At 42.5% G+C, this 287,879-nt stretch overlaps 1 protein-coding gene and 2 long non-coding RNA genes across 3 annotated transcripts; 2 read left to right on the top strand and 1 right to left on the bottom strand.

The window, feature by feature from the left end:
• The first annotated feature begins 22,272 nt into the window (after positions 1-22,272).
• On the top strand, positions 22,273-196,097 carry SH2D4B (SH2 domain containing 4B). The gene is made up of 8 exons (XM_087872341.1): positions 22,273-22,435; positions 72,068-72,227; positions 75,713-75,863; positions 104,871-105,018; positions 123,199-123,409; positions 142,625-142,752; positions 194,360-194,580; positions 196,005-196,097. Exons 1-8 carry the CDS (start codon positions 22,273-22,275, stop codon positions 196,095-196,097), a joined length of 1,275 nt encoding a protein of 424 aa, XP_087728467.1.
• Positions 67,971-79,606, bottom strand: LOC148113212 (uncharacterized). The gene is made up of 2 exons (XR_015728483.1): positions 79,413-79,606; positions 67,971-70,307 (listed from the first exon to the last, which is right to left on the bottom strand). It is a non-coding gene; the product is annotated as an uncharacterized LOC148113212 (long non-coding RNA).
• Positions 196,098-237,340: 41,243 nt separating the features above from the next.
• On the top strand, positions 237,341-241,904 carry LOC148113213 (uncharacterized). Its single transcript, XR_015728539.1, has 3 exons — positions 237,341-237,383; positions 241,576-241,649; positions 241,798-241,904. It is a non-coding gene; the product is annotated as an uncharacterized LOC148113213 (long non-coding RNA).
• Positions 241,905-287,879: the final 45,975 nt, after the last annotated feature.

A 287,879-nucleotide genomic window follows, 5' to 3' on the forward strand; every position in this document is an offset into this window, starting at 1 on the left:
ATCAAGTCACAGAGCAGGTAGTTCTGATAAGGTAAGACCTCAATATGCCAAATTTGTAAAAAGATCTAAATCCAGGCACCTAAATTAGACAGTTAGAAACCTTCAGGTAATTCAACTAATTTTATATTCTTTGCAAAGAATTGAAGGAAGTGAAGTTCCCTTGCTCAGTGACTGGAAATCCTATTCACTCTCTATTTTATAATTTCAGCAAGCACTGTCCTTATATGATTTCTAAAAAAAATAAATAAAATTAACAAGTAAAATAGCCAAGAAAAGGAAATATAGAGTAATATACACTATGTGCATAGAGGAAAGGGAAGCCTGGCATGCTGTAGTCCATGTGTCACAAATGGTCGGACCACAACTGAACAACAACAACTGCATCCTTATTTGGTTTGGTGGCCACAGCGCCTCAGATAGAAAGTCCCTACAGAGAGTGGTAAAGACAGCTGAGAAGATTATAGGAAGCTCGCTTCCGGTTTTATTCAGGACACTGTTTATAATCGCTATGTGTTTAGAGCTCAAAACATTGTCAGATACCCCACTCACCCACTTTATGGTCTGTTTCTGTTGCTCCCCTCTGGGAGGAGGTTTCGAAGTATTTATAGCAGGATTACCAGATTCTGTAACAGCTTTGTTCCTTATGCCATCCATCTGTAAATTTGCAAGATTTGTTTTTCTTGCCATGTATGCACCCAAACTAGTTGTGTTGTGTTGTTTCTCTGTGTCATATAATATATGTGGGTATATGCATAGTTTTGTATTTATTTATTTATTTATTTATTTATTTATTTATTTATTTATTTATATTTTTGACATGTTTATATGGTGTATATTGGAGATGGTGAACCTTTGAGAGCTGTATGCAATGAAGTTTCATTTTAATGTATGCCCATTAGTGTACATTCAAAACAACTTCTCTTCCCTTCTCTCCTCTCCTCTCCTCTCCTCTCCGGGGGTGGGGGGGAAGAGGGGTCTTCCTACAATACTTCTACTTGCAAATCTTAGTCTTTTCTATTTTATCTTTAACATTGCTGTCTCTCGAAATGATTGATTATACATCAATAATCCAAGCAGGGTTTTTTTCTGTGGTTGACATTTCTTTCTTATTATATTTTCTTGAGATATTCTTTTCATATTCTTCTGATGACCAGAAACTTTGACCTAGAAAGGGTGGTTTAAGTTCTGGTATCCAACACTCTGCTCAGCACAGACTTCTGGTGAGGTCTCACCCAAGCAGACCTGTTTCTCCTATTATTCTTAATAAAAGGTTATTGCTGAACATTATTTCATTATGGTCTGATTGCTCAACTAGCTCTCACAATGGAGCTATGTTATTATATTGTTAACAGTATTATCATCTAAACCAACTTCATCAACTTCCTGAAAACATCATAGTAGTGAGATTTTACTGAGATAAAAATGTTCTACCCATGATGTACCACACGAGGATGCAGAGATAAAACTAGCCTCACATTTTTTTTCTTGAGGTATTTTGTGATTTCTCCTTCTCCTTCTTCTCCTTCTCCTTCTCCTTCTCCTTCTCCTTCTCCTTCTCCTTCTCCTTCTCCTTCTCCTTCTCCCCCTCCCCCTCCCCCTCCCCCTCCCCCACTCCGTCCCCCTCCCCCTCCTCCTGATTACTTGACAAGTTTGGTTCATTCTAGACCAGAGTTCCCCAACGTTTCCAGCTTTGTGGTCCAGGTAGGGGGAGAGGGGATGGTTTGTGCATGCACAGCTCCACTTGCATGAGTGGCATGCAAATGAAGTGTGTGCCCACATGTTTGTCTGCTGCTTGGATAAGTGAGGATGAGCGTGTGCTAGCTGGCCAGTTCCACGGCCCAGTTGCAAACCCCTCACGGCTGCTAATGGGCTGCAGCCCACAGGTTGGGGACCCCTGTTTTAGACCTTTCAGGATTCACAAGTGAAACTCACTAATGGTTAGTGGTTTAATTTTCTTCCCCCCTTTTTGAAAAGGGGGCCATTTAGCGGCATCACCTGGCTGATGTTGTGACTCAAAAAATAAGCAACATTATGTCTGGTAGTTGTTGGATGGGAAATCTCCAAGAAATGGCAGGCTTGAAGATTAGACTGGTAGGTAAATACACACACACAAACATACACACATACACCAAAAGACTATTGCCAAGAAAACTGTATGAATGTTCTCCATGAAGTTGTCAGAAGTTTAGCTAATTTAAGAGATACTTTTTATGCTTTTTAATATGTTTTATATTTCCTTTATCATACCCGCTAGGAATATTAGTTCTAATGAGAGTTGGAGCTGATATTATAATTTCTTCAGTACTAGGTCAAGATATTTATATTTATCAAATAATTTGAAATTGATTTTGTTTGTCTTTATGCATTTGCACTTTCCCTTGCTTGGGTTGCTTCCATTATGTCGTTATTGCTAAGCATCAGCCGGAAAGGTTGAAGGTGGGTCTTAAAATTTAGCTTTTTTCTCCTGTACTCTGAATCTAAGTGACCCTATAATATCTTTAAAATTGTTTTAAACATTTCTTGCAAGTGTAAATTCATTCTAAATTGAGTTTTCCCTAAACTGTTGGAAGGAAATAGCCTGAGATTAAAGAAGAGATGTATGAACATGGTGGTCTTTTTAAAACAAAAACTATTTACCAGAATTTGTGTATTTAATGGATGTATTTATTAAGTTTATAGGCCACTCATCTCACTGTTGAGTGACTCTGGGTGATTTTAGCCTCCAAATTATTATGTTTTCTTTTAAAATAAAATCCAAAAGAATAGCAAGGAGGAATAAAATTGATCAATTATCCATCTCTACTATCTATCTCTTTAAAAATGTAGAGCCTTGAATTCAGGGTTTGGGGTGGTGGTGTTACTGATGAAATACAGCCAGGCATATCTGGATGTAGGTAAAGAAGAATTTACTCATTATTTTTTAAAGCAGGAGCTTCTAAATATTGCATAGGACTTCACAAAGAGGATGGAAGAGAATTATGTACAGGGTGAGAAGTTATAATGTGGGAAATTATTTTAATTTGTAAGTACAGCATGTGCCTCCCTCCCCCTCCTCCTCCCTCTTTCCCCTCTTTTCTCTCCAATAGTAAGTCCAATACAGGTAGTCCTCGACTTATGATCATAATTGAGCCCAAAATTTATGTAAGACATGTTAAGTAACTTGAACCTGGTGGTCAATCTGCAGAAGTCTTGGATTTTTCAATAAGGAGGCAAAATTCAGTCCCAAACTCAAACATACGAATTGGCAATGAGTCCATTTCCTAAAATGCCATTTTGTTGTTTTGTTGTTGTTAGTTGCAAAGTCGTGTCCGATCCATTGTGACCCCATGGACAATGTTTCTCCAGGCCTTTCTGTCCTCTACTATCCTCTGGAGTCCATTTAAGCTCACGCCTGCTGCTTCAGTTTCATCTTCAGGATCTGGCCTTCTAAAGAGCAGTCAGGGTTGATCTCCTCTAGGACTGACCGGTTTGATCGCCTTGCGATCAAGAAGACTCGCGGGAGTCTTCTCCAGCACCATAGTTCAAAGGCCTCAATTCTTTGGTGCTCAGCCTTTCTTATGGTCCAACTTTCACAGCCATACCTTGCAACTGGGAAAACCATAGCCTTGACTATAGGCATTTTTGTTGGCAGGGTGATGTTTCTGCTTTTTAGTATGCTGTCTAGATTTGCCATAGCTTTCCTCCCCAGGAGCAGGCATATTTTAATTTCTTGGCTGAAGTCCCCATCTGCGGTGATCTTGGAGCCCAGGAAAATAAAATCTGTCATGACCTCCATTGTCATCTTTGGAAGCCATATTAGGCCAGAAGCTTCCATGCTGCCACCTTCTCATGTGTGGGAAAGTAGAAGGGGGGATTTAGTAGAGACAGCATTCTTCCTGTCAGTCAAGGTCAGGCCAATCCTGCATCTGGAGAAGGAGTGGTCGGAGTGCTGTCTTGAGATGGGATGGATGGTGATTGGAGCATGTGATCGTCTGAGGAGTGAGAGGATGGTTTGGGGGGTTTTGATTTACTGAGGGAAAACCTCAGATTTGGGTTTTCCCAGATGTGCCAGGTTACCTATTCTAGTAAATAGAACTTTGAAAAATGCTTGCTTCAGAGATTTACTTGGAGTTGGGGGGTTTTCTGGAATGCTGACATTAACCTGAATCTCTATTGAAGTGTTCTGTCCCCGCCTCACACACGCACACCAGCAGTCGACCAAGAGTTAAAATAAACCAGCAGACAAGAATTTCCTTTGATAACAGAATTGGCAGCAACCCAGTGGCTGCTTGCCCAAAGTTTTTACTTACAAAGGGAGGTTTTTCTCCTCCTTCCGAAACATCAAAGTAAGTGCACAAAAGCCAAAGAATAGTCAAGTCCAGTCCAAAAATCAATCCAAGCAGAGCATATAACAAAGTTCCAGAAATGCAGAATGACTTGCTAGCTTTCAGTTTTGTTCATCACAAGGCTTGACTGGCCACCACACCTCCTTTTATCCCCTGTGGGGTGTGGTCCAGTGACTCAGCTTAATCTCTGGCACGCCTCTTCCTCTGCTGCGCACACTTATCTCTGCAATGCTGTTGGGGGTCCAGCCAAGACTCATATCCATCGCTGTCCAACTGCGGCTCCGAAGTGCCTGGCCCCTGGCCTATCACTTGGCTTTCGGAGGACACCTGAGGCATTGCCAGAGAGGAGGGTCCTGGAGAGGGAGGCCTTGCTAACTCCTCTCCTTCACTTTCAGAGTCTTCTCCCTCTGATAAGACAGGCTTGGGGGTCGGAGTCACAACATGAAGCACCCCGAAAGGGGGCTGTCAGGGGTGCTGAGCCCCAGCATCTACCTAAACCTCAGGTGGTGTGAAAACTCAGTGAAAATGGAGGAGAAAGAAGAGATCTCAGAGGGGGCCGTGGGGACGTATACTCAACGATTTACCAACACCCTGGTTTCTCCTTCTGAAGAAATGGTGAAAACCGTTGAGACTGCAAGGCGACCCGAAGGCTAGGTGCTCGGCCCAAGGAGTCAGATTCCTGAAAAAGTTGCCAGTCTGATCCAACTCCAGAAAGAGGACCAGAGGAGGGACTGCTTGGATATAGTGCCGCTCCCAGCCCAATGGAGTCACTCCATGAGCCAGAGTGGAGAAGAGGGACAGCTTTGGGATCCAAAGACTCCCGGGACTGGAACCTGTTTCCTCCCTTGTGAAGCCAATCATTGACTGGGCTCCCTGAGCATTTTGAACAGATGGAAGTCGGAAGTTACACCTCCCCTCCCAACCTCCTCAAGTGAGATGGAGTTTAGCGCAACCTACGTTCACCTTCCCCAATCCAGGACCTGGCAGAGGAATTAGCGGGGCACAGGCACCTCTCTACCCAGCCAGGGATGAAATGAGGAGCGGATCAGCACAGCATGGCCATCCCGAAGTTGGGAGACATCAGACGCAGCCGGCATGGGGAATGCGAAACCTCTCTACTGGGTCCCCTCACCAGCATGCCTTTCCAAATAGGAGATAAGGTGTATTTTTTCAACCAAATACCTAAGATTGAGGTTGCCTAGCATGAAGTTTGGACCCAAATTCATAGGTCCCTTCCCTATAGTGAAAGTGATTAACCCAGTGACTGTCCAACTTAGCCTCCCTTGCATATTAGGGAAAATGCACCCCGTTTTTCACAGTAGCTTATTGAAACCAGCAAGAGGGTCTAACTTAAGGCCCTTACCAATTGCTCCCACCCCTCCTTTGGTAGTACAAGGGGAGACTCATTATGAAGTTAAGAAGATCCTTGACTCTAGACTATACAGGATTCGGTTACAATATTTGGTAAACTGGAAGGGTTACCCGTTATCTGAAGCTACTTAGGTGAAAAGTTGGGATGTGAATGCTGATACTCTAGTAAAGCTATTTCATGATAAATTCCCTGAGAAACCAAAGGGTCCTCCTGGAGGAGGGAGAGGGGGTTAAGAGGTGATGTACAAGGTGTTAACCCCTTTTTTTGTGTTTTGTCTGTTTTATTTTTCAGGGTGTGTGTTAAGTTGGGTGAATGAGGATGCAGCAAGCCAGGCAGTGAGTGACAACAGCTCTGTTTATTAGGGTGAGAACCCAGCAACTGACCTAGGGAAACAGCTCCCTTTATATACCTTGCAGCTGTGGTGGTCAGCCAATCAGCTGAGGGTCAGTTAATTCAAACTTCCCGCCAAACAAACCTATTTACATAACACTCCTCCCCTCCCAGAAGTCACTTTGGGTTTTATTTACATACAAAGTTTCTCAGGTGATCAGGGCGTATACGTAGCCTGGTCGACCTGCACAGTTCAGTCGGAGGGGTGGCGTTGAACAGGTTGGAGGGACTCCCTGTTTCTCCCTGGTCCGCCAATGGAACCTCCGAGATCTCTTCTGGGTGGCAACTTCTCCGGCTGGCGGGAACTCCTTGCTGGGGCGGCTCCGGACGCCAGGATCGTCAGCTAAGTCCTCTGCTGCACTCGGACTTAGTTTGTTGTTCTAGCTGGTAGTCAGGGAGCAGTTCGTTGAAGTTTTCCTCGGCGTCTGTTGCGATTCGCCTTCTCAGTTGGTCTATGTGCCTGCACCAAACTCTCCCGTCCCCCATGTCTACCCTGTACGATTTGGGCCCCGTGATCTCCGTGATTGTCCCTGCTTCCCAGAGTGGGCCCTGCATCCATGTTGGGCCACCAGACGTAGCTCCTGGCTAGTCCCTTCATCCGTACAATCCCAGGGTGCCCTTCATGCAACAGTGTTAAGACTTTTTCCCTTAGGCACAAGGGAACAATAACCCGTTCGCCCCATAGCAAGGACCCCCCTTGCATTGTTAGTTCGTCCTGTTTGCTCGCATACTGTTTGAATTCCCCGCTCCCAGTCTTTTCCGGCCACCCCCTCGTCACCCAACTTGCAACCGTCTGGATCATGTGGTCTTTGTTGGAGGCTTTGGCTACCTCTGCTGATGTGATGGGTCCCAAGTCCAAAACGTCTATCAGCAGGATGGGGATGCCGGGTGTGGGGTTGTCCAGCTTGTCTGGTAGTGGGCAGCGGCTGAGTGCATCGGCATTTCCCATGTCCACCCCTGGTCGATGTACCAGGTGATAGGACTAGGCTGCGAGGAAAATGGCCCAGCATGTCATCCTGGGCAATAGGGCTGCCAGTGTTGGTCGGTCTCCTGCGAGGAGACCTAGGAGCGGGCGATGGTCAGTAATCAGGTCGAAGTGCCTCCTGAACAGGTACTCATGGAATTTCTTTACTCCCGAGATGGCGGCGAGGGCCTCTTTGCCAAGCTGACTGTAATTCCTCTCAGCGCTTGACAGAGTTCGGGAGTAGTAGGCGATGGGTGCCTCTAGGCCATTCGGAAGTCTATGGCTCAGGACGGCTCCCACGCTGAAAGGAGACGCATCACAGGCTAAAACAAGGGGAAGCATTGAGTTGTATTGGATCAAGAAACTCTCAGCTGATAGCACTTTCTTGATGTTTGCCAATGCCCTGTCCTCGGCCTTCTCCCATGTCCATGTGGACTTTTTGGCTAACAGTCTGTGTAGGGGTTCAGCCACTGTTGCCTTGTCCTTTAAGAAGATGGCATAAAAGTTAAGCAGTCCCAGGAACGCCTGTAGTTCCGCCTTGTCTTTAGGGGTGGGGGCCTCTTGGATTGCCCTGATTTTACTCTCGGTGGGGTGTATGCCGGTGCCATCTACTCGGTACCCCAGGAACTCTATGGAGGGGACGGCGATCATGCATTTGTTGCGTTTGACCCGGAGTCCAGCATTTCTGAATTTTTCTAAGACCGTTCTCAGCCTCCCCCCCAGTTGTTGCTCGTCTCCCGCCATGATGAGTACATCATCGAAATATGGAACCACCCCAGGGATCCCCTGCAGCAGCCGCTCCATTGTACTTTGGAAAAGTCCGGGGGCTATGCTGACTCCGAATTGTAGGCGCGTACACTTGAAGGCGCCTCTATGTGTTACAATAGTCTGTGCTTCCGCGGTAGCGCTATCTACCGGTAGCTGCTGGTACGCCTGCGCAAGATCTAGTTTGGTGAAAATCTTGCCAGGGCCCAGGGAATGCAGGAGATGGTGCACAATTGGGACCGGATAGGCGCTCTGTTGCAGGGCCTTATTAATTGTGCATTTATAATCGGCGCATATGCGCACTGACCCGTACGGTTTCACAGGTGTCACAATTGGGGTCTCCCATTTGGCGTGGTCGACTGGCACAAGCATCTCTTGCTTTATTAGCTTGTCCAGCTCAATGTCTATCTTGGGCTTTAGGGCGAATGACACCCTCCTAGGCTTTAAACAGATTGGGGCAACATTAGGGTCGAGGTTGAATGAGATAGGGGTCCCCACATACTTGCCAAGCCTTTCGTCGAACACTTCCTGGAACTCCTGCATCAGGTCGTCCCTCAGGGTGCTCTGGATGTTCCTCACTCCGGTGAATCCCATGCCCAGGGCTCGAAACCAGTCCATGCCCAGGAGGCTTGGGAGCTTGCCACTGACGATGGTGAGAGGGAGTCTCTTGCTGAAGTCCCCGTATCATACCTGGAACTCGCCTATTCCTTCGACTGGGATGCGGTTCCCTTGGTAATCTAAGTCGGCGTCGCTGTGGTTGGAGCTGCCGCTTGTGTGCGCTGGGGATGGCTTTCTTGAGGGTGGCCCACGACATGATGGATATGGGAGATCCCTTGTTGATCTCCATCTGGCACTCACGACCCTCAATCTCGACCACGGTGTAGGTCTTCTCACCGGGGGATGTGCAGGTCTGGCTGATGTGGATGGTGTAGGCCTGTATGTCTTTGATTTTCGTGCCCTTCCGGCTTCCGCCATCTTTATTGGGTATCTGGCGCGGTGCCATTTTGGATTGGCTGGGTTGCCCACGTCGTTTGTGGCCCTTTGCTTGCTTGGCTCTGCAGACTCGAGCGATGTGTCCCTTTTTCTCGCAGAACCGGCAGATCGCATCCCGGAACTTGCAGTTGTGTCGGGGGTGGGGGCCTCTGCAGCTGGCGCAGTCATCTCTGGGTCCTCGTCGATCCGGCCTGGACTGCTCTGTGTGGTAGACTTCCTCCTCGGACTCCCCTTCGCTCCCGGTGCTCATGGCTTCACGGTGTACGGTCGCCAACCTCTGCGCTGTCCGGCCATGGATGGTCCCTTTGCAGTCTCTTGGCAGCCTTTACGGATGACTCTTGTGCTCTTGCTTCATCTAGGGCGATGTGCAGGATCAGGTTCAATCTCGCAAGTAGCCTCTGTTGTAGCCGGCCGTCTCTCACTCCGCAGATTAGTTGCTCTAGGAGCATCTCATCTAAGTCTCGGTACTCGCACTGGTTTGTGGCCTTACGCAGGGCAGCGACGTACTTGCTGATCGACTCGCCATCCTGCTGCAGCCTTTGCCGGAACTCGTACCGCTGGACGTACTTGGAAGGCGTCAGGGCATAGTGGTCTTTCAGCAGGGTCTGCAGTGTTGACCATGATATGGTGTGGACCAAGTTCGGCTCCGCCAGGGCTTCGGCTGTGTCGAACACTCGTGGTCCACAGTGGCTCAGGAACAGAGCCTTCTTCCTCACGTCCGGTAGTCCTTGCAGGTCATTGGCCACCATGAAGCACTTGAACCGGGATGTGTAGGACCCCCACTTCTCCTCCTTGGGGTTGAAGGGCGCTGGCGGGGTGTAGGCAGACATCGTTCGCAATTCTCCTGTGCTCCGCTCGCTCGCTGGCTGGATTCTGTGGTTGGTTGTTCCGCTTCTCTCTCGGAACGTGATTTCAGCTCTTTTTGGTTGTGGCTTCAGCTCTTTCCTTGGCTTCTGGCCTCAAAATCTCACCTTCATCGCCAATGTTGGGTGAATGAGGATGCAGCAAGCCAGGCAGTGAGTGACAACAGCTCTGTTTATTAGGGTGAGAACCCAGCGACTGACCTAGGGAAACTGCTCCCTTTATATACCTTGCAGCTGTGGTGGTCAGCCAATCAGCTGAGGGTCAGTTAATTCAAACTTCCCGCCAAACCTATTTACATAACAGTGTTTTTTTTTTCTGCAGCGGGGGGCACGGGATGCCTGTCAGCTTTAGAAACCATATTAGGCTGGAAGCTTCCATGCTGCCACCTTCTCCTGTGTGGGAAAGTAGGAGGGGGGATTTAATAGAGGGTTATCTGTAGACATAATAGCATTTTTCCTGTCGATCAAGGTCAGGCCGATCCTGCATCTGGAGAAGGAGTGGTCGGAGTGCTGTCTCGAGATCGGACGGATGGTGATTGGAGCATGTGATCGTCTGAGGAGTGAGGGGGTGGTTTTGGGGGTTTTGATTTACTGAGGAAAACCTGGACCTCTCAGATTCAGGTTTTCCCAGATGTGCCAGTTTACCTATTCTAGTAAATAGAACTTTGAAAACTGCTTGCTTCAGAGTTTTACTTGGAGTTGGGGGGTTTTCTGGAATGCTGACATCCATTTCTTCCCGATCTATTTGCCAGGAATTGATAGGGCCAGATGCCATGATCTTAGTTTTCTTAATGTTGAGTTTCAAGCCAACTTTTGCACTCTCCTTCTTCCCCCCCCCCCATCAAGATGCTCTTTAGTTCAGTGGTGGGTTCCAACCGGTGTTACCACTGCTTCTCTTCACTTCATCATGGTTATCAGGGATGTTAAACTCATTCTTGAATAGTTCTTCTGTGTAATTTTGCCACCTCTTCTTAATATCTTCTATCTCTGTTAGGTCCCTGTCATTTTGGTCCTTTATCATGCCCATCTTTGCATGAAAAGTTCCCTTCATATCTCCAATTTTCTTGAAGAGATCTCTGGTCCTCCCAATTCTATTGTTTTCTTCTATTTCTTTGTACTGTTCATTTAAGAAGGCATTCTTATCTCTTCTAGCTATTCTCTGGAATTTTGCATTCAATTGGGTGTATTGTTCTCTTTCTCCCTTGCCTTTCTCTTCCTTCTTTCCTCAGCTATTTGCAAAGCTTCCTCAGACAGCCATTTTGCTTTCTTGCATTTCTTTTTCTTTGGGATTGTTTTAGTTGCTACCTCTTATACATTGTTGTGGACCTCTTTAGTGGTTCTTCAGGCACTCTCAGTGCCTGAATTCAGCCAGTTCGCACCACTTCGGGAGAACCGATTGTTAAATTTCTGAGCAGTTTGGTGAACTGGTTTTTGGAAGAAAACATTAGGGCAGAGAACCGGTTGTTAAATAAGTTGAATCCCACCATTGGGCACTCTGTCTATCAGATCTAATTCCTTAAATCTATTTGTCAGCTCTACTGTATATTCATCAGGGATATGATTTCATTCATACCTGAATGAATGTAAGGGGAAGTGCTTTCCCTTACTTTCTTCAATTTAAGCCTAAATTTTGCCATTTAAAGTTCATTAAAATCTACCCAACATCAAATTGATCATGAATGAGTGTTAGGTTTTAAGAAAAAGTTTGCAAGAGAAAGAATGAAGAAAAGAACAATGGGTGCCCCAATACTAGGTGGCAATTTGGTCTCAAAATAAGAATAAACTTGTGAAAAAAAACCCAGGTAACTTGATCCGAATGTGTGGAAAATAGAATTGAATCCTAATGCCTATTTAGTTAATTTCTCCATAACTCAACATAACAACTTGTGTGTGTCTGTGTGTCAGTAGGAGAAGAGCAGGCAGAGCTGGGTTAAGCGTGTCATTAGCTGAGAGTCATTATGTTCCCACAAGTGCTCCAAGTCCAAACCTTCTTGAATTCTGTTGACACTTACCTGGCACCGGTTTAGTGCTGAACTTTAATTGACTAGATTTTTGTGTATACACTTAAATCTTTGAACTGCAATTTAACATACGTTCTTGATCCTTGGTGTCTGACCATGTCTGTGTGTAGATTAGTTTCCTTTTAAAATTTTCTCACAAGCTCTCAGTGGACCTGGGGGAACACAGGCTCCAGCAAACTCTTCCTGTGCTATTGGGTTAGGATGGGTTGGGCTGGTGATATGTTGGGCTGGGCTGGGCTGGATTTAGTTGGGATGGGATGTTTTGCTCAGGAATTTGTTCACTTGGCTTTCCAATACTCCCTTCCTTCCTCTACCAAAGAGGAATTATTAATTTATGAATAACAGAGTTGGAAGGGATCTTGGAGGTCTTCCAGCCCAACCCCCTGCTCAAGAAAGAGTCCCTAAACCATTCCAGACAAGTGGCAGTCCAGTCTCTTCTTAAAAACCTCCAGCAATAAATCAATTGTGGGTATATTCTGATCAAATGAGAATCTCTAAGAGACTGTATGTTTGGTGGAGCCCATTAAGGCTTGTTTTCTTGCTTGGTACTATCTATATATCATGCCAGGTGATCCCACCTGTATGATAATTTTGTCATCGCACCTGATTGGTTCAGGAAGAATGATGTAGAATGGAAACACGAGAAATTGCTTTATCCTGAATCAGACTGATGGTCCATCTGTCTCAGGGTTGCTAACATCAATTTTCTGTTGTTCTTCAGCCCTTCAGAGTAGAATCTTTCTTGGCCTGAGCAAAGAGTCAGAGATTCAACTAAGACTTTCCTACATGCACAAGGAAAACAAGGATGCACCATACATGCAGGAGGAGTGTCTTTTGCAATAGGAAAGGATGTGTTGACTAGTGCTTGGGGTTTATTTTTCCTTTTCATTTTTTATTCATCAGAGAATCCAAGACTTGGATTTTTTTTGGTCTTTTGCACTGTATTTTTTGGAATTACATGGTTCTTCCCAAAACTACAGAGTTTACGTGGGATGCCCTTGTGATGATAATAATACTACTACCCTGGCAGCACTATAGAGAACATTAATAATTTCTGCTTAAGTATAGCAATTGTCTACAGATTTAATAACATAAAAAGGGCTAATCCTGAAAAAGCAGGATACTGATGTACTTCTTATTTTCAGTGATGAAACCTGGCATTCAGACATCTATATAGGCAGTCCTTTACTTATGACCATAATTGGGACAAAAGTTTCCATTGCTAAGCAAGGCAGTTGTTAAATGAGTGGCACTTGATTTTATGACCATTTTTTGATATGGTTATTAAGCTTCTTGCATTTTGCATGCTTTAGAGAATAGGTTGACCTCCACTTCTTTTTGGCAGCTCCTCAAATATTGAAACACTGCTATCATGTCTCCCCTGCTTCTTCTCTTCACTAGACTAGTCATGCCCAGTTCCTGCAACTGTTCATCGTATGTTTTAGCCTCCAATCCCCTCATCATCTTGGTTGCTCTTCTCTGCACTCTTTCTAGAGTCTCAACATCTTTTTATATCATGGCAACCAGAACTGGATACAGTATTCTAAGTCTAGTCCAATTCTCTGTGAAGTGCAGGAAAACCAGTTAAATTGTTTATACATTTAGAACAGAATGGAATAACAGAGTTGGAAGGGAACTAGTCCAATTGCCTGCTCAAACAGGAGACCTTATACCCGTGATGGCGAACTTACGGCACGCGTGTCACAAGTGGCACACAGAGCCCTCTCTTCAGGCACGCAAGCCGTCACCACAGCTCAGCTCTGCTGTGCATATGTGTGCGTCTCCCGCCAGCCAGCTGGTTTTTGGGTCTCTGCCGTGCATGCACGGGGGGCGGGGCACATGTGGGAGATGTGATGTATGCCCAGGGAGGCACACACGGGGGGGGGGTCGTGCATGCATGCACGGGGGCAGGGCGCACACGGGGTTGCACACATGCATGGGGGATGGGGTGGGGGGGTCATGCATGCATTGCATTATGGGTGTGTGCATGCGTGCACGAAAGCACGCACACGTGCTTTTGGCACTCAGTGCCGAAAAGGTTAGCCATCACTGCCCTATACCATTTCTGACAAATGACACTCCAATCTCTTCTTGAAAGCTTCCAGTGATGAAGCTCCCACAACTTCTGAAGGCAAGCTGTTCCATTGGTTGATTGTTCTCACTATCTGAAAATTTCTCCTTATTTCTAGGTTGAATCTCTCCTTGATCAGTTTCCATCCATTATTCCTTGTTTGGCCTTCAGGTGCTTTGGAAAATAAATTGAACCCCTCTTCTCCAGCCCAACAGTCCACCAAAGAATCTCTATGACTGCCTCCACCCACACAGAATATAAACTGACAGCAAACAGCACTCCTTACTAGCTCTCCCTCCCTCCTTCCTTGTTAGGGTAATGAAATGTCTGCAAGAAAACAAACAAGCTCAGAGAGCACCAAGGACCCCTCATCAAACATTCCCTCCATGCCAGTCATGAAGTTCCTCATTGAGTTGACTTTCATTGTATGGGGGAAAGGATTAGAAGTATGTACAGTAGAAGACAAGTTGGAAGACGGAGTTTGATAATCAATTTATGATGTCAGTTATTTTTAAGCAACCTAGTTCAGGCCAGGTGGTGGGTTAAATTTCAATTTCAATGTTCAGCTTTTATATCTTTAGAGAACAATGGTTCCACTAAAGGTAGGATAAGCCACAATGTTTTTCCAGAACATATTTGGCATGCCAGATTCTCTAGTTGGACTGACAACAGCCCATGCTTATTCCATCCACACCTTGGCTAGTGAGCCATTTTCTCATTATTTCCCTTGCACTTCCTCTTTGACACACTTCTAAATGATGACAAAATAGTCACTCAAAAGTGTCTTAGTTCAGGAAAGGGTTATGTTTCACTTGAGCCCTCCCTCCCTCCCTCCCCTCTCCCTCCCTCCTCTCCCTCCCCTTCCTTCCTTCCCTCCCTCCCCCACCCTCCTCCCTCTCCTCCCTTCCCCTCCCCTCCTCCCTCCCTTCTTTTTTCCTCCCTCCCTCCTTCCTTTTTAATTTTTTTATTTTAAATACAAATAATACAAATATAATACATAAAGATCTAAATACAAAAAAGGGAAAAAATAGAAATATTACAATGCACCCCCTGAGACCATTTTTTATTATATTTCTTCTTCTATAACAACTAAAAGATATACAATATATTCCAATTGTGCCCTTATCCCATCCAAAACAACATATATTCTTGAGTAGGTTTATTCCTTTTGCCTTCCACCCACACTGTTTTTATAAAACCCTCCCTTATTTCATTACAATTGTTTGCTTTAATCCTCCCCTTTTTAAATTTTATTTCTGTTGTTATCATTTGTTGCCATGCTCCGAATTTCATTATACCACTCATTTCTTTGAATATCCCAATTTCATCCCCAATATTTAGCCATTATCAAATTTACAATCAATTCCTTTTTTGTTTCATTTACATTCTGTTTTTCCACCAGCATCAGTAATGCAATCCTCAGTGACATATCTAAATTTACATTCAAAAGTGCTCTAATTTCTCTAAACATCATGTCCCCTATTTTTTGTGCACTATCACAATCCCACCATGTATGTTTATATGTTCCAACCTCTTTCTTGCACCTCCAACAAATATTTGTATATTTACCATCTATTTGATTTAATTTATGTGGTGTTAGGTACCACCTCCATGTCACTTTACATCTATTTTCCTTAACTCTAACTGACATATTCTTATATACTCGTCTATTCCAAGTATTTTTCCAGTCATTATCATTTATTTCTCCTAAATCTGATTCCCAAATTAATTTTAAACCTTTTGCCTGCTCTTCTAATTCAGTTAATATTCTATATATTTTCCCAATTCTTCCTTTACCCCTCCCTCCCTCCCTCCCTCCCTCCCTTCCTTCCTTCCTTCCAAAAAATGTAGTTCAGTCTGTCCATTAGAGGTCACTATAGGCTTAGGCATGTTCTTGGAAGAACTGCATGAGACAAACCAACCATATTAAGGAGAGAACAGTGATTTGTGGGATAGTTCAGAGCAGGAAATATTTGTTTTGCCATAAAATCCCCTCTGTATTTTTCTGAAATGATTCTAGAAATGGAAGACAGAGATGATGACGATGATGCCTTGTGCCATACCAAAAGTTCTGAAAACTGTTTGGATATAACAGGAATGGAAGGAATATCAAGTCATCAACTGTAAAATGTTATATTTCTTGGAACAATGCATGTGTTCCTGCAATATCTTTAGTTAGCCCAGAGCCATGGGAATCAAATCTGGTCAGAACAGTCTGGCAGATAGCGGAAATAGTAACAGCAGCAATAACAACTTCCAAAATCTTAGGCTCAGTTCTCTTCAATATCTTCATAAATGATTTAGATATGAGGATAGAAGGGGGACTCATCAGATTTGTAGGTGACCCCAGGCTGGGGGGAATAACCAACACTTTAGATGATAGACTCAAGATCCAGAAGGATCTTCACAGGCTTGAACACTGGGCCCTATCTCACAAAAAGCAAATGTCTTCGGTGTTTCTTTCTCATGCTTGTTTCAATCTGTGGACTATGTTTTTATTTTATTTTATTTATTTATTTGATTTGTCAAGTACTTATTAGATAATATATTGGTGTAAACATGAATTGAATACATAAAATGAATACGAATAAAAGGTACATTAGGACAGGGATGGAAGGCATGCTGGTGCTCTTATGCATTTCCCTTACAGACCTCTTAGGAATGGGGGTTTGGGGAAGTAACCACAGAGTCAGGTAGTGCATTCCAGGCATTGACCACTCTGTTGCTGAAGTCATATTTTCTGCAATAGAGTTTGGAGTGGTTCTCTTTAAGTTTGTATCTATTGTGTGCTCATGTGTTGTTGTGGTTGAAGCTGAAGTAGTAATTGACAAGTAGGACATTGTAGCAGATAATTTTATGAGCTACACTTAGGTCATACCGAAGGCAGCGTAGTTCTAAGTTGTCTAAGCCCAGAATTTCAAGTCTGGTGGCATAAGGTATTTTCTTGCGTGAAGAGGAGACAAGGATTCTTCTTGTGAAATATTTCTGGACATACTCAATTGTATTAATGTCCGATATGCAGTGCGGGTTCCAGACAGATGAGCTGTATTCAAAAATTGGTCTAGCAAATGTTTTGTATGCTCTGGTTAGTAGTGTGATATTACTGGAGAAGAAGCTACGTAAGATTAGGTTTACAACTCTTAATGCCTTTTTGACAATGTTGTTACAGTGGGCACTTAGATCATTAAATATGAGTAGTCCTTGACTGAGTGAGGGTTGTCTACAAGGTCGTGTCCACTCAGCTTGTATTTTTGTTCTGATTCTTTTTGCCAATGTGTAAGATAGAGATTTGTTGGTTGAGATTTGGAGTTGTCAATTGTTTGACCATTCCGACACAAAGTCAAGATCTTTTTGAAGGGTAGCAGCATTGTCGGTGGTGTTAAATAGTTTTACGTCATCAGCGAAGAGAACACAGTTGCTTATAATATGATCACAAAGGTCATTTATGAAGAGTGTTGATCCTAGAACGCTGCCTTGGGGGACACCACTATTAACAGGTGCAGGATTTGATAGGGCACTCCCTACTTTGACCACTTGTTGTCTGTTTGACAGGAACCCAGCTATCCAATTATGAAGGGGTCCAGAATGCCATAGGATTACTATGTAATCACTCCTTCAAGTTGTCCCTTCATCCCTGTCTCTCTTGTACATTCCCAGATATACAGTACATTAATTTGCAGAAACAGTTCTTAAAGTCCCATTTGCTCAATCTGGGAATCATCCATTTTCAGATGCATGGGAAGTGTATGAATCCCCCTCCTGAATAAGATTGTGAATGAGGGGGGCTTTATTAACAACGGACCTGGCATTGCATAGCATCAGCCAAAGGCTCTGGCCCTGAGAATCTGGACAACCTGGGGAACGGGAACGAGAAAAGCATTGGGGACCGGAGTGTGCAATCGCTCTAAGATAGCGAGTGCGCATTCCCGGAACATGATGTGGTCCCCAGCTTCCGCCATATCTGCCCCTCCCACTCACTATACTGATGGAACAGCCCTCTTTAAATCGAACTCCAACCCCCTCCCCGACCTCCGGTTCTACATCCCTAGTGTCGTAGCCCTTCGCTGAGGCTGGTCTTGAACCCGGTGGATTTCCCCCAGAACCCACCCTAATCCCCCCCAAACCCCTTAAAATTTTTGTTAAAAACTCACTAAAAAACCCACTTAAAAAACCCCTCAAACTCTTCTTTGCCGCATGCCATCTCTCGGGGCTCCAACGCCCGTCATCAAGATAGGCCCTCGATAACGAAGAGGGCCAAACCTGCGAGAGGGGGGAATCTCGCAGGGCACGAAGGTCATTCCCCGAGTACATCTGAACATCCACATTCAGATCCAGATTCCACATTCCTGTATGGAGTGCACATTTCTGACAATGAAAATTTGATAGATCCTGAGAATAATCAGTTCTTATTTGGTGATTTTTTTGTTTCCTTCTAGGGAGAGGGTGCCCCCACTTTTTAGTATTGCTAACTCTAGGGACACTTCAGCTTGTTGACAAATATCTCCATCTTGGTTTTGAACAGGTCTGTCCTGTAAGGCTGTGCATAACTTTGAAATTCCAAAATTTCAAAAAAATGCTTGGTATTTGACAATCACTCTCAAGAATGTCCAGTTCAGTTTTGCAGTCATCTTACTCTCAGTGAATCGTGATATTCAGTTCTAGCAGCCTTTTTATTTTTATTTCGATTGTTTATAGTAGCAGAACCTCACAGATCTGATTGTAGTGAACTTCTTCCTTCATTTTATAATCAGGGTGTCTGAGCTATTGTAGGAGATTAATCAGAATAGACTTTGGAGGTCTTCTAGCCTAACCCCTTGTCCAAGGCAGGAGATTTTATACCACCCTTGACAAATGGTTGTCCAATCTTTTCCTGAAAATCACCAGGGAGCACCCACACTTCTGGGGACAAGCTGTTCCATGGCTTAGTCATTCTCACTGTTGGGAAATTCCTCCTTAGTTCAAGGTTGGATCTCCCTGTGATGAGTTTCCATCCATGCTTTCTTGTCTTACCTTCTGGTGTATTGGAGAATAGGTTGATCCCCTCTTCCCTGTGACAGCCACTCAAGTACTGGAAGGGAGCTATCATGTTAAACCTTCTCTTCATTAGACTAAACATACCTAGTTCCTTTAGTTCCATTGTATGAATTAACCCACAGACCCCTTATCATCTTTGTTGCTCTTCTCTAGTAGGTCTAAGCCAGTGGTTCTCAACCTGGGGGTTGTGATCCCTTTGGGGGTCGAACCACCCTTTCACAGGGGTCGCCTAAGGCCATCAGAAAACACATATTTTGGGTGGCAGATCTAGCCAAGAAGAAAGAGAAAGTGAGTCTGTGGAGAAGGAGGAGAAGGGCGCGCAGCTCTGCAATGTGCATTTCCAGGGAGGAAAGCATTTTTGGGCGGCAGCGCAGATTTGGGGAGGGGATCGCAGCGCTACCGGCCAAAAATGCTTGCTGAGATTGCGGCAACAGTGTTTTTCTGTGGCAGCACCTTGCCTTATGCCCCCTGCACAGCGCCCATTTCGCCAACTGAGTCCCGACCTCCACACTTCCCTGGGCCACTTCTGGAATCAGGCTCCGACGGAGGCAGCAAAGGCACAGGGAGCTTCCCGGGAAGCCCAGCACCCAGCAGGGAGGAGCCCAGGCAAGGGTTTGGGGTCACAGCAGAACAAGCAGCCAAAGCCTGTCTCCACTGGCGCACCTGCCTCTCCCCCCTTTCTCGGAAGAAGAACTGCTTGCTGGCCCTGGGCACCCAAGAGAAGCACTGGGTGGTTATTTTGAAAGGGGCGGGAGCGGTTTATGCAAGCCTGAGCCTCCTCAATCGGGGCCCTCCCTGGGAATTGCTGGCCTGGCCGGGGTGTTTGGAAAAACAGTACACTGCTGGAAGGGGAAGGGGAGAGGAGGAGGAGGAGGGGCATTACCCAGAGTCCAGCTGGCAGATAAAAGCTGCAAGGCTCTGTCATAGTTCTTTTGGGTGAGCCATCCTCACGTGGCTCTCAGGTCCCTGCTCAAACTGGCCTGGAAGTGGTGTGTCATTCTCAAGGCACCCTGTTATTAAGCTGGTTATTAAGACCAGCTGCCTGCAATTACTGCAGGGTTCGAATCTTGCCAAGGCTCAAGGTTGACTCAGCCTTCCATCCTTTCTAAGGTAGGTAAATTGAGGACCCAGTTGTGGGGCAATAAGCTGACTTTGTATAAATATACAAAAGGATGAAGGCTATTGCTGAGCACATTGTAAGCCGCCCTGAGTCTTCGGAGAAGGGCAGCATATAAATCAAATTAAAAAAAAAAAAAAAGCAGTGGCTGCTCTCGCCAGTAACTGAGCCTGCAAATTGGCATGGTGGGCTCAGTTACCAATGAAAGCAGCGGCCGCTTCACTTGCCCCTTCTCATCCAAACTGCCGGGTGTTGCTCTGGTTCTTTCCACCATAGCCGCGCAGCCTTTTCTTACAATTCTAGCTATGCCTTGGCACTCGCAGTTGTGGCAGCCCAGCACTGAAGTTCCCCTCCCTCCAACCAGCAGCCTCTACTCACGTCAAGGAGCCAGCGGCCGGGTGGGAGGAAGACAAGGTGATGCACTGCTTTTAGACCAGTCCAGGTAGCGGGTGGGTGAGCAGGCAGCCTCAGGGAAGAGTGCTGCACTGGGTAACACATCTCCCGGTTGCAGGCTGCATGCGGGGCCTGAGGTGGAGGGATGAGCTTCCCTGGCCATCATATGGCACTGCCAAGGTGGCAGGGCCAATAGCGCTGCTGCTGGCTTGGGAACAGCTGTCTCGCCAGGGAACGGGCCGGTAACTGGTTGTCCTCTGGTAAGAGGTGCGCCGGCCCTCTTGGAAAAAGTGGGGGTGCATGCATGGAGGATGCGCACATGCACAGTGCGGGTTGCATGTGCATATGCACAGTGTGAGGCGCATGCACATTAGGAGCATGGGGGTCATGCGCACATGCGCAAATGGGGGCACCCATTGCATTATGGGTCCTGGCACGCGAGAGCGCATGAGCGCTCGCACGCTCGGACTTTTGGCAATGCCCAAAAGGTTCACCATCGCTGACATATACACACAAAGCAATGAAAATAATTTTATGGTTGGGGGTCACCACAACATGAGGAACTGTATTAAAGGGTCGCGGCATTAGGAAGGTTGAGAACCACTGGTATAGGGTTTCCTGCCTAAGCGGGGGGTTTGACTAGATGACCTCCAAGGTCCTTTCCAACTCTGTTATTCTATTCTATTCTAAAATATCTGGTTTTGTTAATTAGGGAAATGTGTTCCTTCCTTATCTCAGAATCCTATATGTAACTTTAGAGCACTTCTATTTAGAGTGCTTATTCCATTTGCAATTGCCATCTTCAAATGGGATCCAAATGTGGACTATGAAACAGGGGGAAAATTCGGACTATGTAGGTCCCATTTCCCCCTGAGAATTTCTTTTTGATTTGATGCCATTCTGATGGGACTTCATAAAGGTATCAGCTGCCTGTGGTTTTGGGAAGCTGAACTTGTGCATTATCCTGCTTGACACCTTGGGATCGTTGCAAGCAATAAACAGTGGCATCTGAATTATTTTAAGAGATCCTAAAGGGCCATCAATATTATTTCATTAAGAATGAGAAAAAGCCAGTAAGCAGCCAAAGGTCACAGTTGGCTTAAAAAGCAATCTTGTTTCCTTTTCTTTCCCTGCAATGGAAAATACACTGATAGGTAAAAAGACTTAGCACACCCTGAGATGCCAAAGGCTAAATTAATATTAATTACCTGCCCTATGAATTTGGAAAGGTGGTCTCCCTCCATCTTTCTCTCCATCCTTTGCTGCAAGATGAGGAATCCTTTTTAATTAGGGGATGCTGAATCACCATGCTTGTGTTCTTGTTTGTGTGTGTGTTGTTGACAGTAACTAAACATGACCCTGGAGCGAGCAGGTGGTAGCATAGGTTACAGCGATGAAGGGATTCAGGCATTTATCTCTTCCAAAGGAGATCAGTTCCCTGAGTGACAGGGATATCACTGGTGTAGTTGTTACTTTTACCCATGACATCACCGATTGAAAACAAAGAAAAAAAGCAGCAGAGGGATGTATACTCAGAGCAATGCCTGGTATTGTACTACACACCGAGCAGAAACCATGTGCCATATTCTGATTTTAAAAACATTCTGAACTCTCCTTCGGCAACTAACAAGAGCAAACATCTCATGCTTCTTGCCTGCCTTTTGGGCACATACAATAAGCATTGGCTCCATCCTTCTTGTGGGGGCATATCTGTTGATGGGTGAAGCCCTCAAGAGTTATTTTTGGGATCCCTAAAGGAATGCCAGTGGATGGGGAGGAACCCCACAATGCTTACCAGAAGTATCCCCCCTTCTATTTTGTTTTTCCCTCATTGGTTCTGAAAAAAGTTTCGGATTTTCATCCGGGAGGCTTGGATGGAACTTGAGTGGCTTTGAGCTGAGCCTCCTTTCTTCCCTTCTCTTTGCTTTTTGAAGGCTCTACCTGTCTGGTAGCTCAGCCTGGCCATGCTGCAGCAAATTTTGCGAGACCTGTACATCGATCCTGAGCTTTTGGCAGAGCTGAACGAAGAACAGAAACACATCCTCTTTTACAAGATGAGGGAAGAGCAGGTCAGGCGATGGGAAGAAGGAGACGTTAGCCCAAAGGGGACAAGGAGATTTCAACAGAGTAAGATGGGCTATTTTTGTTTCCCTCTTGTCCATAGATCAATCCTTTACTGTTTGCAAAGTTGTGTACAGTTTGCATATTCTTCTACTTAGCAGTTGCCCATGAATTCAATGGGTACAAAGGAGGGAAATGATATTTACTGATTTATTGACTTATTAACCGACCAACTGACTGACTCCTTCCTTCCTTCCTTCCTTCCTTCCTTCCTTCCTTCCTTCCTTCCTTCCTTCCTTCCTTCCTTCCCTGCCTTTGTTATTCTAGTGGCTTGCCCTGTCAGTGTTGCTGGGAGTGATCTTGGAGTTTGCTTGGTTGGTTTACTGTTGTTTACTGTTAGCTTGTTCCTTGATTGGGGCATTGTTTACTTCTCGATTGTTGGTCTAATGTTAATCTTGGAGATAATCTCTGCTCATCTTGCTGTTTAATCGCTGGTGGGGAGGTGTTTTGGTCCTTTTGTTCCCTTTTTTGTTTTCTTTTTTAGCTTTTTGGTTTCCATCCACTGGCAGGGCAAAACCCTAGAACAGGGATTCCCAACCCAGGCCATGGACTGGCAGAAGTCTGTGGCTCACCTGGAACCGGGCTTTGCAAGGGAGTGAAGCCCCATCTGTGTATGTGCAGGATCCAGGCAGAGCATGAAATCACACTTCCTCGGTCTGTGGAAAAACCACCCTCTATGGAACTGGTCCCTGGTGCTGGTGCTACTGCCTTGAAATACAAACTGAGAGCAAACCCCACTCCTTTTTAGCACTGATGATGTTACCTAGTTGGGTAATGAAACATCTGCAAGAAAACCACCGAGCTCAGAGAACATCAAGGGACCCCTCAGACATTTTCTGCTTAAAAGGGCTTGGAAATTGAGGTTGTTCTAGATTGGATACTTTTTCCTTTTCAGTGTCCTTACTTAATCTCGGCTCATCCCTTTGGGCTTAACGATATGGTGTTTTCACTTCACTGGGAAATTTTTTATTCCTTTTTAAAGGGTGCACTTAAAAAGGAACAATTCACATCTCCAACAAATAACCTTGTTACGTGATCTGTGCTGCATGACAGACCTGAGCAATGTGGCAGAACATGAAAGTTATTAAATAGCCCATATTATGTTTAAGTTGCTAGAAGTTCGGCATGGCACATTATAATGGATATTTAATGCGGTATTAATGCAAACTTCCTTTTTTTCCTCCTGCCGATAAAGAAGAGCATTTCATTTTACAATCACAGACAAAGAGTTCCTAGAAACTTTTGAGAAAATCAGATAGAGACATGAGACAGCTCTGTAGAGCAGAGCTTCCTAGAATGGAGTCCTTTCGGTCAATCTGAAAAGGCTGAAAAGGAAAATAAATGGAACGTTCTGCTTTATAATCTAGCTAAAAGCCAAATATCAAGCTTCTAGAAAATCCAGAGGCTTCATCTTTTCTGCCGACCATGGAGGCTGAGATTGCAAAATTCAATTCTCTTTTGAGCCAAAAGATTTAGACTCTGAACTTGAACAGAATAACAGAGTTGGAAGGGACCTTGAAGGTCTTCTAGTCCAACCCCTTGCTCAGGCAGGAAACCCTATATACCATTTCATACAAATGGTTGTCTTCTTAAAAACTTCCAGTGATGGAGTACCCAGAATTTCTGGAGGCAAGCTGCTCCACTGATTGATTGTCCTCATTGTGAAGTAATTTCTCCTTAGTTCTAGGTTGCTTCTGTCCTTGATTAGTTTCCATCTAACTTAGTCTTTCCCAGTTTCCAGAGTTCTCCAACCAACACAAACATTGCTAGGAATTCTGGTGTATATGTGTGTGTGTGTGTGTCTGAAGTCCACACACTTGGAGGTTACCACTACTGAGTTAGATCTAGAACAAGACTATAGAACAAGACTAATCAAGGAGAGAAGCAATCTAGAACTAAGGAGAAATTTCCTGACAGTGAGAACAGTTCACAGTGGAACAGCTCTCCTTCAGAAGTTGGGGTGCTCCATCCCTGGAGGTTTTTAAGAAAGGATTGGACACCATTTATCTGAAATGCTATAGGGTCTTTTGTTTAAGCAGGGGGTTGGACTAGAAGACTTCCAAGGTCCCTTCCAACTCTGTTGTTCTTCATTCTTTTGAGAGGCTTATCCAGGTATGGACAACATCAGTGGTGGGTTTCTATTGGTTCATACTGGTTTATTTATTTATTTATTTATTTATTTATTTATTTATTTATTTATTTTTCATATTTGTATACCGCCCTTCTCCCGAAGGACTCAGGGCGGTGAACAGCCATAATAAATACAAATACATATAGAAGTTAAAAACTATTAAGAAACAGATTAAGTAATTTAGGCTCAAAGATTAAAAACATCCAAATTTATCTAAAGAGATTTAAAACCCAATTTAAAAGCCAGTTTAAAAGCCAATTAAAAAGGGAGAGTTAGGCCAGACCAGCTTGTTGGAATAGAAATGTTTTCAGGGCATGGTGGAATATGCGTAAATCTTGGATGTTTCGTAACTCCGGGGGAAGCCCGTTCCAGATGGTAGGTGCCCCCACAGAAAAGGCTCTCCCCCTGGGGGCCGTCAGTCAACATTGTTTGGCCGACGGCACCCTGAGGAGTCTCTCTCTATGGAAGCGAACTGGTCGGTGAGAGGCTATTGGTGGCAGGAGGCGGTCTCGTAAGTACCCTGGTTCTGAGCCATGGAGTGCTCTAAAGATAGTAACCAAAACCTTGAAGCACACCCGGAAGACCACTGGGAGCCAGTGCAGCTCGCGCAGGAGGGGGGTTACATGAGAGCGCCACATTGCTCCCATCACCACCCGTGCGGCCGCATTCTGGACCAGTTGGAGCCTTCGGGTGCTTCTTAAGGGGAGCCCCATGTAGAGAGCATTACAATAATCCAGGCATGAGGTGACAAGGGCGTGAGTGACCGTGCGTAACGAGTCCCGATCCAGAAAGGGATGCAACTGGCGAATCAGGCAAACCTGATAAAAAGTCCTCTTGGCTACGGCCGTCATATGCTCTTCAAAAGACAGCCGTGAGTCCAGGAGGATGCCCAAGTTGCGAACCCCATCTGTGGGGGCCAACGACTTGCCCCCAATAGTCAGAGATGGTGCCAACTGACTATATCGGGACGACGGAAACCACAGCCACTCGGTCTTGGATGGGTTGAGTCTGAGTTTGTTCCTCCCCATCCAGATCCGTACGGCCTCCAGGCACCGGGACATCACCTCGAGGGCATCATTGGGGTGGTCTGGGGTGGAGATGTACAGCTGGGTGTCATCAGCGTACTGATGGTACTTCACCCCAAAACCACGGATGATCTCACCCAGCGGCTTCACATAAATGTTGAATAGAAGGGGCGAGAGGACCGATCCTTGTGGCACCCCACATATAAGGGGCCTCGGGGTCGACCTCTGCCCCCCTGTCAACATAGACTGCGACCGGTCAGAGAGAAAGGAGGAGAACCATTGTAGAACAGTGCCCCCCACCCCCAACCCTTCCAACCGGTGCAGCATGATATCATGATCGATGGTATCAAAAGCCGCTGAGAGGTCTAGTAGGACCAGGACAGAGGAGCAACCCCTGTCCCGAGCCCTCCAGAGATCATCAACCAATGCGACCAATGCTGTCTCTGTGCTGTACCCGGGCCTGAATCCCAACTGGAACAGATCTAGATAATTCGATTCATCCAGGTACTGAGGCAGTTGTTGTGCAACCACACTCTCAACAACCTTTGCAACAAATCGAAGGTTGGAGACAGGACGATAATTTGCTAATACAGCTGGATCCAGGGAGGGCTTCTTGAGGAGGGGCCTCACCACCGCCTCTTTCAAGATGGTGGGAAAGACACCCTCACTCAAAGAAGCATTTATAATCTCCTGGAGCCAGCCTCACGTCACCTCCCGGGAGGCCAGTACCAACCAGGATGGACACGGGTCCAATAAACATGTGGTCGCATTTAGTCTGTTCAGTATCCTGTCCACGCTTTCGGGAGTCACAGGATCAAACTCTTCCCAAATAATATTCTCAGGACCTGCCCCTGTCATCTCCTCTGGATCAATCCAGTCAGAGTCTAGCTGTTCACGAATCTGAGCAATTTTGTCATACAGATATTGTACAAAATCCTCAGCTCTACCCTCCAAGGGGTCTTCCCGCGTCTCTTGATGGAGCAAACTGGTAGTGGTAATTTGGCCTGGGTCGCCAAACCATTAATGACTGCTGGCTGGTCACGCCCCTGAACTAGTAGCCCATTCGCCACTCGCTTGCCCTGCCTGCCCATCTGACTGCCGGGAAGTGGCTCTCAAAGAGGCGGCAGCTGGGAGGCTTCTCGCAGTTGCATTGAAAAAGAAAAAGCCTCTCAGCTGGCTGCAGGCCACCAAAAGCTACTTGGAGGTTGCTGAAAAAGCCGCTGCCATCGCATCACATTGCTTCTGTGTCAGTCCGAGTGTGATGCAGCAGGCAATGGGATGCACATGCGTGGTTGGCATGAAGAACAGGGAGGTGACGGCAGTGGCTTTTACGGCAACCTCTGGTAGTTTTTGGTGGCCTGCGGCCAGCTAAGAAGCTTTTTCTTTTTCGATGCAACTGCGAGAAGCCTCCCAGCTGCCACCTCTTTGAGAGCCACTTCCCAGCAGCAGTGGCTGGCTGGAGGCTGCCACGGGAGAAAGGTAAGCAGCCTGAAGAAAGAGGCGGTGGTGGGGGAGGAAGAGGGACTAGGGCCAGAGCTGCTGAAGGAGGGAAAATGGGGTGACGCATGTGACTGATGAAGGGAGGGTGGGGCGGCATGCAGGAGGAGGCCTTTGATAGATTAGGCCAGGCCTGGCAGAAAATAAGTAGATTGGTAGAAATACAAGAAAATTTCCCACCCCTTTTTGGGTGTGGCTAGGTAGGGTGGTCATGTGACTGAGTGGCCGTGGCTGTGAGTGATGTCAAGTTGGCCACACCCACTGAGTCACATGCCCACCAAGTCATGTCCACCAAGCAAGCCATGCCTACAGAACCGGTAGTAAAAAATTTTGAAACCCACCACTGGACAACATGTAATGATCACATTCTAAAAGGTGAATCAAAAGATATAAACTAGCAGAACTTCTCCATTTCATCTGAAGTAGAGATGGATGAAAACTTTCCTCACAGTAGAGAGTAATATTTATGAGTCCAATACAATACCTACATAGCTACGAGTAAATTCCACAAGATAAAATTTGACTTACTTCTCCACGGACATGTAAAGTGGCATGCTGTGATTTCTTTCTAAGATTTACTGGCTGGCTGTAGCTGGTAGATCTAGTGGCATTATAAAATAAAAACGCAGATCAATCCATATAAATGAAAGAAAAACACATTCAAATAAAACCACAGATTAGAAATAGAATAACATTTGAGAATAACCACATTAAAACAGACATTATTTAAGAAGACCCGAGAATTAAACCTCTTTAAAAAAACACAGCTATAGGTAGTGCACAATTTACAACAGTTTGTTTAGTGACCATTCAAAGTTACAATGGTACTGAAAGTGACTTATGACTGTTTTTCACACTTATGACCATTGCAGTCTCCCCTGGTCACATGACCAAAATTCAGATGCTTGGCAACTGACTCATATTTATGACAATTGCAGTATCTGTGGGTCATTTGCCACCTTCTGACAACCAAAATCAATAAGGAAGCCAGATTCACTTAACAACCATCTTACTAACTTAATAACTGCAGTGATTCATTTAACAAATCTCAAAATTGGGCAAAATTCATTTAACAATTGTTTCATTTAATAACAGAAATGTTGGGCTACAATTGTGGTTGTAACTCCAGGACTACTTGTATGAGAAGATCAAAAGGCCTGAGATAATAAGATTTTTCCTGGCACTGAAATAGTTGTGCTGGACATAATTGGGGAAATCTTCAAGAAGCAGATTCAGGAAGAAAAGAGCTACTATTATAAAAATCTTTTCCTATGTAGTTTTTGGCCAAATTACAGCCAAGAGAGCTCCTAGAACAAAATGTTTGATGATAGTCTTCAAGGAAGGATGGTCTTTCTTCAATAATTGCAGAGAGACAAAGCCAGAACAGAGAGGAAAGGTCAGCCTCATTTACCACAGATTCCTTTGTGCTCAGAGTGGTCTCTTTGTGTATGTTTGTGTGTGTGTGTGTGTTTTGATTTATTTATTCTCTAGGCCCTGAAACTGTGTTTTGATTCAGACATGGGTGGAAGGTAGATTCCGCATAACTGACTCAAACTTTGTTGTATTCCCATTTCATGGGAGATGGAAATGTGCCAGGATGTTTTTCTCATCATTTAGGCAGCCTCTAAATGATAAAGAGAAAAATCACAATTACAGTCTCAATGTTTCTTCCAGTTTATAGGCTGAGGTAGCAACCAATTAGTTATTTAGATACATCCAGTTGGGTCTCATATGGAATGGAATGGAATAGAATAGAATAGGCTTTATTTGGCCGTGTGGTTAATCACATAAGGAATTTGTCTCCTGTAAGAGATAAAAATGGAAAAGTGATATTTCGCGTGTCCAGTGGCAAATCCAGAGGGTTATTTTTCAAAGAACATGACAGTAATTTCCTTCATATTTCCATCCATACATTTCCTTGAATTCTCCTCTTTTTTATCTATCCCTTGTTTGCACCACATGCTCCAAACTGAGACTCATTATCTGAGCCAATCTATTTGAGACAGGGGTGGGTTCTAAATTTTTTTACTACTGGTTCTGTGGGCGTGGCTTATTTTGTGGGCATGGCTTGATGGTCATGTGACAATTATTTAGGATTTAGCAGAGGTACTGGTCTACTAGGCTTTTAACTGCTTGCAGAGCTGTACCGATCTACCCATTTATTTTTGCAGGCATTGGTCTAACCATTTATTTTTGCAGGCACTGATTTACTCATGTATTTTTGCAGGCACTGGCCTACCATTTATTTTTGCAGGCACTGATCTACTCATGTATTTTTGTAGGCACTGGTCTACCCATTTATTTTTGCAGGCACCGATCTACTCATGTATTTTCTTTTAACACTGATCAGCTGTAGGGCAGCCCTTTGAAGCCTCGCGGCAAGAGTTTAAACAGTTTTTTCCCTCTAGCCATCAGCTGGGACTCAGGAGGCAGCAATAGATTGGGGGTGGGGCCAAATAAAAGGTAAAAATAATGCGGGTGGGGGGGCGGAGGGGGCAGAACTGGCTCGGTGATGTCATATCATCACCGCTACTGGCTCGGTGGAACCGGGTGGAACCCACCACTGATTTGAGACATGTCTCTTCAGTTGATTTGGCGACAGTTCACAAGTTTGATTTTGATTTTGGAAGCTGCTTTCCTAGGTTGGTTGACTTCATTCATACAAGCACTGCTCAACCATCATAGATTACTTTTAGCTTTTCTTTCTCTTTTTGACTTTAGCACCAAGAGGAACCCTACCTGGGCTCTGATATCCTGTAACATTAGTCTCAACCTCACTGAATAACATTGCATCATAGAGAACATTCTTCTATGGTAGAAAATATCAGCTACATGGTCTAACATGTGTCTGAAATTAAATAACTACTCAAAATAATTGTTCAAAAATTATTGAATGGAACTATTGGCTTTGGGCCACGTCGTTCAATTGCTCATCAACATAGCTTGTGTCAAAATTATAGAATTCAAGTAATACTCTGATTATGTCAGTAATTAGCCGTGACTTCCATTTTTTGTTAACAGAGCAGTTTTGTTAATCAACTGCTGTCATCAATTATATAATGATTAAAGTATACTTAAAAAATCTGATCTTGAAGGGCTGAACAGGATGATCAGAGCGATTTTACTGATGCTAAGAGAATTGCAGGTTTTAGGAAATAATTTTGTGGAATTGTGCAGCACCTGGCTGGATTTTGACAGGGTAAAAATTTGCATCTTTCTTTAAATTAATAGCTGTGTCTGTGAGACTGGCAGCATGTTTTGAAATTCCCATTGTTGGAAGTAAAATGCTAGTTTCAAATGGCTGGAGACGTTCTAAATGATCATTTTATTTAGCAAAACTAGCAGGTTACATTGAGTGTGCTGCATCTATGCCATGCCATCTCTCTGCCTTGCAGGACTACACAAAATCCATATAGGTGGTTTCATCAAAGAATTACAGAAAAAGTGCACATTATACTGGAATAACCACCACCATTAAATACTTAGAAATAACACAGGGAGAGAGATGTGTGTATTTCTCAGATGTGAGAGGTGACAAAAATGACACAGAGACTCCTTGATCACAGGCTCTGCTTCTACTGCTTTATTGTTATTCTAGCAAGCTTGCAAGCTGCTTTCTTCCCCTTTTCACAATTGCAACAGAAAAGAGATAAGTGCCTTTTACGTGTTGCAGAGCACATTCCCAGTTCCTCAACAACTTCCAAGGACATTAAAATAGGACATAAATTCTAAGCTATGTGGGTGTTCCTGACAAAGACCTCTTGATCTTTAATTATGTAGCACCTCACAGTGATAACTGATCAGGGGTTCTATAAGATATAAACACCACAGTTAGTAGGTAGAAAGCACAAAATACGTATATGTGAAAATCAATTCTATTTGACTATATGCTGAAATGGGATGCAAGGACTTAGGACAATATATTTTAGTGGCGTTTGCAATGGTAACCAATACAAGCGTTAGGTATTGAGAGAAAGTGCAGCATTACTAATAAATGTGGGTAGACTATAATATTCTCCATATATGAATACAGTGCTACCTTGCTACTCAGGTAAAGTAGCAAAGTGCTACTTTGGTTCTGATGAGTACCAAAAATGGTGAGTACCAAACAAATTTACTCCCTAAGGAATAATGTAGTGAGTTACAAGGCAGCCGACGCTGACAAGTTCCAGTTTGTGCATTGAGTACAAAACAAACGATGAGTACAGGGACAAGCTTTTTGTGTCAAAATGTGTTGAGTATCAAATTTGATGAATTGCAAAGCAGTTGAGTACCGAGGTACCACTGTAGTCACCAACTCTATACATTGGAATGTTTCGAGCAGGTCTGATAAAGTAAGTGTATGAGACAGTGCTGAATTGGTGAATTTCCAAGATATTGGTTTTGGAAAAGGCAGGGGAGAATTTATTGCAACTCCTCAATGATTCTAATTTCTTTGAGGCCTTGTTAGTTGGGTGTGCAATGATTAGAATGCACCCTATTCCCACCAATGTCCTTGAAATCAGTACTTATTAGCCTGTGAGTTATAATTCACAACAGTTTATTCTGAAAACCTCAGTGAAGTACCTCTCGCCCCTGATGCACCATTTCAATCTTGCTTGTGACTATTCAGGTACGTCTTAGAGCTTACAATATCATGATGACTTAGCATGAGGCAGAAATAAAACTAATAATAGTTTTATGGGGATAACAAAAAAAAAATCACTTAGTAAAAGAGGTAATTTGCACCATGACTAAGAGTGGAGAACTCCCAATGCAATATAGCCAATATTTGGAACTGTCCAAGGTCCTGAGTGTCATGGTTAACACACACACACACACACACGTACAATCAATGCCAGTAACTGTTTAGCTTTCTAAAATCCACAGTTTGAGGACCCCAGTACAACCAGTACTGAGAGCTATCCTATGTCTGTCAGTACAAGTAGTCCTCAATTTACAACTGTTTATTTAGTGACCATTCAAAGATACAATGGCACTGGAAAAAGCGACTTATGACCATTTTTCTGTGTTCATATTTATGACAGCTGCAGTAACCTGCCGGGGTCATGTGATCCCCTTTTGTGAGTTTCTGACAAGCAAAGTCCATGGGGAAGCCATTAGCAACAGAAATTTTAGGCTGAATTGTGGCTGTAGGATAGATAGATAGATAGATAGATAGATAGATAGATAGATAGATAGATAGCAGGGGTGAAAAGCTCCCGGTTCGGACCGGATTGCCCGATCTGGTAGCGATGGAGGCGGGTGGTTCGGAGAATCGGTAGCAAAAATCCCTGCCCCCCCCCCATGCCCAGCTGAGCCACACAATCATCAGAGGCTTTTTTTTAATTTTTAAAAGCATTTTTTCTACAACCTCTTCCGCTGAAAAAATGCTTTTAAAGGTTAAAAAAAAAAGCCTCTGATGATCGTGCGGCTCAGCTGGGATTGTCAAAGGCTTTTAAAAGCATTTTTTCTACAACCTCTTCAGAGATTGTAGAAAAAATGCTTTTAAAAGCCTCTGACGATCCAAGCTGAGTTGCCTGATCAGCAGAGGCTTTTTTCCTTTTAAATGCCTCTGATGATCCAAGCTGAGTTGCCAGGCCCACCCAGTCACATTACCCCCCAAGCCACGCCCACAGAACCGGTAGTAACAAATTTTAGATTTCACCACTGATAGATAGATAGATAGATAGATAGATAGATAGATAGATAGATAGATAGATAGATAATAGACAGACAGACAGACAGACAGATAGACAGACAGACACTGTGTTTCTCTGAAAATAAAATCTCCCTGGATAATAAGCCCAATTGGGCTTTTGAACACAAGCGCTAAAATAAGATCCCCCCTGAAAATAAGACCTAGTGAAGCCCTTCCCTTCCCCAGTCAGGTAATGGCAGCTGGACCCCTTAATCATGACCCATGGATAAACTGAGCTGATCGGGAGTTGCCTCTGGTTCTATCTCTCTGGGTGCCTGGAGGTATTTCTTGAACATTCTTGCCAGCCCCAGCCCTGCCCTGGCATTGGGCAACCACGCAGCTCAGGGCCTCTTGTCGAATCCTGATCGGGGCTCACCATAACTGTGTTGGGGTGGGGGGCACAGAGCTGCAACCATTGGAGCTGGTGAGTCCAATGCTGAGCGAGGCGGTGGCAGTGGTGGGACATGTCAGGACAGCACCGGCCAGCCGCTCATCAGCAGGCCATTCTCCTGGCTGGGTCTGGCTGTGAGTGGCACTGACAGGCAATGAGGTGTGTGGCCAGCATAAAGAACAGGGAGGCGATAGCAGTGATGGGACATCTGGGTGCCGAGGTGTGGCTGGGCCAATGGCATGGTGCAGAATCCTGAGAAGCATGACTGGAAGTGCGTGCACAGCCTCAGGGGTGAACAGCTGACGAGTGGCTGTGTTGCGCTGCCACAGCAGCAAACCACAGCAGCAGCCATGAGGTGACCATGCTCGCCGCCTCCTGCACCTCAAAAATAATAAGACCTCTCCGATATTAAGGTCAAATGCTTATTTCGGGGGTCAAAAGAAAGGGAAACATGGGAGATAGATAGATAGATAGATAGATAGATAGATAGATAGATAGATAGAAAGAATAACTTTATTGTCACTTTGAATGTCCACTAATCGGCATATATTAAAAGGAAATTTCATTGCATACAGCTCTCAAAGGGTCACCACCTCCAATATACAATAAATAAACATGACAAAACAAATAAAAACAAAATTTTGCATGTACCCACATATATTGTGTAATGTATCTAGTTTTGGAGGGAACTTTTGGAGGGAAAATGCACGTTGGTGATTGGCTAACTCCCTAGGCAGAAAACTAAATAAAGGGAGCTGTCTTGTTGCATCTTTTGCTGGATTCACACTGTGAAATAAAGAGCTGTTGTTGTTCATGACCTGGCTCCTGTTGCCTCTATCACCCAATTTAACACTGGCGACAAAGGTGGGATTGAGGTAGACAGGTAGCAAACAAAAAGAGCTGACAGCAACAAATCCAGCCAGGCGAACAAGCCTAAAGTGCCAAGCGCGACAACCATGATGTCTGCATTTGCACCGCCAACTCCTTTCAACCCATCAAAGGAGAAGTGGGGTCATACATGACTCGATTCAAGTGTTTCCTTGAGGCCAACGACCTGCAAGGACTCTCCGATAATAGAAAGTGGGCCTTATTCCTGAGCCCTAGGTCTTCGACATGGCTGAGTCACTATCTGAGCTGACCCCGGTTCAGTCGGTACCGTGGCAGGTCTTGCAGACCACGCTGAGGGCTCACTATGCCCCGGTACCATCAAAATTTGTAATTTTCCATTTCTTTCTGTACTTTTTGCCAAAGAACTTCATAATTGTTTTTAAACAGTTTCGTGTTTGAGGCTGCAATATATACTCCTAAGTACTTAACCTTTTTAACTATTTCAAACCCCGTTATTCTCCCTAAATCTTCTCTTTGAGATATGGACATATTTTTAATTATCATCTTTGTCTTATGTTGATTTACTTTAAATCCAGATACCTTACCGTATTGACCTATTATGTCCAACATATATGGAACCACTTCTATAGGTTGAGATAAAGTAACAACCAGGTCATCTGCAAACGCTCTTAATCTATAATCCTGCTGTCTAATTACAATTCCTTTTATTTTATCAGATTCACGTAACTTATTCAACAAAACTTCTAAAGTTAAGATAAACAACAATGGCGACAAGGGACAACCCTGCCTTGTACCTTTCTCAATTTTAAAGACTTCTGTTAGGCCTCCATTAACTATTATTTGTGCTGTTTGTTCCTGATATATTGCTCTAATTGAATGTATAAAATACTCCCCAAAATGCATTTTTTCTATTATCTTAAACAAAAATTGCCAATTGAATCGATCAAATGCTTTCTCTGCATCCAAAAATATGAATGCTGCAGGGACCTGGTTATTTTTTTCCAAATATTCCAATAAGTTAATAATTTGTCTAACATTATATTTCATTTGCCTCCCTTTTATAAAACCCGATTGATCATTGTGAATTGTTTGTTGCATAACTGGCATTAATCTGTTCGCTAATATCTTAGCAAAAATTTTATAATCAGTGTTCAAAAGTGAAATTGGCCTAAATTTTTCAGGTTTGATACAATTTTGATCTTCCTTGGGAATAAATGAAACAAAAGCTGTTCTCCAAGAGGGTGGAACTCCTCCCCCTAATTGAATTTTACAAAATAAAGCTCTAAGTGGTTCTACCATTTCAAGCTGTAAATTCTTATAATAAACAGCTGTTAATCCTTCTGTTCCCGGAGCTTTCCCTATTTTTAACTGCTTAATTGCAGCAATGATCTCCTCAGAAGTTATTGGTTGATTCAATCCTTCCCTCTGTTCCAACGTTAATTCTGGAATATTCCCTTTCTTTAAGTATCTATCTATTTCTATACCTTGTATTGAGTCACTAGCATATAATTTTGTATAAAATTCTAAAAAAGCCTTTTTAATCATATTCTATTGGTAAACTTCCTTACCTCTATATTCTATCTTACCAATGACTCGTGATTTCTGTTTTTTCCTCAGCATGTAGGCCAACCACCTACCTGGTTTATTGGCATTACAAAATGTATTATGTTTAGCATATTGTAAGCTAGTTGCCACCTGATCAGCCATTAACATATTAAATTGCCCTCGTAATATATTTATTGTTTCTTTTACCTTCTTATCTTCTGGATTAAGTATAAGTAATTGTTCTTTCTTTTTTATTTCTTCCTCTATCTCTTTCCACTTCTTTTGTTGTTTTAGTCTATGTTTATTATTCATATGTATTAACGTACCCCTCATATAAGCCTTACTAGCATCCCAAACCATTTCCATAGAGATACCGTTGTTCATATTAATAGCAAAAAATTATTTCATTTGTTTTTTAAGTTCTTTCACATTTTCTTCGTATCTAAATAAATTTTCATTTAACCTCCAAGACCTCCTTTCTCCCCTCTCCTGTTCAAATTCCACCCAAACCGGACTATGATCAGTTAAAATTCTTGGACATATCTTTGTCTTCTTCACCCTAGAAATAAAATCATTTGTGGTTAGTATAAAATCAGTCCTGGAGAAGGATTGATGTCTATCAGAAAAGAACGTGAAATCTCTTTCCTCCATATTACATTCTCTCCAAATATCTCTCAGTTCCATATCTTCCATCATATCAAAAAAAGATTTAGGTAATTTTGCACGTGTTGGAATCTTGGATAAACTTTTTTTATCTCTCTGTGTGTCTATTACTCCATTCCAGTCACCCATTAATATAAAAGATTTATAATCCCATTGTGTTATTTTAGTGTGTAAAAATTTATAAAATTTGTCTTGTTGCTAATTAGGGGCATATATTCCAATTAAAAGCATTTTTCCAGTCTGTGTTAATAATTCAATTGCGATATATCTTCCTTGATCATCTGCCTCAATTAAATTAACTGATAATCCTTTCTTTACATATACAACTAACCCATTTTTCTTCTCTGGCGCTGATGCCACAAAGTGTGTACCTAATCTTGAATTTATCAAATATTTTTGGTCTAATAACCTAATATGTGTTTCTTGCAGACAAATAACATCATTGTTAAATTGTTTCAAGTAATGAAATACTTTCTTTCTTTTTTGTGGTGAATTTAAGCCATTAACATTCCAAGATAGAAATTTAGTTGCCATTTTTAGCTTTTTGAAGCCGCATAAGCATCAGCTGAAGATCCTCCTCCACCTTGCTCTTCGGCCTAGCCTCCCCCCCCACTGCTTCTGTTTTCTGAACTTCTTGAGATAGATCTTGAGATTGTTGCATTTTTGACTGTTGTTCTTGAAGTTTATAAGTTGATCGGGTCAGTCGTTGTGCTTTCAGTTCTCCCTTCTTGAGTGGTTCCAGAGTTGGAGGTAAACCCCCAAGATCCAGATCTTCTTCCGTGATGATTCCTCCAGCTGCAACTTTGGCATAAGTTTGTATCTGCTTTCCATCTTTTTCTTGTTGTATCATCTCCATTTTCTTTCTGCTCCTCCCTGGTGGGGGTGGGTATCCAGCCTTTAAAACATTAACATAGAAATCTTTTGCCTTCCAGACTGTGTTTAACCGGTATCTTTCTCCATTTTAGGTCACTATTAGACCAGTTGGAACGTCCCATCTGTATGCCACTTGTTGATTTCCCAGCTCATTTACCAAAAAGCCAAAGTCCTTTCTACTTCTCAACATCTTTGGAGGGATCTCTTTCAAAACCACCACTTCTTGCCCAGCCATCTGAACCTTATTCTTGTAGTAAGCTTGTAAAATATCATTTCTGATCCTCCTGGTTGTAAAATAAATCACTACATCTCTTGGCAGCTGTCATTGTCTTGCCAACCAGGAGTTAACCCTGTAGATTTTGTCAATTCGGCTTGCCACCTCTTCTGGTCTTTCTTTAATTAACTCTGCAATAGCATCAGCACAAATATCCTTTAAATTTTCTTTGCTGTTTTCTTTCAGGCCTCTCAATCTCAAGGCAAATTCCATGGACCTGTATTGTAACATTACCAATTCATCATCAGCTTTCTCTGTTTTGGTCATGATATCTCCCATTTTGCTTTCCAAATTTAAATTGGCTTCATTAATTTCTTCCACTTTCTCTTCCAACTGAATAACAAGTTTTGACAATCCTGATACTGCAAAAACAATATCATCTCTTATTTCATCGTGTTTTTCTGCAACCACTTCCTTAATTGATTTTATATCCTCCTCAACTTTCTTTAATTTCCCTTCCACAAGTACTGTTAAATTATTAATTGCTGTGGCTTGATTATTCATAGCTTCTTTCATTGCTGTTGCTTGATTATTCATGGCTTCTTTCATAAACTCTTTGAAATCATTGAGAGCAGCCTCCTGGCTCTGTGAATCAGCCGGAAGTTGTGCTTTCTGTGTCACCACTGACACAACTGGGGAACCTCCCTCTCCTTTAACAACTCCTGGCTTAATTTGTTTAGAAGCCATCTTTTTTTTCCTTTTTAAAAAGATCTTTTTTTTCCCAAAGCCACAAAGTCCCTTGAACAACTTTAAAGTGCTTGTAATTTATAGTCTCTGATTTATCAGGCAAAATAGTCTTTTCTCCACAAGCTCTCACTTCCCAGCAGCTTTAATCCACTCCCCCAGTGCAAAGTTCTCAATAATCACTTTCGTTTCTGACTTTCACTTTCAAAACCATAATAAAGATGCCATCTTCAGCCTCCAGCTCAAAGAAATTCAATTTGAAACAAAGTAACTCCGGAGGTAAGTGCTGTTACTTTTAAGGCTTGTTCTCCTGTTTCTGCTCTGCCTGCACTTGTAATCAATCAGACTCACTTTTTGACAGCAGGATCGGATCGCGGCTTCTAGCTTTGTTTACACAGAGTCATCCTGGTTTTGGAGCTTCTTGGTGGGCTGACTGGGGAGCTCTCACCCTCCAAGCCTCTGGAATTATTCCAGAGGACTTTCGGGGAGCTCTACTCCCGCCCACCAGCTCTCCTCTCCTTCTTTTCCTGAAGGGGAGGCCAGACAGCCGATTTGCACTGTCAAAGCGGCTTTTACGAAGACACAGGGCTGGCGGTCTAAGGAGACTGTCCACGAAGCCTGCAGTGCCAACCGGAAGTCCCCCATAAATTGAATATTTTAGATCAGGAAGAATTGGCATTCAAAATAAAATGATCAAAACAATACTATTTTGAAAATGCTAACAAACCGAGCAGATGGCTGTCTTATAAACTAAAGAAGGAGAATGAAAAAGGGACCATTTATCAACTGGAGGACACGAAGGGAAACGTATTAAATAAAGAAGAGGATAAGCTTGTGATTGCCCGGGAATACTACGCAGCACTATATAAAGAGGAAGAAGTACCAAGAGAGAAAATCGAACAATACCTGGCAAACGAAGAACTCCCATTGATAGGAGAGGAAGAGAGGGAAATGTTGAACAGAGAGGTTACAATAGAGCAATTTCAAAACTTAAAAATAATAAGTCACCAGGTCCGGATGGTTTCCCAGGAGAATTGTCTAAATGTCTGGAGGAAATACTGTTACCCAAATTATTAGAAATTTGCAGTGAGGCGCTGATGGGCTCCAAAATTCCAGATTCATGGAGGGAAACACATATCACGTTACTACCAAAAGAAGGTACCAATCCAAAACAAATACAAAATTATAGGCCAATTTCCCTTTTAAATTCAGATTACAAATTTTTTATGAGTGTAATGGCAGAAAGAATAAAGAAAATATTAAATACCTTGATACATATGGATCAAAATGGATTCCTCCCTGGAAGGCAAATAAGAAATAATATAAGAATAGTGATTGACCCTTAATTAAAAAAATAAAGCAAGATTTAGAGAGATGGGGGAAACTGCAATTGTCAGTCTTGGGTAGGATAGCTTCAATAAAAATGAGTATTCTGCCCAAGATGTTATATTTGTTTCAAACTACACCAGTTAACTTGGATAAAAATTTTTTCTTGGAATTGAATAAATCTATTAGGAAATTTATCTGGGGGGGGGAGGGGAAACCCAGAATTTCATTGAGAATATTACAGGATAAAAGGAGTAAGGGGGGGTGGGTTTCGGATTCCCAGCTTGGGAAATATATTATAAGGCAGCTAATTTAGTGTGGATAAGGGAATGGGTCACCCTAGAAAACAAAAGGATTTTAACGTTGGAAGGGCATGACCTGCAGAGAGGGTGGCACGCGTGTTTATGGGATAAAGATAGGAAAAAGAAAACATATTTTCATAGACGTAAAATAAGGGACACATTAATACAGACTTGGACGGAGATCAGGCAAAAGCAATACACGAGACTCCCGAAGTGGCTTTCTATAATGGAAGCCATGATATATCCCAACATGTTAGGAACTGAAAAAATGTTTAGATATAAGGATATCCTAGATAGCGGCAGAAACCTTAAATCTAATGATACACTGAGAGAACAAGGTATTAATATCGACTGGTGGCCATACCTACAAATCAAGTCTCAATACCAAAAAGACAAGAAAGAATTTGGTATAGAGATGGGACCAAATGGATTCGATAAGGTATTGATAGGATCGGAGAAAAAAATATTGGCTAAATTATACAATTATTTATTAGAATATGATAGGGCAGAGGAGATAGTTAAAGATCAGATGATTGTGTGGGCAAAGAACATTGGACATAGTATAAATTTGAATGATTGGGAAATAATTTGGAATAAGAACTATAAATTGACGAGAGCAGTAGCATACAAAGAAAATCAATACAAAATGTTATACAGGTGGCCTCTAGCCACCTGGTTAGCAAAAATCTACCCCAATACAAAACCAATTCTCCTCCTTTCTCTCTGACCGATCACAGTCTGTGTTGACAGGGGGGCAGAGGTCGACCCCGAGGCCCCTCATATGTGGGGTGCCGCAAGGGTCGGTCCTCTTGCCCCTCCTGTTTAACATTTTTGTGAAGCCGCTGGGCGAGATCATCTGTGGTTTTGGGGTGAAGTACCACCAGTACGCTGATGACACCCAGCTGTACATCTCCACCCCGGACCACCCCAACGATGCCCTTGAAGTGATGTCCCGGTGCCTGGAGGCCGTGTGGATCTGGATGGGGAGGAATAGGCTCAGGCTCAACCCATCCAAGAGCCTGGGCTGTGGTTTCCGACATCCCGATATAGTCAGTTGGCTCCATCAATGACTACTGGGGGCGAATCATTGGCCCCCACGGAGAGGGTTCGCAACTTGGGTGTCCTCCTGGATTCATGGCTGTCTTTAGAAGAGCATTTGACGGCCGTGACCGGGAGGATTTTTCATCAGGTTCGCCTGATTCGCCAGTTGCGTCCCTTTCTGAATTGGGACCCCCTACGCATGGTCACTCATGCCCTCGTCACCTCCCACCTGGACTATTGTAACACTCTCTACATGGGGCTCCCCTTGAGGAGCACCCGGAGGCTCCAACTGGCGCAGAGTGTGGCCGCGTGGGTGGTAATAGGAGCGACATGGCGTTCCCATGTAACACGTCTCCTGCGAGAGCTGCACTGGTGTGCTTCAAGGTTTTGGTCACCACCTTTAGAGCGCTCCATGGCTTAGGACCTGGTTATCTATGGGACCGCCTACTACCACCAATAGCCTCCCACTGGCCGGTACGCTCTCATAGAGAGGGGCTCCTCTGGGTGCCGCGGGCCAAACAATGTCGACTGGCGGCCCCTAGGGGGAGAGCCTTCTCTGTGGGGGCACCTACTATCTGGAACGAGCTCCCCCCGGAGATACGGAGAATCCCGGATCTGTGCACCTTCCGCCGCACTCTTAAGACCTTTTTATTCCACCAGGCAGGCCTGGCCTAATCTTTTCACTCTTTTTAATTATGCAAATTTTAATCAGTTTTTAAATGATTGGGGTGTTTTAATCTGTCTGGGCCAAATTTTTAATTCGATTTTACTTTGTTTTTAAATTTTGTATCTATGTATTTTTACTGTTTGGCTATTCACCGCCCTGAGTCCTTCGGGAGTAGGGCGGTATATAAATCAAATAAAGTAAGTAAGTAAGTAAGTAACAGCAAAACAAATAGAAGAATTAGTTAATCAATTAGGATTACAGGTGGTAAAAAAGGTGAAATATTTAGGTATAAATTTGACAGCCAGAAGTACAACTATAAAGGAGAACAATTATGGAATATTGGTCCAAAAAATAAATGAAGATTTAGAAAAATGGGGGAAATTGAAATTATCTCTATTAGGGAGGATTGCAGCGATAAAAATGAACATACTGCCGAGACTCCTTTATTTATTTCAAACAATTCCAATTATACAATTCTAATTAACAATTAGATAAAAAATTCTTTAATAATTTTAGTAGAATAACCACAAAATTTGTGTGGGAAGGGAAAAAACCAAGAATCAAATTAAGTATATTGCAGGACGATAGAACTAGAGGTGGATTCAGTTTACCAGCATGGGAAACATATTACAAAGCAACAAGTCTAACATGGATTAGAGAATGGGTGAATTTGGAAAACCAAAGACTATAAAAATTAGAAGGACATGATTTGATGATGGGGTGGCACGCCTTCTTATGGAACACAGGGAACAAAACATATAAAAACTTCAGTAATCATATACTAAGAGATTCACTAATCTGTACATGGCGAGAAATTAAAAACAAACATTATATAAAAGTTCCCGGATGGTTATCCACAATGGAGGCGCAAATACACCACAACACATTGGCACTACAAAAAATGATATTGGATTCCCAGGGAGTATTAAAAACACAAGAAGAACTTAGAGAACAAGGAATATTGATAGACTGGTGGCCCTATTTACTGATAAAAAAAAGATATAAAAAGGATTAAGAGGAAGGAGGAATTGAACTAAAACCGAACCAATTAGATAAACTGTTAGAAGCCAAGAAGAAAAATTGAAATCAAAAATTTATTAATACTTATTAGAATTCAACCTAGAAGAGGAATTAGTAAAAGGACAAATGATAGCATGGACAAGAAACATTGGACATAACATACAATTAGAAGACTGGGAAAATGCATGGGAAACCAATTATATCATGACAAAATCAGTAGTTTATAGAGGGAATCAGTATAAAATGTGGTATAGATGGTATCTGGCCCCTTCGAAGTTAGAGAAGATGTATCAGAACTTAAATCCAACTTGCTGAAAATGTAAACAAGCACAGGGCACATTCTTTCATGTCTGGTGGCTTTACCCAAAAATTAAGAAATACTGAGAAAAAATAAAAACTTGGCTAACAGAAATAACAACAGAGGAAATAGAGCTGAAACCAGAAATTTTTCTATTAGGCATGATCAAAGGAAACCATAGCAAAGAAACAAAATATTTAATATTACACATAATTACGGCAGCCAGACTGGCATTAGCACAGCATTGGAAAATGGATCAATTGCCAGCAGATCATCTAGTAATCCAAAAAATTTACAATTGTGCAGAAATGGCTAAATTAACATTTGAGTTAAAAGACAAGGTATACTCAAAATATTATACTGTATGGAATAGATGGTACGATTGGACAAGTCAAAAGAAAGGAGAGTAAATGTAAAATTCCACAAGAAAACAAGAAAATAAAATTAACAACAAGCACCATCAATAAGATAAATGATGTAATAAGTCACTTTCTATATATAGATATATATATTTAGTTTCGTTTTGTATTGTTTTTCTCTTTTATGGGGTGAATAGAAATGTATTTTGTATGTACTTGATTTGATATTTTATCTTTTTATGTGTAATAAAGTTTGTTTTTTTAAAAAATAAATAAATAAAAGAGATCGAAGGAAGTCCATCCAAGATGGAAATCGACACTGACTCATCTCTATCCATCATGTCCTGGGCTAGCCTGAAGGCAGCAATCCCCAGCCTGCAGAAGCGACAACTACAGCCTCAGCGACTGCGGCTACGAAACCGCATCCCTGTAGAAGGTGTCGGCACGTTCCAGAGCTCGGTAGGTAATTCATTCCAGAGGGTGGGAGCACCCACAGAGAACTCCCTACCCCTGGGCACAGCAAGATGACATTGGCTCGCCGTTGGAACCCTGAGGAGAATGGCCCTATGTGAGCGAACAGGATGGTGAGAGGCAGGCAGGAGAAGGTCCTGCAAATATCGCGGACCTAAGTCATGTAGGGCCTTATAGGTGAGAACTAGCACCTTGCGAAGACGGAACATCGGGTTGAGAAGAACCAGTGGAATCTTGATCATCAATCTGCGTGGCATCAGCAGTATCATCTCTGCGAAAATAAACTCCAGGATCATTGGAATGAATCCTGGACCAGTCAATGTCTTCCTCAAAATTAGCAGATTGGGAAATCACAATTACATGTTTAGAGTCAATAAATTTGCTCCACTTTGAGTTATCATCAATACCCATAAATCTCAGTCTCTTTGCTGCTGGACTTCCTTTTCTTCTTTGAGCTAAGGGAATATTCACCATAGCGTATGAACCAAAAATATGAATGTTTTTAAGATCGGGCTTGTAGCCATACAACATGAAGAAAGGAGTCTGATTTGTTACACTGCTCCAAGTACGGTTGACAATGTAATTTGCGTACTTGATAGCTTCACCCCAGTATATCTTACCAAGGTTGGAGTCTTCTAGGAGACAACGTATCATGGTTTGCAGTACCCCTTGTCTTCGTTCTACGACTCCATTGTGAGCCAGTGTATAAGGGGCCGAAGTCTGATGAATAATTCCATTCTTACGCATCCAGTCCTGGAAACGCTGAGACATGAACTCGGCACCACGATCACTCTGGATTCTGGCGATGCAAACTTGGTGTTGGGTAGAAACAAGGGTTGCAAAGTCTTTAAAGATCTGAAAGGTCTCTGATTTTTCTTTCATAGGATATACATATCCATATCTAGAGTAATTATCAATAATTGTTAGAAAATATTTTCTACCACCAAATGATGGCAGGAAAGGACCAACTATGTCAATGTGAACCAAATCAAAAATGCGTGTTGACAGGCGTGTAGCGCGTTTGGGAATGGCTGCTTTGGATTTGGCCTTTTTGCAGACAGCACAATCCAAAAACACCTTACACCCCTTTAGATCCAAATCTTTTGCGAACTCCGGCATCTTCCTAAGAACACGGAAACTGGCATGCCCCAATCTTCTATGCCATTTATGGATACACCTGGAATGCAAAGGTTTACCTGTTAGTGAATTCTCAACATTAACATTTTTATGTGGAACCTCAGGCTTGCTCTGAGCAACCTGTTTACCAACTCTCTTTTTGTTGGCTTTAGGACCCTTTGGAATAGCAACAGGATCTCTCTCTGGAGCATCTCTCTCTGGGCCTGTGCTCTCCCTTTTTGGAGTTTTTATACTTGCCTGTGTTTGTGTTTTAGGCTTTGGCTTTAAGTAATAAGCACCACCAATTAATATGGTTCCAGCAACAATATCTCCATCTTTAACTATGTAACTTGCATTTTCAAGGTGGTGAACCTGGAATTTTAATGCTCTAGACAAGTGACTCTGACTAAGCAAGTTACTGGTTGCTGTTGGTATGTAATAAACATCAGAAATGAATGCATCGAGCTCTTCAACATAAACAGTTCCTTTTCCTTTGACCTGACAAGGATGATTGGAAAAAGAATAAAGTTCACATAGTTCTGGTTCAGGCTCGTGCATCTCTGTGAAAAGTTCCTTTCTGTAGGTAACATGCAATGCTGCACCACTGTCCAAAGTCCACAGGAGTCGTCTGTCATACTCTGGTTGAGGTTGTGGATCATTGGTTAAAGCCAGTGTGGCGAGTGGAGTTTGTGGATCACGCTGGGGACCACGATGACCTTGTCTTCCGCCTCTGCCTCTGCCTCTGGAATCTGTTCCTCTGGGTTGGTATGTGACGGGAGCTGGAACTCGTTGGTGACAATCCCGGGTGGCATGTCCCACACGGTTGCAGGTGTAGCATCTTGGCATCCTTGGAGCATAGGTCATTCCTTGGAAGGGGCTCCTAGCTGGAGCTTTTGATGCGGGTGGTCCTCTCAAGTGTGGTGTGGCCAACATGAATGCCTCTTCTTCAATTAAAGGTCTACAGACATTGTCCACTGTGCGTTGAGCAATTGGGACTTGGTTAATTTTTGTAACAGCATCTTTCCATTCATAATTCAAAGAGTTAATAATGATGCTGATCATTTGAATATCTTCAATGTTATGGCCTCTTTCTCTCAATTCTGTTCTCAGTCCTTTCAGTTTGGTCAAATGCCCTCCAATTTTTTCACCGGGTTTCAATCTCGAACCATGGAGTTCAGACATGAGTAAACACGAAGATTCAATTGAGATAGGCCTGTAGCAATTTTCCAATTCAGCCCAAATTTGTCGGGCTGTTGTGTTTGGTGGAAAAGTGACCTGCAGTTCAGTGTCCATGGACATCAATAATGTTGTTCGAGCCCTTATCTCTAGATCTCGTATTGCAAAATCCCATGGTTGGGCAGGAGGGTTAAAAACCATGCAGTGAGTGCCTTCTCTAAGAAGCAAGAGTGTAATCTCACTGACCCAGGCTTTATAATTGTGTCCTGACATTTTTAGTTTTGACTCACCAGTTAGTGGAGAGACAGAAAATGCCTGGTAAGGAGCCTGCATTTGATATGCTGGCTGTGCTAGCAGAAATGCCTGTGGTATTTGCTGTGCCTGTTGTGGACCTAAAAATGGTCTTGGTTGTGCCATTGGAGGTGGACCAGGAGCTGGCCCTATTTGCCCTTGTGACTGGGGCACATATGCAGGCATTTGTAGCTGCTGTCGATGATGCACTGGAATCTGCTGTATTCCAGTTGCCATTTGTGCTTGATCTGCAATATTGGCATGACCTGCTGGAGATGCGGTCATTTGCCTTTGCTGCATCAAGTTTGGCTGTGTTCCATCTAAAAAGACACCATCACCACAGGGGGTGTTGGAGTTTGAGCCCGTGGAGACACTTGTGGCATTTCAGCTTGAATCTCTGAGTGAGTTAGAGACAGGTTTGCCAGGGTCTGCTGTAGTAATTTAAAATGTTCATCTAAGCTCCTTTCTCTTTCAGCTTCCTGTAGTAAATTACTTTCGCCAGCAGATGGTGCTGCACCTTTAGCTTCGGGCAGCCCAGTTACAAGAAATGACTGCGTGGCAGATTTACATGTAACTTGATCAGGGAGACTTTCATGTGACGTATGCAGTGCTCTCTGCCTTAATTGGCCTGACACAGAATCCACCAGGGGGAGTGTCTTTGGCTCTCAGGAAGAAGACAAGATGGCGCTTTTTGAAAAATTTAAGTCACGGGATTCTTCCTTATCTTGCTCAAGCATAAACAAATCTCTCTTAAATCGAAAAAGTTCATTTTCATAATATTTTACATGTTCACGGTAGGATTTAATGGCCATCTCACGCTGGGTGAGCTCAAGGCTTTGAGGAGAATAATGAATTACTTCTCTCTCTTCATGGGGGTGAAAAAGCTTTGCCATTTGTGGAAACTTTCTTGGCCTAGCACCAAGCACATCGTAATCTGTGGGCTCTGGTAGAATAGATTCATAGCATGCAAATTGAGAAGAAAAGGCTACCGACCTCAGTTGCAGTTCATTATCTTCAAAAGCAGCTGTTCTGATATCTGTCCTTTGATGTGTTTCCGAAAGCATTTTCAGATCTTCTTCACCCATGGCACCTTCTTGTTCCAATTGCGTAGCTGTAGCAAGAGGCTGGAATCTTGAGGGCGTTACTATCTCCTGTTCTTCTTCCAAAGAGGATAAAGCTCTGTGCTTCATTTTTTCCTTTTTCTTCTGTTTCGGCATCTTAGCAAAATAATTAGTGTACCTCAGTAGCTAAAAACTAACTGCTTATGCACTCTTATCAGAAATAACAAGACAAGGAAAAAAGCCATAAATCAACCGTCCGAGCTACCAGATGTCAGGGCATTGATTAATCCCATGTTTGGCTCTGGGACTAATCACCCTGGTTTAATTAGAGGATGGATCGAGGCTTCCTCCTTGTTGCAATATTCTGAAAAGAAACGCGAAGAAAAGTTCTCTAATAAAACTCATTTATTTGTTATAAAGAAAATAAAACACCTCACTAACTAAGAAAAGTAATTGCTACATTTTGAAATAGCTTTTGCCGGCTATTTCTCAGCCGGACCTTTCTGGCAAGAGAACAAAGGAAAGAGTGTGAAGGAATGTGAAAGAATGCGGACATGCGTAGTAAAATACTGATAAGGAACTTGGCAAACTACAGTAAGTCTATTAGTCCAAAAATAATGAAGCTCAGCTGGGAAATAAAAAAACGCAGTGACAGATTGGTATGGGTCAAGGTATTCCGTTTCCTCTAGGAATTGTGGGAGCTGTTGTGAATGAAGCGAAGGTTGGAGATGGGACGATAGTTATTAAGTGAGTCTGGATCCAGGGAAGGCTCCTTGAGGAGAGGTCAAACCACCGCCTCCTTAAGAGAGGCAGGGAAGTTCCCCTCTCTCAATGAAGCATTGACAATTGCCTGGATCCAGTCTCTAGTCACCTCCCTGGCAGCCGAAACCAACCAGGAGGGACAAGGGTCCAATAAGTAAGTGGAGGAACTAAGTTTGCTCATAATCCTGTCCACTTCCTTGACAGAAACAGGGTCAAACTCAATCCAGATATTATTCTCAAGACCCACCCTAGTCTCCCGATTGGATTCTGCCCAGAGTCCAATCTGATCCGGATCTGAGCGATTTTATCATGCAGAAACTGTACAAAATCCTCAGCTCTGCCCTGTAAAGGGTCTTCCCTTGCTCCTTGATTGAGGACGGAGCGGGTCCCATGAAACAGGGCCGCTGGGCAGTTTTCTGCAGATGCAATGAGGGTGGTGAAGTAATCTCGTTTCGCCGCTTCCATCACCACTAGATAAGACTTAATATGGGTTCTTAACTGTGTTCGGTCAGATTCAGATCGGGAGGACCTCCAACTCTCCTCTAGGCATCTTTTCCAACATTTCATTTCCCAGAGCTCCATGGAAAACCAAGGAGCAATCCAGGATCTGCGTCGGGTTAGAGGCCACAAAGGTGCAATTCTGTCCAAGGCGTTGGTAGCCACCCATTCCCAGGATGCCACCAGAGCCTCAGCTGAATCGCAGGATTGAGAGGTGGGGAATGTCCCAAGCTTCTTCAAGAACCTTTCTGGGTCTATCAGGTGCTTGGGGCGGAACCATTTTATGGGTCCCGTCTCCCAGTGGCAGGGGTTGGCAGATTGAAAGTCTAGTCTAAGGAGGGAATGGTCAATCCATGACAGGGGAGTGATGGAAAGTTCCCCCTTACCATGACCATTTATCCACTGCCCAGAGAGAAAAACCAGGTCGAGTGTGTGTCCTCCCCTATGAGTTGGGCCCTGAATAACCTGAGTCAGGTCCATGGCTTCCATGGAGGCCATGAACTCCTGGACTGTCTCAGATGACTCGCCGATCGAAGGCAGATTAAAATCTCCCACAACCAAAAGGCTGGGGAGTTGGAGTGCCACTTCAGTCAAGACATCGAGCAGTGCGGGCAGGGCTGTGGCAACATAGCTGGGAGATAGGTATGTGACCAACAAGCCCGACTGAACTCCAGGGTCCCACTTCAATAGAAGAGACTCACACCCGCCTATCTGAGGGACAGTGACCTCCTTAGGACTCAGACTTTCTCTAACAACCACTGCCACCCACCGCCCCTTCCCTGGTATCGCGGCTGGTGCAGGACACGAAAGCCTGAGGGGCATAAATCAGAGAGAGGGATTCCCCCCTCTTGCCCCAACCAGGTCTCCGTGATACAGGCCAGGTCCGCACCCTCCTCATCAATAAGATCTCGTATGAGGAGGGCCTTATCCATCACGGACCTGGCATTCACATATACCAGACGGAAACCAGGGTCCCTCGCTCTCATATCCCCAGGAAAGCAGGGTGAGCAGGAGGTATGGGAGCAAGTCACTATCCGAATGCATCTGGTGTGATGCTCCCCACCCGTACTTCGATTTCTTCTGCCCCTTCCCACCATCACAGGTATAGAATGTCCCACCCTCCTCCGAGGGTGTTTTCCAGTTTGGGGTTTGGACTAGAACCACACCTACCTACAATGAGCTAGGTGATCCTGTCTAAGGGGGGAGAAGGGGGCTGGGGAAGGGAAAAGGGGACCTCTTTTCAATCAAACATGTGTCTGGATGCTTAGCTGCTTGCCTCAGGTGGAACAGGTGGCCAGGTGCCCTACAACACTGGTAAAGGAAGTAGAAATTTACAGATGTCTGGCTGGATTCTGGCATACTTGTGATATTCATTAGTGACTGGACCATTACTAAGAACTGTGGTGGCACAGAGGTTAGAATGTAGAATTGCAGGCTGACTCTGCCCACTGCCAGGAGTTCGATTCTGACTGGTTCAAGGTTGACTTAGCCTTTCATCCTTCTGAGGTTCATAAAATGAGGACCCAGATTGTTGGGGGCAATACACTGATTCTGTAAACCTCCTGGTGCTATAAAGACTATGAAGTGGTATATAAGTTTAAATACTATTGCTGTTGCTACTATATGTCAGAGTTTCTTGCAAAAATCAAATCCAGAAGCACACTTTCTTGGACTCAGGAAACTGCATTCCACACTGTTCTAATTCCACAAATTGATTGTCCCTTTTTTCTAACTGCTTTTGGAATATGCACCCACACATTACTTCCAAAAACTCTTAAATGTGCCAGAAATGGCTTTCTCCCATATAGCACTGCATATGGAGTATCATTAATTGATGAACTCCACAGCCTATTGATTAAATAGTTAGCAGTCAACATGGCTTCACCCCAATATGACCTGCTCAGGCCAGAATCCTCCAGCAGTGAGCCCTTCATCGTTTGTAAGACACCATGCCACCTCTCAATTACACCATTCTCAGCAACTGTGTACAGTTTTGTCTGTCTGTGTTTTATTCCTAACTGTTCCAACCATTGTTGAAAACTTGTTGACATGAATTCTGAACCTCTGTCAGTTTGCAGCTGACATATCTGTTGTTTATATCTTCTTTCTACAAAGCTTACCCATTGCTTAAATTTCTGTAGCACCTCTATTTTACTCTTTTGTAAATAGCAGAACCCAACCATGCTGTAGTCTTCTACAATGACCAGCGCATACTTTGCTCCTCGCAAACTGACTTGCATTGGCCCAACCAAATCTGCATGTACCAGCTCTAGAGCTCTTGTTGTCTGCTTTGTGCTACTCTTGCTTACAGAGAATGCTTTGGACTTTGATGATTTACATACTGCACAGTCCAAATATGCCTTATATCCCTTTAAATTTAATCCTTCTGCAAACTGGTCCATCCTTTGCAAAACTTTGAAGCTGGCATGGCCAAGCTTCCTGTGCAAGAGATGAACACATGAATCGTGTTGTGGCACATTTCCAAATGTTTGTGCACATTGAACCTTTTGTCCCTGCAACACATAAAGATTATCCTCTTTTATGCCCTGTGCACATACATTTCCATTTCTCTTTATGAGACACCTCCCATTTGCAAATGTGGTCTCAAATCCTTGCTTGTCTAAACTAGAGACACTCAGCAAATTATGCTCCATTTCAGGCACACATAATATATCATTAAACCTTGTTTCCAAATATGGAATTTGCACACTGCCTCTTCCAATGACTTTAGCCTTCTGGCCATTTGTCAAGACTACTGCTACTGCAGAACACTGCAGAAACAATGTCCCAAATTTCATCCACACTAGCAGGACCTTCTTGGACTCAGGAAACTGCATTCCACGCTGTTCTAATTCCACAAACAAAGTTTGCATTTGTACAAAATGCTGTTCCACAGATTCTCCTGGTTGCAAACAGGCTCTGTATAATTTTCTTGATAATTGTACAATATTGCATGCTGACACACTCACATGCACATTTCTTAATTTCAGCCAGACCTCCTTTAAAGTCTTTAAATCAGCTACCTTGATAAACTGATCATCTTCTAAACTCAAGATGAGATAAGCCATTGCTTTATCATGCTGCCTCTGCTCTGCAGCTGTAAATGGCACCTGTGGTGGATTAATAACCATATCCCACAGCTCCTTAGTCTTCAGGAAACATTCCATCTTTGCAGCCCAAATTATATAGTTCTTCTGTCCCAAACGAGGCAGAGAGCCCTCATGCAATTTAACAACAGCCATTCTGCAAAAACCTTTTCTGTCTGGTTTTTCACACAGGCAGTCTTTCAGCTTAATTACAATTCAATCTTCTGTGTGCTCTGAGCCCATAACCTTTCAGAGTTTCTTGCAAAAATCAAATCCAGAAGCACACACAGATAAACTGATTCAGCAGGATTCATTAACTTCTTTATATACAATAATATATACCAACAGCAGAGAACAGTTTCATTTCATTTCAGCTCAGTTCAGACCAGACAGCATGCACAGACTGCTTTCAGTTTCAATTTCTCAGCACAGAATCAGAAGTTGCAGACTAAGACATGCCCTGGCTCCAGTCTGTCTCAGTTCCCAATTGGCTGACTTAGTTGCTATGCCTATTCATTGGCTGACCTTGTTACCTTTCCAGTCATGAATATTCTAACACTATAGTGAGGAGCTTCTTCTCTTCCTCTTCTTCTCCTCTCCTCCTCCTCCTCCTCCTCTCCTCTTCCTCTTCTTCTTCTTCCTCCTCCTCCTTCAAAAAGGCAAGCCTGTCCTAGCAAGTACTACTAAAGACAAGCATCAGCACCATTTTTAATGTGTCTCTAGGAGAAGGACATCCATAGGTGCAGAGGCAGTGGTGGGATTCAGCCGGTTTGGGCAAACTGGTAGTTAAATTGCTGGCTGGCCCAATCCCTCCCTGCCCCACCCCTTCCAGGAGTCCCCATGTGCCCCATTTTGGCTCCCAGGTAAGTGCAGGGAGGCCTACTAGGCCCAAAATGGAGCACCCCACGGCCCGCTTTCACTCCCACGAGGCTTCAGCGAGGTTTCCTAGGACCAAAATGGAGTGTGGGGGGCAGTGCAGCCCCCACGTGGCCTGTTTTTGCTCCCAGGAGGAAAGTGCTGCCTGTCACACACCCCGGCCACGCCCACCATGGCCACGCCCAGCGAGCCAGTCATTAGGGCAAAAAAAAAAAACAGTTGTTAAATTATTTGAATCCCACCACTGTGCAGAGGTGAGTGGGGGGAAGCACCATGTTATACAAGTTTCTTGCATCAGTTTTTATCAGGAAACTCTATCAAGTGTAGAAGTCCTTTAATTTTTCCAGCAATTCCTAGAGCTACATTTTAGTTAAACACTAATTAAATTAACAGTTAATCTGCCATAGAATAGAATGATGGAAAACTACCTGAATGCTGTGTTTGGCTGAGTGTTGCAACTTTGTTTAATGAGAGATATATCGCTGAGATGTTATATCTGGTTGGGCTTGCAATAGACTTTCTGAAAAAGGGAATCAATTTCTGGAGGCGAAGAAGATGGCTAGCAATTAGGATTTGTCAAGGGTGCCATAGTTGCTAAAGAACAATGATAAATCAGCCTGCTTGCAATAAGCTGATTCCAGCAATATTTCATCAACTGCAGCTCCAGTTATTTTAGATAGCTTTTAATTAGCAGCATGAATGCAAATGAATGTAGGCATCAAATGAGAAAGGCATCCACTTGACTTCTGTCAGGTCCAGACACAGCTTTTCTTACAATAGTGGCAAATATCTGTAGCTCGGGTTTAGGATGAGGGTGGAGGTTGAGTTTGTGGGTTGGTTTCTGAATGTTTCATTACCAGGCTAGGTAACATCTTCAGCAGAATTTAGGGAATATCAGGGTTGGTTTTTCTGCTTATAAGGGCTTTGTGTGGTCAGTAGGTCTTGTGATGGGAGGATTACACCAGGTGAGGGTCTAGTGATGGGTCTTGAGATGGGGAGGTCGCATCAAGTGAAGGTCATTGGGAGGTGACGTGCTGGTTGGGTGGGGTTGAAGGTCAGAGCTGTCACTGGTTGGTTGTGTGGTTGATTTGAATTCTCAGAAGTTCATAGGCTGGTTGTAGGTCGATGTGTTTGTTGATGGAATTGCTTGTGAAGTTCCAGGCTTTGATAAACTCGCATGCATGGTAGCGTGACCAAGGATTCTTGTATTGGCATGAACACCTCATTATTAGCATGTATCTTGTTCCAGTACTGCTCTTCAAAACTAGCAGGCCTTGAGATTACAACTTGCTTAGTACCATCTGTAAATCTGTACCCCTTCGTTCCTGGCTCATATCCAACTAATTGAAGCTTTCTGGCCTTTCTCTGACCTTTTCTCCTAGTAGCTTTCAGAATATGCACCCAGACATAACTACCGAATGTTCTTACATGACCTAAAGACAGTTTCCTACCATGCATCAGGAAATATGGTGTGTCCTGTATTGCCTCACTCCATAACCTATTAACAATATAATTTGCTGTTAATATAGCTTCTCCCCAGAATGTCTTACTCATGCCTGCAAGCAAAGCATCTTTCATTGTCTGTAGCACACCGTTTCATCTCTCAACCATACTGTTTCCCAAAGGCAAATATGGATTTGTTTTTCTATTCCTTGTGCCTAGACTGCTTAACCACCTTTGAAATATCTCACACATAAACTCTGTCCCCCTGTCTGTTTGAATCTGACATACATTACATCCATGCTGTCGTTCTACAAATGTTATCCATTTCCTGAACTGTTGCAATACCTCACTTATTTTTCAGTAAATAACAATATCCATATCTACTGTAATCGTCAACTATGACTAATGCATATCTCGCATCTCCTAAAGAGGGTGTCATAGGACCAATCACATCAGTATGATCTAATTGTAATACCCTATTTGTAATTCTAGCACTTTTCTTACTTACAGGATACATTTTAGCTTTTGATTCTTTACATACAGAACAATCCAAATATGCATTACATTTCTTTAATTTTAGCCCCTCAGCTATATCTGGCATTTTCCGCAACACGTTAAAACTTGCATGCCCTAATCTTCTTTTTTTTATTGAAAAAGTTTTCAAATACAAATTCCCCCCCCCCTTTTTTTCCCCCTCTCCCTCCCCCTCCCTAACCCCCCCTCCCCACCCATCCCCCCCTGTGACTTCTTCATAACAAAAAAAAAAACCTAATTCATAACAGATTACTTACTCCCTCCTCTAGATATTGACCTTTACTTACTAAAAATATTATTAATATTATAACATCCCCCTTTATCCATACATATCAGAAAAGAGAAAAGAAAGGAAAAAAAAAAAGACATTATACTATGACATTATAGAATAACTTCCCCACTTTAAAACTATACGATAAGTCCTACTTTAACATTTAATCTTCTATATATATTACTATAACATTTCAAAGCGGCCTTCCCCATAAAATCTAGTTTAACATTTATTCCACTCTATCCATTTCCTCCACTCCCCTAAATATATCACTTAAAAATCCCTTTTCTTAGACTAATCAATCTACTAACTAGCTTATTCACCCACTATCATTCAAAATTGCCATACACATTTCTTAACATCTTTGATTCACTGCCCACACTACTTAAAAATATATGTCTATATTTTCCATTATATCTAAATAAAAAAAAAGAAAAGACAATGACTTTAAATTTATAATCCATATAGTATCTTCTTTGAGGTCTTTCCACTGGATTGGTAGAACCAACATCCATAATCGGGTAACATAGCTTGCTGGTGCAACAGTTTATTCAGGATCTTCAATCATATCTGCCCCCGTCAGTAGTAAATATCTTCTTATATGTATAAAAGTAAAAACAACCACCCGAGTGACATTATAATTATATTCCATATAGTAATAATTGTGGGTTTCATCAGGATTATTAATTCCCATCATCGTAGTGGGTAACAACCTGATCTTCTGCATGCCCCAGCATAATTCTCTTGCCTTGTGATTCAAGATAATATAATATGTTTATCAACACAAAAAGAAATTCCAAAATGGATAATTCAAATCCATCAGTTTAAGGCTCGTTTCACGTCCCCAGATTACGGCCATGCAGAGATCTGCCACAATCCTCAGGATGATATTAACCAATACGTCGCCTCTTCTGTGTTTACACATAATCATTCATATTTTAAAATCACTGGCTTCACTGTTGCCTGATTTAGAAATTTCTATTTTTATGCCACCTATTTCTTTTTTTCTTTTCTTTTTGTGGGTTTGGTTTCCATCCTGGTTTCCTTTCTACAAAATATGTATCATCTGGTCGGTTTTTATTCTGCTTTGTAGATTGGTCTTGTTGGTTTTGCTTTTATATCTCATGTTTCTTTTTTATCCCTTGTATATCCCCTAATTGGTTTCCATGCTTATCCTTGCCTTGATAAGTCATCACATTAAGATTAGATGCCACTTCTCTCAAATTTGTAGATAGTCCAGCTGGGGTATCCAATAAATCCAAAGGCAATTCATCTGGTACAGTCTCTGTAATTTGATATTTTACCTTTATTTCCGGCTCCTTCTGCTTATCCTGTATTATACCTGAAGATGTTAAGTTCATTTTCAACCTATTTTGATAAAATTCTTCCACTCTTTCAACAGTATTTAGCTGATATCTTTCTCCTTGGTATCTAAATATAATACCAACTGGGGCGTCCCACCTGAATGAGATATTTCTCTTTTTTAACTCATTCACCAGAAAACCAAATTTCTTCCTTTCCATCAATATCTTAGGTGGGAGTTCCTTGTAAATCCAAATCTTTCTTCCATACAATTGCAAATTAGAATTGAAGGAATTTTGTACGATATTATTCCTAATTTCTTTATCTGTAAAATAAATCACCACATCTCTAGGCAATTGCCTTTGCTTGGCAATCCAGGAGTTGATTCGATAAACTCTATCGATCCTACAAAACACTTTGTCAGGTTGAACCTTTAGAATCCCAGCTAGAAATTCAGAAGATATTTTCCTTAAATCATCTCTATTATTTTCCTGCAAACCTCTTAATCTTATCGCATATTCTGTGAAATTATATTGTACCATTAAAATCTCTTTTTCAATCTTCTGTTGCAGATTTTCTGCATTACCATACTTTTGATCAGCATCCATTTTAGGTTTTTCTTCTAAGCTATTATCCTGAGTGTTTGTCAAATCATTTTCAATTTTTTGAATTCTATTGTCCAATTTATCTTGAATTTCTTCCATTTTAGACTCTAGTACATTAGTATTTGTGTCCAACTGTATCATAAATCCTGTAAAACCATTAACCACTTTTGAGAATTTTTTTTCCAAAGAATCAAACTTAGATTTCACCAATTCTTTAATTTCCTGCTTAAATTTTTCAAATTGCTGATTCACAATCTCCTCCCTTCTTTCAATCTCCTCTATAAAAAATTCTATTATATTAAAATCAGGTTTCTGAGACTGAAGAATTAAGACTTGTTCCTTTAAGTTGTTGGTGGGGGAATCCCCCCCCTTCTTGTTTATCTGACTTTATGAGTCTCAGTGCCATGTTTCCGCCCAGGCAGGCTTTGTTAAAAAAAAAAGCAAGAAAAAAAAAAGGACTTCTTTCCAATCAACAACAATATCAGGTCTCTAACGGAAAAAAAAGAGAAAAAGACACAGGAGCGAAGTTTTGTCTACAAATGTAGCCAGTGGTATTTATTCCGCTACATTGTGGTAATAGAAAACGGAAGGACTTTCGCTTTCAGCCTCTCCTCCAGCCGACACCATTTTAAAAGGCTTTTTTTTTTCCTCTTTCTTTTCCTCCTCTCTCTTAAGTAATTTTTTTTAAAAAATCAGTAAAATACTTGCGGTTCAGTATTACAGGTCCAGCTCACATTTTCTTTGAGTAGTCTGTTAAATTTGCAGGCTTGCTTTTGACACCTGGCTCTGCATCAGCAGAGGTCTCCCAAAGCCCGGAGCGGCGGCTGGGGATACGGGGCATCTCATCCGCTCCGTCCCAAAAGTAAAGGAAAAACTTTTGGGACTCCGCAGAGAGTTCTACCCACCCCTGCCGGCTCTATCTCCGTTTCCTCATGGAAATGGAGTTTTTTCGAGCCGCCATTCCGTTGTGAAGGCGGCTCTAACAGGCGATGGAAGCTGACGATCCCAAAGGAACGTCTGGCAGTGACAAACAGCAACCCGGAAGTGCATGCCCTAATCTTCTATGTATACAGTTGTCATGTGTAGAAACATTTTTAAGTACACATACACAATTATGTTCTTGCATTCCCAGAACATACAGACCATCCTTTTAAACACCTTATGCACATACCTGTCCATTCTTCTTAATTGTATATAGTCCCCCAGCAAATATTATTTCATACCCCTGCCTGTCTAACATGGATATACTTTTATGCTCTAAAGCAGGTTCATATAACACGTACAACGTAGCATCTATTTCTGGTACATACACATTACCTTCCCCATATAACATGTTGTACAATGTAGCATCTCTTTGCAAAGTTAACTCTTTCAGCTGCTCTGCCAGCATCCTGGACTATTGCAGATGCTGGTTTGTGCTGAATGCTCTCTCTCTTCCCTTTCCTGGTCTCCTCTCCAGCCATTTCTGCTCCTCCTCCAACAACCGTCCAGTCAAGTACGCCATCATAAAGTCCTGTTCTTGCATGGACTCAAGACTGCTCAAAAGAATGTCCCATGAACTATCCAAGGAACTAAGCACTACATACACTTTGTGTGCCTCTGTATATGTCATTCCCCTTTCTTTCAACTTAAGGAATGTCCGTCTCATGTTCTGCAAATGTGTGGACACACACTCTCCTGGCTTCAACTGTGCCTTATACAGCCTTCTAGTCAGCAACACTTTACTGCCCACAGTCTCTCTCACATACACACTGCGCAATGCCTCCCAGCACTCTTTCGCAGACTGGAGACCCCTCATGTGTATTATCTGATTATCTTCCAAGGCAAGCATTATGCTGCCTAATGCCTTTTCATTTTCCCTCTGATCCCCATCATCCACTGCTGGTGGATTAGTAACAATCGTCCACAACTCCTCCCTCCACAGGTACATCTCCATCTTCACATTCCAGGAGAGGTAATTAGTCTCATTCAGCCGAGACCCCAGGAAACCTCCTCCCATTACACCGATGGAGGCCATGCTGCCTGCTAACCACGTTTTAAACCACTTACTCTGATGCAAGCTCACACTGGGATTCTCTTTCCTCTAGGCTCACAAGTCACCAGTCACTCCGGTCTTCACTGTGGACTGGGCCCATAACCTGTCAGAGTTTAGGCAACGTAACTAGTATTATGAGATAAACCCAGGAACAAAACACAGTACACAGCACACAGAGTCTTTAGATAAATTAATAGTGGTTTTATCAACAGCTAAATATATACAGACTTATACATGGTTAAATACCTTGTCATACAGCTACTGACACAAGGAGAGCAATGAGATACACGACGAGAGAGAATATGAGAAGACATGAGGAGAAGAGATTAGAAGAAATGCCCTCTAATGGCTTCCCTTATATAGGCAGCTTCTTACCCAGCTTCTTAAAGTGGCAGTAATCATGCTGCCTCAGTTCCATTGCATCACTCACAACCTTCCATCAGCTTACAGCTATTAAATCTGCATACCCTGACATTTCCTTTCTAGAAATCTGTGTTTGGAACTGACTTGGGTGACCAACAACATTTATTATGGGATGTTAAGGCACTTCTTTTCACTTTGAATCCTTCCACAGCAGTTTCCATCATTCAGAGGTGGTCTCTCGTGATGTGCAGTGCAAGCACTAAACTTTATTCTAGCCAATGTAGCTTCCAGAAGAGGCAGGCAGGCCAAGCAACAAAAGACAACTCTTCACTATTTGCCTGTCTTTGTGTGCACTTCATATTCCAGTTCCATATGGTTTTCCATATGATGCCCATGCCATCAAGTAAGAATAATGAACCTCTTGGAAAAAATTCAGCAAACCATGCTACATTGTCCAACAGAGAGTGAATCAGAAAGTGTTTGGCCCAAGTAGAAAGTCCAGGATGTATCTCATGAATGATGATGATACTGATAATGATTATGATATGAACTATTTAGTTGTGTCCAACTCTTTTTTTCAAGGTTTATTGGGTTTTTATTTTAAAACATATTGTCAGCGTTCCAAATTGTGATCTCTTTCAGCGCTGACATAAAAGACACAGAAAGACTTGCTTAATGCTGGGATGAACTTTCACCTAGTTCCTGGTTCTTCAGCAGATAGCATTACTTGGGCAACAGAGGGAGGGGGGAATTCCTGTGAAAGAAAGTGCATGGGACGAAGAGATGGATCTGCATGGTGGCCAATGAGACATTGGGGTTGAAGAACGGAAAGGGAGGGGTTTGGAAGGAGGTGCCAATCTTGGCTGCATCAGAGTTCAGGCATGTCGTTTTTTCTATTCTTAAATAAATCAGAAGATTCATTAGAGACTTTGCGTTTGAGAATGAAGTTTATTTAAGATAGCAACGAAACCTGACAGACAGCCAAGATTCCTCCAAAGCCAGGCTGGCTGACTCAAAGTCACCCCGTTCCCTCCCAGACGTATGGTCGGACTGGAGATTGTCCCCCGACACTATGGCTGAAGCCAAGCTCTCGGAGGAAAGCCTGCTTCAAGCAACGAGAGGAGAAAAAGCGGCCGTGATCCCAGGCACATATATCAATATCAATACATGAACAGTGTGGCTTCTGGGTATGGTTCATATTAATACAAATAACAACAATCAATTATTACACTAATCAAACTTATATAATCCTAATATTAATGTACTTGGTTATTTTAAAGTAGTTATTCAATATTTCAATGTTCCATTCTAATGTCAATGATCTTCTTGAACATACATAGTAATACCATCTTTCAACCTCTCAACTTTCCATCTAATTATTACTTATTTTCAATTTATATAGAAATTATAACTACTAATATTCCCCCTCATTCTTATTTCTGCCTCTATTCTGGCTTCTAGTCAGGTCACCCTTACTAATCCTAATATTAAAACACATATTTATGTTAATACATAGTCCTTCATATAAGGTTGTATATTATTATTTCTACCTCTATTTCTAGTTTTTAATCAGGCCATCACTATATTAGAAAAAAGAAGAAGAAGAAAAGGGAAAAATAGCTCTATTCTATCCATCATCACTTGACCATTTTAATACTTCAATTCTTATTGGTTTTTTTGGCTTTCCTCCCATACTCCTCTGTTGGATCTTTGTCTCTGTCAACATCTGTATCCTCATTATTCTATCTAAATATTTCTCCTATTTCTATCCTCCTAGGCTGCCATATCCCCAGAGTACTCTATACTCCTATCTCCCTTTCAAAAACATCTTCCAGATTATCCAATTCCAATTCCATTTTTATATCTCTCAAAAAGTTTTTCTCAGCCTCTTGTTTTATTTGGTGGTTTGTCTGTTCTATCTTTTCCTCCATTCTTTCTGCCTCCTCCTCTCTTTCCTGGACTCTTTGATCTTCATTCATTGCCAGTTATATAATATTTTCTACTTTGTCACTTATGCCTGGCGAGAACAGGTAGAGCCCTCTGCGAACTCCCCAGAGTTTTTTTTTTTACTCTTGGGGAGGAAGCAGAATGTGGCTCCCTATCCAGCTCACTGCTGCTCCGGGCTTTGGGGAAACTCTGCGCTTTGCAGAGCCAGGCGATGGGACCAACCCAATCAATGAAAATTAACAGATTGTCTGAACAAGCAGGATGAAATCCGGATCTGGGACTCTAAATTGCAAGTATTTCTAACAACCCTATGAGTGATTTTAAAAGTGAAGAAAGAGTGAAACGGGAGGAAAAAAAAGAAAGTTTAAAATGGCGACTGGCTGAGGCTTGAGAAGAAAGCTGAAAGTGAAAGTCCTTCTGTTTGAATAGTTTAATACGTTACAAAGTATCTGAAACAATAGCGCTGGCTGGAAGTGAAGAGAAAAATTCCTACCTCATGCTTCTTCCCTCTTAGAGACTTGATATTGATATTGTTTGGAGAGAAGTCTTTTTCTTTAAAAAGAGTCTGTTTGTGTGGCAGGATGGCATTAAAACTGACAAAGCCAGACAACCAATCTGTGGGGGGGTGCTCCATTTACAAATCACATGAACAAGTTTTGAGCTTGCAGATGCAGAAGAATGGCTTTAAAGACCTAAAGGAATTTGTTTTGGAGGAGATGGCAAGACATGATGAGATTGTGAACCAGAATCTTGAAAAATTTAGACAGGAAATTAAAGAGTTGGTACAACAAAAGTATGATAACCTGAAACGATATATTGTAACAGCTTTGAAAAGCTTTTCAGAAATAATTATAAAGATGGATAAAGATATCAACTTAGAAATACAGTCTAAAATGAAGGAAGCTGAAGGAAGATTCATAATCTGGATAATAAAATAGAAAGAATTGAAAATGATTTGATAAATATTGATAAATATTCAAGAAAATAGCCCAGAAGTAGAGTCTAAAATAAAGGAAGCTGATCACGAGACTTACAATGCAGATAATATAAAACAAAGGATTGAAAATGAAGTCATAATGATGCAATTCAGATCCATGGAATTTGCGGTCAGAATGAGGGGAATACAGGAAAATAACAGAGATGATTTGAGAAAGATGTCTGCTGAAGTTCTGGCTGGGATTTTAAAGGTTAGTCCTGAAGAGGTATCCTGTAAGATTGATAAGGCCTACAGAGTAAATTCTTGGGTGGCAAAGCAAAGGCAGTTGCCTAGAGATGTGGTGATTTACTTAACTGATAAAGGAATAAGAAATGATATTGTGCAAAAGTCTTTTAACTCCACTCTAGAAATGAATGGAAGGAAGATTTGGATATATAAAGAGCTGCCGTCCAAGATGTTAAAAGATAGAAAGGACTTTGGATTTTTGATGACTGAATTAAAGAAACAAAACATCCCATTTAGGTGGGATGCTCCAGTTGGAATAATATTGAGATATCAAGGAGAAAGATATCAACTAAATACTGTTGAAAAAGTGGAAGAATTTTACTACAAGGTTTTTAAAATGGATCCAACATCTCCACGTATGTCATCAGTGTTAGGAACACAGGAGGGGGATAAGAAAAGCAAAATGAACAAGAGATTGAAACTCAGGCTAAGCAGATGGAGATGGAGGTAATGGAAAAACAACAAGTTACAGAGGCCTTTTTGGATGAGCCGCTTTTGGATTCTCCTTCAGAGGCTATAGCTGGATCACCTATAAATATAAGAGAGGCGGCTTTGGATTTCGATTTGATGTCTTATCAAGTTACAGACCAGCATGTAATTCAATCAGCTGATATACAAGTCTTAGAAAGGCAACCAGGATGGAGATCTAAACCACAACAAGTTAAGAAAAGAAGAAGCAGGTTCTACAAAACTAAAAAATTTTAAACTAAACAAAAAATTTTTTTTTCTTTTTCTTTTAGCCAACAGACTAATGCCAGTTACTTAAGAGACGATTAAATATAATAAGCGGGATTTATAGAAGGTTGATACATGAAAATATAAGTGAGGCAAATCATAGACTTATACTATTTTGAGAAGAATAACAGATCTCTGCAGTGCTTGTGTTTTTGGGATGTGGAAGATGGCCTTTGATTGAGCGGATTGGAACTTTCTATTTTGGACTCTTTGAAAAATGGATTACGTATATGTTGAGTTATAAGGCAAGAGAACTATGGAATTGGGGCATGCAGAAGATCTGGTTGTTACCCTAACGTGGTGGTTGGAATTAATAATCTAGACAAAAGACACTACAGAAGATACTACATGGAATATAAATATAAAGTCACTCGGGTGGTTTTTTATATACGAAAACATTTATTATTGATGGGGGCAGATGGTAATTAAAGATACTGAATATACCGTTGGAAGCAGAACTTGATGTTACCCTAACATGGGCGATGGAATTAATAATCCAGTTGAAAGACATTACAGAAGATACTATATGGATTACAAACTTAAAGTCATTTGAGGATTTTATATATATATGGAAATATCTTTTAGTGATGTGGGCAGAAGAACAAAGATATTAAAAATATTATGTATGGTAGACCTGTAGGAAAGTGGGTGGAGATAGGTTAGGTTACTGATTGTTTAGTTTAGGAAAAGGGATGTTATGTTCAGATATTAATATACGTAAAAGATTTGAATTAAGAGATATATGTACGGGGGTGGAGGAAATGGGTAGATTATGAGTTGAATAAATGCCAAATTAGGATTTTTTATATAATTGTATAGCTGAAAGTTGCTTTGAAATGTATAGTATAGGGGGGGATATAATAATAATGTTAGAAAGAAATGGTTAGCATATGGGGGGTGGTGTAAAAGGATGGTAAAGTATTATATAATGTGATATCAATTTGGATTTTATTTTGGAGAAGCCATGGGGGGGAGGGGATGGTGAGGGGGGGGTTAGGGAGGAGGGGGGAAAAAGGGGGGAAAATCTGTATTTGAAAAACTTTTTCAATAAAAAAAAAGAGTTCAATAATCATAGCTCTTTAAATTTCAGGACTATTAACCACACAACAAAAATCACTTTATTTTACTTAAAAGTCTTCCTTATCACAATAGTAAAGTAATTAATTATAGGACAGTTAGTATCACCACAATCCTTCAAAAAGGTGTTGCTTATTTTTTCTGTCAAAATTTTCCTAGATTTGTATGGGTGCAGTATATTCCATTCACCAGTAGATGGCATCATCAACAGAGATTTCAGTGTCATTTCAAACGTGATAAATTAAAATCCAAATTTAATTCAGTTTATAGAAACAAAGTTAGATACTCGAATCAATTCAGGTACATGGTTCCAGCATATTATAATGCCTTTCCATAACAATGCCTACCCAGTTTTAAAATTCATTTTTTTTAAATTAAAATATCTTTAGCTTTCTTTCCCTCAGTTCCTTTCATTTGGGTCTAGGATTTTTCTCTCTATGGTTATTCGCCACTTTATAAAAGGTAATTCTAAGAGTCTCTTTTCTTCTCTGGATTTTCTTCTTTTTACCTTTAAGTTTAGGGACTAAATGGAAAAAAAGGGGGGATCTTCTCACCCAGTTCCAATCACTGTTCATTAACTCTGCTCCAGCATCAGTCTTAGGTGTTCCTCGGCTGCCCCAGCCATATTTAGGCTGCTTCTTCTCCTCGTTGTGGCTGAGATAGAAAAAAAAAACCCTGGGCCAGGCAGGAGAAATGCGACTCTCTGCGACTACGCTGGGCACCTCTCTTTGCTTTGCCTCCCCTATAGGGAGGCTTTGGCTCCTCTCAGAGCCCACCAATGGGGAGGATTCAGCACAGGAGCGCGGAGATCCGCTCCTCGTGTCTGATCTCGCCGTAACATCAACCAGAAGTCTTAGTTGTGTCCAATTCTTGATGATTCTATGGTCCACTTCTCTCCACATCTTCCAATCTTGCATGTCTTCTTTGATCCAAAGGTGCTTTGAAGATGTGAAACATCTTCAAAGAAAAATCAGAAAGTCCAGTTGCCTCTTGAAAAAACACCTTTGAGACAACCATGACCTGGATGACTGAGAATCTCCATAGATATTTCTTTGAGTTGTTCTAGGCTCCAGTCACCATGTTCTTTGGCAGCCTGGTTTCCTTTTACCGCTAAATCTTCCAAACTATAATTGTTTTCTTCAGCAAATTCCCCTCTTCTCATGGACTATCAACTAATTGTCAGTTGGTTTACATTCTTATACAACTGATACAGGACTTTATTAAATTTTAGCACATTTCCCCCTTCCTTCTTCTACAGCTTGATCTGATATTTTAAAGCTGAAATATTATTTTATTTGTAATCTGGGAATGGTTTCATTGTCTTCATTTATAAATACCTCTGCAATTTTTCTGCTGAAAATTTTCAGCAAGCTCCTTCTCCATTTTTTTTTGCACTTAAAAGCACATCATCTGGTAGAACAAGCAAGTACGTTTTAGTCAAAGGTGGCAAGAGTTACTTCTTTTCTTTCAACTGAAGCAGAACGTTTGAAAATAATAATAATAAAAACAACAATGAGCACCATTCTAATATTTGAGAGGCTCCTACAAAGATGAGGGGGTCAATGGATGGAAACTAACCAAGGAGAGAAGCAACCTAAGAACTAAGGAAAAAATTCCTAATGATGAGAGCAATCAACCAATGGAACAACTTTCCTTCTGAAGTTGTGGGTACTCTTATCACTGAAGGCGTTCAAAAAGAAATTGGACAGCCATTTATCTGGAATGGTATAGGTTCTCCTGCTTGAGCAGGGTCTTGGACAGTCCTTCCCACTCTATTATTCTATGTTCTATGATTTGTCGAAAATTTGACTCCCTCCAGATGGGTGAATTTGCTACCCAATCTACACAGACAGTGCTAATGGAGTGTGCACATTTCCAGAGATCTTCATAAGAAAGTCAGCTGAGCATGTCCGCTGTGAAATAACCTTTGTCTTTTGCAAACTCTGAGATTTTAAAATAAATCTTAGGATTTTTTTTTTTTTTTTTTTTTTGCAAACCCAAACTTGGAAAAGAACAACCTCAGCTTCTTGTGTGCACTATATTAGGCAGGGCAGTTCATTTGAGATGAATGATTCTTCAAGAGAACTTGTTATTGCTCTCTAAGGTCTTGTTTCTGGAGTTGATTGCGATGAATTTCAGCCAGAAGCAGTTTCTATTAATCTGTTGTAGAAAGGACTGGAAAAGCACAGGCAAATACTTTGGTTCCAAAATGAGGATTCTCTACATTTTACAAGTACTACTGAAGGTTCATTTTCTGGGTTACATTAGTCATAGCCTTCTGCCTTATGGAAAGCTGATGCTGCAAATTGGGCTGCTGGAAGGAGAATTTGCTATAATGTCATTTCTTGGATGGGGCGAAAATCGTTGATGCAAGCATTCATCATTAAGCAGATAGTTTCTTGATTCTTTCTGTTCTTTTTTAGTCAGGAATTGGGGTTAGTGGGTTTTTTAAAAAATTCTTCTTTACTGGAAAGTTCTATGTGTAAATAGGTTTAGATATTACATGGTTAAACCTTACATCCTTGGGCTACAGCACTGGTTTCTGTTTAGTTAGGTACTTTGAAGGTATTAATTGCAAAGTCTATGAAGGTTCTCAATCATCCAGGTCTTGGTTGTCCCAAAGGTGCTTTTCAAAAGGCAACTGGACTTTCTTGGTGTTTTCCTTGAAAACATTTCTCTTCTTATGCAAGAACCTTCTGATTGAATGGTGGGGAATGGAAAGATTTATATTCTTTGCAGTCATTTGGTCATTAGCATCTTTGGGGCTGTTTGACTGTGATATAGGAAACTCTGAGAAATATGGGACCAAGATAACTGGCAGATTTTATTTATTCATTTATTTATTACTTCAATTTATATGCTGCCCCTCTCCGAAGACTCAGGGTGGCTTTAAAGAGGTCCATTTGGTGGGACCAAGAAGAACCTTCTCCATGGTGATTCCCTCCCTCTGGAATATCATCTCCTTGGAAGTAAGACTGGCCCTCACTTTATCATTCCTTCAAATAGCCCAAAGACATGTTTTTTCCATTCATTTAATGTTCAACTATTTGTGATGACTCCCCTGGATGCTTCCCCAGATACCTGTCCAGATGTAGCTTGGAGGAGGATGAAGGCATCTCTGGAGGGGAGTTGGTCAATGGCTCCAAGCAGCCATCTGAGAGGGATTTGGCTGAAGTACAGCTGCACCAGGAGCAGTGAGGATCAGTGGACTACTCATGAGGAGGCAGCCTCACCCTTCTTGATGGGCTGTACCAAAAGCTGGCTCCTGCCTTTTCTCTGACCTATGTATTCCAAGATCACCTGTCCAAGATCAGGTGAAGAAGCAGTTCCTCTTCCTCATCCCTGGCCAATTGCAGCTGCCTGCTTTCCCCACCTGGAGCCTCAGGGCTCTCCTACTGCAGCTGTGCTTCAGCCAAATCCCTCTGAGACTGTTGCTCAGAGCCATTAACCAATTCTCCTCCAGATGCGCCTGGAACTGGTTCATCCTCCTCCAAGGTGACATCTGGAGAGGTATCTGGGGAAGTGTCCGGGGAGTTATCAAACTATTTCACCTAATTCACTACCTTATGAACTTATGTCCACGAGTTCCCTCTTTGTCCAGAGTGGGAATCCAAGAATTGGGTATGTCTACTCTAGTGAAAAGAAGGACTAGGGCAGGGGTGGTTTCTACTTACCTTTACTACTGGTTCACAACGGGGCCATGCGCGCGCTCTTCTGCGCAGGTGCAGAAGCATTTTGATGATGTTGGGGTCGGTGGGTGGAGCCTCCTGCCGGTTTTACTACCAGTTCTATAGAACCGGTGCGAACCGGGGGCAACCCACCACTGGACTATGGGGGAACATGATAAACAGTGTTCCAACATTTCAGGAGCTGCCACAAAGAAGAGGGTGGGGGTGTCAACCTATTCTCCAAAGAACCTGATTGCAGAACAGGACCCTTTGTATAAATGTTCATGGAGCACCTCATTAATTAGAATTGAATTGAATTGAATTGAATTGAATCGAATCGAATCGAATCGAATAGAATAGAATAGAATAGAATAGAATAGAATAGAATAGAATTTTTTATTGGCCAAGTGTGATTGGACACTCAAGGAATTTGTCTTTGTGCATATGCTCTCAATGTACATAAAAGAAAAGATACATTCATCAAGAATCATAAGGTACAACACTTAATGATAGTCATAGGGCACAAATAAGCAATCAGGAAACAATATCAATATAAATCGTAAGGATACAAGTAACAAAATTATACTCATACAGTCATAAGTGGAAGGAGATGGGTGGTGGGAATGATGAGAAGATTAATAGTAGTGCAGATTAGTAAATAAGTCTGTTGACAGTGTTGAGGGAATTATTTGTTTAGCAGAGTGATGGCATTCAGGAAAAAACTGTTCTTGTGTCTAGTTGTGGATCAGCGGATCCATTATGGTTTTCAAATGGGACAGCACTAGCCTTTCAAAGGTTTTCATGACTACAGATGTTAGAGCAACTGGTCTGTAGTCATTCAGTTCCTTGATGGAGGGCTTCTTCGGCACTGGGATGATAGTAGAGCATTTGAAGCAAGAAGGAACATAACACATCTCTAGCGATTTATTGAAGATACGGGTGAAGATGGGGGCCAATTGGTCAACACAGACTTTTAAGCAAGAAGGAGTTATCTTGTCTGGGCCTGGAGCTTTTCCTAGTTTTTGTCTGTGAAATAGGTCTTGCACTTCCTTTTCTGTGATCACTAGGGGTTGTGAACCCAATGGGATGCGGTCAGTTGTAGGAGGCTTGGCTGTTGTTGGTGTGTCTGAGATGGGGGTTGTGGAGATAGGTGGCTGTAGTTTCCTTTCAAACCTGCAGTAAAACACGTTCAGGTCATCTGTCAGTTACTGATTTCCTTCAGCCTGGGAAGGAGGTTTGCCATTGTCGGTGATATTTTTAAGTGTTTCCCACATGTTTGCTGGTTCATTTGTTGAGAACTGATTCCTTAGCTTTTCAGAGTAGCTTCTTTTTGCTGCTCTGATTTCCCTTATTAATACATTTCTGGCCTGATTGTACAGCACTTTATCACCTTTTCTGTAGGCTTCCTCTTTGGAATGATGTAGCTGCTTAAGTTTAGCTGTGAACCAAGGTTTGTTGTTACTGTATATTCGGAAGTTCCTGGTGGGTACACATAGGTCTTCACAGAAGCTGACATATGATGTTACAGTCTCTGTGAGTTCATCTAAGTCTGCAAAGGTACTTTCAAAAACATTCCAATCAGTGCAGTCAAGGCAGGCACGTAGCTTTAACTTTGCCTCCTTCGTCCAGGTCTTCACTGATTTAATTGTTGGTTTTGTGGTTTTCAGTCTTTGCCTATAAGCAGGTACAAGGTGAATCATGCAATGATCAGTGTCCCACAGCTGCTCGTGGTAAGGACCGATAAGCATTTTTTAGTGTTGTGTAGCAATGGTCTAAAGAGGCAATGTCTTGCCTCTAGTGGGACAATTGACATGCTGAAAGTATTTTGGTAGCTCTTTCCCTAAGTTTGTTTTATTTAGATCTCCCAAAATAATGGCCAGTGAATTTGGCTTCAACCTCCATAATTTGGTCAGCTCGAAATGTTTTGTTTACACAGGCTTGTGGTGGGACATAAATAGCAATTAGAAGAAATGAGGAAAATTCACGAGGTGAATAGTATGGTTTGCAGTTGATAATTAATGTCTCTAGGTTTTCATCATAGAATTTATATATTATAGTTATATCCTGAGACCAGCTGTTGTTGATATCTAAGCATAAGTCTCCTCCCTTCTTTTTACGAGATGTTTCTGCAATTCTGTCTGATCATTGAATCTGAAACCCTGGGATATGCAGGCTGCTATCTTCAATTGATTCATTTAACCAGGTTTCAGAGAACCATAGGGCTGCTGAATTGTAAAAGTCAGAATTGTACCTGTTTAAAAGGAGTATTTCATCCATCTTATTAGCAAGTGAATGTACATTGGTTAGGAAAATTGAAGGCGGGGGAGTTTTATTTCTCCTATTCCTTAATCTGTTTAAAATCCCCACCCTTAAATCTCTTTTTCTTCGCTTCTTGCGTTTGAGGGGAGAGATCACAGAACAATCAACCAGTGGAATGACTTGCCTCCAGAAGTTGTGGGAGCTCTATCACGGGAGGTTTTCCAGAAGAGATTGGACAGACATTTGTCCATAATGTATAGGGTTTCCTGCTCAAGCAGGGTGTTGGACTAGAAGACCTCCTAGGTCCCTTCCAACTCTGCTATTCTGTATTGTATTAAGCAGGTCTCTTCACTGCCTCTCCATTCTAGTATGATTGCTGCCTCTGCTCTCAGTACAGCTATCTTCAGTTCACCGTTGCTTATCCAGAAATTCTCTCTATTCCTGTATTTCTAAACCTGGAAAGAAGAATAAATAGGTTTAACTATAAAGTAAGATAAAATATGAGAGCATTATAAATACAATAAAAAGGAAGCTATGAGAATTATAGACATAAGGAAAATAAAGGTGAGTGCATTTGGGGAAAGAAAATTTGAGCAAAGATTAGAAGGTTGGCTGTTTGATTCAATTGGCAAGTGAATTTTAAAACACACAACTAACTGTAGATAACACAAGGTAGGTAGGAAAACAGCAATGATTAATAATAGCCATAAAATAAACAGAACACATGGAGGAATGAAATTTTAAAAAGCCAGTGGGAAGGAAAATGGGAGGCAGATTAGCCTATCAATACAAAAGCATAACAAGGCATTACAGTTTACAAGTCCACAAATATGTCTCATTAGAGATGAGAGCTAATGAATTTTAAGTGTATTAAAAAGGAAGCCAAAAGCTGAATAAATACACATGTACAATAGCTGAAAAAAAAAACCTTGACTTATGTATTCCAAGATCACCTGTCCAAGATGTGGTGCTATTCTTGAAAAATACATAAGAGAAGTTAACAAAGAGCCTTTCCCAACCAGTTACTCACATTGGATTTTAATTCTCATAATCCTCAGCCAATACATTTGATTATGTACCTTCAAGTCACTGTTGGCTCTTAGTATAATATAAATCTAGTTTGTCCATGATGATCTCTCTCTAACCTGGCCCTTCAGATCTAAGGTTATTTTGACTGGGAAATAGAGAAGACACCAGTTTTGTGAGTGTTGCTATGCTTAGCAAGATTCATCTTAAGCCACAGATTGGAAAATAAAAGAAGGCATTTTTTTTCTTTGAACAACCCTGTAATCTCTTGAATCACGGTGGAGTCTGGGGTGGAATCAAATCTTGAGAATTTACTGGCTGGATGCCCTTCCTGACACCTGCATGGAGTTCACAGCAGACAATTACTCATTGTGCCCACGGAGAGAAATATCTGCCACTATCTAGGATCGAACTCACAGCCTCCAGTTTGTGAGGCAAGAGCTCCACCTCTAAGTCACTGTGCCTCTGAGAAAATAAAAGAAAGTACATAACTTGAAAAGGATGGCAGAAAAACCACAAATTGGCACGGTGCAACAAGGTGTTTATTTATCTCTACAAAGTCTGGATCAACAAGAAAAACAGTAATAACCATGTTGCTTCTATGAAAGCCAATTTATAAAACAGCCACACCTTTATATGCAGGAAGTAAATTTATCGTATCAGCCTATACCCAGAAAAAGATTAGCTTGTGACAATAGGGACAGTGGTGAAATTTATTTTATAATTTAAGCATGAAGGAGATAGACATTGTAGATCCTTATCAAGAGTCGATGTATACTTTGCATCTTGTTATTCCAAGAAGTCAAGGAAATACACAGGTCCCCTCCAAGGTCTCTTCCAATGCTGTTATTTTGTTATTTTGTAATTCTATTATTCTGCATGTGATGAAGACTCTCTTCAAGCCCTAACTTAACTAGGCTCTTCTAGATAGACTGGATACCCTTTCTCCAGCAAAGTAAAACCCCTTGGCCCCTCTGCTCATTTTTCTAGAAGCAGGTGGCCAGGTTGCTTTGCAAGGCAACTTCAGAGAAATGCTTTGCTTGCACCATTGCTGAAATGAAGTTCTCTTTCACGAACTTGAACAGGCCCAGTGCTTAGTTCTCATTCCTTGTATTTCAAGACTTGTATTGTTTGATTGATGGCTCTGAGACTTTCTCCTTCTGACAACACATTTGGATGGCTATTCCAGGTAACAGGAAACATGTTCAGTGGCTTCAGGGAACTGATGGTGAAGTCTGGGTTTGGATCATGGGAGAAGCCCCTGGAGACAAGTCATATGAGCAGATTTCAGAGGAGCTTCTTGCAGAACGAGCCAGACAGCAGGCCCAGAAGGAAGCAGAAGAACTATGGTGAGTATCTACAAAGAAATTACTTCTAGAATATTGCTATAAAAAAAACTACTGAATGAGAATTATTTTGGAATTCTATTGGATAATGTAGTCTTTGAACTGTATAATCATTTCTGAAAATGCCAAATCTCATCAGGATATAACATCTTGCTTGGACTCAGAAACTAAGCTGGGTCATACATAGATACATATGAAGAATGGTTGCAGGAACTGGGCATAGTGAAGAGAAGGACCAGGGGAGACATGATAGCAGTGTTCCAATATTTGAGGGGCTGCCACAGAGAGGAGGGGGTCAAGCTATTCTCCAAAGCACCTGAAGGCCAGACAAGGAATAATGGATGGAATCTGATCAAGGAGAGATTCAACCTAGAAATAAGGATAATTTTTCTGCCAGTGAGAACAATCAATCAATGGAACTGAAGTTGCGTTCAGAAGCTGTGGGAGCTTCATTACTGGAGGCTTTCGAGAAGAGATTGGACTGCCATCTGTCAGAAATGATGTAGGGTCTAACCAGAAATGGTTAGCATTTGGGTGGAGATCATCAGAGAAACTCAGGGTTGTAGTTTAGACTGGAAATCAAAAGAATCTCCCAGATGGAGACAATGGCAAGCTATCTTTGAACATGGACAGGTCCATGAAATCACAAGGAATTCTACAAATGGAAATTTTAAATGTCTTTTGAATGCCTCAAAAGAACTAGTCTCTGTCATAAATTCTCTCTCTTAAGTATCTATCTTAAATTAAAATGATATAAGAATAACAAGTAGAACTGTTTGGTTTATATTTGAATATAAAATGTTATGTTAGACTTACCAAAATCAGTTCAATACAGTGGAGAAATCTGAACTGGTTTACTACCGGTTCGCTAGCCGTGCATGCGCCAAATGCGCACTCCACATGCGCATGTGCAGTGCACACCAAACGCGAGCTGCGTGCACGCACAGTGCACACCAAAGGAGGGCTTGGGAAGGTAAGTAGAACAATGTGTGTGTGTATGTGTGTGTGATCAGCTGTGGTGGCATGGTAACCTTTCTTAAAACTTTTTAAAAGCAGTTTTTACTACCGGCTCAGGCGAATAGGTAGTAGATAATGCTTTAAAAAAGTTTTTAAAAAGGCTCTGGCGATCACGCGGCACAGCTGTGATCAATGGAGCCTTTTTTTTACTTCTTAAAAGCATTTTTTACTACCTATTCATCTGAGCCGGTAGTAAAAAAATGTCTAAAAAAAGTTCCATATACATACACACACACACGCACGCACGCACGCACGCACGCACACACACACACACACACACCCACGCATGCATGCATATATGATGCTTCTAAAAAATCTGGACATGAATTGAGATCATGAGAATATAGGCAGTTATCCTCATCAGCAATCAGCAACCGGACCACCCCAATGATGCCCTTGAAGTGATGTCCCGGTGCCTGGAGGCTGTACGGATCTGGATGGGGAGGAAGAGACTCAGGCTCAACCCATCCAAGACCGAGTGGCTGTGGTTTCCGACATCCCGATATAGTCAGTTGGTGCCATCACTGACTATTGGGGGCGAGTCGTTGGCCCCCACGGAGAGGGCTCGCAATTTGGGGGTCCCCCTGGACTCACAGCTGTCTTTAGAAGAGCACTTGACGGCTATGGCTGGGAGGGCGTTTTATCAGGTTCGCCTGATTCGCCAGTTGCGTCCCTTTATGGATTGGGGCTCATTAAATACGGTCACTCATGCCCTGGATTACTGCAATGCTCTCTACATGGGGCTCCCCTTGTGGAGCACCCGGAGGCTCCAGCTGGTCCAGAATGTGGCCACGCAGGTGGTTATGGGAACGACAGGATGCTCCCATGTGACCCCCCTCCTGCGTGAGCTGCATTGGCTCCCGGTGGTCTTCCGGGTGCGCTTCAAGGTTTTGGTTACCACCTTTAGAGCGCTCCATGGCTTAGGACCGGGGTATTTACGAGACTGCCTTCTGCCACCAGTGGCCTCTCACCGACCAGTACGCTCCCATAGAGAGGGGCTTCTCAGGGTGCCGTAGGCCAAACAATGTCGACTGGCGGCCCCCAGGGGGAGAGCCTTCTCTGTGGGGGCACCCGCCATCTGGAACGAGCTCCCCCCGGAGATACGGAGGATCCCAGACCTGCGCGCTTTCCGCTGTGCCATCAAAACATTTCTTTTCCAGCAGGCCGGCCTGGCCTAACCTTTCTTTTAAACTGTTTTTTTCAAAACTTTTAAAATTTTGTAAATTTTAAATCTGTCTTATGAATTTGGGGTGTTTTAAGTTTTGTTTTCTGGGCCAATTATTTAATTGTATTTTAATAGTTTTTTAACATTTGTATTATATGTATTTTATTTGGCTGTTCACCGCCCTGAGTCCTTCGGGAGTAGGGTGGTATACAAATTCAATTAATAATAATAATAATAATAATAATAATAATAATAATAATAATAATAACCAATATCCCCTGTGAACTTCAATGTATGTCCCTGAGATTCTGTCATTATGATGGTTGTTGGAAAAAATGCCAAGGTTGTCCAGTATCCTTAGACTTTTGTTCTAAATGACAACTCAAGGTTGATTTATCCTTCCTTACCTTGCCTCTCTTTCTGACTATTGGGGGTGAATTTTGCCCCCCACAAAGAGGGCTCGCAATCTGGGTGTCCTCCTGGACCCACGGCTGTCTTTAGAAGAGCATATGACAGCCGTGGCCAGGGGGGCCTTTTATCAGGTTCGCCTGATTCACCAGTTGCAGCCCTTTCTGGACCGGGACGCCCTGCGCACGGTCACTCACGCCCTTGTTACCTCCCGGTTGGACTATTGTAATGCTCTCTACATGGGGCTCCCCTTGAAGAGCACTCGGAGGCTCCAACTGGTCCAGAATGCGGCCACGTGGGTGGTTATGGGCGCAATTCGTTGTGCCACATGACACCCCTCCTGCGCGAGCTGCACTGGCTCCCAGTGGTCTTCCGGGTGCGATTCAAGGTGTTGGTTACCACCTTTAAAGCGCTCCATGGCATAGGACCCGGGTACCTTCGAGACCGTCTTCTGCCACCAATAGCCTCTCACCGGCCAGTCCGCTCCCACAGAGAGGATCTCCTCAGGGTGCCGTCGGCCAAGTTATGTCAGCTGGTGACACCCAGGGGGAGGGCCTTCTCTGTGGGAGCCCCAGCCCTGTGGAATGAACTGCCCCCGGAAATACGTAAGATCTCCAACCTCCGGGTGTTTCGCTGCGCACTGAAGACCCTGTTGTTCCACCAGGCTGGGCTATCAACATAATAATTTTAAATTGGGGTATTTTAAATTTCTGGGGTTTTAAATTGAGCCAAATCTATTTAATCATTTTAAATTTTTAATCGTTGTTTTGTCTTGTGTTTTTAAATAGGCTGTACAACGCCCTGAGTCCTTCGGGAGAAGGGCGGTATAGAAATAAAATTATTATTATTATTATTATTATTATTATTATTATTATTATTATTTTATGTTTTTGGGAAGGAAACAAAAGGAAGCTGAAATCACAAAGAAGTTCCGTGATGCTATGGCAAAGGAGAAAGCTCGAATAGTGGCAGAGAAATGGAAGATAGAGGCAGAAGATCGCAAAGCAGCCAAATTGATGGAGGAGGAGAAAATCCAGGAGGAATTAAAGGTTGGGTGGTTCTTTCAACAATCCTGCTTTCTAACGTTTGAGTTTGTACCTCTTAGAATGTTTCTATTCTGCTCTGCTCTGCTCTGCTCTGCTCTGCTCTGCTCTGCTCTGCTCTGCTCCGCTCCGCTCCGCTCCGCTCCACTCCACTCTATTCCATTCATAATACATTGGGATTTAGTTGTTTTCCAAGCTACTAGCTATCAGAAAGTAGATGGAGAGGCAATCACTCTCCACCCACATTAAGACAAATATACATACAGAATGATCATGTTACCTATTGTAGATAGGTTTTGAAAAGTTTAGTTTTGGTTAGTAATTTGATGGAAGTGAAGTAGAAATGACCAGGGCTACTAGGAAATACTAGAAAGATCCCACAAGAAAACAATTTTGCACTATTGCCAAGAAAACAGCATGAATGGTTTACACAATCTGGAGAAGTTAAAATTCACTTGAGGGAAGTGTTGTATTTTCAAGACTTGCTATTGGAGTCAGGTAAAATGATAAGTGAAGGTAAGAACCACCACCAGTTGACATTTGAAGCAGAATCCTAAAGATTCTTCTTGTCTATCTTCTACCCGGGATGCAAGATAGATATATTTTATTTCTGAATTTTCCCTACTCCTTTTATTTGCTCCTCATCTACTTCAAGCTGAAAGTCCTTGAATCTTGATTCAATACTGAAAAGGATAAGAGATTTCCAGAGTGTATGGGTCAAAATCTACAAGAATAGTCTCATAAGAAAAAACTTGCTGCTTTTCAATATGCCTGCAGATTTTGACTCACCTGCTTGAAATTCTTGAAGTCCAAGCTAAAAGCTAACCCTGGTTTTGGAATAACTTCTATAACCAGGTTCACAGGAGGTAAACATTTCTTAGGTTGGAACCTTACAGCAGGATATTGTTTTCAAAAAAGGAAGACTAGGAGAGTAACCTTTGCTGGAATGGGCCAACTCACCATGGCCAACTTGCCGCAGGACAGTTCACTGCAGGAGAATTCAACCATTCAATTTAATTATTTAAAATCATTAAAAAATATTTTGAATTTCATCATCCACATTTCATTTGTCCTTCTTTTGCATTCTTTCTTTAACAATTTTATTTCACCATCTCTTCAATATTAGTATAACTTTTGTCCCTGCAGCGATTTGGCTGTAGTGAGTTGGCTACAATGGGTTGGCTGCAGTGAGTTGTCCTATGATTATATAGGTCTTTATAGTAGAAAATAGTTGCATGAAGAATTTGTACAGTCAAGAGTAGTTTTATCACGCAGCTTTCTGACAGCTTGATATATGCATGTGAGAAAGAGAGGTTATTATATATTGGTTGATTTATGGTAAGTGTATGACAAAGCATACATGGAGGTAAGGTTGGTTGCTATGAATATTAAGTAAAGCTTACAAAAAATAAATGAATAGAATGCATCATAAATGTTTCACATTCAGGAGCAAGCAAGACAAGGATATATGACATTCCCTTGTTGTTTAACGTGCTTATGTATAAGGACTGCTTCTTGTGATGTTAGAGGTTGGGAACATGAATATAGATAGCAATAGCACTTAGACTTATATACCGCTTCACAGTGCTTTACAGCCCTCTCTAAGTGGTTTACAGAGTCAGCCTATTGCCCCCAACAATCTGGATTCTCATTTTTACCGACCTCGGAAGGATGGAAGTCTGAGTCAACCTTGAGCCTGGTGAGATTTGATCTGCCAAACTGCTGGCAGCCGGTGATCAGCAGAAGTAGCCTGCAGTACTGCATTCTAACCACTGTGCAACTGCAGTTCTAGATGTACATTTTTATGTGGATGATGCCATGTTGTTGACTGGGAATCCAAAGGAATTTCAGTGAATGTTTAGGTTAGATGATGCAAATAAGAATTGGACCTAAAAAGATGATTTCAATCATTTGTATGCTGCTCCAGACATTAATAAAATCTCCAGTCCTCAAATTAGCATACATCTATATGTCTATAAGGTCACTGAATAAATGAAAGCATAAAATTATACCTTTCAGGATCGAATCTGACAACCATAAGCCCATTCTCCAAAGACTTGATGGAAAAGGTTGATTTTTCCAAAAAGTTGGAGCAGTGATGGAGAAACCCTTAAGCTATCAACCTATTGGAAACTTAGGTCCTTGAAGGAAAAAAGAAGTGAATCAATCCAGACTATACCTAAGGTAAAGAAGCTATCACAAAGAGATGAATCTTAGTAGCAAGTTTATTAGCAGTGGAGAAATGGAAGAATAAATTTTAAGTTGCACAGAACTCGATAAATTTAAAATGGAAACATGAGGTCTGCTGTTGAATGGATGCTTGTAGAAAGAAGCCAAAACATTAACCATTGAACTGGAATAATGGTAGCCATGTTTCAGCTCATGCACCCAATTTGGTCTACAGCAGCCATAAGTATTATCACAAAGATAAAACTGTTTAAGGGTATTGTTATACCAACTGCAAAAGAGAATGATAATGTTTTAGCCTCAAAAATGTTTAAGGCTGCAGGGACTAATTGTCCTCCGCCTGTGTGACAGCATTTGAAGACCTAATGGCTGATGGCATCTTGTGGTCCAGATGTGTCTTCCAAATACCTTTGGTATGTAAAGCCACCTCAAGGTATTTAAATACATTGACTTCTTCCTAGATCATGCCCTTCTCCATGATACTCCATGAGTATTAAAAACCTCTTTTAGCAAAAATGAGGATTTTCAATTTATTGAAATTGAAGACTGGATTATTTTGTCTACAGTACTTTAACATTGCTGCAACAGCTTTCTTCAGTCCAATTGAGGTTTCTGAAATAATAGCAGCATCGTCGGCATAAAGGAGTATTGGGATTTTGCGTTGTACTAAGTTAGGAGGATGCAAGTCTGGGTTGAGAAAGGAGAACATCAAAAGACAACTCATCAAGGCAAAAAGCAACATATAAAACTTTCATATGGAGTTCATGGAGACAAAGATAGTTTGCAAGGGTATAAAAATAAAGAGAGGTATATCGAATGGGGGTGTAATTTAGATTTTCCTTTATTTTTTCTTATCGTCCATCTTCAATTTCATAGTTTCTCTTTATGTTTTTTTATCCCTATAAAGAATAGTGTCAGAAATACATATTGTATAATGGATTCTATCTATTTAAACAAAGAACCCATAGAGACCAAGATTTATGCATGCAGAAACACAAAAGACAGCATGCCATGGCTACCCTCCCACCTTTTTAAAAAGAAGTGAACTATGAGAGGTGTCTTAAAGGTTATTTTTCTGATGTTTCAGGTTTTTCAGATTGTTTATTAAATCAGTGTCATGTGACAAAGAAGCAGTTAAAAATCAACCTCTCTCGATTTACTCAACATGTGTTTTGTTGAGCTACAGTAAGTGCAGAATGTAATAGTTTGCAATCAAGCTGTGCGTTCAAAATAATAAGAGGGTTGCCTCACCCTCTTATTATGCCTCACCCTCAATTATTATGCAGTTTTCGACTTTGCTTTAATTAAAACTCACTCCATGATTGAGAACCCAAACAAAAACTTTGAAAAACAAAACAGTTTTCTCACCAAGGAAGAATTCTCCTGCAGCTCCCTGAGGATTCTTGCAGTAGTTTCTAGTGATATATTTTTTTTTGCTCGATCAATTTCCTGAAGATAAGGGAAACTGCAGAGGCATTTATATGATGTGACAGGTCTCATTATGCTCTGTAGCAGATTGCATCTTTTTATGCCTGTGAAATGGGCATAACACTCAGCCAGAGAAATGCTCATGTCTTGATAAAGTTAAAAAAAAAAGCTGCACTGTCTTTCTGAAGATTTTTCATTACTCCCTTAAAAATACATTTTGCAGAAATATACAACTTGGTATTTCCGGTCTCTCCCTTTCCCTCTCTCAATTTCTGACCTGCTTCCCAGATGTTGAGCAATACATGAACTTAATTGCAAGCCACCTCTTCCAACTTTTGGGGCAGTCTCTGCTGTTCTCTCCTACTCATTTTGGGGGGAAATGAGGAGAGATCCCAAGTAGGTTGCCCTGAGCTCTCAGGAGAAAAGGTAGGTGTAGGAGATGATCAGGCTAAGCCCAAGGGAGAAGTTGAATACACCATCAGTCTCGAGTCCCTGCGTGCTCACAAGAGATCCTAGTCCAGCCCACCTTGAATTCTTATTTACTGCCAATTTGCTTTGATTGTTACTAGTTCAGATTCTTGCAAAGAGCATTAGCATGCAATAAACCAATATTCCTTTGAACTGCTTGGACTCTTGATTTCCTGAGCTTGACATCAGGACATTAATGCAGTAAGTCTATACAAAAATCACTGGAAGAGGAAGATCACTGAAGGGAGAACAGGCTGTGGAAATGTTTTTTTTTTTTTTTTTTACATTCTCAATAAATTAACTTTTTTTTTCTTTACCTGTTTTTTTTTTCCTTTTAAAATGCTGGGTTTGCTGAGATCTGTTATGGCATTTTTAGGCACAGTCTGGGTTAATATTGGTCCCATACCTGTTCAATATGGCACTTGTAGTATAACTATTCTTAAAATCTACATTGACCTTAACTTTATCATACCATCCAAACCTCAGATTGTAATATGGTTTTTTAAAAAAATTCTCAGCAAAACTCACATTTAGACCAAGTAGCGGGCTGCAAAACACAAATTTCAGATCAGGCAAATCTAAACCTTCTTTCATTTGCATCTTTATATCTAACCCTTGACTTTTCCCCTTTCCATACAAATCTAGGTATATCTTTCTTCCTTAAATAGTTATCAGAACAGGTCAGGGGTGAAATCTAAAATTTGTTACTACTGGTTCTGTGGGCATGGCTTGGTGGGGGGTGCTGGTAATGTGACTGGGTGGGCATGGCCAACTTTTTTTTTTTTTACTTTTAAAAGCATTTTTTCTACAACCTTAAGAAATGCTTTGAAAAGCTTCTGACAATCCCAGCTGAGCCGCGCGATCATCAGAGGCTTTTTAAAAAACTTTTAAAAGCATTTTTTTGGCCGAAGAGGTTGTAGAAAAAATACTTTTCAAAGTAAAAAAAACAGCCTCTGATGATCGCGCGGCTCAGCTGAGCATGGGGGTGGTGTGCACAGGAATTTTTGCTACCGGTTCTCCGAACCACCCGCCACCATCGCTACCAGATCGGGCGATCCGGTCCGAACTGGGAGCATTTCACCCCTGGAATAGGTATTATTTGAAGCTATAACACCATCCTGGCATAACATACATTTTTATCATGGAAATTGTCCCCAAACAATGACAATTGCAATTTCTGCCATCTTAATATGTCCTTCTTAATTTCATCCCATTTGTTAGTTTGGTTTGGTGAAATGGTTAAAATGCTGGTGTCGAAACCAGGAGATTGTAAATTCCGATTCTATCTTACTGTAAGGACCAGCTTCTCCCCCCCACTTCCAAGAAAGTACAAACTCTTGAGAACTTTGTATTGCAAAAGGAGCCTTTTATTGAAAGGGATGAAAGCAAGTCAAAACTCAAAGCAGGCTCTGAAGTCCCTCAAGGCATTCAGTTCAGGATAAAGAAAATTAGGAACCCTCTCCCCACCGTCCGATGTAAATTCCAACCAATCTGCCAGTGTGATGATGATATCGTACTGGCCTCTCTGAGAAGCAGATAAGAAGAGCTTCTCAGGGCCATCTTGCAATCCACACGTTTTCCCCCCTCTCATTTCCCAGGAGGTGAGAATTCTCCAGGCACTCCTGGTGCCAGGCAATGGTTATAAATCAGGTTAAAGTTTATATAAAGAGGACCAGGCAGGAAATAGGATACTTGGATACATGGGAAAGAGAACTAAATGTGACAAATCCAAATCCCCCCTCCTTCTTCCATGAAGAATGGCAGATACACAGATCTGATATATTGCCCTCCTCAGAAAAATGGAAAATCCACCTAGAAAGACATAAAACATACAATATATTAAGATTTAGGATGGTTTGTGTGGGTATTTCAGGTGGAATTTCCATAACAGTGTGGGTGCTTTTACATGTTTTTTGGCTCCCCATTCATTCTGAGAGGACGGTAGGTTTTTCCATGCCACTAAATATTGTGTGGAGCCATGGTGAGTGTGGGAGTCAAGGATGTCTTTGATTTCAAAATGTTGTTCTCCTTCCACCATAATGGGGGTTGGAGGTGTGGGCAAAGGGGGTCTGACTTTTGAAGTGATTTCTGGCTTGAGTAGGCTGCAGTGAAACACTGGATGAACCTGCCTAAGTATCTTAGGAAGGAGAAGTTCAACCATGACAGGGTTAGTGATTCTGGTGATGGGGAATGGGCCAATTAATTTTGGTCCCAGTTTCTTAGATGTTTGTAAGGATTGTAGAAACTTGTCAGCTTGAATTTTAAAAGCTGCTCTAGCCTCTTGTAGAGGTAGCCTGACCACTGGCCAAGTGGTTTGTAGGTTGTTTATCCACACCTTAAGGGAGGGGATGTCAGGTTCCTTAGCTGGTAGGTCTGGCATGGGGTTGAATACTTGTCCTGTGGCTACCTGAAATGGGGTGAAGCCAGTGCTACTGTGTACTGAGTTGTTGTAAGCTACTTCAGCAAAAGGTAACAGGTCAGTCCAATTGTCCTGTTGGTAGTTAATAAAACATCTTATTTATTTATTTGTTTATTTATTTGTTTAAATTTCTATACCGCCCTTCTCCAATATAGGACTCAGGGAGGTGAACAGCCAAAGTAAAAACAAGACATACAAAATCTAAAAACTGTTTAAAATAATTAAATATTTTGGCCGTAATTAAAACAATTCCAATTTAAAATCAGTTTAAAATTTAACTCAAGCCAGCCCAGCTAGTTGAAATAAATGGATTTTCAGGGCCCGACGAAAAATCCGGAGGTCTGTTATTGTACGTATCTCTGGGGGGAGGTTGTTCCAGAGGGTAGGCGCCGCCACAGAGAAGGCTCTCCCCCTGGGGGTCGCCAGCCGACATTGTCTGGCGGACGGCACCCTGAGGAGGCCCACTCTGTGTGAGCGTACTGGCTGGTGGGAGGCTATTGGTGGCAGAAGGCGGTCTTGTAAATACCCCGGCCCTGAGCCATGGAGCGCTTTAAAGGTGGTCACCAACACCTTGAAGCGCACCCGGAAGACCACCGGGAGCCAGTGCAGCTCGCGCAGGAGAGGCGTCACATGGGAGCGCCTCGTCGCCCCCATAATCCCCCGCGCGGCTGCATTCTGGACCAGCTGGAGCCTCCGGGTGCACCCCAGGGGGAGCCCCATGTAGAGAGTGTTGCAGTAGTCCAAGCGGGAAGTGACGAGTGCCTGAGTGACTGTGCGTAGGGAGTCCCGATCTAGAAAGGGGCGCAACTGGCGTATCAGGCAAACCTGATAAAAAGCCCCCCTGGCCACAGCCGTCAAATGATCTTCTAAAGACAGCCGTGCATCCAGGAGGACGCCCAAGTTACGAGCCCTCTCCGTGGGGGCGAGTGATTCACCCCCAATAGCCAGCGATGGCATCAGCTGGCTATATCGGGACGCCGGAAGCCACAGCCACTCGGTCTTGGAGGGGTTGAGTCGGAGCCTGTTTCTCCCCATCCAGGCCCGCACGGCCTCCAGGCACTGGGACATCACTTCAAGGGCATCATTGGGGTGGCCTGGGGTGGAGATGTACAGCTGGGTGTCATCAGCGTACTGGTGGAACTCCACCCCGAAGCCACGGATGATCTCACCCAGCGGCTTTACATAAATGTTGAACAGAAGGGGCGAGAGGACCGACCCTTGTGGCACCCCACAAGCCAGGTGCATCGGGGTCGACCGCTGCCCCCCTGTCAACACAGATTGCGACCGGTCAGAGAGGTAGGAGGAGAACCACCGCAGAACGGTGCCTCCCACCCCCAACCCCGCCAACCGGTGCAACATGATACCATGGTCGATGGTATCAAAAGCCGCTGAGAGGTCTAACAGAACCAGGATAGAGGAGCAACCCCTATCCCGGGTCCTCCAGAGATCATCCACCAATGCGACCAATGCCATTTCCGTGCTGTGCCCAGGCCAGAAGCCAGACTGGAGCGGGTCTAGATAGACAGCTTCATCCAGGTACCGGGGAAGCTGTTGCGCCACCTCACTCTCAACAACCTTCGCAACGAAGTGAAGGTTGGAGACTGGACGATAGTTAGCCAAAACAGCCGGATCCAGAGAGGGCTTCTTGAGGAGGGGCCTCACAACCGCTTCTTTCAAAGCGGCCAGCAGGACCCCCTCACTCAAAGAAGCATTAACAATCTTCTGGAGCCAGCCTCGTGTCACCTCCCGGGAAGCCAGTACCAACCAGGAGGGACACGGGTCCAATAAACATGTGGTTGCGTTCAGCCGTCCCAGGACCTTGTCCATGTCCTCGGGAGCCACAGGATCGAACTCCCCCCAGATAACACTCTCAAGACCTGCCTCAGTCATCCCGTCTGGACATACCCAGTCAGAGGCCAGCCCTTCCCGAATCTGAGCGATTTTGTCATACAGATACTGCACAAAATCCTCAGCTTGCCCCTGCAAGGGGTCATCCCGCACTTCCAGATGGAGGAGGGAGCGGGTCACCCTAAACAGGGCGGCTGGGCGATTATCTGATGACGCGATAAGAGCGGCAAAATAGCTAGTTTTCGCCGCTTTTATCGCCACTAGGTAGGTCTTAATATGAGACCTCACCAGTGTTCGGTCAGATTCGGAGCGGCTGGTCCTCCAACTACTCTCCAGGTGTCTTTTCCGGCGCTTCATCTCCCTAAGCTCCTCGGAGAACCAAGGAGCTAGGTGAGTTCGGTGCCGGGTCAGAGGCCGCAAAGGCATGACTCGGTCCAAGGCCCCGGCAGCCGCACTATCCCAGGCGGCCACCAGGTCTTCAGCCGAGTCATGAGCCAGAATCTCAGGAAATGGCCCAAGCTCCATCTGGAACCTATCAGGGTCCATCAGGCACCTGGGGTGGAACCACCTGGTCGGTCCCGCCTCCCTGCGGCAGGGTGCAGCAGTTAGAAAGTCCAGTCGAAGGAGCGAGTGGTCAGACCATGACAAGGGTTCAATGGCTATATCCTCTATATCAAGGCCACTCAACCACTGACCAGAGACAAAAACTAAGTCTAGAGTGTGTCCCCCTGTGTGAGTGGGGTCATGAATTAACTGAGTAAGGTCCATGGCCATCATGGAAGCCATGAACTCTCGAGCCACTTCAGACGTTTCACCGATAGATGGCAGGTTGAAATCCCCCATGATGACAAGTCTGGGGGTGTCCACCGCCACCTCGGCTATAACGTTAAGCAGCATCTTAGATATTGTTCCAATATGCCATTCATTTTTTCAACCCCTCCCTCATTTGTCTGGGGTGTGTGTGTGTGAAGAGGACAGCCCCTGGGTAGAGCTTAATAGATTTTAAAAACCCTGCCAAAATTTGGAGGTGAATTGGACGCCCCTGTCTGAGATAATCCATTGGGGGGCTCCATGAAGGTGGTAAATGTGGACCAAAAACATTTTTGCTAATGCCTTGGCTGTTGGGATCTTCTGGCACGGTATGAAATGCTCCTGTTTTGAAAAGAGGTCTTTTGTAACCCAAATAACTTGTGTTTCCCAAGCTGTCAGGCACTTCCACTATAAAATCCATAGAAATATCTCTCCACGGTGCTGAAGGATATGCTACAGTTTGTAAGAGTCCTGGGGACTTTCCTTGTCATCTTTTTGCAGCTGTGCAGGTGGGGCAGCTAGCCACATAGCTCTCAATGTCTTTTTAAAGGGATGGCTACCAGAATTGCCTTTTGATTAGGTGTAGTGTTTTCACAAATCCAAAATGTCCAGCTATGTTGGAGTCATGGCATCGTTTCATAAGCTCCAATCTTTGGATAGCAGGGATGTAAAGTTTGTTTTCAACCCAGGCTAAGTCGTCTTTGAGCAAATAAATGTTTTTGTGTGCATGGAACCAGTCATCCTTAAGTAGTGCCTCCTTAAATTTTGAGACCGTGGCATTGTCGGCAAGCGGTTCTTTTTTGGCTTGTGTTTGGGTAATTATTTTGGTGGCTAGCTGGGGTGTTTGGCGCATAGGTTTAACAATTTCAGTCTTTTTGCTCTTGTATTGGCATTTTCTGGACAGGGCTTCAGCTAAGAAGTTTTTTCCTCCTGCATAAGCCTCTTTCTTTCATATGGCCCATCTTTGCTCGGTTTCTGTCAATTTCTTAGATGTGTATGCACATTGTTGCAATTGTCCCTGTTCATTGTTTTGAAGTAGGACAGCTCCTACTGTCATGTCACTAGCGTCTGCTTGGATGACAAATGGTTGTTCTGGGTCTGGGTGTTTTAGGACTGGTTCGGCTGAGAATAGTTGTTTGAGTTATTTGAATGCTGTTTGGCATTCCATGGTCCAGTTAAGAGGTTGCCTTGGGTTTCCCCCCCTTTCGTCTTTAGCAAGTTTGTAATGGGGAGGGCAATTTTCTCAAAGGCTGGAATGAATTGATGGTAAAAGTTAGCAAAACCAAGGAAACTTTGTAGTTGTTTATGGGTTTGGGGCAGCTCCCAATCAATGACGACTTTTACTTTTTGTGGATCCATTTCTATTCCCCATTAGTTAGTTAGTTGGTTAGTTTATTAAATTTCTATACCACCCTTCTCCCAAAGGACTCAGGATATTCTATATCCCAGGTAGACAATTCTTTCTTGGTGGAACTCACATTTAGAGAGTTTTGCATAGAGTTTGGTGGCTTGGAGTTTAGTGAGAACTGCTCGGACTAGTTTTATGTGTTCTGCTTTTGTTTCAGTGTAAATTAGAATGCCACCAAGGTAAGCCAGGACCCTTTGTATAAATGTTCATGGAACACCTCATTAGAATAGAATAGAATAGAATAGAATAGAATAGAATAGAATAGAATAGAATAGAATAGAATAGAATTCTTTATTGGACAAATGTGATTGGACACACAAGGAATTTGGCTTTGGTGCATACGCTCTCAGTGTACATAAAAAGACAAGATACACTCATCAAGAATCACAGGGCACAACACCCAGTGACAGTCATATGGTACAATAAGCAATCAAATCATACTAGGAAACAATCAAAATCAATATAAATTGCAAGGATACAAGCAACAAAGTTACAGTCATGCAGTCACAAATGGGAGGAGATGGGCGAAAGGAACAATGAGAAGACCAATAGCAATAGTAATGTAGCTTAATGTGAATAATTTGACAGTGTTGAGGGAATTATTTGTTTAGCAGAGTGATGGCGTTCGGGAAAAAACTGTTCTTGTATCTAGTTGTTTTGGTGTGCAGTGCTCTATAGTCATTTTGAGGGTGGGAATTGAAACAATTTATGTCCAGGATGCGAGGGATCTGTAAATATTTTCACAGCCCTCTTTTTGACTTGTGCACTATACAGGTCCTCAATGGAAGGCAGGTTGGTAGTAATTGTTTTTTCTGCAGTTCTAATTATCCTCTGAAGTCAGTGTCTGTCTTGTTGGGTTGCAGAACCAAACCAGTTATAGAGGTGCAGATCAGAGACTCAATAGTTCCTCTATAGAACTGTATCAGCAGCTCCTTGGACAATTTGAGCTTCCTGAGTTGGTGCAGAAAGAACATTCTCTGTTTTGCTTTTCTTATGATGTTTTTGATGTTAGGTATCCGTTTTAGGTCTTGAGATATGATAGAACCTGGAAATTTGAAGGTCTCTACTGTTGATACTATGTTGTCTAGTATTGTAAGAGGTTGTAAGAGGCATGGGAGGGTTTCTCCTAAAGTCTACCACCATTTCTACAGTTTTGAGTGTGTTCAGTTCCAGATTGTTTTGGTCGCACCGCAAGGCTAATTGTTCAACCTCCCGTCTGTATGAAGATTCATTGTTGTCTCAAATGAGACCAATCAATGTTGTATCATCTTCAATCATTAGTTGCATAAACACGGCAGGGCCCCCTTGTAATCCAAAAGTGAGTACTTTAAATTGATATCACCCCAGTGGGGTGTTAAAAGCAGTCTTCCACTCATCCCCTTTCCTAATTCTGATGCGGTAGTACACCTCTCGTAAATCAAGCTTTGAAAAGATTTTTCCATTAGAGAGGTGGGCCAGCATTTCCTTCATGAGAGGGAGTGGGTACATGTTTTCCACGCTGATTGTGTTCAGGTTACAGAGGTGTAATGCAGAGGTGTAAGGAGCCATCTTTCTTTTCACCGAATAACACTGGGCTGCTATTTTTGATTGGGTGGGTTCGATGAAACCCCTTTTAGGTTTTTGTCAATAAATGCTCTGAGTTCGTCTAGTTCTCTGGGGAATATGCAGTACATTTTTGGTTTTGGAAATTTAGCCCCTGGTAGGATCTCAATGGCACAGTCTGTGGCACGATGAGGTGGAAGTTCATTGGAAGCCTCCTCACTAAATACCTCAGCCAAATCCTGGTATTCTTTGGGGAAGCTAGTGGGTTCAGCAGGGTGGCCAATCATTGCCATTTCCCTGTTTTCCTTTCCTTTCTCTTTTCCCTCTGGGATGTTCGTGAAGGTTACATGCCCCTGGAATTTTATGGTTCCTCTCATCCAGCTTATTTTAGGGTTCCACTTCTATGAATGGCTACTATGAATGTGAGGATCTCGCTATGATCCCTCAGCTTCATTTGCAATGGTTCTGTGGCAAAAATAGCATGCTCCCCCCCTGCTACAGTTCCGTCTAGCTGGCAAAAAGTGATGGGGGTTTTCATTTTCATTAGATGAATTCACAAACTTCCTTGCCAGGGTTGGGCTAATTGGGCATCGGGTGCATTCCAAGTCCAGCAATGCTGCTACTTCCTCCCCTTTCCCTTGGCTGGGGATAAAAAGTCTTAGGGGTAGAGTGAGTGGTTCAATGGATTGCTTACCAGTGGGTTGTCTTCCAGATCACTTTCAGAGTGGCTCAGGTCCTCTCAGGGTGTTGGAGGTCCTTCCTCTGATTTTGGAGGGGAATGGAATTTTGCAGCCTCTCGGCTTCTCAGCACGGTTTCTTTTCCTTGGGGGTGGTTTTTGCAAGCCTCCCCTTTGACAGGTCCCCTCTGACAGGTGTATCAGGTTTTTCAGCAGGGGTTTTCGACCGGCATTCTGCTGGGTGGTGCCCCTCCTTCCTACATTTAAAGCAACCTGATGGCCTCGGTGCCATGGCAGTTTGGGGTTTGAATGGCTGTCACTTCCCCTGGGGTGGGGATCTTCTCCAAGCCCTGCCAGTGCAGTACTGGTTTCGGTCATGTCGATCTCTGCCTCCTCTGCCATCAGGTACCATTCATGCAGGCAGTTAGGGGTGCCACGGGCCAGGCAGGCAGTGTACAGGTTGTTGTTGAGTCCATCTTTGAACCAGCAGACTAGAATATCTTCTGGCCAGTCGACTCAGCTGGCCAGGTTCCAGAATTCTTTGGTGTATTTAGCTACAGGACGGCAGTCTTGTTTTATGACTCTAATGTGGTCATGGGCTTTGCGATCAGTGAGGGGGGTCTTTGAAGCGGTGGCGCAGGGCTGTCATGAATCAATCAAAATTTCGTAGCTCTGGAGTGTCGGCATTGTGGAGGCTCATCATCCACCTAGCTGCTGTCCCTTCTAGGGCTAGGGTAATGACTCGCATTCATGACCCCTGGGTTGGGAAATTCCGCCCGTACTCTTGCATGTAGGTGAGGACTTGAGCCAGGAAAAACCCCAACTTTTGCGGGTCTCTGTTGAATTTTACCTCCAAGGGAGGGGCCTTCCTCTCTAGCTGTGGCTCCCTGGGTAGGCCGAGAATGATCGCTTGGGCTGGGATGGCAGGAAGTTGGTGTGGCTGCTACTCTGCCAGCTTGATCATCTGCTTGGTCAGCTATGGCTGGACCAGGGGTGATGTCTCAAGCTGCTGGTCCACCTGCTCTTCTTCTTTGGCGAACCTGTTCACCTTGAACATTGAGATTTTCCAGGGCTTCCATCACAATACGAATAATGTACTGCTTCAGTTGATCATCCACCAGTGGTTCCTAGGTCAGCACTTCCTGATCAGAGAGGGCCTCCAGCTCCATTTTTCACCTGGGTTTACGGCTGCTGTGGGTGAGGGTCACTCCCCTCTTCCATCCCAGCTGTCTCTCTTTCCTAAACAAATCAACCATCGAGGCTTCATGGAGCTTTCGAGGACAGCTTCGATGTCCTCGATGGGACATATGGAGCCGGTGTCTTGCTGGGTAGTTGTCAAGGTTTCTCTCCAGCACGTGGCTTCCCCTTGCTTGCTGCTTTGTTCGGACATTGTTACAGGGTCTCCTTGGTAGAGTGGAAATTCTCCCATCCCCCTCTCATTTCCCAGGAGGTGAGAATTCTCCAGGCACTCCTGGTGCCAGGCAATGGTTATAAATCAGGTTAAAGTTTATATAAAGAGGACCAGGCAGGAAATAGGATACTTAGAATACATAGGAAAGAGAACTAAATGTGACATATCCAAATCTCCCCTTCTTCCATGAAGAATGGCAGATACACGGGATCTGATACTTATGAATGAAAGCTGATTGAGTGATTAAAGATGCTGGACATATCTAATACTTCTTCCTCCTCCTGTTTTTCCCATCTGTGAGGTAGGTTGGGCTAAGAGTGAGTGACTTGCCTAAAATTATCCAGTCAGCTTTCATATTTAAAGGCAGGACTAGAACTCACAAGCTCCTGGTTTCGACACCAGCACCTTAACCCAGGGGTGGGTTCTAAATTTTTTTACTACTGGTTCTGTGGGCGTGGCTTATTTTGTGGGTGTGGCTTGATGGTCATGTGACAATTATTTAGGATTTAGCAGAGGTACTGGTCTACCAGGCTTTTAACTGCTTGCAGAGCTGTACCGATCTACCCATTTATTTTTGCAGGCACTGGTCTACCCATTTATTTTTGCAGGCACTGATCTACTCATGTATTTTTGCAGACACCGGTCTACTCATTTGTTTTCTTTTAACACTGATCAGCTGTAGGGCGGCCCTTTGAAGCTCCACAGCAAGAATTTAAACAGTTTTTTTCCCAGCTGGGACTCAGGAGGCAGCAATAGATTGGGGGTGGGGCCAAATAAAAGGTAAGAATAACACGGGGTGGGGGTGGGGGACAGAACCGGTTTGGTGATGTCATATCGTCACTGCTACCGGCTTGGCGGAACCAGGCAGAACTGGGAGGAACCCACCACTGCCTTAACCGCTAGATCAACACTAAGATAAATAGCAAATAAAGAGCCTTGGTAGTACAGTGGTCTAAAGCACCCTGTTATTAAGACCAGCTGCCTGCAATTACTGCAGGTTCGAATCTCGCCAGGCTCAAGGTTTCCAGCCTTCCATCCTTTCTAAGGTAGGTAAATTGAGGACCCAGTTTGTGGAGGCAATAAGCTGACTTTGTATAAATATACAAAAGGGTGAAGGCTATTGCTTAGCCCATTGTAAGCCGCCCTGAGTCTCCGGAGAAGGGCGGCATATAAATCAAATTAAAAAAATAAATGCTGTCTTCTCCATAGGTTCCTATGAATGGAGATAGATCGGGATGGGAAGGTTCTTTTTCTTTTCTTTTCTTTTTAGCATATTTAAGTTTTTACATATTTCACTTAAGAGCTGTGGTGATGTAGTGGTTAGAATGTAGTTTTGCAAGCTAATTCTGCTGACTGCCAGCGGTTCAATTCTCACTGGCTCAGGGTTCACTCAACCTTCCATCCTTCCAAGGTGGGTAAAATGAGGACCCAGATGATTGGGGCCAATATGCTAACTATGAAAACCACTTAGAGAGGGCTGTGAAACATGGTAAAGTGGTATATAAGTGCTATTGCTAAGTGCTAAGATGTCATAGCCTTCAGCTGCAGCCCATTGATTGATTGACAGTAACAGGAGAATAAAATGGTAAACAGGATAAAATGAGAAATATAAGATAAAAGCATTGGGATCAATGGACCAGAAACAGATACTGGCAGAAAGAAAAATCAGTCCAGCTAACATCAAAAACTTAGGATAACTGGATGGTCTTTAATTCATGAGTGAAATATTTTTTTTTCCTTGCCTGCTGGGGTCATACTCTCAGATTTACCTTTTTAAAAAGATAGAGCTAAAAACACAATCCTAATGCAAACTGGGTTTTTATTTTTTGAGGAGTAGAGCACCATTTCTTTTAGGAGATACATATTTTCAATTTTATGCAAAAAGAGAATGAACATATTGTTGGTCTATTTTCACCAGCTGAGTTGGGTTGTGAATAGTTTAGATACTTTTTTTTTTTTAATTTGATTTATATGCCGCCCTTTTTCCAGAGACTCAGGGCGGTTTACAATGCATTAAGCAATAGCCTTTATACTTTTGTATATTTATACAAAGTCAGTTTATTGCCCCCACAAACTGGGTCCTCAATTTACCTACCTTAGAAAGGATGGAAGGCTGAGTCAACTTTGAGCCTGGTGAGATTCGAACTTACAGTAATTGCAGACAGCTGGTGTTAATCACAATGCTATCAGTCTGTTGAGCCACCAGGCCCCTCTTCCTCAAATGTATTTTTTCCCTTTCTTACTTTTCTCCTCTAAGCATTTTCTTATATAGGAGAAACTAGGGGGTGCCATTATCCAGGGAAACATCATTATTTAGAGTAAAGGTCAGGTTTTGCTGCTTCTCAGCGATGCCCCCAAATTTGAACCAAATTTACTTGGCCCTATTAATCTAGTCTATGATGCTAATAAAGATGGATATGATTTGATTTACCCTGTCCTATAGGATTTAGAAGGAGTAACTCAAGTTTCAGTGTTTTTTCTGAAATAACTTCACTTCTTCTTGTGCACTGTTGTATGTCTTGTTTTTTTGTTTGGACTTTGCTACAATTCTCATAAAAATGATTAAAGCATTGTATTTTTAAACTGAAGAGCACTATGGGTACATTGTTTAACCAACTGTTGTGACCTGTCAGCAGCCTCTGCAGCTAGTAGCTGATTCCAACAGCAAGGAGGCTGGTGCGGTGATGTGACAGCAGCCTGTGCAGCTGGCACTTGAGTCAGACAATGAGGAGGCTGGAGAAGATGTGGTACCAGAGGCGGGGATTCAGCCAGGGCCTTCAGAGCCTCCAGAAGCTCCCATAAGTGAAGAGGAAGAAGAGGAGGAGCCTCTTCTCGATGCACGAGCGCGCAGAGCTGTTAAAAGACAGGAGTGGCTCCTCAGGAGGAGGTCTCCTCGAGAGTAAGGCTTGGGGCTAATTGGCCACTCCCCTAACCTATTTAAGGAAGGACGACGACTGATGCAATTTGCAGGAAACAACTTTGTTCATATTCCTTCGCGTCTTGATTCCAGAAACGTTTGATAGGCTCTTGCTTCTCTCTTGTCAGTTTTCTTGCAAATTGCTTCTGGGCATTCTGCCAGCCACAGTAAGATTACGGTTATCTGAAATACTGTGCCTCAAAATTGAGTTATTATTCTTTGGATTCTTGTCAGCTGTTAATGAAATTAAATTAACAGCTCTTGTTCAGAAAAGACTGATTTAAACTGTACTTGTGTTCGAACAACTACTAAGAAAGCTCATTAGTAGTCCTTAATTAGTAAACTAAGGTTTGTACGGACTTTGTGTGTGCTGAGTTCTTTGGGGTCCATAGCTGGGGCAGAACCAACAGAAAAATGTTGCAATCCCAACCCAGGCCACTTTTCTCATTCTTTCCCAGCATTAATTAGGAAGATTGTAAGTAATATTGAAAGCGCTGATTTCTAAATTATGGGTCAGAGCAAATGGTAACTTGGACATTTTATTTATTCATTTTTTCACATTTAATCAGAGATTTTTGCCCACTATAATCAAGAGATGAAGTTGCCATGTTAAATGGCAGTAAAAAAAAATCCACATCCACATCCAATTTTGGTCGCCACAATATAAAAAAGATGTTGAGACTCTAGAAAGAGTGCAGAGAAGAGCAACAAAGTAATTAGGGGACTGGAGGCTAAAACATATGAAGAACAGTTGCAGGAATTGGATAAGTCTAGTCTCATGAAAAGAAGGACTAGGTGTTATGTCCTTATGAGGACATCCGCCGGGGGATTGGCTGATTCCACCGGCAGGAAGTTTAAACAACTGTCATTGGCCGGCTGGCATGCCTGAGATGCATATAAGGCGGCTCGGCAGCCCCAGCCGGCAGTCTGTTTTACTATTCTAATAAAGTGCTGAATGGACCAGAGCTGAGTCACATTTCTTTCCAGCGCCGATCTAACACTGGCGACGAAGGACGAGCAAAGAACTGACATCAGAGCAGCAGACACGATCGCCTCGCTACCCAAAAAGAGCTAGCAAACCCCAGAGCTGAATCACTGAACCGTGGCCGGGCCACAGATCTCGATGGCTCCCTTTGATCTGAACCAGGAGAAGTGGAAGGCGTTCATGGTCTGATTCAGACAATTCCTGGTGGGCAGCAGATTCACCGACCTGGACGACAACAGGAAGAGGGCTCTCTTCCTGGCTCACTGCGGCTCGGGAGTCCTACAGATGGCCATGGACCCTGTGGCACCAAGGGACATTGAGTTGATGCCGTGGGCCAAGTTGCAAGAGATACTCCAGGAGCACTACGCCCCATCGAGCAAACTGCTAGCTAACTGTTTTGACTTCCATCAGCGCAACCAGCACAACGGAGAGTCATTCAAAGACTTTGTTTCGGCGCTCCGGAAGATCGCGGCCAGAAGATTGAGAATGTGGACATTCAGCTGAGGGACCAAATAGTCTTCGGCATGAGGGACAGCACAGTCCAAAAGAAGCTCCTCAGCCAAAAGAAAGTCTCACTAAAAGATGTCATCGAAGAAGCCACAGCTGCCGAGGCATCCGACAGAGCAGCAGCTGCAATGTGGAGATCCAAGGGGATCCACAAGGTCCACAGGGATCCACAGCCATCATCGGACGAGACCTCTACGGGGTCAGAATCCGATTGCGAGATGGCCCTCCATAAGGTCACAAGACCCCAGAGGCGGGAAAACCCCCAAAATGGCGGATGGGAGGAACGCTGCGCCAACTGCAAGGGGGACCATCCACGCACCAGATGTCGCTGGCGGGATGCGACCTGCAGACGCTGTGGGAGAAAGGGCCACATTGCTGAAGCCTGCAGAGAGGCAGAACCAAGTGGGGAGGCTCCCAGGGCCATGGACCGTGAATACCAGAGGTCATCCAAATGGTCCCAGTACCCGCAGCGTGATGGAGAGGGCCACGCAAAGAGCAGAGGGATACACCAGATGACCATAGCACACGCTGCTGCCAAGGGATTCAACAAGTTCCACATGACCATCCATGTGGAAGGGGCACCATGCCCCATGGAAATTGACTCAGGCTTGCCCTATTCAATAATAGCCTGGGACCAGCTTAAATGACTCAAGCCGCGGCTATCCAAGAAGCAACTGGAACCACTGCAAGTGCGACTGGTGGACTTCGGGGGCCATCCCATTGGGATCCTGGGAAGGACCCACATCAGAGTGAACTTCAAAGACTTCGCAGGGGATCTCCCCATTGTGGTGGTGAAGGAAGCCCGTCCAACCCTGCTAGGTGTGGAGTGGTTCAAGTCCCTAGGGCTCACAATTGGCGGCATCAACCAAATTCGGCAGAATTCACTCAACCAGCTCCTAGAGGACTTCAAGGATGTCTTCGATGGGAGCTTAGGTAAATTTTTGGGGAAACCCATTTCCTTCAATTTAGATCCGAAAATTGTTCCAATTCAGATTAAGCCCCGCAGAGTTCCATTTGCCCTCTGACCTAAAGTGGATGCCCAACTGGACAAATTAATCGCCCAGGGCATTCTGGAACCGATTGATCATGCAGCATGGGAGACCCCCATTGTGACCCCCATGAAGCATGATGGATCTGTGCGCATCTGCGCCAACTATAAGTGCACCATTAACAGGGCACTGCAGCAGAGCGCATATCCTGTGCCAGTGGTGCAACATCTGTTGCATTCACTTGGCAGCGGGACCATATTCACAAAACTGGACTTAGCCCAGGCTTACCAGCAACTGCCACTAGATGAAAAGACTGCGGAGGCACAAACTATTGTCACACATAGGGGCGCATTTAAATGCAACCGCCACCAATTTGGAGTCAGCGCTGCCCCAGGTATCTTTCAATCCATGATGGAACACCTTCTACAAGGCATTCCAGGGGTGGTGCCATACTTTGATGACATACTAGTCTCTGGAAACTCGGAATCCCAACTAATGGAATGGCTCAGGGTTGCCCTACAGCGGTTCCAGGCGAAGGGACTAAGAGTCAGAAGGGACAAATGCGTCATTGGGGTTCAGGAGGTTGAGTTCCTGGGCTATCTAATTGATAGCAAGGGCATCCACCCCGCCAAAAGCAAAGTTAGGGCTATACAAGAAGCTCCAGCCCCCAAAACAAAAACGGAGCTGCAGGCTTTCTTGGGACTACTGAATTTTTACAGTGTCTTTTTGAAACAGAAAGCCACCATTGCTGAGCCACTCCACCGTCTCCTAGGCAAGGCGGTTCCTTGGAAGTGGGGAGAAGAAGAAGAGGCAGCCTTCCAGAAGATCAAAAGACTCCTCTCCTCCGACAGCATCCTCATGCAATATCATGAGTCGCTCCCACTGTCCCTGACTTGCGACTCATCACTGTACGGAGTCGGGGCTGTGCTAAGCCATCAGCTCCCCAATGGATCCGAAGCCCCCATCGCTTACTTTTCCAAGACAATGTCCTCAGCAGAGCGCAATTATAGCCAGCTGGACAAAGAAGCTCTTGCCATCGTAGCTGGTACAAAGTGTTTCCACAAATACTTGTATGGAAGGGCTTTTACAATCATCACAGACCACAAACCATTGTTGGGACTGCTCGCAGGGGACAAGCCAACGCCTGCGTACATGTCGCCCAGGATGACACGCTGGGCCATCTTTCTTTCCGGTTACTCCTACAACCTGATCCACTGACCCGGTAAGAACATTTGCAATGCAGACGGCCTCTGCAGATGCCCGGTGCGAGAACCTGTGATAGATCCGGCACCCACCCTCGGCCTCTATCACATCGATGTGCCCAGTGTTATCCACCATGGTGGCAAGCCACACCCTCAGGGACAAAACCTTGAAGCAAGTGCTGTCCTGGATTTTGCGGGGATGGCTGATGGAGAGACTGGGCAAAGACTTCACCCCTTTCGTATGGAGGCAGCAAGAACTGTCCGCAATGAAAGGGTGCCTCCTCTGGGGTGACAGGGTGGTGATTCCCCACACCCTGCAATGAAAAACACTGGAGACCCTACATAGCGGCCATCCAGGCATATGTTTGGTGGCCCTCGTTAGACAAGGACATTGAAGTGTGGATCGCCAGATGTGACCCGTGCCAAGCATCGAAACCGGCGCCACCACAAGCCCAGCCGACAGAGTGGGAACTGCCCAGCAACCCATGGTCAAGGATACATATTGACTTTGCGGGGCCTATGAAGGGGAAGTTCCTGCTCATCGTGGTGGATGCCTTCTCAAAATGGTTGGAGGTAATAACAATGCCCTCCACCACAACAGATGCCACCATTAGGGTGCTCCGCCGGTTGTTCACCACCCACGGCCTACCGGATGTCCTGGTCTCCGACAAAGGCCCGCAACTCACGGCAAAGATGATGGAAGACATCCTGGCAGAACAGGGCATCAGATACGCCCTCATCGCCCCGTGCACACCGGCGGGAAACAGGCAGGTGGAAAAAATGGTGCGCCTCACAAAGGACATGCTCACCAAGATGGGCACTGGAGACTGGCAGGAACAAATCGATAAGTTCCTGCTGGCCCAGCATATCACACCGCACGCGACCACCAAGAAAGCCCGGCAGAACTCCTGAGGGGGAGAAGGCTCCGCTCTCCGCTAGATCGGCTCCATCCACAGTACAACCCAACCCAAAAGACAAGCTGACCAACCCACCACCAATGCGCAGCTTCACTAGCGGAGACCTGGTGTTCGCACTGAACTTCCAGGGTCCACCAAAATGGGTCAAGGGCCGAATCGGGAGAGTGACCAGTCTGAGATCGTACGAGGTGAGCTGGACGACAGACGATCATGCAGACAGCACATCAACCAGCTCCGGAAAAGGTGGAGGTGAATCGAGGAAAACCACCCAGATGAAGTAGACCTACCACCCCCCGATGAGGTAGGCCTGCCACCCCCGACGAGGTAGGTCTACCGCACCCAGACAAGGTAGATCTACCACCCCCCGACGAGGTAGGCCTGCCAACCCCCCGACGAGGTAGGCGTACAACACCCCGTGGAGGGAGGCCTGCCCCACCCCGACAGGGCAGACCGACACCGTCCCGGCAAAGAGAGATACCAGCAGGCCAGTGAAGAAGATGCAGTAGACCGGGACCACCTCAGCGGGACGAGCCGACAGCCCTACGGCAACGGGGACCAGCGACCCCTCGGTGGACGGGACCTCCATCACCACGACGGGATAGACCGGAGACTACCTGACATGGCGGGCCAACACCAACCCAGCAGGGTTGTCCGCCGCCATCCCAGTGAGGGAGACCGACACCACAGCAATGGGGTAGACCAGTGACAACCCAGCCCAGTGAGCTGACACCAACCCGGAAGGGTCGACCACCGCCACCCCAGCAGGGTAGACCTACACCACCCCGGCGAGGGCGACCAACACCGCTGTAGCAAGGGAGGATGGCAACACCCCAGCGGAGGAATCCTACCTGACCCCGACAGGGTAGGCCAGCATCCCCCGGCCAGACCGGGGCACCAACACCCACCACCGGCAGGAGCCCAGCCTTGGGGGTGGCCCACCACCTCCACCCGTGGAGATCCTCGGACACCAAGCAGAGAGGAAAGTAAGGAACCAAGGGTCCTACCAGGTCTCAGCTGTCCAGTCCAACTCCGAGACGAACGACAGGAACTGGCCATTCTTTATCCAGGCCCCCCTTGAGGCACCCCACCAACCACGGGGCATGTCGTCTACTCCAGCCAGAGGTGCTAGGCGAGGCCCCGCACACTCAACAGCAGAGTTCCAGGACATTTCATCGCAGGGACGGGAGCTAGCAGGAGCCAGACCCGTCTGGAGCAGCATCGTCGAACGAACTGAACCGTGCAGGTCAGGTAGGACTATTGTTCATCCCGCCTACCTGCGCGACTATGTGACCTACGTCGGCCACGGAGTGATTGACTAAGAACTAGGAGGGGAGGGGTGTTATGTCCTTATAAGGACATCCGCTGGGGGATTGGCTGATTCCACCGGCGGGAAGTTTAAACAACTGTCATTGGCCGGCTGGCATGCCTGAGATGCATATAAGGCAGTCCCAGCCGGCAGTCTGTTTTACTATTCTAATAAAGTGCTGAATGGACCAGAGCTGAGTCGCGTTTCTTTCCAGCGCCGATCTAACACTAGGGGCGACAGGATAGCAGTGTTCCAATATTTGTGGGGCTGCCACAAAGAAGAGGTGATCAACATATTTTCCAAAGCACCTGAGGGCAGGACAAGAAGCAATGGATGGAAACTAATCAAGGAGAGAATCAATCTAGAACTAAGGAGAAATTTCCTGACAGAGAGAACTATGAACTAGTGAATGGCTTCCCTCCAGAAGTTGTGGGTACTACATCACTGGAGGCTCTTAAGAAGAGACTGGACAGGCATTTGTCTGAAATAGTATAGGGTCTTCTATTCAAGCAGAGGATTGGACTAGAAGACCTCCAAGGTCCCTTCCAACTGTTATTCTATGGTCTATGAAACAAATATAAATTGTTTTATGCTTACACTGCCTTGTTTCAACACTGGAATGTAAGATCAGAACGGCATGCTTTGAACTGGAAATATTTTGAACATGAACAGTTTTGCACGGTCCTAAGGCTGGCTGCATTCTGCCCATATGCTTTTAAGAGAAAGGAACTGAATAAAGATGCTTGCAGCTCTCTCTTGACCAAGAATGATGTCATTCCTGGGCTCTGCAGCTGTCTGCAGGTGGGAGGTTACATTTGCAAGGCAAATTTCTGGGCTGTTTTCCAAGCACAAGGAAGATCTTCATCCATACTTCTCCAGACTGAGTTTATCTTTCTTACCATAGCTGGATGTCCATTTATAATCCAGGGGGGGAAAAGCTATATAGAGCTTGGAGTATTAAAAAAAAAAAAAAACAGGAGGAGGAAAACCCTTCCTTAAAAATGGAAACCATGCAGAGATCTATTAATCATGGCAGTCTTTATGCACCAAACTCTCTGGATATTTTTTTTTAAAAAAGCTCCCAGGTTCCCAGCTAGTACAAATAGCCATGCTTACCTTTTTCAGTGATGATGATGATGATGATGATGATAATAATAATAATAATAATAATAATAATAATAATAATAATAATAATTTTATTTCTATACCGCCCTTCTCCCGAAGGACTCAGGGCGGTGTACAGCCAATTTAAAAACATAAGACACAACAATAATTAAAAATTAAAATAATTAAATAGATTTGGCCGATTTAAAACCCCAAAAATTAAAATACCCCAATTTAAAATTATTATGTTGACAGCCCTGCCTGGCGGAACAACAGGGTCTTCAGTGCGCAGCGGAACACCCGGAGGTCAGAGATCTTGTGTATTTCCGGGGGCAGTTCATTCCACAGGGTTGGGGCTCCCACAGAGAAGGCCCTCCCCCTGGGTGTCGCCAGCCGACATAACTTGGCTAATGGCACCCTGAGGAGACCCTCTCTGTGGGAACGGACTGGTCGGTGGGAGGCTATTGGTGGCAGAAGACGGTCTCGGAGGTAATCCCATTGCATCTTAAAGAAATGTAAGCCTTATACCATTTTTACATGCTTGGCAAAGCCTCTTGATTTCTGGCCAAAGGTAAGCAACCTGCCCTGATTCCCAATGTTGCATCCCCTTGCGTATGATAAATGTTCGTAATTAGCAAATTGCTACCCTTCCTACTACTCATGTTTGAAATGTCAATGGACAAAAAGCATTTTGAAGTTTGTCAGCTCCAGGTTGCTCTGAGCAGGTTATCTTTCTGAAACTCAACACACCTGTCCTTGTTTATTTACACTTGAAAGAACACTTCTGTACTCTTTCATCCTTGCTAACAAGAAATGCCAATATTCCTTAACTACTCGTTCTTTTAAAAATAGCTTTGGCCTCTGAACCATCAAGCCACTGGAGCTTGGCTGGTATCTTAAAGGTCATGGAGACCTGCTGGAGAACCTTCTGAAAGATAGTAAATGTTCAGAGACTTCATACTCCCACTATGCATATTTGCCAAAGTGCAATGAAGCAAGCTATCATAAAGAGAATTCATGGATCGAAGTGATTTCCCCAGTCTCCTGAGAAGCTTCTGAATCTGCATCATTGATTTGCTTTGGGTAACTGATTAGTAGAGAAGTTTATGAAAACAAATGTGAAGAGTTAAGGTGTATTCTTGATATTATACTTAGCCAAGATAAATAGAAGAGAATATTTATAGCTCAGGGTTCAACTGTGAAGTCCTTGGTGCTCTCTGAGGTTTTTTTTTTTTTTTGCAGACGTTTCATTACCAATGTAGGAAACATCATCAGTGCTAGTAACCCTATTCCCAGCACTGATGATATTCCCTACTTTGGTAATGAAATGCCTGCAAGAAAATAAACCAAGCTCAGAGAGCATCAAGATAAACAGCCAAGATAATACAGCCAAGATAAAGCTAAATCAAGTAAGGGATTCATTGCTTTATATAGTACACACTTTGTGGCATTTCAATTTTATTCAATGGGACTTCTTTTTAAGTCCATTTAGATAGGATAGGTTTTCTTTAATTTGTTTGGTTAATGGAAGGTTTTTGGGACAATGTTGAATATCAAGATTACTGAAGTTCAGCCATTCTGTGTCTGTTTTGCCTTTTTTCATATATTTATCATGCAAGCAAACAAGAACCTTTGGCATATCTAGCATTTTAAGCCTATGCTCCTCCATTAGATACAGAAATCTTTGAATTAAACAAAGTGTTTTAAAAGCAAATATTACTCCAAACCCTTTGGCTTACCAAAGTTAGGGATGATAGAATTAGAATATGATAATTACCTTGAAGATTGAAATATTGGAATGAAGATGGGCTCCAAATTCAGGATACAAATGTTTTCAAGACCAATTTCCCCTGCAACACCCACAACCATTCTCAAGGAATCTTGCCAACATAATTGGCATATTATCTGTTCTGCCTTTTGAAAAGTATACAAATGCTCCACATGAGTAGAGAGAGTGATAACTCTACAAATGTAGGATAAACTTGTTTCCTTCTGATGCCTAAAGCCTCCAGAGAAAATCAGTATCTGTGGTGTCCCATTCACTCACATACTGTTACATGTATGTGAATGAATGGGAGTTTCCCAAACAAGATAAACCTACCAGGCAAAATTAAATCCATAATACAAGAGGATTCACAAGTTGAGAAAAGTCCAGAGTTTACAAGGCATAATCCAAGTCGAGGCATGGTGTTAATCCAAAGCAAGGCAGGGATCACAACAACCAAGAAACACACAGCTAGGAAATGAATATGTTGTTCCCAGCATGGCCTCCATCTCTCTGCTGTGCTAAATAGTCAGATTCTGGTACAGAAGGGCAAGGCTGCCTCCTTGTGACCTTCTCTGCTCCTGCCTTTTCTCTGCCCTACGTGTTCTTGGAGGCAGAAGGCAGTTCCTCTTTCTCTTTGCTGTCTGGTTGCAACTGTGTGCTTTCCCCACCTGGAGCCTCAGGGTTGTTCTGCTGCAGCTGTGCTTCAGCCAAATCCCTCTCAGATGGTTTCTTGGAGCCACTGACCATCTCTCCTCCTGACATGCTCAGAACTGGTTCATCCTCCTCCAAGCTGACATCTGGAGAGATATCTGGGGAAATGTCCGGGGAAGTTATCACAGTATCATGGTCTGGTATGACCATGGTTATTCAATTGTCTATATTTGCCTTTCCAATGTCCCAAATCATCACTTAAATAGCACAGGTTAGCTGGTGGTAGATCATAGCACAATGCTTAAGATTCCTGACAATAAAATTCTTTGAGAACAGCATTGTAGAAAGAGGAATTGTCAGGATTGCCATCCGACCACTTCATCTGTGCTTTGCTTTGCTAGCATCCTGCCATAAGTCAGGGGAGGGGGCGGGGGAAGGAAGATCCCCTAGGAGTGGGATGACAGGAACCAGAAGTGCCAAACAGAGAAAAGGGCTGAATGATCCAGACACAGGCGATTGGTAAGCAGAACTCTTATCAAAACAACTAATTTAAGCTTCTTCTTTTTTTGAATCAAGTTTTATTGATTTCCCCCCCCACATTCACCCACATCTTTTTTTGAACAGAGTATTGGCCATATCTTACCTTATACAATTTTTCAAGTTCAAATACATTTTACTCAATTACAATTTTTGCCAAAATCTTCCTGTTTTCCCTATTTTTTCTTTAATTCATATCTCAATATTTCTATATTTATTTATATAAACAACATCTTCATTTGTTCTCAAATTCTAATTTTCCTGTTTGTTCACATTTATTCTCTTTTATTTTTAAACAATTTCTTCTTTATTTTCATATATTCATATGTGTATTCGGGTTTGCCTTTCTTCCATTTCTTCTTTTTTGTTATACAGCAATCTTTCTTCTCAGTCTCTTCCCTCTCCCTCTCTTCCTTCCTTCTTACTTCCTTTCCCTTTTCTCCTGCTCCTTAGTACTTACCCTTCCTTTCTCCTTCTCCTCCTTTCTTCCTCCCTGACTAAATCTCTCTCCTACTCTGATTTCCTCCCTCCCTCCCTCTCCTCTTCTATCCCTCCCTCTCCTTCCCTTCTCTTCCATCTCTTTACTTCTTCTTCCATCTCTCTCTATTGCTGTATAGATTTTCAATTTAATATTTTCACTATGGTGTCCAGGCAACCCCTACCTTTCTTTCATTTATTAAATATCTTTCTCAAAATTCTTCTTATCTTTTTAATTGTTAACAATATATATTTATAATTCACATCTTAATCATTTCTAATTGCACCCGATCTAATTAGTTCTTATTTTAAACTTAATTTGCCTTCTTTCCCTTTTTTGATTACATTTCAAATATATACTTTAAAATATTACAATTTATTACAATTCCCCCAATTAAATTTATTCATATTATTACAACTTAACATTTTATAAACCTCCAATACTGCAATTAAAAGTATGACAATTCTTGCAATTTCTCAAATTTTCAATAGAGCATATTTAAAACATAAAACATAAAACATAAATCTTATTTCATTTACTTCATACATCTCTATAATTTCCCATCATTTTAAGTCATTTAATTGGTATCACTATTTTATCTTTCTTCTAACATTCATCTTATCTGTTAAATCTTACAATTCTAAATTTATTCCCCCTTTCATTACTTTCTCCCTTTCTTCCTTTCTCCTCTTCTATTTTTTTCTTTTTCTTTTTCCTTCCTCTTCCTTTCTTTTGTGTTTTAAGATTCTGAGCTCTCCTATTCTGCCCATTATTTCTCCTCTCTCTTTCCTTTTTCTTATATTTCCATTGTTAATCCATTTCCATTGTTAATACTTGTTTTGTATTTTAAAGTCATAAAATCTTTTGTTTTGCCCTTTATTTCCCTTTATTTCCCATCTCTTTTCCCTCTTTCTTGTACTTCCACTGTAAATCCCAGTGTAATCATTTAATCTTTTTATATTTTTTCTATTTGACCCTCTTTTCCTTCCTTGTTTCTTTCCCTTTTTTCTATATTCCCCATTATTAATCCCCCTGTAATCTTTAATATTCTCCCTTTTATTATTACAACCTATTTCATTGTTTAATTTTCCATAGTTACTCTCTTTGTTTTTGTCTTCTTCTTCATTGTTGATCTCTCTTTCCTGTTTTTCATTGATTATTTCCTTTTTTAGCTTCCATGTATTCTAGCTAATTTAAGCTTCATTGGACAATAGCACAATGGGGGTGTGGGGCAGGAGAAAGGGGAAATTTAGTCAGTTTACACAGAACCTTCAGATCTGACTTTTCTTATGCTTTAACTACTTGTATACTACTACTTAAAAGTATACCTTTTGCTATGAATGGCATCAAGGGTCTTTCTTTCCTAAACAACCAAGCTGGGACAGGTCTGACAGGAATTTTTTTCATGTGCTTCTACCTCCTTCCCAAATTTCATATTCTCCTCTTACTTTTAGAAAAGAGAAAAAGAAGAGAGGCAAAGAGGAGAGGAGCAGATTCGAAAGCAGGAGGAACTCAGAGCTCAGGAGCTATACAGGAGTCTCAAGGAGGCCCAGCAACGCAGTAAATACAGTGAGAAGGAAGACCATGAATGGAAAGAACAGTGTGAGTAAACCTGGAACTTTGGAGGATTTCAAATGAGGCCAAGATCTTCATGCAGCCTGAACAAATACTATATGATGTATGAATTGAGTCTTCCTTGAAGGAAAACCCACAGGTCTCAGGACCTTTCTCCACTTTGATGAGTTGAAGTGCTCTTCAACTTGCTTGGTCTCCATCCTTCAGTAGGCACAAAATAATGCCAATTTTTTGTACCCATTCTGTTCCTCTTATCTTCAAACTTTGAAGTCCCTTAACTTTTCCCCAAGATAATAAGTGACAGAACTTAACAATTTCCACTGTGTTGGAAAAAGGCAGGAAAGATTATTTTATCTCTGCTCCAGTTACGAATGACTTGAACCTATCTCAATTCCGAGCTGGGGATGAAGGCAGGGACATGGGGATGGATCTTACAATCATTTATGAAAACTAAGCAAGAAAAGTAACTATCTGTATGGTAAGCATAAGTAAATGTAATCTGAAAGTCCCATATTTTGCAATGAGTGTCAGGTCCCAGATATTTCTACAGGGACACTGGCATTTTGGTGGTAGGAAGGGGGGGGGGAATGGAGCAGTGATGGGTTCCTCCCGGTTCGGCCTGGTTCTCCCGAGCCAGTAGCGGTGACGATATGTTGTCACCGAACTGGTTCTGCCCCCCTGTGCCTCCCCCACCCCCCGCATTATTCTTACCTTTTATTTGGCCCCACCCCCAATCTATTGCTGCCTCCTGAGTCCCAGCTGATGGCTAGAGGGGAAAAAAACTGTTTAAACTCTTGCCGCGGGGGTTCAAAGGGCTGCCTACAGCTGATCAGTGTTAAAAGAAAACAAATGAGTAGACCGGTGCCTGCAAAAATACATGAGTAGATCAGTGCCTGCAAAAATAAATGGGTAGACTGGTGCCTGCAAAAATACATGAGTAGATCAGTGCCTGCAAAAATACATGAGTAGATCAGTGCCTGCAAAAATAAATGGGTAGATCTGTACAGCTCTGTAAGCAGTTAAAAGCCTGGTAGAGCAGTACCTCTGCTAAATCCTAAATAATTGTCACATGACCATCAAGCCACACCCACAAAATAAGCCACGCCCACAGAACCGGTAGTAAAAGTTTTTAGAACCCACCCCTGGAATGGAGTGATCTGTATATGAAGTTTCTGTTTCTGTTTCCCTGCAATGATGTAGTGTGGGAGGAGTTTGGTTAGCATTGCTTTAAATAGCTGGTCTTAAGTGAGAGGCTTCAGTTTTTGCCTAGATCTCTTGTTATCACAAACCTTTCAATAAAAGCTCCTTTTGGAACAATAAGAGTCCTGCTTCCTTGGGAAGATTGGAGAGGCAAGACCTTAAATTAGGCAAGAACTGCAAAGGATTTGAAAATTATCTCTCATTTTCTGTGATATACCTAGAATTCTGGGGTGTTCAGGGATTTGTGGTTTTAAACATTTATTTTAAAGAGCGTTTGAACTAAATTTATCCACTGAGAGTATCTGTATATACAGTGTGTGTGTGTGTGTGTGTGTGTGTGTGTGTGTGTATACATGCATACATGTATGTATGTACATTGCCTTTAATGTGGGCTTGGATTTATTTATTTATTATTTATTTATTAATTTAATTTATATACCGCCCTTCTCCCAAAGGGACTCAGGGCGCTGTACAGCCAGAATAAAACACACAGATATAAAATTTAAAAAACAATTTAAAAAATATTAAATAGTTTGCCCCATATCTAATTAAAATAAAAACTACCCGTTTTAAACATATAAAATTAAGAATTGACAATTAAAAAATTTAAAAAATTTAAAAAATTAGTCCAGCCTGGCTTGTTGAAATAAAAGCGTCTTAAGGGCCAGGCAGAAGGTGCGTAAGTCGGGAATCCTCCGCCTCTCGGGGGGGCAATTTGTTCCAGAGGGCAGGAGCCCCCACAGAGAAGGCTCTCCCCCTGGGGGTCGCCAGCCGACATTGCTTGGCCGATGGCACCCGGAGGAGCCCTTCTCTGTGGGAGCAACTTGGCCGGTGGGAGGCTATTGGTAGCAGCAGGCGGTCTTGTAGATACCCAGGTCCATAATCACCCACACGGCCACATTCTGGACCAGTTGGAGCCTCCGGGTGCTCTTCAAGGGGAGCCCCATGTAGAGAGCATTACGGTAGTCCAGGGGGGAAGTGATGAGGGCATGAGTGACCATGCGTAGGGAGTCCCGATCCAGAAAGGGACACAACTGACGGATCAGGCGAACCTGATAAAAAGCCCCCCTGCCACGGCCATCACATGTTCTTCTAAGGACAGCTTTGCATCCAGGAGAACACCTAAGTTGCGAGCCTTCTCCATGGGAGCCAACGACTCATCCCCAATAGTCAGAGATGGCATCAACTGACTATATTGGGACGCCAGAAGCCACAGCCACTCAGTCTTGGATGGGTTGAGCTTGAGCCTGTTTCTCCCCATCCAGATCCGCACGGCCTCTAGACACCGGGACATCACTTCAAGGGCATCATTGGGGTGGTCCGGGTTGGAGATGTACAGCTGGGTGTCATCAGCGTACTGGTGAAACTGCACCCCGAAACCACGGATGATTTCACCCAGCGGCTTAACATAAATGTTGAACAGAAGGGGTGAGAGGAGTGATCACTGTGGCACCCCACACATAAGGCACCTCAAGGTTCGACCTCTGCCCCCCTGTCAACACAAACTGCGACTGGTCAGAGAGAAAGGAGGAGAACCACTGCAGCACAGTGCCTCCCACTCCCAACCCCTCCAACCGGCGCAGCATGATACCATGGTCGATGGTATCAAAAGCCGCTGAGAGATCTAATAGGACCAGGACAGAGGAAAAACCCCTGTCCTGAGCCCTCCAGAGATCATCAACCAATGCAACCAATGCCATTTCCGTGCTGTACCCAGGTCTGAAGCCCGACTGGAATGGATCAAGATAGACTGCTTCATCCAGGTACTGGGGAAACTGTCGCACCACCACATTCTCAACAACCTTCACCACAAAGCGGAGGTTGGAGACTAGACGATAATTCACTAAAGCAGCCGGGTCCAGAGAAAGCTTCTTGAGGAGGGGCCTCACCACCGCCTCTTTCAAGGTGGCGGGAAAGCAACCCTCACTCAAAGAAGCATTGATAATCCTCTGGAGCCAGCCTCATGTAACCTCCCGGGAAGCCAGCACCAGCCAGGAGGGACACGGGTCCAATAAACATGTGGCCGTGCTAAGTCTACCCAGAATCTTGTCCATGTCTTCAGGAGTCACCGGTCAAACTCCTCCCAGATAACACTCTCAAAACCTTCCTCCATCACCCCGTCTGAACCTATCCCATTGGAGTCCAAGCCTTCCAGAATTTGAGTGATTTTGTCCTGCAGATACTATACAAAATCCTCAGCTCTACCTTCCAAGGGGTCTTCCCGCGCTCCCAGATGGAGCAGGGAGTGGGTCACCCTAAACAGGGCAGCTGGGCGGTTATCTGCAGATGTGATAAGAGCGGAAAAGTAGTTAGACTTTGCCGCTTTTATCACCACTAGGTAGGTCTTAATATGAGACCTCACCAGTGTTCGGTCAGATTCGGACTGGCTGGCCCTCCAACCACTCTCTAGGCATCTTTTCCGGTGCTTCATTTCCCTCAGCTCCTTGAAAAACCAGAGAGCCACCTGGGATCGGCACTGGGTCAGAGGCTGCAAAGGCACGATGAGGTCCAAAACTTCAGTGGCCACCTTATCCCAGGCGGCCACCAGGTCTTCAGCCGCATCATGGGCCAGAACCTCAGGGAATGGCCCAAGCTCTGTCTGGAACCTATCAGGGTCCATCAGGCACCTGGGGTAGAACCACCTGATTGGTTCCGCCTCCCTGCGGCAAGGTGTAGCGGTTTGAAGGTCAAGTCGAAGGAGAGAATGGTCTGACTATGACAAAGGCTCGATCACAATATCCCCTATATCAAAACCATTCTGCCACTAGCCAGAGACAAAAACCAGGTCCCGTGTGAGTGGGGCCATGAACTAACTGGGTCAGGTCCATGGCCGTCATGGAAGCCATGAACTCCCGAGCCACCTCAGACCTTTCACCGATAGATGGCAGGTTGAAATCCTCCATGACCATAAGCCTGGGGCCACCTCGGCTATCCCGCTGAGCAGCCCAGGCAAGGCCACCACCATGTGGTAGGGAGCCAGGTACATGACCAGCAAGCCCATCTGGCCCCCACGGCCCCATTTCACAAGGAGGGACTCACATCCAACTATCTGAGGCACAGTGGCCTCCCTCAGACCAAGACCTTCCTTAATAATAACCGCCACCCCCCCCACCCCTCCCGAGACCTTGGCTGATGGAATGCGCGGAAACCTGGTGGGCACATTTCAACGAGGGGGACCCCCCCTCCAGGCCCAACCAGGTCTCCGTAATACCCGCCAGGTCCGCTCCTCCCTCCTGAATGAGATCACAAATGAGGGGGGCTTTATTTACCACGGACCTAGCGTTGCACAATATCAACCGGGCCCTGAGGATCTGCGCAACCCAGGGAACAAGAAGAGCATTGGGGGCCGGAGTGCTCAATCGCTTGAAGATAGCGAGTGCACACTCCCCTAACATGATATGGCCCCCTGCTCCCGCCATGTCTGCCCCTCCCACACATAGCACCGATGGACCAGCCCTCATTGGTATGGAAACTAGCCCCCTCCTCGACCCCTGACCCCGCAGCCCCAGTCACATAGCCCCCTGTTGGACTAGGCCCAACCCCTCGTGGGTTACCCCCCAAACCCACATTCATAAAACCCACTATCACCCTCCCAGAACCCCTTAAAAATTTAACAAAGGACACAGCTAAAAAACCCCACAGCTGCATGCAAAATGAATGCAAAATGCATTGGATTTCTCTGCTGGGATTGTGTTTAACAGTGGAAACATGAAATGTAATTTTATAAATAAATGCATATCATTAAGAAATATTTGTAATTATGCAACTAAATGCTGTTAGTCTAAATTCCAATTCCCCTCCCTTCTAATGATTTTTAGAAGGGATCGGTACCTGCCCTAACCCTAACCCTAACCCTAACCCTAACCCTAACCCTGTCCCTGTCCCTGTCCCTGTCCCTGTCCCTGTCCCTGTCCCTGTCCCTGTCCCTAACCCTAACCCTAACCCTATCCCTATCCCTATCCCTATCCCTATCCCTATCCCTATCCCTAACCCTAACCCTATCCCTATCCCTAACCCTAACCCTAACCCTAACCCTAACCCTAACTCTAACCATCCGTCCATCTATCTATCTATCTCTACAGAAAAGAGAAAAGAGAGAAAACCTTGTTACAGTTTTTTAAAACTTTGAGAAATTCCAGTAACACCTTTATCTGATTCATATAAAAATATGCTTGTTGAATCATTCAGGGTGGGGTTCCCTAACTCAATGCCTACAAAAAATGTTGGACTCCAACTGCTGTCATCCCTATTCCATCACTTTTGGAGAGATGCAGATTAATAAAAGGTATCCAGGTTGATGGAGTATCCAGGAGAAAATTTCCAGGTTGATGAAAGGTATCCAAAAGATGGTATCCGGGTTAATGAAGGGCTTTCAGGAGGTTTCTAGGTTGATGAAGAGTATCTAGGAAAAGGTTTCCAGGTTGATGAAGGATACCCAAAAGCTGGAATCCAAATTGGGTTTTTTCCCCAAATTTTTTATATTTTTTTAAACATAAAACACATCATTTTAGAGCAAGGGTTTGGTCCGGCATAAAATGAGTACAATTATTCACATTCCCTCAATCAATTTTGTTCCAAATTTTATCCATTTACATCTTTAAAAAAAAGAAAAAGAAAAAAGAAAAAAAAACCTTATTCTAAACATTTATCATTCTACTATTACACCCAAAATTCTAAACAATAAACACTGTTCTAAAACTTTATCATTTTAACAATCAATATTTCATATATATTCCTCAATCCTAAAACCCATTACCTCAAATCTATATTTTACTTCTCTTAAATGACATCTAATATCCATAATCTTGACAAAAAGTATTTTCCTCCTCTCTTAAAGTCATTTCATAAACAATCAACATTTCCTTCTATAGTTTATTACTTCCAGAATACTTTATTTTATTTATTTCAAGTTTATTCTCATATTTTATTAAATCTAATTTTTAACTGGTTCATAGTTTAAATATCTATTTCCCAGCTGTATTTTCCAATACTCCTATCTGTATTTATTTAAACTGGTTCACAGTTTAGCTACTATTCTCCGGTAAAATCTCTTCCACTTCCTCCTAAATTTATTTTTTAGCTGGTTCACATCTTAATCAGCTGCTTTCCAGCAATGCTTTCCTCCACTCCTTATCTTAATTATTTTGGCTGGTTCACAGTATAATTTTAACTGCACACCAACCTTCTCCTTAACTCCTCCTAAATCTATTATAAAACTGGTTCACAACTCAAGTAGTTGCCTTCCAGCAATGCTTTCCTCCACTCCTACCCCTATTTTTAACTGGTTCACAACTTTATTTCAATTGATCCCCAGGTATAGTCTCCTCCACTCCTAACTTTTTATTTTTAGCTAGTTCACAGTTTTGCTTTAACGGTTAACCAGCGTATGCTTTCCTCCACTCCTAACTCAATATTTTGGCTGGTTCACAGCTTTGCTTTAACTGTTGACCAGCGTATGCTTTCCTCCACTCCTAACTCTTTTTTTTTTATTTTTAACTGGTTCCCAGTTTACTTTAACTGTTCTCCAGTATGATGCTTTTCTCCACTCCTACCTTATTTGTAAAACTGGGTCACAGCTTTGCTTTCACTGATCTCCAGAGTCATGCTTTCCTCCACTCCTAAATTCATTTATTTAACTAATTCATAACATTTATCTCTTATTCAGTTGTTTAGCTGCAAATTGTTTTGGAATATGTTACCAATATTGTTTTCCAATCTATTCTCCTCCGTATCTCTTACCAATTTAAGATAAAAGTATATTTCAAAAAATATCTTATCTCCTATTCTCTCTTAAGTTTTCTCCCATTCCATGCTTGTTTCTTATTTTCAATAGGAAACATTTTGAAACACTTTAAAATCAATTTTTTATGTTTTTTAATTCTATAAATAATTCTTTTTAACATCCAACGCCTTTAAAAGTAAATATTTTCTTCCAGATTATTAAATCTGAAAGTAGTGCTAGTTAAAAATTCAAAATTTAAAAGGGCATTAGAACACCCAAAAATCATGTTTTTCTTCAATCATTTATGCTCTTATTTCTTAATCAAATTGTTTATATATTTATATGAAAATAATAATAGAAAAAAAGGAGAGAGTAATAGCAATAATTTTAATAATTACAATAAAAGAAACACGCACAAAAATAAGGCAACACTAAAAAGGAGAAAAAAGGAAAAAGGAAGAGAGTAGAAATATAACAAAAGAAGTAAAATGGATTTTAAAAAAATAGAGGGGAAAAGAAATGAAGAAAAGGATACTACAAGAAAGAAATAGAGAGAGAGCATAGAGAAGGAAAAGAAAGAAAGAAAAAAGTATCTCCTAGCATTATTCAACCACCCAGAAGCTGTTACATTCATTTAAATCAAAATATAATATTTTCTTGTCTTGTTACATAATTGTCACTGCGTTATTTTATTTGCCAGCTGAACTCATCATTTCTGGACTGTCAGACTCTCCGTAGCTTGCCAACTTCTTATCAGTAAGCTACGTGTTTCCGTATCCACCCACATTCCTTCACTTGCTCTTCACACACTCTTTCCTTTGTTCTCCTGCCAGCAAGGTCCGGCTTGGACCGGCAGGAGACTTTGCTTGCCAAAATGTAACAATTAACTTTTCTTAGTTAGTGAGGTGTTTTATTTTCTTTATAACAAATAAATGAGTTTTATTAGAAACCTTTCCTCGTGTTTCTTTTCGGAATATTGCAAACAAGGATAAGCCTCGATTCATCTCCTCTAAACCAGGGTAATTAGTCCCAGAGCCAAACAATGGGATTAATAAATGCCCTGACAATAATATATTCCATTATTCCTTTCTCCAGTCTGTCCAAGTATATATCTTTTCCATTTCAATGTCATCAAAGTTATAAGTTCTACAAAGTTGATTCTGAAGCTATTCCATATATGGTATCATCACGTCCTTCTTCTATTGCCACACCCTTCTTTTATTGCCATGTTTATTAGTTCAGTTTTCATTGTTCCATTTAATTTCTTCTTTCTAATCTTCAATAAATCCTCCAGTGAACAGATTATGTATCCTAAGTCAAGTTCTCTGAGTCTTTTCCTCAAAATAGTCAAGTTTAAATAACAAGCAACAAAGTTTCTCTTTTCAAGTAACAAGCACCCTGGAATTCACTTTCCCTTTTCAGCTAGCAATCATTTTTATCCGTCTCCGTTTGTCTTTTCCCTTTGCTTTTGAAGGCATAATTATTTCCTCTTCTCCTTCCTCTCTCCCAAACATAGTCCAATCTCATTTATCCACCAAAAAGTAAAGAAAAAATATATCCAGATCTGTAGTCAAACATTTCCAAAAAGTCAGTAATTTATATTATCCACCAACAGGTCCTTTGTCTTTGTGTCCCAATAGTTCTCAGCCATTACCAATTGTAATTCAGCGTTTGTGGGCAGTTCCTGCCTGGGTTGATGTCCATTCACCTGGCATACAAACTCCTGGCTCTGCTCTCCGCTTCTCCACCTCTCCTCCTATGCATTCTTGTATCCTGGTTGCCGTGGTCTCAGGGCAGCCGCCATGGCCACCGTTCCACCGCTGTCGGCACAGAGGGCAAGCCTCTGGCCCGGAGGAACCTGCCCATTCCTCTTGGCTGTCTGAGGGTCCCTCTCTATTCCCCCTGTCCCTACAGGACAGGGTAGGACTGAAGACCTACCGATGGGGGCTTGACAGATGGGGTTTTCGCGGGGCTCCAAAGAGCCTGCTAATTCCCCGTCTGTATCCCCGCGGCGTCAACTGGAAGTCCAATTTGTTGATAAAGGCTATCCAGGTTGATGAAACATATTTTTATTTATTTATTTATTTATTTATTTATTTATTTATTTATTTATTTATTTATTTATTCTATTAGGCTTATATGCCGCCCTATCTCCAACAGACTCAGGGCGGCTCACAACAATAAAACCACAATCCATAATGCAAGTTAAAATGCCTAATTAAATCAGATATAATTAAAAACCCGTAAAAACCCCATCAGTCCAGGCCGAGGGACTCAAATAACCAAGTTTTTAATTCGCGGTGAAAGGTGTGAAGGTCAGGGGCCAGCCGAAGCCCCAAGGGAAGTTGATTCCAGAGGGTGGGTGCACCCACAGAAAAGGCTCTACCCCTGGGGGCCGCCAGCCGACATTGTCTTGCTGACAGCACCCTGAGCAGGCCTTCCCTATGGGCGCGAACCGGGCAATGGGATGTTGTTGCTGGCTGAAGGTGGTCTGCCAAATATCCTGGGCCTAAGCCATGTAGGGCTTTATAGGTCATCACCAGCACCTTGAATGTCACCCGGAGGGCAACCAGTAACCAATGCAGGTCGTGCAGGAGGGGTGTTACCTGGGAGTATCGGAATTCTCCCATCACAACCTGCGCGGCCGCATTTTGCACTAGCTGAAGCCTCCGAGTGGTCCTCAAGGGCAGCCCCATGTAGAGAGTATTACAGTAGTCAATACAGGAGGTGACTAGTGCATGGGTAACTGTGCGTAAGGCATCCCAGTCCAGGTAGGGGCGCAACTGGCACACCAGATGAATCTGGGCATATGCCCCCCTGGTCATGGTCGTTATATGGTCTTCTAACCTCAACCGTGAATCCAGGAGGACACCCAAGTTGCGTGCCCTGTCTACAGGGGGTAAAACTTCACCCCCTATAGCCAGCGATGGAACCTCCCACATGGACCAAGATGCCGGTACCCACAGCCACTCGGTCTTGGCCGGGTTGAGTCAAAGTCTGTTCCTTCCCACCCAGACCCGTACCGCTTCCAGGCACTGGGTCATCACATCGAGGGCATCACTGTGCTGGTTCAGGGTGGATATAAAGAGCCGAGTGTCATCAGCATATTGATGGTACCTCACCCCGAAACCACAGATGATCTCTCCCAGCGGTTTCATATAGATGTTGAACAGAAGGGGCGAGAGAACTGACCCTTGGGGCACCCCAAAAGTGAGGGGCCTCCAGGTCGATCTCTGCTCCCCTGCCAACACCACTTGCGTTTGACCCGAGAGGTAGGAGGAGAACCACCATAAAACGGTGCCTCCCACTCCCAACCCCTCGAGGCAACGCAGCAAGATACCATGGTCGACGGTATCAAAAGCTGCCGAAAGATCTAATAGGACCAGAACAGAGGAATAATCTCTGCCCCGAGCCCTCCAGAGATCATCCACCAGTGTGACCAATGCCGTCTCCATGCTGTACCCGGGCCTGAAACCCAATTGGTATGGGTCAAGGTAATTCGCTTCATCCAGGGCCAGCCGGAGCTGATGTGCCACTACACTCTCAACAACCTTCACTAGAAAGCGGAGGTTGGAGACTGGACAAAAATGACTCAAAACGGCTGGATCCAAGGCCGGCTTCTTGAGGAGGGGCCTCACCACCGCCTCCTTCAAGGCTATCCAAAAGATAGTATCCAGTTGGATGAAGGATATCCAAAAGTTGGAATCCAGGTTGATGAAGGGTTTTCAAGAGAGGTTATCCAGATTGATGAAGAGTGTCTTTTGGCATAATTCTTGCCACACCTTCTTTAGTTAGCATCTCTGGGCTGTGTCTGACCCAGGTTTATGCCTTCACACAACCCAAGAGATGATGGCTGATTTTTCCTATGTCCTCCTCTCCCCCTCAGTTCTACAGCCAGCCTCGGCAGTCAAGAAGATGCAGAGCTGTTAGTGGGCCTTAATTTGCTACTTTGTGCTGTCAGTAGAAGCCCAATTTATCCATGAGGGGAAGAGCTGGTCCCATCAGGTCTTTCAGCTTTCAAGTCAGCTGCTCTGTTCAGTGCTGCCAGGAGTCAGAAGGGGTGGTGTTGGACTGAGTGCAGCTACTGTGGGCAGTGAACGTTGCAGGGATATTGAGGATGCAACTAATTTAGTTAGTGGATAGAATTTCTAAATGAATGAGGATTCATCTCATCCCAGTGCTACCGACTGCCAAGTCAATAGGCGAAGCGTTACTAATTTCGGTGTTCTGCTTAATTCACTGCTGTGGTTCTTTTTTTGCTGAGCCAAACAAGTAATAACATTGCTTTCTTCTAGGTAATTGAGATAAACCTTTTAATCCTCTTTTTTTTTTAAAAAAGCGACTTTTAAAACGCAGAAACTGTCTCTCTTCTGAATTTCCATCTGAGAACTCCATCAACCAGGTCAAAATAAGATCTATCTGGTGCATTACTTGGACAATGGCCCCATCACATACCTTAGCTTTCTTCAAGCAGGTGTGATGACTCTGGTGGCCTTTTTCTTCTTGCTTAACTTAGGATCTAAACTACAGTGGAATTGCATTCTGTGAATGCAATGAAAATTCAATTTCGCTGTCACAACTAATAACCACAGAAAAAACTGCCTTCCATGAATTAATCTACCCCCCCCCTTTTAAAAAAGGCAAATGAAATTTGAATGCTTGGGAAGGGAGAAAAGGTTTACTCTTTCCCTGAACTGTTTATAACTTCATAAATATCTCTACTGCTCTTTCACCACAATCAATTTGTTTCTTCTAAACAATTATGCAGACAAACAGAAATAAAATTCTCATCATCCTTATATTCTGTTTTCAAAAGTTCTTTTGCTGCAGCAACCTTTTTTTCCAGGAGTTCAAAGTCACATGCATACTGTCTTCTCTTTCTCTCCTGTGGGGCAAGTAGAAAATGGATGGAAACTAATCAAGGAAAGAACCAATCTAGAAACTAAGGAGAGATTTCCTGACAGTGAGAACAATTAATCAGTGGAACGACTTGCCTTCAGATATTGTGGGTGCTCCATCACTGGAGGCTTTCAAGGAGAGATTGGAAAACCATTTGTCTGGGATGGAGTGAGTCATGCTTGAGCAGGAGATTGGACTAGAAGACTTCCAGGATCCCTTCCATCTCTGTTATTCTGTTTAAAATAATTAGCTCAAAGTTTTCTAGGGAGCTTCCATAGCTAAGGAAGGGTCTCCTCAATGCAGTTGACACTTTTAATTCCATCTTATCTCAGCATTCCAGAAAACTCCCCAACTCCAAGTAAAACCCTGAAGCAAGCATTTTTCAAAGTTCTATTTACTAGAATAGGTAAACTGGCACATCTGAGTGTCTGGGTTTTCCCTCAGTAAATCAAAACCCACAAAACCATCCCCTCAGTCCTCAGCCGATCACATGCTCCAATCACCATCCATCCCATCTCGAGACAGCACTCTGACCACTCCTTCTCCAAATGCAGAATTGCCCTGACCTTGACCAACAGGAAGAATGCTATTATGTCTACTTTACTTTTTATTTGATTTATATACCGCCCTACTCCCGAAGGACTCAGGGCGGTGAACAGCTAACAATAAAATACATACATACAAAATTTAAAAAGCAGAGATAAAATCGAATTAAATAGTTTGGCCCAGACAGATTTAAAACCCCAATCAATTTAAAACAAATTTAAACTTTGAATATTAAAAATACTAAAAAATATTTAAAAATATTAAAAATGTTTAAAAAGAGGGAGAAAGTTAGGCCAGGCCCGCCTGGTGAAATAAAAAGGTCTTTAGAGTGCGGCGGAAGGTGCACAGATCCGGGATCCTCCGTATCTCCAGGGGGAGCTCGTTCCAGATAGTAGGTGCCCCCACAGAGAAGGCTCTCCCCCTGGGGGCTGCCAGTCAACATTGTTTGGCCGACGGTACCCGGAAGAGCCCCTCTCTATGAGAGCGTACCGGCCGGTGGGAGGCTATTGGTGGTAGTAGGTGGTCCCGTAAGTACCCAGGTCCTGAGCCATGGAGCGCTTTAAAGGTGGTAACCAAAACCTTGAAGCGCACCCGGAAGACCACCAGGAGCCAGTGCAGCTCGCGCAGGAGGAATGTTACATGGGAATGCCATGTCGCTCCCATTACCACCCGTGTGGCCTCACTCTGCGCCAGTTGGAGCCTCCGGGTGCTCCTCAAGGGGAGCCCCATGTAGAGAGCATTACAATAGTCCAGGTGGGATGTGACGAAGGCATGAGTGACCGTGCTTAAGGAGTCCTGATCCAGAAAGGGACGCAACTGGTGAATCAGGTGAACCTGATGAAAAATCCTCCCGGTCACGGCCGTCAAGTGCTCTTCTAAAGATAGCCGTGAATCCAGGAAGATGCCCAAGTTGCTACAGACAACCCCTCTACTAAATCTCCCCTCCTACTTTCCCACACATGAGAAGCAGTGGTGGGTTGCTCCCGGTTCACACTGGTTCTCAAGAACCGGTAGTAAAAATTTGTAGTAGTTCCAAGAACTGGTAATAACATTGGCTGGCCACGCCCCTGAACCGGTCCCTGGCCCAGTCGCTGCTCGCTTACCCCGCCCACCTTATCAGAGGCTTTTTTTTTTTACTTTTAAAAGCATTTTTTCTACAACCTCTTTGGACGAAAAAATGCTTTTAAAAGTAAAAAAAAAAGCCTCTGATGATCCCGCGGCTCAGCTGGGAACGTCAGAGGCTTTTCAAAACATGTTTTCTACAACCTCTTCAGCCGAAGAGGTGCTAAAAAAATTATTTGAAAAGCCTCTGACAATCTCAGCTGAATTGCCTGATTGGCAGAGGCTTTTCAAAGCATTGTTTCCTGCAACCTCTTCAGCCGAAGAGCTGGTAAAAAAAATGCTTTGAAAAGCCTCTGACGATCCCAGCTGAGTTGCCTGATTGGCAGAGGCTTTTCAAAGAATTTTTTTCTGCAACCTCTTAAGGTTGTAGAAAAAAATGCTTTTAAAAGTTAAAAAAAACGTTGGCTATGCCCACCAGTCACATTACCCTCCCACCAAGCCACACCCACAATATAAGCCATGCCCACAGAACCAGTAATAAAAAAATTTAGAACCCACCGCTGATGAGAAGGTGGCAGCATGGAAGCTTCCAGCCTAATATGGCTTTCAAAACTGACACCTTACTTATCAGTGAGGTAATACTGATGCTGGGATCACAAAAGGCCAAAGCTTGCATTTAGGCAATGTGTTCTGAACATGGAAAGCCAAAATAGGTCTTTTTGTAAAAATTAAAGCCAACTCACCTCTTAATTGCAATCAGTTCTTAAACAGATACTTTGGTGTATTAATTCAGGTGCTGGACTGGAAGACTGTCTCTCAAGCCAGACTACCTCATAAGGTTTTGTGAGAAATTAGGAGGTTGGGACATTGTGTACTCATCTTGAACTGTAAAAAAATGAAGTTAGGAGATGGTGGTGGTGGTGATGATGATGGCTACTGAAGGAAAATTCAAGACAATTCCTAACAGTCAGCATCTGGTTAGAGTTAGATAAGGGTGAATGACAATCCAGGAGGATTGGACTTGGAGTTTGCTTGTGGCTACATAGGGCTTTCTAGGCTGATTCCCCTTTTCACTCCACCCCCAGGTTCTGCCATTTCTTCTCCTACAGCTACACAGGATTAGATTGACTTTTAATAACTCTGGTTACTCCTTACTCCTATTCTATTTCCTAGGTATGTGTGTTTGCTTCTCATGAGATCAATGAACAGTGTCACTGTTGACTCCCCAACATTTCAATGGAGTACAGGGAAGCACTGCTGCTGGAAACTGAGGAGAGGCTAAAATATTCCTTCTTCATCTGTAATCTCCTTTGTGCTCACTGGAAATGTTCACATGAAAGTGTATGTATGAGAGAGGAGGAGGAGAAGAAGAAGAGAGAAGAAAGCGAAGGAAGGGAGAGCAAGAAGGGTTAATACTCTGCTTGCAAGACTCATATCTCAATGTGACTCATTGAGTAATTTTGATCCAGTCAGTTCTCCATCCAACCCATTTCTCAGAGCTGGGCAAAAAGAGCTTTGAGCTCTCAGCTGAAAGATGGGGCTATCAATTCAGACACAATCATTTTGGGCATAATCAATATTAGCCATGAACTGCTTAAGTTTTCATTGGCAACCTCATATTTTTTCAAGAGTCAGGTTTTGTTTTATGGCTGAAGACAATCATACGATGCAATATTTGCAGCTAAATACAGTTCAAATCCAAATTATTTGTTGCAAGTGCAACTCATTCCCAATTAGCTACAGACCAAAGACTATTAACAAGCAAGCAGCTGGAGGAAATGATAAAAAAGGAAATGCTTATTAAAGGACCTCTTTATGATATGTTTCCCTGTGACTTGCAGCTCTTCAAAATAGTAAATGGAACCATAACATATGAACATCTTCTAATCTGTCCCAAATGATGCCATTTTTCTCAAATTCAGCCCTAAGAGCAGGAATTCATTGATGTCTTTATATTAAAAAATGCAGTTGGATATCACATCAAAGCAGTTCATAAAATTTGCTGTTAAATGGAACTAGAGCAATAAAATGTTTATGTACTTTTTTTTAATGCAATGCTTCCTTTTGGACATGAAGAAGCAAAAACGAAGGAGAAAGAATTTATTCAATTTATCCAATTAATTTTATTTTCTGGAAATTTAGAGAAGTTTAGGATGAGTGTCCCAACGGTGCATTTTTCAAGAGGCAACTGGACTTTCTTGTTTTGCTTTGAAGATGTTTTGCTTCTCATCCAAGAAGCATCTTCAGCTCTCTTGATGAGAAGCAAATCATGAGAAGCTCTCTTCTTGGATGAGAAGTGAAACATCTCCAAAGAAAAACCAGAAAATCTAGCTGTCTCTTAAAAAAGCACCTTTGGGACAACCATGACCTGGATGACTGAGAATCTCCATAGATATAGATTGAGTAATAGTTCTGCCGAGAAAAACATTTGAACTCACAATTTCACATCAGATATTATACATCCAGACTGCCAGTAGAAAGATCTGGAATAAAGGTGATCCAGCCAGAATGAAGAGATCTGAGTTTATAAAAGAAAGGATATAGCTCATGAAAGAAAGAAAGAAAGAAAGAAGGAAGGAAGGAAGGAGGGAGGGAGGGAGGGAGGGAGGGAGAGAGGAAGGAAGGAAGAAAGAAATTCTGCAAAGCATTTTCATTTTATTTTGCAATTGGTGCTCTCATCGATTAACTTTCCTTTACAATCCCAGATTATAAACTATCAACTCTGTGGAGAGGTATTTGAAATAGAGCTCGAAATTAGTTATTTCTGAACAAACTGACGATTGTTGGCCTTTGTGCATTGGGACCGACTCTTTAGCCCCATTTGGAGAGGCTTCAACTCCATCTTATCTGATGCCTGACTCAGTGGCTTTTTGAGTTTGATCTTACTTTGGGGGAACCTTATTTCCTGGACAAATCTTAATATGGTAGCTCAGCATATAGAAAAATAAAAATGAAATTTCAAGTTGTATTATTGCAATTTTATTGGTGATCGTATATCACTGGTTTGTTCATAGCATCCCGGATGCTTTTGATTTCTCAACCCTACTTAGTTATCAAGTCTGGGAAAGGCCAGTGATTACTGCTACCAAATGAGATTTTGCATATTTAATGATTTATTTGTATCCCACTGTTATTTTTATAAATAACTCAAGGTGATGGATGTATCCAACACACCATCCTCTTCCTATTTTCCCCAAAACAACAACACTGTAAGGTGGGTTGGACTGAGAGAGAATGAGTGGCTCAGGGTCACCCAGTTCGCTTTCATGCCTAAGACAGGACTAGAACTCACAATCTCTTGGTGATTGGTCCAAAGTCACCCAGTTGGCTTTCAAGGTGGGAATTGAACTCACAGACTCCTGTTTTCTAGCCTGATGCCTTAACCACTAGACCAAACTCGTTTTCTTGTGTCATCTCATATGTAGAGGTGAGCCCTTTGAAGTAGTCTAGGCAAGAAACCAAGTAACAAGTACCAACACTACCTTTATTGTAAGCTTACAGTTGTCAACTTGCAAAGCATTCCTGACCTGCTCTCGAGTTGCCATAGGCAGGGGGATGGGGAATCAAGCCTCGCAACTGCATCGAGGAACTTGCATTTCAGTCAAAACAAAGCACATTCCAGCTGGCAATGTCAAAGTCATCTCCAGGGGGACCCACAGTGACAAGAGGGAGTGACTTCTACAACCCGCAAAATTGCTTTGTTGGGGAATGTGACTAATGACACACCTTGGGGGGAGGGGGAAAGAGGGTCAGAGCCAAGATGTGAATTAAGTGAGGTCAGAGTTGGTTTCACTTGGTCTGTTCCGACATGACGCTCCTAATAAATAACTGGATTTCTTTTGAAGCTTGGCTTGAGGCTCATGATTTAATTAGGGCATTGGTTGGAACCCTGACAACAGTAACAACATCATACAAGCTTAAAAACAGTTCTATCCTTCCTTGCCTTTAATTTCCAGAGAACTCATTAGAGACACTTCCTTTTCTGTGGACTGAGATATCTCTTGTGTTTTTTGAGGGACTGAAGAACTCCATAACTTTAAAAATGTTCCCATTCTAACGTGCTCTAGAGAATGAAGTGGGCAAACTCAGTGTCTTTTTAGCAGGCTCCACTTAAGGTTTCTGACCTTGATCTTTCTTCCTCAGCTTCTTTCTTCCTCAGCATCTACCTTCCAGAGCACAGGTGGTTAATGTCATAGCATAATAGTATGTGTGAATGACCTTGGAAGATGGGGGGAAGAGACGCTGCCCATGGAACAATCAGATAAGGGGGAGGAGAACCCAAAGATGCCCAACAGACAGACAAAGACCCTCAAAAAGGATTCTCCTGTCAACTCGGAACCCTGACACCTCCCTAACTTATCAGGCTACAAAAATAGATGGTGAGAGGTTTATACTTTTAGGCTTCTTAAATTCTGTTAATGCAACCTTACAATAAAGTTGAATTAGCTCATCTACTCTTTTTTTTTTTGTCTGGTTTACTCGGGAAGCTGACATGTGACTTCACCTTGTTCAGAAAAGCTCCAGAAATCCAAACTTACTGCTTGATTGCCTTTCTCCACCTGGGCATCGTCTCCACTATGTGAAGGTGTTTTAGCATATTTTTTCTACCCAGAAGGCCAAGACATCTCTCATCTGATGGTTGCCTGGCCTGTAGCTTCTTCTCCTGCATCCTAACTTTCTTCTTACAGACCATTACAGTAGATAATGGAAAGGAAAAGAAAAACAAGGGAGATATTTATGATTCTTTCTTTCTTTCCTTCCTGTTGGCCTGCCTGCAGTACGTCGTTCCAAGGTGGCAGATGAAGAAAGGAGCCACAAGGCTCGCCAAGCTCGCGATGAGTATCGGAGGCACTCCTTACGGGCCATCCATAAAGGAAAAGTGGCTGATCTAAGTAGTCTGTTCCAGGCAGCTGGTTTGAATATCAAACAAGAAACCAAGCCGGCCAGTTCTTGCACCATCCCATCCTTGAATGTGGCAACACCAATCAGGTTGGTTTGTATTCCCATAAAGAAAAGTGGAATTTAGAATTGATTTCCCTATTTTATTCAGCATGGTCATATGGAATGGTTTTCCAATAAAAGGGGATTTCAGCTGAATAGTAGGAGAACTGCTGAGAAAGTAAGAGCTCAAAAGCTGAACAATTGGGAAGATCCTCTTTACTGACTATTTTCAATTGGGGCTGGATAGTCAAAATCAGGAACAGATGCATAGAGCGAAGGGATAAAAAAATGGATATCATCATACTCCATGATTGTGATCCTCACAGCTATAGGAGCTGTATATAGCTATATACAGCTATCCCAACTAAAACTATTCCAGGAAGCTGGGGAGTCTGTGGAACTAATCTGAGGGTTGCTTGCAAAAGTAAAAGGAAAGTTGGTCAATGGGTCAATGTACTTGAATAGTTAAATTTAAATGGACAGAGGAACTTAATAACATATTTGCTTGTATATTGTTGGATAGATCTATGTGGAGAGATACTCTATTGTTGTTCAGTCACTAAGTCATGTCTGGCTCTTTGCGACCCCGTGGACCATAGCACGCCTGGTCCTACTGCCTTCCACTGTTTCCTGGAATTTGCCCAAATTCATGTTCATTGCATTGATTTATAGAGTTATAGACAATGAGGACCTGATGCTGGACAACCAGTAGTGTGGATAGTGAAGGACAGAACACAACAGAACACAACAGAATAGAATAGGAAATATGGAATGGAATGGAATGGAATAGAATAGAATAGAATAGAATAGAATAGAATAGAATAGAATAGAATAGAACAGAACAGAACAGCTGGAAGGGACCTTGGAGGTCTTCTAGTCCAGCAGGAGAAACTATACCATTTCAGACAAGTGACTGTCCAGTCTCTTCTTAAAAACCTCCAGTGATGGAGCCCCCATGATTTCTGAAGGCAAGCTATTCCACTGATCAATTGTCTTCACTGTTAGGAAGCTTCTCCTTAATTCCAGGTTGTTTCTCTCCTTGATTAGTTTCCATCCATTGTTTCTTGTCCTGCCTTCTGGTGCTTTGGAGAATAATTTGACCCCCTCTTCTTTGTGGCAGCCCCTCAAGTACTGAAATACTGCTATCATGTCACCTCTCATTCTTCTTTTCTTTAGACTAGCCAGACCCAAATTCTGCAGCTGTTCTTCATATGTTTGATCATCTTAGTTGTTCTTCTCTGATAGTTTTCCAAAGAAAGATGAAAGAAGGCAATGTGGGGGGGGAGGGGGATCCACAAGTTTACTTCTGTTTAAGAATGGGTAGGACACAGTCAGTTTTGACTGGAGATTTAAAGGAAGAAGAGATGGTCCCATAATCAAATTCTGTGATGGCCACTTCAAGAAGCCAAGTTGCTGTGTTATGAAATAGGAAGCCGAGGAAGAGAGAGATGGCCCATCCATCTATTTCCAGTCTGCTTCCCTTCTGGATGCATAGATTCAAATGCCGATTCTGTCTACTTTCATCAATAGTTTAGATCTTATTTAAAAATAGGCACGTTGCTGCAAGAGTATTCATGTGTCAGCCAAGAAATGGCACAGGATGAAAGGGCAATAATGGAAGGACAACTAAATTCAAACATGCACTTCAGACAGGGAAAAACAATTAAGGTTGTTTTGTGAATTTTCAAAAGGGTCCCTATTAGGATGTGAAGGCAAAAAAGGTAGATGGGGCACTTGAAATATAACACTTAAGTATAAGGAAGAAGACAATGTCAACCTTCTTTCTTTTTAATTTTTTTATTTATATCATATTAAAAAAGAAATTGGACATGGTGCAACCATCCTGGCGTTATCTCCGCCATACACACTAAAGTATAACACAAGTATTTTATATGCTCAACATACCTTGCTAATTATATACACATATTTGACCCCTATATACCCTTATATTTACATATATTACATCATCTTTTGGTCTACACATCTTAGTTATTTCGTGTTCCAACTTCCATTTCTCAAATCCAACTATTGGTAAAATCTATTCCAAACCTCATAGTATTCTGTCTCTCCTTTGTTTTTTACTTCTAGTGTCAATCTATCATATTCTGCACAATCTAATATTTTCTTTATTATCTCCCTTTCTATAGGTATATTCTCATTCTTTCACTGTTGGGCATATATCATTCTTGCTGCTGTTATGATATGCAATATTAAGTATGTTAACCCTTTACTGTAATCTTCTGTTATGATTCTTAATAAAAATATTTCTGGTTTGAATTCCAATCTTTGTCCAATCATTTTTTCCAGCCACATTTGAATCTTTCACCAATACTCTTTTGCTTTTCTACATGTCCATCACATATGGTAGTAGGTGCCCAGTGTTTGGTTACATTTCCAACATTTCAGTGATAAATTTCTATACATTTTGGCCAATCTTGCTGGTGGTAAATGCCACCTACGTTTTCCTTGTATGATGTGGCCAGGGTTAATTTCCTATTCCTTTCCCACAATTTTTCCCACTTTTCCAGTTCAATACCTAAAAAAATTTGCCCATACCACCATTGTCTCTTTAACTTGCTCTTCCTCCATGTTATAGTCTAATAAGTATTTATACATCTCATTTTTAGTCCTCCTTTTTCATCTAGAATATCCTTGTATGTAACAATTTTCCCCCAATTGATAAGATTCGGATGAACCAACACTTCTAGACTGGAGAGCCAGATCAGTATTTTCATATAGTTCTGTTTTTTTATTTCATACTCCCAATAGGGACTGTCATATATAGTGTCTTTGGAAGTATTGGTGTGCCACTTGTCTTCCATACCAGAGGAATGCATGCCACCCTGCTTGAATATCATGACCTTCTAGTATTAATAATTTCTTGTTCCTTAAAGTTATCCATTCTTTCACCCAGGTGGTCGTTGACGCTTGATAATATAATTCCCAGTCAGGCAAATGAAACCCTCCTCTTTCTTTGGAATCTTGGTGTTATTTCAGTTTAATTCTTGACTTCTTCCCTTGCCATATAAATTTTGACACTATTTTATTCAAATTATCAAAATATTTTTTCTCTAATTTTATCGGTATGTTTTGAAATAGAACATTCATTTTTATTGCCGTATTCTGCCCATAAAGGAAAGTTGAATGGTCTTCCATCTCTCCAGATCTGTCTTTATTTGATTTATTAATTTCATATAATTGTCCTCCTTAATCTATGTATACCTTGCTGTCAAGTAAATCCCTAGGTACTTCATCTTTTTTGCTAATTGAATATTTATTCCCTTAGTCTGGGAACCTTAGATCGGCAACGTGTGGCTCTAGAGCAGTGGTTCTCAACCTTCCTAATGCCGCGACCTTTTTTTTTTTTATTGCAAAAGTTTTACAATTACATTTTCACCCCACTTTTCCCCCCAACCCACCCCTCACTCCCCACCCTAACCCCCCCCAAACCCCCCCTAACCCTCCCCCTCTGACTTCCACAAAATATAATCCCATCAAGATCCCCTTTTTTATAAAAACTTGAACCCCTCAAGCCCTCTTATAATTTTTTCTCTCTTCACAATTCATACACTTCTATTTTTATATAACTTTCAGTGAAAAGCAATTTGATACTTCCTAACTTGGTATTTTTTCTGCACATAATCTATCCATTTTTTCCATTCCCATTCATAAGTCTCTTGTGAGCGATCTTTTAAATATGCTGAAATCTTCGCCATCTCCGCAAAACTGGCCATCTTGAAAGTCCATTCTTCAATGGTGGGTAAGGCTTCATTTTTCCAATATTTACCTATCAATAATCTCGCTGCTGTTATCATGTACAATATCAACTTAGTTTCATCCAATGTAAAACCCTTTACTATACCCAATAAAAACAATTGTGGAGAAAATTGAATTTTTTTCTTCAAAACATTCTGCATAACCCACCATATTTTTATCCAAAAAGCCTTAACTTTCTTGCAATTCCACCAAACATGATAATATGTAGCATCTAAACTATCACATCTCCAACATTTTGGCTGAACATTAGGATACATACAGGATAATTTCTTGGGATCTAAATGCCATCTGTAAAACATTTTATAGAAATTTTCCCTCAAGTTCTGCAATTGTGTAAATTTAACATTCTGAACCCATATTTTCTCCCATGTTTCCAACATTACTGGTTCTGCAAAATTCTGTGCCCATTTAATCATACAATCTTTAACCAATTCAGTTTCTGAATCCCTTTCTAACAAAACATTGTAAAGCCTTTTAATATGCATTGGACCTTTCTCTTTTATATGTCTAACCAATTCTTCCTCATGCAACATAATACCAGTTTTTTGGTCCTCTTTCCATCTCAGTTGAAGTTGATTATACTGTAACCAAGTTAAGTTAATCCCTTCGTCCAACAGTGTCTCTAATGTCTTTAGTTGCCATCTGCCCGCATCTGTAAAAAGAACTTCTTTATATAAACCCCCCCGAGTGACATTATATTTGTATTCCACATAATATGACCAAGATCCAGCCATAACGGTATTTTATAATCCCATTTGAATCGGTGCTTCTTCCAAACTCTCATCAACGAATCTCTAAGTATATGGCTTTTAAATACTTTATCCACTTTGTTTTCATAAAATAAGTAAGCGTGCCAACCAAAATCAAGGTCAAAACTTTCTATATTCAATATTCCAGTCTTTTTCCTTCCAAACCAATCGCTTGCTTGAGTCAAAGCTGCTGCTTCATAATATAACTGTAGCCGCGACCCTTTAATACAGTTCCTCATGTTGTGGTGACCCCCAACCAGGGGTGGGTTCTAAATTTTTTTACTACCGGTTCTGTGGGCATGGCTTATTTTGTGGGCATGGCTTGGAGGTCATGTGACTGGGTGGGTGTGGCTAGCTGGTCATGTGACCGGGTGGCCATGGCTATGTGTATAGGGACTACTCAGAGGGCTGAAAAAAGTCATTTCTGACAGGTCCTCGCACTTTTGACTGGTCTTCACACTTATGACCATCCTCACATTTATGCCCGTGCAGCATTCTTAACAACCATGTCACTCATTTCACAACTGCTTCTCTTCACCATGGTGACAAGATAGGGCAAAAACGTAAAATGTGAGGACAGTCGTAAGTTTGAGGACTGGTCAAAAGTGCGAGGACCAGTCAAAAATAACTTTTTCAGCCCTCTGAGTAGTCCATATGCACAAAAGGACTACCCAGAGGGCTGAAAAAAGTGAGTTCTGACAGGTCCTCGCACTTTTGACCGGTCTTCGCACTTATGACTGGTCATCATTTATGCCCATTGTAGCATTCTTAACAATGTGTCACTCATTTCACAACTGCTTCTCTTCACCATGGTGACAAGATAGGGCAAAAATGTAAAATGTGAGGACAGTCATAAGTTCGAAGACTGGTCAAAAGTGCGAGGACCAGTCAGAAATAACTTTTTCAGCCCTCTGAGTAGTCCATATGCATAAAAGGATACAGCAATAGAGAGGGATGAAGGAAGGGAAGGGAAATTAGAGTAGGAGTGAGGGTAAGAGAGGGAGGAAGAGAGGAGGAGAAGGAGAAAGGAAGAGGAAGTAGGGAGAAGAAGGGGGTGAGGAAGAAAAAGTAAGAAGGAAAGAAAAGAGAGAGGTGGTAGGTTTGAGGAGAAAGATTGCTGTACCATAAAAAAGATGAAAGGGAAGAAAGCCAACCCCAAACAAATATAAAGATATTAAGATAAAGAATGAATTGTTAAACTTTAAAGAATAAAAGAGAACAAATATGAATAAATAACAATAATTAGAAACACACATACAAACATACAATGTATTTTCTTTGAACAGAGTATTTGGCCGGTTCACAAATTTAAACAGTGTTTAGTCATTTCAATTAAATTTACAATTTCTATATTTCCTTTTTGCCATATTTATTCCTCATCTATTTTTGTAAAAAACCAATATTACCCTTCATCCTCATCTCTAATCTTAATCAAATTCAATTTTTCCCTTCTATTCTATATTATACCCCTTCCCATTGTCATCTATTTTTATATCCATCCTCACATTGGTTAATTATGTAATATTACAATTGTTTAATATGAATTCAACATTTTAATATAAATCAATTAGTTATATAACTACCTTTTTTGTATATTAATCAATATGAACATGAATATTCCAATTATTTCCATGCAATCCAATTTCTTACAAATCAATTAATTATATTTACCAATAATAATCAGCCAAATAATTTTCCCCATATATTCCTCCAAACCACAACTTAACCATTTCTGCTTTCAACACAATATACAATTAATAGTATCTCAATTATTACAATTCCCTAGTTAAATAGAGCTTTTTTCTTTTGTGTTTTAAAATCTCCTCTTTTTCCCTAAATTTCCCGTTGTTTGCACCTACCTTTTTTGGTGAGGAAAAAGAAATCTGCCTGCCAAATGTTCCAACGTGCAAAGCCAACAGCCTGCTTTACTTTCTCTTTCGTTTTTCAGTATAGCTAGGGGGAAAAAAATCTGCACTTTTCAAGCAAGCAGCAGAGCTCTGAGCAAAACAGCTGAGAGCAAATCAGCTGGGGGTCGGGAGCCGATCTAAGCAAGGGCTAATTAGCCTATGCTGAAGCTCCGGGGGCCAATAAAATTACAAAAAAACACCGAACCGTTTGTTAAATTGCTGGCTTGCCCGCCCCTCGCCCACCACTATTTATTGGTAATAAATAGTGGTGCGGAGGGGCGGGGCAAGCCAGCAATTTAACAAAGGGTTCAGCTGCACCACTGGCTCTAGGGCGGCCCTTTGAAGCCCCGCGGCAAGAATTTAAACAGTTTGTTTTCCTCTAGCCATCGGAGGCAGCAATAGATTGGGAGTGGGCGGGGTAAACGAACGGCCGGGGATCCAACAGAGCAGAGAGTGAGGGTGAGTGAAGGCGTGGGGGGGGGGAGAGGGCTTTGGCGACCCCTGTGAAATGGCTGTTTGACCCCCAAAGGGGTCGCGGCCCCCAGGTTGAGAACCGCTGCTCTAGAGCCACATGCGGCTCTTTGGGCCCTCTCCTGCGGCTCCCTGTCGGATGATCCCACCACTGGGTGGCCCCTCCCCTCCCCTGCCCTGAGAAGAGAAGGGCAGTGAAGGCAGATGGAGACTGACTCCGTATTCCAGAGCGGGAGTGAAGCACCCCTCTACTTGCCTTTTTTTCCAGCCCTTGTTGGTGCTATGCACACATCAGCCACTGCGGGAGACACGTGACTTTGCTCTATGTCAAGACACTGGTTGGGCTGCTCAGCTGCAGCCGATGCTGTTTGTTGAAATGGGCTCCAGGAGGAGGAGGAGGAGGAGGAGGGACACCGTCTCCCCCATTGTGCAGCGCGCTAAGTTTAACTGGAAGAGCAGCAAGCAGCCACGGAGGCAGGGAGAGAAATATGGGGCGCCCCAGCTGGTGTCTCAGGGTGAAGAATATGGGGAGACACATGATTTTCTCCGCCCTGAGACACCAGCTGGGGCGCGTCTCCCCATATTCCTCTCCCTGCCTCTGTGGCTGCTTGCTGCTCTTCCACTTAAATTTAGCGTGCTGCACAATGAGGGAGACGGCGTCCCCTCCTCCTCCTCCTGGAGCCCATTACAACATGCAGCATTGGCTGGGGCAGCCCAGCCGGTGTCTTAGGGCAGAGAAAGTTGCACACCTCCCAACAAGGGCCAGAAAAAGAGGCAAGTAGAGAGCTGCTTTGCTTCCACTCTGAAATACGGAGCGAGTCTCCATCCGCCTCCACTGCCCTTCTCTTCTCAGGGCTGGCGAGGAGTGAGGAGAGGGAGCAGGGGGCAGTCAGCCAATAGGGAGCCACAGCAGGGGGACAAAAGAGCTTCATTTATCTGGGAACCTAAAATGACTCTTGATTTAAAATTAAATCATATGGTAAAAAGCACCCAAAGAAGAAGAAAGAACAACATCAGAAAAAAACCCCAATCCTCACCTGTTTTTGGAAATGATTCAAGAGGGAACCTCCAACCCCCCCCCACACACATAGACACGAGAGAGAGGGAGGGAGAGGGAGAAAAAGTGGTAGAGAGATGAGAGACAGACAGAGATGAGAAAGAGAGAGGGGGAAAAGAAAAAGAGTTGAGAGGGAGGGAGGGAGATGAGAGACGGAGAGGGAGAAAGATAAGAGAGAGAAAGAGGGAAAGGGAGAAAGAGAGAGATGAGGGAGAAAGATGAGAAAGAGAGAAGGAGAAAGATGAGAGGGGAAAGATGAGAGAGAGAGAGAGAAAGAGAGGGAGAAAGAGGTGAGGAGGGAGGGAGAAAGAGGGAGAAAGATGAGAGAGAGAGAGAAAGAAAAAGAGAGGGAGAAAGATGAGGGGGGGAGCGAGAGACCTGTTTAAAAGAAAATACCTGGAGCTACAAAACCTGGGGAGGCATGGCTGGGGGGGGGGGTGTCATGTGTCGGTGGGAGAGAGTGATGTGGAGTTGGCCATGCCCACTCAGGTTTTGTGGCTCCCGGTGTTTTGTTTTCTTTAGGAAATGGGCCCAAGTGGCTCTTTGAGTGTTTAAGGTTGCAGACCCCTGCCTTAGTCGAATCATCTTTCTGGGTTTTTCCCCCCCCCTCATAAGCATATCTTAAATGTACTTTCTTATCTAACATACATATTTTCTTTTAACTTTCATACTAATACAATCTTCATCCTAAACAATTTAAGTATATTCGGGTTTGTTCTTCTACCATTTCATCTCCCTTGTTTTACAACAATCCTTCTTCTCCCTCTCCTCTCTTTCCTTTCCCTCCCTTCTTCCATCTACTTTTCTACTTTCTTCTTTCCTCCTCTCCTTCTCCTTCTCTACTTCCCCTTCCTTTCCCACACACCTCCCTTCTTCCTCCCTTCTAACCTTCTCGCCTACTCTTGTTTCCCCTCTCTTTCTTCCTCTTCTTTTCCCTTTCTTCTTTCCCTCTCTCTTCTTCCTTTCTTCTCTCCTCTATCCCTCTCCATTCTCTCTCTATTGTTGTATTAATTTTCAATTTAATATTTTCCAAAATGGTATTCGAGCAATCCTGATTTTTACTTTCTTATCAATTACTTTTTCATTTTACTATATTCACACATATCATCATAAATGTACACTTATATAATAACATTTTCTTTCTACCTCCCCTTCCCCCTTTTCCATTTCCAAGGTGACTTCTGGGTTTCTATTTCTTTTTTGCCTTCTCTCTCATTTACTTATACCTTATCTAATTTATTTCTCCATAATCTTTTATTCATATTTCTTTTCTAACCATACATAAAATTGTCCCCATATCTTGAAATATGACGATTCCTCTTTATCTTTTATTCTCAATGTTAACTTATTCATTTCTGCACATTCTAAAATCTTCTTTATTACCACTCCTTCTGATGGGATTTTTTCTGTCTTCCACTTTTGTGCAAATATAATTCTCACTGTTATTATATGAATAATCAAATATGTATCTTCTTTGCTATATTTCTCTGGTAATATACCCAATAAAAATGCCTCTGGTTTTAACTCTATAACAGTGATGGCGAACCTTTTTCTTGTTGCATGCCGGAAGTGTGTGTGTGCGCGTGTGCCAGCATGCACGTGTGCTAGCACCCATAATGCAATGCGAACCCCCATGCGCATGCACACATGACCCCCCCCACATTCCCTGGCGCATGTGCCCTGCATTGCACATGCACACTCCCCCACATGCGCTTTGCCTCCCTGGCCTATTTTGGACTAAAGTCTGGACTTTCGGGGGAAGGGATTGAAGCCCCGGCCCGCTGCTTCTGGCACTGCCGGAAAAGGGCAGCGGAAGAACCGCCACCACCGGGTGTGAAGGGCGGTGGGAAGGATGTGCGGTCTGGGGCTTCCCTGTCTCCCTACCCAAGCGGGCTCTCTGGGGGAAGGGATTGAAGCCCTGGCCCACTGCTTCTGACACCGCCAGGAAAGGGCAGCGCAAGAATTGCTGCCGCTGGGTGTGAGGGGGCGGTGGGAAAGATGTGCGGGCTGGGGCTTCCCTGCCTCCCAACCCGAGCAGGCTATCTGAGGGAAGGGATTGAAGCCCCCTGCCTTACTAGTATCCCGTACATTTTGCAGTGATGTATCGTCTTTTCTATTTCTTTAAAGAAGAAAGTCAATTTTTTTTCCATATATTGTAGAAAGTCCTTTTCATTTAGTAAGTTTTGGTTTAATGTCCATCTCATTCTTTTTCTCTTCCCCTTCCATATCATTGGTTTTTTTATAACAATTTTTTAAAATTTTTAAACAGACATACATAAAACCATCTTCAATTGCAAACAGTGTGTCGGTTGGTTACAAGTCTTTTGTGCATCATTCACCAAATTCATAGTTTACAATTTACAGCTTACCTAAATTCTCATATAATCGACCTAATAAATATCTATATATTATTATCCTCATTAATCATTTGACTATGGCTATTTCTTTCCTCATTATTATTCAAAATATTCTAAGATTTGAGTTAATTTTTATTATAACATTCATTTCATCCTCCTGAATCTATCCAGTAATAATACCTCTTTATGTTATATTTCACATAATTCTACAATTCTTGTATTGTAAAGATCTCTACCATATTTCAATTCCATATTTTTTTATCTAACTATTGATAAAATAGGTCCCATATCTTATAGTATTGTTTGTCTTCTTGTTCTCTAATTTCAAATGTCAATTTGCTCATTTCAGCACATTCCATTATTTTCTTAATAACTTCATCCTGCGTTGGTATTTTCTCATTTTTCCAATTTTTAGCAAACACAATTTTTGCCGCTGTTAATACATTCACAATCAGATATCTCAATTCTCTATTATATATTTCAGGTACAATCCCCAATAAAAAAAAATCTCTGGTTTAAAATCTATGTGGTTTTTTTGTCATTTTTTCCAACCACGTGTGGATTTTAGTCTAGTATCTTTTGGCTTCTGCACATGTCCACCACATATGGTAATATGAACCCGGTATCTGATGACATTTCCAACATTTTTCGGATTTATTCTTAAACATTCTGGCTATTCTCGTCAGGGATAGATGCCGCCTGTAAAACATCTTATACAAATTTTCTTTATATGCAGTTGACATTGTCATTTTATAATTTTGAGATCACAATTTTTGCCATTTCTCTAAGTCAATTCCATGTCCAAAATTTTTCCCCCAAGCAATCATTGTTTCTTTAATTTGTTCTTCTTCCAACTTAACCTCCAATAAATATCCATATAGTTTTTTAATTACATTTTCATCAGTACCTGTTAAAATGTTATCTAAATTAGTCAAATTATTATAAAAACCTTCTGTCTTAAAATCTTTATCATATCTAGAGTGTATTTGCAAATAGGAAAACCAATTCATCTTTATACCTTGTTCTTCTAGTTCTTGCATAGATTTAAGTTCACCCTTTTCACTATATCTAACAATTTGTTCCTTTCTAAATGTTATTGAATATTATAATACTTCAATAGTTGATAACCAACTGGAATTTTTAAATAATGTTGTCTTTTGATCTTCTCCCAGTTTAATAGCAAAGCCTCTCGTATAAAATGTCTTCTAAAATACCCCTGCGTTTTTGTTCCCTTATACCATAAAAAAGCATGCCAGCCCAACAACAAATCATGTCCTTCTAGAGTCAATAATCTAGTATTTCTTAGCATTATCTATTCCTTAATCCACATCAAACTTGTCGCTTGATAATATAATTCCCAATTAGGCAGACCAAATCCCTTCCATATCATTGTTATTGGACTGTGGTCTACCCATGTACTTGCTTCTATTTTAATCTTATATATCTTGGAAATTAATTCTGTTGACATCCACATCATATCTATTCTTGACCACGACATGTGCCTGTTTGAGTAGAATGTATATTGCTTTTCTTTCAAATTTCTTTTTCTCCATGCATCTTGGAAGCTTAACTCATCTGTCATTGTATAAAATGCTCTAGGTAAAGTCTTTCTTAATTTTTTGTTCACTTTTGTAGATTTGTAGTCTAACTCCTATTATGCATATATCTTCATCTTCATATTCTAATATTTTCCTGTGTAATTTTGCATAAAATTCTTCTTGATTTTCATTTGGAGCGTATATCCCCACTAACAATATTTTTTATAGTTCATTACTATTTCTACCATTAATACTCTTCCTTCCTCATCCTCAAATATTTGTTTAGATTGAATTGTCTTTTTAATATAAAGTGCTACTCCTCTTTTACTTTGGCAAGCAAGCGTTGTACCCAACTTTACTTGCTCCAAAAGTTTTTTGTGTTGTTTTCTAATGTGGACTTCTTGCAAACATATAATCTCTAATTTTATCTTCTCTAATTTATTAAATATTCTTTTTCTTTTTATTGCCGAATTTAATCCATTTATATTCATTGATATCATTTTAATTTCTTCTTCCATTTCTTTCTTATTTACTTGTTTTGTAGATCTAGTCCCGTGATGGTGAACCTATGGCACACGTGCCCCGAAGTTTCACACTGTGTCGCTGCAATGCTGGCCACGCCCCCTCCATCTTTCTGTTTATTTGTCATGTTCTTGGCTATCATTTTAGTTTTTTCTTTGTTTACTTTTAGTCTGGCTACTTCTCCGTATTCCTCCAATACGTCCATAAGTCTCAGGCCCAATTTCAGTGGCTCCTCTAAAATAAAGACTAAGTCATCTGCAAAAGCTTGCAATGTATAACTCTCTCTTTTAATTTCAAATCCTTTGATCTGCGTATCTTTTTGAATTATTCTCGTTAATACCTCCAAAGTTAATATAAACAACAATGGTGATAGCAGACACCTTTATCTTGTGCCTTTCTGAATTGTAAAGTTTTGTGTCATCTCTCCATTCACTATTACTCTGGCCTCCTGTTTAGAATATATTGCCGTAAACATGTTTATATATTTATCACCAAAATCCATATGTCTTAGTTGTTGTAACATAAAATTCCATTTGACATTATCAAAGGCTTTTTGGGCATCTAGAAACATCAATACTACCTGTATCTCACTATGACTTTCATAATATTCTAACGTGTCTAATATTATTCTCATGTTGTTCCTTATTTGTCTTTTTGGCAGAAAACTATTTTGGTCCACATGTATAAACTCGTTTAGAAACCTTTTCAATCTTTCTGCTATTATTGACATAAATATTTTATAATCTGTGTTCAACAGCGAGATAAGCCTATAGTTTTTAATTAATGTTAAATCAGCATCTTCTTTCGGGATCAATTTAATACTCGCTTCTATCCATGATGATGGCATCTTCACTTCATTTAGAACTGCATTATATACCTCCAGTAATATTTGCCCCAACACATATTTGTTGAGTTTGGAGATCCAGTCAGTAGCTGTCGTTGTTATGCAAAGGAAGTCCCTAGAATCTCCTGGATACCTTCTGTTAGGGCATTCCCTCACTATATGCTGGATAGTCTGTCGAGGGCCCCCGCAATCACATTGTGCTGAAGGTGTCTTTCCCCATTTATACAGGGAGTCAGCACACACCCCATGAGTTGTTCTAATTCTATTATATGTCACCCATATGTGTAATAGAATATTTAATCCATTAATATTCAATGATAGGATCATAAACTCTTCTTGCATTCCTCTACTTATATCTAGGTCTTACAGTTCTTGTTATTCTGATCTCTCTTAGTTCCTTAGGTCTTTCCCCATTACTTTCTAGTCTTTCTCCTTTTTCTTTCTCCCTCTTTTTCAATTATACTTCCCTTTCTTCCACGGTTGGTATTCTTTGGTCTTTTTCTACTATTACTTCCCTCTCTTCTGTTTCTTCCTCATTACCAAAATATTGGTTATAGAATTCCTCCACTTTGTCCAAAGTTTCCACTCTGTATCTCTTTTCTCACCAGGAGACCATTGTACCTTCCAGGGTCAGCCATCTAAAATTGATGTTGTATTTAGTCAGCAATGATGTTAGGAATTGGTATGGTTTTCACAATTCTCTAACTCTTCTTGGGACCTGCTTAAGGACTGTCAGTTGTTTCCCTTTGTATTCTATTGGTTCATCTCTTGTCCTGTGAAGCACTTCGTCCCAGATCAATTTCTTCACGAATCTGATATGTACTTCCTTTGGAAGATTGTGTCTCCTCGTGTAATTTATGTGGATTTTATAGGTCTCATCTATTTCCATCAACATCGCCTCTTTTTCTGTTCCTAATTCTTTACATTAATTCTACATTTAATTTTACATTAAAAATAATGTAGATTCTAATTCTTTATTTGCCTGGAATAATTTCTCACTCATTTAGTCCACTCTTTTTTCTTCTCTCTCCATCCTCTCTTCCATCTCCTGCAGTTTCTGTTTGTTTCTGGTAATCTGTTGCTGAAAAAAATCAAATTTATCATCCATCTTTTGCATTATTTCTTTAAGTTCTCCTGTATAATTTCTTACCTCTCCTATCTCTTTTTTCATTTCATTGTGGTTCTTTGTCATCACTTCCTGCATTGACTGCAGCATAGCCTGCAGATCTTTAAAAGAGTTGGAGCTTTCCCTTTGAACCATGTCTTCTATCGATCTCCATGTTAATGGGCTTGATGTAGCGGATGCTGTCTGGGCAGCTGGTCTCCTCCCCGTCCCTACCTTAGTTAAGTTCATAGTGCTTGTCATCTTTAAGAATTCTTCCACAAAATTAGACTTTATCCAACACTCCCACCTCTTTTTCACACCAGTACACTCCACTGCTCCGACAGTAGTTTAGGCTATTGATGTTAACCACGAGATATCAAAAGACCAAACTTATTCTAATTCTATTACACTAGGATTGAAGCTAACGATATTAATACAGGTGAGAATGGTAGCATTAATATTAATAAATACAATCTTAATATAAATGATAATAATACTTATAGTTACAATAATCACAATAATATAATAATAGTGATGGCAGTACTATGGTGATAACAGTGATATTGATAGTAACACCCAAGGTTCCAGTGATTTCCAGCAAACTAGCAATCTATTATAGTTCAGTTCAGTTCAACTACTTTTCAACCTTGCCCTTCTGTTGGGTTTAAGTCTTCACCAAAAGTATTTTTTAAAAATTTCATTATGTGTCTATGCACTAGGACCTCAAGTATATCTCTTGCTGTTGTATATAACCTCTATTTGCCACCACTACAAGATTATAAGATATCACATCGCTAGGCTCCCAGATATCCACAATACAGCAAACCTAAGTTAGTGTCACTCAAAGGAACTTTGTCTCTTCTATCTTCCCAACTTACAGGTATATATCTGTAAGTAGATATCTCCCTTGAACCTTGAACCTTGAAACAAAAGTGCCTTGTCAGAATCCAGGGGAGAGTAGCATAGCCATTTTATCTCCCACATTTGTCAAATCTTCTCCAACTTTCAAACCAGTGGTGGGTTGCTACCAGTTCACACCGGTTCGGGAGAACCAGTAGCGATAAATTGTCATCGGTCACTGAATCTGTAGTGACGGCTGGCTGGCCACACCCCCAAACTGATCACCATGTTGCCTCTTGTTCGCCCGGTTGCTTGCCTCACCCAGTCACTCCTCACCTCCCAGGTGGCAGAGCACACTGTATGGCACTTGCACACAGTCTGTTCTGCAGCTTGCCTGCCTTCCCATGCGGTGCCTGCCCTGTGCCCCAACTGAGCTAGCTCCTCCTACCTATAGGCAAGCATGTGAGTTGTGCTAGCCCCCTCCATCCCCATCGCTTGCTGTGTCCCCTCCACCGTCCCCACTGGGCTCGCGTGGCTGGCTAAGCTGCCACAGCCTGGTCCGGCTTCATTCCAGGCCGTGCTGCTGGGGCCTAGCTTGCCGCGGTCCCCCCACCAACCCCACTGGGCTCGCAACCTTACCTTCTTCCTCCCATGGCTGGTGGTAGAAGGGAAGGCAAGCCAGCGCCCATGACAAACCGCTCCTTGGCCCCAGCCATGCATTTTCAAGACCAGGCTATTGCAATAGCTTTTCATTCCAAGCAGCCCAGGCTTGAAAACGCATGGCTGGGGCTGAGGAGCGGTTTGTCTTGGGCGCTAAAAGTACCGGCCTTCAACCTGGCTGTTTCTCTGTGCCTGGGTTTGATCTCATTTCAGTCTTTAATTGGGCAATGAATTGAACCTCCTCTCCTAAAACAGATGTGATGTGGATTGTTTTTGGGGTTTTTTTAGTGATGTGGATTGTTCTGTAGGCCAGGGGTCTCCAACCTTGGCAACTTTAAGACTTGTGGACTTCAACTCCCAGAGTTCCTCAGCCAGTTCCTCAGGCTGAGGAACTCTGGGTGTTGAAGTCCACAAGCCTTACAGTTGCCAAGGTTGAAGATCCCTGCCCTAGACCACTTTAGGAGCAGAGGGTGGGTTTTGCTGGCATTTCAGGAGGGAGGGGAGGGAGGGAGAGAGAGAGAGAGAGAGAGAGAGAGAGAGAGAGAGAGAGAAAGAAAGAGAAAAAGAAAGAGAAAGATACAAAGAAAGAAAGAGAAAGAAAGAGGAAGAAGGAAAGAGGAAGGGAGAGAAAGAGAGAGACAAGAAAGAAAGAAAGAAAGAAAGAAAGAAAGAAAGAAAGAAAGAAAGAGAAAGAGGAAGGGAAAGAGAGAAAAGAGAGAGAGAAAGAGAGAAAGAGAAACAAAAAAAGAAGAAAGAGAAAGAAAGAAGAAGGGAGGGAGGGAGGGAGAGAGAGAGAGAGAGAGAGAGAGAGAGAGAGGGAGAGAAGAGGAAGGACGGACCACAAATCCTGGCACTAGATGTGGCTTCAGAAGATGCTTTGAAACAGGACAGCAATCTAGGGCTGGAAGGGACCTTGGAGGCCATCTAGTCCAACCCCCTGCTCCAGATTGGGGTTGGTTGGTTAATCAGTGGAACGAACTTGCCTCCAGAAGTTGTAAATGCTCCAACACTGGAAGTTTTTAAGAAGAGGGTGGACAACTGGTAGTAAAAATTTTTGAAACCCACCACTGTTTCAAACTATCCAACTTTTCCTGTGCAGTCCCATGAAAATCTCCTGATCCAGATCCACTCTGTCTAATTAGCAACCAGTATCCCTCTCTTTCTATCTTCTATCCTTGTGTGTCTTAGAAAAAAGCTCCACAATCTCCTTGCCGCTGCTATCATGGGGGGGGGCGGCAACATCCCCCCTTCCTTCTAAGAGGAGCCCCTTCTTTTTCTCAATCAGCTAGGGGTTTCGCTCAGCTTCTCTCCCTGCCATTCTACTCACTCTTTGGAAATTGGAACTGATTTCAGCCAATTCGGGTCCACCGACATTCCACTTCACCACCGCTTTCCTCATCTGGCTATCAGCTCTGCAGTTCGGCCATTACGGGCCATCTTCTTCCCCATCCACACTCATCAAAGATTCCACTGCCTTCCGACATGGGCTGCTGCCCAAACTCGATTGATCGGTCACCGTCCTCCCAAGTCACTCCCTCCAGATGGCTTCTTTTCAAATTGAAACATCTCAAGTGCCTGGGGACATAGATAGTCCCAATGATACTATTAGTATATGCCAAACCTCTCTCTCTGAGACAGCACAAGGGTTTTCTTTTCAGTGTTTCTTAGTGGGTTGCATCCACTAGTGCAGAATCAAAGTCTTTGACACATTGGTTTTCCTCAGTTGTAGTGGACAAAATTATCACCAAGAAGTCTTCTCTTGCTTGTCATATTCATCACCTCTCTTTTGCATTCCTACTTCATTTAAAGGAGAATATTTGTAACTCAGGGTTGAACAGTGGGGTCTTTGGTGCTCCCTGAGCTTTTTTTTTAAGGGTGGCAACAAACCAATATTTTCTATGACATATTTTTAACTGATTTTTCTCCTATGTACTCAGTTCTGTTCATTTTCAAGAGTGGAAAATATGCAGCAGATGGAGGAAACTTTATCAGTTGCTTCTCCTGAGCTTCCATGCACCATATGATTTTATTAATTAGTCCTAGGATTATGAAGAAACTAGTGAAAAAAAAATATGCTTCTCTGTTGCTGAGGTTGTTTAATGAAGAGTCACCAGAAATTAGAGCAGGTCTCTCACTTCAGTTGTGTTTTGTTTTTAGTGTCAGGACTCACAATTGTCACCATTTACTCTTATAAAGCAAATAGGGAGTTCCTCTTTGTAGCGTCAGCTTTGGAAGCCATATTAGCACCAGAAGCTTCCATGCTGCCAATTCCATGCACCTGGAAAAGTAGGAGGGGGGATTTAGGAGAGTGAATGTAGTTAGACATAGTAGCATTCTTCCCTTGGGTCAAGGTCATGGTGTTTCTGCATCTAGAGGAGGAATGGTTGCAGGGATGGCTCAAGTGGGGATGGATGATGATTGGACCGTGTGACAGACTGATGGGCGAAGAGGCTGGATTTGGGGTTTCGATTTACTGAGGGAAAACCCAGAACTCTCAGATTCGGGTTTTCCCAGATATGCCAGTACACCTACTCAAATAAAATGGAACTTTGAGAAATGCCTGCCTCAGAGTTTTTACTTGGAGTTGGGGACTTTCTGGAATGCTGACATGTAGGAACTTTGCAGGAACTTTCTTTCTCCAGTAGGGAGAAAAAGAAAGAAAGAAAGAAAGAAAGAAAGAAAGAAAGGAAGGAAGGAAGGAAGGAAGGAAGGAAGGAAGGAAGGAAGGAAGGAGGGCTTCAGGGAGGGAGGAAGATGGAAGGAAGGGGGGGCTGGCAGGAGGAAGACAGAAAGGAAGGATGGAAGGAAGGAAGGAGGGAGGGAGGAAGGAAGGAAGGAGAAAGAGAGAGAGAGAGAGAAAGAGAAAGAGAAAGAGAAAGCTCTAATATATTTTATGAACTGTAACTGCCCCAGAATCATTGACTGAGATGGGCAATCATAGAAATTGAACAAACAAATAAATACCAGATGCAAAATTGCTACCCACTGCTCTTCGAAAGAGTTTTCCTTTCAGATGCTGTTGCTTTTTATTATTTTCCCTATCGCCCATCGGGCAAGACCTCCTTGTCACTATGAATCCATCCTTCAACCTCCTCCTTACCAGGACTTTAATAGGTGCCAGTCAGCCCTCGTGTTTCAAAAGCCCCAGGATGAGAAGAATAGCGAAATTGACTTATTCAAAATGCTGAAAAGGCTTTCTCTAGGTGACCTTGCCACTCCTGACTTGTATCGTGTCTAGATTTAATACCCAATTACAGCTTCACTTTGCTTACGGAAGGTGCAAAATATTATTGTCACCTTCTGTGAACAGAATGAAAAATGGCTCAGCTAGCTTCTTTTTCAAGTCCCTCTTATTTTGTAACTACAATGCAGTTTCTTCCTAATGCAGCTCCTCCCTGCATGGCCTTAACCTCTATTTCTTTTTAATTTAACACAGCAAAGCATGGGAGTGGCCCCAGAGGCCTTTGTCCAGAGAAGTCATCATTCAGTGGTTCAAAGAGGAACAGATTCCACGGCGGGCCGGCTTGGAAAGAAACTCCAATGCTATCGCTCCTTGGTTCCATGGTAAACAAATAATCTTTATTAGCATTCTGAAGTTTGAAGGTCCTTCACCCATCTGTTCTCTGGGTGATGGTGAATTTCTAGACATGCTTTTTCCATGAAAGGTTAATGGCTTTGAAATGTGTCCAGCACATGTTTATAAGCAGAACTACATTTTTTTAATTTTCTTTTTTAAAAGATAATATGAAGCTGATATATCTCCAAAGGGTATACCTCAGCTTCACACACACAATATTTATTAGTTGGAGTAACCTAGTAGCTAATGGTGACCAACATGGTGACCTAGAGATGAAGATGCTCACCTCCAACTCAGAAGGTTGAGAGTGCAATCCTAGGCAGTGGCAGATGTTTCTCTATCAGGGTGCAAAGAGAAAATATTTGCTGTGAACTCTGCATAGGTATCAGGAAGTAAATGCTCAGCTCCATTTAGTCATCCTGACTCTACCCTGGTAAAAGGGATTACAGTCTTTATTATCTTTGCACAAAGTGACCAAATAACTTTATTCTCCAAGTGGTTTACAGTATGAAACAATAAACTACAGTTTATAAATACAGTAGCGTATGTTGTCCAGGATAAAAATTGGCACTCAGATATAAAACTGGATAATCAGGAACATATATTCATAGTGGCACAGAATGCTCAAATACATTTAACTAAAAAGAGAGAAAGGGGTTCATAATACTTTGAAGAAGAAAAAACACAACCCTGACCCTTTCAGGTATTTAAACACTCTTAAAAGCTTTTTCTAAGTAACAACTCTGTTCATAATTTGCATCTCACCAGAGCAGAACTAGAGAATTTGTGGTGGCTGTTTTTAATACCAGGCATTTAAAAATAAATGACTTGGAGCAAATGTAATTGCATAGATGTGGGGGGGTGGGGAAGAAAGAGCGGGAGGAAGGGAAGGATCTTGGAGAGGAACAGATCACATCCGATAAAAAATATAATGTGTAAAAGAGGGGAGGATATTCTGAACTAGGTACCACTGCCAGAAAATATCTTTTCTGATAGACTTCAATTTCTGGAACAGAGAGTTTCAAACTTAGTCTGCAGAGTTAGAAGGAAAGTGATATTTCAGCATATCAAGCTACCTGAAAGACATTTTCAATATTATTTCAGTAACAGTAACAGAGTTGGCAGGGACCTTGGAGGTCATCTAATCCAACCCCCTGCTCATTCAGAAGACCTATACTATTTCTGACAAATGGCTGTCCAGTCTCTTATTAAAAGCCTCCGGTGATGGAACACCCATAACTTCCTTTTTTAAAAAAGTTTTTTATTTTTTAAAACAAACAAACATTTAATACATCAGTCATTCCTTCCGTGTGACATCTCGGTGTTGTCTCCAATCGTTCTTCTTTTTGTTATTTCTTCTGTCTTCATTCTCATCGGATCAATTACAACAATTCATCAGTAACAAAATATTCTGATTATGGTATTTTTATATATAACTATTAATTTACTTATTTGTATCTCTTTTCTAACCAATAGTAAAATTGATTCCATATCTTAAAGTATTCTGAATCTTCTCTTTCTTTAATCATCAAAGTCAATCTATTCATTTCTGCACAATCTAAAAATTTTTTTATTACTTTGCCTTCCATAGATATTCTCTCTGCTTTCCAGTGTTGTGCATAAACAATCCTTGCAGCCGTTATTACATGTATAATCAAATAGATATTTTCTTTGCTAATTTTTTCTGGCAGGATACCCAATAGGAACAGTTCTGGTTTTAAATCAATACGTTGTTGTATCATTTCTTCCAGCCATATCTTAATTGTATTACAATAATTTTTTGCTTCTGGACATGTCCACCACATATGGTAATAAGAACCTGGTTACTGGTGACATTTCCAACATTTAGCTGACTTATCTTTAAATATTTTTGCCAGTTTCTCAGGGGGCATATGCCATCTATAAAACATTTTATATTGATTTTCCTTATATGCAGTGGACATTGTTCATTTATAATTCTTTTCCTATAGCTGTTGCCATTTATCTAGATCTATTGAATGTCCAAAATTCTTTGCCCAGGCTATCATTGTTTCCTTTACCTGCTCCTCCTCCAGTTCAATGCCTAGTAAAAAAATTATAGATCTTTTTAATTAATTCATCCACTGTTCCCATGAGTATCCCATCCAACTCTGTTTTTTCTAAGTGAAAACCATATAATTTAGCATCTTTTTCATATCTTGTTTGTATCTGCATGTACATATACCAATCCATCTCAATCCCCTGTTCTTCCAGCTCTCATTTCCCTTTCAAATCCCCCTTATCTGTTAGTAAGTCCTTATATCTAACAATATTTCCAACATTAAAAACATTTGGGTGTATCAAAGCTTCCAGAGCACCCATAACTTCCAAAGGCAACTTCTGTTCCACTAGTTGATTGTCCTCACTGTTAGGAAGTTTCTCCTTAGTTCTGGGTTGCTTCTCTCCTTGATTAGTTTCCATCTGTTGCTTCCTGTCCTACCTTCAGGTGCTTTGGTAAATAAGTTGGCCTCCTCTTCCATGTGGCAGTTCTTTAAGTATTGAAACACTGCTATCATGTCAACCCTGGTCCTTCTTTTTACTAGACTACATACCCAGTTCCTCCAATCAATCATTCTCATCTCACTGTTGTCTTGAATTACTACTAAGGTTGTAATGATAAGCAGGATCATCCTTCGCTGAATTGGAGAAATCAGAATGTTGGATACAAAATATGTTATCACAAATTCATTCAGAATCGTTGATACTTGTTAAAAATTAGGGTGAATGTACAAACAGTTCTAGTGTTGATGTGAGGGGGATGTTTGTATTTTTGTGTATCTATGATGCCATGTTGACTTGCAGGGAATGTTAGAAAGAGGAATATGGACTTGAATATTAATGGATCAAAGACCGAAAGAGTTGGGTTGGATAGGGAGCGTGCAGCGAATAGTTGCAAGTCATATATAAATGAAGAATGGTTGCAAGTATTGGGTATGTCTAATCTAGTGAAAAAAAGGATTAGGGGTCACAACCTTTGAGGGGCTGCCACAAAGAAGAGGGGGTCAAATTATTTTCCAAAGCACCAGAAGGCAAGACAAGAAACAATGGATGGAAACTAATCAAGGAAAGAAGCAACCTGGAATTAACTTCCTAACAGTGAGGACAATTAACCAGTGGAACAGTTTGCCTCCAGACATTGTGGTGCTCCATCACTGGAGGCCTTTAAGAAGAGACATAACAGCTGTTTGTCTGGAATGGCAATGGGGTCTCCTGCTTGATCAGGGAGTTGGACTAGAAGACCTCCAAGGTCCCTTCCAATTCTGTTATAGAATAGAATTCTTTATTGGTCAAGTATGATTGGATACACAAGGAATTTGTCTCTGGTGCATATGCTCCAGACAAGCAATGAGTGATACATTAATAAATAAATCATTGTTCTGTTATTCTGACAATAGCCCCTGTATCAAGTAGATTTATTTGTTTTCCACAGTAGAAAATTTTCTAATGAATAGAAATTGTTAATATGTACAAATGCCAGCAGAAAGACAGTAGGCAGTAACTAGTCTATAGCAAGGGATAAATCTTTGTTGAAGAAGACTGAACTAATTGAGCCTAAACTGGACTTAAGGGTTGGGACTGCCAAGAGAAACATCAGAATAAGTTGGATGCCATGAGAATGAGTTATTTAATAAATATATATGGTACATCAAGAAGAGCTTTATTTAAGTTTCTGTTTATGACCATTTTTCCTCCTTCTGCTTCATGGGGTATTTAGTCATGTTGGCTAATGTAACCTTAAATTTAACCTTCCTGTTTGTGACAACCCATGAGATTTGTCAAAGTTGCTGAAAGGATGACATATGGAATGCTTGACATATGGAATAAGACTGCATAGCATGCCTAGACCAATTCTGGAACAATTCTGGAAGGAACATCAAAGTGGGAAGGAGGGAACTTTCAGGAAGTTTCTGAAAACAACAACAACAATAACAATTGCTTGATTGAATTGAATGGAATGGAGTAGCTGTTATGGCGAAGTGTCCTCAAGATGAAATCAACTCCCCATGTCTACATGAGTACAAGCATGTCAAGTATTTGGAAGCCATTGGCACGTGTGTCATATAGACACCAGTGGAGGCAGAGAGTGTCTCCACCCCTATGTGGAAAGGAAGGGCTTACCTTGAGTATAAAACCCCCTCCAACCTTTTCCACCTTGCTCTCTCCATCTCTCTCTTTTCGTGTTTGTTCCTCATGAGACTTGGTCTCTGATCAGGGTAGTCACACACACTGTTTGCCCCCTATCCTATAATGAATACTGAGACAGCCTTTGTACATAGTTAATATGCTTTATTATATGAATAAATACATTTAAGACATTTATTCATGCATCTGCCTCTGGACTCTTCTATGCTCCTGGGTGTTTCTACGATCCCAATTCCACAAGGCAATACAGGAAAATATATGTAGCTCAGGGTTAACATAAGGAGTCCTTGTTTCTCTCTGAGCTCAGTTTTTTCTTGTACACATTTCATTACCAAATTAGGTAACATCACTGCTAATGAAACATCTGCAAGAAAACAACCAAACACAGACAGCACCAAGGATTCACTCATGAATACAACCATCAGTTTTCTTCTGAACAATATGGAAATGGTTTACCATTGTTGTCTTCTAGATTGTGTCTCAATTTCTGAGTTCGGCCTAAAGCCCTGGACTTCCTTGGTGGTGTTCTACCAGTCAAATATTAATAAGGTCTCATTCGGCTTTACTTTTCCAGGGTCAGTTAAGCTTGGTGAAAGGCCACATAGCTAGTCAATTAGGACCAAATTTGAAAGTTCAACACACACTCACAGTCATTGTCTGCCTTGTTGTATGGCAATTGGATATCTTCCAGTAATGCTAAAATTTTGGGAAGTCCATAATCTAGTTCATAAAACTAGAGAACCAGCTTGGTCTAGGGGTTAAGGCACCAGGCTAGAAAGTGAGAGATCGTGAGTTCAAGCTCTGCCTTAGCCATGAAAACCTGTTGCGCCCGACAACACAAACTTCCACGGGAGGTACACATAAGATTTGTGAGAAGAAAGGTGAGAGATATTGTTTATAAAATAACAAAGGATGAACCTATGCTTTACAAGAATAAAGAAATAGTAACTCTGAAACAAATTCCTAAGAGAATAAGAGACTTGCGAAAAGACTACTGGTTCCTGGCCACGTTGCTAAACAGGAGATATATACCTTTTAAATGGACGATACCTGAGGGAATGTTGGTAACGTGGCAGGGAAGGAAAATAAAGGTGGATTCGCAGAGTAAGGCAAAAGAACTATACGATCAAATGATGGCCAGTGAGATAACAAATGGCAGCAGAGAGGAGAGAGGAAGAAGCATTAAAGGAAATCAGAGTCAGGAACGTGAAAGAACCTCACCACAGGGAGGGAAAGAGGAGGAAGGAGAGACTCAGGAGGAAGGAGGAGTACAAACAAGAGGCAAAAAAAAAGGAATTAGAAGAAGCAAAGAAGAAACAACAGGAAAGTCAGTAAGACATGGAAAGAACTCTAAAAATTCTATCAGTAAACGTAAATGGCCTCAACTCACCATCTAAACGACACCAAATTTTCAAAAAGATTCTGAAACAAAAGTCCGATATAGTATGTCTCCAGGAGGTACACATAAGAAAACAAGATATAAATTACATACAATATAAGAAATTAGGAATAACATATGCATCACTGGCAGAAGAAAAAAAAAGAGGAGTAGTGGTATATATTAAGGAAGGGATAGATAGTAATATAAGATATACAGACACTAAAGGTAGAATTGTGATGGTAGAGTTAAAACTTGACTTCAAAAATATATTGTTGGTAGCGATATATGCACCAAATAGCAAACAATTAGAATTTTACAAAAAAGTACATGAGAAAATCATAGAGCAAAAAATGGAAAATGTATGTTTAATTGGAGATTTTAATGCCATTTCGGATGTTAAAAAAGATTATAAATCTGACCAGCAAAATAAAAGTAGGAAAAATATATTACCTAGAACTTTTACAGAAATGGTGGAAGAGTTAAACATGATAGATAGCTGGAGGTTTTATAACCCCGAAATCAAGAATTTCACATACTACTCGAATCCACATAAGTCCTGGTCCAGGTTAGACATGGCATGGGTATCTGGTATGTTAATGAGAGAGATAGAAACTGTAGAAATCTTATCAAACGATTGGGCAGATCATAACCCATTAATGATGATTTGGAGGGGGCACCAAAGAAAGAAAAATAGATGGACAATGAATTTACAGGTAATGAAAGAGAAAGAATATAAGAAATATATAGAAAAGGAACTAGAATTGTTCTATAAGGAAAACACAAAACAACACACCTCCCTACAAAATTTATGGGACACCACTAAGGCGTATGTAAGGGGCCTTACAATAGCGTACAATGCAAAAAGGAGAAAGGAGAGAGAAAAAGAATATAATAAAATACGGGAGGAAATTCAAAATTGGGAATATAAATTGCAAGGGAATCCAGGTGATGAAGAAATAAGGATGAAGTGGATAGCGGCAAAACATAAGCTCAATATATTAGAACAAGGGAAATACGCACTAAATTTGAAATATATAAGGCAGAATCACTTTGAGCACGCAAACAAACCAGGGAGGTGGTTGGCGTATAGGTTAAGGAAGGAAAGGGAAAAAAGAATAATCCAGAAACTACAAGATGATGAGGGGAAGATCCAACAAAGCATAGAGAAAAAGAAGGAAATAATACTTCAATACTATCAGAGGCTGTATGGGAAGGACACAGCAACAACAGAGGAAATTGAACAGTACTTAAAAGGAGAGGGGGTACAAATATTAACAGAGGAGGAAAAAGAATTACTAAACAGGGAGATCACGATGGGTGAATTAAAAGAAGCATTGAAGAGACAGAAAAATAATAAAACACCGGGGACTGATGGCTTACCAATAGAATTTTACAAAACATTCGGAGAATTATTAAACGGAATATTATTAGAAGTATATAATGAAGCCCTGTCGGAGGCAAAACTACCAAACACATGGAAAGAAGCGTATATCTCCCTAATACCAAAAGAAGGGGCAGATGCCACATTGATAAAAAATTACAGGCCAATTTCTTTGTTGAACACAGATTATAAGATTCTAATGAATATAATTGCCAATAGAATGAAAAAAATATTACAAAACAAAATACATCAAGACCAAAACGGTTTTCTGCCCACAAGACAAATAAAAAATAATTTAAGAATGGTAATGGATGTCTTAGAGTATTATGAAGTGCATTCAGAGAGACAGATAGCCCTGATCTTTCTGGATGCACAAAAAGCGTTTGACCAAGTAAACTGGCAATTCATGAAACATCAAATTAAAAGTATGAATTTCGGCGACAAATTTATAAAAATGATATCATCAATATACCAGGATCAGAAAGCATGTATATTAGTAAACGGGGATCCAACGGGATTTTTTGGAATAAATAAAGGAGTAAGGCAAGGATGTCCGCTATCCCCCTTGCTTTTTATTTTAACGTTAGAAAATCTATTAATTAGAATTAGGGCAAACAAAGAGATACAAGGGCTAAAGATTAAGAAAGAGGAGTACAAGGTCCAAGCCTTTGCGGACGACCTTGTCTTTTTTGCAGAAGACCCAATAGAAACGACCCCCAAGTTAATAAAAGAAATTGAAAAATTTGGAAGAGTAGCAGGACTAAAAATCAATAAAGAAAAAACAAATATGATAACAAAAAACATGACAGCAAAGCAAGTAGAGCAATTAGTAAAGGTTTCACAATTACAGGCAACTAAGAAGGTGAAATACTTGGGGATCCATTTGACAGCTAGAACTGTAACAATAAAACAAGATAATTACGAACCCTTGGTCCAGAAAATTAAAGAAGATTTAGATAAATGGGGGAAACTAAAGTTGTCCCTTCTGGGGAGGTAGTAGTAGTAAAATCTAACATACTTCCAAGACTCCTTTATTTATTCCAAACGATCCCAATAAAATTGGATAAGAAATTTTTTGATAATTTGGATAAAATAACCTCAAAATTCGTATGGGAGGGGAAAAAATCGAGAATAAAATTAAACATACTACAAGACGATAAAATTAGGGGTGGTTTCGGTTTTCCAGCGTGGCAAAAATATTACAGGGCTGCCAGTTTACTTTGGATCAAGGAATGGATAACTTTGGAGAATCAAAGATTGTTAAAGCTCGAAGGACATGACCTAATCTTCATTAGGTGGCATGCCTTTATTTGGAACTCTGGAAACAAATCATATAAACATTTCAACAATCATACCATTAGGAAATCTTTAATTAGTACATGGCAACAAATTCAAAGTAAGCATTATATGAAAATCCCCGGTTGGTTGTCAACAATAGAAGCAATTACCCACCCAAATACACTATCAGAACAAAAAATATTACGATATAGAGAAATATTAGATACACAGGGCAAATTAAAAACTAGGGAAGAATTAAAAGAACAAGGAATAGCAATAGACTGGTGGCCCTATTCACAAATAAAGATAAGATATAGGAAGGATCAGGAGGAGGGGGGAATAGATTTGAAACAAAACAGGTTGGATAAATTATTAGAATCTAAAGAAGGGAAATTAATTTCAAAAATCTACAAATATTTACTCGAATATGATTTGGCAGAAGAATTAGTGAAAGGGCAGATGATAGCATGGGCGAGAAACATCGGGCACAGCCTACAGCTAGAAGACTGGGAAAGAGTTTGGGAAACTAATTACAGCATGACAAAATCGGTGGCCTACAAAGAAAATCATTATAAGATGTGGTATCGATGGCACCTGGCCCCCGCAAGACTTGCGAAAATGTACCCAAATGTAGATCCGACCTGTTGGAAATGCAGAAAAACACAGGGAACCTTTTACCATGCTTGGTGGCTTTGCCCCGTCATTAAGAAATACTGGAACAAGGTAAGGATATGGATAAGAGAAATTACAGATTGTGAAATTGAATTAGAACCTGAGATTTTCCTATTGGGCATGATCAAAAAGAACATCCGAAATGACATAAAATACCTAATACTTCATATAATCACAGCGGCAAGATTAATATTAGCACAATTCTGGAAAAGCGATCGATTGCCAACAGATCAGGAATTAATACAAAAAATATATACATGCGCAGAGATGGATAGACTAACCTTAGAGTTACAGGATAAGGAAGACTCTAAATATTATGAAACATGGAATAGATGGTACCAATGGATAAACCAGAGGAAAGGAAATGGCTAGAGATGAAATTTAGAAGAAATCAATATAACAAAAAACAGCACTGTCAGAGGTATAGAATATGGAATACTTTATTGTATGTTTATATATATGTACATATAATATATATATTTATATAGAATAATGGAAATTAGTTAATAGGTGACGTTTATGTACTGTATATGTAAATTTGTCTCTCAATTGTGAGAAACTTGTACGTGTTTTTTTTTAAATGTTCTTTCTTTTAAACAATAAAGTTTATATTGAAAAAAAAAAAGAAAAGAAAACCTGTTGCGTGACTTTGGGCCAATCACCAGTAGATGGTGAATTCTAGACCTGCCTTAGCTATGAAAGCCAGCTGACTTTGGGCCAGTCACTCTCTCTCAGCCCAATTCATCTCACAGGGTTGTTGTTGTGGGCAAAATAGACAGAAGGTGTGTTGATATGTTTCCTGCCTTGAGTTATTTGTAAATATAAAAATGGTGGGATACAGAAAGAAAGAAAGAAAGAAAGAGAGAGAGAGAGAGAGAGAGAGAGAGAGAGAATTCTTTCTGCAAATAACTATGGCTACTTTCAAGATTCCCTCTTCAATAATATATAAAAATGTAATTTCCTAGATTGATTTCCCCTCCTCTTTATTCACAAATACTTTCATTCTTCCAGCAGTGCATTGCTTCATTCTAATTCTGAATAATTGTTTACGTCTGTTCAACATTCTGAATGGTCTGTTATTCTAGAGTTGTAGTTGATCAAAAGGGAATCAAGACATTATCAGCCAACTTGATAAATGTTTCAGAGGTGCACCCTCCCAAAGGAAGCAAGCAGAATATCCAAGTAAGGTAACATGAGCTGTGACGTATGGCAAGGAGAAAGGAAGGGAAATATATATAAAATACCAGCATTGCTATTACGGTGAAATGAGAAACCTAGAATTCTGAATTATTCATACTAATGATTTAATTGCTAATGTGAAGATAGGTTTTGTTAACCTCCTACAATATGCCAAACATCCTCGGTTTGTGTTTAACTCAGACTCAGGTGTTTATGTACTAAGATCAAGGATGAAGTTGCTTCTTGTGATTCAAAAAGGAAAAGAAAAGAATGATGGCATTAGGATAGATGTAGAGAGGGGTTGACATACACATATTCAAAGGTTTATGAATTAAAGCATAATTTTGGCTTTGGGTACCATTCCCTGACTTCAAGATGAGTTTCCAATTCAGTGTAAGCTTTTCATCTAACAATGAGGAGCAGCATGGAAGCTGGTAACATCATCAGTGCTAGCAAATGTTTTATTACCCTAACATAGTTAGGGTAATGAAACATTTTCAAGAAAACAAGCAAGTTCAGAAAGCACCATGGACCCCTCAGATGTTTCTCTCCTCAGGAGCAAAGAAAAAAATGTCTGCTGTGAACTTCATGTAGGAGTTAGGAAGGGCATCCAGCCAGTAAATACTCAATTCCATCCAGTTGCTCTGACCCTATGCCGAATTAAGGGATTACACGGTCATAGAAAGGAAGGTTTTTTTTATTATAGTTAAAGTAATACTACACTCATTAGCCAAATGGGACCTTAAAAATGTCCATAGTCCTCTATAGAGATGTAGTAGTTTGTATTGGCTACACTTGCTATAAATATTTTTTACAATTAGGAGCATCACAGTGTTTGAATGAAATGATGTTGGTACAAAGACTAAATTAAAGGGTTTTTGTGCAAGTGTTTTAGTGGTCCAGAAATGAATCAAATTCAATGCAGAGATTCGCTCCCAAAGATTTGGGCATCTCAGGCAAATAAGAAGAATTTTTGGAATGTTTATGAACATCCAAATTAGACCCAGTTTGCACAACTCTGATACCAATTAAAAACTGCATGGATCAAGCTTTAACATTGGAGTAGTGAAAAATCCCATGTTACATGATTAAGCTTGGGATTTAATGTGTCCAAGACCCTCTTTTTAATGATAGCTTCTATGGGAGACAGAAGATATTTTCTCTTTGGTCAAGGATTAAAATAATCTTCATTATTTTCACTATTTCTTCATTAAAAAATAGGGGATGAAGTCCAGAAGTTTGACTGTGAAAGAAAGTAAAGTGGATCATTCATCTCAACTTAGGGCTATGGAGTGGTCAGTTTACTTTCTGCTCATTTGTTTACGTATTTATCATTTTTATATACCCCTGCAATCTTATAAAGACTCTTGTCTGCTGAGAAAAAAGAAATTAACCACAGTTCCTGAAGTGATTGTAAAAAGCTTTGTGTGCATTCTTGCAAACCAAATTGGAATTAACAAGAGCTATGATTAGAAGTCAATTGACCCAAAACTACTGAAGTTCTTAGAAGATTTCCAGTAGCAGTTCTTCCTTTGGGAAAAAAACCCCAAGCTGCTGGATGTCATGTAATTGGCTATTAAAATCCTTTATTCCCCAGAGGATGAAAATGTTGGCAAGATCATCTACAGACAGCAGGATGTTTCTGCCTACTTTCTTGGTTGTGTTGCATGTTCTTGAGATGTTCGTGCTTTGCATGAAAAAGATATAAATGCATTTTTTGGTATCTCTAACTAGGTGCTGTGGCTCCGATCCCTGAGCCCATCTTATCGGAGGAAGAAGGCTCCGAACATGAAGGAGAGGAGCCGGCCAGGCCTCCCTCTCCAGGCCCCTCCTCTCTGGCTATGCCTCAGGTGCCTGCCGAGGGAGAGGAGATTGGCCAGGAGCCAGGTGTCTCCGATGACAGCGATGGTGATACGTCATTCCTGGATCCAAGCCAACGAAGGCGAGATAAACGTTTGCAGCAGATGAGGAGGCGTGCCAGGGATTAAGCTGAGTCACTGGACCACACCCCATAGGCTATATAAGAGAGTGTGGTGGCCATTTAGACTCTGTGATGGACAAAGCTAACTTCTGGCTAGTCACTTTGTACAACGCCTGAATCTGCTGAAGGTTTCTGTTTGAGCTGGACTGTTTTTGAAAACTGTGTGTATTTGTCAGTGTTTATCTGGTGGAGGAAAACTCCCTCTTCTTGAAGTAAAGCACTTGGCAGACAGTTATCGTATTGCTGCCAAGTTCCTGATAACAAACCTGGTGTGTGCCAAATAATTCTTTAACCCCCAGCTGGCTGTTTGTGTGTGTGTGGGGACGGGGACAGAACACTAGGTATGGGACAATCTCTAGAATACATGGACCCAGCATCATCTGATTTGGAATGTGATCATTTTTGTTGCTACACTTTTCTTGAAAAACATCCTTCTCGTAGTCCCAAAAAAGCATCTTGGATGAGAAGCGAATGTCTTTAAGGAAAAACAAAGAATGTCCAGTTGCTTTTTGAAAAAGCATCTTTGGGACAACCATGGCATGGATGACTGAGAACCTCCATAGAAACCCTTCCTGTAGGTTGTCCATCTCCTAGTAGAAAGGAAAAGGGAAATGAACAATTAAATTAGAACATTTAAGTCTCCCTATAAGCTTGACATTCTCTCAAGCATTGCCGAGAATTCAACAGGAACATAGAGGGTCTCCAGCAGTGCATGTAATCCTTGATGTAGGACCCTAATTGAGTCCAGAATTACAGTCATAAGTCATGCCTGTCATTATGTAGGTCATCATATGGTGAACCCAATTTTATGGCATTTTCTTTGCAGTAGATGTTAAGCAAACACAGCACTCATGAGTCCAAAATGAGTCCAAAATGTGATCGTGTGGACTCAGAAGGGGTTAGGATATCAAATCCAGGTCATAAGTACCATCTGTTGTGGGGAGGGCCTATCAGAACCTCATATGGTTGCTAAGCAAGGACTTATCTGTATAAATATCACCAGTGCTATAGACACTAAATGTCAGCTTTGGAAGCCATATCAGGCCGGAAGCTCCAATGCTGCCACGTTCTCATGTGTGGGAAAGTAGGAGAGGGGTTGTTAGTAGACATAATAGCATTCTTCCTGACGGTCAAGGTCAGGGCGATCCAGCATCTGGAGAAGGAGTGGTCAGGGGGCTGGATCGGGATGGAACGGACGTTGATTGGAGCATGTGACCAACTGGGTGGAAAAGGGGATGGTTTGGGGAGCTTTGACTTACTGAAGGAAAACCTGGGCTTTTCAGATTCGGGTTTCCCCAGATGTGCCAGTTTGCCTATTCTAGTAAAGAAGTCTTTGGAAGATGCTTGCTTCCGCGTCTTTACTTGGAGTTGGGATTTTTCTGGAATGCTGACACTAAAAAGGTGTGTGCCTGAGCAGTTTAAAGACAGATTTCTTTTTATATGGCATTAAATGTTTAAAGTAAATGTGAAAAAAATAGGATTGAGCAACCTTTTTGCTACTCTACAGTTAATGTCAGTGGAATTTGGCAGCAAAATGTCTGAATTTTGGTGGCAAAATCTTCTGGTGCTGGTGGTTGATTGACTTTTTCTTTTTAAATATTATTGTACATTTGATTATTTCCAAAAATAACATTGCAAATGAAAGTATGAAGTCACTGGGAGGTGACTTCTTGTTCTCACTGATAGAAAACGCTGACGGCTGTTCCCAACATGAAAAATTATAGTCTCCAAAGTTCCTCTAGCACATTGGCAGTTGAATCTACTAGGGATCCTATAATCCATTGATCAAATTACACTCTTTCATAACCATCCATGGCAACGATGTCACTGAAATAGAGAGGGAATTTTCAAAGCTGAAAATCTTGCTAGCAATGAATTGCAGGCATTAAATCCATTTGTATAATAAATGATCTGAATCTAGCATTACACACGTTAATATCCACTTCCTCCAATGTTGGCATTCATTTCATTCATGGTTTTTCTTTCTCATTTGATTTAATTGGAATGCTATGAACATAATAGCAAAATGTTAACCCTACAGGTGACTTTCTTACAAACAGTCTCTCTTTTGACCCACCTTGTGGCTGCACAAATTACAGGGAATATTTTATTGATTCCTGCCTTTAGGCAGCAGCCACTTAAACTGTCAGACTGAAATCTTCCTTGGCAGAGGTGAAATTTCTGAGGTTCCTCAAGGCAACATTATGCTCATGATCTGCCCTCGCTGGAATTGCTTGCAGTTGAAGAATCATACGAGGGAAATGTGTGTGATTATGCTGCACTATAAGGAAGAGTCAGACAGCAAAACTGTTGCTATTCAGGAAACAGTAGGAAGCTGTACTTAACCAACTTGATATTCCAGTGGAGAAGTAACAGGAAACGTTGGTAAATAGAAAGGCTCAAAGACTGCATAGAAAAGCAACAGGGATGATTAGGGGCCTGGGGGCTAAAATATATGAAGAACAGTTGCAAGAATTGGGTACGGCTAATCTAGTGAGAAGAAGGACTATGGGTGACATGATAGCAATTTTCCAATATTTGAGGGACTGCCACAAAGAAGAGGGGGGTCAACCTATTTTCCAAAGCACCTGAAAGCAAGACAAGAAGCAATGGATGGAAACTTTATCAAGGAGAGAAGCTAGAACTAGACCTAGAACTAAGTAGAAATTTCATGATATTAGGAACAATTAATCAGTGGAACGGTTTGCCTCCAGAAGTTGTGGTGTTCCATCACTGGAGACTTTTAAGAAGAGACTGGACAGTCACTTATTTGAAATGGTATAGGGCGGTGATGGCTAACCTTTTTGCCGTCATGTGCCAAAAGCGGGGGGAGCGTGTGTGTGTGACCACACCCATAATTCAATGCCCCCCACGCATGCACACATGACCCCCTGTGCTCCCCCTGCTTTTGGCACGGGACGGCAAAAAGGTTACTGTGGGCCCAGTAGGCCCATTTTTTGCCCTCCCCAGGCTCCAGAGGCTTTCTAGAAGCCTGGGAAAGGCGAAAACAGCCTTCCCCACTCTCCCGGAGGCCCTCTAGAGGCCGGAAATGGCTTGTTTCCCAATGTCCGGTGGGCCCAGAAGGCCCAAAAATCAGCTGGCCAGCGTGCGCATGCGCGCTGGAGCTGAGCTAGTACAACACTCGTGTACCCACAGATATAGCTCCGCATGCAACCTGTGGCACGTGTGCCATAGGTTCGCCATCATGGGTATAGGGTCTCCTGCTTGAGCAGAGCATTGGACTGGAAGACTGCCAAAGTCCCTTCCAACTCTGTTATTCTGTTTCTCTCCCTCTCCCTCTCCCTCTCCCTCTCCCTCTCCCTCCCTCCCTCTCTCTCTCTCTCCCTCTCCCTCTCCTTCTCCCTCCCTCTCCTTCTCCCTCCCTCTAATATACAGAACTCATGAGTTCATTTTTGTAGACAACAGGGATTAGATATGGAGATGAGAATGAGTAACCTCTTCCTGACTTGTAAAAAGTGGAGTTGGTGACCACAGTAGAATTAAGAGTCAGTGCGTAGAATGGTTCTTTAATTCCTCTCTGGACAAGGAGAAGCCTTGAGGTTGCCCACAAGTGCTCCTCACAAGGAGACCACAAGACAGCAGTATCTGGACGGTTTACTGCTCTGGGAGATGAGAAGTCAGGTACCCAGTCTGATTGTTTGTGTCTGAACAATCAATTGTGCACCCCAAATATTCATGATTTCAGAAATGCGTCTAACTTAGCTGTGTATTCATATTTTCCATTTTCTCCATGTTCCCCAGATTGGGCTTTATACTTCTAGAATAAGCAGTTATTTTCAAATTAGCACAAGTACCCAGTTAAACACAGCAGATGAAGTTCTCTGTAAGTGGCTACCTAGAGAAAAGCTGTGAATGGTAAGGGACAGGAATCAGCAACTGAATACCCCATCAATGGTAGTAATATTTGATTTGATTTGATTTTACTAGATTTATATACCACCCTACTCCCGAAGGACTCAGGGCAGTGAACAGCCACAGAATAAAACACATAAATACAAAAAAATTAAAATAGAATAAAAACGAATTAAATAATTTGGCTGAGACAAATTTAAAATACCCAATAATTTAAAAACAAATCAAAATTTACTTTTAAAAGGGGAAAAGATTTAGGCCAGGCCAGCTTGATGAAATAAGAAAGTCTTGAGTGCGCGACGGAAGGTGCGCAGATCCGGGATCCTCCGTATCTCCAGGGGGAGCTCGTTCCAGATAGTAGGTGCCCCCACAGAAAAGGCTCTCCCCCTAGGGGCTGCCAGTCGACATTGTTTGGCCGACAGCACCCGGAGGAGCCCCTCTCTATGGGAGCGTACTGGCTGGTGGGAGGCTATTGGTGGTAGCAGGTGGTCCCGTAAATAACCAGGTCCTAAGCCATGGAGCGCTCTAAAGGTGATAACCAAAACCTTGAAGCGCACCCAGAAGACCACCGGGAGCCAGTGCAGCTCGTGCAGGAGACGTGTTACATGGGAACGCCACGTCGCTCCCATTACCACCCGTGTGGCCACACTCTGCGCCAGTTGGAGCCTCCGAGTGCTCCTCAAGGGGAGCCCCATGTAGAGAGCATTACAATAGTCCAGACGGGAGGTGACAAGGGCATGAGTGACTGTGCGTAGGGAGTCCCGATCTAGAAAGGGACGCAACTGGTGGATCAGGAGAACCTGATGAAAGATCCTCCCGGTCACGGCCATCAAGTGCTCTTCTAAAGACAGCCGTGAATCCAGGAGGATGCCCAAGTTGCGAGCCCCTTCCATGGGGGCCAATGATTCACCCCCAATAGTCAGCGATTGCACCAGCTGACTATATCGGGACGTCAGAAACCACAGCCACTCGGTCTTGGATGGGTTGAGCCTGAGCCTGTTCCTCCCCATCCAGATCCATACAGCCTCCAAGTACCGGGACATCACTTCAAGGGCATCGTTGGGGTGGTCTGGGGTGGAGATGTACAGCTGGGTGTCATCAGCGTACTGGTGGTACTTCACCCCGAAACCACGGATGATCTCACCCAACAGCTTTACATAAATGTTGAACAAAAGGGGCTAGAGGACCGATCCTTGTGGCACCCCACATATGAAGGGCCTCGGGGTCGACCTCTGCCCCCTCCTGCAACACAGACTGCAACTGGTCGGAGAGAAAGGAGGAGAACCACCGTAGTACGGTGCCTCCCACCCCTAACTCTTCCAGCCGGTGCAGCATGATACCATGGTCGATGGTATCAAAAGCCACTGAGAGATCTAACAGGACCAGGACAGAGGAGCAACCCCTGTCCCGAGCCCTCCAGAGATCATCGACCAATGTGACCAATGCCGTTTCCGTGCTGTACCCAGGCCTGAAGCCCGACTGGAACAGATCCAGATATGTTGTTTCATCCAGGTACTGGGGAAGCTGTCACACAACCACACTCTCAACAACCTTCGCCACGAAGCGAAGGTTGGAGACTGGACGATAGTTAGTCAATACTGCCAGGTCCAGGGAAGGCTTCTTGAGGAGAGGCCTCCCCACCGCCTCCTTCAGGGCAGCGGGGAAGACACCCTCGCCCAATGAAGCATTTATAATCCCCTGGAGCCAGCCTCGCGTCACCTCCTGGGAATCCAGCATTAACCAGGAGGGACACAGGTCCAACAAACGTGGTCGCGTTCAGTCTACCCAGAATCCTGTCCACATCATCAGGGGTCACAGGATCAAACTCATCCCAGATAACATTCTCAATACCTGCCTCCGTCACCCTCGCTGGATCTACCCAGTCGGAGTCCAGATCTTCCCTAATCTGAGTGATTTTGTCATACAGATACTGAACAAAATCCTCGGCTCTTCTCTCCAAGGGGTCCTCCCGCGCTTCCTGGTGGAGCAGGGAGCGGGTCACCCTAAACAGGGTGGCCGGGCAATTATCTGATGATGCAATAAGAGCAGCAAAATGAGTACATTTTGCTGCTTTTATCGCCACTAGGTAATTCTTAATATGAGATCTTACCAGTGTCCAGTCAGATTCAGAAGGACTGGCCCTCCAACTACTCTCTAGGCGTCTTTTCCGGTGCTTCATCTCCCTCAGCTCCTCGATGAACCAAGGAGCCAGGTGAGATCGGCGCCAGGTCAGAGGCCGCAAAAGCACGATATCTTATCTTTTATCAAGTTGCTCAATTAACCTTTAGACAATTCAATACCCATACAACATGCCAATCCTTTTGCTCTTCCATCACTAAATAATTGAAACCATGTCAAGAAAATATATCATTGAGTACATCGATGTTGTCAACAAAAAAATATACTCTGTTGACAGTAAACTCAGAGGAGAAAGGAAACAAAGGTCAATTAAATCAATATTATCCCTTCTTTTAATTATTGACTTTGGCATGTCCAATAGTTGAATTAATTCACATTGTGTGTCTGTAACACAGAGAATTTGCTAATGTGAGATATTTTCATAGCTTTCTGAAATCATAGAATGATTGAAAGTTATCTTGGTATCTCATCTAATCTTTCTCACTACAAAATCCACTACCAGAGATCCTAGTGGATCAAACAAATCTATGAAAAGATCCAATCAGAGAAGTTAAAATGACTTGGAAATGCAATCAAACTTTCTTCCCATGAAGAAAATCAGAGCTTTCTCTAATGAACCTAGAATACATTTTCTTCTACTTATCTGAGTAGTGTTGAGAGAAAAAAGAGAGAGAAGAAAAGAAGGAGAGAGAGAGAGAGAAAGAAAGAGACAAAGATAGAAATGTGGCTAAAGACCATAGTGATTCATTCCTGCTCCATATATAAAAGAATTTTTATTTCAACATTCTTGTTAGGATAGCATTTCCTCTCTAGAAAAGAGATAGCAAGGAGGTTCTGTGTCAAACATTTTTCTGTCCTCTGTCCTCCACAATAGAGAACTTTTGTGGATATTTATAAGGTAGGTGGTTGCCATAGAGTCCTAGTTGTTCTACCAAAGATAATGACCATGTTCTACTTAGCAACTGAAAAAGAAGAAGTTCAAAGTTAAGAGATAGTCCCATCTATTTTTCTTAAAGAATATGACTTTTCCTGATTTTTCTGGAGTCTTTTTACTGGTTGAATTGGTTTATTCCAAGGGAGGCAAATTAAAGCAAAACCTTGAACCGACTTTGCATTTAAATGCCATTTTACCAATTCAAAATTGCAAGATTTACTTAGAACTCAAGAAACTTGCTTTCATGATGAACGCTCTTGAATGAAAAAAAACAAACAAACCCTAAAATAAAGCACAGAAATATTTTCAACTTCCTTAAATTTTTGCTAAGGAAAACAGTCCATCACAAAACAACCTGTTTTGATGGTTTAATCTACTATGATGGAGTGGTAAGGCAGCCAGAAATGAGAAAGGAAGCTGGTGCTGAGATATATTTTTTACGGTATTTCAATATATCCCTCAGGATCTTAAAAAAAAAAAAAGATACTGCTCTCAGTGGGATTTTCTTTGATGAAATTCTTCATAGTTTTGGAGTGTTTAAGCTAGACTTTTGTAAACATTTTGTTTTCTGGCTGAGGAAAATTGCACTTGAAATGTTTGGAAGGGTTTGCTAATCAGGAAAAAAAGTGAGAAGTGCAGAAATGATTGAAAAGCACATTTTTATATTTATTTTTATATATGAATTATTTTTCCTTATTTTTTAATGCAGTTGAATATCCCTTGCTTTGGAACCTTGAGAATTCTTTAAGATAATAATAACAGAATAACAGAGTTGGAAGAGAACTTGTAGGTCATCTAGTCCAACCCACACCCAAGCAGGAGACCCTAAACCATTTCTGACAGAGGACAGTCCAGTCTCGTCTTGAAAGCCCCCAGTGATGAAGCTCCCACAACTTCCGAAGACAACTTCTGTTCCATGGTTTGATTGTTCTCACTGCCAGGAAATTCCTCATTTCTAGGTTGAATCTCTCCTTGTTCAGTTTCCATCCATTATTCCTTGTCCTGCCTTCGGGTGCTTTGGAAAATAGATTGTTCCCCTCCTCTCTCTGGCAGCCCCTCAAATATAAAAAGGTAAACCAAAACAGCCCACAAGTAAATAGAATATAAGAGGTTTTGCATTGTTATTGCCTTCTTGATCTTCCTTTCCAAAAATTTTAATCACAATTTTAAGTGCTAAAAATGGGTTGGCTTTATTGATAAACAATTACTGTATTTTCTGACTATAAAACGTTCTGGACTATAAGACACACATTAGCTTTAGAGGAGGAAAACAAGAAAAAAAAATCTGCCTCTGTCAGCCGTTCACTGCCGCCACAGATTGTTCGCCATGGCCCGTTCACTGCCAATCGCCACGAACGGGTGGTGATAGGTGGTAGCAACAATCCCCACCACCTAGAACAGCTGATCAGCTGCACTAAACCCCCTTCCCCTGCTGCAATATTCACTCTATAAGACAGACAGAAATTTCCACCCATTTTTTGGGGGGGGAGTGCATCTTATAGTCCGAAAAATAGGGTACTTTAGCCGACAGTCGATCTTCAACTTTATAACCTGTTTAAAATGGGAGAGAAAGATGACTGCAAAAGAAAGAAATGTTTCATGCAGACAGACCACCAATAATCACCCTACTTATAAAACTCTATGGGGACTTTGCAAAACAGCTGTATTTGTTGTAACTTTTTCATCCAGATCTTTTTCATATTTTGACATTAGAATTGTAAAACTATTGCTTAAGGAAGTCCCAGTGCCTTCCATAGGTTTTTCAAAGGCAGCAATCTATTTATCTGGATACAGGTGCAGTGGAGTTTAGAGTTCCTTAAGTTCGACTAGATTTTCACAGAATCACACTAGAAATCTGTCAAAATCTGTCAAAATTATAGTCTCAGTTCCTTCTCTCGAATGAGCCGAAAACGACAGGAAAACAAAGCAGGCATGTAGTCGGGAACCAATGCTGGTGTCAGGTTTCGGGGCTATCTTAAATAAACTTCATTCTCAAGCGCAAAGACTCTAATGAATCACTTTTATTTTAAGAATAGCAGAATCCGACATTCCTGATTCAAGTTGCAGCCAAACTGGCCCCTCCTTCCAACCCCCTCCTCTTCCGCTCTCCAACCCCAATGTCCCATTGGCCATCATGCAGATCCATCTCTACATCCCGGCACGTTCTTTTCACAGGAATGTGGCCCCCACCCTCGTCACCTAGGAAACACTATCTGTAACATTCAAAAAACTAGGTAAAAGTTCATCTCAGCAATAAATCAAGCTTCTGCTCTATGCTTCATCTTGTTCATGTCAGCACTGGAAGAGAGCCTAATTTGGAATGCTGACAGCTGGTTTAATGCCATTTGTAACATCAAAGAGACGCTGAGCCTAAACATTTCAAAATTGACGCTATGAGCGGCTGCCTCGTAGCACCCTTTATTATCCCGCCCCTCCCTGGCTCCGTGTGATTGGGGAAACGTTTGCTCTGGCTCCGCCTCCCCAGGGCGTCAGTCCCTCGGCGTTCTGTACTGACAGTGGCAGCATCTCCGGATTCTGTCTTCGCCCCCCCCCATTTTTGTCTCTTGCCAGCAGTAGTCATTGCCAAACGGTCTCTTTCCAGCAGCAGTTGTTGCCCGATCCCTAATCCCGATGCCCAGCAGCCCGGACATTGACCGCCTATGTACAGTGCCACCACCACCGGTCTTGTGAATAGGTTCGTCCCCTAACACGCTCTGTTGGTCAGTATCCTCCACCATCCCATCCCTGCATTGTCGAGCAGGGTTTTGGGCTCGATAGGCATCTCCCCTCTACCACGGAGTCATCTGAAAGATATAAAGTAGATGTGTTAATATTGGCTTGTGGTTTTAATGGGTTCTTCCTATGGAATCGCCGTAGCAGTCGGTCAGCTTTAACATCTCCCACGAGTACCCATGATGCTTCCTCATATGGATATCCCTTTTGGTGAACTGATTGTTGGAAGAAATCATTAGGGCAGAGAACTGGTTGTTAAATTATTTGAATCCCACCACTGACCAAGAGACAAAGAAGCTTATAGAATTGGCAGAAAGAGAGTTAAGATGGTTCTTCCCTAGACATTCTCAGATTAGAATTTAATGATGCAAGTAGTTGCTTTAATTTGGTAAGATTCTGTTTATAGGTAAGGAAGCTGCTTTGGAGAAACTCAGTGTGTTTTTCTTGGATTTTTGGGAATGACACATAACCTATTTTAATTTCATCCACCAATGTAGTGTACATCCTGGATCTCATTTATTTTCTCTCCCTGATGCACAGCATTGGTGAAACAAAGTCTCCTCTGATGAGTGGGTGCATATGTGTCATTGACAAAAGCAAAGGCTGTGTGTTTGCTCCCAATGTATGAGCATCTAAAATAAGTGGGAATAAAATGCCCGTTGTTTTTTTTTCTTTCTGCTGCCAACTAATTAACTGGAACAAAGGCTTCATGTGAAGTGTAAGAAAGGTGGCATCCCAAATTACACATTTTTCTTTACAAGTGTTCATAATATGGAACACACAATGAACCACATGCTTTAGGTTAATAACTAGTTTCACACTTTGAAAAGAGCTGTGAAATGAAAATCAACATTGTTCTCTTTGCCTATGTATCATTTTCTTTCTCTCATTCTCCTCTCTCTCTCTCCTTCCCTCCCTCCCTCCCTCTCCCTTTCTTTCTCCTTCTCTTTCTATATCTCCCTCTTGCTCTCCATCTCTTTCTCTCCTTCTCTTTCTTTATCTCCTCTTCTATTTCTCACACTGTTCCTTCTCTTTCTCTCTCTCCTTCCCTCCCTTTACTCTCTCTCCCCCCTCTTTCTATATCTCCCTTTTGCTCTCCTTCTCTTTCTTTCTCTACTTCCCTCTCTCTCTTTTATTTCTCTCTCTTTCTCTCCCTTCTCTCTTTCTCTCTCCCCCTTCCCTCTCTCTCCCTCTCTCTCTCTTTCTCTTTCTCTCTCTCCCTCTTGCTCTCCTTCTCTTTCTCTTTCTCCTTCTCTTTCTTTCTCTATCTTCTCCTCTCTCTTCTATTTCTCTCTCTCTCACCCTTCTCTCTCTCTCTCTCTCTCTCTCTCTCTCTCATCTATCTATCTATCTATCTATCTATCTATCTATCTATCTATCTACCATCTATCTACAATCTATCTATCTACCATCTCTAAGGAGGGACTGTCCTAATTGAAGAGAAGATTGACAGTCAGGTCAGGAACAAAGAACATCTATATGAAATTTGAACACAGGCGTTGACTGAAATGTTGAAATCTAATTCATCAAGAAAACCAATGAGAGGTTGGAAGAGAGTAATTTCCATAAAACACTTAAAGCTAATTTGGAAAAGGGTGAACCAAATAATTTAAAAGAGACTGAAGCAAAGGCTAACAGAGACAGAAGGTAGGTGAGCAGAAGGAAATGCAATTAATAAAACAGATGGACAGCAAAACTGAACAGCCACAGATGTGGATGGAGAAGAAAATTGGGAGACCCATCAGGATACCGATGAGGGAGAAAGTCATGTTAGTTGCATAGACATTTATCACTAGTCATTACATATTTTTTCATAAACAAGTTAGTAAAAAAAGGAATAAGGAATTAATGTTGCCTGTGTGTGTGTGTGTGTGTGTGTGTGTGTGTGTGAGAGAGAGAGAGAGAGAGAGAGAGAGGGAGAGAGTGGGAGAGTGTGAGAGGGAGAGAGAGAGAGAGAGAGTGAGTGTTTGGCTGCGTGTCCCTGTGTATTCATCTAAGGGTATGGTGCTACTAACAAGTAAGATGAGACAAAGCCTTCTGCATGTTGGTGCTACCATATCTGCTGAGAGTGTGGGTTCCTAGCTATGCTTCCTGTTACATTAATGTGCCTCCCCTTAACATCTTTACTTATGTTGACATATAAAGGCAATGCAACAGTAGTAATGAACACAGTGGACTATGAAAAGAAACTGTCTGACTTACTTCAAGACGCCACATATAAACCCATAAACACAGTCCCAACAACGTATCTAGAAAAAACCACGAAGATAAAGATAAAATCAAGTACTATAAGTAAAGAAATCCAACAAAAAATTATTCCCAGAGAAAAATCATCAAAATGCCCAAAACTGTATGGCCTCCCAAAAATACACAAAGATGGAATACCTCTCAGACCCATAGTAAGTTCCATAGGCTCACCTTTACAAAATCTAGCCAGATATTTAGCAAAACATCTGCAACCTTACGCAGAATCTGCTGCTTCATATGTACAGAACTCATACCATTTCATACAAATAATAAAAAAGCAACACATAAAAGAAAATGACCTTCTTGTAAGCTTCAATGTTGTATCACTATTCACACAAATACCTGTCAAAGAAGCCCTGTCATCAATTAAAAACAAATATCAACTACCAAAACATATCACAGACTTAACAGAACATTGTTTATCCAACACATATTTCATACACAGAGGACAGAGATATAAACAAGTAGAAGGTGCACAGATGGGATCACCATTATCACCAGTCATCGCTAATCTTTTCATGGAAGAATTTGAATCCAATGCCTTAGAAAAAACTATTAACAAACCAAAATTATGGCTCAGATACGTTGATGACACTTTTGTGATCTGGCCACATGGAAGAGATAAATTGGAAAACTTCTTAGTATATTTGAACAGCCTCCATCCCAAAATAAAGTTCACCATGGAGATAGAATCAGAAAACCAGTTACCTTTCCTCGATGTATTAATTTATAAAAAATCTGATGGCACCTTAGGACATACCATCTATCAAAAGAAGACACATACGAACCGCTATCTCAACACCAAATCACACCACCATCCAGCATAAATAAACTCTGTTGCCAAAACATTAACCACAAGAACTAAACGTCTGGCTGATGAAGCACATTTACAAACAGAATTATATACACTAACTAATGTACTGACATCAAATGGGTTCTGTAGAAATAAAGTCATCAATATGATCAAACATGCAACACCAAGACAGAATAAAAAACAACAAGAGGAACAAAACAATGGGAAAGTCATCTTGCCCTATATAAAGGGAATAACAGACAAAATTAGCAAAGTACTACATAAACACAACATCAAAACCATATTTTGCACAGATAGAAAGATATCGTCCATTCTGAGAAACCCTAAAGACAAAATAGAATTAGAAGATCAAGGCATATACGAAATCCCGTGTGCTTCCTGCCCATCAACATACATTGGACAAACCAACAGAAGAATGAGTGTGTGCATCGAGGAACACAAAAACTCAATACAAAAACAAGAACACACATCATCATTAGTTCAACACATAAATACAACAGGACACAATATTAATTTTAATAACACAAAAACAGTTGCAAAAATAGAACATCTCAATGGCAGAATAATCAGAGAAGCAATTGAAATAGAAAAAAGACCATATTGCATGAATAAACGGGATGACACTTCACGTCTGCCTACTATTTGGAAACCTGCTCTCATAGATAGACGAATCTTAACACCAAATATAAAACATAGACCAAACATTAATCAAAAAACAAATCCCAACCAAATCATATTCAAACCAGCCACAAAGATGAAGCCCTGCCACCTAGTGGAGAAAAACCGACCATACACCCGAAGCCAAGCCAATAAACACATACTGGGACTCCCAACCAATCAGAATGAAAAGGTGGAGCCATCCCAGAATACCAGCACCAGATTTGAAATAGCAATGGCAGTTACTACAAAAGACTGCTGACATAAGCCTGATGATGGCAGATGGGATTCTGTCGAAACGTCGCTTCTACCCTTTTAGGGATATATCCACAATTACACGGGAAGAAACCCGAAATATTAAATACACACACACACACACACACACACACACACACACACACACACACACACACACATATATATATATATATATATATATATATATATATATATATATATATATATATATATATATAAATCTTCTCATACTTATGGGTGGTATGTGTCTTCCTTAATCTTGGGTCCTCTACCAGAGGCCTGGGGGGAGTTGAAGGTTCTGCCCAGGACCTTAGCTGTTCCTAGCACCACACTCTTCAGAGACCTATTGTTATTTCCTGGGACCTGTTGAAGCAACACTCCCAGTTTAAGAGTCACAGCTCTGTGTGGTCCTACCATCATTGAGACTGCTTTTGCCTTTACTTTCCACATCTTCTCTAGTTCCTCCTTCAGGCCCTGGTGCCTTTTTCCTTCCGATGCTGCTTGTTCCTTTCACCACCACTGTCTTCTGCTCTATGTATATATCAGCCTGTCTGGAAATCCCACAGGATCTTAGCTTTCTTATTCTTATCTTTCTTATTCTCAACGACCTTCTGTGTGGTCTCTCTCTCTCTCTCCCTCCCTCTCTCTCTCTCTCTCTCTCTCTCTCTCTCACACACACACACACACACACAAACACACACACACACACACACACACACGCATACACACGCACAAACACACACACACAAACACACTGGAGGTGGCTGCCGGATTGATGGCTGACTCCATTTCCCTCAATCCTGTTCTCTACTTTCCATCTCTCCATCTTTTGGGTTATCATATTGATGTATTCTCATTGTGTTCTTTTTTTATTTTAATCATTCCAGAAGAGACTGGACAGTCACTTGTCTGAGATGGTATTGGTTCTACTTTTCTGTTTACAAGCCTTTTTGTTTTTGCTCCTTTTTATTATTGTAAGGAATCTTGGCTAGCCCCATGATGACATAGGCAACAAATAAATGTAACAACAACAACAACAACAATAATAAAGACTCACACACTTTCCCATAATATGGATAATTTTGTACTCAGATAACATGCATCATTCTTCTAGACAAATTTTATATGTACATTTTTCTATACAAAATCCAGACAATTGGGACACGATCTAGACAGTATTGCAGGGAAAGTTTGCTTAAAAATGGAAAACAATTTTCTCCAACATTTAAAACATGTTGAATCTTGCAAAGTGGGGGTTGTCACTAAATTAGAAGTGGAAAAGAAGAAGGAGAAGGAGAAGGAGAAGGAGAAGGAGAAGGAGAAGGAGAAGGAGAAGGAGAAGGAGAAGGAGAAGTAGTAGTAGTAGTAGTAGTAGTAGTAGTAGTAGTAGTAGTAGTAGTAGTGGCATCTTTTATTTGTCTCAGTGAGTAACACAGCCAAGTCAACAACTGGTGGTAGATCCTTGCAGTCTTCGGTGACAGTTTAAAGGGAAGACAGGAGGGCGAAGACAAAAAATAGAATCAGCACCAACTGTTTGTTTCAAAGAGGCATTAATTTGCAACTCCACTTTGCAAGCAACATGCCTCAACAACTAATACGGCAGGCTACCTTCTTGTGTGCAGCACAGCTTGTTAGTGAATAGAGGGAAAATATTTTGACAGCAATTTGAGAAATGCTCTGTAGTGCTCAATAGCTTGGATGAAACAAAAGTTCAGGGACAATGGGAATCTAAGTACGAGTCAACAGTAGTTGCATAACTAATTTGCAGGGAAACTGCTGGAAAACTAGAGAGCCAGTTTTGTCTAGTGGTTAAGGTACCAGACTAGAAAATGGGAGACCATGAGTTCTAGTCCTGCCTCAGCTGTGAAAGCCAGCTGGGTGACTTTGGGCCAATCACCAGGAGACTGTGAGTTCTAGCTCTGCCTTAGCCATGAAAGCCAGTTGGGTGATTTTGTTCTGCCTTAGTTCTGCCTTAGCCATGAAAGCCAGTTGGGTGATTATTCTCATTGTGTTCCCTTTTCATTGTGTTCCTTTTTGATTTTAATCATTCCAGAAGAGACTGGACAGTCACTTGTCTGAGACGGTATAGGTTCTCCTGCTTGAGCCAGTCACTCACTCTCAGCCCAATCTTACAGGGTACTTGTCCTGGGCAAAATAGCAGGAGGAAGGCGCACTGAATATATTTGCCACTGTGTGTCATTTGTAAAAAAACAATAAAGCCTGAATACAAATAAAAACAAAACCAAGTCTTGAGCTAGAGAATTCCTTCTGATCCTCTGGAGAGAGAAGTGGCATTAGTGGTACCAGTGACCCCGATAAACCATAATATGGCTTCAGGTTTGATTCTACTTCCATCTCCGTATTGAAGGCTTGCCTCTCTGGTATCTCCTGTACAAGGACCCATACTGCAACCTTTCCCAACTGGGTTGGATAACATCTCCTTAATTTAGTTCCAAGCAAAAGAGACTTTCCTAGTGGCACAGGTTTATCTATGCCAAGAATTTTGATTGTTCCTTTGATCTTAGAACATAGAATCGTAGAGATGGAAGGGACCTTGAAGGTCTTCTAGTTCAAGCAGGAGATGCTATACCATCTTGAGGAGAAGGGCTAGCTCTTGAAAACTGAAAACACTAATGTTTTAATACAAGAACATTTGATAACTCTCTCTAAGAAATGTCCATAGCTTTACTTTTTTTTTTTTTAATTTGATTTATATGCCGCCCTTCTCCGAAGACTCAGGGCAGCTTACAATGTGCTCAGCAATAGTGGGGGAATACTTGGGAAACCAAGCTGACATTTTGAGAAAAATTGAAGTTATCTCTGAATACATAATATGCAGTGTTTCCTGCCTTTTTTTTCCTCCTCAAAAATGTATACAATTGATTGTCTAGAAGGGTTTCTTTCTTTTACCTAATTTCATTTGTATTAGTTAATCCTCTTCTTCCCAGCGTCAAGACTGTCCTTTTGCCAGTAGCACAACAAGCAGTTGGGTATTATTTTGTGCCGGTGAGTCTATGAATTCAGCTTTTTTGTACTGGCAGATGGTCTATCCTTCTAGCAGTTTAGTTTTCAAGGCCAGCTGTTTTTGATTTACTCTGCATTGCTTTGTTGAAAAAGAGGTTTTTAATTTTCTTTTAATGCTTCAAGTGAAACAATAAAAATGCTGTAGTATTTTGGAAAGATCATTTGTAGCATGGTAGATGGGATTCATTTTTTCCAGCTGTTCTTCCTTCCAAATGCACATCTGTAACACTCAGGGGAAAGACACAATCAGTTTTTGCATTACAGAATTTTTGTGAGATTTTACTTTTTCAAACCAAGGTTGGGTTTTCTGAATATATTATTCAACTGCAGGATTCAACCAGGAATGAATGCCTTGTTAAACAGTTTCAACAATATCTATCATCTAATTTCTTTGGGTAAGTCACAGAATAACAGAGTTGGAAGGGATCTTGGATGTCTACTAGTCCAATCCTCTGCTGAAGTATTCCTATACCTAGGAATGCTTCAGCAGAGACAAATGGTTATCCAATCTATAGCATTCCAGACAAATGGTTGTCCAATCTCTTCTTCAAACCTCCAGTGTTGGAGCATTCATAACCTCTGAAAGCAAGTCATTCCACTCATTAATTGTTCTCACTGTCATGAAATTTCTCCTTAGTTCTAGGTTGCTTCTCTCCTTGGTTAGTTTCCATCCGTTGAGCCTTGTCAGGTGCTTTGGAGAATAGTGGTTAAATATTGTGTAAATCTTCTCATGCATTAAAAGCCAGCTTTGCTTTTGAGCCTCATCTTAAGTCCAAGACTTCAAACAATATCTGAAGATAGTTGTTGAAGAAATTGTAAATAAAAATAAACAAAATAAATATACCCCACTTTTTATGTGAACCTCTTTTGCTTTAAAACAGTGGTTTTGTAAATCCCTTTGTATCAAGGGTGGGTTTCAAAATCAGTTGCTATCAGTTTGCTCGTGGGCATGCACAGAAGTATCCGGGCAGCTGGGTGGAGTGTCCCACCACCACCGCTACTGGTTCTCCCAATCCGGGGCTAACCGGTAGCAACCCACCACTGCTTTGTATTACTGTTTTTTTTTTAAAAAAAAAAATAAATCTGAAGGGACAATGAAAAGGAAAAGGTCAGCCTTGCTGATTGCCTCAGACATCAAAATTGTTCAAATAAACCAAATAACAGCAATGGTGGTTCAGAGCAGAAAATTCTCTGGAGAGACAACGAGGAAGCGAGATCACTTGATTTCAAGTGTTCGAGAAGGATTTTCACAGATGTTGTTTATTTTTCAATATCCATCCCGAGGCGAACAGCAATACATTTGTGAGTTTTCTTCTCTTCTCTAGTTGCTTTCTTGTTGCCATGAAAACAGCACAGTCTCTCTCGGAGCCCCAGAAGGTAATGTGTCTGTTGCCATAAAAGGCACCGCCTTGGCAAATGGTAGAGCCAAACAAAACCCAACTGGAAAAGGAGGGAAGAGAAGATTTTCTGCAGCTGGGGGTGGAATATCAGGAGATTAAAATCCATAAGTGAAGGGCGTGTTGAGAAATGTAATAATCAGAGGCATGGGAAAAAACTGACAGTTATTGGAGAGAAAGGCACTGTTGGTCTTAGCCACAGCTTTAGCGAGTCAGGTCTTATTTATTTAAGAAGAAACTATTTGAAAAGTTTCTCAGCTTTCATGGCAAGAAATGTCTCTGCCTCCTCTTTTTCCTTCCCTCTCTTCTTTCTTTTTCTTTCTGTCTCTCCTCTCTCTCTTCTCTTCGGTTCTCTCCTTTCCTTTTCTCTTTTTCTTTCTTTCTATCTCTCCTTTCTTTCCTCTCCTCTTTCTTTCTTTCCCTCCTCTCTCTCTCTCCTCTTTCTTTTTCTCTCTCTCTCCTCTCCTCTCCTTTTCTCTTTCTCTTTCTTTCTCTCTCTGCTCTCCTCTTTCTCTTTCTTTCCCTCCTTTTCCCTTCCCTTTCTTTTTCTTTCTCTCTCCTTTCCCCTCTCTCCCCTCTCCTCTTTCTTTCTCTCCTCCCTCCCTCCCCCCCTCTCTCTCTCTGTGTGTCTCATCTTCTAAATCTGACATTTCTCATCTTCACTTCCACAATGGCTGACTAGGAATGAAATTAAATAAAAATTATTCTGGTGAGACAAGTAGGCTGAATTTAAGCCAACAGTGATTTTCCAGGAGTAGTTGCATTTGAGAGGAAGCAAACAGCTTTGGAATAAAGAAACAAGATTTAGAGCATACTCTGTATGCTTTATCTGTTAAACATGGCCAAAGAAAAGCTGGTAATTTTTAGTTCAGCGTTTCTATGGTAATAGCAGGTTTTAGTGTGCAAACATTCTGAAATGGGGCATGGGTTAAATTCATGACTTTTCTCACTGCTTTTCAGAAGAACAGTATTGTTAATTGCACACAACTCGAGAGTTGATGTAAATTAACTAACCTAAACTTAAATGAACTCAAATGTGGAGAATCTTAAATTCAGATTAGGAAGAAGTTTGTGTGTGTATTCAGTAAGTTATGAGGTATTGAAGAATCATCAACATTGACTTTAAACCTCCAACAACATTAATGTTTACCCTAATTCACTGCCTTCCTTTTCCAAAATTTCCTGCATTACTATGCAGCATATGTAATCATACCTCTTAGTACAGCAAGCATATTGTTCCACTGAACAGTTCCCAGCCCTTAGGATAAAAATGTTGGATATGAATTTTGGACACAATTGATTTCTTACAATCTGTATTTTCCCAGTGTTTGGCCTATATGGGCAACAATGCAAGATGTTAGATTATAACTGACCTGGTAGAGAATGGGAGAGCATGAGAGAAGGGGAAGGTTTGTCCAGGGAATGGTAATCATTACAAAAATCTCAGTGGTTGGCTTTGAACTAATGTGATCATACTGGATTCAGAACAAACAGTTGCTTGATCTGTTGGTTGGGGAACACTCAACAGCTGGAGGTTGAAATTTTTCATTAACCAAGTGAGAACTTGCTTCAAGGAAAATATTGACTGAATGTATTTAACTTTGAAGTATTCCCTTTATTAGTGGCTCTTAATTGTCATGTGTGCACATGTGTAAGAGAGAGAGAACCCCATTTAGATGTAAAAGTTAAGCTACCAATCTAAAAAGCAAGACAGAAGAGAATATTTGTAGCTCATGGTTGAACTGTGGGGTCCTTGGTACTTTATAAGCTTGATGGTTTTCTTGCAGATGTTTCATTATCAACTAGGTAACATCATCAGTTTTAGAAGGTTGAATACTAACTCTCCCACTTCTAGCACTGACGATGTTACCTAGTTGGGTAATGAAGCATCTGAGAGCTTCAAGGACCCCACGGAAACCAAGACTTTGTGAATTCTAGTCCCACCATAGCCACAAAACACTTTGGACCATTCACTTTCTCTCAAGCTAAAAGGATTAAACCCATGGCAAACCACTTCCAAAAAGATTACCAAGAAAACTTCAGGAACTTTTCCAGGGACGTGAAGGCACACAAGGACACACACACTTTTGTGAGATGAATATAATCTGAAGTAATATCAACTTCTCTCCCTAAACTGTAAAATATTTCTCTGCTAAACTTTGCTATATTCTCTCTCTCAAAGATCAGCTTCAATATCTGATATTTCTTTTCTTTTCTTTTTTAATTTTTAATTTCTAATATCTGATTTTTAACAATCCTTCTTTTCTCCAAGTTCCTCTCATATATTCACTGGATAATGAGGTCAAAGTTAGGAAGGAAAGACAAGTTGCAATCTATCAGGCCAGCGTTTATTCTTTTCCCAGAATTGCTTTTCATTTTGTTGACTTAGGTCCTGTCGTTTTCTCCTTCTAAATATTTGATATTTGATCCACTAACATTGCCATCCAAATTAATTCATACACTGGTGTTTCCTCTGTATAAAAGATGAGATTCCTTTTGCCTCTAGCACTGGGCAACTAGAGATACTGAATTATCTCCAGGCACTTTTGATTAAGATTGCTGGTTTGCTGCCACTGGGAACTGTGCCTCAGTACCAGCATTGTTAGGATACTGTGGGAAGCAACACATCTTTCCTGTCACTCCTAATTATCCTGAGCAGGGTTGGTCAGGGTTTATCAGTGAGTCTGATAAGCATTATTGATCTTCTACTGCCTTTTATATTTATTTTTTTTTATTTTTTTACTAGCTGTACCCGGCCACACGTTGCTGTGGCCCAATCTGGTGCTTCCGCTGGGCTAAAAGAGCAAGGCTGAAGTTCCAAACTCTCCATGAACATTTGGTGGGCGTGGCCAACTCGACATCACTCACTTTCATCAGTCATATGACAGCTCCCGAGCCACGCCTACCCAGCTGGTGATTAGGGCAGAGAACTGGTTGCTAAAAAACAATGGGAACCACAAAATCCTCCCTCTCTGTCTCCCCCTCTCTCTTTGTATCTCTCTATGTCTCTCTCTCTCTCCCCCATCTGTATCTCTCTATCTCTCTCTCTCTCTCCCCCCTCTGTATCTCTCTATGTGTCTCTCTCTCCCCCTCTCTCTGTATCTCTATGTCTCTCTCTCTCTCCCCCCTCTGTATCTCTCTGTGTCTCTCTCTCCCCCTCTCTCTGTATCTCTCTATGTTCTCTCCCCCCTCTGAATCTCTCTATCTCTCTCTCCCCCCCTGTATCTCTGTATGTGTCTTTCTCTCCCACTCTCTCTGTATCTCTCTCTCTCCCATCCTCTGTCTCTGTATCTCTGTATGTGTCTCTCTCTCCCCCCCCATCTCTCTGTATTTCTCTATGTCTCTCTCTCCCTCTCTCTCTGTTTATCTCTGTCTCTGGCCCGGCCTCTTCTGCATCCCCCACCATTGCCCTTACCTTTTCAGGCCAGGCCTTCGCAGCTCTCTGCACCACAGCAGAAACTCGGGGGCCCCCTCCATCCTCCCTACACAGATGTTCTCTGGGGGCTCGATGGGGAGATGCATAGCAGGGAAGGGAAGGGAAAGGAGGGAGAGAGGGGGTGTGGCGGGGGTTCGAGGCTGATTTGGGGCTTCCTGCCTGAAGGAAGAAAGCAGCAAAGCCAGGAGCCACGCACAACCCACTGGACCCCTGCTGCGCAGTTCTCCTCCCCCACCTGCCAAGGGCAGGGGAATGATTAAATCCCTCGCTCTTCCAGGCAAAATGAAGGAGGGCCAGCCATCCTCCCTCCTGCCCGTTTCCACTCCCCGAAGCCTCCCCGGAGCCTCTTTTCTGCCAGAGGCTGAAATTTTCATGTAGGCTCCGTGAACTGCCACAGCGCTCACCTGGGAATCAAAGGTGGCGCTGGTCAAAGGCGACCCCCAGGCTCCAGTTGCCTCCATCTCCCGCTCACCGACTGGATTCGCATAGCGCCGGTTAGCGGCTGGTCTTTCTGACCTCAGGGCCTGTGGTAGCACTGGGCCAGGCACAATTTGGGCCAGGCAAGGGACAGAGGGTTCCCACTTGGTGGACCCAGGCAGCCTCATTGCTAGGTGTTCTTTGGAGGGAGCCCCGAGAGCGGCTGGCGAGGGGAAATGGGCAGCAGTGGCGGGCGAGGCTAGTTTGCAGGGCGGCTGGGGGAGGGGGAGGTCAGAGCCAGGCTAGAAGTGCCGGCTGCCTACCTGCTGAGCCTGGTGGCAGGATATGGCCCTCGGGCGTCTCTGCCTTCCAAATGCACACTTTCTTGGAAGCAATATGGAGAGTCTAAATATAAGGAGTAGAAATCTGTTAAGTGTAATCAGGGCTGGGAGGCTGCCATGTTGGTTTTATGTCCCGCAGATGGCAGTGTTTTTCAGTGTTTTTCAACGTTTGTCAATATCTTTCAATATTTTTCATGTTTTTACCTGTCACAGATGTGACATGTATATAATATAGGTATATAGAAACACGCCCATAGTTGAATGCAACATTGTGTCAAAATTTGAAAGCAATCGGTGAAGAACTTTCGGAGATGTGCGGTTATGTACAAACGGACATTTACATTTTTATTTATATAGAAGACAAACAAACATTTAATATATCAATCCTCCCTTCCCTGTGACATCTCGGTGCTATCTTCCAAAATTCTTCTTCTTCTTCCATAAGTTTCTTCTATCTTGATCTTCATCTGAACCCTTCTAACAATTCATTGCTAAAACAATATTCTAGTCATCGATTTTTTTATACATATTTATAAAATTAATCATTTATATTTCCTTTCCAACCAGCGATAAAAATAATTCCATATCTTAAAAAATTCTGACTCTTCCCTATCCTTAATCATCAAAGTTAATTTATTCATTTCTGCACAATCTAAAATTTCTTTTATTACTTCTTCTTCCAAAGGTATTTTCTCTGCTTTCCAATTTTGAGCATTAACAATTCTTGCAGCTGTTATTACACGTATAATCAGGTAAATATTTTCCTTACTAATTTTTTCAGGAAGGATACACAATAGGAACAACTCTGGTTTAAGTTCAATATGTTGCTGTATCATTTCTTCCAACCAAGTTTTAATTTTATTCCAATAATTTTTTGCTTCAGGGCATGTCCACCACATATGGTAATAAGATCCTGGTATTTGGTGACATTTCCAACATTTAGCTGATTTATTCTTAAACATTTTTGCTAGTGGCATATGCCATCTATAAAACAGTTTATATTGCTTTCCTTATATGCAGTGGACATTGTTAATTTATAGTTCCTTTCCCATAGTTGTTGCCATTTTTCAAGATCAATTGAATATCCAAAATTTCTTCTCCAAGCTATCATTGTTTCTTTTACTTGCTTCTCCTCCAATTCAATGTACAGCAAGAAATTATAAAATTTTTAATTAAATTTTCCTCTGTTCCTATGAGTATCCTATCCAACTCAATCTTTTCCAAATAAAAACCATATAATTTAGCATCTTTTTCATATCTTGTTCGTATCTGCATATACATTATACCAATCTGTCTCAATCCCCTGTTCTTCCAGTTCTTGTTTCTATTTCAATTCCCCCTTATCCGTTAATAAATCCTTACATCTAACAATATTTCCAAAGTTAAAAACATTTGGGTGTATTAAAGCTTCCGTTATTGATAACCATATTGGTATTTTCACATAATATTTATCTCTAACCTTCTCCCATACCAATAACAATGTATTTCTTATATAAGAGCCTTGGTAGTACAGGGGTTTAAGGCACCCTGTTATTAAGCTTATTAAGACCAGCTGCCTGCAATTACTGCAGGGTTCGAATCTCGCCAAGGCTCAAGGTTGACTCAGCCTTCCATCCTTTCTAAGGTAGGTGAAATGAGGACCCAGTTTGTGGGGGCAATAAGCTGACTTTGTATAAATATACAAAAGGATGAAGGCTATTGCTGAGCACATTGTAAGCCACCCTGAGTCTTCGGAGAAGGGCGGCATATAAATCAAATTTAAATAATAATAATAATAATGTCTATGAAAATATGTATGTAACTTATTTCTACCATACCACAAAAAAGCATGCAATCCCAGTTGTAAATCATGCCCTTCCAATGTCAATAACCTTGTATTTCTTAGTTCAATCCATTCCTTCAACCATGTCAATGTGGCCGCTTGACAATACAACTCCCAATTTGGTAAACCAAATCCCCCTCATAATCTCGTGTCTTGCAGCATTTTTATACTTATTCTTGCTTTTTTCCCTTGCCATATAAATTTCCTCATTATCTTGTTAAGATATTGAAAGTAAGTCTTCAATTTTTATTGGCGCAGTTTGGAATAGAAATAGCAATCTTGGTAATATATTCATCTTTATCAATGCAATCCGTCCCATAAGTGATAGTTAAAGATTCTTCCATTTTTCCAAGTCTTTTTCAATTTGTTGTTTTAATTTGTAATAGTTTTCTTCTTTTATTGTTGTACATCTTGAGGTTAAATATACTCCCAGATATTTAACTTTTTTCACCACTTGTATATCTAAATTTTCTTTTATCTCTCTGTTTTGTTTTTCTGTTGTGTTTTTCACCAAGATTTTTGTTTTATCTTTATTTATTTTCAAACCAGAAACTTTTCCATATCTGTTCTAGTAATTTAGGGCCTGTTGTTTGCCGTTCCTCTATAATGAATACCAAATCATCTGCAAACGCTTGTAATTTGTACTCCACTTTTTAAATTTTCATCCCTTTTTTCTCATCATTTTGTCTAATATTTCTTTTTTTAATTTATAAACTTTTATTAATTTAAGAAACCAAAAAATACATTTATAAATAAAAGTAAAACAATATACAATAAGCTTCATCTTAATGACATCTAAATGTAATGTCTGAATTATTACAATATCAATAACCTATATTCTTCAGTATATATTCTTTCTCTCACCTTATATAATGATATTATTTAATTGATATTTGGTATTTCTTTATTAAATTTCATTTGATATAGAAATTTATTTTACTTTTTTGAGATTTTCCTTTTATTTGATTTTTCTTTCTTTCTTTCTTTTTTTCTCCTCTAACCATTGATACCACCTTTGCCAGACCAAATAATATTCAGATTCTTCCTTTCCTTGAATTTCCTTGGTGAGTCTATCCATCTCAGCACATTCCATAATTTTAGATACTATTCTATCTTGAGTTGGGACTTCTTCTTGTTTCCAATTTTGTGCATATACGAAGCCGAGAACACCAGCCTGAAGATGACGAATGAGACTTCGTCGAAACGTTGCCAAGACACTTCCAATTTTACGTGGGAGAAGACCCGAATAACCAAAGACCTACATACAAACACCCGCGAAAACCTGAGAAAATATATATATATATATTGAAAAAAAAATATTTATTTTTAAACATAAAACATAAAACACATCTTTTTAGAGCAAGGGTTGGATCTGGTATAAAATAAGTATAAGTTCCAAATTTCATCCATTAACATCTTAAAGAAAAGAAAGAAAGAAAAAAAAGAAAAAAAGAACAAATCTAAACCCAATTTTTATCATTCCATATGACATCTTGTTGTAGCATTTAACATTCTACTTTGTAATCACCCCAAATCTTAAACTCCAAATCTATACAACTCTTTATAATATTCATTTATCATTTTAACAATCAGTATTTCATATATTTTCCTTACTTCAAAGACCCAAATCAAATCAATGTTTCTTTTAAATCACATCTAATAACCAACATAGAATATTTTACTCCTCTCTTAAAAACATTTCAAAAGCAATTTACTTTAAAATTTATTCCACATTTCCACCTATAATTTATTATACCCAAAATATTTTGTTTTTGCTAATTACAAGTTTCTTCTCCATTACAGCTAATTCTGATGTTTAAATGGTTCATAACTTATATAGCTATTCCCCAACAATATTTTCCTCCACTTCTATCAATTTGGCTGTAACTATTTTCAAAAATATCTCCTTCACTTCTCCTACATTTATTTTTGGCTGGATTGCAGCTTGGTTAGCTAGTTTCCAGGGATGCTTTCCTCCACTCCTAGCCTTATTTGTTAGCTGGATCACAGTTTGGTTTTAACTGCTCTCCAACATTTTGTCCTCCACTCCTCCTAGTTTTATTTTTAGCTGGATAACGGCTTAATCAGCTGTTTTCCAGGGATGCTTCCTTCCACTCCTAACCTACATTTAGCTGGTTCACAGTTTGGCTTTAACTGCTCCCCAGCATTGTCTCCTCCTCTCCTCCTAAGTTTATTTTTGGCTGGTTCGCAGCATAGTTAGCTGTTTTCCAGGGATGCTTTCCTCCGCTCCTTACCTTATATTTTACTGGTTTTAACTTATATTTAACCCCCTCTATCAATATTTATTAATTCAGATATGCATGCTAAAATATGACATGTCATGTTAAAGAAATAGATATGGTATTTATGCATGTAGGCCAAATTTACAGACCGGATTCATAGTCTGGGAGCATCATGAAAGAAATGTTTCCCCTATGTGTCAGAAAGATGGACCTCTGAAGAGCTTCTACAGATTTTAGTTGCCATGAGTGTTCACAATGAGAATATTACTTATTTGAGCTATTTAGGGCTGTTGACTTTTAAACAGTTTTAAAGTTTCAAATGTAGTAGTATTTTGAAATGGCTCATGGCATAGGACCAGGATATCTATGGGACCGCCTTCTGCCACCAACAGCCTCCCACCGACCAGTTTGCTCCCACAGAGAGGGACTCCTCAGGGTACCGTTGGCCAAGTTATGTCGGCTGGCGATGCCCAGGAGGAGAGCCTTCTCTGTCGGAGCTCCTGCCCTTTGGAATGAATTGCCCCGAATATTCGTAACATCTCGGACCTCCGGGTCTTTCGCTGTGCCCTCAAGACCCTACTGTTCCGACAGGCAGGGCTGTCTAACTGAATGAGTTTAAATTGGGTTTAATTTTGGGTTTTAAAATTCGGCCAAAACTATTTAATGATTTTAATTAATTTTAACTATGATATTGTATATTTATGTTTTAATTCTGGCTGTACACCACCCCGAGTCCTTCGGGAGAAGGGCAGTATATAAATAAAATAATAATAATAATAATAATAATAATAATAATAATAATAATAATAATATTATTATTATTATTATTATTATTATTATTATTATTATTATTATTATTATTATTATACTGGGTTAATTATAAACTATTACCAATGAAGCTTAATCCTAATAACAAAGTTGATTAAGGAACTGGAGACTAAAACATATGAAGAATGGTTGCAGGAATTGGGTATATCCACTCTAGTAAAAAAAAGAAGGACTTGGGTGACATTATAGCAGTCTTCCAATATCTATGAGGCTGTCACAGAGGGGGTCAAACTATTTTTCCAAACACCTGAAGGCAGGACAAGAAGGAATGGATGGAAAGTAATCAAAGAGAGATCCCCTTTAGAACTAAGGAGAATTTTATTTACTTTTTTGGTATAATTTTTTATTTTTATTTTCTTTTAATACAAAACATTCCCATCATTCATTAAGAGCCTTGGTAGTACAGTGGTCTAAAGCACCCTGTTAGTAAGACCAGCTGCCGGCAATTACTGCAGGTTCGAATCTCACCAGGCTCAAGGTTGACTCAGCCTTCCATCCTTTCTAAGGTAGGTAAATTGAGGACCCAGTTTGTGGGGGCAATAAGCTGACTTTGTATAAATATACAAAAGGATGAAGGCTATTGCTTAGCACATTGTAAGCCGCTCTGAGTCTCCGGAGAAGGGCGGCATATAAATCAAATTTTTTTAAAAAAAAAACAGTGTGTCGTCTGTGTACAAATATTTTGTGTCATAACAGTTAAAGCTAACTGTTAAAGTTAAATTATTAAAGTTAAACAGTTAAAGAGCCTTGGTAGTACAGTGGTCTAAGGCACCCTGTTATTAAGCTGATTATTAAGACCAGCTGCCTGCAATTACTGCAGGTTCGAATCTCGCCAAGGCTCAAGGTTGACTCAGCCTTCCATCCTTTCTAAGGTAGGTAAATTGAGGACCCAGTTGTGGGGGCAATAAGCTGACTTTGTATAAATATACAAAAGGATGAAGGCTATTGCTGAGCACATTGTAAGCCGCCCGGAGTCTCCGGAGAAGGGCGGCATATAAATCAAATTAAAAAAAAAAAAAAGCTTACCACCATATTCATTATTTATATCTATTCTTATTTTAATATTAATACTTAATACTTAACATATCTATTATCATAACATTTCTCTTCTTAACTTATTTAACTTTGCTATACATTACTTTCATATTTATTCTCTAACCATTGATAAAATAAATCCCATATATTATAATAATTGGATTCTTCCTTCCCTTTAATTGCAAGTGTTAATTTATTCATTTCTGCACATTCCAATATTTTCACAATCACGTTTTCATCTGCAGGAATCTCTTCACCTTTCCAATTCTGTGCAAATACAATTCTAGTTGCAGTTATTACATGAATAATCAAGTATACAACTTCTTTACTATAATTCCCTGGTAAAATCCCCAACAGGAATATCTCAGGTTTTAAATCAATATGCTGCTGCATCATCTTCTCCCAAACACATACAAATTCTTGCCCAGTATTTTTTTTTGCTTCTACGCATGTACACCACATATGATAATATAATCCCGGTGTCTAATGGCATTTCCAACATTTAGTTGATTTATCTTTAAACATTTTTGCCAGTCTTTCAGGTGACATATGCTATCTATAAAACATCTTGTACAAATTCTTCTTGTATGCAGTAGACATTGTTAACTTATAGTTTCTATCCCATAATTGCTGCCATTTATCTAGCTCTAGCATATGTCCAATGTTTTTTGCCCATGCTATCATTGTTTCTTTAACTTCTTCTTCTTCTTCTAATTTGATACTCAATAAATAGCTATACAATTTTCTTATCACTTCATCTGTTCCTGTTAATATCTTATCTAATTCTGTCAATTCCATATAAAAACCATATAATTTTGCGTCTATTTCATATCTAGATTATATGTGCAGTTGTGCGGAGCTGCCGAGTGGAGCGAAGAACATGCCGACACAGATGCATTCTGATTGGTTGGTCCATAACTCCCTCCAGGCGGGAAATTGAAGTGCATCTATTGGGTATGGCGTTTTGACAGCTCAGTCAAAAGCTGTCAACTTGTTCACGTGTTGCTGTTCTGTTCTGGGTTGCCTCGTTAATGTTAGATCATAATAAACTGTTAACTGTTAGCAATCCGTTTCGCCTCATTCAATTATTGAATGTATAATTATTCATTTTCACTATTACTATCCTCCCCAGGCCAAAGCACTGTAATATTTCCATCTCCATTTTTTCCTGACTTTTTTGCGAACCTTCTTCAGTCTTATTCCTCCACCTTCTTTTATTTTTATAAGTTCTTGAATTTTCAACTGAAGTTGCTGTACCTTACAATCTTGTTCTCTTGTTCTCTTCGCAAAGTAATTCCTTTCAGTAAACACACCTCTTTCACTGTGATTGGGAGTCCATTTTTGTAAAAAAGTTGTAAAATTCCACTTCAAATCCTCCTTCTTATATTGGAAATCCCAACGCCTCCTGACAATATTCCAGTTGACTGTATCAAAGCCTCTGAAGAAATCTCTCTCAATATTTCCTGGTTACGCTCCTTCAAACCTCTCAGCCTTTCCTTCTTAATTTGAAAAACATCCATTCCATTTTCAAAAGGCACATTAAACTGGATTATTTCTTCCACCTCTTCATTCAGCAACTCACTATTATTTGGCAACTGGAATACCGATACAGTATCTTCACTTGTATCTTTATTTCAAACTTGAGTAAAATCCTTCTTGAAGAGCCCTTCCATTCTTTCCACTAACACGGAGGTAAATGATTCTAAAATTTCTTTTTTTTTTATTGCAAAAGTTTTACAATTACATTTTCACCCCCTTTTTCCCCCCCCACCACCCTCCCCAAACTTCCCAACCTCCCTAACCCTCCCTAACCCTCCCCTCCCCCCAGACTTCCCTATATTATACTCATATCTGGTAAAAAAAATAAAAAAACCCCTTAATATAAAACTTGTGTAAAAACTTGAACCCCTCCCTCCCCTTTATAATTTTTCTTTTTACCCTCATTACATTAAAATATTTCTAATATATTATTTTCAAATAAAAGTTATTTGATACTTTCTAGTTTTATATTTGTTCTGAACATATTCTATCCACTTTTTCCATTCCCATTCGTAAGTCTCTTGTGAACAATCTTTTAAGTATGCTGAAATCTTCGCCATCTCTGCAAAACTGGCCATCTTCAAAGTCCATTCCTCAATAGTGGGCAAGGCTTCATTTTTCCAATATTTACCTATCAACAATCTTGCTGCTGTTATCATATACAATATCAGTTTTGTTTCACCCAATGTAAAACCCTTAACTATGCCCAATAAAAACAATTGTGGAGAGAATTGAATTTTTTTCTTCAAAACATTCTGCATGACCCACCAGATTTTTATCCAAAAAGCCTTAACTTTCCTACAGGTCCACCAAACATGATAATACGTAGCATCCAAACATTCACATCTCCAACATTTTGGCTGAACATTAGGGTACATACATGACAACTTTTTGGGATCTAAATGCCATCTATAAAACATTTTATAAAAATTTTCCCTCAGGTTCTGCGACTGTGTAAATTTAACATTCTGAACCCAAATTTTTTCCCATGTTTCCAACATTACTGGTTCTTCAAAATTTTGTGCCCACTTAATCATACAATCTTTAACTAATTCAGTTTCTGAATCCCTTTCTAACAAAACATTATAAAGCCTTTTGATATGCATTGGACCTTTCTCTTTTATATGTCTAACCAATTCTTCCTCGTGCAACATAATACCAGTTTTTTGGTCCTCTTTCCATCTCAATTGTAATTGATTATATTGTAACCAAGTTAAATTAATCCCTTCGTCCAACAGTGTCTGCAATGTCTTCAGCTGCCATCTGCCCGCATCTGTAAAAAGAACCTCTTTGTATAACCCCCCCCGAGTGACATTATATTTGTATTCCACAAAATATGACCAAGATCCAACCATAGCGGTATTTTATAATCCCATTTGGATCGGTGCTTCTTCCAAACTCTCATCAAAGAGTCTCTAAGTATATGGCTTTTAAATACATTATCAACTTTGTCATCATAAAATAAGTAGGCATGCCATCCAAATTCAAGATCAAAACTTTCTGCATTCAATATTCCGGCCTTTTTCCTTCCAAACCAGTCACTTGTTAAAGTTAAAGCTGCTGCATCATAATATAACTGTAGGTTTGGAAGTTTAAGACCTCCTCTTTCTGGAACATCTTGCATAATTTTCAATTTCACTCTCGGCTTTTTCTCGTTCCAGACGAACTTATTCACTCCAGTTTGCCAAACTTTCAATTGTTTATCACTTTTAAGCACCGGAATCATTTGAAACAAAAAAAGAAATCTTGGCAAAATGTTCATCTTAACTGCTGCTATTCTTCCAAGTAGAGACAGCTGCAGTTTTTTCCAAGTCTCCATGTCTTTCTGCACCTCTCGCCACAACACCTCATAATTATTTTGAAACAATTTCATGTTTGATTCTGCAACCTGAACTCCTAGATATTTTACCTTTGGTACAATCTCAAAACCTGCCCTCCTTTCGAGCTCATGTTTACGATCTTGTGTCATGTTTTTAGCTATCATTTTAGTCTTTTTTGGATTCAATCTAAAACCTGAAACTTTACCATAGTCCTGTATAATGTCCTTCATCAGGATTATTGATTCCATTGGCTGTGATAGGGTAACAACCAGATCCTCTGCAAATGCCTTTATTCTATAATCCTCTTGTCTAATCATTACACCTTTCAAGATATTAGAGTCCCGTATTGTATTTAGCAAGACTTCTAGTGTTAAGATAAATAAAAGTGGGGACAACGGACATCCCTGTCTTGTTCCTTTTTCAATTTTGAACTCTGTTGTCAAACTTCCATTAATAATAATCTGTGCCTTTTGCTCTTGGTAAATTGCTGAAATCGCCTGTATAAATTGATCCCCAAAGTCCATCTTTTTTAGAGTCTTTAGTAGAAAATTCCAATCCACTCTATCAAAGGCCTTCTCTGCATCCAAAAAGACCAGCACTGCAGGAATCTGTTTATTCTTCTCAAGATATTCCAGTAAATCTATTACTTGCCTTACATTATCCTTCATGTATCTGCCCTCGATAAATCCCGCTTGATCATCATGAATCACCTTTTGGATTACTGGCATCAACCTGTTGGCTAATACTTTCGCATAAATTTTATAATCTGTATTCAAAAGAGATATTGGTCTGTAATTCTCTGGTTTTTTAGGACCAACTTGTTCTTTTGGTATCAAAGATATATAAGCTGTTGTCCATGATGGGGGTATTTTACCCCCTTGTTGAATATTGCAAAATAAATCTCTAAGTTGTTCCACCATTTCAGCTTGCAAAGTTTTGTAATACACTGCGATCAAACCATCCGTGCCAGGAGCTTTGGCTGTTTTTAACTGTTTAATTGCTACTATTATCTCCTCCTCTGTTATAGGATAATTCATTCTTTCCTTTTGTTGGTCAGTAATTTTTGTAACTCTTTTATCATTTAAATATTTTTCTATAAGTCCATTCTGCACCTCCTCTTTGGCGTATAGTTTGGTATAATAGTCCACAAAAGCTTCTTTAATTAATTTTTGTTGAAAAATTTCTTTCCCTCCAATATCAATACTATCAATAGTCCGTATACTCTGTTTTTTCCTCAATGTGTAGGCCAACCATCTGCCCGGTTTATTAGCGTTACAAAATGTATTGTGCTTCGCATATTGTATGTTTGTTGCAACTTGTTCCGCCATAAGCATTTGAAATTGATCTTTCAAAAGTTTTATAGCACCACATATTCTTTCATCTGTTGGATTTCTAATAAGTAACTGTTCTTTATTCTTTATTTCTATTTCCAATTCAGATCTTTTCTTTTGTCGAATCAGTCTATGTTTAGAGTTCATGTAGATAAGCACCCCTCTCATATAAGCTTTACTTGCATCCCACACAATTTCTATTGGGGTACCTTTATTCAAATTTATTTCAAAAAATTCTTTCAAGTGCTTTTTAAGTTCTGTTGTGTTTTTTTCATATCTGAACAAGTTCTCGTTTAATCTCCAAGAACGTCTCTCAATCTTGTCCATCTCAATTTCTATCCATACTGGGCTATGGTCAGTCAAAGTTCTTGGAAAAATCTTTGTTCTTTTTGTCTTAACAAGTAAATCATCTGACAACAAAATGAAATCAATCCTAGAGAAGGATCTATGTCTATCTGAAAAAAAAGTATAGTCCAGTTCTTTTGGGTTATGTATTCTCCAAATATCTTTTAGTTCCAAATCTTCTTTCATATCAAAAAAGGTCTGAGGTAACCTAATCCTAGATTTCACTAAACTCCTTTTATCTAATTTAGAGTCTATTACTCCATTCCAGTCTCCCATGATTAAAATAGATCTATAGTCCCATTGTAGTATTTTAGTATGTAACATTTTATAAAAATAATCCTGTTGTTGGTTGGGAGCATAAATTCCTATCAAAAGAATTTGGCCATATGTTGTAAGTAATTCAATTGCTACAAACCTACCATCTTCATCTGTTTCTATAACTTTAGCCGTAAATTTCTTATTTACATAGATAACCACACCATTCTTTTTTTGCAACGTTGAAGATATAAAATGTGTTCCTAGTTTGGAGTTTATCAAGTATTTTTGATCTTGAACTGTAATATGCGTTTCTTGTAAACAAATTATATCATTATTAAATTGTTTCAAATATGTAAATAATTTCTTCCTTTTCTGTGCTGAATTCAACCCATTCACATTCCAAGATAAACACTTAAGCGTCATCTTCATCTTTCTGGAGCAAAGAGCAGAATAATTGAATGTCATCCGAAAGCTTTGATCTTGCTCCCCCCATGGCTCCAGTCTCTTGTGCAGTACTCTTAACTGCCTTCTTGTCTTGTCTTTCCTGTTGTTGTTGTTGCTTTTGTTTAAGTAACTTAGATTGAGCTCGAGTTATATGTTGATCCTTAACTTCGATCATCCGAACCGGGTCCAAGATTGGAGAAGATTCCAGCAAAGGCTCATCCAGAAAACCTCCTTCTGCTTAGACTGTTCTTGCAATTCTCGTTGAGGTTGCTTCTCATCACTCTCCTTAATCTCCAAAACTGTAGATGTACGTGGGGATGGTGTTCTTTCCTTAAGAATAGTAGTGTAAAAGTGCTCTGCCTTCTCCACGGTATTCAAACGATATCTTTCTCCCTTGTATCTGAAAATTATACCGACTGGGGCATCCCACCGAAATGGTATCTATAGATTTTGCAATTCCTTAACAAGAAAGCCAAATTCTTTTCTGGTTTTCAGCATTTTAGGAGGTAATTCTTTATAAATTCCAATTCGTGAGCCCCCCACTTGCACAGAGGTGTAAAAGGATTTTTGCAGGATGTCATTTCTTATTTCTCTATCTGTAAAATATATGACCACATCTCTAGGCAATTGTCTTTGTCTGGCCACCCAAGAATTCACTCTGTAAATTTTATCTATTTTGTGAAAAACCACATCAGGATTAACTTGTAAAATCTTGGCCAGGGCCTCAGAACAAACCTGTCTCAAATCCTGTCTTTCCTCTTCTTGAATTCCTCGAAGCCGTATGGCAAACTCCATTGCCCTGAATTGTACCATCACAATCTCATTTTCAACTCTTTGCATTTTATTGTCAACATCAGCAATTTTATAATCATTGTCTTTCATCTTAACATTAACTTCTGATTTAAGTTCTTCAACTTTAGAATCAACTTTCACAATAAATTCTGCCAGGCCAGACGCCACTTCTGATATTTTTTTGGTCACCTTGTTTTGATTCTGTTTCACCATATCTTTAACTTCATTAATTTCCTGCATAAATTCCTGATGTGATTTTTGAAGTTTATCATCTATCTCCTGTTGAGATTTTTGAAATTTATCATCCAAAGTTTTAGAAATAAATTCTTTTAAATCTCCCACGTCAAAATCTTTTTTCTGAGTCTGTGTCTGTTGTGCAGGGGGAGGCTGTGCTTTATGTGTAGGAGATCCACCTCCTGTTGCCTTCGCTTCCTGCTTCTTTGAGGCCATCCTGCCACGTAGGCTGGTTTTACTAAAAAGGGAAGTTCTTCTTCCTCTCCCGCCTCCACAAAGACTTCTGAAAAAGTCCCCCAGATTTAATCAAATAAGAACCAAAGTAAAGCAAAGTCCAGTATTGAAGAAGGAGAAATTTCTCTCTTATTTCTCTTGTTACAAGCGAAGCAACTTCGTAGCAATTTAGAAACTTTGTGACAAAGCAAGATGAGTTCAGCAATCCACACTTGCCAGCTCGTTAACTCTGAGGCTAAGCGCCATGTTTTTACAGTTCACTTTCACTCATCCGCATTTTTTCACTCAAATTAGAAAGCCAAGAAAACTCTAATACTTGCGATTCCGAGTTTCAGGGTTCAAGTAACAGTATGCTGCTTATTAAGGCTAGTTCCTTTTCTTTCAGTTTGAAGTTTCCTGTAGCCGGCTTGTTCTGCAAAGCAGACTTGTCCCACGCCGCCCGGAGTTCCAGCAGGTTGAATGGGAGCCGCTCCTGTTCCCTCCCCAGAAACTATTCCCTGGGGGGGTTGCAGGGGCTCAACCTGTGCCCTGTGATCTCTCTTCAAAAATCCTAGAGATTTTTGAAGTTTTCGAGCCGCTTCTTAGTCGCGAAGCGGCTCTACAAGCGGCGGGGCTGGCGGAGCTTCAAAAGGCACCGCCGCCGCCGAAGACGAGGAAACCGGAAGCCGATTCTAAAATTTCTTTAAAGAGATCCACAATCACTATTTGTGTATTTACTGATGTTTGTAATAGTGAACCTCCATCACTTTCAAAAAAGGCAGCCATTTTTTTTAATCCAACCACCTTGAACAATCCTGGATGTTAACAGCTTTAACGAGAGTTAACTTTCACTTTCACACCCTATTAAGCACAAGCGCCATTTTCTTCACTCCTTTAATCAACTTCAAAGGGTGGCAATTTAAGTGTGGAATTAAGGGTTTGTTACTTGTGATTGTCAGCTCTCCTGTTTTCACTCCGTCTGCATAGATAATCAACTTAGATCTCAATAAAGATTGCAGAAGTGGTCAGGACGTTTTTTTCTGCTTAAAGCAGAAGCGCCCTGGATCTCAGAGTTTCACCGGATTTCCTGGGGAGCTCTCACCCTCCAAGCCCCAAAAACTATTTCAGGGGCTTCTGGGGAGCTCTACCCCCATCCAATTACTCTCCTTTCCCTCTTCTCCTGGGGGAAAGGTTTTCCAGCTGCCAGACAGCTGATTTGCGCTGTCAGGGCGGCTTTACCAGATCACAGGGCTGGTGCTCCAAAAGAGAGCATCCAGCAACATCGGCAGTGCCACCGGAAGTTTCTCAAAATGGCCATTACAATAAACATCTTCACACCTGTGGGTTGGCTAAATCCACATTTGGATGGGAGGGAAGGATTCTACAGCTCTATTTCTAACTGTAGTTTGGGAGGAAATTTAGAGTTTGCTTCACCTGTCATGCAATCTCTTCTTCTCAATAAAAGGTTCCTTTTGAAATACCGTGTTTCAAGAGTCTATACTTTCTTGGGAAAGGAGGAGAGGCAGGGCCTGGCAGTTTAACAGATTTAACAGATTAACAGATTTGGAAGGGACCTTCTAGGTCATCTAGTCCAACCCCCCCACTCAAGCAGGAGACCCTATACCATTTCTGACAAATGGCAGTCCAATCTTTTCTTGAAAGTCTCAAGTGATGAAGCTCCCACAACTTCCAAAGACAAGCTGTTCCATTGGTTGATTGTTCTCACTGTCAGAAAGTTCCTCCTCATTTCTAGGTTGAATCTCTCCTTGGTCAGTTTCCATCCATTATTCCTTGTCTGGCCTTCAGGTGCTTTGGAAAACAGCTTGACCCCCTTCCTCTCTGAGGCAGCCCCTCAAGTATTGGAACACTGCTATCAGGTCTCCCCTGGTCCTTCTCTTCACTAGACAAGCCATGCCCAGGTCATGTACCGTTCTTCATATGTTTTAGTCTCCAGTCCCCTAATCATCCTGGTTGCTCTTTTTTGCACTTTTTCTACAGTCTCAACATCCTTTTTTATAGTGCAGTGACCAAAACTGGATGCAGTACTCTAGGTGTGGTCTTACAAGGGTTTTATAGAGTGGTATTAGTACCTCACTTGATCTTGATTGTATCCCTCTATGAATGCAATTTAGGATTGCATTGGCCTTTTTAGCTGCCACTGCACACTGCTGGCTCATATGTAGCTGATTGTCCACTAAGACTCCAAGATCCCTCTCACAATCTCTGCTATTAAGCCTGGTTTCCCCCAGTTTATATGTGTGCTTTTGGTTTTTCTTACCTAAGTATAAGACTTTACTTTTCTCTGCACTGAATTTCATTTTGTTAGATAGGGCCCATTGTTCAAGTCTGTCAAGATCCATCTTGATCTTCAGCCTATCTTCTAGAGTGTTAGCTATTCCTGCCAGCTTAGTATCATCTGCAAATTTTGTGAGTTCTCCTTCTATTCCCTCATCTAAGTCGTTTAAGAAGATATTGAAGAGTCCTGGGCCTAAGACGGAACCTTGTGGCACCCCATTGCTTACTTCTCTCCATGTAGACTTAGACCCATTAAGGACTACTTGTTGAATATGGTTTGTCAGCCTGTTGCGAATCCATCTGGTGGTGAAGCTATCTATCCCACTTTTTTCTAGCTTACGAAGAAATAGGTTCATGGGTGAAATGCTCCTGGTTCGTACCGGATCGCCTGATCCAGCAGCGATGGAGGCAGGTGGTTCGGAGAACCGGTAGCAAAAGTCCCTGCCCCCCCCCATGCCCAGCTGAGCTGCACAATCATCAGAGTTTTTTCTTTTATTTTTAAAAGCATTTTTACTACAACCTCTTTGGCTGAAGAGATTGTAGAAAAAATGCTTTTAAAAGCCTCTGACGATCCCAGCTGAGTTGCCTGATCAGCAGAGGCTTTTTTTTAAAAAAAAATCTCTGATGATCCCAGCTGAGTTGCCTGATCAGCAGAGGCTTTTTTTTAAAAAAAAAATCTCTGACGATCCCAGCTGAGTTGCCTGATCAGCAGAGGCTTTAAAAAAAAATCTCTGATGATCCCAGCTGAGTTGCCTGATCAGCAGAGGCTTTTTTTAAAAAAAAAAAAATCTCTGACGATCCCAGCTGAGTTGCCTGATCAGCAGAGGCTTTTTTTCCTTTAAAAACATTTTTTTAAAAGAAAAAATGCCTCTGCCGATGAGGCAACTCAGCTGGGATTGTCAGAGGCTTTTAAAAGAAAAAAAGCCTCTGCTGATCAGGCAACTCAGCTGGGATCATCAGAGGCTTTTAAAAGCATTTTTTAACAACCTCTTCGCAGAAGAGGTTGTAGAAAAAATGATTTTTAATTTTTTTTTAAAAAGTTGGCCACGCCCACCCAGTCACATTACCCCCCCACCACCAAGCCATGCACACAGAACTGGTAGTAACAAATTTTAGATATCACCACTGAGTAGGTTGTAGTCTACTTTGTCAAATGCCTTGCTGAAGTCTAAGTATATTATGTCGACGGTATTTTGTTGGTCTATTAATTTAGTCACTATGTTATTCTATTAGTAGACCTCCAAGAAGATATCAAGTGGTCTTGAAGAAGTAGCACTCCTCCACACTCAATTTCTAGCAAAGGTTACCCCTAAGGTGACCCAAGCAATCCCGATCCCATACAGGTAGTCCTGCACTTACAACTTTTCATTTAGTGACTGTTCAAAGTTACAACGGCACTGAAAAATAGGACTTATGACCATTTTTCATGGTTGCAACCTTTGCAGCATCCCCATGATCACATGATCAAAATTCTGATGCTTGGCAACTGGCACATATTTGTGACCTTTGCTATGTCCCGGGGTCACGTGATCCCCTTTTGCGACCTCCTGACCAGCAAAGTCAAGGGGGAAACCAGATTCATTTAACAACCGTGTGACTAATTTATCCAGTGCAGTGATTCACTTAACCACTGTGGCAAGAAAGGTCATAAGATGGAGCAAAACTCACCTAACAAATGTCTCACATTTCAACAGAAATTTTTGGCTCAAATGTGGTCATAAGTCGAGGACTACCTGATTAAAGGCTACCCAAAGCCTGATTAAAATTGATGTGACACTCAATAAACTAGGAGTAACAGTAACAGAGTTGGAAGGGACTGTGGAGGTCATCTATTCCAACCCCCTGCTCACGCAGGAGACCTGTACTAGGGATTTGAACAGCTGAACTGCCAACCTTTCTGATTGACAAGCTCAGTGTCTTAGCCACTGAGCCACCTAGTCAGGCTAATAATATTATATATTATAATATATAATTATAATATTATAAGCTTCTATTTTCTTTTCTTTCTATGATTTCTCTCTTTCTGGAAGGCCAAAATCTGCTAGAACTGCCAGTTACATAAATCAGTTTTGCTTTATTATGATACCGGTAGGTATTATTACTCGTCAAGAAGCAGAAGAACTGTTGATGTACAAGCCTGAAGGGACATTCCTTGTGCAGGTCAGTGATAAAATATGGGGATATGCCCTCTCTTACCGGCATCACAATGGCTTCAAACATTTCTTGGTGGATGCATCAGGAGATTTCTACAGCTTCCTGGGAGTGAATCCCAACCGTCACACAACACTCACAGATCTTATTGATTTCCACAAGGTAAGAGTAACTAGGAAAAGACCAGTCCCTGAACTGGGCAAATAAATAATTCAAAAGAAAGGAAGTGTTTTATCCAGTGGGACCAGTCTATCAGGGCGACCTGATCCATCCAAGTATGGGATGGAGCATATTGCTTCCACTTTCACCTTTCAGCCCCAATCCAGGAGCCTTCATACGCAGTCATTTTCGCGACAAACTTTGTGTTGAATTTACGTTTTAAATTTGTAAAGAAAGGGGTGATACATTAAGCATTTGATCTATGGACAAAATTCATAATAATTGACAGACTTAACTCCAGGAAGGTGCTAGATAAACTGGATCTAGCTTCAGAAAAGTTAGAAGCAGCTGTGGCCATTGCAGAGGATTGCAGTAGGACAGGCACCAGACACTCTAGCTTGTATTCCTAAATTCAATTTGCTCTTTAAATATGATTCCCAAAACAAGGTTTGCCTGCATTCAATTGCAACACAGCATAGCAGGAAACTGACAGGAAACTATGCACATAAGGCAGGGGTATCAAACTCAAGACCTGGGGGTCTGATCCAGTCTGCGGGATGCTTAGATCTGGGCCAATGGGCCACTCTGGAAACAGCGAAGGACCAGCCCGTGGTGCCTCTGTCAGCAAAAATGGAGCTCAAGAGGGTCACATGCTCCATTTTCGCTGGCAGAGGGTTGCAGGAGGCTGTCCCAGCTGAAAATGGGGCTTGGGAGCCCGTTTTCACTGAAAGAGTCCTCGGGCCAGCACAGGTGCCCCTGACATGAGTGATGTCAAGCTGGCCACATCCACCTTGGCCATGCCCCCCTACCCCCCTACCCCTGGTCAAACACAACCCTGATGCGGCCCTCAATGGAATTGAGTTTGACACCCCTGAGATAAGGTGAAGATTTCGTGTGAATGTCACTTGTGTTATGTGTATATGTCTAAAATTATTCTGTCAGTTACTAAGTGAGCAACAACTTGGCTGATCTTAGATTTTAGAAGATAAGCAGGGTCAGCCATGGTTAGAACTGAGACAGAAGATCACCTGAAAAATTCAGAATAGATCAGAGATGATGGTGACAAATCACACAGCCAAGAAAACAATAGAAATGTCAACATTAGAAACTCAATTCCCCTCAAGATCATCCATAGCTTTTGCCCCTTCTTTCATTTGGTCTGGTTGGGGATGTTGCGATGGGACTAGGTTAAACAGAGTTATTATGAAGATCTTCTCTTTAAAAATACCTCAAAATCATGCTAATATCCCTGCTACCCCCTGTTTTATTCCTACTCAGTCATGCTCAGCCAATTTCTAAACATGACAACATGGTTTTAAGTTTGTAGACTGAGAAGGACCTCAAACTTACTTGAGATATTGATAAACCTGAAGACTTGTGCTAATCAATATTTTTCATCCAGCTGATGATATTTTTTGCATTTGCAGGAAGAAATAATAACATCTTCTGGTGGAGAGTTGCTTCTGGAATCTTGCAGACAGACGAAGAGCACTCCTGACTATAATTTGTTATTTGAATGACTGCTTTTATGGTTTACTCACCCCCTTCAGACCCCAGTAGAGGTTTTGAAGAACCAAAATTATTAGCAAAAGAGCCCCTCTCTGAGAAGTAAGGTTCTTATTATTGTCGGATCATCATCTGCAACCTGTGTGAACAGATGTCTTACGAAGATGATCCAAGTTTCTATCTGCATGCATTATTTATGTCATACATAATACAAAGCTGGGAGCAGCTGGACCTGGTGGTTCTATAATTGTACTCCCAAATATAGTGAATGCCCAGTAAAGATCAAATCCCCTTTGATTTTTCAAATAATTTTCACTATGAATTATTACAAAATTATATGATTTATTTTATTTATTTAATTTGTATACCGCCCTTCTCCAACAGGACTCAGGGCGGTGAACAGCCACGGTAAAACACAACATATAAAATTTAAAAGCAGTTTAAAAGACATTAAATAATTTTGGCCATCAATTTAAAACAACCCAGTTAAAACCAGTTACAAATTAAAACCGCAAGGATGGGATCAAGCCAGTCCGGCTAGATGGAATAGATGTGTTTTCAGGGCCCGACGAAAAGTCCAGAGGTCTGGGATCACTCGTATCTCTGGGGGTAGATTGTTCCAGAGGGCAGGTGCTGCCACAGAGAAGGCTCTCCCCTTGGGGGTCACCAGCTGACATTGTCTGGCCGACAGCACCCTGAGGAGGCCCACTCTGTGCGAGCGAACTGGCCGGTGGGAGGCTAATGGCGGCAGAAGGCAGTCTCGTAGATACCCTGGCCCTAAGCCATGGAGCGCTTTAGAGGTGGTCACCAACACCTTGAAGCGCACCCGGAAGACCACAGGAAGCCAGTGCAGCTCGCCCCGTCGCTCCCATAATCCCCCGTGCGGCCACATTCTGGACCAACTGGAGCCTCCGGGTGCACCCCAAGGGAAGCCCCATGTAGAGAGCATTGCAGTAGTCCAGGCAGGAAGTGACGAGTGCCTGAGTGACCATGCGTAGGGAGTCCCGATCTAGAACTGGCGTATCAGGCGGACCTGATAAAAAGCCGCCCTGGCCACAGCCGTCATATGCTCTTCTAAAGACAGCGGTGTATCCAGGAGGACGCCTAAGTTGCGAGCCCTTTCCGTGGGGGCCAATGAAGGGGCGAGAGGACCGACCCTTGTGGCACCCCACAAACAAGGCGCCTTGGGGTCGACCGCTGCCCCCCTACCAACACAGATTGTGACCGGTCAGAGAGGTAGGAGAACCACCGCAAAACGGTGCCCCCACCCCCAATCCCTCCAACCGGTGCAACATGATACCATGGTCGATGATATCAAAAGCCGCTGAGAGATCTAACAGGACCAGAATAGAGGAACAACCCCTATCCCAAGCCCTCCAGAGAACATCCACAATGCGACCAATGCCGTTTCCATACTGTACCCAGGCCTGAAGCCGGACTGGAGCAGATCTAGATAGACAGCTTCATCCAGGTACTGTGGAAGCTGTCGTGCCACCACACTCTCAACAACCTTCGCAATAAAATGAAGGTTGGAGACTGGACGATAGTTAGCCAAAACAACCAGATCCAGGGAGGGCTTCTTGAGGAGGGGCCTCACTACCGCTTCTTTCAAGGCAGCTGGTAGGACACCCTCGCTCAAGGAAGCATTAATAATCCTCTGGAGGCAGCCTCGTGTAACCTCCCGGGAAGCCAGCACCAACCAGGAGGGACATGGGTCCAATAAACACGTGGTCGCATTCAGCCATCCCAGAATCCTGTCCACATCCTCGGGAGCCACAGGATCGAACTCCTCCCAGATAACACTCTCAAGACCTGCCTCAGTCATCTCATCTGGACTTACCCAGTCAGAGGCCAGGCCTTCCTGAATCTGAGCGATCTTGTCATGCAGATACTGCACAAAATACTGCAAAAAAAGGTGTAAGGATCGCCTCTCCTTCCAACTTAAGAAAATACAAACTCTTGAAACGTGGTTGTTCAAAAGATTCTTTTATTAAGCAGAAGTGATAGCTATCCAGCTAAAGCACAATCTGAATGCCCTTAGGCAAAACAGGAAGATTAAAGTGGTAGAGACCCCTCCCTTTAAGTCAGAATGCAGATTTTAGCCAATACACAAGTGTGAAGATGTTTTCTTTACTATTTCCTTTGAGAACCCAAGCAAACATGCATTCCCACCACCACCCTTTAAAGTGAGACAACCCACATGGCTATCATATAAATTCCTGCAGGTAAAGGGAATCTCAGGCTTCCTTGGCGCCAGGATATAGGTTGTAAAATATCTGATGACACAGGCCATGCTAGTAAATCGAATCCAAGTCCCCCCTTCTTCCACTTGAATGGCAGCATCACTTTTAGGGATCTGACATGCTAACCTCCTTAGAAAACAAAAGGGTCCACCTGTAAAAAAAACAAATATACACAAGATTTCAAGATTTCATGATAGTATATCAATAAGGTTTGTTAGGGTATTGGGAGTGAAATTTTCTCAGTAAGATTGGAGCCCTAACATGGTGTTTAGCGACCCATTCATTGTGTGCTGATGGTAAATGTTTCCAAGCAACTAAGTATTGGACTTTCCCTCTGTGGATCCTAGAATCAAGGATTTCCTTGATTTCAAAGTGTTGTTCACCTTCAATCATGATGGGAACAGGTGGTGTAGATGCAGGTGGTCTGAGGGATGAGATTACTTCTCATTTGAGTAAACTAATATGGAATACTGGGTGGACTTGCCTGAGTGTCTTTGGCAGGAGTTCAACTGCTACTGGATTGGTGATTCTAGTGATGGGGAAAGGTCCAATGAACTTTGGCCCTAGTTTTTTCGATGGTTGTAATGATTTCAGGAATTTTGTAGATAAGTATACTCTGTTTCCAACATGAAAAGGTTTGGGTTCCATTCTTCTCTTGTCAGCTTGAATCTTAAAAGCTTTTCTAGCTTCCTGTAAGGCTAATCTAACCACTGGCCATGTGTTTTGCAAATTATCCATCCACTCCCCAGGGGATGCTGGGTTCTTCCGTGGGTAGTTCAGGCATGGGGCTGAAATCCTGGCCTGTTGCTACTCTAAAAGGGGTAAAACCAGTGCTTGAATGGACAGCATTATTAAACGCAACGTCAGCAAAAGGCAAAAGTTCGGTCCAGTTATCCTGTTGAAAATTAATGAAACATCTTAAATATTGTTCTAACACCGAGTTCAAAATTTCAGAATTACCATTAGTACAAGGATGAAAAGATGTGCTCAGCCCCTGGCCAGTACCAAGTAAGCCCAAAAATGCCCTCCAAAAGTTGGAGGTGAATTGAGCCCCTCTGTCGGAGATGATCCTTTGTGGAGCACCATGAAGTCGATAATTTGGCTAAACTTTTAGCAGTTGGGATCTTTTGGCAGGGTATAAAATGTGCCTGTTTTGAAAATAGGTCTGTCACAACCCAAATAACAGTATTGCCCTCACTGTTTGGCAATTCCACAATGAAATCCATAGCAATCTCTCTCCAAGGCGCTGAAGGTTAGGCTACCTTCTGCAATAGACCTGGGGATTTCCCCTGGTGTCTTTTTGCTGCTGCACAAATGGGGCAGCTAGCTACATAGCTTTCTATGTCCTTTTTTAGTGATGCCCACCAAAATTGTCTTTTAATCAGGTGTAAAGTTTTCACAAACCCAAAATGTCCAGTTAATTTGGAGTCATGGCACCTTACCATTAAGCATAGCCTTTGGCTTGCAGGAACATACGACTTCCCTCCCACCCAAGTCAAGTCTTCTTTCATCAGACAGCTGGATTTGTTGTTCAAAAACCATTCATCAGTGGCCAATGCTTGTTTAAAATTTTAGGTGGTGTCATTGCCCGTCAAGGTCTCTTGTATTGCCTGGGATCTGGTGACTACTTTAGCAGCTAGTTGATTGTTTTGTACTATGGGTTTGATTACGTCTGACTTTGAACTATGGTATTGCGGTTTTCTGGATAGTGCATCTGCCAGAAAGTTTTTTTTTCCCCCGGGAGATATTTTAGAGTAAAATCAAACCGTTTAAAGTACTGAGCCCATCGTACTTGTTTTGGGGAGAGTTTCCTTGGGGTCTTTAGGGCTTCTAGTTTTTTATGATCAGTCCAGACTTCAAAAGGAGTCTTACTACCTTCTAGGAAGTGCCTCCAGGTTAACAATGCCCAACGAACTGCATAAGCCTCTTTCTCCCAAATGGCCCACCTTTGCTCCGTCTCATTCAACTTTTTGGATGTGTAAGCGTAGGGTTGTAGTTGGTCTTGCTCATTATTCTGAAGCAGGACCGCTCCTATTGCCACATCGCTGGCATCTGCTTGTATGACAAATGGTTTCTCCGTGTCTGGGTGTTTTAGAATTGGTTCTGCTGAGAACAGTTGTTTAAGTTTTTCAAATGCCGCCTGGCATTCCATAGTCCAGTTTAATGGCTGCTTTGGTTTAGGATTGTCCTCCCCCTTTGTTTTTAAGAGCTTGGTGATGGGGAGGGCAATATGAGCGAATGCAGGGATAAACTGGCGGTAAAAGTTGGCAAACCCCAGGAAGCTCTGTAACTATTTACATGTGAGTGAAGGGTCCCAATCAAGTACAGCCTGCACTTTTAGAGGATCCATCTCAACTCCCTGGTGTGAAATGCGGTATCCCACATAGTCAATCTTCTCCTGGTGGAATTCACATTTGGAAAGTTTGGCGTAAAGTTTGGCAGAGCGGAGTTTGTTTAAAACTGCCCTGACTAGTTTTACATGTTCTGTTTTGGTCTCGGTATAGATTAAAATGTCGTCCAAGTAGACCAGGACTCCCTTATATAAATGCTGATGCAGCACTTCATTTATTAACTGCATAAACACTACAGGAGCTCCTTGCGACCCAAAGGGAAGCACCTTGAATTGGTAGCAGCCGAGGGGGGTGTTAAATGCCGTTTTCCACTCATCCCCTTCCTTAATTCTGACACGGTAGTAAGCCTCCCTTAAGTCCAGCTTTGAAAAATTTTTCCCTTTAGCGAGGTGTGCTAACATATATTTCATAAGGAGGAGAGGATACATGTTCTCCACACTGATAGTATTGAGGTTTCTAAAATCAACACAGAGACGTTTTGAGCCATCTTTTTTCTCTCTAAAGAGTACTGGAGCTGCAATTTTTGGTCTCTTCCAAAAGTGGAAGAGACCTCGGGACCTCTTCCAAAAGTGGAAGAGACCTCGGTGACATGCTGTACATCTTGGGTTTAGGGAGTTTTGCGCCGGGTAAGATTTCTATTGCACAGTCAGTGGTGCGGTGGGGGGGGGGAGCTCATCTGAGGCTTTTTCACTAAAACCTCAGCTAAATCCTTGTATTCTATGGGTATGCCCTCAGTTGGTGTGGCATGACCAGGCATGGCTGTTTCTCAATTCTCTGCCTCCTCCATTCCTTTATGTGGATTCTCAGCAAAAGTCACCTTCTTCTGAAATTTTATGATGCCTTGTTTCCAATTGATTTGTGGGTTCCATTTTTTCAGCCATGCAAGGCCCAGAACTAACGGCCATTCCATGCCAGGTGCCACTATAAATATAAGCCTTTCCTCGTGGCTTCCGATGCCTATATGTAGAGGCTCAGTGGCAAAAGAAGCTGGCTCCCCTCCTGCTATTGACCCATCTAGTTCACTGAAAGCAATGGGGTTTTTCAGCTTTCTTACGTTAATCCCTAACTTCCCTACTAGGGCTGGGCTGATCAAACAATGGGTGCACCCTGAATCCACTAGAGTGGAGATACTTATCTCCCTGTCCTGGTTTGGGATAAATAGTCTTAAGGGGAGGGTAAGCGGTTTAATTGGTTTGCTTACCAGTGGCTCATCATCTGGATCGCTTCCAAATGAGTGTGATTCCTCATGTTCAGATGCCAGGGTTTCCTCCCCAAAGGGGGGAGGGGATGGAATCTCTGTGGTCTGCCTGCTCCTCAGGGCAGTCTCCTTCCCACGCCGACCCGGTTTTGCCGGGTTCTCCCCCGGTGGGTGGTTCCGGCCGGGTGTTTGTGAGCGACACTCTGCAGCTCGGTGCCCCTCTTTTCCACACTTGAAACAGGCTGAAGATCTCGGGGAGAATGCGGTTTGTGATTTGATGGGCTCTTGCTTCCATTGGGGGGGGATTTCTTCCATGCTCGCCCCGCTCGATAATGGTTTCTGGCCATATCGATCTCAGCTTCTTCAGTGGTGACATACCATTCATGTAGGTCATTCGGTGCCTCTCGGGCCACGCAGGCATTGGAAACTTTTCACGACTCACAGTTTGCCAGACACCCTGGTCTCTGATAACTGGCCCCAATTCACAGCAACTCAATTTGAAAGTTATCTGGCAGAGTTAGGCATATGACACACATTATCTGCTCCTTTTCATCCGGCTTCGAATGGCCTTGCAGAGAGATTCGTATGAACGGCCAAAGAAGCACTGTCCCGACTCGATGTGGGAGACTGGCAAGCTAGGATTGATCAATTCTTAGCAATACAACATGCAACCCCATGCACTACCACAGGGCGCAGCACAGCAGAGCTTTTAATGGGCTGTAAACTCAGGTGCACTCTCGATCGCTTACACCCAAACTACTCCACAGATAATTATAAGGGGAAAGAGGGAGGATTAAGACAATTCCAAATCGGAACCCCGGTATTCGCTAGGAATTATGCCAATGGCCCACTGTGGATCGGGGGAATTATTGTAGGGATCACCGGTCTGAAATCATACACAGTGGATGTAGGGCAAGGTAAAATTTGGAGAAGGCACATAGATCAATTGCGTAAACGTTTGAATTGTGAAGCCTGTGAAAACTCCAACACTGTAAAACCTAACTTCCAAAGTTTTCCCGAAACAGCTATCTCAAGCCCGAGTAAACCGGAATACTTATCGGGTAAGCCTGAATTCCAGCGCTGCCCCTGCGAGTCGATACTCCCAGCCGGGGATGGCCACGCCTCTGGAGAAATCCAGGAGGTTCCATTGGTGGAGCCAGGAGAGACGGGAGGTCCCTCTGACCGGCTCGACGCCTCTCCAGCAACTGAACTGCGTAGTAAAGTCATGCCCTGGTCACCTGCGTAATTTTGTATGTAAATATGTAAATAGATAGGATAAGTGCCTTCTGGGAATGGAGGGGTGTTATGTATGTATCTATTTTGTGCGGGAAATTCAAATGCAACAATGCTTGTGATTGGTTAACGGGTGTTTCAGTACTGTATATAAGGAGGGCTGTTGCCTGTGATTCTTTGCTGAAGTCTCACCCTGAATTAAAGAGCTGTTGTCACTAGCTTGCTTGTGCCTCTCATTATTCCCACGCTACAACACTAACAAAAAAAAATTCTGGTTCTAACTCAATATCAAGAGCCTTGGTAGTACAGTGGTTTAAAGCACCCTGTTATTAACACAGCTGCCTGCAATTACTGCAGGTTCGAATCTTACCAGGCTCAAGGTTGACTCAGCCTTCCATCCTTTCTAAGGTAGGTTAAATGAGGACCCAGTTTGTGGGAGCAATAAGCTGACTTTGTATAAATATACAAAAGTATGAAGGCTATTGCTTAATGCATTGTAAGCCGCCCTGAGTCTCCGGAGAAGGGCGGCATATAAATCAAATTAATATATATATATATATATATATATAAAATATATATATTAAGATGACGAATGAGACTTCGTCGAAATGTCGCCAAGACACTTCCAATTTTACGTGGGAGAAGACCCGAATAACCAAAGACCTACATACAAACACCCGCGAAAACCTGAGAAAACAAATATCGCACCTCTACGGGGAGGAAATCCACCATCTGACCAGGACCTATGAAAAACTCGAAGTCCAAAGAGCTTCCATTTTATGTGACCTTGCATTCCTACGCAACTGCCGAGATCAAAATTTAATCCCCACAGGCTTCCAACTGAAATTCCACTCCAACTCTGCAGCCACCAAACGCATTCTGAAAAGAACAGAACTAGCCCTAATCAGAAATGAACGCCACAGAAAAAGATTCCTCCTAGACCGAATCAACAAGGATCACCTCACACTTCACCTCAAACTCAGCAACAAGATCCATCCCGCACTTTGGGACAAATCCAAACAACTTGCCGTCTGGAGAGCCGAAACACAGACCACCCTCAAGACAGACACACACACCAACAAACTCCGAAGACTACAAGAACGCCAGAAACAATCCCCTCCACCCTCACAGCCACACATGAAACAAACAGTTCATAACATCTCAGATAGGATCCTCACCAAAGCCGAAACCAATGTCCTTTCCAAAGGATTCAACTTTGCAGTCGCTCCCAAAAGCATCCCCACTGAAACCATTATATGCGGAGTTGAAACCAGCCTGACCAAAATCAACCCCGACGACGCAAACAGAATCAGACTCGAAATCACCAACATCCTCTGCACCAGCAAGCCACCCAAAAGTAACTTACCCAAAGAGGAACAGACAGCACTACTTAACCTGAAAGAAGACACCAGCATAATAATCCTACCAGCAGACAAGGGCAATGCCACGGTGGTTATGAACACATCTGACTACCAAACCAAATTAACCAACCTACTCCAAGACTCCATATACAAACCCCTAAACACAGACCCCACCACCTACCTGGAAAAAACCACCAGATCCAAAATAAAAGCCTCCCCCATCAGCGAAGAGATTCAGCAAAGAATCATTCCCAGAGAGAAATCATCCAGATGCCCTAAGCTTTATGGTCTCCCCAAGATACACAAAGAAGGAACCCCACTTAGACCCATAGTCAGCTCCATAGGCTCACCTCTACAAAACCTAGCCAAATTTCTCGCCAAACAACTACAGCCCTATGCAGAATCCATCACCTCATACCTAAAAAACTCATTCCAGTTCATAGACATCATAAAGCAACAAAACTTACAGCCCAGTGACCTACTCGTGAGCTTCGATGTCATATCCCTCTTCACCCAAGTACCAATCAAAGAAGCCTTGACAGTTATCCAAAACAAATATAACCCCCCCAAGCACATCTTAGATCTGACCAACCACTGCCTATCCAACACATACTTCATCTATAATGGACAGAAATACAAACAAATAGAAGGAGCACCCATGGGATCACCCCTCTCACCTGTCATTGCCAATCTCTATATGGAATACTTTGAAACCCAAGCTCTAGAAAAATCTGATCACAAACCCAAACTCTGGCTCAGATATGTAGACGACACCTTCATAATCTGGCCACATGGGAAAGAAAAACTGGACAACTTCCTCACACACCTCAACAGCCTACACCCCAAAATACAGTTCACCATGGAAACAGAAGCGAACAACCAACTTCCCTTCCTGGATGTCTTAGTCTACAGAAAATCCAATGGCTCCCTAGGACACACTATCTACCAGAAGAAAACACACACAAACCGCTATCTGCACACACTCTCACACCACCACCCTGCCCAGATCAACTCTGTAGCCAAGACACTCATTTCCAGAACAAAACGCTTAGCTGACGAACAACACCTAAAAACCGAACTACACACTCTCACTAACGTACTAACATCCAATGGATTCCAAAGAAATAAGATCACCAACTTAATCCAAAAAGAAACCCCCACTAAAATCCAAGACAGAGAACAAGAAAACGGCAAAGCCCTCCTGCCATACATAAAAGGCACCACAGACAGAATAAGCAAAATCCTCCACAAACATAACATCAAGACAGCATTCTGCACAAACCAAAAAATATCCACCATCCTAAGGAACCCCAAAGACAAAATTGAGTTAGAAAATCAAGGAGTATATGAAATCCCATGCACCGCCTGCCCCACCACATACATCGGACAAACCAACAGACGAATAAGTGCACGCATAGAAGAACACAAGAACTCAGTCAGAAAAGAGGAACCAACTTCTTCCCTGGTCCAACACCTTAAAGCCACAGGACATGATATTGACTTTAAAAAGACCAGAACTATCGCCAAAACTGAACACTTTAACAACAGAATAATCAGAGAAGCCATCGAGATAGAAAAACGCCCACACAGCATGAACAAACGAGACGATACCTCCCGCCTACCAGCCATTTGGAAACCCGCCCTTATTGACAAACGAGTCCCTAACACGACGAATGACACCAGACCCACACTCACGAGAGCCACACAGGATGTCACCACCACACATCCACGCAGAAAGCAGACTCAAGCCCACACTGATAATGAGCCAGGACCAAGGACCAGAAGCCAGACCGCAGCTGCATCATTAGCTACTTTAAACCCCTCCAATCCATACATGAAGCAGACTGACACCCACCATGAAGAGCTCGCACGGCCACAAACACGAAGCCAAACAACAACAACGCAGCTCACCAGCTCAAATCCCCCTGCAACTCAGACTAAGCTGAGCACAACCAAGCCCCCAAATTATTTAATTAGTTTTATTCTATTTTAAATTTTGTATTTATATTGTTTTATTCTATGGCCATTCACCGCCCTGAGTCCTTCGGGAGTAGGGCGGTATACAAATTCAATAAAACTAAAACTAAACTAAACTAATAATTTGTCTAGTCGGTTGGGATTTATTTTGATTCCTCCTTCCTCATTATCTTTATTGTATCTAGTTTGTATTTGTAGGTAGGGCCACCAATCTATTTCTATACCTTGTTCCCTGAGTTCCTGCTGTGTTTTTAATCTTCCTTGGGGATCCAGTAATTCTTTATATCTTATTAATTTATGGGGGGCTAGTGTGTTGGGGTGCGTTGCTGCCTCCAATGCAGATATCCAGCCGGGAACCTTCATATAATGTTTATTTTTAATTTTGAATCAAGTGCCAATCAGTGAATTTCTTATTATGTGGTTTTTAAAATGTTTATAGGTTTTGTTCCCGGCTTTCCACAAGTAGGCATGCCACCCCTTTAATAGATCATGGCCTTCCAGTTTTAATAGTCTGTAATTGTCCAAATTGACCCACTCCTTAACCATGTTAAACTCGCTGCCTTATAATATTTTTCCCACGCTGGTAGGCCAAAACCCCCTCTAGATCTATCATCCTGTAATATGTTTAAATTTATTCTTGGTTTTTTCCCCTCCCATACGAATTTTGATGTTATTTTATTCAAATTTATAAAAAAGTTTTTCTCTAATTTAACTGGGATAGTTTGAAATAAGTAGAGGAGCCTCGGGAGTATATTCATCTTTATTGCCCCAATTCTTTCTAGCAATGATAATTTTAGTTTCCCCCATCTTTCTAAATCATTTTTAATTTGTTCTACTAATTCTCCATAATTGTTATCTTTTATAGCCACATACCTAGTTGTCAGATTAATACCTAAATATTTTATCCTCTTAACTGCTTGTAATCCTGATTGTTTTTCTAACTCTTCTATTTGTTTTGCTGTTAAATTTTTAGTTAATATTTTAGTCTTATCCTTATTGACTTTTAAACCTGCCACCTTACCAAATTTCTCTATTTCTTCTGTTAATTTTAATTCTGTTTCTAGTGGGTCCTCTATGAAGAATACAAGGTCGTCATCAAACGCTTGGACCTTGTATTCTTCTCCTTTAACCTTGAGTCCTTTTATATTTTTGTTGAGTCTGATTCTTCTAAGTAGATTTTCTAATGTTAGAATAAAAAGTAGTGGTGAAAGTGGGCACCCTTGTCGTACTCCTCTACCTATTTCAAAAAAATTAATTAGTTCCCCATTAACTAATATCCTTGCTCTCTGTTTTGTGTATATTGAAACTATCATCTTTTCAAATTTCTCCCTGAATTTCATATTCTTTATTTCTTGTGTCATGAATCTCCAGTTGACCTGATCAAATGCCTTTTGTGCATCCAGGAAAATCAGGGCTACCTGTTTCTCTGGCTACACCTCATAGTATTCTATTACATTGATCACTGTCCTTATGTTGTTTTTAATTAATTAATTAATTTATTTTATTTATTTTATTCGGCTTATATGCCGTCCTATCTCACAATGGACTCAGGGCGGCTCACAACAATAAAACACAAGCCACAATAAAAATAAAGACTAAAATCTAAAAAATTTAAAATTAACCCATTAAAACCATTAAAAACCCCATCATCAGACCAGGTCAAGGGATTTGAAAAGCCAAGTTTTTAATTCCCGGCGGAAGGTGCGAAGGTCGGGCGCTAGTCAGAGCTCCAAGAGGAGTTGATTCCAGAGGGTGGGCACCCCAACCGAGAAGGCTCTACTCCTGGGGGCCGCCAGCCGCCACTGTCTAGCCGATGGCACCCTGAGTAAGCCCTCTCTATGGGCGCGAACCGGGCGATGGGATGTTGTTGCTGGCTGTAGGTGGTCCGCCAAATATCCTGGTCCTAAGCCATGTAGGGCTTTATAGTTCAACACCAGCACCTTGAATCTCACCCGGAGGGCACCGGTAACCAATGCAAATCGCGCAAGAGGGGTGTAACATGGGAGTATCGGGATTCTCCCATCACAACCCGCGCGGCTGCATTTTGCACCAGCTGAAGCCTCCGAGTGGTCCTCAAGGGCAGCCCCATGTAGAGAGCATTGCAGTAGTCAATCCGTGAGGTGACCAGCGCATGAGTAACTGTGCGTAGGGCATCTCGGTCCAAGTAGGGATGCAACTGGCGCACCAGACGTATCTGGGCGAATGCCCCCCTGGTCACGGTCATTATCTGGTCTTCTAAGCTCAACCATGAATCCAGAAGGATGCCCAAGTTGTGCACCCTGTCTACAGGGGGCAAAACTTCACCCCCTATAGTCAGCGATGGCACCTCTCCCCTGAAACGAGATGCCGGTACCCACAGCCACTCGGTCTTGGCCGGGTTGAGTTGCAATTTGTTTCTGCCCATCCAGACCAGTACTGCTTCCAGGCACCGGGCCATCACATCGAGGGCATCACTGGGTTGGTTTGGGGTGGAAATATAAAGCTGAGTATCATCAGCGTACTGATGATACCTCACCCCAAAACCACGGATGATCTCCCCTAGCGGTTTCATATAGATGTTGAACAGGAGAGGCGAGAGAACCGACCCCTGAGGCACCCCACAAGTGAGGGGCCTCAAGGTCGTTCTCTGCCCCCGTCAACACTGCTTGCGTTTGACCCGAGAGGTAGGAGGAGAACCACCGTAAAACAGTGCCTCCCACTCCCAACCTCTCGAGGCGATGCAGCAAGATACCATGGTTGACGGTATCAAATGCCGCCGAAAGATCCAGAAGGACCAGAACAGAGGAAAGACCTCTGTCCCGGGCCCTCCAGAGATCATCCACCAGTGCGACCAATGCTGTCTCCATGCTGTACCTGGACCTGAAACTCGATTGGCACGGACCGAGGTAATCTGCTTCATCCAGGACCAGCGGGAGCTGACGTGCAACCACATTCTCAACAACCTTCGCTAAAAAGCGAAGGTTGGAGACTGGACGAAAATGATTTAATACAGCTGGATCCAAGGCCAACTTCTTGAGGAGGGGCCTCACCACCGCCTCCTTCAAGGCGGTCAGGAAGTTTCCCTCCCTCAAAGAAGCCACTATCACCACCTGGATCCAGCCTCCTGTCACCTCCCGGGCCGAATAAACCAGCCAGGAGGGACACGGGTCCAACACACAGGTGGTCGCACTCAGCTTCCCCATGATCCTGTCCACTTCCTCTGGGGTAACAGAATCGAACTCTTCCCAAAACACAGGACCCGCTGTCTCACCCCCATCTGACTCTGTCCAGTCAGAGTCCAAGCCGTCCCGAATCCGAGCAATTTTGTCCGACAGATGCTGACCAAACTCCTCGGCTCGTCCCTGTAAAGGATCTTCCCTCACCCTCTGATTTAAGAGGGAGCGGGACACCCTGAACAGGGCAGCCCGGCGATTCTCTGCGGACATGATGACATCGGTGAAGTAGCGGCGCTTTGCCACCGCCAACTCCACCAGGTAGGCCCGTGTGGCCAACCTTAATTGAAATCGGTCGGATTCGGAACGGCCTGCTCTCCAACAGTTCTCTAGGCCTCGTCTATGCCGCTTCATCTCCCGGAGCTCCTCGGTAAACCAGGGAGCTGACCGGGATCTGCAACGAGTCCGAGGCCGCAAAGGAACGACCCGGTCCAGAGCCCTGGTAGCAGCCTCTTCCCAGGCCTCTACCAGGGTCGTGACCGGGGCGTGGGAGAGAGAGAGAGGGATCATCCCAAGCTCCTTCTGGAACCTCTCAGGGTCCATCAGGCGCCTGGGGCGGAACCAGATGGTCTGTTTCGCCTCCCAGCGAGGAGGGGTGGCGTAATGGAAGCCTAGCCAAAGGAGGTAATGGTCGGTCCATGACAGGGGATAAATAGTAGGAGATCCCCCACCGAACTCATCTCGCCACTGCTCCGAGACAAAAACCAGATCGGGTGTGTGTCCCCCCCCATGAGTCGGGCCCTGGATAATCTTGGTCAGGTCCATAGCTGCCATGGAAGCCATGAACTCCCGAGCCACACCCGACGCCACACCCAGGGACGGCAGATTGAAGTCCCCCAGAACAATAAGTCTGGGAAATTCTACCAGCAGCCCCGAGAGGGCGTCGAGTAGCCCGGGCAGGGCTGTTGATACGCAGCTGGGAGACAGGTACACAATCAACAAGCCCAACTGACCATACTGGCCCCACCTCATGAGGAGGGCCTCACACCCGTCAATCTTAGGAGCAGTGACCTCCTGCAGACTAAGGACCTCCCTAATAACCACCGCCACCCCCCCTCCCCTACCCTGGGCTCTTGGCTGGTGTGGCACCCGAAAACCTGGTGGGCACAATTCAGTCAGAGGGACACCCCCCTCTGAGCCCAACCAGGTTTCCGTAATGCATGCCAGGTCTGCGGTTTCCTCCTCAATCAACTCATGAATGAGGGGAGCTTTATTGACCACAGACCTAGCATTAAAATAGACCAGCCTAAGCCCAGGGGCCCAATCCCTCAAACCCCCAGGAGGTCGGATAGAACTTGGAGGGTCAGAGCGCACCACCAATTTGTCTTGCCGGCAGGAATCCGTTCTGGTCCGAATGTATTCTATGGTTTAATATTGTCTTTAATCTGTTTGCCATCAAATTCATAAAAATCTTATAATCGGAATTTAGTAGAGAAATCAGCCTATAATTTTTTATCTGTGTTGTATCTGCCCCCTCCTTCGGGATTAGTGAGATATATGCCTCCCTCCAAGATTCTGGCAGCTTTGCCTCTTTCAATGCCTCACTGTAGACCTCTAATAGTATCCAGTTTAGTGATTCCCCTAATCCTTTATATAATTCTATTGGTAACCCATCCGTTCCCGGAGTTTTATTGTTTTTTTGTTTCCTAATTGTTGCCTGTAGTTCCTCTATAGTAATCTCTCTATTGAGTATCTCTTCCTCTTCTTCAGTTACTACTGGCATTCCCTCCTCTTTTAAATATTGGTCTATTTCCTCTATTGGCACCTTATCCTTGTGTGTATAAATCTTGAAAAAATTGAGTTACTATCTCTTTCTTCTTTTCCGATTCTGACATAACTTACCATCCTTATCCTGCAGTTGATGAATTGTTCGTTTCTCTCTTTCTTTTCTTAATTTATAAGCCATCCACCTCCCCGGTTTGTTCGCCTCTTTAAATTGATTTTGTTTTACAGATTTCATTGTATTGACATATTTTTCTTGCTCAAATAAATTCAATTTGTGTTTAGCTGCCATCCAATTAGTTCTGGCCTGTCCTGTAATTTCCCTTCCCAATTTTTGATCTCTTCTCGAATTTTGTTATATTCATTTTCTTTCTCCTTTTTCCATTTACTATTATAGGCTATTGTTAAGCCTCTAATGTAGGCCTTTGTCGTATCCCACAAGTTTTGGAGGGATGTCTGATATTTGTTGTTATCTTTGAAAAACCCCTTCAATTCTTTTTCTATCCTTTCAGTATACTCCTTTTCTTTCATTATCTGAACATTCATCATCCATCTGCTCCTTTTCTTTCTTTGCCCTCTCCATTCTATCGTTATTGGATTATGATCAGCCCAATCATTCATCACAATCTCTACTGATTCTATCTCCTGTATTAAACTCTTTGTAGCCCATGCCATGTCTATCCTTGACCAGGATTTGTGGGGGTTGGAATAATATGTGTACTTTTCCTCTTCTGGGTTATATAGTCTCCATATATCTACTAAATTTAATTCTTCTGTTAAATTAAAAAATGTTTTTGGCAGCAAATTTTTCTTTTTTTTATTATTCTGGTCACTCTTATAATCCTTTTTTGGGTCCACAATTGTGTTGAGGTCTCCCAACAGACATACATTTTCTATATTTTGTTCTATAATCTTTTCATGCAGTTTTTGATAAAATTCTTTTTGTTCACTATCTGGTGCATATACAACCACTAACAACACACTTTTACCTTTGACCTTGGCCCGGTTTGTTTCTCATTAATCCTATCTGTTATAGTTTGAGATAGCCCTGCCAGGTTGCTTTGTGTTTGGTCAGGACTGACTATGCCTTCACAGGCTGAGTCTGCATGCTCAGAGGTGGGGGGAGGGTGCCATTGGTCTCTGCTTCAGATATATATATATATAGATATAGATATATTTGTTTTCTGAGGTTTTCACCAGTGTTTGTATGTAGGTCTTTGGTTATTCGGGTTTTCTCCCACGTAAAATTGGAAGTGTCTTGGCGACGTTTCGATGAAGTCTCATTCATCATCTTCAGGCTGGTGTTTTCGGCTTTGTGCTTCTAGGAGCAATGTGTGGATCGCAGCTGTTTCTTCCTCTTAACTGCTAGTGGGGGTGTGAACTGATTGGGTGGGAGCTTGGCTGTGTTCTGATTGGGTGGAGGTGTGTTCTGATTGGTTGGGGGCTTGGTTGTGCTCTGATTGGATGAGGGGTTGGCTGTGCTCTGATTGGATGGGGGTGTGTTCTGTTTGGGTGGGGGCTTGGTTGTGCTCAGCTTAGTCTGAGTTGCAGGGGGATTGGAACTGGTGAGCTGCGTTGCTGTTGTTTGGCTTCACATTCGTGATCGTGCCACATCTTCATGGTGGGTGTCAGTCTGCTTCATGTATGGATTGGAGGGATTTAAAGTGGCTAATGATGCAGCTGCGGTCTGGCTTCTGGTCCATGGTCATGCCTCATCATTGGTATGGGTTTGAGTCTGCTTTTTGCATGGATGTGTGGTGGTGACATCCTGTGTGGTTTTCGTGAGTGTGGGTCTGGTGTCATTCCTTGTGTTAGGGACTCATTTGTCAATAAGGGTGGGTTTCCAAATGGCTGGTAGGCGGGAGGTATCATTTCATTTATTCATGCTGTGTGGGCGTTTTTCTATCTTGATGGCTTCTGTGATAATTCTGTTGTTAAAGTGTTCAGTTTTGGCGATAGTTCTGGTCTTTTTAAAGTCAATATCATGTCCTGTGGCTTTAAGGTGTTGGACCAGGGAAGAAGTTGGTTCCTCTTTTCTGACTGAGTTCTTGTATTCTTCAATGCATGCATTTATTCTTCTGTTGGTTTGTCCGATGTATGTGGTGGGGCAGGTGGGGCATGGGATTTCATATACTCCTTGATTTTATTTATTTATTATTTATTTATTTATTAATCAAATTTCTATACTGCCCTACTCCCGAAGGACTCAGGGCGATGAACAGCCAAGATAAAATACAGATAATACAAATATTAAAAATCCCTTAAAATTATTAAATATTTTGGCCGAAACACAGATTAAAACACCCAATTTATAAAATCAGGAATTAAAAATTTAAAAGAGGAGAGTTAGGCCAGGCCAGCCTGCTGAAATAAAAAAGTTTTGAGAGCACGACGAAATGTGCGCAGGTCCGGGATCCTCCGTATCTCTGGGGGGAGCTCGTTCCAGATGGTAGGTGCCCCCACAGAGAAGGCTCTCCCCCTGGGGGCCACCAGTCGACACTGTTTGGCTGACAAACAGAAATGGTGCAAGCCATTGAGGTTGCAGAGGAAGCCTGAAAGCTGAGGTCTCGGCCCAAGGCATCACATTCCTGGAAGAGTTGCCAGTCTGACCCAGCTCCAGGAGGGGAAATGAAGTCATCCCGTGAGCCAGAGTGGAGGATGGGGACAGCTGTGGGATCCAGAGACTCCCGGGACTGGGATCTGTTGTGCCCAATGTGAAGCGTTTTGAACAAATGAAATTGGGAAGTTACGCACCCACCTCCCAACCTCTTGAGGTAGATGGAGATTAGTGCAACCTACATTCACCTTCCCTGATCTGGGACTTGGAGGGGGAATTAGTAGGGCACAGACACCCCTCTACCCAGCCAGGGGTGAAACAAGTGGATCAGCTCAGCCTGGCCATCCTGCAGCTGTGAGACACCAAACACAGCCAGCATATGGAATGCAAAAACCCTCGCCAGCCTGCCTTTTTGCTACCTTCTGCTGAGAGTATACTGCCAAGCTGGGGATTTTATCCCAGCCAGGGGTGGGTCTAGTGCCAGTGGTATTCAGCGTCATCTGTTCCAAGCTTCCAGGGATCCCCATGGCCCCAGTATGGCCCAACGATCCCAGCACCACAGGGGGGACTAATCCATCAGCTGGCTGGAGTACCCCCCCCCCTCACTCCAGCCCAGCAAGCAGCTCAGCAGCTTGGCCCCCTCCCCCAGCAGCCAGCTGGAGTACAGCAACCAGGAGCAGCTCCGCAACAAGTTCCAGCTCACCCAGCCGCTGCTGGGGTGCCTCCACCCGCGAGGCCACCCCACCCCACTTCAGAGCAACCTTTGATGGTACGCCTGTCAAACTGGCTTATTTCCTCAGCAGGGTCTGGGCTCATGTGGATCAGTACAGAGACCAATATGAGTCAGACTGGAACTTGGTGTCGGCAATTTCCGATGGGATAAATGAAGGGCAGGCTTCTGAATGGATAGCCCAGCTGCACAATGAGGGCTCTGCGGAACTGAATGATGCCGATGGGTTTATTGTGCTGCTCAATGCCCAATTTGAAGATCCAGACTGAATAAATGAAAGTGAAGCCATGCTAAAAGTGATGAAGCAAGGTAATTGACCCATAAAAGACTTTGTATGGGACTTTAGACGAGTTGTAGGGAACCTGGGGCATTGGCCAGATCGCATACTCCTATACTATTTTAAAGAAGTTATTGACCAAGAAGTCAGAAAAGCCTGTGGGTGCCTGAGCATCTGCACGACTAGTATACCATGTCCATAGCTCTCAACAGAGAAATCCATCCCCACAGCAAAACCCCAGTATAGAAGCCGCCTCAGAGAGCATTATCTAGATGGCCCATTTCAAAGGCTACTGAAATCACCCCACCCTCAACCAGTAGGGGCAATTAAATGCTATCAGTGTGGACAACTGGGACATTGAGCTTCTGAGTGCCTGGCCCCTGCTCTAGTTCCACAACAATGTCCTGCCACAGGTGCATGAGGCAGGAGGGCTCCAAGAAAAGCCCCAGACACCAGCCGATTCACCAGACAAGCCGTAGAGGTTCCCCTCCCACTGAAGAGAGCGAGGATCCTCTGGCTAAAGGAGCCCCTCCCAGTGAGGCTAGCCTAGATGAAGACCTGATGGTGAGTGCACCCATCCCCCCCTTTTCAATTAAAGTGAAACTGATAGTGCCATAGAAAGGGAAGCAAGCAGAACTGCCAGCAATAAGATACTGGCTGCACCAGATGTCTAACTGGACTTCCAGTTGCTGAACAATTGGGGATCAGAACAGCAGCCTTAAAGCATCCAATTAAATTTCACCAGGTGGATGGAACGTTAATTGGGGGGGAGTCCCTGCCACCCATATTACAGAACTGGTTAAATTAGAAATCAGAAGGCATCATGAACTTATACGATTTATAGTAACCCCAAAAACGTCAGAATCTGTCATACTGGGCCTGGCTTGGCTGGACAAATGGGCCCCCACCATCAAATGGGAAGATGGATACCGAAAAATCAGAATAGGAGTTGGCCCATTACCCCCTGGCCCTCCTCCCAAAGAGCAGCCTACCCATAACAACCAGCTGCCAGAAATAGCAGCGGCTTGTTCAGACAGGCCTCCAGGTGAACACCAGATTCCTAAGGTATATACAGACTTAACCGAAGCTTTCAGTGAGGAGGAATGTAACCTCCTCCCCCGCATCGGCCCATGGATTGCGCCATTGAATTAGAACCAGGTGCCAAAACCCAGGATGTACTCCTGGGTTGAGGAAGTACATTGACACCAACCTAGCCAGAAGATTCATCGAGCCTGTGAAATCCAGGGTGGCCACCCCAGTATTGTTTAAAGAAAAAAAAAAGATGGTACACTGAGATTGTGTGTTGATTTTAGGGGGGTGAACTGAATTTGCATACAAAATACCTCCCCCCTACCACTAATGAAAGACTTGCTGAACCACTTGTCAAAAGGTAAGATTTTCACCAAGCTATATCTAAGGGAAGCCTACTACTGAGTTCACATAAAGGAGGGAGACGAATGGAAGACTGCTTTTAACTGCCCCCTGGGCAGCTTCCAATTCCGGGTCATGCCTTTTGGACTCCAAGGGTCCTCTGCAGTCTTCATGCAATTGATCAACAAAGTTTTGCATGAGCACCTGTATAAGGGGGTCCTTGTTTACCTTGATGACATTCTTATATTCAGCGAAAGTATGGAAGAACATGTCAAATTGGTCAGACAAGTACTGAAAAAGCTCATAACGGTCAAGCTTTATACGAAGTTGTCCAAATGCGAGTTCCATAAGGAGTCCTTGGACTGCCTGGCATACAAGGTGTCGAATCAAGGAATTGAAATGGACCCAGGGAAGGTGAAGGCAGTGTTGGACTGGCAATCCCCATGAACCCGTAAGCAGTTACAAAGCTTCCTGGGGTTTGCAAACTTTTACAGACAATTCATCCCTTCCTTTGCTGAAGTTGCTCTCCCTTTGACAGAATTACTAAAAACTGGTCCATCTCCCACCAAGCCAAAACCTAGCCAACCCCTAGCTTGGACAATGGGCTGTCAAAAATCATTTGAACAGTTAAAATGCCTATTTGCTGTGGAGCCGATCCTACAGCACCCTGACCCAAATAAGCCATTTGTGGTTCAGGCGGACGCAAGTGATGTGGCGGTGGCTGCTGTTCTACTGCCAAGGAATGCCCAAAATAATCTAATGCCATGTGCTTATGTATTGAGGAAGTTAACAGACACTGAGCGCAGATGGGCAGTATGGGAGAAAGAGGCTTTTGTGGTGCGATGGGCTCTCCTATCCTGGAGACGCTTCCTAGAGGGGGTTAATGAGCCTTTTGAGGTGTGGACTGACCACAAAAATCTCAAGCCGCTGAAGACCCTGAGGAAGCTTTCAACCAAGCAGGTTCGCTGGGCTCAGTATTTCAAACACTTTAACTTTAACCTGAAATACATTCTGGGGGGGGACCTTTTAGCTGATGCTCTCTCCTGTAAGCCCCAGTTTGACAGCCAACGGGAAGAGATAGTTCATGCCATGATCTCAGAAACTCAGCCAGCTGCCCAAACCCACACCAGAGTGCAAATGCGCCATGGTTCCAACCTCCCCAAAGATGACAGCAGAGCTAAAAGCGGCGCTCTCGACTGATTCCTGGTTCAAGGAAAACCAGATAGATCTAACACTAAGAGAAGGGTTGGCATGGAAGGGGAGTAAGATTTATGTGCCCCGCAGCATGTGCGGATGCTAAAGAGGAGTCATGATTCTTGACTAGGGGGCCACTTTGGGTTTTTTAAAACCCTCCATTTGACTAGGAGACAATTCTGGTGGCCAAAGATGAAAAGCTGATGTGGAAGACTATGTGAGGAGCTGTGCCACCTGCGCCACCATGAAGTCCAGACCAGGGAATCCCCCTGGACTTCTCCAGACTGTGGCCAAACCCACCAAGCCCCGGGAGGAGATTGCAATGGACTTCACAGTTGAGCTCCCTGACAGTGGAGGGAACAAGGTGATTTGGACTGTCATTGATTTATTCTCCAAGCAAGCACACTTCACTGCCTGCAACGGACTACCCTCGGCCAAGAAGCTGGCAAAGCTTTTCATGAAGCATATCTACAGGCTACATGGGGTTCCAAGGAGAATAATATCGGATCGCGGGGTCCAGTTTACCGCTAAATTCTGGAGAGAGTTCCTACGGTCCATTGGGTCATCCCAGGGGCTTAGCTCAGCTTTCCACCCATTGACTAACGGATTGGCTAAAAAAGTGAACTCAGTGGTAGAACAATACATTTGATGTTATGTAAATTATCAACAAGAAAACTGGGCGGACTTACTACCGTTCACAGAAGTGGCTTATAATAATGCAGTACACAACAGTACTGGGTTGACTCCTTTTCAGATAACTATGGGCATGGATTTTGTGCCGATGCCTGAGTTGCCTAGAGAGCCATCCACTTCCATGTCCCTAACAGAATGGATGACCTCATTGAAAAAGGGTTGGGAGAATACTAAGAAAGCTTTAGCTGAATCAGCGGAGAAATATAAGGCCCAGGCCGACAAAGGCCAGTCTCTCCAACCATCTTTCTGAATTATTATTATTATTATTATTATTATTATTATTATTATTATTATTTAATCTTTAGTGAGATTCACAGCCTTTGAGGCTGGTTAATAGCTCACCAGCTCGAGTCCTAACCAAGGACCTAGGAACTGTTAAGGTATCGTCGGAGGATGTAAGCTGTTCCGAGTAAGGTGGTTTTTTGTAGAGTCAAAATGTTCAAGTCTGGCAAATTTAGAATTTCTAAATAGCGGGATAGCCCTTTGGGTATTGCTCCAAGGGCTGCAATTACAATCGGGACAACACATGATTTCTTTTTCCACAGTCGCTCAACTTCAATTTGTAAATCCCGGTACTTTGTGATTTTTTCTTGCTGCTTATCTTCAATCCGTGCATCACCCGGTATTGCAATGTCAATGAACCATACTTTTTTCTTTTCAACTATTGTTATGTCAGGTGTGTTGTGGACCAAGTGCCTGTCAGTCTGAATCCTGAAGTCCCACAAGATCTTTAGTTTCTCATTCTCTAAAACTTTCTCAACCTGATGTTCCCAGTGGTTTTTGCTGTACTCAAATCCAAACTTCTGGCACAATTTCCAGTGAATGATCTTAGCAACATGGTCATGGCATTGTAGGTAGTCAGTTTGTGAAATTTTGCTGCACCCACTGATCAGGTGGTTGACTGTCTCATCTTTCTCATTGCAGAGGCGGCATTTGCTGTTGTTGGTAACATGTTGAATTTTTGCCTTCATGCAGTTTGTGGCTAGGGCTTGTTCTTGAGCTGCCAAAATAAAGCGTTCTGTTTCTTTTTTCGGTACTCCTGATCTTAACCAGTTCCAAGTTAGTTTCTGGTCAGCTTTGCCTTCAATACTTTTCAAGTATTGGCCATGCAGAGCTTTGTGTTTCCAATTTACAGCTCACTGCTCAATTACTTCTTTCTTATATTCTGCTTTTGTTTATTATTATTATTATTATTATTATTATTATTATTATTATTATTATTATTATTATTTAAATTTTTATACCGCCCTTCTCCCGAAGGACTCAGGGCAGTGTACAGCCATATCAAAACAAACATATACCCATAAAATTTAAAAAAAATTTAAAATATATTAAAATGTGGCCCTATATTATAAACTACAAACATCCTATTAAAATTCATTTTCTAAGCCAGCCTGGCTTGTTGAAATAAAAGGGTCTTAAGGGCACGGCGAAAGGTACGTAGATCGGGGAATCATGCGAATCTCCGGGGGTAGTTCATTCCAGAGGGCAGGTGCCCCCACAGAGAAGGCTCTCCCCCTGGGGGTCACCAGTCGACATTGTTTGGCTCCACCCTGTGGAGTCCCTCTCTGTGGGAGCGTATTGGCTGGTGGGAGGCTATCGGTGGCAGAAGGCGATCTCATACATACCCAGAACCTAAGCCATGGAGCGCTTTAAAGGTGGTAACCAACAGCTTGAATCGCACCTGGAAGACTACTGGGAGCCAGTGCAGCTCGCGCAGGAGAGGTGTTACATGGGTGCGTCGTGTCAACCCCATAATCACCCGCGCGGCTGCATTATGGACCAGTTGGAGCCTCCGAGTGCCCTTCAAGGGGAGACCCATGCAGAGAGCATTACAGTAGTCCAGACTTGATGTGACAAGGGCATGAGTGACCATGCACAAGGCATCCCAGTCCAGAAAGGGACGCAACTGGTGAATCAGGCGAACCTGATAAAAAGCTCCCCTGGCCACAGCCGTCATATGATCTTCTAAAGACAGCTGTGTATCCAGGAGGACACCCAAGTTGCGAGCCCTCTCTGAGAGGGCCAAGATCTCACCCTCAATAGTCAGCGATGGAGCCAGCTGGCTGTACTGGAACGCCAGAAACCACAGCCACTCGGTCTTGGAGGGGTTGAGTCTGAGCTTGTTTCTCCCCATCCAGATCCGCACGGCCTCCAGGCACTGGGACATCACATCAAGGGCATCATTGGGGTGGTCCAGGGTGGAGATGTACAGCTGAGTATCATCAGCGTACTGTTGGAACTTCACCCCAAAACCACGGATGATCTCACCCAGCGGATGATCCACGGATGATCTCACATAAATGTTGAACAGAAGGGGCGAGAGGACCGACCCTTGTGGCACCCCACAAACAAGGCACCTTGAGGTCAACCTCTGTCCCCCTGCCAACACAAACTGCATACAGTCAGAGAGGAAAGAGGAGAACGACCGCAACACGGGGCCGCCCACTCCCAACCCCTCCAATTGGCGCAGCATGATACCACGGTCGATGGTATCAAAAGCCGCTGAGAGGTCTAATAGGACCAGGACAGAGGAACAGCCCCTGTCCCGAGCCCTCCAGAGATCATCAACCAATGTGACCAATGCCGTTTCCATGCTGTACCCTGGCCTGAAACCTGACTCGTACGGATCTAGATAGACAGCTTCATCCAGGTACTGGGGAAGTTGTCGCGCCACCACACTCTCAACAACCTTCGCCATGAAGCGAAGGTTGGAGACTGGATGATATAGGAGATAAAGTGTATTTGTCAACCAAGTACCTAAGATTGAGGTTACCTAGGAAGACGTTTGGACCCAAATTCATAGGTCCCTTCCCTATAGTGAAAGTGATTAACCCAGTGACTGTCTAACTTAGCCTCCCTCGCATATTAGGGAAAGTGCACCCAGTTTTTCACAGTAGCTTATTGAAACCAGCAAAAGAATCTAACTTATGGCCCTTACCAATTGCTCCCACCCCTCCTTTGGTAGCGCAAGGGGAGACTCATTATGAAGTTAAAAAGATCCTTGACTCTAGACTATACAGGGTTCGGTTACAATAATTGGTACACTGGAAAGGGTACCCATTATCTGAAGTTACTTAGGTGAAATGTTTGGATGTAAATGTTGATGCTCTAGTGAAGCAATTTCATGATAAATTTCCTGAGAAACAAAAAGGTCCCCCTGGGGGGGAGAGAGGGGTTAAGGGGTACAAGGTGTTAACCCCTTTTTTTGTGTTTTGTCTGTTTTATTTTTCAGGATGTGGTTTTTTTCTGCAGGGGGGGATGCTTATCAGTTTTGGAAGCCATATTAGGCCAGAAGCTTCCATGCTGCCACCTTCTCATGTGTGGGAATGTCACAAGTAAATGCCTTATTCTCCATTATGTAAATAGTACATGAACAGGGTATCAGGGGTTAACTTATTCTTCACCTCTTAATGTATTCATATTTCACCACTCCCATATCCAGCTCCACCCATTGTATATATAAGGAGCCGCATACGTCCATTTTGTGCTTCTATCTGTGAATATTCAGTGAATATAGAATGCCTTATGTAAATAAATAGTGATTTATTTGAATTTATAACTCTCAACTTATTTATTGAGTCTGATCCTGAAAATATCATCACAATCTGGTAGCAGAGGATGGTTGAATTGACTCAATAAAAACTTAAACATGTCTAAAAGAGATAGGCCCAACACCAGGGCATACAGCAAAGAAATGGAAGCGGATCAAGAAATAATCGATGAGTCCACGAATGCAATTTTGAGAGAATACGAAGAATACACCACAGACGACGAAGAAATAATAAATGAAGATGATGACCAAGAAGAAAACGAAATAGAAAACAATGAACTCAGGTCAGAGATACTGAAACTTTTAAAAAGCCAAAAGAGCGATGAAAGTCTCGTTGCGAATCTCCAAGATATACTAAAAAACAACGGAGCAGCGAAAGAGAAGCACATCGCTACTGAAAAATCAAAAGACTCAAAAATAGTGAGTAATATGATTGCAGATGAAAACGCAACGAAGAAGAAAACCAACAATCCCGCGCAAATTTTCGAATGGCAGCCATCTTGGTTTCAACAGACCCCTAAGATGAGCGAAGCAGAGCCAATCGGAAAGCAGGATTCAAAATATCTGGCGCGAAAAGCCTTACCCGATGCAAAAATGAAAGAGAAAAAAATATATACCTCAGAAGAATCAGACACAGAGAACAAAGAAGATTCAATAGACATGCAAGTAAAATCAGCAATGAAAACGCTTTTTGCAGCATTTGGACCGAAACTGAAGATCACTAAAAGATCAACAAAAAAACAAGCGAGCGAGCCAACGCCTCAAAATCTACCCGCTCCTATCCAGACGGCGAGAGCACCGACGCCTGAGCCCAGAGAGCCCTGCAGATACCACCCCACGCCGCAGACTAATCCAAGGACCAGCACCTTCAGCGAAAGAAAACGAGCGCCTGCTATCACCAGGACTCCAAAGATCGAGCCGGAGACTGATTCATCGGGAGAAGAACAGAGCGAGAGAGCTGCAGCAGCGAGAACCTCTCACGATGACTCCAGAAACGAAATGAGCAACGCGCATGCGCAAGACTACGCAGACAACTTCGGGAGACATGAGATGCGGAGAGAATCATGCAAACTCGTCGCAAGCATCCCCACGCCGTTTTGCAACTTTCGTCATTTGCAAGACCACGGACTACCTCCGGTTGTAAGTAATGGACCCAACAATGTTGGGAATTTACCCAATGACTTTCCAAAGCTGAGAATAGATGGCATTAATTTGCAAGAATGGTATCAGCAGCTCCAGGTTGTCTTTATGAAAGAAAATGTACTCTTCTTTATTACTAACCCCCCCAAAAAGACCTTGGACTCTAAAGTTATATTGCCTACACCATAGAGCATTCTTCTTATTGATTTCCAGTGTATCCCCAGCCATGTATCACAGTATTAAGCAAAATCTGACTGTCTCAGAAATTATTCAATGCATGTTTAATTTATTTCACAGTGAAAGTGTAGCCACTACCACAAGAATGTCTAAAGATTTCTTCTCTTCTAGGATAAAGCCAGGGGTTTCCATAAGTGAACATTTAGTATCTTTAAACAAAATTAGAGCAGAACTGCACTTAAGGGGGGAGGTAATTTCAGATCAAACGATGAAAAGTGTTATCATCAACTCACTTGACCCATCATGGGATAATTATATGTCACATTTAGACACAATCAATCTAGGATACTTATCCATAGAAAATCTATCTAACAAGTTAATAGCTGAAGACAATTCAAGGAGGAGTCGTTATAACAACCACATAGAACACAAACAATATAAAAAGGTAGCATTTCAAGAAAGATATTATGAACCATTTAGATGCCACGATTGTGGGTCCAGAGAACATAATAGGAGGGATTGTCCTAGAATTCTAAGAGAAAGACACAGGTCAGAATATAGAAACAAGTACAACAACAGACAATCTTCCATTGATAGACATAGGTATAAAAGTCCACCCAACTATAGAGAACGTAGAGGGGGCAGAGACAATTCAAAGGATAGAAAGTCTGGTTCACTGAATGGGCTAGACAAACATGACAACATTAACATACAACAACCAGAAAACAACAATTGGCTTATTGATTCTGGAGCAACCAATCACACTACAAATAATAAAAATATATTATCTTCTTTTGTAGAAGATAAATTTGTAATCAAAGTAGCTAATCAAGAAAAGGTTCAAGTAATAGGTAGAGGGAATGTAATCTTACCAGGTCTAGGAAAAGTAGAGGGGGTATTATTAATACCTGAGATACCTCATAACATACTTAGTGCGATAAAACTAAGCAGAGATTCTGACATTAACATTGTGTTCTCAAAAGGAAAGGCAACATTAGAGAAAAACAGAACAAACATAGGCACAGTAATAATCAAAGGAGGTCTACCTTATTTAATAACTAAAGAGAAATGGTTACACAACATTGATTCAAATATGGAAGATTGTATTGAACTAGATAATGAAAACATTAGCAACAGTGACAATGACGAATGTAAAATAGCTCATGATAACAAGGATGCACATAATGAGAAAAAACCAAAAATAGGTAAGCCAATTCATGATGAGTGTGCTCATGTTTTACATAGGAAACTAGGACATGCCAGTTTTCCTGTGGTGCAAAAGATGACTGAACATGCAGAAGGTGTTAAAATAAAAAATTGTGAAAACTATTTGGAATGCTCAGTATGTAAATCTACAAAACTCAAAACTAGTCCCAGACCTAGGAAGTCAACGAGATCAACTAACAAAATTTTTGATTTGGTACACATGGATTTAGTTGGTCCATTAACACCATCAATTACTTATAAAAAACGTTACTTTCTAACCATTGTGGATGATTATAGTCGTTATGGATTTGTTTACATATTAAAACATAAAGATGAAACCTTTCAGAAATTTAAGGAGTTTTACAAACGTATAGAAACACAACACAATATTAAAATAAAACAAATCATGACAGATAGGGGATGTGAATTCATGTCTAAGGAATTCTCCCAATGGCTAAAAGACAAAGGAATGTTACATTACACATCTAGCCCATTTTCTGCATTCCAGAACGGAGTGGTAGAGAGAAAGAACTCAACATTACAAACCATGATTAGATGCACATTAGAGGATGCTGGTTTAGGTAAACAATTCTGGTCAGAAGCCCTACAATACTCTAATTACACACAAAACAGAACCTGGTCCAGTATTGTAAATAAGACACCGTATGAAGCAATGTATAACAGAAAACCAAAACTAGCACACATGCACATATTTGGAGTCACTGCAGACGTACACATACCTAAACAATTGAGGCGCAAAGGTGAAAATGTATCCAGAAGACTTAGATTTATGGGATACGAGACAGGAACAAAAGGATACAGATTTATCGATAGTAATAACAAATTTATAGTTTCCAGAACAGCTGTGTTCCATGAACAGGCCAACTGGTCTAGAATACATCTTAACGTAATATTCCCAAACACCAACTCAGGCACTAAACTCCAAGAAAAAGAGAATAAAGAAGAACATAATAACGACACGCATAAAAATAAAGTCAAAACATGGACAAATAGTCAATATAAAATAAGAACAGATTCATTAACAAAAAAGGAAGCAAGGTATATGCATGACAATGATACTAAACCAGAAAGAGCAATCAGAAGTAGCAGAAACCAAGTGCCAAACAAATACAAAGATTATGTAATGCATATGGATAGAGAATCACCAACACCTAACACATATGAGGAAGTGTTAAAACTTCCCCCTGAAGAAAAGAAAAAATGGGAATCAGCCATGAGTAAAGAGATGGATAGTTTACGAGAGCTAAATGTATTCACACCTACAATTGCACCAAAGGACAAAACCATCATTGGCACTAGGTGGATATATAAAATTAAAAATTTAGAGGGAGGCAATACTCTATACAAAGCTAGATTAGTTGCACAAGGTTATGCACAGAAATATCCCGAGGATTATACAGATACATACTCCCCCACAGTAAGAACAGAGAGTGTCAAAACAGCTCTGGTTATAGCATCAGCACTCAACCTCGATGTATTCCAATACGACATACAGACTGCATATTTACATGCAAAATTAGATAAAGAAATATATGTGAGGGCACCCCACAGTCAATACACAAACAAAAATGAAACTTGGTTACTAAATAAAAGTTTATACGGGTTGAAACAATCTGGTAAACAATGGTATGATTGTTTAGTAAAAGTACTCAAAACTATGAATTTCAATGCCACTACTGCTGATAATTGTTTCTTTGTCAAAAAAGAGGATGATTCACTAGAATTTGTATTGATCTATGTGGATGATATTTTGTACATAGGTAAACATAATGAAAGGAGAGAAGCATTTGTAACAAAACTGAATGAACATTTTTCATTGAAATCTTTGGGTAAAGTAAATAAGTATCTTGGTGTTCAAATCAGTAAAACCAGAAGAGGATTTAAGCTTTCTCAAAAGGACAAAATCATAGAGCTCTTGAATAAATGTAATTTAAGTAATGCTAAGCCTTGCGATACTCCAATGCAAATTGATTTTTTGAAAAATACAGATGAATCATCCCCTGAATTCAAAGACAATACATTTTACAGGTCAGTCATAGGTTCACTTCTTTATATCTCCAATTGGACTAGACCTGATATTGCCTTGCCTCTCAACTTATTGTCCAGACATGTTAGCAAACCATCACTATACCATTGGGAAGCTGTCAAAAGGATATTAAGATACTTGAAGAATAGTTTAGACTTCTGTTTGTTATTGGAACCTAATACTGTCAAAGAGCCCATCCTCACATGTTATGCCGATGCGGATTGGGCTGGCGATACCTCATGTAGAAAAAGCACATCTGGTTATTTATTTTTCCTTAACGGTTGTCCAGTTTACTGATATACTGGCAAACAAGATCTAGTAGCCACTTCAACAACAGAGGCAGAATATGTTTGTCTATCTAAGGCAGCAAATAACCTTGTATGGTTTAATGATTTACTTTCTGATATTTGGACTTTGCCTTTTATTATGCATGAAGACAATAAAGCTGCTATCGAAATATCTAGGTCTGATGCTATTGGACAAAGGTCCAGACATATAGATATAAAGTTTAAACATGTGAGACAATTATCTCAAGATGGATTTATCAAAGCAGTTCATTGTGAAACATCAGAGCAAATAGCTGACATATTAACAAAGCCTTTGCCGTCTAAGCAACATAAATACTTGACCTCTAAATTACATGTCTTATATTGTTCTGAATCTGATTGTAATTGTTGTATTATGTCGAATCGGCATTTAGAGGGGGATTTGTCACAAGTAAATGCCTTATTCTCCATTATGTAAATAGTACATGAACAGGGTATCAGGGGTTAACTTATTCTTCACCTCTTAATGTATTCATATTTCACCACTCCCATATCCAGCTCCACCCATTGTATATATAAGGAGCCGCATACGTCCATTTTGTGCTTCTATCTGTGAATATTCAGTGAATATAGAATGCCTTATATAAATAAATAGTGATTTATTTGAATTTATAACTCTCAACTTATTTATTGAGTCTGATCCTGAAAATATCGTCACAGGGAATGTAGGAGGGGGGATTTAGTAGAGGAGTTGTTGGTAGACATAATAGCATTCTTCCTGTCGGTCAAAGTCAGGGCAATCCGGCATCTGGAGAAGGAGTGGTCGGAGTGCTTAGTTGAGATGGGATGGACGTTGATTGGAGCATGTGATTGACTGAGGTGTGAGGGGATGGTTTTGGGGGTTTTGGTTTACTGAGGGAAAACCCGGACCTTTCAGATTCAGGTTTTCCCAGATGTGCCAGTTTACCTATTCTAGTAAAGAGAACTTTGGAAAATGCTTGCTTCCATGTCTTTACTCGGAGTTGGGGTTTTCTGGAATGCTGACAATTACCTAGTTTGGTTTCTTGCAGAAACATCTGCAAGAAAATAACCAAGCTCAGAGAACACCATGGGCCACTCACTTGGAAGTATGTCAAAACAGAGGCAGTTAAGTCTAGTGGTGAAGGCACCAGGTTAGAAAGCAGGAGACTGTGAGTTCTGGTCCCACCTTGTCCATGAAAGCTGGTTGGAGGACTTTGGATCAATCACCAGGAGAGGATGATTTCTAGTCCTGCCTTAGGCCTAAGAGCTGTCAGGATGACTTTGGGCCAACCACCAGGAGACAGCAAGTTCTCGCCCCACCTTAGACATGAAAGCCGGAGGGATGACTTTGGACCAATCACCAAGAGATGGTGAGTTCTAATCCTGCCTTAGCCATAAAGTACAGCTGGGTGACTTTGGGCCAATCCCTCTCTCTCAGCCCAAAGCACCTCACAGAATTGTTGTTGTGGGGAAAATAGGAGGAGTAAGGCATGTTGGATATGATTGCTGCCTTGAGTTATTTATAAAAATAATAAAGATGGAATACAAACAAATATCTTGCCCACCAAAAATATAACCAAAAATTATCCATTCTTAGAGTAAACTTTTCAAGATATTGTCTTGAAACCGCTACCCTGCAGACTGAAATTATTGTTGGGGATTGTTCTGAAGGGGTGATAGCTGGATTTTTAGGAGCATAATACGCCTCTGGAACAATTCCTAAACTGGCAACAGTTTATAGATTATTGCATGACACTAGCATAGAGGAGAGCGAAAAGCTGTCCTTTGGCCTGTCACCCCAACTACTTTCTAATGAACATATATAGTCTAACAATGTGATTTTTCATGCCACCGCCTATTTCCCCCCCTTTTTAACAGGCACTTCATGCATACCTCATATTTTTTACCTATAAATTTAAGTTTTACCTGGCTTTAAAATAAATTCCTTCTAAATTCCTTCTAAATTCCCCAGCAAATGAAGTGACTGGCTAGAAAATTGCAATTTCATCTAGAGAGTTTTATTATGCTAATAAATGTCAGGGTTTTCAAATAAAGGAACTGCTTTTTCTCCCCACAAAAATAATGCGGAAAAAAAATCAACTCTCAGCCAACTCATAGAATACCGGTGCAAGGAAAATCTTGACCATATATAACTAGAAGTAGCAACCATCTAATAGAGAAGGACTTTTTGTTGTTCGTTATGAAGTCGTGTCCGACCCATCGCAACCCCATGGATAATGTTCCTCCAGGCCTTCCTGTCCTCTACCATCCTCCGGAGTCCATTTAAGCTCACACCTACTGCTTCAGTGACTCCATCCAGCCACCTTGTTCTCTGTTGTCTCCTTCTTCTTTTGCCCTTAATCTTTCCCAGCATTAGGCTCTTCTCCAGTGAGTCCTTCCTTCTCATTAGGTGGCCAAAGTATTTGAGTTTCATCTTCAGGATCTGGCCTTCTAAAGAGCAGTGTCAGCCTCTATGATGCTTGCTTGCTATCGGCTACCATAGTAATGGGGGTGGGGGATGTGAGCTGGAGAGAGATTGCCCTGGGTGAACAAATAGGGAGAATTGCTCCTATGTTCTACTGCACAGCTGTATGGACTTGTTTATGTCCAGTCAAGGTCAACCATCTCGGAATACCAGATGGACAAAAACACCTGAAGATGCTGCCCACATGACACCAATTGGAATGGGGATTGGACATTTACCCTGGGTCTTTGGGGGAGGGACTTGGGGATACTTTCAATATGTAACTTTTGCCCCTTTTGCTTCAGATCTTGCTTTTCTTTTGTTGCTATCAGTTCAAATTCAGTAAAAGTACCTTTGTCTACAAACATGGAGTTGGGGTTTTCCTTTCTTGAGTTTTGACCGGAGGCATGCCTGACATTAAGTAAGAGCTGTTTTATCAGCCAACCCTGAGAAAACTCTACCATGGGGGCTGAGCAAAGAATGTCTAACTAAGGCAGTGACCAAGAGAACATGGGAGCTGCTGGCTTGACTCCAATCCAGTCCCACTGCAGCTGGGAAGCATCAGAGTGGATGTCTGAATTACAGCTTGAAGAAAAGGTGGTTAGAGCCAAATGGTAACTGGGCATAGGATGGATGGAGACTCCCAAGGAGATTCCCCCTGGAGTAACAGCTGCCAGACACTGGCGTGGAAAGGCTGCCTGGCAGGAAGGTGACAAAGAAGACCTCCTGCTGACTCAAGCCCTGCATTTCCTGCAAGAAGCTCTTGAAAGTTGGAGAACACATGAAAGGTATGCCTTGCCTGTGCGTGAGGAGCTGAGCAACTGGGGGGGGGGAGCAGAAGCCACTGCATACCCAAAGGAGATTCCTAGAGCTCATCCAGAGCCAGCGCAGGCTGCAGGAACTCAAGTGGTGGCTGCAGTCCAGGCCCCCCTGGTGGGGGGGGGGTTAGGCCCCTGGAGGTGCCAAATTCCAAAGGTTCCTCAGCTAGCAGTAAAATACAGAGGAGATCCCAAGGCTTTGGGATTCCTCCTAGCCCAAGTTTGGAATCATATGCAGGAGTATGGGGCAGATTTTGCTTCAGAAGTGGCAAAAGTGAAGTGTGTCACCATGGCCCTGGAGGGGACAGCAGCTGAGTGGATGGTGGCCCTTCATATTGAGGATTCCCCACTGCTGAGGGACTATGACCTGTTTATGACAGCCTTCCGAGTGCACTTTGATGATCCCTTAGCTGAACGAAAGGCTAGAACCAGGATGAAACCCTAAACCAGGGGCAGAGATTGGTGGTCAAATACACCCAGAAATTTTTGTGAGCTGGTTTGCTATAAGCAGGGGTGGTCCCAGGAGGCCCTGATGGAATGTTACAAGGATGGCCTCAATTAGGATGTCTACCAAAGCTGTTGTTCCCGAGGGCCCCCCTGAGATCTGCAGTGCTGGTATGTGTTGGCAGCTGAGGTCGAAATTGACCTGGCCAGAGATCGGTACCATGGGGGTGGCAGCTGGAACAAGCCTTCCCCTTCCACCCTGAAAGAGGCCCCTAGAGCTATCAAAGGGGGGGGGCAACATCCAAGCCCAGATCCACAGCATGCTTCAGATGTGGGAAGAAGGGGCACTGAGCTGCTGATTGTTTCACCAAGCCTAGCTCCAAGCTGACCCCTGCTGGAGGGAATAGAGATGAGAAGCCACCAGCAAAGAACCGCAAAATGGCTCTGAAAGGTGTGGGGGCAGCCCACTTTGTGACCGAGCCAGTTGAGATGAGGATGGGGGACTACCAAGAGACTTTGAGTTTTATTGTGGCCCCTGGAATGGAATGGCCCCTCTTGCTCAGATTACCCTGGCTCCAGTAATGGAACTCTCATGTGAATTGGAAGAAGAGCTTGTTGTGCATCCCCTCCACCCAGGAGGGAAGGAAGCGGGGAAACTCCTCTGCATAGCCAAAGCCACAAAGGAGCTGGAAGTGGCAGTGAGCGAATGCATTGCTGGGGAGGAGAAAATCCCTAAGGAATATTAGGACCTCAGGGAGGCATTCAGCGAGAGGGCATCAGATGTGCTCCCACCCCATTGCCCCATGGACTGCAGTATAGAAATCCTCCCAGGGGTGAAACTCCCTAAACCAAAGATCTACTCCATGACCCCTCATGTGCTGGAGGAATTGTGAACCTTTATTGATAAAAACCTAAAATGGGGTTTCATCCAACCAGCTAGGCCATGAGTGGCCGTCTCAGGTATCTGGTGGCACTTCCAACATCTAGCTGATTTGTCTTTAAACATCTTTGCCAACCTTGCCAGTGGAAGATGCCATCTTTAAACCTATATAAAACATCTTATATAAATTCTCTTTATATGCAGTTGACATCGTTAATTTATAATTCCTGTCCCACAGTTTCTGCCATTTATCTAGTTCTATCGTATAACCAAATTTTTCACCCATTCTATCATTGTCTCCTTTACTTGTTCCTCTGCTAGCTTTTCACATAGTAAATAATTAGGAAAGGCATGGCTAGTGTCACAGCTGGATGATGTATCTCTTGGGATCTCCAAGGGCAGCGCCAAATCCACTTGTTGGAACGGTCCATTGGGACTGGAATTGCCTTGGAGGGGTGATTGAGGAAGAAAGTGCATTCTGGGGGTTACAGAAGTCTGCAAACTCCCTAATTGACCCAGAGAAGGCTCTCGAAGTCTATGGAGTGGAAGAGACAGCTGTTATGGGCTGGATCAAAGCTGGGCCAGCCACAGGAAGGAAGCTTTTAAGAGAGAGACTGTCAGTGTGATCGATCTGGGTGAGAGATTTCCAGTTGGTTTTTTTTGCTAGAAGTGGGGTGAAAGTCCCCTGGGGAAACAGCTGGTGTAAGTGGGGCTCCAAAAGGAGGTGGGTTTGGTTTTTTTCCCCTCCACCTCCCCTGAAAAGTGGCAAGAAGAGCTTTTGCCATTTTGGAACAGGAAGTTAAAACTTTTAGAAAAAGAGTGAAAATATTTTTGACTTAAAAGCTGGACTGGGAACCTCAAAGATATTATTGGACTGTAGAGAAACTTTGACCACCACAATATTTGGATAAATAGAGCTGCCTTTTTTGTATTTTTACAAAAAAAGAATCAAATGGACTTACTGAAACATAAACTGAGCTTGATGGATAAAGAAGACCGAGCAAGGAAAATTAAAAGTGCTAAACAAAACTTTTTTGAAAATGCGAATAAACCAGGAAGATGGTTGGTGTATAAACTGAAAAAAGAGAAAGAAAAGAAATTGATAGATAAGTTAATGGACCATGATGGGAAAACTTACTACCAAAACGAGGATAAGAAGAAAGTGATCCAAAGTTACTACAAGAATTTATATGATCAGGAGTCAATATCAGAAGAGAAAATAAAACAATAGTTAGAAAAAGCAGAGCTATCTAAAATACCTGAATCAGTCAAAGCAATGTTAGAACAACTTCTAAAGGCAAGCTGTGCCTTAATTGTTCTCTTAGGAAATTTCTCCTTAATTCCAGGTTGCTTCTCTCCTTGATTACTTTCCATCCATTGTTTCTTCTCTTGCCTTCTGGTGCTTTGGAAAATAAGTTGACCCGCCTCTTCTTTGAGGCAGCCCCTCAAATATTGGAATGCTGCTATCGTGTCTCCCCTAGTCCTTCTTTTGTCTAGACTGGCCAGACCCAAATCCTGCAACCATTCTTCATATGTTTTTGTCTCCAGACCTTTGATCATCTTAGTTGCTCTTCTTTGCACTTTTCCCAAAGTCTCAACATCTGTGGTGACCAAAACCAGATGCAGACACCTTACCTTGTTACCTTACTAAGGATTTATAAAGAAGTACTAATACTTCACATTATTTTGATTATATGCCTCTGTTTATACAGGCAAGGATTTTGTTAGTTTTTTTGGCTGCTGCCACACACTGCTGGCTCATATTTAATGGTTGTTTCAGTTCATCAACAACATTGTCAACTACTGCATAAACTGGGAGCGGGGGGAGACAGTTGCTGGTAGCCAACCTATTATCCAGAATATTTCTGTGAGAGAAAAGGATGAAAAATGTAGTGAAATTCTCATCAGCTTGATAAAGACAAGCTTTGCTGTATTTTTTTTTTAAAGTGCCAGTAGTTTGCAAATACCCTTCATATTGCTGTATGTTGTAGACCCAATTATTGTAATACATGTTCAGCCTTCAAATATTGTCAATGATCTTAGTGGAGAGATATAGCCAGTTCCTCTAAAAATATAGCAACAGGCCGACCTAAGCAAGTTTAACATTTAACCAGGAAATCCCATGGATGTGGGTTTGGCTTAATCTCCAAAGAATACAGGTAGTCCTTTAATTTACAGCAGTTCATTTAGTGACCTTCTAAGTTACAATGGCACTGGAATAATGTGAATGATGTAGGTGTTGTGGCTCCGTTGCCTGAGCCTGGGCTATCAACAGATGCAGACTCTGAGAGTGAGGAAGAAGAGTTGGCAAGTTCTCCCTCTCCAGGACCCTCCTCTCTGGCAATGCCTCCGGAGGACACCGAAGGCCAAATGATAGGCTCAGAGCCAAGCACGTCCCCGCAGCCACAGGTGGACAGCAACGAAGAAGATAAGTGCTGGCTGGACCTGCGACAGAGGCGCAGGGAGAAGCGTGCACAGCAGAAGGGAAGGCGTGCCAGAGATTAGCTGAGTCACTGGACCACACCCCACAGGGTATAAATGTGGGTGTGGTAGCCGGTTCAGTTTGTGATGAGCAAAAACTGGAAATACTCCATGATCTCTGCGTTACTGGACTTTGCCTGCTTTATCGGACTGCATTTGGATTAATCCTTGTATTGTTGACACTCTGCCTGTTTTATCGGAATGCTTGCAGTCTAATCTTTGTTTTGTGTGAGTAAAGTCTGAATTGGCAGCTAGCCACTGGGTTGCTGCCAGCTTTATCTTCAAAGAGTTTTGTCGTGTGGCTTATTAACTCCGGGCCGTCTGTGGGGGTGCGTGTGGGATACAGGGACAGAACAGTAGGAATAGTACAGGGTCAGCTATATGAACACTGAAGGACCCTTTTTATTCACATTATTATAAGAAAGAAATGTGCTTGTTTAGAGATTACACTAAGTCAGCTAAATTCCATTCTTGGTAATATATATTTTCTGAGGGGCCTAGCTGTCAAGGATGCAAGGACATCCAAATGTAATATATATCTTCTGAGGGGCCTATGTCAAGGATGCAAAGACATCCATCTGAAACAAAAAGTTACTTATTAGCCAAAGCAGTCATGAATCTACGCATCAGCAATTACAGAACTAAGGAAGGTTGTTTAGCTAAAATAATCTTATGAACTAGAAAATAATGAAAGAATTTAGTAATTAGAAAGTGTCAATTATCATGTAACAAATGTATGTTAACCATATATGGAAAACTGCTATGCTCGCAAAATCCTTTGTCTTGAAGATGTATAAAAGCAGTTGTATCAGAGCTCTTCTTGGTTCAGAATTGCAGATACAAATCTGGTTCTGAAACTGCGCAATAAAACTGTCTCTGGCTGGCCCAGGAATGTTGTTTGGTCCCATCATTCCATAACAGGAAAAAGTGACTTATGATCATTTTTCACACTTTCATCTTTAGTAGCCTCCCTGTGATCATGTGGTCTAAATTCAGATGCTCCGCAACTGGTTCCTACTTATGACCGTTGCAGTATCCCAGGGGACACGTGATCCCCTTTTGAGACCTTCTGACAAGTAAAATCAATGGGGAAGCCTGATTCACTTAACAACCAGTTTATTAACTTAGCAACCACAGTGATTCTCTTAACCACGGTGGCAAGGAAAGTCGTAAAATGGGACAAAAGTCACTTAAGAAATGTCTCACTTAACAACAGAAATGTTGGGCTCCATTGTGGTCGTAAATCCAGGACCATCTGTGTAATGCGAAACTGTTTTGTGAAGAAAATAACAAGAAAATAACAAGATGCCCTGAAGTCAGCTCAGCTCAAAAGAGGGTTGATTCAGTTGCCTCTTCATAAACTGAGTGATTTGAAACCAGTTTGCAACGTAACCAGTCATTTAGCTATATATAAAGTAACAGGACTATGCTCAAAATTAAGTCTCTTCTTCAATAGATATCTTCTATTTTCAAGTTTTATATCGAACAGACTTCAGTAACCTCTTGGTTAAAAAAGGCAGGATCAAGGAATGAGAAAGAGGAGGAGGAAGGCTGTTACACTGAACTTCCAAGGTAAATTTAAAGTATAGATTTGGGATTGCAGAAGGATTTAATGATCAGGAAGGAATGCATTCCCAGGACTATATAATTTTCTGTCCTTTGGACATTGCTTGAATTATGATTATATGAAGCCATTGTCTTAATTAAAAAGCATCAAACTAGTGCCTTTTGCTTTGTTTACATCATAAAACAGAGAGATGTTAAAACTAATTGCTAATCACCATTTTCCCCCTTAAAAATGTATCCTCTACTGCAAAATCCTAGGAACCTAAAATTAGTCAAAGTACTATAAAAATGATCCACAGGAAGATAATAATTGAAATATCAGGCAATAAAATAAATCTCACCATGAAATAATACCAACTTCATTGTTATTTAATAAAGGTAAAGATATCATTGTTATTTAATGGTTGGGTGGAATATTTTCCCCAATGCAGATATGAAAGAAGCCGTCTCATAAAAAGAATATATATGTGTGTGACTGCGAATGCATGTGTGTGTGTGTGTGTGTGTGTGTGTGTATGTGTAATATAATGACAAATATACCCAATAATGAATAATAAAATGCATTATTTTATAATGTTATTATGCATTCATAAATAATAATATCCAATAATAAATGAAACTATTGTAATCAGTTTTGTTACATCTGAAATGGAAACTCTTCCTTCATTAGGGCAGTCTACCTTTAAAAAAGAAAGCTATTATTATTAAAGAGTAAGTGATAGACTTAAGGAACTCATACCTGGTCTCTACTCATAGTTTGAACTAGTTGCGAGTTTCTCCCGTCGCCTCCTGATACAGATCCCAAGAAACATTCTAGATATGTACTGTCTGCTACAATGTCCTACCTGTCAATGACTACTTTAGCTTCAACCACAACAATACACGAGCACACAATAGATACAAACTTAAGGTAAACCGCTCCAAAATCGATTGCAGGAAATATGACTTCAGCAACAGAGTGGTCAATGCCTGGAATGCACTCTGTGGTTACTTCTCCAAGCCCCCAAAACTTTAACCTTAGACTGTCTACTGTTGACCTCACCTAAGAGTTCTGTAAGGGGTGTGCATAAGAGCACCAGAGTGCCTTCCATCCCTGTTCCTTTTTATTCATATCCTTCATGTATTCACAATTCATGTTTATACTTTTATCTGTTATCCTATATACGCTTGACAAATAAATAAATAAAAATAAAATTGGAATGGAATGGAACACCTCTAGACCATCATTCAAGAAGCAAAAAATACTCCAATCAAAGAACTACCAACTCTGACAATCAAGAAATAAATGACAGGCCAATGAAGGAACCACCAAGAACACTGACAGGGCAAGTATATAAAATGAGAGCGATCCCCACTGCCTACTAGCACTGATGATGTTACTTAGTTTGGTCATGAAATGACCAAGAAAATATTCAAACTCAGAGAGCACTAAGGACCCCACAAATAGATCTGTTTCTGTATTCTGGCATCTGTTTTAAAAAAAATGCAGAAACATCATAGGAATCTGTCCTTGTTTTGTAGGTCTTCAGAACAATTTTGCTAGGATTAGAAGTTCAGGACATTGCAAAGATATTCCCCCAAAGTTTTTGTATTCTAGATGAATCTCTGAACTCTTGGAGATTAATCACACTCAAATAAAAAACAAGTCCTTATATAATTTTTAATCTAGTCTGACAGAAGCACGGTATGAAGTTATTAAACGCTTAATATCTCTTGGGAAACCATCCAAATGTCAGATTGTATAATACCATGCCATATTTCGCAAAACCAGAAGCTGGTTTATATCTCTCTCTATGAAGTAATACTGAGGGAGATCATTGTGGATTACAAGCTTTGGAAAATGTCAGTTGCAAATTGCAACAAATCCCATTATTATCAATATCGTGGCATTGGTTTAGAATAAAAAGGCTGGCATGATGCATTTAATTCCCTTTGACGACAACCATGTTATTTGTAGCTGTTACGAGGGTTGGTGGATCGGGCCCAATAAAGAGACTTGAGTCATCAGGTAAAATATCTCTCTTTTATTCACAGGTTCATCACATCATCACTGTTCACATTAGGATGAGGAACATGGAGGAGTGTGCCCACCTTTTATACCTGTGGGCGGGGATTCAGGTAAGGAGGGGTCTATGGGAGTGGCTGACCAGGTGGGTGTCTGGGTTAACCCCTGCACTACCGAGCTATAGCTAATCCCTGGCACAGGTAGGGCATTTATGCCTGACAAATCCCCCTCTAAATGCCTGACCCGTGTCTGTAGGCCTGACTGACTGGTTGGTACCCTGAGGCGGATGTTGAGTTTGGAAACTAAGTGTGAGTGTTGTTTGCCCTGTAGAGATTTTGTGAGTATGTCTGCCGTCTGTTCTTCTGTCTCGCAGTGTATGGCTTTTATGAAACCGATTCTGGAGAGCTGCCTAACGTGCTTATACTTTATGTCTATGTGCCTTGATCTTTGCCCTACAGCGTCAGACATGGATATTTCTATGGCGGCCTTGTTATCTTCGTAGATATTTATTGGGTAGGCTGGTTCTCTCCACACGCTGGCGAGTAGGTCGTCGAACCAGATGAGATTGTTGGCGGCTTTGGAGAGGCATATGTACTCAGCTTCAGTAGTCGAGGTTGCCACCAAGATTTGTTTACCTGTGTACCAATGCACGGGACTGTTATTTAAGTAGAATATGTACCCAGATGTGCTTTTCCGGCCTTTGGCATCTCCGGCCCAGTCGGCATCGGCGTAGCAGGAGAGGATGGGTTCGTTGGATTTTTCAGGTTCTAGGGTTAAGCATGCATTGACACTTTGTTTTAGGTACCTTAGCACTCTTTTCACTGCGTCCTAGTGATATGTGGTGGGTTTGCTCACATGCCTGGACAATAAATTAACTGATAGGGCAATGTCCGGTCTTGTCCAGTTAGCGATATACAGGAGGGAGCCTATGACTGACCTGTATAGTGTGTTGTCTTCAAATCCGGGTGATTCATCATGCATGTTTTTTAGGAAGTCTGCCTGCATTGGTGAATCACATCCCTTGGCGTCTGCCATGTTGCACTTATGGAGTAACTCTTCTATTTTCTCTTTCTGTGACAGTTGGAAGCCTTTTGGTGTTTGGTTGACCTGTACCCCCAGGTACCGATTTATCCTTCCAAGGTATTTTAGGGTGAAGTGTTCGCCCAGCCTGCTGGCGAAGGTGTCGCGGTTCCCTTTGTGTTTGCTGATGTATAGTATGTCATCCACGTAAACTAGGATGTACTCTGGTGAGTCCCCCTCCTTCCTGGTGAAGAAACAGTTGTCAGCTATGGTTGCTGTGAATCCCATAGACTTCAGGGCCTCCACCAGGCACTCGTACCAGCGCTTGCCTGATTGCTTTAGCCCGTACAGGCTCTTGTGAAGTAACCAGGTGTCCCCTCTGCTGGTTTCTTTGCTGTGGGGCGCTCTGATGTATATTTCTTTATCTAGGTTGGCGTGCAAGTAGGCAGTCTGCACGTCAAACTGGTGTACCTCCAGTCCTAGCAGGGATGCAATGACCAGGGCGCTTTTGACGCTCTCTGTCCTTACGGTGGGTGAATATGTGTCAGTGTAGTCCTCTGGGAACCTTTGAGCAAACCCCTGGGCAACTAATCTTGCTTTGTATAGACTTTGGCCACCCTCTAAGTTCTTGACCTTGAAGATCCATCGGGTGCCTATTGCGCTCTTGCCCTCTGGGACTTTGGATGGGGTGTAGACCTTTAGCTTCCTCAGGCTATCCAGTTCTTTGGTCATGGCTAGCTCCCACTTTGTCCTTTCTTCCTGGGGTAGCCTCAATACCTCTTCGTAGGAATTTGGTGTAATGTGATTCGTGTGCACGTGCATCACGTAATCATTTAGCCTCCTGGGTAGCTGATTTCTGGTTGACCTGACCAGTCTGTCTACTGTCTGTTCAGTGTCATGTAGGTACCTGGCCTCTCTTTGCGTCAGTGAGTCTATATTTATCTTGGGATGATTCTCTTTCCATCCCTCAATCTTAATGTTTTGGAGGTTGGGTTTGGGCCTGCTCTCTTCCTGCCTATCCACTGTCTCGCTTTCGTTTTGAGCTTGCTCAATTTGACTGCCCTCTCACTTGGTGGGTACCTCATTTAAGTGTATTCTGGACCAGTTGGCTTGCTCATGGAATGCTGCTGTCCTAGAGACCACAAATCTATTGTTGCTGTCCACAAACCTGAAGCCCTTGGTTCCTGGCTCGTATCCCATAAACCTCAGTCTTCTGGATACCTTGTCCCCTTTCTTGCGCAACTGCTTGGGTATGTGTACATCAGCAGTCACACCGAACACATGTAAGTGTGCTATCTGTGGCTTCTTGTGATACATGATCTCGTATGGTGTTTTGTCTATCACACTGGACCATGTTCTGTTGAGTGTGTAGTTGGAATAGACCAGGGCTTCGGACCAGAAGTGTTGGCCAATGCCCGCGTCCTCTAAGGCGCACCTGACCATCGTTTGGAGCGTGGAGTTCCGTCATTCTGCGACCCCGTTCTGAAAGGCGGAAAACGGGGATGACGTAAAGTGGATCACGCCTTTGGACCGGAGCCAATGGGAGAAGTCCTTAGATAGAAACTCAGATCCTCTGTCGGTCATGATTTGTTTGATTCTGGTGTTGTTTTGGGTTTCTACTCTTTTATAAAACTCTTTGAATTTTTGGAAGGCCTCATCCTTTTTTCTTAAGGTGTAGACGAAGCCATATCGACTATAGTCGTCTACTATGGTGAGGAAGTACCTTTTCTTATAATTTATGGATGGCCTTAGGGGTCCTACCAGGTCCATGTGGACTAAGTCAAATATTTGTTTGGCGGCACGTAACGACTTCTTGGGTCTGGGTTTTACCTTTAATTTTGAACATTTGCACACCGAGCACTCGAGGTAGTGTTCACAGTTCTTTATTTTGATGCCCTCGGTACAATTGGCCATTTTCTGGATCACGGGAAAACTGGCGTACCCTAGCTTCTGGTGTAGCAGATGAGCACAGTCGTCATGCATGGGTTTGCCTACTGAGGGCCTCCTTTGGGTGTGTCTGTTGTGTTGTGTTTCTTGTGTCGTGTTACCATCGTTATCTATCTCTCTCCCTTCTGCCTGTTTCCCCTCAGTCCCGTTTTGGCCAGTGTCCTCTGTGTTCTCTGAACTGGTGTACACGCTGTGGGTGTTATTCTCACAGAAATTTATGTAAGGTAACCCTTGGCTGACAGTTACTCTTCCTATATCTTCCCCATCTTTGCTAACTTTAACATTACCTTTTGTAAAAGTCACCTCTACTCCTGATTCTTTGCTAAGCTTTACTGCGGCTAGGATGTTGTGGGGTATTTCCGGGACTAGCAGTACCCCCTCTATTTTCCCTACGTCTGGCAATGTAACTGTCCCTTTTCCCGTCACTCTAACCTGGTTTTGGTCCGCAACTTTGATGGAAAAGTCTTCCCTCTTGAATGATGAGAGTAGTTTCTGGTTGTATGTGGTGTGGTTGGAGGCTCCCGAGTCCAGGAGCCACGAGCTGGCGTCTTTGTCTTGGTGTGTGGTGTGTGTGTGCTCCCCTATCCCGTATAGAGATCCTGTCCTGCTGTCGCGCGAGCTGTCTCTGTTCCCCCTTCTATCCCTGGGATTGGGTGAGTCCCTACGCCTATACCTTTCTTCAGATGCGTGCCTTTCCGTTTGTCTGTACTTATGCTCTGGCCTGCCTCTCTCCCTATAGTTCTTGGGGCAGTCCCTTTTGATGTGTCCCCTTGACCCACAGATGTAGCATTCTGGCGTGTTGTGCTGTTTCTCTTGGAAGACTACTCTTTTTTCACTCTTATGTTCTCTGGGAGGGCCGGGGCAGCTCCTCCTCAGATTATCTTCCGCGATAAGCTTGTTGGATAGCTTCTCCACGGATAGCATTCCTAGACTAATGGTGTCTAAGTGTGTCAAGAAGTTATTCCATGAGTGATCTAAAGAATTAATTATGACGCTCTTCATGATCTGGTCGGAAATAACTTCTCCCCTAAGGTGTAGCTCTGCTCTGGTACCGCTCAAGGACACTAGGTGCTCACTCATGGGGGTCCCTGGCTTAAGTCTGGCAGAAAAGAAGTCTTTGGAAATTTGGGTGGTGGTGGACACACTCTCACTGTAAAACAACCCAAACATTTTCCCTATAATTTCTGATACTGTGAGGTTGTGGCCAATACAGTGGTAAATTGTGGGGGATATGCTGGCAATTAAGAGATAGAATGCCCTATGGTGCATGCAATCCAGCTCTAAAGTCCATGGTCTCTCTGGGGGGTCATTAATAAAATGAGACATATTCTCTTTTAGGAATACCACCTGGAGTTGCTGTGACCACTCTAGAATATTACCCCCATCCATCCTCAACTTGGGAAAGTCAGCAGGTAAGTTCCCAGCACTATTAGTAAAATTACTTACTGCTGGCTGCTGTCCATGGTTCCTTATGTGCCTATAGCAGCAGTAAGGCATGGGAACGCTTGCCGGTAGTTTAAAAGTCCCGCTTTGTAATTTTTTTCTTTTTTCTTCTTCTAGGCGGAAGAGCGCATGTGCGAAGTCCATTTCAGCTCTGCCGTCGTCGTGGAAGGATCTATTTATCGCGGCTCCGCTGTAGAGGCCTCTGCTGGACGGGTAGGCCTCGGCTTCGGTCTTGGGTGTCCAGGTGTGGTCCGGAAGGTGTCGTCCTGCTGCTGCTTCCTCGAGGCGAAGATCCTGGCGGCGCTGATGCTCCGGCGATGGCGGTAAGTAGCTGCCCCAGTCCCCGCGATCCGGGTTGCGCGGCTTGGGCGATCGGGGGCATGGTGTCCCTGGGGTGCGAAGGTGGGCTGGTGAGCTGGCATGGGCGTCGGTGGCTCTCCGGTGGGTGCTCCGTTGCACTTCTCCCCGTCCCTCCTTCCGTTTCGGCCTCCCTGGTTTCTCCTTCGTAATTTTGAGGCCCGGGCCGAAGGCCGCGGCAAGGGTCTTCATGGCCCTATCTACTTGCCGCTCGCTGGGTGTGTACCAGGGGTCCGAGTCCGATTCTGCCCCCTCTCCCCGGTCACTCTCTTCATGATTCATGGTCCGGCATTTTTCGCGCGCCGGCCATTTTGAATCCTGGCTGCCGATTGGTTGAAGGTCGGCCATCTTGTCCGAGCACGTGGACAAAGATGGCCGCCGTTTCAAATTTAGAGCGGGGCTTTGGGTCTCGGTGGCCGTTGGAAGTGCCCTTTTGGGCAATCCACTCACCGAGTCCAGCTCCTCGAGTTCTGAGTCCGAGCCTTCTTCGCTCCTTGCTGCCTCGCGGTCGATTATGAAGCTCCGCAGGTCGGCAAGGAGGTTTTTGTCACCGGCACTCTCCTTCAACAGCTGCAAGACGTCGAGTCGCAGCTCCTCTTCTTCTTGGTCGCCGTGGTGGGCCCTTTTCCCTTTCTCGATCTCCCCCTTTTCTTCCATTGCGGTGGTTTTGGGGGTGGTTGAGGTTCCTGCCTTCCCTGGCGAATCCGATGGGTTGCTTTCCCGTTGCTTCGGGGGTGTCGCCATTCTGCAGGTAGGTATGGGTCCTTGTCTTGCGGCTTGGGATCGCTGGGCCTTACCAACCATCCTCTGCTACCATTTTGTTACGAGGGTTGGTGGATCGGGCCCAATAAAGAGACTTGAGTCATCAGGTAAAATATCTCTCTTTTATTCACAGGTTCATCACATCATCACTGTTCACATTAGGATGAGGAACATGGAGGAGTGTGCCCACCTTTTATACCTGTGGGCGGGGATTCAGGTAAGGAGGGGTCTATGGGAGTGGCTGACCAGGTGGGTGTCTGGGTTAACCCCTGCACTACCGAGCTATAGCTAATCCCTGGCACGGGTAGGGCATTTATGCCTGACAGTAGAAATCCAAGAGAAATGGATGTGAGATCCGAAACGTTTTTAATGATTCCTGGTGTACAAGTAGGTAGTTTGGAGTGGGTTGTATGAAGCATACAATGGTGGCCATCCTCACTGTTCAATGCAAGGATAAATACCCTCTTTTGCATACAACAGAGGAATGGATCACTATGAGAAAGGAACAATCTTTCAATTTGGAAACAGACTTCTGGAATGGATTGAAAGCATTCCCACCCTGCAAAGTTATTTAACTGATTATTTATTCCAGTTTGGAGATTGTGATGCTACTGTTTGCTGCAGAGGAACAGAGGCACACATGACAGCTTATTATAATGTAAAGATTAAGTATAGCTGTGGCAATATCACAGGGCTTGTCAGGCATGGGTCCACGTGTGAAGGTTCAATTAAGCTGATTTATTGCTAAAGGCCTATGCATGAGAAACTTCTCAACTAGTGAACAGCACCTGATCAGAGTTAGATAAGGGGAAAAGGCCTTCAAGGGAGGTTGGACTTAGTTTATTTGTGACTGTGTAGGGATTCTAGACTGATCCCTCTTTTCACTCCATCCCCAGATTCTGACATTACTTCTCCTTACACAGAAAGGGTTAGGTCACACTCAATAACTTTAATCAAATCATTCCCTGAAGGAAAAGATAGGGGAAAGTATCTCTATTTGGTTAATTCATATATTGTAGGCTTATGGAGAAACGTAATCATAACTGTGCTATGTTCTCTCACTCCAGAGAAAGTGGATACTGTACATGACATCTCAGTTCCCTACAAATCCATCCATCCTTCCTTCCTTCCCTCCCTCCCTGCTTCCCTCCCTCCCTCCTCCTGCCTTCCCCTCCCAGAAACCAGAAATCTTCCTTGGCACATCCTCAGGGACTTCATACAGCTAAAAGATACCTTTTTTTGAACTTGCTTCAATATTTGGTATATCGTCTGCCTGCCTGCCTGTCTGTCTGTCCATAACTATCTATCTATCTATCTATCTATCTATCTATCTATCTATCTATCTATCTATCTATCTATGTGTCAGACCTGGAAGCCATCTTTTACACTTGGGCCTTCAGTCCTGCCACATACTGTATTCTTCTGTGGGAAAATGGGAGGGGGGATTGCATAGAGTATGGGTGATATGTAGTCAAAATAACATTCCTTTCTCAGAGAGTCATGGATGCCTTGCCATGGCACATGGAGTCAGATGACTGGGAGGTGTCTCCAGTTTGGGCAGTGGATGATTGGACCTCATGTGATGGACATGAGGGTGCTGGGCAGGGACTTGAACTTTCACTTGGGTGGGGAACACCTGGAAACTTTCAGATTCAGATTTTCCCAGATGTGCCAATATGACATCTTCATTAAAAAGGAACTTTGAGGAAACTCAAGCCTCGGAGTCTTCTTTCATTGGGGATGTTACTTGGAACCCTGACATTAACCCAGCCCCTCCCCTCCCAGCCCCTCCTCACCACTGGAGAGCACCCTGTTGGGGACAGAGAGCTAGCCCTGACTAGGTTCCTAACCACAGCCAGGCAGATATGCAGCCAGTCTAGCTTCGTGCCTCTATTTGCGCGTTAGGCTAAGCTCAAAAAAAGTTGGGAAACCAGCTGTTTTGGCTTAGAGGGCTGTACCACCCCGCAATCTGGCCCTTTGGGGATTGCACTTTAGCAGGTCTGTATCCTGGACACTCTTCCCTCCCCCTCTTATGGAAAGAAATGAAAACCAATTTTGCACTCTGGGATACTACCAAGCTCTCTTGGGTGCAGCTCCCCCAGATGTTGCAATGCAGGCAGAATGCGAATGCAGAGGAGAGGAAGCAGACTTCATCTGCTTCCAACCATGGAAGAAGAGACTGGCTGCCCTGCTCTCTTCTCCTCTCCACTTCTTGCTCCTTCCATCTCCTCAATAAACCGGAGATGGCGAGAGAGAGAGAGAGAGAGGGAGACCCTCCTGGGCTACCCCCTTTCCATTGCTAACTCACCTTCCCAGCCTCTGCATTTTTGTGCAAGGCTTCCCCCATTCCCTGCTCCAACTGCTTCCCCTTGACTAAAGCCCAGCGAGGGAGGAGTTGCTCTGTCATGAATGGGTGGAGATGGGCAATGAGGGGAATGCTCGAGCGATGCTCCTGCACTGAAAAACCTTCCCTTACCCTCCTCCTCTGTAAAGATCGGGGCCTTTTTACTGTGTCCAGTGTGAGCCCAGTTTTTAAATCCCTCCCCCCCATTATCTAAGAGGATCCTGGGTGCTGCGCTCAATAGAGAAAGGAGAATGGGAGCAGCCAACTCAAGGGAAAGATGAGCAGCAGGGAAAGAAAAGCGGCTTCCTTCCCTAATGCTGGCTGCTCTGTTGCCCTTTTCTCCATTGCAGCACCATGCCATGGAGCTTGCCCCACCCACCACCACCCAGGCCATTATTTTCCCCAAGCATTTTTTTGCCTACCTGATTTCCCCTCCATCATGTTTTTCCATCGCATTTCTCACCATTTTGTGCAGGGAAATAAGTTTCTGGGACTAAAAAAACCCCCTTCAATCAACCAATTCCAACTTTGTGAGATCTTTTTCTTTCATGAGAAGTTGGAATTGATTGATTGAAGTTTTTTTTAAGTCCCACAAACTTTTGTTTTCCTGCACAGGACAGCAAGAAACGTGATGGAGAAATGCGATGGAGCTGGAAATCAGGGAGGTGCAAAGAAAAGCAAGGGCCTCAGCAGTGGTGGGTGGGGCAAGCTCTTCTGCCCATAAAAACACTGAAAGTCAGAGCAAGAGCTGCCTGGAAGAAGCCAGTCGGCCCAGGAGTCGGGAATACCTTTCCTCCCCTACCCCACCTGCCCAAATTACATCCAAAAAGGGGGCAGGTGGCTAAGTGAGGGGCAGGAAGCCCTGCCATTCCCGGTGATGGGGGGTGGGGGAAGAGATACCAAGAAGAGCTCCATCTCGCTCCATGAAAGGCAGAAGCAGCCTGGTTGCTTTCCTTCCCCGCCCTCTCCAGCGCTGGAAGCCAAGTGTCAGCCACACACCTATTTGCCTATGCAGAGATCAGCTGGGCCACGGGGAAGGCAGGTAATTGGGCTGGGCTGCAGGCACCACATAGTAGGCTGCAGGGAAGGTAGGCAAGTGGACTGGGCTGCATAGGCCGCATGGAAGGTCAAGTCAGGCAAGCTGGAGGCACTTGGGATTTGGGAGTTGCTCACAGGCCACTCAGGACTGCTCAGTTGGGCTGTGAACATGGGGTGAGTGCCATGTGGGATGCAGCCGTGGTGGCGAAGACAGGTAAACTGGCGGCACCATGTAGTGTGGGATGGTGGGAGGCAGGTAGCTAGGCCACAACTCACATGCTTACCCAGGCTGCTCAGGGCTGCTCAGTTGGGCTGTGGGTGAGTGCTGCATGGGATGCAGCCATGGCAACAAAGGCAGGCAAGCTGGAGGTGCTCAGGATTCGGGAGTTGCCCACAGGCTCCCAGGCAGATCAAGGCCACTCAGTTGGGCCACAGGCACTGCGTGGGAAGGCAGGCAAGCTGGCTGGCCCACAGAGACTGTGTGGTCAATGCAAACGAGGAGCCAAACAGAAGCAAAAGCTATGCCAGGGAGGCGAGATGAGGAGTGACTGGGTGGGTGGGTGGGGCAGAGTGGATGGGAAGGGTGGGGTGAACAGGCAGAGAGGGATGAGGCAAGCAGGAGGGCACTACCACTTTGCCTGAACCGGTGTGAACCGGCTGAATTCCATCTCTCTCCCTCTCTCTCCCTCCCTCTCTCTCTCTCTCTCTCTCTCTCTCTCTCTCTCTCTCTCTCTCTCTCTCTCTCTCCCTCCCTCCCTCCCTCCCTCCCTCCCTCCCTCTCAGTCTCTCTCTAGTTTAGGAGAGAAAATTGTATTAAATTAAATTGTATACTGCCCAGAGCCCCTCTCTGAGGGAGATAGGCAGTTGGGTGGTGTGAAATAGAAACAAACAAACAAACAAAAGGAAAGATTTGGAGGGGGGAAAAGAGCTTGTCTCTTTGAAGGTATCACCCTGAGTCTGGATTCTCATGCATTTAGGCTGAGATTTATTGATGGATGTCAGCCCATGAAAGCTGAGCAACATAAAAACTTCAAAAATGTATATTAAGTTTTTTGTGCAGAATTGGAGATGCAAACATCCCTCTGGATGGTCCCAATTATCTGTTTTGGAGGGTTCTAAAAATATTATCCTGATGTTCAGTATTAGTAAACTAAGGGAGCTCTAAGATATAATGTTTCAGACAGGAATATTGGCAATTATTTGAAGAAAAAAAAACAGTCATCTATGTTGATCCAACATCAGGCACTTAAAAATTAAAAAGAGATATTAGAGAAGGGATTAATTTGGCTTTTCTGTGACTGTGTAGATAAACCTTTGAATCTCATTAATTGTTCCCCTGTGCTGAAGAGGAAAATATATTCCCCAAAGCACAGAGCTGAAATTGAGAGTAGAAAGGAGAAATATCTCTCCTTTTCGAAATGAAATGCTCAAGGGGAAGAAAAAGGAAGCAAAATAATGTACAGCCTCTTAGAGAATGTTAGTGTTTAATACAGACAGGAGATGTTCTGGGTATATAAAATTCCAGTTGTTAAATTAATATAAGAAGAGGCAAGTTCTCCACTGTTGAATGTCTTTTTCTTACACTTTGCTGAATGCCTGTTCAATTGGAGTAATCATTCAGAATGGTACTTATAGACTAATAATGCTCAACATCCCTTTTGTTAATTTTGTGGTTGGTGAGTTGAGAAATTGGGGAGATGCACTGTGAAAACTTTGAAAGAAATGTATTTTCCTAGACCTACTTTTGGACAGAATTCTAAGGATATAATATGTGCCTGGTAGTATGCCAAAAAAAGCCCTAATGCAATCCTTGGTTGCATAAACAGAGGCATAGAATCAAAATCACATGATTAGTGCCGCTTTGTAAATCCTTAGTAAGGCCTCACCTGGAACACTGCATCCAGTTCTGGTCACCACATTACAAAAAAGATGTTGAAACTTTGGAAAAAGCACAGAGAAGAGCAACTAAGATGATTAAGGGCCTGGAGACTATAACATATGAAGAATGGTTGCAGGATTTGGGGATGGCTCAGCTAGAGCAAAGAAGGACTGGAGTGATATGATAGCAGTGTTCCTGTATTTGAGGGGCTGTTGCAGAGAAGAAGTGGTCAACTTATTCTCCAAAGCACCAGAAGGCAAGACTAGAAACAACGGATGAAAACTAATCAAGGAGAGAAGCAACCTAGAATTAAGGAGAAACTTCCTAACAGTGAGGACTGTTAGGGTGTGTGTAAAAAGTATTTGTTGCTTGTGCAACGAGCAGAGCAGAAACACACAGGGAAGGAGATAAACGTACAGCTCGTGTGAGAAAAATACTTTATATACAAGATAAGAAGCAGTCTCGGTGTAGGTAAAACAGTCCAAGGTCATAAACAGTAATATCAGTCCAGTAAGTATCTTCCCTTACCAAAGCAAACAGACTTTAGTAACTCTCGGTATACAATACCATATAACAATTCAGTCTTAACACCAAGCAGCAGAAAGACGCAGGAAGCAACAATCAGGAAGAAAGAACGCTTCTCTGCACTGCTTATTTATGCACTGTAGCCTAATTACAGGGTTCAGCAAACCCTGATTACGTGGCTCAGTTGTTTCTTAAAGAAACAGATATGTTGCCTGACCAACAAGTTAGGAGTAAGCTACAAGCTGAACCTAACAAGGACAATTAACCAATGTAACAGCTTGCATTCAGACATTGTGGGTGCTTCATCACTGGAGGCTTTCAAGAAGAGATTGGACAGTCATTTGTCTGAAATGGTAAGGTCTCCTGCTTGAGTGGGGGTTGGACTAGAAGACATATAAGGTCCCTTCCAGCTCTGTTCTGATTCAGAATATACAGAGATGCATAAACAGAGGCATAGAATCAAAATCACGTGAAGTGATTAATTGTGATGTCAGGATCTTTTCCCATATTGATATTTTTCCAAGGATAGAGATTATATTGTCCTCTATCTTCAGCCAAGTAGTTATACAACATTATGGATTTTAGCATGGCAGAAAAATAGACCTGGAAAAAAATGTCCATTGTGAAAGTTAAATTGTTACAATGTGACTCCAGTCACTGATTAACCTTGTACATTTTGTGGGTCAGAGAATTATACTATGAAATTTGGGTATAATTTATATTTATGATGGTTGCATCATTTTGGGGTCATGTGATCCCCATTTGTGCCCTTCCCAACTAGCTGTCAGGTGTACCTCCATTCAAAACTCAAGAAAGAAAAACCCCAACTCCATGTTTGTAGAAAAAGGTACTTTTACTGAACATGAACTGAATGCAACAAAAAGAAAGCAAGATCTGAGGCAATAAGCACGAAAATTACATATTGAAAGTATTCCCAAATCCCTCCCCCCAAGGACCCTGGCTGAATGTCCAATCCCTAGCTCCCCAAGGCATCATGTGAGGTGCATCTTCAGATGGTCCCATCCCTCTGGTATGCCAGAATAGTTGACCTTGACAGACTATCAGCAACTCCATTCAGCTGCACTAAAGACAATGAGAAAATTCCCCCCTTTCACTCCCTTTCACAAGATATCTCCACTAGCTCATTTCCCTCTCCCAAATATACATCCCCCCATTACTATGGCAGCTGATAGCAAGCAAGCAACATAGAGGCTGATATTCAGCCCTCCTGCAGAAGAGACGTTATGTTGTGACCCCGACTCCCGAGCCTGTCCTAACAGAGAAAGAGGACTCAGAAGGTGATGGGGAGGAACTGATAGGACCTCCCTCTCCAGCAGCCTCCTCTCTGGCAATGCCTCAGGTTCCATCCGAAGGCCAAGAGGAACAGTCTGGGATATGCCAGGAGGAAAGCATATCGGAACAACAACAGATAGGGAGCGAGGATGATGAATCCTGGCTTAATCCCAGGCAACGTGTGCAGCAACGAAAGAGGTGTGGGAGGGACAGAGATTGAGCTGAGTCACTGAGCCACACCCCACAAGGAATAAAAATGGGTGTGATTGCTCTTCAGGCTTTGTGATGGTCAAAGTTAAAAACCTGAGAGTCACATCATGTTACCTGAAATCTGGCTTGTGCATATTTGGATTGGATCTTGGCTAACACTTGCTTCGTGGATTACTTTTTGCTATTTTTATTTTATTTATTTTTTACTTCAAATTTATATACCACCCTTCTCCCTAGGGACTCAGGGCGGTGTACAGCCAGATAAAAACACATAATACAAACATTAAGAACAGATTAAAAGGAAATATCTCAATTTGGCCCCAAATTTAAAAGACATACAAATTTAAAATCATTTAAAAGGATTTGTTAGGCCAGCCCAGCTTGTTGGAAAAGGAAAGTTTTAAGGGCACGGAGGAAGGCACCGAGGTCTTGGATTCTCCTTATCTCTGGGGGCAACTGATTCCAGAGGGTGGGTGCCCCCACAGAGAAGGCCCTCCCCCTGGGGGTCACCAGCCTGCATTGCTTGGCTGATGGAACCCCAAGGAGGCCCTCTCTGTGGGAGCGCACGGGTCGATGGGAGGTCGTCGGTGGCAGAAGGCGGTCCCGAAGATAACTAGGTCCTATACCATGGAGCGCTTTAAAGGTGGTAACCAACACCTTGAAGCACACCTGGAAGATCACTGGGAGCCAGTGCAGCTCGCACAGGAGTGGTGTTATGTGGGAGCGCCATGCAGCTCCCGTAATTACCCACGTGGCCACATTCTGGACCAGTTGGAGCCTCCAGGTGCTCCTCAAGGGGAGCCCCATGTAGAGAGTGTTGCAGTAGTCCAGGCGAGAGGTGACGAGGGCATGAGTGACTGTGCACACGGAATCCCGATCAAGAAAGGGGCACAACTGGCGAATCAGGCGAACCTGACAAAAGGTCCCCCTGGCAACAGCCATCAGATGTTCCTCCAAGGACAGCTGCGTATCCAGGAGGACACCCAGATTGCGCGCCCTCTCCACGGGGGCCAAAGACTCGCCCCCGATAGTCAGCGATGGAGTCAGCTGACTATATCGGGATGCTGGGAACCACAGCCATCAGTCTTGGAAGGGTTGAGCTTGAGCCTGTTTCTCCCCATCCAGATCCGTACAGCCTCCAGGCACTGGGCCATCACTTCAAGGGCATCGCTGGGGTGGCCTGGGGTGGAGATGTACAGCTGGGTGTCATCAGCGTACTGGTGGTATCTCACCCCAAAGCCACAGATGATCTCGCCCAGCAGCTTCACATAAATGTTGAACAGAAGGGACGAGAGGACTGACCCTTGCGGCACTCCACAGATGAGAGGCCTCGAGGTTGACCTCTGCCCTCCTGTCAACACAAACTGCAACTGGTCGGAGAGAAAGGAGGAGAACCACCGTAACACGGTGCCCCCCATCCTCAACTCTTCCAACCGGTGCAGCATGATACCATGGTCGATGGTATCAAAAGCCGCTGAGAGATCTAATAGAACCAGAACAGAGGCGCAACCCCTGTCCCGAGCCCTCCAGAGATCATCAACCAACGCGACCAATGCCGTTTCCGTGCTGTGCCCAGGCCTGAAACCCGACTGGAACGGGTCTAGATAGGACGTTTCCTCCAGGAATTGTGGGAACTGTCGTGCGACCACACTCTCAACAACCTTCGCCACAAAGCAAAGGTTGGAGACAGGACGGTAGTTAGTCAATACTGCCAGATCCAGGGAGGGCTTCTTGAGGAGAGGCCTCACCACTGCCTCTTTCAAGGTAGTGGGGAAGTGACCCTCACTCCATGAAGCATTGATAATTCCCTGGAGCCAGCCTCGTGAGACCTCCCAGGAAGCCAGTACTAACCAGGAGGGACACGGGTCCAGTAAACATGTGGTCGCATTAAGTCTCCCCAAAATCCTGTCCACGTCATCCGGAGTCACAGAGTCAAACTCTTCCCAGATAACATTCTCAAGAATGTTCTCATCATCCTGCCCGGATCTACCCAGTCAGAGTCCAAATCCCGCAGGATCTGAGCGATTTTGTCATACAGATATCATCCGAAATCCTCAGCCCTGCCCTCCAGAGGGTCCTCCCGCACTCCCGGTTGAAGCAGGGAGCGGGTCACTCTGAACAGGGCCACCGGACGATTCTCTGATGATGCAATAAGAGCGGAAAAGTAATTGGACTTCGCCACTTTTATTGCCACTAGGTAGGTCTTAATATGCGACCTTACCAGTGTTCGATCAGATTCGGTGAGATTCGGTGAGATTCGGTGAGACTGGCCCTCCAACCACTCTCCAAGCTCTTTTCCGGACTATTGAACCAGACTGAGGATAAACTCTCTCTTGCTTACTGTGAGTGAAAACTGACTTGGCAGGCATTTCACAGTTTACTGCCAAAACGCTTATCTGCAAGGGTTTCTAGTCTGATTGCTTAATAAAATCTTGGCAGGCGTGCCTGGTTGTGTGTTTGCCTGTGTGGGGAAGGGGGACAGAACATGTTAGTCCTAGGAAAGAAAACAAAATAAAATGGACAGGGTAGGTATCTCCCAAACTTAAGGAAATACAGAAAATACATAAAGAATAACACAATTTCACTTTCGGGTAGTTCAACAATAAAGTCCATGGATATCTCCTTCCAAGGAGCTCCAGGCCTGGCAATGTTCTGGAGTAACCCAGATGGCTTCCCAGGCAGCCTCTTTGCCAAAGCACATACAGGGCAGCTAGCAATATAACAGTATGCCTCTATGTCCTTCTTTAGGGAGGGCCACCAGAATTGGCCCTCCCAATTAACTAAGTGTAATGTCTTCACGAACCCAAAATGCCCAGCGGCTTTTGCATCGTGGGATTGTTGTAACACTGCTCCTCTCAGGCTGGTGGGAATGTACAACTTGACCCCCCCACCCATTCAAGATCATCATGAAATGTACACTTGTTGGAGTAGGATATGAACCACTCATCAGTTTTTAGTGCTTCCTTTAACTGCTCGCTTAAGTCGGCGGATAGGTTCAGGTCCTGTTTCGCCTGGGCTCTAGTGGTGACAGGAGCAGCCAGCTGCTTCAAAGGGATAACCAGTCAGATTACTTCCGGCCATGTGCTATTGTATTGGGGCAATCTCGAGAGAACATCTGCCATAAAGTTCTTCCCCCTGGGAGGTAGCGCAGAGAAAAATTAAAGCAATTAAAGTGTTGTGCCCAACGGACTTGTTTGGGTGACAACTTCCAAGGTGTTTTTTGGGCCTCTAGGTTCTTATGGTCTGTCACACCTCAAAAGGGTGTTTCACCCCTTTGAGGAATTGCCTCCAAGTTAGCAAGGCCCAGCGGATCGCAAAAGCCTCCCAGATTGCCTATCTTCTTTCAGTCTCAGTCAGTTTCTGAGAGGTGTAGGCACAAGGTTGTAAAGTTCCATCAGCAATCACTTGAAGCATCACCACCCCCACACCACATCACTGGTGTCAGACTGGACTATGAAAGGGGCCTCCATGTCGGGGTGTTTAAGGACAGGCTTAAGGACAGGCTTGGCAGCAAACAGTCGTTTCAGTTTCTCAAAAGCTGCCTGGCACTCCATGGTCCACTCGAATGGCTAAGTTCGAGGTTTTGGTTTTGGCTTAGCCTCTCTCTTTGTTTTTAGGAGGTTGATAATTCATAATGCAATTTTGCAAACAAAGGGATGAACTGTCGATAAAAGTTAGCAAAACCCAAGAATTTCTGCGGCTGCTTGCGGATGCGTGGAGGCTCTGACTTCCAGGGGTGACGTCATCACGAACGGGTGAGGAAACATAGGCTCCGTCTCTGATACCCAAATTTCCACATTAATTGCTCTTTAAGGGCATTCCCGAACTTGGAGGGATCGGGAAATGAAAGAGGAACTCGCGAAGCCCCCTGGTGTTGCACTGTCATCAGGGAGGACGAGCGATCAACCTCTTAAATTGGTGGAGAAGAAGTCGGCCTTATTGGTGGACAGGAGTGATGGCGCCCGCCTAGATCAAAGCAAAAAGTGGAAGCAAATCCGAGTGACTGTCAGATAGATCACCTACAATAGAGGCGGTAAACAGGGGACGCGCGATCGAATCAGAGGAAGACAAGTGAGTTACAACAGTGGCGATACAAGAGGAGAAGGAAAAAAGGGGAAACAACTACAGCGCGGAAGAGAGGAACCCATAGAATGACTAAGCAAACATAAGAAAAGGAGAAATAGCGCTCGAAGCGGTGTGAGTGCGGACTTTTACAGTTGAGCAAAGGGAGCAGCCTGTGGATTCTGTGGATATAGACAAGCCATTTGAACCTGGGAATTATAACTGATTCAAACCCCAAAATATAGGAAAACTGAGTGCAGAGACTGAAATACCGGACTAAGTGGTGAAATTCACGGATACAGAAGACCTGTCTGGATTTCGGACTTTGGATTTACAAATAACTTTGGACAATAAGAAACTTAAGTTAAAAAAAAAAGATTTGAAAACTGAATGCAGAGATCCGATTACTGGGAGAAGTAATAATAATAAAAAAAGACTGAGACGGACACAGATCGCGTTTTTTATGACTGTGAAAGAACGGATTGAGAGAGGTAAAGCAAGAAGACAATAAAGACTAAAGAAAATAAAAATTAAGTGAATTATTAATTTTGAACTGTTTAATTAGTTAATAAGTTTAATATTTAAAAGAAATATATAAGTTGATAATATTTTTATAGCTATAAATTGTATTGTGAAATTGTGGTTAGATAAGGAATTATTGTTAAAGTGAAAGGTTGATTTTTTCTGGATCCATTTCTATACCCTTATTCAATATGCGGTAACCCAAATAGTCAATCTTACTCTGATGGAACTCACACTTTGACAATTTAGAGTACAGCTCAGCAGCCCTGAGTTTTTTCAGGGCCGACCGCACTATTTTCACATGTTCATCCATGGTCTCAGTGTAAATAAGGATGTCATCTAGGTAGACCAGGACCCCCTTGTAAAGATGTTCATGTAGTACTTCATTAATCAATTGCATGAACACTGCCGGGGCCCCTTGTAGTCCAAAGGGGAGCACCCTAAACTGGAAACAACCCAGGAGGCAATTGAAGGCAGTTTTCCATTTATCCCTTTTCTTAATTCAAACTCAGTAGTAAGCCTCTCTCAAGTCCAGCTTAGTGAAAATCTTCCCCTTGGCCAGATGAGCTAACATGTCCTTCATAAGGGGCAGTGGGTAAATGTTTTTGATGAAAATGGGGTTCAGATATTTATAGTCAACACTATAGCAAAGAGAGCCATCTTTTTTTCTCCTGGAACAGTACTGGGATGGCCACTCATGGTCTAGCTGGTTGGATGAAGCCTTGTTTTAAGTTTTTATCAATAAAGGTTCGCAATTCCTCCAGCTCATGAGGAGTCATGGAGTAGATCTTTGGTTTTGGGAGCTTCATCCCTGGGAGGATTTCTATGGTGCAATCTGTGGGTCGATGGGGTGGGAGCACATCTGATGCCCTCTCACTGAAAGCCTCCCTGAGGTCCCAATATTCCTTAGGGATTTTTTCCTCCCCAGCAATGTGTTCGCTCACTGCTGCTGCAAACTCCTCCATGGCTTTGGCCATGCAGAAAGGTTTTCCCACTTCGTTCCCCTGCTGGGTGGAGTGGATGCGTAACAAGCCTTTCTTCCAATTCACATGTGGATTCCATTTTTGGAGCCAGGGCAATCGAAGCAAGAGGGGTCGTTCCATACCAGGAGCTACGATAAAGCTCAAAGTCTCTCGATGGTCCCCCATCCACATTTCAACTGGTTTGGTCACAAAGTGGGCTGCCCCCCCCCAGCTACTGACCCATTCAACTGACAAAATGTGATGGGCACTTTCATTGTTTTTAGTCTCAGACCCATTTTTTCCACTACCTCTGGGCTGATGACACACCTAGTACACCTAGAATCTAAGAGGGCTAGCATCTTCCCCTGGGCACTGAATGATGGTACCCTTAGTTCTACTGGGATGGTCATGGGGCCCCCATGCTGACTTACCAGGGGGTCATCCTCAGTGTCAGTTTTAGTTTTGCTGTCCCCTATGGTGGTCAGAGCTCCCAACTTCCCCAGGTCTGGGGGAGTGAATCCAATGACTTCCACCCCTTCAGGGCTTTTTCATGGTTCTTTTCTGGTAGCTTGTCAGCTCTCTTCCCTCCAGCAGGGGTCAGCTTGGAGTGGGGTCTGGAGAAACAATCCGCAGGCCAGTGTCCCTCCTTCTCAAATCTGAAGCACACTGTGAATTTAGGCTTGGGAGCTGTCCCCCTCTGGCAACTCTGGGAGTCTCTTTCTGGGAAGAGGGGGAAGGCTTGTTCCAGGCATGGCTCCCATGGTAGTGATCTCTGGCCAGGTCAATTTCCACATCGGCTGCCAGCACATACCAGCATTGCAGGTCTCAAGGGGGCCCTCAGGAGCAGCAATCTTTGTAGACGTCCTCATTGAGGCCATCCTTATAACATTCCATCAGGGCCTCCCTGGATGACTCCTTCATGTGGCACACCAGCTCGCGAAACTCCTGGGTGTATTTGGCAACCGATCTCCGCCCCTGATTTATAGACTCCATCCTAATTCTAGTCTTTCGCTCAGCTAATGGGTCCTCAAAGCACACTCGGAGGGCTCTCATAAACTGGTCGTAATTCCTCAGCAGGGGGGAATCCTCATTATGGAGACCCACCAAACCCACTGATTAGCTGCTATCCCCTCCAGGGCCATGGTGACACACCTCATGCATGCCACTTCTGATGTGAAATCATCTCCATACTCTTGCATATGGTTCCTAACTTGGGTTAGGAAGAATCCCAAAGCCTTGGGATCTTCTCCATATTTTACTGCTAGCTGAGGAACCTTTGGAATTCAATGCCTCCAGGGAAGAACCCCCCCACAGGGGGTGCCTGGGCTACACTAACTCTGGCCATGCTTTAGGCATCTCTTCTGGGCATGCAGAGGCCTCTGCTCCCCCCACCCCAGGGTGTTCAGCCTCCCCATGCACAGGCAATGCATACCTTTCTCATGCTTTCTGACTTTCAAAAGCTTCTTTCAAGAGATGCAGAGTCGGGGTCAGCAGGAGGTCTTCTTTATCCTCTTCCTGCCAGGCAGCTGCTCCATGCTGGCATCTGGTAGCTGTCACCCTGGGAGGGATTTCCTCCAGAACTTCCATCCTTCCCATGCCCAGTGACGATTTGGCTCTAACCACCTTTTCTTCAAGCTGTAATTCAGACATCCACTCTGATGCTTCCCAGCTGCAGTGGGACTGGGGGGGGGGGAGTAGACCCAGCAGCTCCCATGTCCTCCTGCCTTGGTTAGACATTCTTTGCTCAGCCCTCATGGTAGAGTTTTCTCCAGGATGGCTGTTAAAGCAGATCTTGCTTAATGTCAGCTGTGCCTCCATTCAAAACTCAAGAAAGAAAAACCCCAACTCCATGTTTGTAGAAAAAGGTACTTTTACTGAACATGAACTGAATGCAACAAAAAGAAAGCAAGATCTGAGGCAATAAGCACGAAAATTACATATTGAAAGTATTCCCAAATCCCTCCCCCCAAGGACCCTGGCTGAATGTCCAATCCCTAGCTCCCCAAGGCATCATGTGAAGTGCATCTTCAGATGGTCCTATCCCTCTGGTATGCCAGAATGGTTGACCTTGATGGACTATCAGCAACTCCATTCAGCTGTGCTAAAGACGATGAGAAAATTCCCCCCTTTCACTCCCTTTCACAAGATATCTCCACCAGCTCATTTCCCCCTCCCAAATATACATCCCCCCCTGTTACCAGTGGTGGGTTGCTCCTGGTTCTGTCCAGTTCTATAGAACTGGTAGTAAAACCGGTGGGAGGGTCTGCCCACCCGCCACAATATCATCATGGGTGATCTGTGCATGCGCGCTCCCGCTGCGAACCAGTAGTAAAGGTAAGTAGAATCTACCCCTGCCCGTTACTATGGCAGCCAATAGCAAGCGAGCAACAAGAGGCTGACATTAGCTTCTTCTGAGAAGGAAGTCAATGGGGGAAGATGGATTCACGGCCGTGTAAATTCTCTTAACAGCAACAATGTTTTGCTTAACAACCATGGGAAAAACATTGTAAAATTGGATGTGACTTATTTAACAACTGCCTTGCTTAGCAATACAAATTCTGCTCCAGATTGTGATTATACATTGAGGACTATCTACACATTAGAATTGTTTGAAATTCAAAACAGACCCCATTAGAAGCCACAGTTTTACTATGATGCAATATAAATACTTTCCTGCTTTAAAAATTAGAATATGAAATGTACTCTGGGGATCACAATTTCGTGAACATTTTGTTACTCTCCTCTCTCTGTTGTACTTACTTGGCAGCCTCCCCTTTATGCTTTTCAATTTCCTAATTTTTTTCTCTAATGGTATGCATAACTTAGTTAGTCTGTTTTTCATGGTTAAGCAAGGTTTTAGGTTTCTTTGTGGCTATCACTGTGGCCATCATTCTTTTATCAAGAAGCAAAAGGAATCAATGGTCATCACTGAAGCTAAGGTAATGTAAACAGATTTCAGCATGGAAGAAGAATAGACCAGGGGAAAAAAATATCCATTGCAGAAGTTAAATTCTTGCAATGGGACCTCAAGTCCCATTACATTTGATTAACATTTGAGGTTTTGTCCAACAGAGAAACTTTTGTCAGCTGAACAGCAGATCCACCATCTTTCTCAAGCTGCAAATTGTTGAAAAGACATTTCTTTCCGTAATGGAGACCATGTGGCCAAATGTTATGGCTGAAAGAAAAAAAAACATATTTACACCCTTCAGAGTTTATAGAGTTGTGATCACTATACACAAAATAGTCTAGGGGGTTACAAGGTGATTGTAAATTATTCCTGTGGTGAGATACCAAAGGATATTTGTCTGCAAATCAAAGAATTGTTTTGTTTTGGCATTCCCTGGAATCTGATAAATGTCACTGAATGAGTTACACTTGCATAAGAAACAATCAAGGGACCTTCCCCCTGTATCATGCCAGACATAGATTTTAAGGCAAGAATTGAAAAACATCATGTTTTCCCCTTGAAATTAAATAGGAGTGATAACTAAACAGAATTTAATATTCATTCAAACTGGGGATTTTAGAGAAGGAATTAATTTTGCTAGCCTAATGGTATTTCAAAGGCTTTTTAGGTGTGTCTCTGTTTGCTAAAACCTATATTATCTTTTCCTGTTTATTGAATATTACAGATTATTTATTCTGGAAAGAGAGTATTCTCAAACCAAGAAGAACGTGTCTTTCTCTTACATGGAAAGGTTGCAGTCATTATTTGTGAAAAATAATCTTCTATAGCAATCTTTTCTATGTAACTGACATTCAGGAGACCATCTAAGCATCTGTTGGCTGTTGGTTTCAAATGTTGACCTAAACAGCATTTATAGATACTTTTAGTCATCCAAACCACAACATAACACATAGCCAACTACCATGCAAAAGCTAACCCTACCATACACAAAAGGTGTGTTGGAAATGACAATCAGAATTCTCCAATCTCTAGGAATAGCAATAGCCCACAAACCCACAGCCATACTCCTCCAGGAATTATCCAGAATCAAAGATAAGATACAGAAGGATGAAAGAAACACTGTAATTTACAAAATCAACTGTAACCATTGCAACCAATTCTATTGTGGGACAAACATCACGTCAATTAAAAAACATGATCCACAAACGACAGGTGGCAGTCAAATTCCACAATCCCAAATCCCAAACCCTATCCACAGTACCAGTTCAATTGGAGCAACACAAAAAACATCAGCCAAGCTGCCACACCCACCATGTTCTTGAGTTCATTGAAGCCTGGCACTCCACAAGCAATTCCATCAACAGGCACATTTACCTACAACCAGCCTATGAATCCCTCGGAATCCAAATCAAGCACAGCCAACCAGAGACAGTATTGACCCTCAACCAACCCACGCCAGCCTTTACCTCTTAATGACCCTGATCTGATGTAACTTCCCTATCACAAGACCCTCACTTGACACACCCACACCTGAGCCATCACAAGAATCTAACCTAATGGGACCTTCCTCTGATGTGACCTCACCATCACAAGACCTATTGACCACATGAAGTCCTTTAAACAGAAGAACACAAACATTCCCTAAAATCCACTGGAGATGTTACCTAGCCTGGTAACAAAATATGTCAGTGTATAAGAATTTATGAAGTGGAATAGCCATAACAACAAGTCAGCCAATGGGAACTGTTTGGTGACTGAGACACAGGATTTGTTGTGAGCCATGTCAGATGGCTTGGAGCCTGGGCATGGCTTAGCTTAACTGTTCTGTGTATATAAGAGTTCACTTATCCTTGCTTCTTTTTCTTGTCCTGGTCCTTGCTACTTCTTCTCTCTCTATCATGTTGCAAGAGCTGCATGGGTATTGTATACATTAATCATGTATATAAAGAAGTTTGTTCTATAAATGAATCCTATTGAATTATTTATTTGTGTGCTGGCTGGCTAGCTACAGACTCTAACAAAATGTTCAGAAACCAACCCACAGGCTTGGAGAACGAACCTTCACCTTCATACTTTTAGTCACTCAATTGTTCTCATAATAGCCACACCATACTAGGAGTTTGGCAGAAACTTCCTTCCCTCTAGGGCTTTCTGAAGTTTTATTTTCTCCCATTTCCATCACAAATAAGTCCCCCAAGGCACCAAGGATGGCTTTAAATTGAAAACGTCCAATGCTTGAATTGGAATATTTGCAATTAATTTGGATGCCAGTCAGAGGTTAATTAGAAATTGTTAGGCTCTAGTATAACTTGCTTAATTAAAGAACTTTAATCGTGCTGTGTGACTGTGATTGGGTGCATTTCCTTACTTTTAGCTAATTCAGTTGCTGCAGTGTGTAATCTGCAGGAGCTGCTGTGCAAATTTCAGTTGATCAAAGTAAGACAGCAAGATTATCAAAACCAGCCTTGGTCAACTGGTTGAATCTTAGGCTTTGGGGGCATGATATGGCTAACCAAACCAGATAACGCCTCAGAGAATGTATGTAATCCCATCTTTCGGCAATATACAGTTAGAAAAACAAGGAACAACTGTTTGTCATGGTTCTTCAAATGTTTCCTGCCATCTAAAAAAAAAAAAAAAAAGAACCAAGCAAATAGATGTTGCACTGAGAAAAATGACCACTGAGTTAATTAAAATTGGCACCACTGTAGAGGGCCATGAAGAAAGCTTTCACACCCCTACAACTTTCTTCCATATTTAGTGCAGCTGTGTGGCTCTGGGGCTGATAATAGAGAGTTGTGGTTCCTGGAGCTGCTCAATTTTTATGGGGCCCCTGATTCATAGATTCATTAGAATAACAGAGTTGGAAGGGATCTTGGAGGCCAACTAGTAAAATCCCCTGCTTGAGCAAGAGTGTCTGTACCATTTCAGACAAATGGGTGTCCAGTCTCTTCTTAAAAGCCTTGCGGGTGATGGGGCACCCACAACTTCTGAAAGCAAGCTATTCCATTGGCTGATTGTTCTCACTGTTAGGAAATTTCTCGTTAGTTCTAGGTTGCTTCTCTCCTTGATTAGTCTCCATCCATTGTTTCTTGTTCTGCCTTCAGGAGCTTTGGAAATTAGGCTGACCCCCTCTTCTTTGTGGCAGCCTGTCAGCCTCCACCTCTATATTGCTTGCTTGCTTCAGCTGCCATTGTAACGGGGGGAGGAGGGAATTGTCTGGGTATTTGGGAGGGGGGAAGCAAGCTGGTGGAGATGTCTCATAACAGGGAGTGAATTGGAGAAAGTTTTTCTCAGGGCTTTCTCTGCAGCTGGAAGGTGTGCTGATAACAAGTCAAGGTCAACCGTCCTGGCATATCAGAAGGATGGAGCCATCTGAAGCTGCACCCCACATGACACCTTGGGGGGATGTGGATTGGATAATCCTGACTGGACCCTTGGGGGGAGGGTTTTGGGGATGCTTTCTATATGTGATTTTTGCGCCTATTGCTTCAGACTTTGCTTTTCTTTGGTTGCATTCAGTTCATACTCAGTAAAAGTGCCTTTCTCTATGAAAATGGAGTTGGCGTTTTTCTTTCTTGAGTTGTGAAAAGAGGCATACCTGACACAGCCCCTCAAATATTGGAACACTGCTATTATGTCACCCTTAGTCCTTCTTTTCACTAGACTAGAAATACCCAATTCCTGAACCGTTCTTCTTATGTTTTAGTCTCTAGCCCCCAATCATCATTGTTGCTGTTCTCTGCCCTCTTTCCAGAGTCTCAATAGGACTTAATGTTGAGGCCCACAGAGTTGTAATTGTACCATTATGGCTGCCTTGTTTACATTTTTGACCATATCCTGCAGACAGTCGTGTATCTGGATGTCCCCTTCCATCTCTATGATTCCAGAAGGAAATCAAAATATCAAGGGCAAATATTGTCCTTTGGAATAGCCATTGGCTTCAGTGTTCACACCCTTCTGACTTGGTATCCTTGAAATGTGGCCTTTAGCAATTTAGAACAACAGCAGATTGCTGTTTACCCACACTTTGTTTTAGACAGCCTGGAAGCCATACCAGAGTTTTAAAAAGAGGTTCCATTGGTATCAAATGATGGTAACTGTGTAGCAAAAAAAAGAACCTTTTATATGACACTTCTTATACATTTCATATTTTGGGGGACATTTAGTTCTCTGTATCTATTTCCTTTCCCCTTCATTTTCCTGCCATATTATATTCTTGGTGTCTCTCAAATGACTTTGAGTAGATGGTTAGGGTGATTAGAACACAGCATATTTCTAGAGTCACTGATGTTTACCAAAAGGAAATGACAGAATTTCAGTAAGGAAACTCTTTTGCCCAAGAACACCATCAACAACTATGGCTACTTGATGTAATAAATCTTTTTAATAAGAGATGTGGGCAAATGAGCCCTTAGAGAAGGAAATGTTTTCACCCTTTCTCTTCTCAACCTGTGCAGACTTTTATTTTGTATTTTGTTTTCTGGAGCAATAACTCTGACAAAAATGACATTGTGGTTGGTGTGCTGTGCATTACACAAGACTGAGAATGCAAAGCATAAAAGGAGAGATGCTGTAGAGCAGTGTTTCTTAAGCTTGGCAACTTTAAGATGTGTGGACGTCAACTCCCAGAATTCCACATCCAGCCATGCCAATTGTCAAATTCTGGGAGTTGAAGTCCACACATCTTAAAGTCGCCAAACCTGAGCAACAGTGTTTTAGTAAAATTGTCTGGATCTATTCAAGGATCTATGTCCTTTGTCCCTGTGGGTGGTGCATTTGAGCTTCATCTTTCTTGAAAATCCATTTTATTCCATATGTGCATACCTGCACCTTATATTACAAATTGTAGGGCATTATTTGATACAGCTGGGCTGCTTCAAGAAAGGCCTGCTGGAATGTTTAGTAGAAAAAAAAATATAGCATAGCATTTAGTGGCTAATATGTTTGTCATTAGCATTAATGTTTTTCACTTTCTTCACAAACATGAATTTAGATAGCTACATAGATAAATATGAGTTTCTTCACTGATTTATTGATTGGAAAAGAGATAGAAAATTTCTTGACAGATGAATGCAGGGATCACTATTTCCACTCCTCTTTCTCCTTTCTCTTTTTCTTCATGATTGTTTTTCCAACTGATCTTCCTCAAGTCCACCGGGGATCATAACTGAGAAGATCTGAAGAATATCAGCTTTGAAAAGGTTACTTGTATTTCAAGTGGTGAATGCTGCAATTCATTCATTTTGTATGAATGAAAATTGAATCAGATTTGGAGTTATTTTCATTTATTCCCAAAAGAAAGCCATAAGCCATAAATGGAGTTAATTACATCCATACTTGCTCATTGATAGTTCCTTCTATAGTAGTAGCTAAAGCCATCTTGCTTCAAATACTACATAATAATAAGGTTGGAAGGGAACCTGGAAGTCTTCTAGTCCAACCTGCTACTCAACCAGGAGATCCTATACCATTCGGGACAAATGGCAATCCAATCTCTTTTTGAAAGCCTCCAGTGATGGAGCACCCACAACTTCCAGAGGGAAGCCATTCCACTGATTAATTGTTCTCACTGTCAGGAAATTTCTCCTTAGTTCTTGGTTGGATCTCTCTTTAACAATCTTCTACCCATTACTTCTTGTTCTGCCCTCTGGTGCTTTGGAGAATAGTTCAACACCCTCTTCTTGTGACAGCCCCTCAAGTACTAGATGACTCCTATCATAACATCCCTAGTCCTTCTCTTGGTTAGACTACACACCTAGTTCTCTCAATCAGTTGTGCTCCTATTTGGACCGAGATGCCCTACGCACAGTTACTCAGGTGCTAGTCACCTCCCGTCTTGACTACTGTAATGCTCTCTACCTGGGGCTGCCCTTGAGGACCACTCGGAGGCTTCAGCTGGTGCAGAATGCGGCCGTACGGGTTGTGATGGGAGGGTCCCGATACTCCCATGTTACACCTCTCCTGTGCGACTTGCATTGGTTACCGGTTGCCCTCCGGGTGAGATTCAAGGTGCTGGTGATGACCTATAAAGCCCTACATGGCTTAGGCCCAGGATACTTGTCGGACCATCTGCAGCCAGCAACAGCTTCCCATCGCCCGGTGCGTTCTCACAGGGAAGGCCTTCTCCAGGTGCCGTCGGCTAGACAATGTCGGCTGGCGGCCCCCAGAGGTAGAGCTTTCTCTGTGGGCGTGCCCACTCTTTGAAATCAACTCCCCCTGGGGCTTTGGTTGGCTCCTGACCTTCGCATCTTCCGCCGCGAATTAAAAACATGACTGTTCACATCGCCCAGCCTGGACTGAGGGTTTTTTTGATTATTTTAATATATGTTTAAACTATATACAGTAGGTATTTTATGTATGTATACTTACGTATTTTATGTCTTTTATTGGCTTTGTTTTTACTTGTTGTGAGCCGCCCTGAGTCCTATGGAGATAGGGGGGCATATAAATTATATTAAATAAATAAATAAATCATTCATCATAGGATTTAGCCTATGTCATACCTCATATTTCATTTATTAAAAAGAAGAGGTATGGGATTTCACCATGTTATGGTTAAACCTCAAATCTCAAAGAGGAGAAGAGAACAAGAGTCAGATGTCTTCAGTATCAAACGGTCAGGACATATCACATGAGAGAGAGACAGAGGAGAGTCATGCACACATCTCCAGAATGACAAACAGACCCAAAAGAGAAGAGAGGAAGAGTCAAAAATAAAGACCAAACATAAAATAAAATAACATCCTCAAAGCCAGCAAAAAAAAATTTCAAACTGAACTGGCAACAATACAATTCAGGAAAATTCAATATTCATTCTGATCACATCAGACCAAACTAACTGTCTTTCAAAGAATGACCCAAGAGGTCATAGGTTGTCTAGTTACTGTTTAATTTTAGATAGAAATGTGTGAACTACAGCTATAGAACTTTTTGGTATAGAAATTTTGCTTGAAGCTGGTTTCCCTTGAACTCTTTTTTCCCCTTGCCAACTTTGAGGATGTTATAAAGTTCTTTAAATTCCCTTCTGAATTCTTGCACTTGTTCAATCATGAATAAAACTCTTCAGATGTCACTAGATGTGATTTTAAAAAGTAAAAAAGTAAAATCACAACTAGATTTAGCCAACCTCATGCCCTGGAAATAAATAGAGAAGTAAAATTAATGCAATGGAAATATTTTCAGCCTCCTCTGTATTACCCACAGCTGGACTATCCAAATGCTCTAATTTTGCTGTAGGTAAAATTGAATCATAATAATCATGAAAGCTGAAAAAGAATGGAATAGTTGAAATTCACAATAATTTCAATGCTGGAAATTAGCTGGAATCCACTTTTTAACTCAGAAAAGAAATACAATTATTTGATTCCAGTAAGTTCATCTGCTTTTAATAGATGCATCTTAAATAAAGGCTTATTTTATTATACAGGACAGAAGTAAAAGGTCTCTGAGACCAGAATATCAAAAAAGGAGGATATCAATTGATAAAGTTTTAGAAGGATGCAAGGTAAGATTAAATAAAAGAGCATCTACCGGTAACTGAAAATAATCATCTTTTAAAGCAAAGAAGTCTTATATTTTCTTTTCCGATGCTATGTTCAAATTTTATAGAACTGACAGTCTTTCATATTAATAAAAGATGCCTATTTTTAGGAGCGGATGGGAAAGATATAATAATACAACTTCAGGTATTTTTGTAATATTGTTCAATCTACTAAGAAACATTAGCTGTCTTGAAGCAATGCAACTTTATCTAATATTTTCTTTAAAAAAAACTTGTTAGCTTCCATGCCAATCACCCCTCAATATAGAAAAAAGAATATTCTCTCTGTGTTTGTCAGATTATGTGTTTGCCCACTATGACAAATGAACCTTTGGGGCTTCTAAATATCTAAGAATGATAATTGGATTCTTGTTCAGAAAAAAAAATTCAGAGAATAATGAGAGTATTGAACTGCATCTTGACAGGCTGTCTGTCAGCCTCCGCTTTTGCTGCTTTGGCTACCATAGGAACCGGGAGGGGGGAGAACTAGGGAGCTTGGGGGGGGAAGCATGCTGGAGGAGGGGCGTGGCTTCGGAAGAAACGAAACTGAATCCTTGGAGTGGCTATCGGGTAACCGTCGTGGCATTCCTGATTGATGATGCTGCCAGACGTGCTTCCATCTGACCCTGGAAGACCTTTGGATTGGATCATTTACGATGGACAGTGGGAGGGGATGCTTTCTATATGCACTTTTCGTGCCTATTGCTTTAATTTCAGCTTAGCCGTGGTTGCGTTCACTTCATTTCTAGTAAAAGTACCTGTCTCTATAAATCATGGAGTCTGGGTCTTTCTTTCCTGGATTTTGAAGGAAGCACACCTGACATTAAGCTGAAATTCATCTCCAGCCATTCCGGATAACCACCGAGGGGGCTGACAACAAATTATGTCGGACCAGGAGAGTGAAGAAGATCAGTTGGGAGCATCTGGTTCTACGATAATTACACTTCAAGCAGAGAAAGAGGCTGCAGAATGGATGGAAAAACTCCGACTGAGAGAGGAGCCTGAGGAAGCTAGATGGTCGAGAGGAGTAGGAAGATTGCCAGACCTGGGGAGGATCCCCCAGGGAGTAACCAGCTCCAGACCCCACAAGAGAGAGGCAGTGTGGCTGCAAGAGCAAAAGGAAAGCCTCATGATGGCGCAGGTGTTACAACTCCTCCATGATGTTGAAGAAAGCCGGAAAAGCCGTGAGTCTTATGGGTTCCCTGAGGAGAAGGGAGGAGACTGCCCCAGGGGAGATCCAGAAGAGACAGCCTGTGGGGGAGAAGAAGAGGAAGCTGGGGAAGGAATATCTCAGGCTTCGGGAGCTCAAGTGGGGGATGCAGCAGCCCAGGGACCCCCAGCCTTGCAGGCCCCACCCCGCAGATGTAAAAAATCAAAAATTCTCCCCCCTAACCAGAAAATATGATGGGAATCTGAAGACACTGGGGCTTTTCTTGACCCAAGTGTGGAACCACATGCAGGACTGGGGGGAGGACTACTTATCAGATGCAGCTCGAGTGAGATGCATGACGAATGTCCTAGAGGGAATAGCTGTTGAATGGATGGTGGTCCTCCACAATAATAACTCCCCCTTGCTGAGGAACTACCACCAGTTCATGGGGGCTCTTAGGAGGCGGTTTAAAGACCACCTAGCTGAACAGAAGGCGAGACTCAGAATGAAGGGCATCCAGCAGGGCCGAAGATCAGTGGCAGAATACATACAAGAGTTTCGCGAGCTGGCACCTTACATGACAGGGTGGTCAGAAGCGGCCCTACTGGAGAGTTTCAAAGATGGGCTGAATGAAGAAATATACAAGGACTGTAGAGGGCGGGGGGTCCCCGATGACTTGCAGAGTTGGTACGTAGTAGCTGAGGATGTGGAGATTGAACTGGCCCAAAGCTGACTCCGAGCAGGCTGTGCAGGAGACCCGTCATCCTCCTTCTACCACAAAGGAGCGCCAAAAGCAGCCGGGGGGAGAGCGGAATTCAAACCCAAATTGAAGCCTTTCACCTGCTACAAATGTGGAAGGGAAGGTCATAGGGCTGCAGAATGTTTCTCCAAGCCAGTACCAAAATCTACCAGCTTGGGCCCCAAGAAGGCCGACAAAGCGCCAGCAAAAGGCCGTGACACTGCCCTGAAAGGAGAAGTCGTTGAGTTCGCTCCCCGAAACCAGGGTGAGTTGGGAACTCTGACCACCACAGACGACAGCGGGACGGACTCCGACTTTGACTCCTATGATCTGGTGAGTCAAACAGAGGACCCCATGCTCGTCCCCATAGAAATAAGGGTGCCATCCACAGGGAAACATGCGCAGATGTTAGCCCTATTAGACTCTGGGTGCACCAGGTGCATAGTCAGCCCGAAAGTAGTGGAGAAATTGGGCCTGAGGCTAAAAATGTTAAAAAGGCCCATTGCGTTCTGTCAGTTGGATGGATCGATTGCAGGAGGGGGCCCGGCCAGCTTTGTGACCAAACCTATTGAAATTCAATTGGGAGATTATGTAGAAAGCCTCAGATTTATTGTGGCCCCTGGCATGGAACAACCCCTAATACTTGGACTGCCCTGGCTCCATAGATGGAACCCACGGGTTAACTGGAGAACTGGGGTTCTGCGTATTCGTACCGGAAAACCTAGGCTAGAAAGGGAAGAAGCCCCCCTTGAGGAAGGTATAGAACCTGAAAGGGCGGAGGTGCAGTAGGCCACATTGAAGGAGAGGAGAAGATTCCAAAAGAGTATTGGGATCTCCGTGAAGTTTTTAGTGAAAGGGCCTTGGATGTGCTACCTCCCCACAGAGCTACGGACTGCACCATTGAAATACTCCCTGGGGTGAAGCTCCCTAAGCCAAAAATCTAACCCATGACCCCTTGTGAACTAGGGGAATTGCAAAACTTTATTGATAAAAATCTAGAATGGGGGTTTATCCAACCAGCCAGACCAAAGGTGGCGGCACCAGTATTGTTCCGAGAAAAGAAGGATGTCTCCTTTCGCTTGGTAGTTGATTATAGAAATCTGAACGCGATTTGCGTGGAAAACGTTTACCTCCTACCACTCATGAAGGACATGCTATCTCACCTAGGAAAGGGGAAAATCTTCACCAAACTTGACTTACGGGAGGCATACTACCGAGTGAGAATTAAAGAGGGGGATGAATGGAAGACAGCATTTAGTTGCCCACTTGGATGTTTCCAGTTTAGAGTGCTCCTGTTTGGACTACAGGGAGCCCCTGCTGTGTTCATGCAATTGATTAATGAAGTACTGCATGAGCACCTGTTTAAGGGGGTCCTGGTCTACTTGGATGACATTCTTACCTACTCAGAGAACATGGACGACCATGTGAAGTTGGTGCGAATGGTCCTGAAAAAACTCAGGACTGCTGAACTATATGCCAAACTTTCTAAGTGCGAGTTCCATCAAAGCAAAATTGACTATCTTGGATATCACATATCGCATGAGGGGATAGAGATGGACCCTGGAAAGGTTCGGGCCATATTGGAATGGGCTGCCTCACGCACCGGCAAACAATTACAGAGTTTCCTGGGATTTGCAAATTTCTTTTTTCTTTTTCTTTTTTAATTGAAAAAGTTTTTCAAATACAAATTTTCCCCCTTCCCCCCCCTGCTCCCTAACCCCCCTCCCCCTCCCCTCCCCCCATGGCTTCTACAAGATGAAATCCAAATTAATATCACATTATATAATACTTTACCACCCTTTTACACCACCCCCTATGTGCTTAGCATTTCTTTCTAACATTATTATTATGTCCCCCATATACTATACATTTCAAAACAGCATTCGGCTATAAAACTATATAATAGATCCTACTTTGGCATTTATTCTGCTCATAATCTACCCATTTCCTCCACCCCCATACATATATCTCTTAATTCAAATCTTTTAAGTATATTAATATCTAAACATAACATCCCTTTTCCTAAACTAAGCAATCAGTAACATTACCTATCACCTTGTACCATATCAATTTTATTTCACCCACTTTCCTACAGGTCTACCATACATAATATATTTAATATCTCTATTCTTCTGCCCATATCACTAAAAGATAGTTCCATATATAAGTAAAACCCACAAATGACTTTAAATTTGTATTCCATAAAGTATCTTCTGTAATGTCTTTCAACTAGATTGTTAATCCATCGACCATGTTAGGGTAACATCAAGTCCTGCTTCCAACAGTATTTTCAGTATCTTCAATTACCATCTGCCCCCATCATTAATAAGTATTTCTGTATATGAAGAAAAAAAAAAAAACCACCGAGTGACTTTATATTTATATTCCATATGGTATCTTCTGTGATGTCTTTTGTCTAGATTATTAATTCCGACAACCACATTAGGGTAACAGCCAGATCATCTGCATGTCCCGATTCCATAGTTTTCTTGCCTTGTAGTTCAACATATACGTAATCCATTTTTCAGAGAGTCCAGAATAGAAAGTTCCAATCCGGTCAATCACAGGCCATCTTCTACATCCCAAAAACACCAGCACTGCAGAGATCTGTTATTCTTCTCAAAATAGTATAAGTCTGTAATTTGCCTCAGCTGTATTTTCATGTATCAGCCTTCTGTAAATCCCACTTATTTTATTTAATCGTCTCTTAAATAACTGGCATTAATCTGTTGGCTAAAAAAGAATTGTAGTTTAATTTTTTTTAGTTTTGTAGAACCTGCTTCTTCTTTTCTTAACTTGTTGTGGTTTAGATCTCCACCCTGGTTGCCTTTCTAGGACTTGTATATCAGCTGATTGAATTACATGCTGGTCTTTAACTTGATAAGACATCAAATCGAGATCCAAAGCCACCTCTCTTGTATTTATAGGTGATCCAGCTATAGCCTCTGAAGGAGAATCCAAAAGCGGCTCATCCAAAAAGCCCTCTATAACTTGTCGTTTTTCCATTACCTCCATCTCCATCTGCTTAGCCTGAATGAACATCTCTTGTTCATTTTGCTTTTCTTTATCCCCCTCCTGTATTCCTGACACTGATGACATACGTGGAGATGTTGGGCCCATTTTAAAAACCTTGTAGTAAAATTCTTCTGCTTTTTCAACAGTGTTTAATTGATATCTTTCTCCTTGATATCTCAATATTATACCAACTGGAGCATCCCACCTAAATGGGATGTTTTGTTTCTTTAGCTCAGTCACCAAAAATCCAAAGTCCTTTCTATCTTTTAACATCTTGGACGGCAGCTCTTTATATATCCAGATCTTCCTTCCATTCATTTCTAGAGTGGAGTTAAAAGACTTTTGCACAATATCATTTCTTATTCCTTTATCAGTAAAATAAAATAAATCACATCTCTAGGCAATTGTCTTTGCTTTGCCACCCAAGAATTTACTCTGTAGGCCTTATCAATCTTACAGAGTACTTCTTCAATGCTGACCTTTAAGATCACAGCCAGAACTTCAGCAGACATCTTTCTCAAGTCTCTGTTATTTTCCTGTATTCCTCTCATTCTGATCGCAAATTCCATGGCTCTAAATTGCATCATTGTAACTTCATTTTCAATCCTTTGCTTTATATTATCTGCATTATAAGTCGTGATCAGCTTCCTTCATTTTAAACTGTACTTCTGAGCTATTTTCTTGAATCATTGTCAAATCATTTTCAATTCTTTGTATTTTATTATCCAGATTATGAATCTTATAATCAGCTTCCTTCATTTTAGACTCTATTTCTAAATTGATATCTTTATCCATCTTTAGAATTATTTCTGAGAAGCTTTTCAAAGCTATTACAATATATCGCTTCAGGTTATCATACTTTTGTTGAACCAACTCTGTAATTTCCTGTTTAAATTTTTCAAGATTTTGGTTCATAATCTCATCATGTCTTGCCATCTCCTCCACAACAAATTCCTTTAAATTTTTAAAACCATTCTTCTGCATCTGCAAACTCAATATCAATATCAAGTCTCTAAGAAAGGAAGAAGCACGAAACAGAAATTTTACTGTTCCCTTGTAGCCAGCGCTATCGCTTCAAATACTTTGTAGCAAGTTAAACCATTCAAACGGAAAGACTTTCACTTTCAGCTTTCTTCTCAAGCCTCAGCCAGCTGCCATTTTAAACTTTTTTTCCCCCTTTTCACTCTTTCTTCATTCTTAAAATCAATCATAGGGTTGTTACAAATACTTGCGATTTAGAATCCCAAATCTGGATTTCATCCTGCTTATTCAAGCAATCTGTTAGTTTTCGCTGATTAGGTTGGTCACATCATCTAGCTCTGCAAAGCGCAGAGTTCTCCCGAAGCCCGGAGCAGCGGCGAGCTGGATAGGGAGCTTCATCCTGCTTCCTCCCCAAGAGTAAAAAAAAAACTCTGGGGACTTCGCAGAGGGCTCTACCTGCTCTCGCCGGCTCACCTCACATTTCCTTAAGGAAACAGAGTTTTTCGAGCCGCCTCCCAGCTGTAAAGCCGGCTCTTTACGGGCGACGGGTGTGGCGGTCCCAAAAGACCGTCTAGCAACGACGGAAGCCAAACCGGAAGCCGGATTTGTGAATTTCTATAGACAGTTTATCCCCTCATTTGCAAAAATTGCACTGCCAATAACAAATCTTCTGAAAACTAAAGGTGAGGCAAAACCAAGGCCCTCACGACCTCTTGAATGGACTATGGACTGTCAAGCAGCCTTCGAAAAGTTGAAACGATTGTTTGCTGCTGAACCAGTCCTCAAACATCCGGACATGGAAGAACCTTTTGTAGTACAGGCTGACGTGAGCGACGTAGCCGTGGGAGCAGTACTTCTGCAGAAGAACGGAAAATGGGAATTACAACCCTGTGCTTACACATCCCGTAAATTATCAGAAATTGAGAGAAGATGGGCCATATGGGAAAAGGAAGCTTTTGCAGTGCGATGGGTGTTATTAACGTGGAGATAGTTTCTAGAAGGCGCAAAGCACCCTTTTGAAGTTTGGACTGACCATAAAAATCTGGAGGCGTTGAAAACACCCCGTAAACTGTTGCCAAAACAAGCCTGTTGGGCCCAGCACTTCAACCGTTTTAATTTCACTCTACGATACCTTCCTGGTGGAAAGAACTTCATGGCAGATGCACTTTCCAGATTGCCTCAATACAACAGCACCAAGGAGAAAGTGGTTTGTCCTATCATCCCTTCGACACAACTAGCAGCGCCAATGACTACCAGAGCACAGGCGAAGGCCGATCCAGGTCTCTCGGATGAGTTACTTCAGAAACTGAAAGATGCTTTGAGAACCGACGAATGGTTTAAAACCCACTCAAATGAATGTACACTCTAGCTTGGATTGGGGCGAAATTGTATGTTCCTGCCAGTTTAAGAGTAACAGTGTTGCAGTACGCTCATGACGCCAAGGCGGCAGGCCACTTTGGATTTGTTAAAACTCTACATCTCATTAAAAGACAATTTTGATGGCCTGCACTCAAAAAGGACATAGAGGCATATGTAGCTAGTTGTCCGGTGTGTACCTCGGCTAAGAGACCTCTGGGGAAACTGCCCAGTTTGCTTCAGAGTGTGGCAAGGCCAAATGCCCCTTGGAAAGAAATATCCATGGATTTTATTGTGGACCTACCAGAAAGTGAAGGCTGCACCGTCATTTGGGTGGTAACGGACCTGTTTTCCAAACAAGTGCATTTCATCCCCTGTTCTAAAATCCCTTCAGCTAAAACCCTTGCAAAATTGTTTATTCGTCATGTTTACTGATTACATGGGGCTCCAAAACGTATAATTTCGGACAGGGGTGTACAATTTATTTCCAACTTTTGGAAGGAGTTTTTAAAGTTGATAGGTTCCGCCCACGGGTTAAGCTCCGCCCACCACCCCCAAACTAATGGGGCTTGTGAGAGAACCAATGCCGTGTTAGAACAGTACTTGAGATGTTATGTAAATTACCAGCAAGATAATTGGGTGGACCTATTACCATTTGCAGAGGTGGCGTACAATAACTCCATACATAGCAGCACCAAATTCACTCCGTTTAAGGTAGCATCTCATCAGGAGTTTGTGCCGATCCCCGAGCTACCACAGGATGACCCACAGAACCCGTCTTTGATTGAGTGGATAGAACAGCTACGGGGTACTTGGGCAGTAACTTGAAAAGCTTTAGATGACGCACATCGAGCACATAAAACCCAGGCTGACAAAAAAAGGTCCCCGGCACAAGTAGGTGACAGGGTTTATCTTTCCACCAAATATTTACAGACTTCCCAGAAATAAAAAAAGCTTGGACCCAAGTATGTGGGTCCTTTCCGAATCACTAGACTCATAAACCCAGTAACAGTTGAATTGGAATTGCCAAAAATTCTGAGACGAATACACCCTGTATTTCATGTCAGCTTGTTGAAACCAGAACACTCATCCCCTTTGTGCCCAGACCAAAGTTCTACCCCAGTCCCTATACTGATAGAGGGGGAACAACATTTTGAAGTTAAGGAAATTCTAGATTCTAGGAAACACCATGGTAAAGTGCAATATCTGGTGGCCTGGAAACATTTTCCTTTATCTCAAGCTGAATGGGTGAATAAACAGGATGTCCAGGCACCCAGGAAAGTACAATTGTTTCATACCAAATACCCTGATAAACCGTAATTTCTGTGTTGCATTTTTCTCTTCCCTGTTTAGGACTAACATCTCTTCTGCAGAGGGGTTGAATGTCAGCCTCCACTTTTGCTGCTTTGGCTACCATAGGATGGTAGGGAGAACTAGGCAGCTTGCGGGGGAAGCGTGCTGGAGAAGGGACGTGGCTTTGGAAGAAACGAAACTGATTCCTTGGAGTGGCTATCGGGTAACCGCCGTGGCTTTCCTGATTGATGATGCTGCCAGATGTGCTTCCACCTGACCCTGGAAGACCTTTGGATTGGATGATTTACGATGGACAGTGGGAGGGGATGCCTTCTATATGCACTTTTCGCGCCTATTGCTTTAATTTCATCTTAGCCGTGGTTGCGTTCATTTCATTTCTAGTAAAAGTACCTGTCTCTATAAATCATGGAGTCTGGGTCATTCTTTCCTGGATTTTGAAGGAAGCACACTTGACACTGTCTATCATTTATAGGTTTCAGTTTTAGGGAAGTTTTTGCTCATCCCCAAACCAATTTAATTGTCCATGCTTGAAATATTTGGGAATAAAAATATTGGTACCAATACTTGTACCAATTAGTAAATATGTTGAGATATTTAGTTGTGCCTGAGAGCTAGTTAGGTCTAGTGGTGAGACCAGAGATGGTATTCAGCCGGTTCTGACTGGTTCTGGAGAACCAGTAGTGGAGATTTTGAGTAGTTCGGAGAACCAGCAAATACCACCTCTTACTGGCCCCACCCCCGATCTATTCGCTGCTTCCCGAGTTCCAGCTGATCGAGTCCCAACTGATTGGCTGGGTCTTCTTTTGTTGCCCTGCACAGAGCTGGAAAGCAAGTTAGTGGGGTGGGAGGGAATGGAGATTTTACAGTATTCTTCCCTTAGAGTGGGGTGGAAATGGAGATTTTACAGTATTCTTCCCTTGGAGTGGGGTGGGAATGGAGATTTTGCCTGTCATTCCCACCAGGCCACACCCACCAAGCCAGGCCATGCCCATCAGGCCACACCCACAGAACCAGTAGTAAAAAAAAATTGAATCCCACCACTGGGTGAGACCATGAGTCCTAGTCCGGCCTTAGCCATGAAAGTCAGCTGCATGATTTTGAGTCAGTCCCTCTCTCTTAGTTCAACCCACCTCACAGGGTGGTTGTTGAGGGAAAAATAGAAGGAGGAAGGAAAATTGTACATGTCCATCACACCTTGAGTTTTTGTAAAAATAATGACTACTGGCATAAGCCATCCCAGAATACCAGCACCAGATTTGAAATTCCAACGTCAGTTAGTGCAAAATGACTACTGGCATAAGCCTGATGATGGCAGATGGGATTCTGCCGAAACGTCGCTTCTACCCTTTTAGGGATATATCCACAATTACACGGGAAGAAACCCGAAATATTAACTATACACACACACACACACACACACACACACACACACACATATATATATATATATATATGCACTGTATATATTGTCTGGATTATTCATTGGGTTTGATTTGATTGTCCTAATGGACAATCACTTAAATATGAGCTAGCAGTGTGTGGCAATCCTATGTAGCATTGACAGAGGAATAGAATCAAGATCACATGAAGCGTTGGTACCATTTACAAAGCTTTGGTAAGGCCACACTTAGAATACTGCATCCAGTCATCACAATGTTGAGACTCTGGAAAGAGTACAGAGAAGAGCAACAAAATTATTAGGGGACTGGAGACTAAAATATGTGAAGAACAGTCACAAGAATTGGGAATGTCTAGCTGAATGAAAAGAAGGACCAGGGTGTCAGATCCCTAAAAGTGATATTCAGATTGTGCTTTAGCTGGATGGTTTTCACTTCTGCTTAATAAAAGAATCCTTTTGAACAACCACGTTTCAAGAGTTCGTACTTTCTTAAGTTGAAAGGAGAAGCGATCCTTACACAGGGGAGACATGATAGCAATGTTTCAATATTTGAAGGACTGCCACAAAGAAGAGGTAGTCAAACTATTCTCCAAGAATGGAAGAAGTCAAGATACAATGGATGGAAATTAATCAAGGAGAGAAGCAACCTGGAACTAAGGAGAAACTTCCTAATAGTGAGGACAATTAACCAGTGGAACAACTTTCCTCCAGAAGTTGTAGGTGCTCCATCACTGGAGATTTTAAAGAAAAGAGTGGAGAGCCACTTGTCAGCAATGGTATAGGGCTAACCTTTTTGCCATCGCGTGCCAGGAGTTGGGGGGGAGCCTCTCTAGGAGTCTCTGGAGGCTGGGGACAGCAAAAAAGTCACTTCTTGTCCCACTGGGAGTTGGGAAATGGGCCATTTCAGGCCTCTGGAGGGTCTCCAAGGGAGTGGGAAAGGCTGTTTTCACCCTCCCCATATGCATAGAAAGGATCTGGAGCCCGGTGAGAAAGAAAAACGGGCCTTCCCCGCCCCACCCCACCCCCAGGCCCTCTGGAGGCAGGAAACAGCCTGTTTCCCTACTTATGGTGGGCCCAGAAGGCCCAAAAATCAGTTGGCTGGCGCACACATGCACACCAGAGCTGAGCTGGCGTGGCCACTGATATGGCTGATGTGCCATAGGTTCACTATCATGGATATAGTTTTCCTGCTTGAGCAGGGGGTTGGACTAGAAGACCTCCAAGGTTCCTTCCACTCAGTTATTCTGTTATTTCCAACTCTTCATGCCTCTTCTACATAAAAGATTTGGATGTACATGTATGCAATTCTTTAGGAAGTAATATTCTTCCTGCTAACACTGTTTGTTCTGCTATGTAAGACAGTTTGGAATTCAACCTACTGGGGTCAGTCTCTCCATGGAGATGGTTGCATTTATCTGCTCCCCAGTGGCTTTGGGTCTTTGGAAGCAGACTCAATTTGTAAAATGATCACAACATCAGCTTTGAAAATCACACCCCCACACGCCATCACACACACACACACTCTCCGTTCCTTGCCAATGGTGAATAGTTGCCTCCAGGCAACCCAAGAGAGGTTTCTCTAATAATGAGAATTGATTTTTTTTGTTTCTTTATTTGAGGATTTTGATGGCCTAGAAATGATTTGCATTGATCTGCAAGGGCAGGTAGCAGCTGATTCGGTCAGCTAGAAAACTGTATGGATTTACTTGCAACAGTTAAAGATGGAGGTGGGGATGAATAAAACAAAAAGAACAATTTAGATACTTAGCCTGCTTGCTATTATTTTCCCTATTTTTCTTAGTCCATTTTCTTCTTCTGTTTATTTTTCATCTTCAACAGTATGGCTTATGAGGATAATTTTTGGATGCTACTCTTCAATCCATGTATTATTTTATTATTGTTTATTTATTCATTTAATAGTACTAATAAGCTCATCTGCTTCAAAAGAACTGGTTTTTTTTTCAGCAAACTCAAGCAAATTTAAACCATATGACATATACAGAAAGCAACAATATTGTGGCATAAATACATATTGCATTTATGCTAAATCATCTGTTAAAGTAAACAAATTATACCTGTCCCATAATACAGCTGGCAAATATTGCAATAATATTCAGTTGGTTTAATGCTGGTATAATAATAATGGGCCTGGTAGCTCAGCAGACTAAAAGTATTGTGATTAACGCCAGCTGTCTGCAATTACTGTAAGTTTGAATCTCACCAGGCTCAAGGTTGACTCAGCCTTCCATCCTTTCTAAGGTAGGTTAAATGAGGACCCAGTTTGTGGGGGCAATAAGCTGACTTTGTATAAATATACAAAAGTATGAAGGCTGTTGCTTAACGCATTGTAAGCCGCCCTGAGTCTCCGGAGAAGGGCGGCATATAAATCAAATTTAAAAAAAAAAATGCTTGACTTGTCTAAGGTTCTTTTAGCCAACCTTGCAGAGGTGACTTCAATTCTTCTTTTGCTGGGAGAAAAAAAATAGTTACAGAATAACATAATAACAGAGTGGGAAGGTACTTTGGAGGTCTTCTAGTCCAACATCCTGCTACTTTAGTAAAGCTTGTGCCCTGCATCCATGAGGCTTATAACACTGCAACAGAGCAACATCTGTGCAGTTTCTTCAGAAGGCAAGAGAATAATAGCATCACGTGATCAGTATGCAATTGAGATGTGTAACTGGTATCAGTAACATGTTGATGGATGCTACTATCTATAGCATAGATGGATAGATAGATGGATACAGTAGATCTGTCTGTCTGTCTGTCTATCACCTACCTACATACCTACCCACCCACCCACCTACTATCTATCTATCTATCTATCTATCTATCTATCTATCTATCTATCATCTAGCCATCTCTGTCAATAATTGAATAACCGATTCTCTGCCCTAATGACCAGCTGGGTAGGTGTGGCTTGGTGGTCATGTGACCGTGTGGGCGTGGCCAACTCAACATCACTCACGTCGATGGGTGATTCACCTTAGCTGTTACAATGTAATAAGGGTTAACCAGAGAGGCAGTTTCTGTAAGCAAGGCAATAAAGATTAGGCTAGAAACAACACCAGAATGTTTCCTTCCTGCCTCCTTACAGGATTAGCCCTGTAAAGTGGGGGGGGGGAGAGATTTCTTCCAACAACCGGTTTTCCGAACTGCTTAGAAAGTTAACAACCGGTTCTCCCGAATAGGTGCGAACTAGCTGAATCCCATCACTGTATCTATCTATCTATCTACAGTCTATCTATCTATCTACAGTCTATCTATCTATCTATCTATCTATCTATCTATCTATCTATCTATCTATCATCTTTCTATGTACCATCTTTCTTTTGTGGTTCTGCAGCTGCTATTTTGGGAGTCAAAAATGCTCTAGAACACATGAGGGATTAAGGCTACTAAAGGTCTACCTGGCCATAAGAGGTCTACATAATCCATATGTTTGTGAACATGACATTATGTTTGTACATATCTTCTTCAGTGTCATCCTTTTTATTGGGGCTGCTGTTTTGCAAGCAGTCATAGATCAGTAATATTCCATGGCTAGGAAGTGGCAGAACCATCTCAAAAACTAAAACTGAGGTTAAGGTGAGAGGGAATCTAAGGTCAGAGTTCATCCAGAGCAACGTGAATCTGTTTATGTCTTTTATGATTCTAGGTGGAAAGCGCAGTTAAGGCTGCCAGGAGTGAATATTTGTTCTTCAGCCAAAGGCCAAGGGGTACATTGTCAATCTGGGAGAACAAAAAGACTCTAAGGGAAGGTTTTGCATATTGGTTCAATTGCTTGGAATTCAGATATTAATTTTGCAAATATCCCAGTCCCATCAGTGCTGATTCATATTGTACGAGTGAGTTTCAGGCATTATTGCATTTAGGTCCCCTTCTCAATATAGCTGCAAAATATATTAGCATTTCTTTTATTTATAGTTCAATACTAATTTTTTCACTGGCATTGTGAGTCTTACCTTTTCATCCCAGATAGGTTGCAATTCTTTCAGAACTGAAATTAACCATGAATGCTGGTAAATAAGCCATGATCATTAATGGAGATGCTGAATAACACCAGATTGGAGCAACACTTGTTTCTTCTTCTTGTTGTTGTTTTTCCTCCTCTGCCCAACATTGATCCATCTACCTGACCTTGCTTCTGGCAAAGTGAACTCAAGAATGATGCAATGCTAGGGCCTGTCTTGTGAAAAGGATAAATCATATTAAAAGTCAATTAAAATGGCATTACTTTCCTTTTATCAGTTTTTATCCTCCTCCTTCCCCTCCTCCTCCCCCTCCCCTCCCCCCCCTCATCCTCTGTAGAATAATAAAATTATAGAAGTTAATATTGGGAAGAGGAAGTTTCACAGACAAAGGTTCAAAGGAGAAACTGTTATGATTGAGAATGTGAATCTCAGGGAACTGATTTTGAGTGAAGTTTGAACTCCATTGTATGAATTCTCAATGTCAGGAAGAACAAGCAAACTCTTACAAATCCTCATGAGATGCCTCCCAATTCCAAACATAAACAGCTTCACAGCTCTCTTTGACAAATACCCCTGGCAACACAATATATCCTATGGAGAGACAACTATATTAGGAGTTTAGTTTGTAAAACTAAATTGGGTTGCTAAAATCATAGTGTTCTGTCAGAGTTTAGGCAGCATGACTAGTATTATGAGATTAAACCCAGGAGCAAAACACAGCACACAGAGCCTTTAGATAATTAACAGTGGTTTTATCTACAGCTAAATATATACAGACTTATACGTGGTTAAATACCTTATCATACAGCTACTGACACAAGGAGAGCAATGAGATACACGATGAGAGAGAACATGAGGAGAAGGGAGATGCCCTCTAATGACTTCCCTTATATAGGCAGCTTCTTAAAGTGGCAGTTACCCTGCTGCCTCATTCCCATTGCATCAGCTTTCAGTTGCTTCCACTTACAACCTTCCATCAGCTTACAGCTATTAAATCTACATACCCTGACATGTTCTATCTGAAGTTCAGTTCCTTTTCTGTTTTGATTGCATGGGAAATTTAATTTATTCTATAGGATTTGTAACATTTTCGGGAATATAGAAGACATGGATTTTCTCTTCTTCCCCATTACTGATTGCTAAGTGATGTTTTCTTTCATTCTTTTATTGATAATTATCATAATGATCATTCATTATCAGCTCAATAGCCATCCATTGCATCCTTTCTGTCTCTCTTTCACACACAGAGAGAGATTTTCTAAAGCATTTAAAAACCACAGCTTCAATTATATTTATTGTTAACTGTCAAGAGTATTCATTATAATGAATGGACTGTTGCAGGCCTAAACATCTGACCAACCTCACTGTCAGCCTCAGCTTTGCCTGCTTCAGCTGCCATAAGGAACGGGGGAGGGATTAGTATGGGGGCGAAGGGTGGGAAGATGCAGGAGGTGTTTTTTTCCTTGTAGGACGTGTCTTCATAAGAAACGAAAGTGGATCTTCAAAGGGGACGGCTGACCAACTGCCCTACATTCCTGATGAATGACGCTGCCAGACGTGATGCCACCTGACCTTTGGGAGACCTTTGGATTGGCTGATGATCAATGGACACGGGGGGGGGAGAAGCTTAGTAGATGCATTTCGCGCGTTTTGCTCACTTCCAGCTTTACCTGGGTTGCGATCATTTCATATTCAGTAAAAGTACTAATCTCTTCAAAATGTTTGAGTTTGGGTTTTTCTTTCCTGGATATTGAAGGAAGCATACCTGACATTAAGCTGGAAGTCACATCCAGTCATCCCGGACAAAACCCGAGGGGACTGTAAATCCAAAATATGTCAGATCGAGGGAGTGATGGAGAAGAGAAAATGGGGGCAGCGAGTTCAACGGCAGCCGCCCTCCAGTCGGAGAAAGAAACTGCAGAATGGTTGGAAAGACTCCATTTAGAGCCGGAGGAAGCTAGATGGTCGAAAGGAGTGGGGAGACTGCCGGATTGGGGGGAGGACCCCCGGGGAGTAACGACTTCCAGACCCCATAAAAAGGAGGCAGTGTGGATGCAAGAGCAAAAGGAACGTCTCATGATAGAACAAGCCTTGCAGCTTATCCGTGATGTAGAAGAAAGCAGAAAAAACCGTGAGTCTTTTGGAATTCCTGTGGAGAAGGGGGGAGCAGGCCCCAGGGGGGAGCCAGAAGAGACAGCCTGCAGGGGAGAGGAAGAGTTTGAGGAGGAAACATCCCAGGCTTCGGCAGCTTGAGGGAGAGATGCAGCCGGCCAGAGAACCCCAGCCTTGCAGGCCCCCCCCCCGCAGACGTAAAAAGCCAAAAATCCCCCCCCCTTCCTGGGAAGTATGATGGAAATCCTAAAACCTTGGGATTTTTCCTGACCCAAGTGTGGAACCACATGCAGGATTGGGGGGAGGACTACGAAACAGAGGCGGCTAAAGTCAGAAGCATCACAAATGCCCTAGAGGGAGTAGCTGCTGAGTGGATGGTGGTTCTCCACAATAACAACTCCCTCTTGCTGAGAAATTACAACCAGTTCATGAGGGCCCTTAGGAGGCGTTTTGAAGACCATTTAGCGGAACGAAAGGCGAGACTCAGAATGAAGAGCATTCAGCAGGGCCGAAGGCCGGTGGCAGAGTATATCCAAGAGTTTCGTGAACTGGCACCCTATATGACAGGCTGGTCAGAAATGGCTCTTTTGGAGAGTTTCAAGGATGGGTTGAATGAAGAGATATATCGAGACTGCAGAAGCATGGGGGTCCCCGATGATTTGGATAGATGGTACATAGTAGCTGAGGATGTAGAGATCGAGCTGAGACGGAGCGAACTCCAAGGAAGGCGGATAGGGGACCAGTCATCCTCTTTCCACCGTAAGGGGGCACCCAAGATGACTGGCGGGAAGACCAAATTCAAACCCAAGTCAAAGCCCTTCACCTGTTTCAAATGTGGGAATGAGAGTCACCGGGCTGCCGAATGTTTCTCCAAGCCACCGCCAAAAGCTACCAGGGCTGGCCAAAAGAAAGGCGACAAAATACCCGCCAAAACCCGCAGCACCGCCCTGAAAGGAGAAGTTGTTGAGTTCACTCCCCAAAACCAGGGTGAGTTGGGAACTCCGACCAACGATGATGACAGTGAGACGGACTCCGACTCTGACACCGACGATCGGGTGAGTCACACGGAAGAACCCTTACTCATCCCCGTAGAAATAAGGGTGCCCTCCACAGAGGCTCACGCGCAATTGTTAGCCCTGTTGGACTCGGGGTGCACTAGGTGCATAATTAGCCCCAAAGTAGTGGAGGAAATGGGACTGAGACTAAAAACTTTAAAAAGACCCATTGCATTTTGTCAATTAGACGGGTCGATTGCAGGAGGGGGCCCAGCTAGCTTTATGACCGAACCCCTTGAACTGCAGTTGGGGAATCATGTAGAGAATCTCAGATTTATTGTAGCCCCTGGTATGGAAAGACCCCTCATTCTAGGACTGCCCTGGCTTTGCAAATGGAACCCACGAGTAAATTGGAAGACGGGGGTCCTACGCATCCGCACGACAGAACCACCTCTGGAAAAGGAAGGCCCCCCCTCTGAGTGACAACATAAAACCAGAAAGGGTGGCAGTAGCCATTAACTATATTGAGGGAGAAGAGAAAATTCCAAAGGAATATTGGGATCTCAAGGAAGTGTTTAGCGAAAAAGCATCAGATGCTCTGCCTCCCCACAGGGCCACCGACTGCACCATTGAAATACTCCCTGGGGTGAAGCTTCCCAAACCAAAAATTTACCCCATGACACCTTGAGAATTGGGTGAATTGCGAAATTTTATTAACAAAAACTTAGAACGGGGATTCATCGAACGAGCCAAACCCAAGGTGGCGGCGCCAGTAATGTTCCGCAAAAAGAAAGATGGATCCCTTAGTTTAGTAGTTGATTATAGAAATATGAATGCGATTTGCGTAGAAAATGTCTACCCCCTCCCACTCATGAAGGACATGTTAGCCCATTTAGGGAAGGGAAAAATTTTCACCAAACTTGATTTAAGAGAGGCATATTACCGAGTGAGAATAAAGGAGGGAGATGAATGGAAGACAGCATTTAATTGCCCACTGGGATGTTTCCAGTTTAGAGTACTCCCTTTTGGACTACAGGGAGCCCCGGCTGTATTCATGCAGTTGATCAATGAAGTATTGCATGAGCACCTGTATAAGGGGGTGTTGGTCTATTTGGATGACATTCTGATCTATTCTGACAACATGGCCGACCATGTAAAATTGGTTCGAGCGGTCTTGAAGAAACTCACAGCAGCTGAACTCTATGCCAAACTTTCTAAATGTGAATTTCACCAAGACAAAATTGACTATCTTGGATATCGTATATCACATGAGGGAATAGAGATGGACCCTGAAAAGGTCCGGGCAGTGTTGGAATGGGCCGCACCGTGCACCCGTAAACAGTTAGAGTTTCTTAGGGTTTGCTAACTTTTATAGACAATTTATCCCCTCTTTCGTGAAAATCGCATTACCAATTACAGACTTGCTAAAAACCAAAGGGGAAGTAAGGCCCAAACCCTCGAAACCACTAGAATGGACTATGGACTGTCAAGCTGCTTTCGAAAAATTGAAACGACTGTTTGCGGCTGAACCTGTGCTCAATTCCCATTCTCATAGAGGGGGAGCAACATTTTGAAGTTAAAGAAATCTTGGACTCTAGAAAACACCATGGTAAAGTCCAATATCTGATTGCCTGGAAACATTTCCCTTTGTCTCAAGCTGAATGGGTGAATAAACGGGATGTCCAAGCTCCCAAGAAAGTACAGCAATTCTATACCAAATACCCAGATAAACCTTAATTATTGTATATATTCTGTTTCTCTCTCTTTTCTTTCCTTTTATTTAGGAATAACGTCTCTTCTGCAAGAGGGGCTGAATGTCAGCCTCAGCTTTGCCTGCTTCAGCTGCCATAAGGAACGGGGGAGGGATTAGTATGGGGGCGAAGGGTGGGAAGATGCAGGAGGTGTTTTTTTCCTTGTAGGACATGTCTTCATAAGAAATGAAAGTGGATCTTCAAAGGGGACGGCTGACCAACTGCCCTACATTCCTGATGAATGACGCTGCCAGACGTGATGCCACCTGACCTTTGGATTGGCTGATGGACACGGGGGGGGGGGAGAAGCTTAGTAGATGCATTTCGCACGTTTTGCTCACTTCCAGCTTTACCTGGGTTGCGATCATTTCATATTCAGTAAAAGTACTAATCTCTTCAAAATATTTGAGTTTGGGTTTTTCTTTCCTGGATATTGAAGGAAGCATACCTGACACTCACTGCTCAACCATACATCCAGATCTATAATTTAAAAAATATGGTGTACCCATCTCAAGAGTCTTCCTTTCAGAGTGAAAATGTGCCAATAACTCATATTTGCTTTTTAGTAACCAATTAATAAAATGACCACTTTTCTCATCTAGTTGCAGCTTTTGGCAATGGGACCTTCCTTCCTTCCTTCCTTCCTTCCTTCCTTCCTTCCTTCCTTCCTTCCTTCCTTCCTTCCTTCCTCCCTCCCTCCCTCCCTCCCTCCCTCCCTCCCTCCAATATGATTCCACTTGAGTTTATTTGAGGGACGTCTTTCTCTCTGTTTGTATGTTTCTCTGTGTTTATTACCATGTATTTCTTAATTCAACATAGTTCAAGCCCTTTATATCAAGCACTCTCAAGTTTTTTGGAAATATTTTTCTTGTGTTGTAAGAGATTCTTGAAAAACGATCAAAATAATTCTCCTGTGCAACTTATACCTAGAGAAATTAAGGTGGATTTACTCTTAACCTGAGGCTTCCCTGAGATATCCAGGTTCAAGCATCTCTCTTCTAATGGCCCTGTTTCTTCCCTTAACTGTCCTGATCTCACTACGTATTTCCTGTTTCAAACTGGTAGGAAACAATGGCTCTGATTTTTGAAAATTGTGCTAAATGCAGCTGCAGGAAAAAAATATATACAGATACATATAGGCCAGAACCTTGAGATCTTGTTCTAGTTCAGCTCACAACCTATTGTTTTTTTGGTCCCAATGAAGATTTCATTTGATAATCTGTGACCACAGTGTCTGCTGTATTTGCTATAGGGCCTTTTCTATTGTTACAGAAAATGTGGAGATGTTTTAACATAATCTGAAACTGGCTTCTGTCCTTAAATGTTTCTATGAGAGAATTGGATTTCTCCGAATAAGGCATTTTTCTAAGCATGAAGGAAACCAAGCTGTACAAATGAAGGGGAAATTTTCTCCTAATGCTAAAAGTAATCAGTTTATTAAGGAAAGTCATAGATAGGACTAATGTTGTGTTAAATAAAATGCCTTAGCAAGCTATAATAGGGAAAGCCATTCTCTGCATATGCCCATTTTTTTTTTATTGCAAAAGTTTTACAATTACATTTTCAGCCCAATTTAATATGCAATGAAAAGGTTTATCTAGGAACTCATTTGATATCCCCTTTCAGATGTTCATTTAAATAGTACTGAGATCTAATAAAGCAACTTTTAACATAGTCTCCAACCAACAGTCAGCCAGGTTAGTGATAGCTGGCCTCTAATCTGAATTGAGAGACAGCCTGTTTGCTACCTTCTTGTTTAAACAGTAAGTAGATGTATTACCAATTTGAGTGGTACGGTGGCCTAGAGGTGCAGATACTCGCTCACATTCATGAGGTCACAATTCTAGGCAGCGACAGATGTTTCTCTTTCAGGGTGCAAAGAGAAAGTATTTGCTGTGAACTCAGGCATCAGGAAGGGCATCCGGCCAGTAAATGCTCAGCTCCATTCAGTCGCTTCGACTCCACCCCGATAAAAGGGATTACAGGGTTGTAAAAAGAAAAAAAAAGGCATATTGTCAAATTATCAGCAGAGAAGAGCATCCTGGTATTCTGGTATTTTCAAATACTGATATCCAACAGACTTCAGTTCTGATAACTTTTTAAAACATAGATATACAGTATGTTTGCAGTGAAAATAACTTCGATGATTTCAAACATATTGTGCAAGTCTTTTGTTATCATTAGTGTTATCCTTTAAGAGGGCAGAAGGTGACCAGCTTCATGAAATACACACATATGCTGATAATAAGCCCACAAATTTAACTTAGAACAAAAAATAATAATCTGAGTATTATGACAATTGAAGAACTGAAGAACATTAATGAATAATTATTCTGAATTAAGACATGCAGCTGGAGAGAATCGCTTTAAAGGCAACCCAAGATTTTACAACACAGCCTTTGTTGCAAGAGGCAACAAAATCAAGTCAAGTTAAAATTTATTAAAAGTCGCTGACCCAGATTTCATTAAAAATAGAACTAGCAAAGTAGAATGCACTATGCATAATAAAAGGCCTACCCTGGTGCATAATGTACTTTATTGTTATAACAACACACAAATTCTCCCTCCTTTTGATGGTAAGGTGTGAAGAGACCTCTAAAGTTGGTTATTTATAACTGGGGCATGGCTTAAAATGAAACTTGCCATGTCCTGATTAAGGTCTAAGTAACTTCTTAGTGTATTCTGCTTGCAATTCTACAGTATGTCAAGAATAGAACTACCCTTATCTGATTTTTGTCTCAGTTTATGTAGTTTGACATTTATGTAGAACTTCCAAGGAGATTCATCTCACAAGACAAGATGTATAGTATCAGGACTTGGGGCTGAAAGTGAATTTTTAAAGTGATATCTGAGTGCGCATAGCCATATCCTGTTCTCTATTTATAATAAATTCTACTTCCAAAGGCAGAACAACATTAGGTAGGTCGACCTGAAATAACTTATTTAGGAAGTCAGTTTCAGTGGTGGGTTCCTCCCGATTTGGCCCGGTTCCGCCGAGCTGGTAG

This window comes from Pantherophis guttatus, chromosome 6, assembly GCF_059756535.1.
Source record: "Pantherophis guttatus breed Tessera chromosome 6, ASM5975653v1, whole genome shotgun sequence".
NCBI classification, from domain to species: domain Eukaryota; kingdom Metazoa; phylum Chordata; class Lepidosauria; order Squamata; family Colubridae; genus Pantherophis; species Pantherophis guttatus.

Coding starts and splice junctions, on each gene's coding strand:
- SH2D4B (XM_087872341.1), top strand. CDS start 22,273: ATGCTGCAGCAAATTTTGCGAGACCTGTACATCGATCCTGAGCTTTTG. Junction 105,019..123,198: donor CCATGAATGGAAAGAACAGT/GTGAGTAAACCT, acceptor GCCTGCCTGCAG/TACGTCGTTCCAAGGTGGCA. Junction 123,410..142,624: donor AATGTGGCAACACCAATCAG/GTTGGTTTGTAT, acceptor AATTTAACACAG/CAAAGCATGGGAGTGGCCCC.